This window comes from Erythrolamprus reginae, chromosome Z (genome assembly GCF_031021105.1).
Source record: "Erythrolamprus reginae isolate rEryReg1 chromosome Z, rEryReg1.hap1, whole genome shotgun sequence".
Lineage (NCBI taxonomy): Eukaryota > Metazoa > Chordata > Lepidosauria > Squamata > Dipsadidae > Erythrolamprus > Erythrolamprus reginae.
The window spans coordinates 130,757,252-131,045,609 of record NC_091963.1 but is presented as its reverse complement, the minus strand read 5'-3'; the positions used below and the strand labels follow the sequence as shown (position 1 = coordinate 131,045,609).

Below are 288,358 nucleotides of genomic sequence, written 5' to 3'. Positions count from 1 at the left end.
TTTTTCGGTGCCTCACACATAGAGATAGTACAGGGAGTCCTCGACCTATGATCAGAATTGAGCCCGAAATTTATGTAGTTAAGTGAGACATTTGTTAAGTGATTTTTACCCAGGGGTGGGTTCCACTTATACCTTCGGTACCGTTTTGTATCGCGATGTTTTGCACGTGTCCGCAAGTGAATTGTCACTTCTGTGCATGCTTCATAGTGGGATTCAGCCCGAAACACAGCTGAGGAGGTCATCAGCTGTGCTTCGGGTGAAGAAATAAACTTATCAGCCCGGGGGCGGAGAGGAGGGCTCTTTTTGAAGAGAGAAAGAAGAAGCCATCCAAAGACGTAAAATGAGGTTGAAAATTCCCCCCAAAAGATGGCGGAGCACACAGATAGCACTGCCTGAACTGGATCCATGATGCCATTTTCCAGCAGGTTGTTAATGGTTCGAGCAATCCCCAAACCAGGGGAACCCCACCCATGGTTTACCCCATTTTAGGGCATTTCTTCCCAAAGTTGTTAAGTGAGTAACCCAGTTGTTAAATGTATCTAGCTTCCCCATTGACTTTGCTTGTCAGAAGGTCGTGAAATGGGAGGTCACATGACCTTGGGACCATTTTGATCACATGACCATGGGGAATCATTATTGAGTTCCTACCTGGAATGGGGAGGAATGGAGTTCTGGTAGCAAAAATGGAACTGGACGCACAGCTCCGGGTGACTGGCGGGCGGGCGCGTCAGAGTAAGGTTTCGGTTCTGCACATGTGCAGGAAGCAAAACCTTGCAAGAGGATGTGCGAGCGTGTGACATTTTGGTGGTTTTGGCAGTTTTTTGCTTCCGCACATGCGCAGAAGCAAAAACCTGCAAAAATCTCACACGCCTGCATGTCTTCTTGTGAAATTTGCCTCCTGAGTGTTATGCCGGGCTTCACGTTACAAGCCCCCAATTAAGTCCAAAGGAGAAATTCAAACACACACGTTTGTAAAGTAAACAAAGTTGGTTTATCGAAAGGAAATATTGTCCAAAACGCACTTTTAATCTGCCAAAGTGCTCTCTCACACACCACAAGCCTTGAATGCTGTGAAAAACATAAAACAAAAACAAAGCAGATAAAAAGCAGCTGTGAAGACGTCACAGCTACCCCCTTTGAAGAGTCCTCACGCTTAAACTTACCTGTGAATTAGTCCAAGAGTCCTGTAAAATCCTGAAACAGTTCAAAGAGTCCTTGTACAATCCAGAAGTAAAACACAGTTTTCTCTCTCTCTCCAAACGGATAAACTCCCATGCCAAGAGGCAACAACACTGGCAATTTATCAGCAGCCCCATTAGCCTAATTGCCCCAGCCACAGGTGTTCTCCCTTATTTCCTGTAATACTTGTGCAGTTGTTCCTTCCTTGACATCAACCTGTGTCTGTGAACATCTATGAATGCCTCCTCTTCTGAACCTAACGATGATAATGATGATGATGATGATAGTTCACTAATGGGATAATTAGCGAATGGGCTGCCTGTACTTACCTCCTCCATTGATGCTACTTCACTAGAATCTTCCCCTGACACAGACGCTTCGCTGATGGAAGCTGTTGGCAGTAAAACTGGCCTCTGATAATGTGAGGATTCTCCCACATCAACCCCCACAGTCCTTTGAGCAGGAGCTGGCCCAGAGCCAACCACAACACTGAGCATGTGTAGGAACCTAATCTCACTTTGACACACATGCCCACGGGTGTGCAAACACCAGTCACCCAGAGCTGCGCACACAACCGCACCGGTAGCGGAGGCAAGCAGGAACGCCCACCTGATGGGGATGCTGCAAAGGTTGCAACTGTGAAAATGATCGTAAGTCACTTTATTCTGTGCTGTCATAACTTTGAACATTTGCCAAATGAACGGTTATAAGTGGTGTGTCACCTGTACTGCATGGATTTCTTTGAAAGGAGGTGGACCCAAGTCTTACAACAGTCTGGCAACTATATTCCTGTTTCTCCTTAATGGGCAAAGTGTGAGAAACGATGGCGATCTCTTAGTGGTGCAGAAAGGCCACTTAGCTTATCATTTGAGGAACTTTGCTTTTTAAAATTATCATCATGTCCTTTAGGATGAGATTGGAGCCCAGCTCAAATCCAGCCTGAATGAGAAGTTCTGGGTAACTATTTTAGCAGAGCTACACAGGGGTGAGAGCCTATTTTTTGCAACTATTATAAAGCCCAGATCAAAAATTTGGTAGGGAAGGAGAAAACAGCGGATGTATCTTTTAGCAGGATAGGAAGAGCTTTGATTCCTTTGATATGGAGAAGACTCCTGCAGAATAACAAGGACAGCTAAGAAAACAAACAGATTATGGAATAAATCAACCCAGAATTTTCACTGGGAGACACAAATGACTGGGCTCAAATTATCATGTTTTGAATGTATTATGGAAAGATCCAGCTCATTGGAAAAATCTGGGAAAGGTGGAAGGGAAGTGGAAAAGATACCCAGCAACAAAGTAGTTGGAGTCAGTCATGAATGCACCATTGAGAGACTTGAAAGAACATGTTAAGGACAGATCATAATACAGGAAATCCATCTGCCAGTTATTTTGATGGCACATACTAGAATAAATGAATCAAATCAAATCAATCAATCAATTAATGATCAATCAAATCATAAACTTTTGTAAAGCGTTTGATTCAGTAGTACACGGCAAGCTATTTCTGAAACTAAAATCCTATGCCATCTCTGGACCCCTACATGTTTGGGTAACCACATTCCTGTCTAACAGACAACAAGTGGTCAGAATAGGAAGTGCCATATCAATTCCTTCTCCTGTCAACAGTGGTGTCTCTCAAGGCAGTGTTCTAGGAACAACACTCTTCATACTCTACATAAACGATCTTTGTGATCACATTATAAGCAACTGTGTTCTCTTTGCTGCTGATGTTAAACTATTTAATTATGCTATTACCCTTCAAAAAGACCTTGACCATGTAGCAGAATAATACAGTGGTACCTCTACTTGCGAACTTAATTCATCCCATGACCAGGTTCATAAGTAGAAAAGTTCGTAAGTAGAAGCAATTTTTCACATATGAATCAATGTAAAAGCAAATAATGCATGCAAACCCATTAGGAAAATCCAAACTTTAAGGGTTAAAAAAAAGCAGTGGGCGGACAAAGTGAAGGCTAACAAAGTGAAGACGGACAACGAGAAGAAGCAAGGAATGGTGGTCCTAACAAAGGCTAATGCCACTCCAAATTGCTCCCAAAATCACCCCTCCAGATACTTTCTATGCCACTCCAAATTGCCTCCAAAATCACCCCTCCAAAAGCTTCCTATGCCACCCCAAATCGCTTCCAAAGTCTTCCAAAATCACTTCTCCTTTCAAAATGCCTCAATTATTATTGCTGCCTTTCTTTAACCCATTTGCTTTCCTTAGGACCTTGATTTGGGGTGGGATAAGAAGCTTTTGGAGGGGTGATTTTGGAGGCAATTTGGGGTGGTGTAGAAAGCTTTTGGAGAGGTAATATTGGGAGCAATTTGGGGTGGCATAGAAAGTATCTGGAGGGGTGATTTTGGGAGTGATATGGGGCAGCGTAGGAAGCATTTGAAGGTGATTTTGGAGGCGATTAGGGGTGGCATGGGAAGTGTCTGGAGGGTTGATTTTGCCAGTGAGATGGGGCGAAGGAAGCAGTAGGCTAGGGGGGATTTTGGCAGCAGAATGGGGCAGCTGCGGGGAGCAGAGGAAGCGGAGGGCTAGAGGGGAAAGTGGCAGGGAAATGGGGAGGCTGCGGAGAGCTCCTCCAACGCGCACTGTTTTGGCCGCTGCTCGCAGCAGCAGCAGCAGCAGCAGCCGAGAGAGAAGCAAGAGTTCGTAAGTAGATAATGGTTCGTGAGTAGAGACAAAAAAATCTTGAACACATGGTTCGTATCTCGAAAAGTTTGTAGGTAGAGGTGTTCATAAGTAGAGGTACCACTGTACTGTGTTCAGTTCTGGAGACCTCACCTACAAAAAGATATTGACAAAATTGAACGGGTCCAAAGACGGGCTACAAAAACGGTGGAAGGTCTTAAGCATAAAACTTATCAGGAAAGATTTAATGAACTCAGTCTGTATAGTCTGGAGGACAGAAGGGAAAGGGGGGACATGACCGAAACATTTAAATATGTTAAAGGGTTAAATAAGATTCAGGAGAGAAGTCTTTTTTAATAGGAAAGTGAACACAAGAACATGGGGGGCACAATCTGAGGTTAGTTGGGGGAAAGATCAGAAGAAACGTGAGAAAATATTATTTTACTGAAAGAGTAGTAGAAGCTTGGAACAAACTTCTAGCAGATGTGGTTGGTAAATCCACAGTAACTGAAACCAAACCTGCCTGGGATAAACATAGATCCATCCTAAGATAAAATACAGGAAATAGTATAAGGGCAGACTAGAAGGACCAGGAGGTCTTTTAAACTTTTTCTCCCCCTAGGCCGTTACAATTGTATGCATGGTATGTTTGTATGTATGTTTGGTTTTGTATATTAAGGGGTTTTAATTCGCTTTTAGTATTGGATTATTATTGTATATTGTTTATGATTGTTGTTAGCCGCCCCGAGTTTTCGGAGAGGGGCGGCATATAAATCCAATTAAACTTGAAACTTGAAACTTTTTCTGCCGTCAATCTTCCATGTTTCTATGTGAAACAACTGGCAACTTCAAATCTCAACCAAAAATGCTGTCTTACACATTGGCAAAAAGAATCAGAATACAAAATACAAACTTGGAGGAAACGAATTGGTAGATGGCTCTCACTCTGTCAAAGATTTTGGAGTACTGTACTGTACAGTGGAACCCCGACATAAGAGCTGCTCTACTTAAGAGCAACTCGAGATAAGAGCTGGGAGGGGAGAGATATTTTTGTTCTACTTACAAGCCCAAATTCGAGATACAAGCGCCAAGGAGCTGTCTCCTGAAGCCAAACGCTAACTTCCGCGTTCGGCTTCAGGAGACAGCTGCGAAGCGGCGCGCGTGTTTTAAAAGGTTGCAGCCGGCCTGGGGGGCTCGGGGGGGGGTGCTTGCAGCTTTCTTTCTTGCTCTTTTTCTTTCTCTCTTTTACCTTCCCTTCCTCTATTTCTTCTTTTCTTTCTCCTTCCCACCTTCTTCCCTCCCTCCCTCCCTTCACTCATTCCTCTCTTACTCTCCCCTTTCATAAGTTTCCTTCCTTCCTCTGTTCCTGTCCCTTCCCTCTTTCCTTCCTTCCTTCCCACCCTCCGTCCATTCATTCACCCATTCCTCTCTTGATCGCTTAAAGCCGGTCCCTGGTGCAAAAAGGGTTGGGGACCTCTGTCCTACAGGATTGGGTGGCAGAGAAGTTGAACATATGTAAATTTAAAAGTTTAAGAAAGTTTACAAGTTAAGTGAAAGAAACTTCATTATTCATTTATATGTACATGTACATTTCTTCATTAAAAACATGTCTTTCTGCATAATTTAGACTAACTTTGTGAGTTTTTTGAGGGCTGGAACCAATTAAAATTATTTACATTAATTCCTATGGGGAAAAGTCGTTCGAGATAAGAGCTGCTCGACTTAAGAGCCCAGGTCCGGAACGAATTAAACTCGTATCTCGAGGTACCACTGTACTTGTATCCAACGACCTAAGTGCCAGAGCCCACCTAACAATATTGCCAAAAAGCCACTTAGTTGTTAATCTAATTTTACATAGCTTCTTCTCGCGATATTACACTGCTAACCAACGCTTAACATTTGTTAGACCAATTATGAATAGAGCTCACCTGTCTGAAACCCGCATTGCATATCAGATATTAATGCTATTGAGAGAGTCCAGAAATATTTCACAAGAAGAGTCTTTCAGTCCTCTGCTCACAACAAAATATTTTATACCACCAAACTTGAAATAATGGGATTAGACAATTTACAATTATGTCGCCTCCGATCTGATCTAAATGTAGTTCATAAAACCATATACCAAAATGTCCTTCCTGTTAATGACTACTTCACCTTCAACCGCAGCAATACACGAGCACATAATAGCTCCAAACTCGGCTGCAGAAAATATGATTTGATCAACAGATTAATGCCTGGAATGCACTACTTAATTCTGTGGTTTCTTCCCCCAATCCCCAAAACCTTAACCTTAGACTGTTTACTGCTGCTATTCGTATACATGTTTGACAAATAAATCAATAAAAATCAATAAAATAAAAATCTTTATGTCTTTAGAAGAAGACATAAAAGAAATAGCCATAGGAGAACCAGTAATGTCTTAAGTTCTGACCCAAAAGCAGGAAACATGAGTTCAATTCCTACCTTAAACATGAAAATCAACTGAGTGATTTTGGGCCAGTTGCTCTCTCTCTCTCAGCTCAGTCCACCTCAAAGAGTTGTTGTGGGGAAAACAGGAATAGTAAGTATTGTTTTGTTTATAATGCAATAAAGACAAGATAAAAATCAAATAACCAAATCGCTCTCAGGGCAGAAGGCACGTGTATATCTTTCCTAAAAAGATCCCTAACTCTTCCCCGCTTTGCTATGGGAAGGGGCCCCAATGCAGCAACCGATTGCAAATAAGAACTGCGTTAAGTTGGTGGAACAGTGCCCTCTGCAGGCTTTGGCTGGGAAAATGGGCCAAACCCGGGAATATCCCCACAATGCTTTTCACTTTGTTTGCGAGTCCCTTCCTTGTTTTCCACCTACCCATAAACAGGACAAGGAAATCAGAGCCGGCGGCGGGGAGCGGCCGCTTCGGGCACCAACCACCCGGACCGGGTTTCGCCGAAACTCAGACCCGGAAGCGGGTGTGGGTGATCGGAGAAAGGTAGGAAATTTCTCCCCTTACTCGATCCACCTTCTGTTTTCCTCTCTCTCCCTCTGCTTTTGATTTTAAACTATGCGAGGAGGCCAAATAGTAAAAGCAGCAGCAGCAGCCCTTTGTGACTCATGAGTAGAGCAGGACTGGCAAAATGATTTTAAAAGTGAACCCATGCCTTCAGCTTCCATCACCATCACTATTATTATTAGGGTAATACCTAGGATATGCTGAGGGCAACTTGTATCAACTATCAGTGCCTGTCAAAAGTAACTGTGATACATTTTTAAATGTTCAGCTGACTGAGTTTCATGCTCAATGAATAAAATATGATGATGATCCCGAATAAATCAGTAATGATGAGTAAAATTTCTTTTTTATAGTCTGTTAAAAACATTGTGCTGACATTTCAACAGCGGAGGAATATAACTTTGTTGCCTTATTTTTTCTCATCCTGTTGTCTCTGCAACATAATAACATCATATAACAACTTGAAAATAAAAGGGAAATAGAAGGAACTGATACCTTTCCTTTGGAATATTCACCCTTGGATTAACCTAGCTGGATTATTTGCTGATTGCCTTTGGATTACTTTGGATTACTTGCTGATTGCCTTTTTCTTGGGATTATTTTTTTGAGAACTTTTTCACATCTGCCTGGTTATATGAACTTCTGACTTCTAACCTGACTCCATTTTGAGATCTACTTTTTTTGCCTTTGTCTTGAATTTGGAAAAGAACATAGACTCCATTTTAATCACAAGAAAACTATTAATTTGACTTCCTTCCTGAGACCTGCAATTGGGATTAAGTATAATTGTATCTTCTGACATTTGGATTCACATTCTTCATTTATTTAGTATAATTTCTTGATTTATAAGAAGACTATAACTATATATATTGTGTTTTCTTTTTGATTAATTAATCCTTTTTTGATCTCCTTCTGATTTTCCTTCTTTTTATTACTATCTGTAAAAGAAGTTTGAATTGAAGGCTATGCACTGTTAGCAAACCTTGGTTTCCTGCTCTATTAGGCAATAGAGCAGGACCAAGGTGCTAGAAGAGTTCAACCCCAGCGAGAAACCAAAAAACCTACCAAATGACAACAACTAAAGATCTAAAGATCTTTTCGGTAAATGTTAATGGACTTAATGAACCAAGGAAAAGGAAACAATTTTTTTCCAAAATCAGAAGTCAAAATGCTCAAATTGCAATATTACAAGAAGTACATATTAAAAAAGATAACCAAAAATTATTGTTGAATCCTAAAATTGGAAAAATGTATGCTGCATTAGCAGATCAAAAAAAAAGAGGTGTGGTGATGTATGTAGAGAATTCTATAAATTCCAAACAAATATATAAGGATAATGATGGTAGAATACTGATTGTACAAGTTGATATTGAACCTAGACCTATAGTGGTTGTTTCTATTTATGCTCCCAATGAAGACCAAATGACATTTTATAAAAATTTACATCAAATAATAATAGATTTAGCTATTGAGAACGTATTAATAATAGGTGATTTTAATGCTATTGTGAATAGGCAATTAGACCATTCAAGGGGGGGGAGTAATAATAAAAGGAAAAAAACAAAAAGAAATCTATTACCTAGTACTTTCCAAAAAATGAAAACAGAATTATTGTTAAATTATATATGGAGGGAAAGACACCCCCATAAAAAACAATTTACGTTTTATTCTAATCCCCACAAAATTTGGACAAGAATAGACATGGTATGGACACCAAAAATGGTTGCAGAACAAATAAGGGAAGTAGAGATAGATGTCAATACATGGGCCGACCACAACCCAATAGTGGTTTATATAAGAATGAATAATAAACAGAATATTTGGCGGATGAATAGAAATATATTAAATGATAAGAAATATAAGGATTGGATCGAAAAGGAATTAAAAATATTTCTTGAAATTAATAAAACTCCAGACACCACTCCACAGAATCTATGGGATACACTCAAAGCTTATATAGGAGGGTTAACAATATCCTATATAGCAAAATACAATAAGGAAAATAAATTAAAGTATGTACAATTAATAAATGAATTAAAACAACTGGAATTTGCATCGCAGCAACACACCAAGAACAGAGATTTTAAAACAGAAATAAATGTAATTAAACATAAAATTAGAATTATAGAACAAAATCAAATAACTGAAAAAATTAAAAGAGCAAAACAACATTATTTTGAACATGCAAATAAACCAGGCAGATGGTTAGCATATAAACTTAGGAAGCAGAGTCAATCCAAATTGATAAAAAAATTAGAAGATAAAGATGGTACAATAAAATATGATACAGAAGGAAAGGCGGATATTGTCTATAATTTTTATAAAGATCTTTATGCCAAAGACAATGTCAGTGAAGATGAAGTTTTTAATTACTTACAGGCTTCAAAACTACCACAAATAACAGAAGACCAACAGACTATGTTGGATGGACCAATAACAATGGAAGAACTCCTAACCATAATTAAAAAACAGAAAAACAATAAGGCCACTGGTCCAGATGCTATACCGGCAGAATGGTACAAGATAGAAAACGAAATAGTAAGAAACCATATGTTAGAAACTTTTAATTTATGTAGACTTGAAGGTAAAATTCCGAAATCTTGGTCAGAATCGTTGACAACTTTAATACACAAATCCGGCACTGACCCAGTAAAAATCAAAAATTATAGACCCATATCTTTATTAAATGTAGATTATAAAATATTTATTGCCATTTACGCAGATAGACTTAAAAGAATTATAAATGGAATAATACACCAAGACCAAAATGGATTTCTACCAGGGCGACAAATTAAAAACAACCTTAGAACAGTAATAAACACATTAGAATACTATGAACAACATCCAGATAAGACAGCATCTTTAATGTTTTTAGATGCTCAAAAGGCCTTTGACAACGTCAACTGGATATTTATAAAAATGCAATTAAACAAAATGAGATTTGGCCCAAAATTTGTTAATTTAATAGATACTATATATTCAAAACAAACGACTAAGATAATATTAAATAATAACCAATTACAAATACTTGATATAAATAAGGGAGTTCGTCAAGGATGTCCTATATCACCATTGTTATTTATTATGACACTTGAAACTTTATTAATTAAAATAAGAGCGGATTCTGAAATAAAAGGTTTAACTATAGGTGACGAAACTTACAAACTTCAAGCTTTTGCAGATGACTTAACGTTTATAATTGAAGAACCGATAACAACAGTTCCTTCTTTATTGCAAACTATTGAACAATACGGAAAGGTAGCAGGCTTAAAGATAAATAAAAGCAAAACTTCTTTCTTAACTAAAAATATGAATAAAATACAAGAAACTAAATTAGAAAATATTTCTGGAATAAAAACCGTAAAGAAAGTAAAATATTTAGGAATAAACTTGACAGCGAAAACAATAACATTAAAAAATGATAACTATACAAAATTATTATCAGAAATTAAAAAAGATTTAGAAACGTGGAATAACCTGGAAATATCATTTTTAGGAAGAATTGCTACAATTAAGATGAATATTTTGCCTAAGGTTTTATTTCTTTTTCAGGTAATTCCAATAAATCCAGGGGGAACTTTTTTTAGAACCTTGACAAATTTAGTTAAAAAATTTATATGGCAAGGGAAAAAAGCAAGGATAAAAATAAATTGTTTAGAAGACATTAAAGAAAGAGGAGGATTTGGTCTTCCAAACTGGAAATTATATTACCAGGCCGCCGCCTTAACATGGATTAAAGATTGGATAACCTTAGAGAATAAAAGAATATTAAATTTAGAAGGACATGACCTCATGTTGGGTTGGCATGCATTCATATGGTATGATAAGGAAAAAAATCACTCATATTTTAAAAGACACACATTAAGGAAGTATCTATTAGAGGTTTGGAAAGACATAAAGAAAAACCACTTCTTAAATGTTCCAGAATGGATAGCCCCCTTAGAAGCAATAACACATCCAAAGTCTATAAAAGACACGGAAATATTTTATAGATATAAAGAACTATTAAATGACCAGATGAACCTAAAATCTAGGAATAAATTACAAGAAGAAGGGATAATAATAGACTGGTGGCATTATGCCCAGATTCGATCCAGATACCAGAAGGATAAAACTCTTTACATCTTTAATAAAAGTAAGAATTTGTTAAGTAATTTAATTACCACCAATCCAGTAAAAATGATAGGGAAAATATATAAATTTCTTATCGCTCACAAAAATATAGAGTTGACTTTAAAAGATACTATGATAAGATGGTGCAGAAATATAGGTAAGGAAATAGATATAGATACTTGGGAAAAAGTTTGGATTAATAACTGGAAAATGACCAAGTCAGTTTCATTAAAAGAAAACCAAATTAAAATGTTTTATAGATGGCATCTCCCACCAAACAGGATAGCAAAAATGTTTCCTAAAACATCCCCACTATGTTGGAAATGCAAGAAAGAAATAGGAACTTATTACCATCAATGGTGGACATGTGGTAAAGCTAAAATTTATTGGAAGATGATTGAGAACATATTAAAAGAAATATTAAAGCATGATATAGATAACACCCCGGAATTTTACTTATTAGGAATTACCAATCAGACTTATAAGAAAGAAACTCTTTATTTAATCATACACATATTAACTGCGGCTAGAATAATATATGCGCAAAACTGGAAGGGGGAGGAAATCCCCAAGAAAGAAGATGTCATAGCTAAAGTATTAGATTGCGCTGAAATGGATATGATGACAAGACGATTAAACGATCAAGAAGATACTAAATTTTATGAAACATGGAATAATATATATAAATGGTTAGATAAGAAAAAATAAGAGATATATCTGTTTTTATTTAGGTAATAACAATATTAATATTAGTTCAAATGTATTTGTTGATGATCATGATATAATAGTTTATTCACAAGCAACATATTAAGAATTTTGTTTTATGTATGTTTAGTAACTGAGACTTGTTTAAATGTTTGATTAGATGAATATATTACACATAAACAACATATTAAGAATTTTTACTTATACCGTACTAACATTGCATTTAAGATTTGAAAATTTTTTACTAGACTTTTTAACATTTAACAAATGTTTGATTATGTATTCTTTTTTCTATTTGAATGTATACTTTCAAAAGAAGCGGGGAAATACATCCCCACTCTATGTTTAATGTTTGTATGTCTGTATGTCTATTTTATGAAAAATAATAAAAAATTGAAAAAAAAAAAAGAAAAAGAAAAAAAAACATGTCTTTCTGCATAATTTAGACTAACTTTGTGAGTTTTTTGAGGGCTGGAACCAATTAAAATTATTTACATTAATTCCTATGGGGAAAAGTCGTTCGAGATAAGAGCTGCTCGACTTAAGAGCCCAGGTCCGGAACGAATTAAACTCGTATCTCGAGGTACCACTGTACTTGTATCCAACGACCTAAGTGCCAGAGCCCACCTAACAATATTGCCAAAAAGCCACTTAGTTGTTAATCTAATTTTACATAGCTTCTTCTCGCGATATTACACTGCTAACCAACGCTTAACATTTGTTAGACCAATTATGAATAGAGCTCACCTGTCTGAAACCCGCATTGCATATCAGATATTAATGCTATTGAGAGAGTCCAGAAATATTTCACAAGAAGAGTCTTTCAGTCCTCTGCTCACAACAAAATATTTTATACCACCAAACTTGAAATAATGGGATTAGACAATTTACAATTATGTCGCCTCCGATCTGATCTAAATGTAGTTCATAAAACCATATACCAAAATGTCCTTCCTGTTAATGACTACTTCACCTTCAACCGCAGCAATACACGAGCACATAATAGCTCCAAACTCGGCTGCAGAAAATATGATTTGATCAACAGATTAATGCCTGGAATGCACTACTTAATTCTGTGGTTTCTTCCCCCAATCCCCAAAACCTTAACCTTAGACTGTTTACTGCTGCTATTCGTATACATGTTTGACAAATAAATCAATAAAAATCAATAAAATAAAAATCTTTATGTCTTTAGAAGAAGACATAAAAGAAATAGCCATAGGAGAACCAGTAATGTCTTAAGTTCTGACCCAAAAGCAGGAAACATGAGTTCAATTCCTACCTTAAACATGAAAATCAACTGAGTGATTTTGGGCCAGTTGCTCTCTCTCTCTCAGCTCAGTCCACCTCAAAGAGTTGTTGTGGGGAAAACAGGAATAGTAAGTATTGTTTTGTTTATAATGCAATAAAGACAAGATAAAAATCAAATAACCAAATCGCTCTCAGGGCAGAAGGCACGTGTATATCTTTCCTAAAAAGATCCCTAACTCTTCCCCGCTTTGCTATGGGAAGGGGCCCCAATGCAGCAACCGATTGCAAATAAGAACTGCGTTAAGTTGGTGGAACAGTGCCCTCTGCAGGCTTTGGCTGGGAAAATGGGCCAAACCCGGGAATATCCCCACAATGCTTTTCACTTTGTTTGCGAGTCCCTTCCTTGTTTTCCACCTACCCATAAACAGGACAAGGAAATCAGAGCCGGCGGCGGGGAGCGGCCGCTTCGGGCACCAACCACCCGGACCGGGTTTCGCCGAAACTCAGACCCGGAAGCGGGTGTGGGTGATCGGAGAAAGGTAGGAAATTTCTCCCCTTACTCGATCCACCTTCTGTTTTCCTCTCTCTCCCTCTGCTTTTGATTTTAAACTATGCGAGGAGGCCAAATAGTAAAAGCAGCAGCAGCAGCCCTTTGTGACTCATGAGTAGAGCAGGACTGGCAAAATGATTTTAAAAGTGAACCCATGCCTTCAGCTTCCATCGTCATCACCATCACTATTATTATTAGGGTAATACCTAGGATATGCTGAGGGCAACTTGTATCAACTATCAGTGCCTGTCAAAAGTAACTGTGATACATTTTTAAATGTTCAGCTGACTGAGTTTCATGCTCAATGAATAAAATATGATGATGATCCCGAATAAATAAATAATTTTAAAAAGGCCACCATACTTGGATATGCATGCATCATATGAAAATACATCACATAAGTCCAGACGCTTGGGAAGTGTTTGACTTGTGTTATTGGGATATGAAATTATTATTATTATTTATTAGATTTGTATGCCGCCCCTCTCCAAAGATTCGGAGCGGCTCGAAATCCAGCATATAAGTCTTGTTTGCTTTGTATTACTGTTTTTTGGGAAAATAACAACAATAACAACAACAACAATAATAATAATATTTCTATTCCAGGTCCACGTTATAGATTTTAGGTAGACAAAAATCCTTAATCCAATCTGAATATCTGGCTGACTGCGATGATCAATAATGATAATTTATCAAATTTGACTGCTGCCTGACCGTAGATATTTTAACAAAGAAATTGCAACAAAACATAAAATATAGCAAATGCACTAAAATACAGGAAAGGTGGATGAATTACTTTGGTCAAAATTAATTAATTTGTTTTGTTACCTCAACTATGGTATTCCAAGCTTTGTATGATCACCTCAGCTACTTTAAAATGTACTGATTTCAGTTATGGGAGTTGAAGGCTGCACATATTATGCTGAGATTAAAAAAAACACATTGGGCTAAAGAGAAAACAGTGGTTATTAAACTACTTTGGGCTAAAGAGAAACATTGAAGAAAAGGATTTAGGAGTAGTGATTTCTGACAGTCTCAAAATGGGTGAACAGTGCAGTCAGGCGGTAGGGAAAGCAAGTAGGATGCTTGGCTGCATAGCTAGAGGTATAACAAGCAGGAAGAGGGAGATTATGATCCCGCTATATAGAATGCTGGTGAGACCACATTTGGAATACTGTGTTCAGTTCTGGAGACCTCACCTACAAAAAGATATTGACAAAATTGAATGGGTCCAAAGACGGGCTACAAGAATGGTGGAAGGTCTTAAGCATAAAACCTATCAGGAAAGACTTAATGAACTCAATCTATATAGTCTGGAGGACAGAAGGAAAAGGGGGGACATGATCGAAACATTTAAATATATTAAAGGGTTAAATAAGGTCCAGGAGGGAAGTGTTTTTAATAGGAAAGTGAACACAAGAACAAGGGGACACAATCTGAAGTTAGTTGGGGGAAAGATCAAAAGCAACATGAGAAAATATTATTTTACTGAAAGAGTAGTAGATCCTTGGAACAAACTTCTAGCAGACGTGGTAGATACATCCACAGTAACTGAATTTAAACATGCCTGGGATAAACATATATCCATCCTAAGATAAAATACAGAAAATAGTATAAGGGCAGACTAGATGGACCATGAGGTCTTTTTCTGCCGTCAGACTTCTATGTTTCTATTGGGCTAAAGAGTGAAAGCAGTGGTTATTAAACTACTTTGTGGTGACTTTATGCCAATAATAATATTATTAATGATGATGATTATGATGATGATTGAATTTCATCAAGGTGGTTGAAAAGCTGTGAAGTATGGATCCACTGTATGGAGCTTAGTGCCTGGGTAAAACCCAACTGTTGAAAAAGAAGAGTGCCTTGAATTAATGTATTGGGAGGCTTCAACCTGAGACCCTACCAGGGCAAAATAATTCATCGGTGTCCATTACAGTAGCACATTTGGTTAGTGTCTCCATGGGAAAAGATTGGCACATACCTGAACTTGGTATTTATTTTTTTTGACAAGACTTCCTGGTTTATGATTCACACTGCCTGAAGCCATTACGTTTGCCCTTAAAGTGAGTTGCTCAGCTCAACACTCATCCCATAATTATTTTTCTGCTATGAACTGTTCCTGGGACAACAAGTGAAACTGCATGTGATCCACCTTTGTTCTTCTGATTTTAATTTTGTTTCTCCCGTACAGCGATGGATGGATTGGCTGCCTCTTCTGGAAAGGACTTCACTGACTCCTCTTCTGACTGTCTTCTGGAACCATCGGAAGATCCAGGCTCATCCTTGAATGAAGAACCGTCTTCTAATGTCAACCCTCCCTGCCGTTTTTTCCTGGAGGGACGCTGCCGTTTTGGTGCCTGCTGCCAAAACTACCATCCTGCTGATGTTGGTGAGGTCCACCATTCAAAAGATCCTGGACCTGTCCATGTTCCTCCCTCGCAGCTCACAGAAGGGAAGAAACCTCCCATGAAAACAGCCGAGGATGTCATATCCCGACTCCTCTGGGATTCGCAGGTGCCTGCTGAACAGTTTTCTATCGGCTATCTTGACCGGTTCTTGGGGATCTTGGAGGAACCTTTTACTTCTTTCTCATGGGAGGATCTAGCATCGGTTGGTCCTGGGATACTGGCTATCCCTAAACATAGGATCCAGTATTTTAAATACCGAGACCGTGTAGTTTGGGACAAAGTCACTCGTACCGATGATGTTTTTGGGTCCACCGGAAGTGGGAAGACCATCTTAGAAGTGATGGAGGAAGAAGACATCAAAGCTAAGAAGGAACCGTCAGGTCTTCCAAATAGCCTCCAAGATGAAGGAGAGGTAGGCGGGGATTCAGCCAAAGAGAAAGAGTTGAACGGGACAAGTAGTGGACAGAAGGTAGTGATGGCTTTGGGGGAAGTGGGAGATAATTTGGAGTTGGTTGACGACATGTCCATTGACCAAAATGGAAATATAGCCAGCAAAGAAAAAGAGACAGTTGGCTCAGCTAAGTGTGAAGAATTCAAACACGCTTGTGCCATTGGAATAGAAAACGAACCGGTGACGGTGAAGAGAGAAAACGTGGATTTGGAAAAGAGGGGAGGGAGGAACCTCTCCTATCCCAAGGAACGCCCCACCCATTTCATAGCTATCCCCATCACCAGCCCAGAAATCCATGAAGCTGTGAAACGTTTCCAGGAGGCTCTATGTGCCGTCAGTTCAGATTATGCTCCCTTCTGCCTGCCTACACCTACACTGCACATTACGCTTTCCCTGTTGCACTTGGATACCACTGAAGAAATCCACAGAGCGCTGATGGCTCTGGAAGAACTTCAGGCTGGTTTTCAGCGGCTGCTGCCCCCCGTCTTGCTTCTCTCCTTCCGTAACGTGGAGTCTTTTAATTCACGGGTTTTGTACTTGGCACCAGACCCCGTGCCCCAACTGGAAGCTCTGGCTCAAAGTCTGGAAGACGCCTTTACCAAAAAGGGCTTGACTGTGATTTGCCCTCCCTCCAAAGGGAAGTTCCATTTGACGGTCGTGAAAGTTCCTCCTAGAAGGGGAATGCCACAGCTCCCGTCAGGTTTGGCTTGGGCTCCTACGATGGAGGATTTAGGAGTCCAGGCAGTTGAGTCCATAGGTTTGTATGAGGTGGGAAAAGGCAAAAGAACCAATAACGTGTATGTCAGCATACTGAAAGTGGATTTATATGGAGGGAGTGGGACTTAGTAGGAGATACCTCCCAATGAACGTTTACTCTATGAATGGGCAGAGCTGGGCAACTGGAAACCGGGTGAATTTCAATTCCCAGAATTGCATCTATTTGGAGCACTTTAAACTCTAATGATCAAGATGAATCTGATTTTTATATTATTTGGAATAAAGTTTATACATAAAAATAAATTTAAAATTAAGGTTACGAAAATTGCATGAATATATCCAAATGTTACTGATATCTTTTGTTGTTGTAGCTGCTGTTGGTTTTTCTTTTTTTATTAATTCAACCCTATGTTTATTAGAATATGTAGACAAAATTCTTCTTTTCACTTAAAATATTATGCTAACTTAAAGACTTAAGAATATATCCTTTTTTCTGTATTAAAAATTGACTTCAAGAAAAGAGGGGTAATTGTAACCAATGTTCCCTCTAATTTTTTTTCGGTGTGGGCAGAAAAGTATAGTGTCTGAGCGAAAGTCCCTTTGGGACTGGGCGGCATAGAAAAATAAATGAATGAATGAATGAATGAATAAATAAATTTTTAAAAATTCCCTTCTTTTTTTATTAAAAGAAATTAATAATAAAACAAAACCAAAATCTATTACTATTATTATCTTCTTTTTCCATCCCTGTCTCCTCCCCCCTTGTGTGTGTGTGCGTGAACTCTTGAACCATTTCCAATTAGAGGTGAGCTATTGGAAATGGTTCAAGAGTACACACACACACACACACACACACACACACACAAACGGCTGGGGTTTTTTCTCTCTGTTATTATTTGGGTGCTTTTTACCATATGCTTTAAATCAAGTCATTTCTCTCTCCCCCTCTTGTTCTCTCTCTCTCTCTCTCTTTTTCTCTCTCTCTCTCTTTCTCTCTCTCTATTGCTTTCTTTCTCTCACTCTTTCTTTCTATCTCTCTTTCTTTCTCTTCTCTTTTGCTATCTCCCCCCCTTTATCTCTCTCTTTCTCTCATTTTCTTTCTCTTTCTCTATTGCTTTCTTTCTCTTCTCTCTCTTGCTATCTCCCTCTCCCCCCCTTTATCTCTTTCTCTCAGCAGCGGCATTGGGCAGTAGCCGTGGGGCGGCGGCAGGGTGATCAGCTGTGAGGCAGAGCTCCGGAACGGAGGCACCGACGGCGAGGGGACTGCGAGAGCGCTTTCTCCGAGCGCTTCGGAAATGCCTGCCCTGCCTCTACTGCAGCCTCCTTGCTGGAAGTCTGGGACGAAAGCGCTCCCAGCAAAGGGGCTGCAAGAGGGGCGGGGCAGGCATTTCCGAAGCCCGCGGAGAAAGCCCTCTCTCGTAGCCCCCTGGCTGGCAGCGCTTTCGTCCCGCAGCTGCCACCGCCGCAGGAGAAGTCGCGCCCCAAGGCAGGAGGCGGAGGAGGAGAGGGGGCGGATCGGGCAGGCGGGGGGCAGGGCCGAGAAGCCAGGGGCGCGTTTGGCCAGAGGCACCGTGGGGAGGCAGGGGCGGCCGCGGCTCCCTTTCCTCCTATTTCCGCACCTCCCCGCCCCCCCACGGGCTGGCAGGGGCATGGGGAGCGCGCGCCCATGGAAAAGGGTGCACGGGGGGTATTTTGGGGTGCGCGCGCATGCACGCGCACAGCTTACGGGGAACGGTGATTGTAACCCCTACTATGTGTTTTAAATGTTTGTGAGTTTGTATGTTTTTTTATGGAAAAATTAATAAAGTATATTAAAAAAAAACCTCTAATAGTAAAGTTGATCAAAATGGGGAAGAGGAAAAAAGAACAGGAATATTGCGATAATGGTTATATTTTTTGCCTGGCTTGATTTAAACAGAATAATGCACAATAATAAAAGCATGGCATTTTTACAATCTCTTTTCAGATATTTTTAAATTATGTTATAGGTATGTTGTGTTTTTAGACTCAGAACCAGTGATGGGCTCTTACGGGTACAGTCAGGTAGACAGTACCGGTAGCAAAATTTTTACACCCCCCCCCCCCCCGGGCTCTGGGTATGTTTTTTCTATCGCAGTAAATGAGGTTGTGTATAATTTTAGAAGAGCTGTGTGTGCGTGTGTATACATACACTTTATATAGTAGATAATCAGGGGTGGGCTGCTGCCCGGACAGGGGGGTGGGGACACGACGCAGTGGTGTAGCAAAAATGGAGCTCCACCCCAGAGCACTCAATTTGCATGGAAAGATATTGAAAGAAAATGCATAAGCCATGCCCACAGTGCGGTAGTAAACATTTTGGTAGCCCATCACTGCTCATAACCAGGGGTGGGCTGCTGCCTGGACCGGTGAGGGGGGGGAACGTAATGGGGTAGCAAAAATGGAGCTCCACCCCAGAGCACTCAATTTGCAGGGAAAGATATTGAAACAAAATGCATAAGCCATGCCCACAGTGCAGTAGTAAACATTTTGGTAGCCCATCACTGCTCATAACCAGGGGTGGGCTGCTGCCTGGACCGGTGAGGGGGGGGAACGTAATGGGGTAGCAAAAATGGAGCTCCACCCCAGAGCACCCAATTTGCACTGAAAGATATTGAAAGAAAATGCAGGGCTTCCTGCGTAAGGCACACCCAGTTCGGTAGTAAAAAAATTGGTAGCCCTTCACTGCTCATAACCTAACAGTAACAGAGTTGGAAGGGACTTGGTGGTCATCTAGTCCAGTGTTTCCCAACCTTGGCAACTTGAAGACATCTGGACTTCAACTCCCAGAATTCTGGGAGTTGAAGTCCATATATCTACAAGTTGCCAAGGTTGGGAAACACTGATCTAGTCCAACCAACTGGTCATGCAGGAGACCTATACAGTAGGGATTCAAACTGCCTACGTTTCTGATCGTCTTAGTCAGTGACTACCTGCTTTATATTGAGGATAGGAATGAAGGAAAAGGAAAATTGCACAGATGATCCTCCAAAAGGACATTCTGCTTTAAGGTGTTGCAAAGGGTTGACTGAACTATCGTCGTATTTGTATGTTTCAAGGCTGCTTCTGATGATTGAATCTAATATGCTAACCAACCCTGAAAAAAAAGAACTTTATTTATTTATTGTATTTATACGGCACTCACTCCAAAAGGACTCTGAGCAGCTAACAATCAAACTTGGTGCATGCTTGATGCATAAATGCTTCAAAGGGCTGACTGTAATATTGGAATTTCATCTGTATTAAACCAAATCCCTTTGAGGTTGCAAAGATGGAAGAGAATGTAGAACCGTGAGGGCAAATCTATGGCATGCGTGCCACAGGTGGCACATAGAGCTATATTGGAGGGCGCACAAGGCGTCTGTCAGCTCCAGCACACCCGTGCATGATATCCAGCCAAGTTTCAGCCTTGGGGAAAGCTGTTTCGCTGTCAGGAGGCTTCAGGAAGCTTCCCCGAAGCTCTGGAGTGCAAACAAATGCTCAACGGGCAAACCGGAAATCCAGAAAAGCAGACTTCTGGTTTGCCCGTTGTGCTGTTTTTTGTACTCCGAGGCTTCAGGAAGCTTCCCTGAAGGCTCTCAAGTGCAAAAAACCCAGCTCAACGGGCAAACTAAGTCAGTTTTTCTGAATTTCCGGTTTGCCCATCTGCCCACTTTTTCACCATCCCAGGCTTTAGTGAGGTCTGTGCACACGCATGGGTACAGGGATTGTGTTCATGTGCGTTGTCAACACAAGGGTGTGTGTGCACATGCATGGAGAGAAGGGAATGGGTGTGAGCACATGCTAGCACATGCATAGACTCAAAGGTTCTCCCTCACTGATGAGGAACAATGTAAAGTAAATATTTGGCTTGTGTTCTCTTAAGTTTTGTTTTTTTAAGGGGCACTGAAAGGTAAAGTATAGTCTCTTTTGCTCTGGCCCAATAGTCTGTGGCTGAGGGGAAAAGTTATTTTGCTTTGTTTAGTATAACCAAATTAAATGTAATTTTCAATGGTTAAAAAAATCATTGTAATAAACACCTTTTCAATCGACACCCACTTCTTGATACATATACAGTGGTACCTCGTGATACGAACCCCTCGTGATACGAACATCTCGAGATACAAACCCAGGGTTTGGAAATGTTTTGCCTCGTTACAAACTTTTTCCAGCTTACGAACCCACCGATCGCAAAATGGCACTCTGCTGGCCGCCGCCGCCCGGCTGTCACCTTTTAAAACAGCCGGGGGGCTTCTTGGCATTGTCCCGAAAGCCAAACCCGGAAGTTTGGCAAAAGTTCGGGTTCAGGTTCCGGAGGCCGCCAAGAAGTGCCCAGCTGTTTCAGAAGGTTTTTGCGATCCGCAGCGGCGTTTTCGGCCAATCTGGAGGCTGAAATGGAGGTGGGGAATCCCAATAGGGAATTCCATGGGCGGAGCTTTGATGTCATAAAGATATCCTTCCTGGAGGCCACGTTTCGTCCGACCAGTAAAGAAGTCTTCGTGACATCAAAGTTCTGCCCAGGGTCTTCGGAGAGGGGCAGCATACAAATCTAATAAATTATTATTATTATTATTATTATTATCATCATCATTATTTTGGAACACACCCTGTACTTTGGAAATAATTGCCCCATGTTACCACTTGCTACATACCTGCTTCCATTAGTAAGACTACTCCATATCAGAAGATGCATAGTATAGTAATCTTGTCAATTGTTCTAATCTATGATATTCTGAAAACCAACCAGTTAATATGCCATCAATCTTATTATAAGTAGAATAATTAAATTATTTACAACAATACTAAAGGACTTAACAGAAGCTAGCAAAATCAAATTGAACATATAGCTTCTGTATATTTACATCTGAAATAACTGCAGAAATACCTCATTAACATCCTTGAGTTATTCATTCCTGCAGCATGAATAAGTCCTACATTTCCAAATACTGTACAGTGGTACCTCTACTTACGAATACCTCTACTAACGAACTTTTTGAGATACAAACCTGGTGTTTAAGATTTTTTTGCCTCTACTTCTGAACCATTTTCTATTTACGAACCCGAGCCCAGGGATTCCTCTGCCTTGTGACTGCCACTGCCGGGATTCCCCAATGAAAAGTGACAGCACACATACAAATGCGTGTGCACGGGCGACAAACTCCCCACTCCCCAGGATCGAGAACAGAAGCCTCCTCCTCCTCCTCTTGATCCCGCTCCCCCACGGAACAAACAAGAGGCCAAAAAAAGTGAAACGGCTTCTTGATCGGTGGGAAGGAGTGCAGCTGCTGGGGATGAGGGTGTGCACAAGTGGAGGGGAGAAGGCAGAATGAATGCCCCGCAGCTCGGGACCACAGCCCTACCCCGCAGACCCAGTTCTGCAGCGAGACAACCCCCCCTTCCAAACTGCATGGCCAAGTCTCTTTTTTTTCTCCCTCCCTTGGTTTCCAAGGCACTTTAATAGCAGGATTTAAGGCAAGCAAAGGGGATATACCAGTTGCACAAAGGACAGATCCAGGAGGTGGGGGCGACTGTTTGGATGCCGTTGAGGGAGGAAGAGAAAGGAGGGGGAGGAAGAGAAGGAAGAGGAAGAAAAGAATCCCATAACCAACCTTCACCCCCTCCCAAAGTCCCTTCCTTCCTTCCTTCCTTAAGCTTTGCCAGCGCTGCCACACAGCTCTGCAGAAGACACAGTCGGGGAAGAGCAATTGCCTTCCCAGCCCTGCACACCAGTGAACAGTGAGCGACCTTGGGGGGAGGGGGGCCCTGTGGAGGTAGAAGAGAAAGAAAGGAGGACGAGGGGGAGGAAGAGGAGGAAAGGAAGAGGAAGAAAGGAGGAAGAGAAAAAAAGGGGGAGGAAAAGGAGGCAGCAGGGCTATCAACGAGGGAGGAAGTCTCTCCCAGCTCTCAGAGAAAAGCCCTCCCTTCGATCTGGGCAGCCTGGATCCAAGGGAGTGTTTTCCATTCTCTGGGCGCTAAGGGAAGAGATAGATCTGTCCCAGCACCCAGAGAAACGGGAGGCATGGACTCATGGAGCTCAAGAGAGGAGAAAGTTGTAGGAGAAATGATCAGAGTGAGGTGGACAGAAATGGGAGGCAAAGACTCATGGAGCTCAAAGAGAGGAGAAAGGTGTGGGGGAAATGATCAGAGTGGGGTGGACAGAAATGGGATGCAAAGACTCATGGAGCACAAGAGAGGAGAAAGGTGTGGGGAAAATGATCAGAGTAGGGTGGACAGAAATGGGATGAAATGGAGCTCAAGAGAGGAGAAAGTTGTAGGAGAAATGATCAGAGTGGGGTGGACAGAAACGGGAGGCAAAGACTCATGGAGCTCAAGAGAGGCTCTTTTTGCCTTCCTTCGCTGGAACTGCCACTGCTTGCCACCTCTCGCTGTCCCTCCCCCCACTCCATTCGCCTCCGCTTCGTCAGCCCCGCAGCGACTTTTTTTTTAAAGTCTTAAAGTTTTGGATTTTCCTAATGGTTTTGCATGCATTATTTGCTTTTACATTGATTCCTATGGGAAAAATTGCTTCTACGTACGGAACATTTCATCATGGAAAGAATTAAGTTCGTAAGTACAGGTACCACTGTATTTTTACGTGAAACTTGTCTGCTACAAAAAGTAGTCATGCTGGAACTTGAGCATTCCTCTCCCATGAGACAGCCACGGAAGAGACTACACACCAGTGACACAAATACATTTAATACCTTTACCCCTATTGCCAGTAGATGAAATATGCAAAGCTGGGAAAAGACAAAACGTCTAATTCAGGTAGTCCTTCATTTATGACGGCAATGGGGTCTGCCCATCGTGGTTGGAAGTTGTGATTATTATGAAACAGGGTGGTCACATAAGGAGTCCCCAATCCCTGCTACAGTATTGAATTTGCGTTAACTGGTGCATTCATGTTCGAAACCATCCCATTCTCTCCCTAGCTGCCAGTCCGCATAGCTGGAAAGATTGGGGATTCCCTGGGTCATGTGACCGACCTGATTTTACAATATTTTTTGGCAGTTGTTAAAAGGAACCAATGGTTTTGTCAGAAAACTGGAAGTAGATATCATTTTTGTGTTAAAGACATAAACTGGAATCCTGCAAACATTATGAATATGGTCCAGCTTCTGAGCACCCAAAGTTTAGTCATGTGATCATGAGGGGCACCAAAATTTCTAATCTGGTTGTAAGAAGCTCCCAAGTAGGTTTATTATAACCGTGATTGGTTTCTAGACGATCGTAAGTCAAGGACCACCTATATAAGCAGAAATAGAAAATGGTCACCCTTTAGAATATCAGATTTAGTGCTCCCTCTGACTTCTGTTAGGCTTCGAACACCACCACACTGAAGCAGATGACGTTGTTTTAAAAAACTGACTTTTAATCAAATGGAAGAAAGTTTCTGAAAAGGAAAAAGGAATCCAGCCCAAGCCAAAATATCCCAAAATTACACATGTTCAAAAATAAAAAGAAAGAGGTGTTAGAGCAAAGAAGAACAGAGGTGAAGAAGGGATTATGAGAAGCTAAAGAGACTAAGAGTGGAAGAGAGGGTGGGAGAAAGAAAACAACAGAAAAAATTATTGGACAATCTTTTAAAACTTGAAAAAACAAAACTGAAACAATGTGACGAGAGAAAAGTGAAAATGGGTGGTGCATTTTCGAGTTTACCTGTAAAGGACTGAGGACAGAGGGAGGTAAAAAAATAAATTAATAAAACTTAGCATGACAACTCCAAAACACAAGAGAAGAAGAGACTGTGAAGATCATCTTGTTTGTTGATCTGATTTCACAGCTGTGCACCGTGCCTTCTGTGGATTTGCTTTGTTTGCAGTGGCCTTGCGGGGTTTTGTTAACAAAGAAGTCTCTCACATTCTCTCCTTTGCATAGGAAAAAAGTCTTTGAAATATGTGAAGACAGATTTTGCTTTGCTCTTCCCCCCTCGGGCTGTTTTTGTGTTTGACTGGAGAGGTGGCATTTCTCAAGCTTTTCTCATAGCCAGGCCGTAGCTCGGAAGAGGAAAAAACTGAGACAGTGTTAGTTTTTGAGGAGCATAATAAAGAACACAAAATGCGCACGCAAAACCTGAATTTTTCATCTCCAGAGGAAACTGTTAAAAGCATCATTATAAAAGTAGAAAAACATGGATTTTTCTCTCTCTTAAGAAACAAATAATTTGCCTAGTATTATTTACAACTTGTAGCTTCTGTACAAAACCATGTTTCATATATATATTCACATCTAGCCAAATGCGCTCATGTACCGGTGCCTTTTTCAGATCTGCCAAGTGGAATAAAACAGTGCCTGGTGAGACTTTTATAATAAAAATAATAATAATAATTATTATTATTATCATCATCATCATTAAAAATAAGTTTAAAGGGTTTGCTCTGTGGCTTAGAGAGGAGATCTTCTAGCTTCCTGAATCCTTATGACAATGAAGAGATGGTGACACACAAGGCGGCAATTTCCATCATCTCCCATAATTAATCCAGAGATTTCCAACTTTTTATCCTGGCAATTTCAGAACTACCGGGGAAGAGAGGCAGGGGCTCTAGCAACTCATGGATCTTGAGAGGAGGAGGAAGTGGGAGAGGAACAGATGATGGTAAATGGTGCAAAACTATTCTTCCCTGCAATCTCCTTTCCCTGTTGCTGGCAAACCCCCAAGACTCCTTAAGACCGAACTCTCTGCTCTTCTGCTTCCGGTGATCTCTCAGATGCCATCTGATGTCCGCTGGATCTTACCCTCTTCTATCCAAGTGCGTTGTGGGCAACGGGTGAAGTGGCAGAGCAAGTCCCAGCTTGCCCACAGCAGCCAACTGTTATCTGACTTTATATACATATATACACACGCACAAACACAGACATATATATATATCTATATATGTACAGGTTAAAAATAGGCTAGAACAGGGCAGTGGGGTGTGTGTTTTTTTCCTGCTTTCAGAAATTGGCCAGGACCGCCAAGCTCTGCTTGCAGTCAATCTTGGTGGCGTCGGGACTAGTGTACACAAGGGATAGAGCTGCAAGGAAAGCTTGGCACTCCTCCTTGCTCTCGAAGGCCAGCTCTGACACAACGTAGGAGACCGGAAGCACCGGGCGGAAACTGAGGGAGATAAAAAAAGACACTGGTGAACGGGAAAGGGCAGCACATGAGAAACTATGACAAGCAGCACATCCGGCTGGCGTGCGGACCTTTAACCTTTAGTTACCCTGGCAATAGGCGGAAACGAAGCCAACCCATCTTTCAAGTTTTGCATTCCAGTATATTTCAACTGACCTCGGAATTTCAGCAGGGGGGACTTACTCAATTGGGAGGATGGACTCGCGTATCATATAGGCTGCTTGTGGGCTTAAACTTACTCAGAAGAAGGATGGACCAGCGTATCATATAGGCTTGTGGGCTTACTAGAGATAGTGGGCGGTCCCTTGGGGGGAAAGGGCTGGACCAGACAGGCTTCTGGTAGAGTTCAAGGGTTTCTTAGGTTGAAAGGGGGAGAGATGGAACTACTCAAAGGGACTTTGAGTATCGCCGCTACCACCACCACCACCACAAATGAGAGATATTGAGTTTAAACTGCCTTCTACCTTTTAATGGAGTGGTTCTGGAACATGGATTAAGGAAAAAAAAGGAAAAAGGACTCCTTAGAATGACTCAAGAAGAACAGATTGGGATGCTTGAGAACAGAAGCTTTTTCATGCAATCTCTAATAGAGATCATTTAAAAAAAAAGTAGTGTGCTAAGATTTGTTTTCTTGGTGTGTTTGCTGATCGTGGTGTCAGAGTAATAATACAGTGTGTTGTATTTTTTTTAAAAAATGATTGATTAGTTAAACTAAAAGAAAATGCTGTGAGGGGTTAGTCTTGACTCTTGCTCATCACTAGAGAGCAGGAGACTTGGACTCAGAAAAAGGAAATTTCACAACGATATGGACAGCATTATAAAAAATAAATAAAAGTTGTGTCTCCCACTCTAGAGAAATAACCCTATGTCAAAATAACTTTCTAAGACATTCTGGTTGGTGACCAAGACTAGTTTCTTTGGGAAAACAGCATAGAGAGAGTAGAAGAATATTATGTGAGCAACTAATGCTTATAATGATTATTTAGAGCAAATTCAATTCTTCCTGCCTCCCTGGTTATTAATTATTCACTACCAGAGACAAGAATACAAAATTACAGATTTTATCTTTTTATCATTCACCAACATTTTGCTTCTAGGTCCTGGCCACTTCTTGCTCCCATGCTACAGTTCCTTTCTGCACCAAAGCTACCTTGATCCAACCACCGGGGGGTGGGGAGTGGACCACCTCTACAGCAGGGCCAAAAACCATCTATACAGCACCTCACCTCGCTCTGTCCCTATTTTATTTATTTATTTTATTAATTATGCTTGTATGCCGCCCAACTCCCAAAGGACTATGGGCAGCTTCCAACCCCTAAAAACAATTCTTAGAACAATATAAAAACATTACTTAGAAAACCCCACTAAAACACATATATTCTCACATTCATTCCTCATTTTATTTGCCCAAAATGTGGGAATGGAAAAGGCCAGAAAGGAGAGCTACGGATGGAGAGATTGCCTCTGAACTGTACACTACGAGAGAACCAGGGTGAATATTCAAAGCATAAAATGAGAGAGAAAATAATAAACCACAAAGGCAATCTGGAGTCTATTCTGATTCTTCTCACAACCCCGTCTAATGGCTTATTTTATTACTTATTTATATATCTCACCTTTATTTCTGAAACTCAAGCCAGTATACGCAATGCTCCTGCTCCTATTTTCCCCACAAGTACAAGGGGAGGGGATGTGAGCTAAGATACTTTCCAATCATTTGCCGTGCCTAAAGGAGGACTAGAACCCACAACCTCCCAGTTTCTAACTCAGCTCCCAAACCACTTATAGTCAGGTACCCAAATAAAACTGCAACCATTTCTCAAATGAACTTGACTACTAGATTCACATTTCAGAGTCAAAGATTTCTGCGAAAGAATTTGTTTCCTATCCAAGTGAATCAACAAAGATCGAGTGACCTGGTCATGAGAAACAGCCAAGCCAATTTATAATTAAACATCCTAAATGCTTGCCTAAGTGGATTGCAGTTACTGTACTTACCTGCCCAGGGCATAGACATCTTCCTTGAAGTTGCTGAAAAGAGTACCCTATATTTGACCCACTTCTTACTCCTGGACACTATTCTGCCCCCTTACCAGACATTGCAACAAATGTGGAGCGGGAGGGAAGTGTGCAGGTGTGAGGCATTCCCCTCCCACTTCAACCCAAGGACTGGTTCAGCTCCACATACGTTTTGATCATGGCTTTGAGGGCTGTTTTCCTCTCTCGTTCAGCAAACTTGTCAATGAGATAACCGGACATGCAAGGGGCCTTGCGGTACAGGCAGAAGAAACGGTGGTAATTGGAGAGCGCCCAGGCAGCTCGCAAGGCAAGGGCATGTGCCACACAAGGGTCCGTTTTCAACTCCTTCGTCAGGTATGCCAGCTCAGTTGTGATATCTGCAGGAGGGAGAAAGGCAAGTCACCCCAAAAGTCTCACAAAATAACCACATTTCTTACTTATAGATATTCCCCAACTTATGACCACTAATTTAGCAACTATTCAAAGTAACAATAGTATTGGGGGGGGGGGGAGGAGGGAAGCAATTATGACTAGTCTTTGCACTTATGATTGTCACAGCATTCCTACATGATCATGACCAGGATGCTTCACAACTGGCTCACCTTTATGATAGCTGAAGTTTGTCATTCCGGGGTCATGTGGTCACCATTGGCAACCTTCCCAGCCAGCTTCCAAAAAGACAAGTCAATGGAGAAGCCAGCAGGGAAGGTTGAAAATTGAGATATCTTGCTTAATGACTACACTACTTAACAAGGAATTTTCCAGTTTCAATTGGGGTTGTAACTCAAAGATCACCAGTACTTTCAACATGAATTGACTAAAATTAAAATATTTATTATTTGCTTTCCTTTTAAGATGTATACCTGATTGAGTTTGGTCTGCTCTATTATATCCACTTTAGTCTGAACAATTATCTAGGATTTTAGGTCTCCTAAAATGACTGATAACAGCTATTATAGGGAAAATGATTTGAGAAAGAGATATGGAGTCTGGGAGCATCTGCACAACTGTTTGGGTTAAACAGGCAAAGATCACAACAGGGCCAAAATATTTATTGAAAGTGTTGTTAGAAATCCTTCACAAGGAAGAGGATTTCCAGATGTTGAAGTAAATTCAAAGACTAGCCTCAAAAATGTATCTCCCCACAGCCCCACCACGCACCTCCAGAGTTCTTGGTAAAAATGTAATAGAGAATACGATAAGCAGTGAATTCTCCAACATTTCCTGGAAGATTCTCTGCATAAAGGGACTTCAGCTGTGTCTGGCACTGGTTGAACTCCTCATGATCACCCTGGAAAAGATAAAAATCATCATTATGGAAAATATTTAAGGTGCCACACACTGGAACCTTTGCTAGACAGCAAATTGAGCAAAGGGGAATGATCAGCAGCAAGGACTCAATCGGGATGTTACTATTCTTGGGGGGGCCGGCGGGCGTGGGTGATAATATATTATCTTTTCTAGTTCCGGTCTTCACTTTGACGTATGTTCCTGGGCATGGAGGGGGGGGGGGCAGAGATGAGCCTGGTACCATCTGTTTTGTCTCTGATCTGGAGAGATGGTGTCTGAGAACAACTTCTTATCTGCCTAAGAACAACTTATCCCTTCTCAGCCTGAAGTTCTTACAACAACTTCACACCTGTGGATTGGCTTGCTTCAGACTGGATGGAGGGGAGGAGTTTCCACAACTTTTAACCATATCTTTTCCAACGGAAATTCACTATCTCTCAATGAAAAATCCTTTTGAAATGCTTTGTTTTCTTGAAGGGATAGGAAAGGCAAGACCTTACAGATAGTAGATATTCAGATTGGGGATGGCTCACCAATGGAGAAAATCTATCTCTGTGGTCAACTAAGACCTGATGGTATGAGTAGTCCTCAATTTAATTCATTTAGTGACTGTTCAAAATTATAAGGGCACTTCAAAAAATGACGTGGCCATTTTTCAACCATTGTGGCACCATCCCCATAATCACTATATAAAAAATTCAGAGGCTTGGCAACTGACTCATATTTATGATAGCTGCAATGACCTGGGACCATGTGATAACGTTTTGAGACTTTCTGATATTGGAAACCAAATTTACTTAATAACAACCTAACAACTGCAATGATTCAATTAACAACTGTGACAAAAAAGGTCATAAAATGGGACAAAATGCACTTAATGTCTCATGTAAGAGAAATTTTGGAGTCAATTGAGATCTTACTTGAGGATTCACTATGTATAATCAACAATTCAATCAAAAACTGAGCTAGACAAATTAATTACCTTGCATCCAGATATGAGTAAAACATAAAAAGATAAATGTATACTTTTTATGCTCTGCCAAATGTAGAAGGGCTACAATCTTTATGTCAGGTTTACCTAATATTACACTTTATCTATACTGCTTTGATCCAAGAAGAATACTTTCATCATAAAGAGAAAACAAATGTTTTCTACAATCCCTACAAGAATATTAATTGCCCAAATATTTTGGGGATAGGAAGGTGTACATGGTTTAAGAAAAAAGGTAGGGAGGCAGTCATCTATCCAGTTATTTTCCTGTTTTGGAATCTGTACAATAAATTAAAAGTATATTTTCAAAATTTGCCCAAGAAAATAGATTTTCTTCCACAACTAAAAACAAAGAGGAAATAACTCCTCCTAGATTGGATTTACACTGTGAGGAACTACTATATGACGTAAAATGACAATATATTTATCCAGTTAGTGGGTTTAAATCATTTCAAATTCAAAATAGGGTGTTTCAATTTCAAAATGATTCAAATGAGAACATTTTGCATGCCACTATATACTTTCTCCTAAAGTGCACAGATATATATTATTTATGCTAATAAGAAATCAAATAGGGGAAAGATAGTGATAAAAATGGATCCATGGAGCATTATTTTATTAGTAGATTATACATGGTCTTACCTTCTCCAGAGCTATCCTAGCATGGGTTTCATATACTTCCACAGTAAATTCTGCACGGATTCCTTGAACCTAAACAGAGTCAAGAAAGAGATTGCCAAGAAGTCATATATCTGTTCGGTGACTTGAAATTGCTATGTGCAGCAGAAGAAAGGAGTTGGAATAGGCGTTCCCTTAATGACTAACACTATCAATTGTAAAATTGAGTCTGTCACATGGATGACCCACTTTACAACCATCATGACTTAGGACTCTAAATGGGCAGGGTTCCTTCACAATTGTAACTCGAGGATTATCTGAAAACCTCTTCGATGATCCCAATTTAGGTATACATTAAGTGTAGACAGTGAGTATCTTTTGCTTCTAGGGGAGATTCCAACTCCTATTTCTAAAATCTAGGGTTTTTTAATCCTTTGCAAGGGTAGGTAACAGCTGGCAATGCAATGTAGGTGAACGGAGTATATTTTAACTTACTGCCTCACTAATGTCATATAGATGGCAATCTATTTACAATGGGCTATATTTAACTAAACTAGCTGGCCGGTAAATAGCAATAGCACTTAAGATTTATATACTGCTTCATAGTGGTTTACAGCCCTCTCTAAGTGGTTTAGAATCAGCATATTGCTCCCAACAGTCTGTGTCCGCATTTTACACACCTCGAAAAGATGGAAGGCGAGTTAACCTTGAGCCTGGTGAGATTCGATCTGCCAAACTGCTGGCAGCTAGTGATCAGCAGAAGTAGCCTGCAGTATTGCACTCTAACCACTATGCCACCATGGCTCTTAAAGAACTAGGGATCATTCTAACATTAAAAAATAGTGTTTGTATAGCTCATTCTCCTTTCATGGCATTAGAGTTAAACTCACAAATGTCTTTAAGCATGTACACACCAAAATTTAGAATGCATTCAGCTCCTGGAATCAGCTAGCAATTCAGCAATATTTTAAATTTGGTAAGATTTTTTCTATGACATGAAAAAGGTTGAAAACGTCAGGTTTAGAAAATTTAGAAAAGACATTTTCTGACCTTTAAAAAAAGGGAGGAGGGGGTTGTTCCAGGTTGTCAAATTTTGCTTTTTCTACCACTCTAATTAGTGTATAAAGCTCCACTCTAATTTAAAAACTCAATTCTTATTCTAAAGTAGCTGAAGTTCCTCTAACTTCTCCACTCAAAAAATAACAACTAGCAACCAAATAGATTAAGATACATTTAGTCTAACTATCACACTAGTGGCCACACGAGACCTAACATGGTTGTCTAATCATGGTTAAAAAATTATAGCTTGGCATGCAAATTGTGAATTGAGCCATGACTTTCTGCCCCCACCAAGGCCTGAACTGGCTTACTGTAAGGTCCTGGCGGATTGATTTCATCTGCTCACAAGCATAGGCATAATCTTGCTTCTCTTTCCAGTGGGATTTTACTGCAGATAAAGATTTTTTAAGTACCTGGGAGAAAAGAGGGAAGCAGTTTAAAAATATCTGACAAACATTATACAACTTCTAACACAACTCTGGAATTACACAGGGCATAGCCCAGGAAACAAGCTTTTTTAAAAAAAGGACAAATAAAATATTTTGCACAAACAGCCATGAACTGCTTATAGAGGAATGACGACCATTGCCAAAACTGCAAGATGGCATAATTAATCTCCTGGATTAACCTGCACTTTCTATTCAGGGAATATTAAAAACGACTGACCGAATTTATACTTAACAGTTATACAGTATACCCCCCAAAGAATAGACTCAGTTTATTATTTTCTGCCTATTGTTTTTTTTTTTTAACCTCGCAATTCAGAAGTCCAAGTTGGGAGATAACCGCCCATCAACCTAACTTTAAAATATGAATGCTGGACAAAGCAATTCTGTAGAAAAGCGTAGTAGATTATTTGTCATGACCATAATAGGAGTAAAGGTAGGGGAGTCTCTCTCTCTCTCTGTGTAAATATATATACTGCTTCATTCTGTCTTACTACACCATCTCAATTCTTTTACACCTGGCTGGGCAAATCTACTTCTTCTTCCTCTTCCTTTCTTAGACTTTTTCACATCTTGTGATTGCTTATTGCCTTGAAACCAACCCAGAACTGTATAAACCACTGATTCCCCCCCAACCTTTCCAGCATTCCGGACCAGTGGTGACAGAGGGAGAGAGGGATTGGTTCTGTGCAAGCAGTTAGTGAATGTGCATACAGTGATCCCTCGAGTTTCGCGATCTCGATCTTCGCGAAACGCTATATCGCGATTTAAAAAAAAAAATTAATTAAAAAAACCCCCCACTTCTGCATTTGGCTTCGGGAGTCAGCTGGGAAGCGGCGCGGCTGTTTTAAAAGGTCACAGACGGCCTGGGGGGCTTCCCAGCACCCCCCCGAATTCCCAACCCGGGTTCGGGGGGGTGCTGGGAAGCCCCCCAGGCCCGCTGCGACCCTTTAAAACAGCCGCGCCGCTTCGCAGCTGAGTCCTGAAGCCAAACGCCAAAGGCGAACCTCCGCGTTTGGCTTCAGGAGTCAGCTGGGAAGCGGTGCGGCTGTTTTAAAAGGTCGCAGCCGGCCTGGGGGGCTTCCCAGCACCCCCCCGAACCCGGGTGGCTGGGCGAGCAGCGAGCGAAGGGCGGGTGGCCGGGCGAAGGCCGGGCGAGCGGCGAAGGGCGGGCAAGCGGGTGCTGGGGCAGCCGACATTCAAAGCAATCTGTCGGCTTCCGCACTTTCGTCGCTTCCCACCTCCACCATCTGCGCATGCGCGGCCATGGAAAAAAAGGGTGCGCATGCGCAGATGGTGTTTTTACTTCCGCAACCCTACATCGCGAAAAATCGATTATCGCGAGGGGTCTTGGAACGGAACCCTCGCGTAGTTCCATTCAAGCAAGCAGCATTTGTGGGAGCCCCACACGCACGTCCGCTGATCACACAAGTGGAATTATATGTACGCAAATTTGCCCGTCACTTATGTGCCTCGGCTCCAAGCAGGCCGGGGCCTCATGCTGCACCACAGCCCAGGGATTGGGACCCATGGAATAAAGGACAGGTTGAAACAGAAAGCAAAAACATATAGTCCTTGATTTACAACAGTTGCTTTAGTGATATTCAAAGTTAAAACAGCACTGCAAAAGTTACCTATGACCATTTTTCACACTTATGACCAGTGTTCCCTCTAATTTTTTTCCGGGGTGAGCGGAAAAGTATAGTGTCTGAGCGGCAGTCCCTTTGGCACTGGGCGGCATATAAGTATAAATAAATAAATAAATAAATAAATAAATAAAGTAAGTAAGTAAGTAAGTAAGTAAGTAAGTACCGGTAAGTAAGTAAGTAAGTAAGTAAGTAAGTAAGTAAGTAAGTAAGTAAGTAAGTAAGTAAGTGTGGGCGTGCGCTATCACACATGAGCAAGTTCTTGCATCCATAATTCTATCCTTTCTATGTCTTCCTCCCTCTTTCCTCCCTCCCACTTTCCTTTCTATCTCTCCCTCCCTCTTTTCTTTCTATCTTTCCCTCCCTCTTTCCTTTCTATCTCTCCCTCCCTTTTCTTTCTATCTTTCCCTCCCTCTTTCCTTTCTATCTCTCCCTCCCTCTTTCCTCCCTCTCTCTTTCCTTTCTCCCTCTTTCCTTTCTATCTCTCCCTCCCTCTTTCCTTTCTATCTCTCCCTCCCTCTTTCCTTTCTCCCTCTCTCTTTCCTTTCTCCCTCTTTCCTTTCTATCTCTCCATCCCTCTTTCCTTTCTATCCCCCTGCCTTTCTCCAAGCCCTTCCTTTTCCCTCTCCCTATCTATCCCCTTCTCCCTCCTTTCTATCTCTCCCTCCCCCTTTCTCTCTCCCTTCCTTCATCTTTCATTCCCTCTCTCTCCATCCCTCTTCCTTTCTCTCTTCCTTCCTTCCTCTCTTTTTTGTTCTTTCTCTCTCCCTCCTTCCCTCCCTCTATGTCTTTCCCTCCCCCTCCTTCCCCCCTCTCTTTCTCTCTCTCTTGCTTTCTTTCCCTGTCTTTCTCTCTTGCTTTCTTTCTCGCTTTCTTTCTCATTCTCTCTCCCCTCCTTTCTCTCTCTCTCTCTTTCTCTCTCGTTCACCACGCCGGCAACAGAGAGAAAAAGAGAGAGAGAGAGAGATGGAGAGTGGAGGGCGCCGTTGTCTTCGCCTCTGCCCAGCGACTCTGCAGCGAAGAGGAAGCAGCCGCGCACCGCCTCCCGGGAGCCCGGCTGACTTTTGGAGCCATTTTGTTTTCAGCTGGGCTCCCGGGAGGCGGAGCGTGGCCGGGCACCGTGTCTTCGCCTCCGCGTGCTGCCTCCGCCCGGCTGAAAACAAAACGGCTCCAAAAGTCGGCCGGGCTCCTGGGAGGCAGTGTGGCCGGGCGCCGTGTCTTCGCCTCCATGCGGCTCTGCAGCGAAGAGGAAGTAGCCGCGCACCGCCTTCCGGGAGCCTGGCCGACTTTTGGAGCCGTTTTGTTTTCGGCCGGGCGGAGGTGGCGCGCGGAGGCGAAGACACGGCGCCCGGCCACGCTCCGCCTCCCGGTATCCCAGCCGACTTTTGGAGCCGTTTTGTTTTCAGCTGGGCTCCCGGGAGGCGGAGCGTGGCCGGGCGCCGTGTTGCAGTGGAGGAGAAAGAGAGGCGGAGCGGGCAGCGAGCGGCGGGCGGGTGGGCGGCCAGGTGTTCGGGGGCAGCCGGCGCGCGCTCCCCAAATCTCTCTGCCAGCCCACCCGCCCGGAACATTCAAAATAAAACCCTTCGCTCTTACTTTGAATGTTCCGAGCGGGCGCACAGGCAGGGAGATGGGAAGAGCGAGCGCCGGCCCGCCTGCCCCCCCCCTCTTGCAGCGGAGAAGAGAGGCCGGGCGGGTGGGGGGCAGGGCCGAGAGGCCAGGAGCGCGAGGGGGCCGGAGGCACCATGGAGAGGCAGGTGTGGCCGCAGCTCCCTTCTACTGCCCGCGCCTCCCCGCCCCCCCACGGGCTGGCAGGGGGGTGGGGAGTGCACGGCCGAGGAAAAGGGTGCATGCGGGGGTATTTTGGAGCGCGCGCGCGCTCACGTGCGCAGCTTACAGGGAACGGTGCTTATGACCATAGTGGCATCCCCATGATGTGATTTACATTCAGACATTGGCAATTGGGTCATATTTATGACGGATGCAGGGTCCTGAGGTCATGTGATCACCTCTTGTGACTTTCGGTGGGAAAGCCAAATTCCCTTAACAATGGTATTGCTAATTTAAAACTGCAGTGATTTACTTAACAAATGTGGCAAGAAAAGTCATAAAATGGGGCAAAAACCCACAATAAATTTCTCACTTAGCAACATAAATTTTGAGCTCAACTGTGGTCATAAGTTGAGGACTACGTGTAGTACGCAGGCTGTTTTTGCTTTCCTCTTGATGTTTACTCACCGAGATAGGCCGGACAGTGGATGGGTCTGGAGCACAGGTGAGGCGCAGGTAATGCTTTGTGATATCTTGGCAGGTCCCTACAATCTTCAGCTCGTTCCAGTCAAGGCCATCAGAGCCAGTAGTGTCCAGAGCATTGATCTGCAAGATAAGAGGTTCCAGACGCAGCTTTTTGGGATGAGCTCCATGTTGGAAGCGGGCTGCCCTCCGTTCCTTCTTGAACTCCTTTTCAGGGTCTTCATAATCCATAGTATTGCGTTTCCGATTGCGCTTGGGAGCACCTTGATCATGCCTAGATGGATAGAGAGAGATGAACTGGATGAGATACTAAGATCCTTATGTAAACTTCCACAAGTTTACTTGTGAATGCTTGTGCGAACTTTTTAATACCAACTACTGTAATCATAATCTGTGTAATTATTACTGCTGTAAAATTCTGTTCACTGATTGCAATTTAGACACAACATAAGCTCCAAATAGGTCGGCAAACTGTTAATGTAATCATGAACAAGGGAGATTTTATTATATATGGTGGACCTGCCCAAAAGCCAAGAGATATTGGATGAAAATTTAAAAATGGTTAGAAGAAATTATGGGATAAAAATTGAAATGAAACCAGTGTTGTTTTTATTGAGTATAAAGGAAAATCTAAGCAAGAAGATTCAATACTGTATATCATACTTCATATAATAACCCCAGCCAGAATCACATTTGCTCAGAACTAAAAATAAGAAAACACTCCTTCAAAAGTAATGATAATTAAAAAGTGCTCAACTGTGCAGACAAAAGCTAAATTAACCATTGAATTAAAAGTTAGAGAGGAAACAAAGTACCATAAGACCTGGAATATGTGGTATAATTGCCTAGAAACTAGATATAAGGTTAATGCATAAAGACTACATAGGAAATATGTTAAAATGAAAAACTATTTATACCGAAGAACATAACAAATAATGTTAAAAGTATTTATATAATAATCATACAATGCATAAAATTATAAGGCCAGAAACTGAAACAATTGTAATCAGGATTGATGCCATTATCGGACTGCTGTAAAATTGGAACTGATGTTTTAAAATTTAAAAAGTTGAATAAAAATTATAAAAAAATAAAATAAAAAATAAACACAACACAAGCACTTGAATAGACGTGGGAAAATGCCAGAAAAATGAGCAGAGATAGAGTCAAAAAGCTACAAGCAAAGGAACCGTATCAAGAAATGCTATGAGCTGGAAAACTGAAAATTATAACTGATGCAAGGTAAGAGGTCTCCTAAGAAATGATTTGTTATCTGCAGTCTAAAAAAATGAGTCCAGAAATGCATAGAGAAGTTGGAGAAATCCCTAGACAGTTAAGCTAATCAAAATCAGAAAACAACTTTTTAAGATTACAGTATATATATGAATAGCAATAAACTTATATACCTCTCCAAAGGGTTTTATAGCACAGGTCACCAATTTTGATGAGGAGCTGCTCTGGGCTGACTAATGGTCAGTCCTGTGACTAGCAGCTCATGGTGGGGTTGGAAATCTCAGCCTTAACAGAGTTACATGAACTTGCAACTTTGCAGCACAACTCTTGGAGGCTGGAAGAGGTAATGTTGCAAGGGGGGGGGGGGGTGGAGGCAGCCTATGGCTCGTTCTTCTCCTCTGTTGTGTCTTCCTGTGGTCTGAACCCACCAGTGTCTGGCCCACCCCTTGCCCTCTCTGTCATTCCTTGCCTGGCCTCAGAAGGGAAGGGCGGGGGATAGAGATTGGCTTCAAATTCCAGAGCTGGAATGAAACATCCAGCACCAACAAAGGCTGAAGTAGAACCCATTTGAGACCCAGAGTGTGCCGGAGAATCAGAATGAGAGACAGATAGAAAGAAAGGAAGGAAGGGAGGGGGAGAGAGATTTCAGAGAGGAAGAGACAGAAAGAGGAGGGGGATAAGAAAGAGGGAGGACAGAGAGAGATGAGAGAGGGAGGGGGAAGAGATGAGGGAAAAAGGGGGGAGAGAAAGAGGGAGAAAGATGTCAGAGAGACACACACACAGATATGGGGAGAGAGAGACAGGAGATGAGAGAGGGAAGAGAAAGGGGGAAAAGATGAGAAAGATATGAGAGACAAAGGGGGGGGAGAAATAGAAAGTGAGGAGGGAGAGAGAAGGGGGGGAGAGAGATGAGAGTGAGAAAGACAGGTAAAAGTGGGAAGAGAATAAGAGGCAGGGAGAGAAAGGTGGAGAGAAAAAGCATAGAAAAGAGAAAGAGGGGAAGAGAGAGATGAGAGAAAAAGGGGACAGACAAGGGGGGAGAGAGAAGGAGGCAAGGAGAGAAAGAGAGAGAGGAGAGAGAATGCCTGAAAGACCCCACCCTGTCACTGGGAGTCCAGGTGCTTCAGCAAGCGGCACGCTATATTCGTATTAGTGGCCCACAGGATTTAAAATTATGAATGTAGTGGTCCCTGAGGTCCAAAAGGTTGGGGACCCCTTCGTTATAGCACACTCAGAGTGATTTACAGAATCAGCATATTGCCCTGCAAAAAATTTGGGCCCTCATTTTACCAACCACGGAAGGATGGAAGGCTGAGTCAATCTTGAGCCAATCAGGATCGAACTCTTGGCTATGGGCAGAGTCAGCCTCCAATACTGCACTCTGACTACTGAGCCATCATAGCTACCCAGTATATATAAATGTTGGGCCAAAACAGAAACTTCTGAAGATATCTATGATACCTCAAGGAAAAGCTACATTTGCTATACAAGTAATTGCACATGTCAGTAGGAAACAACAATAATAAAAAACTGAATTAAATCTGGGTCGAGCTTCACATTTGAATTGTCCAAAATCCCTAAGGAGCTTGCGGAGTAGGACTGGCATGTGTTGAGGACTTTCTGCGTAATAGTCCTGGATACGGCACTGCTGCTTCCTGCTTCCGCTGAGGACCAGACAAAGACTAAACATTTCTTACAACCACTCTTACAAGTTATATTTCCAAATCCCCCATTAGCAACCAGCAAGAACACTAAAGGCCCTCTCCCCAGGCAACTTGCCTTTTCCCTCGCTGTGCTCTCATCCGTCCTCTATCCATGTGGCCTCCACGGCCTCGGTTTTTCTGAGCATTCCGACGGCCACCCAGGCGACACTCATTTCCAGAATAGGAGCTGTCAGAATCTGAATCGCTATATAAAGATGAAGAAAACATTTTCCTTTGGCTGTTATGTTAAACTCAAGGCCTGGTGGGGTTGTAATCAGCCACCTTCTCCCCCCGCCCCCAAAAAGCTCAATAAAATTAACAGTATTAATGGTGCTGTAACGGAACACGTTTCCACTACAGATAGTCCTCAACTTAACAGCCTGTTTAGGGAGATCATTTGAAGTTACCATGGTACTTTTCACATTTACAACCATTGCCGTATCTCCATGGTCACCTGATCATTTGGCAACTATTTACTGACAGCTGCCTTGTTCCAGAGCCAAGAGATCTCCTTTTGCAACTTTCTGACAATTTTGTTAACAGATTCTGTTAACAGACTAGTTAACAGCTGGTCTGATGGCTTGGATCGGGGCGGCATACAAATCTAATAAATTATTATTAAATTATTATTATTATTGGATGCAAGAGTGGAAGAGCCTATGGGGTAGCAGAGGGCCAGAATATTCCGGTCCTGTTGGGGAGAAGCAGATATGGTGGGAGACATGGGGTAGGCCGCTCCCGGGGAACAAGAGTTTGTTGCTTAAAAGCAATCCCCTGTTCCGGCCTAGTGAACTCAGCTCGGGGTACTGGTGACAAGTGAAATCCGGGCCCTGGGCTCAGGCTGTTGCTGCTTAATGCCAGGTCTGCTATAAATAAAGCTCCCCTCATCCAGGACTTATCCCTGGATGAGGGAGTCCCAGCCATAATTAACAAGTATCATCCTGTCTCTAACGTTCCCTTTATAGGGAAGGTTGTTGAGAAGGTGGTGTCGTTCCAGCTCCAGTGGTCATTGGAAGGAGCCAATTATTTAGGCCCTTGGCAGTCAGGATTCAGGCCTGGCTACAGCACGGAAACTGCTTTGGTCGTGCTAATGATCTCTGGCGGGCCCAAGACAGGGGTCTATCTTCTGTCCTAGTACTTCATGACCTCTCAGCGGCTTTCGATACCATCGATCATGGTATCCTTCTGCGCCAACTAAAGGGGCTGGGAGTGGGGGGCACCGTTCTACAGTGGTTCTCCTCCTACCTCTCTGGTCAGTCGCAGTCGGTGTTAGCAGGGGTGAAGAGATTGACTCCTAGGCCCCTACCGCGTGGGTTCCTCAGGGGTCGATCCTCTCCCCCATTTAATAACTACATGAAACCGATGGGTGAGATCACCCAAGGGCACAGGGTGAGTTACCACCAGTACACTGATGATACTCAGCTTTACATCTCCACCCCGTGTCCACTCAGTGAAGCAATGGAAGTGATATGCCAGTATCTGGAGGCTGTCAGGGTCTGGATGGGTGCCAACAGGCTCAAGCTCAATCCAGACAAGATAAGAGTAGCTGTGGGTACTGCCTCCCAAGGACACGTCCATCTGTCCGAGGATTATTCACCCCCTCAGAGAGGATTCGCAACTTGGACATCCTCCTCGATCCACAGCTGACTTTAGAACACATCTTTCAGCTGTGGCGAGGTGTTTGCCCAGTTTCGCTTGGTGCATCAGTTGCGGCCCTATTTGGACAGGGAGTCACTCATGCCCTCATCACCTCGAGGTTCGACTACTGTAACACTCTCTACACGGGGCTACCTTTGAAGAGTGTTCGAAAACTTCAAATAATCCAAAATGCAGCCGTGCGAGCAGTTATGGGCCTTCCACGGCATGGCCATATTTCATCATCACTCCGCGGACTGCATTGGCTGCTGATCGGTTTCCAGACACAATTCAAAGTGTTGGTTATGATCTATAAAGTCCTACATGGCATAGGACCAGATAATCTCTGAGACTGCCTTCTGCCGCATGAATCCTAGCATCTGGTCAGGTCCCAGAGTTGGTTTCCTTAGGGTCCTGTCAACCAATGTCGGCTGGTGGGGCCTAGGGGAAGAGCCTTCTCTGTAGGGGCCCTGGCCCTCTGGAATCAGCTCCCCCTGGAGATTCGCACTGCTCCGACCCTCCTTGCCTTCCGAAAGAGTTTAAAAACACGTTTGCCATCATGCCTGGAGACATTAGACCTTCCTCCTAACCAACGAATGTCGTTAGTGTGATTATTGAATGAATGTAAATGAATGTTTTAAAGTTAGAATTTTAAAGAATCTTTTTAGTATATTAATTGGATAAACTGTATTGCTATGTTTTTGTATATGCTGTGGGCCGCCCCGAGTCCATGGAGAAGGGCGGCATACAAATTCAACCAACCAACCAATAAATTGTTACTAATTTAACAACTGCAACAATTCACTTAACTAAAATGTTGTAAAATGGCATTAAACTCACTGAACAAATTTCTCACTTTGCAATAAATTTTGGGCTCAATTGTGGTCGTAAGCTGAGGACCGTTTATAGTCTTTGTTTGTAACTTCTTTTTTTCTTTAAAAAACCCAGAAGATTCTACTCTAATTTATTTAAGCATGTGCATATCAAACAGGTAAAGTTGGCCACTGGGATCAGAGGTTTAATAACTTCCCTGCGGATGCGCTCCAGCACAAATCCGAAAGTTTGGAATATTTTTCTGACTGTAAAACACACTCATCCCCCGCAAATGTGCGTGTAAATGTCTGTGGGTCTTATAGAGTGAATATTGTGGCAGGAGCAGGGTGAATGGTGTGGTGCTGATCAGCTATTCTAGGCAGTGGGAAATTAACGCCAACTACTGCCACCTCCCATTCATGGCGATCTGTGGCAAACAGGTCGTGGTGAACAGGAAGCAGAGGCAGATATTTTTTCTTGTTTTCCTCCTCTAAAACTAGTCTGTGTCTTATAGTGTGGAGTCTGAAAAACACAGTAAATCTTTTGTCCTGGTGACTGACTCAGATTGAATCCTACTAAATTATTCTGGGACGCATATGTTTGCCCTCATTCATCAGGTGGAGTTATAATCACTGTAGCTGTGCACACATATGCAGGGAATGAAATGATAGCTCCAATACAGAACCAATGCAACTGCAAGATCCAAGATAACTATTACAAATATATTCTATTCTTTTGACCTCCATTGTTTACCTTCTTCGGAAGTGGCGACTGGGAGATCGGGATGATGATCTTGACCTAGAACGTGAATCAACACTTGAGGATGAGCTATTTTCCTTCATGAAAACATTACGGTTTCCGAATTTGGTGGGGAAGGCATTCCCACGAATCCGACCAGTCCCAGCTCCTCCGCTACCTCCCCCTCGCTGGGGCTGAGAATTGCCCCCACCACTCCTCTGCTGCGGTTGAGCCAGACTTGACTGCATAGAGGCACGTGGCGGGTGCAGAGAAGATACTTCCCAGCGCTGCTGTTTTTTCTTGGGGCTTTCAGCCAAGTTGTCTCGGGCCAAACTGTAGAAGGAACAACAGACCTGCTGAATCTCAGGAAAAGGTTTTGTGAATGAACTAGCTACTCACCACCGGCAATTAGATCATCCATTATATGCACGCTAAACTCTAAAACACACACCAGCTAAAAAAGTTGAACATATTGTGTGCTAATTACTTGCGGGACTGCCTTCCACCGTATGAGTCCCAGCGACCGGTTAGGTCCCACAGAGTTGGCAATGTTGCTTGGCGGGGCCTGGGGAAGAGCCTTCTCTGTGGGGGATCTGGCCCTCTGGAATCAGCTCCCTCTGGAGATTTGCATTGTCCCCACCCTCCTCGCCTTCCGCAAGTCTTAAGACTCATTTATGTCACCAGGCCTGGGGCGATTAGACCGTAGTTCCCTGGCTGACAAATGTTATATAAGGCAGTTGTTTGAATGGATATGATTAATTTTTAATATAGTTAAAAGATTTTAGAGTAGTTACTTAGTTTTAATTAATTGGATTTAGCTTACTATATTTTATTGTTTATTTTTCATATGTTGTAAGCCGCCCCAAGGCCTCGGAGAGGGGACGTATATAAATCAAATCAAATCAATCAATAAATAAATAAATATTTGCCTCTTAACGAAAATCCATCCTTAAAAAAAGAATAAAAACCTTGGTCTTCCAAGCATTCTTTCCTTCTAAGTCACTGACCTATGACTGGCCATTTAGTGAATGTTTAAAATTATGACAGATCTCCTTAAAACTACTTAGGACTCAGATTCAAAATTCTGACAATCGGAATGCTTTTGCTGTCACATGATTACATTTTGGGCACCCAGCAATCAGTCCATTTATAGCCATCTCCAATGTCCCATAGTCATATGAATACATTTTGGAATGTTTTTTGTTCTTTTGCTGTTCATTATTGGCAAAAATGCCCATTTTGGACAACAGATTTGTTGAAATAAATAAAACAGACATAGTCACATCGTGACCTACTTAATGACTGGCACAACTTATGACCATAATTCAGAGCTCAATTATTGACATAAGTTGAAGACTACCTTTATGCAAATCTCCAGTCAGTGACCATGTTTATCACTCTCCTGCTGATGACTATCTTTTTTGCCTCCTCTTATCTTAAAATACTACCAGGAAGGAAATACGTACAAAGTACTGATTTAATTTGTTTTAATTTATGCACTAATAAGAAGATCAAATGCTCTCCAAATCCCTCCTCAGGCTCTGCCTGCAAAGCTACGCACCCAGGCAATGGCTCCCTGCTCCAGTCAATAGTATAGGCAGTGCCATCCTGCAGCCTGGCCTGCAGGACCTCTTTAAGCAGCTTCTCTGTGCGGTCTTTGTCCTCCTCTGACTCACAAGCTGTGAAGCAGCGCTGGACATACTCTTTCATGTCCTGTGGCCAATCTTCAGGCTTACCTGTTGAAGAACTATAAAGAAAACATTAAAATAGCAAGGTTCTACTAATAACGTTTATTTAACTGCAATGCATACTTTAGAAATTGTTAAGGGAGTTTCCCCCAATTTTTTTTATTTTTAATACATTTTATTGACAAATGCACAATACAGAACTGAAATCAAAAACAGGTATGAACACATTTGAAGAAAAAAAAGGAAAAAGAAAAGAAAATACAAAAAGTGAAAAGAAGTTTAAAATGACAAAAGTAAAATAAAGTAACAATTGGAAAGATATTTTGCTCTCTCCTTCTTTCCTTATTATATTTTGTAAATTTGCAATATAATATTTAACTTGCAGATTGCCATATCTATATTTTTCACGCTTTCCTAAATTAACTATGGTTCTTAATAACGAACAGAATTTTTAAATATCTTTCCATGTTAAAGTTATAATAAAAAGGTATCATAAAACTTTGAAAGTATAGAAACAATAATAATCTTAATAAAAAAGGAGAACAGTATAAAATTTTAAACTTATTTTATAAATGTGTTTTTTGTCTCTTATAGATAAACCATTTATTAACTGCTAATTTACCAAAAAAAAAAAAGGCTAACAAAACAATTCTAGTCTATAAATATTATGGCATGACTGGGTTAAGGAAAAAAGGTCTTAATTTTAATTTTGGTAAAATTCCTTTTTGCGATATGGGCAAAAGCTAGTTGTTCTCAGTTCTTCTCATTTTTTGCAGCCAATTATATCATTTGTCCCAAATTTTGTAGAAGACTATCTTCTGAAATGAATAGGTTAACTATGCGGATTAAAGACAGAGAAGATACAGAGTTCTTCAAATGTGTTCATACCTGTTTTTGATTTCAGTTCTGTGCATTTGTCAATAAGGTCAGAAAAGGTAATCACAAGACCCCTGAAACCCATTATAAATAGGACCCAGTTGCCAAGTAGCTGAATGTTGATCATGTGACTGTGGGGGACGCTGAGGGCCAGAAGTATGAAAACCAGTCATAAGTCACTTTTTTTAGTACTGCTGTAACTCTGAACGGTCACTACACAAATGGTTGTAAGTCGAGGACTGCCTGTATTCCTTAACCAAAAAACACAATTACCATGAACCCTGACATTTAGCATCTAAATGTGTGGGCATAAAAGGCCAGGCAGCATTGATTTACCTGCTTCTTTCCTCTGGACATTACTCTTTCCTTCCCAGTGCATCATAACCTATCTAATGAGAAAGAGACATCCTTCAAAAGGCTACTGCCACATTATCACAATCATTTCTCCTGGATGTGAGGGATGCTCTTTTACAATTTTCAAACGTCCTCACAGAAACGCAGATGGCTTTATTCCATACTTGTACCCTTCACTTAACTAGTTGCTTAGCGACCGTTCAAAATCACAACAGATATCCAAAAGGAGCACCCAACTATGGAATTCCAACAATAGCACCCCATGATAGCCACATCACAGTATTCTGAGTGTTTGGCAACCAACTCACTGTTATGGCCGGTTTCAGGGTTCAAAAGCGACCACGGTTTAAAGGTCATTTGATGGTTTTCCAGCAAAAACTATTCACAGAGAATGCATTGAGTAGCTTTTTGAGCACTACGTTCACTTTACAACCATAGCATAAAAGATAGTAAAATTGTATTAATGTGGATGACTCCAATTTACAACCATCATGCCTTACGAAGGAAATTCTGGGCTCTACTACAGTCATATGTTGAGAATCACTCAATGGATCACCTGGAAGTATCAACTATGACTCTTAAACTCCATAAAACACTGGAACAGGCGATACTTCCTAAGACCTCTCAACAAGAACACATAATTTCCATAGTGTTTTCATCATATCTGAAACACCACCACTTTGTGTAAAATGTATTTCTGCTCCTCACCTAAAGTATGCCACAAAATCAGCCAGCTAAGATAATTCAAGGATGGGTTATACACCAACATACTATGATAATCCCCCCCCCAAAGCACCAGTATTTTGAGGGGTCCCTGTACTATTTTGATGGCACCAGGGATGGTTCTTAGATTGGCATTCCCTAGCACAATTTATTAATTTTCAAATGAACAGACTCTGATATATTTTATTTACATTATACAGTGATACCTTGTCTTACAAACTTAATTGGTTCCAGGCCGTGGTTCATAAGGTGAAAGATAAAACAATGTTTCTCTTTTGCCAGCAGAAACACTCGTTTTTGCGCTGCTGGGATTCCCCTGCTGCATCGCAAAAACACGAAAGTCCGGAGGTGGGGTTTCCCATGGGGGGGAGCCTCAGGGGAATCCCAGCAGCGCAAAAACGGGTGCTTCGCTGATAACGGAAGTCCGGAGGTGGGGCATCCCAGCGGCGGCGGTGGGTGAAAATAGTTCGGAAGAGGCAAAAAAATCTTAAACTCCAGGTTCGCATCTCGAAAAGTTTGTATGACGAGGGGTTTGTAAGACGAGGTATCACTGTATTTATATTATTCAGACTCTAAAAGCTTTAATAATGAGAAGCAGCAAGAGATTGCTTCCTCTTAGGCTTATTGCAAAGTCATCCTGTTCTCCCCCCCCCCCACACACACAGTTTGGGATTTGCCCAGTGCTTCATCTGAATTTTCTCACTTTATTAATTAAGCACGATAAACTCTCTATTGAAAGACAAAGAAACAAGAACGGAGGAAAGTTTTTAGGACATTCCCACATTTTGTTCACAACAGCAAATTATTATCTATTTTGGTCCTCTATGCTGATTTTATCATTGCTTAAACCCTATGATGTAAATTACCTGGGTCGTTTGGGTTGCATATAAATAAGCAAATGAGAATATATGAGAATGCAAACCTGTGATTGTGACGTTTCTCTGAATTCTGCTGGGAGGCAAAGTTTGGCTGCTGCTGCTGTTGCTGCTGCTCTGAAGAATTGAAGTTCTGATTTGTTACTACAAAGGGACGCTTTGGAAGATTGAATTTTAAACCACCTGACCCAGGCGCTTCTGTTTATAAAAATAAAAAGAGGATTCATAAGTGTGTATATACAAGAATATTTTTAAAAAATATTTCCAGATTTAATAGCCTATGTCTCTTTCTCTAAATCTACACAAAGATGCTCAAGGCTACTTGTTTCTTACAGGATATACACTATACTCTCCAGGGACTAAAATGTCAGCAGCAGAGAAGCCCCAATCAAGATGCTGTTTCCCAAATAAGATTTCCAAGTTCAGTAAAAAAAAAGTGGAAACTTTTGCACCAGTGTCCAACAGAAATGAGGGGTGGGGGACTGTGTAAGCCAACAATTACTCTTTTAAACCATAACAGAAATGTGATGTGAATCAAAGATGGTTTAATATCCCTTCTTGAAGAGTCAGTAACTCTTTAAAAGTTGGATACTATTTATTCTGCATTAGAGAACATTCTCCGTTGGCCAGCTGAGCTAAATTTGTTACAAATGGCTTGGCAACTTTTTCTATAGCTTCAATCCAACAAATGGATGAAAACTCCTTTTTGAGTATGACACAGGAAGCCAAGCATTTCAGAGGCATTTTCTTTTCTCTTTCCATCTCCCTGTATGCTAATAAACCTCAAAGCAGAAATTATTTCACTGTGGCAAAAACTTTCAATTATGCCAAAAAGAATGGCATACACTAGAAGCCAGAAATAAGGCTTCTTCCAGCTACTGCCAACTCCCCTTCCCAGTATCAAAATCCCTGAAAATGCCTTATTAGCCTTCTTTTCCTGAAGGCCTATTCTAGCCCCTCCACTCCCAGAAAGCTCACGTTTCATGCGATTCCACAGCTGCTGTCCTTTCTTGGGCTTGGCTGCTTCCTGGTAAGAGTGCTGCTGCTGGTTATAGGAGGCACTTGACTGGTTTGACTGAGAGTGCAACCCTCCAGGACCACCACCCTGCTGCTGCTGCTGTTGTTGTTGTTGCTGCTGCTGCTGTCCACCAGAGCCCATGGATAAGTTGCCATGCTGTGAAGGGTGGTTAGGATGCTGTATAGGGGACTGCGGCGTGTTAGAGATTTGCATTTGCTGAGGCTGGCTTGAGTACGACATCCCTCCGTCTTCCATGCCTGGGACTGGAGGCTGGGGAAAGGAGATTTATGCTATCACCATCTCTGCCAGCCCCATTTTAAAAAAAAACCGTTAAAAGCAGGCCTCACAATAGAGTTGGGGGTTAGTTCAACCCCCCTCTCTTTTTCTCTCTCATGTAAACTGATATAAAGATGGACAACTTCCATTTTTTTTCTGTACTGTTACACTAAAGCCCCCATTTTCTGGGACTATCAAATACAATGGCTGGGGCCAAGAGAAATATAGGACAATGCCCCGAAGACCACAAACTTTTCCACTACTCAGTTTACTTCTTTATCCAAAACCCAATATTTTTTTTAAGTCCTGCTTTCATTATTTTTATAAACAACTCAAGGTAGCAAACCATCTGTTTTATTCATGATCACCCCTCTATGAGGTAGATTGTGCTGAGAGAAAGAGGTTCAAGGTAACTTCATCAGCTTTCATGCCTGAGGTTGTACTAGAACTCCATCTCCTGGTTTCCAAGCCAGCACCTTAACCTCTAGCTCAGTGGTTCTCAACGTGGGGCCCATGCCCCATGGGGGGGGGGGATCTGATTTTTAATGTGGGAAATTGGAAACTTGTTTAAACCAAGTCAATGACATTTTAGGCTTCCTACGTGTGAGTAGGAATTCACTTTTTAAATAGTAAGAATTATATGTCAGGGTGGAGGGCATCAGGATGTTAGAGATGCTTAGGTGGGGCATGGCCAAAAAAAGGTTGGGAACCATTGCTCTAGACAAAATTGGTCCTCATTTTTCATAATTACAAACTGTCTGCTCTCTACAAGCGCAAGAAGAAAATAGAAACCTCACTGATGACAAAGGATTAGAATTCAGTATAGTAATTTCGCTCACAGTCCAGAGTTTGATTCCAATGGGTTTAAGGTTGACTGAGCTTTCCATTCTTCTGAGGTCAGTAAATGATTTTGGGGGGGCAACATACTCACATTTTAAATTGTCTAGAGAGTGCTCTAAAGCACTATTGGGGCGATATGTAAGTGCTATTCATGTTGAATTGCTTTGTTTAGCTTCTGGATTCACAAGCTTATTTTTATATCGTTGTCTTCCATCAGACTTCATTAGCTACTACAACATCATCAGATGCTGCTGAAGCAACAGATTTGAGAAGGTGAAAAGGCAAATTATATCCCCATATTGTACAAGTATACAATTGCTTATGCTCATAAACTGCATACACCAAGATGGCATTACAACCAGACAATTCGCTTATCAACTGTGCATACTGAGATGGTATTACAATCAGAAACCTTCAGAAAAGTACCAGAAAAATCAAATCATCTCACTACTTGGCCCTCTCTTCTTAACAAGATAGTACTGAGAATTTGAGATAAATTTTGAACCTTTTGATTGGATTTGGGTATTTGCAGTATATCCTCTTAAAATACAAGAAAAGCAGTATTTAAATAATGTGAAATATATTACCTGGCTCATACTCCCTTGATGCTGACCAGGGACTGGCGGCTGTTGGGTTGTTGGGGAATAAGAGCCTGAGACACCATATTGCCCGGAAGAACCATATCCAGAGTAGACATTTTGCTGGGAAGGCAAATCATGGATTCAGACCAATGAAGAGATACCTTACACAAGAGGCAGTGTATTTTCTTTGTACAAAAACAGACACTAACTGGGTTTCCACTCAAGTTCTTATCTTGCCTGGATTCCATTTAGTGGACAAATATCTAATATTTCTCATTTCAGAAGTATCTAATATTTCTGAAATCCCAAACTCTCTTTGCACAAGCTTTAGGAAACTTCTACATTTATCTCATCTATGGAACTGGTTTGGTCAGTGCTGGTTTATGGGCGCCACCATCTTTTTTTTACAACTTTTTCAGATTTTTTCTTAAAAAGAATTCTTCCCCAGTTTTTTTTTCTTCTGCACATGCACAGATGAATTTCCAGCACTGTGCATGTGGTCGCCATCTTCTTTTTAGCTTTTTGTTATTATTTTTTTGCCACTGCGCATACGGGCGTACACCCATGAGGTGTGGGAGGAAGCAAACTGGCAGCGAGGTAAGTTAGAACCCACCCGTGGTTGGAGGGCATAGCCTAATTTTCTTTGGAAAATTCTGTCTTGTCTCATTTATTCTACACAGGTAATTCTCATCTTATAATAACTGAGCTCAAAATTTATGTTGCTAGGTGAGAAATTTGTTAAGTGAGCTTTGCCCCATTTTTAGAACCTTTTCTTGCCACATTTGTTTATTACTGCAGTTGATAAATTAATAACAAGGTTGTTAAGTGAATCTGGTTTCCCACTGACGGTTGCTGCAACAGTGATAAATATGGACCAGTTCTCAAGCATTTGAATGTAAATCACATGGCCTTGAGGATGCTGCAATGGTGTGAGAAATGGCCACTTTTTTCCGTGTTGTTGTAACATCAAATAGTCAGTCTACGGAGAGGGGTGGCATACAAATCTAATAAATAATAATAATAATTAAACGAACTGTTGTAAGCTGAAGACTACCTGTATTCTGCTTTTACTTCAGTCCCTCTCCAACATCCTAATTTAAGACATTCCAAAGGGACCTTTTGAGGTTACCCATAGTCAAATGCTTTACATAATGCTATTGCTTACCATAGGATAATAGTAATTATAAGGGTAGAGATAGCTGTATTGCTGATACCACTGGTAGTACTGCTGCTGCTGCTGCTGCAGGGATTCACCTTGCTGTGCTGAGTACTGTGAAAAGTAGCAGAGGTGTGTCATGAACTGATCAAAATGCTTCCATTCACTACTACAAAGTGAAAATAAGAGTACTTTGTCTACCAAGCCCAAATCTTTTCCTCTGACTGATTTCAGGTTGGCAGATCCTGTGGCAGTCCAGTGCTTAAGAATCCCCAAAATACAGACTCTAAACCAGTGTTGGTGAACCTATAGCATGCATGCCACAGGTGGCAAGCGGAGCCATATTGGAAAGCACATGGCATTGCCCTATGTCAGTTTCAGTGCACATGGGTGTGCTAGCTAGCAGATTTTCAGCCTTGGGGGAAGGCCATTTCGCCCTCCGGAGGCTTCCGGGAAGCTTCGCTAAAACCCCGGAGTGCAAAAAACAGCCCAATGGGCAAACCGGAAGTCTATTTTTAGATTTGGCCATTTTTTTCACGTTCTCAGGCTTGAGTGAGGCCTGTGCGCATGTGCATGGATGTGGGGGATTATGTGCATAGGCAGGGGGTAATGGGGTGTGCGCATGCATGCGTTAGCACACACACCCTTTTGGCACACAAACCAAAAAATGTTTGCCATCACTGCTCTAAACCCATTTCAGAATACAGAGGTTATCCTCTATTTACATCGTCCCAATTTTTTTTTTAAAAAAAACCTGTGTTCCACTGTATCCAAGACATACAATAATAGAATACTGGCATTAACTTCATTCATTTCCAGCTTCCCCACTTAAGACTCTCCTCAGAAAACTGGTTTTTAACAAGAGTTTGATTTCTCATTGATTCTGAAATCCCAGGTTAGCAATGAACAAAATGAAATAAATTATAGTCTCAGTCTTAAATGACCAAGGCTGATTCAAAAAAATTGTATGTTTTCAAATTATAAATTTAAGATGCAAGCAGAAGGCATTATTAAAGAATCATTGGCTCTGTCTTACCTGTGCGTTAGCTTGACCATTGGTGGCCCCTTTACTATTGCCAGAAGCAGCTGCAGCACTGGCCTTGCTAATATTAGCCAGTGCTTGCCGAGCCTTCTCCCATTCGGGATTCTCATGCATTGGACCTTCCATCCCGTTTTCTCTGGTACTTGCTGTACCCAGGTTGTACTGAGAAGCCCTAAAAAATAGAAGAGAAAATAGATGAAAAACAAGAAAGCTGCCGGGCCATTTATTCCCATGTATCATATAAATCACATAGCATCTTCAACTTTCAAATGTGTTTGTCTTCCTTTTACAGAACTCACTGCCAAAGAATGTCAGCAAGAACATCTTGTTAGTTTTATTTGAACCCAGGTTCAGTTTAATTGAGCACAGCTCCTGAGTCATCACAGAAATTCATCTACCGTACATAAACATGAGCTATTATGACTTTAGAGCTTGCTAAAGAATAGTTTCAAACCAGATCGAGAAAAAACAGTGACACAGGAAGAGGTTCTGTTTCATTAGCTTCACATGATTACAAGAGTAAAAATTACCAGAGATGTTATGCTCTCTGCTCATGAACCTTAGCCAATATATAATGCATGTCAACCCAGAATCTATGTTTTACTTTATTTTTTATGTCAGTTCCCAATTCCACCTTGAAATACGGTTAACAAGCTCATACATCTATGTAGGCCACAACATTTTGCACCCAAAACATTTAACATCGTTGTTTTGTCCTCTAGATAGTATATTTCAAATTAATTAATTGTGAAACCAGCTTTCAGCAAGTTTCACAATTCAAGAGACAGAATAACCAGCAATATCTGAAAGAATATTAGTAAGTACTTGTTTTGTAGAAGTTGGAATATCTGGTAACCCCAGGATAGGCAATACTTTCCTCACTGCTGCTTCTCATTAAAAAATAGGCATACAGTAACTTGGTTCCATGGCCATAGATGACAACAAAACAATCAACTGATTTCTGATAGTTCAATTGCCAATTCCAGTCACAATGAAAGTTGTCACCTATACATTACAGGTATTCCTTAACTATACATTCATTTATAGTTCAAAGTTATAACGGCACTGAAAAAAGTTATTTATGACTGTTTTTCTACACTTATGACCATTTCAGTCACACGATCAAAATTAGCAACCAGCATGTATTTATTATGGCTGCAGTGTCCTGTGACCACCTTTTGTGATCTTCTGACAAGCAAAATCCACGGGGGAGCCAGATTCACTTAACATCCATATTACTAACTCAACAACTGCAGTGACTCATTTAACAATTGTCACAAGTAAAGTTGTATAATGGGACAATGGTCACTTAACTGTCTTGCTTAGCAATATACATTTTTGGCTCAATTGTAGTTGTACTTTGAGGATTACCTATATAAGCTTTTTTTGCCCAAGCTGCCATCACTCTTTCCCTACATTTGGCCCTAGGATGAAACTTCCAGGATCATCTACCCTGCTGATTGCCATTGGAGGGCCAGACGCTGTCCACTTGTTATTCAAAAACTTTGTGAAAAATGACATTACAGCACATTCCCTGTATATTACACACAGTATATGTGTATAATAAATATTTTTATTACACACATTTCTCAGGTACGACATGATAATTAAATTTTTTAATGAGACAGTAATTTTAGATTAATGCTAGAACACAACCAGTTGCATATTCCACCGATCCAGAATTCTGGGATTTTTACCTCATCTTAAATGAGCAACATGCTTTTCCTGCCAGCCAAAATAAAGTGCCTTCTGTGCTATTTAGTATTATGCATTGAGAAATTTGGCTTCTCCCATTAGCAAAATGTGTTTAGTCATTCCAACTGGCAAGCATAAGCAGTTTTGCTCAATTAATACCTAGGCAGAGGGGGGGTTTTTAGTTTCACAATTCTCCCTTTACAACATATGCTATGGTATGTTATGGTATGTCTGTAAGATGCCACAAGATACAAGATAATGGATTTTGTTTTTCAAGAATTAGCACATTTAATATTAAGAATCTGAAGGTTTTTAAATTTTTATTTTCTTTAAAAAAAAAAAAGTTTGGGAGCCTGCCCTCTTATTACATTCTGGTGAGAGGAATAACTTTAAGAGAACATTTATGTCTAGCTGCCTTACAATCAAATTCTCAGGACAGCTCACAATGAAAATAAGACCAAATTAAAGCTGCTTTATATATAAAAAATGGTAAAAAACAAAAACATCAGCATTTATGCCAATTTTACCAAGACAAAACGACAACAAAATTCAACATTATTTGTCCAGGAATACATTTTTATCAAGTAACGAAGGAGCCAAAACCAATACTGTACTGTACTTACCCACATCTGATGGCTAAAAGAGTTGTATTTAATTGGAACGTGTTATTTAACCTATCCTTCTACCATATCTTGATGGCCAACTATGCAAGACCTATAAGCTTGTGATATCATCAGCATTATGATGTCATAAGCAGAATGTCAATTTCAACTTGAATCGCGTCTAAAGAAAGTGGTTTTGCTTTGAATTTTGTTACAAAATACTGCTTTTTAAATTAATACAAATAGTTTCAATTACTAGTCAAAGAAGCTCAAAATCAGATATTTCTCACAAAATCACATTCTCTGAAGATATAAACATCTTTATCTAAGATTGCATTCAATCAGAAAGCTGTTGTAATTACAATTCTTGCTGATTTTTTTTTTACTCTATATCAGTGGTTCCCAACAGTTTTTTGGCCATGCCCCACCTAAGCATCTCTAAAATTCTGATTACCCCCCCCCCATCCCCCCAGTATATAATTCTTATTGTTCAAAAAATGAACTACTCACACAGAGGAAGTCTAAAAGGCCATTTGGCTAGGTTTAAACAAAGTTCCAATTGCCCCCAGTAAAAATGAAATTGCTCCTCTGTGGGGTGTGGGCCCCATGTTGGAAACCAGGGCCCTATATGAAGGTCTGTTATTTCCAATATCTAATTTATAAAGTCCTCAAATATTTTATTTAACTAATCACTTAATTAAAAATCTACATTGGCTAATCCAAATCCAAGGAAGTGTATTAGTTTTAAAGCAGGGGTGTCAAAGTCACGTTCCGGAGCATCATGTGCTAGCCATATCTACCCCTATTTTAACGAAGGGGGTTACAATACATCTTGTGTTGTGGCTGGCTCTGGCCCAGCTCCTGCCCTAAGGAATGTAAAGGTGGATGTGGGGGAAACATCAACATGCCACAGGCCTGTTTTGCTCCCAATAGAATCTCCAGAGGAAGGCTCCTCTGACGAAGGAAGCATGAGTAGCAGGCAGACAGCCCAGGAGATCAATCATCCTTATCATTCCTGGATTCTGAACAAGAACTTATGACAGACCCACGCATGCATAGAGTGATGCATAGGAGAGAAAAACTGAAGGATTATTACAGGAGATAAGTGAGGCCCCCTGTGGTTAGGTGGGGCTGCTGTAATTAGTGCTACAGATAAAAAGAGCAGCGTGCTGATTTAGCTTCATGGAAGTTTATCTGATTCAGTTTCGTCAAGATCGTGGTTTTGCTGTTTCCCTGTTCAAGATTGTGTGTGGACTTTCTGGACTTTGGAATTGGACTCAATTTCCCAGTTACTGGGTGAGAAATTGGATTGCATTTAACCTGTGTCTTGTGTGTACCAGAAAATCCCTTTGACATTTAAAAAGGGAGTTTTTTCTGCTTTTCTGTTGATAAAGACTTTTGGTTTTCCTTTTATCATGTGGTGTGTGTCTTTTTGGACCAATTACCCTGTAATTACGGGCGGTTGGGACACGCTGGCAGAACATCTTGTGACATGTCATCAAGAATTTGACACCCCTGTTTTAAAGTCTTTTATAGCAGAAACCAAAGCAGTTATCTTCAGGGAATACCAGTATGTTTATATTATTGAATAGAAATTATTTATCTTTTAACATGCAAAAGGAAGTTAACTCCTAGAAAAGTTGGATCAGTTGTACAAGTTAGCCGTAACTAAAATGTAAGGTTAGATAAGAATAAAAAAGAAAATCCAAATTGATTACATAAATGAGATCTGAAAATTTTGAAAGAAATTATACTATTAAAAAAACCCCTCATAAACAAGTCTCAAAACAAAGCTTTTTTAAAAAAGAACTAAACTGAAACTCAATGAAACCCAAATACTAATCATTCCTGATTAGCATAACAAAATTTGCATTTGAGGCATCCTAAAAGATACTGCAATGATTATTCCTTTTACCTCAAGCCTCCCACCCCTTGGGAGTTCCTATAAAAAAAAAATTCAACCTGTCACAATTCGGTAGCCTTCTCCTTCCATAAGTACAAAGCAGATGAAGTTGTTTTTCTCCCCTCTTCCTCAGTTTTAAGTTTGACTTTGACATGATCATTTGCAGGTTAGAATCATCACTTTAGAGATACAGAGGAAAAATCCAATACCTAGTATCTTTCAATTCAGAAGTGAATAATTTGTATTTCTAAATGTGTTGCTATGCCTGCAGCCATTACAGCAGATGGGAGTTGGTCCATCAACATCTAGAGTGTTGCATGTTACCTATCTTTAATTACATTTTGGAAAGGTTAATGTGTTTTAAAAAACAAACATCCACTTAAAAATAGTACATCACTTCACATAAACAAGGCTTTCCAAGTAGACCATTTGATGGTGATATTTCATCATATGACATTTCAAATCGGCTGAACCCTACCCAAATCTTAATTCTCCCCCTTCACGAGTTGAAATTAAAATAAAAGTTTGCAAATCACCATTCTGAAGAATGCTGGTCCCCTATATTGGCAGCCATAATCTAATTCCTGGAAGAGGCCACTGTAGGTATGGAATGGTTGCAAATCCAGTCTGGTAAGGTAGTCTTTTTTCTTCTTCGTTATTTTTCCACAAGTAGCGGCCAAACAAAGGAAATTTAACAAGGGAACAGGCAAATCTCAAGAGCGTGGGTACACCTGTACAGTAAACATCCTGATGCCCCTTTTCATCATAGGGCAAAAGCCAAGCGCTCAAGAGCCTCAGGAAGGAACTTCAGATTTCACACCTAGTGGTCAAGGGACACCCCCCCCCTTCAAGCTTCTTCCAACAAAGCGAGGAGGTATGTTAGGTAATTTTTTTCTGGGGTTTTATATTCTTTGCGCCCCCCTCCCCCCCGTTTGTTAATCACGTTACAGGTGAGATCCTTATGTGGAGTAACATACTCTTCCCTATATGAAGCATTAAAAGCTAAGGATCCCCCACCCACCTTTGGGGCCCAAAAGTATTACCCACAACTCTCTTCCTTGGCAGAAGCCCCCGCCGCCCACCCTTCCCTGCTGTCCTCTATCAGCGTCCCTAAAAAAAGACCACGACTAAAAATTACTCGCTTGCTTCCTGCCTGCCTGCCTACCACAGGCACCTTTCCCTGCACGAGCTGCCCTCGGCCTTCCCTCCCGCGCGGCACTTACTGCGGGCAGCCTGGCTGCCCCTCGCCCACCACCCACACTTCCGACTTCTTCCTTCTCCTCCTCCGGCCCTCAGCCTAACGGAAGGAGCGGCCCTCAAAGCCTCGACCGCCTCGTCCGTCCCCCCGTGGCAAAAGTCGGCTACTTCCTAGCGGGCGCCACCAGTCCAAAGCAGCCCGCAGATCTCGTCGGTTTCGATCCCTAGCGCTTCCCAAAATGGCGCCCGCTGACTCTTTCCTTCCCCTCCCAGTCTCGGCTGCCAGACTCCTTCCTTCCGGTTGCCCCCAGGAAGCGCGGGGAGCGCGAGGGTGAAAGCGGCGGCGGCGGCCGAGGTGACGTCGACGGCACGTGGTGACGTCATGCACCGCTGCCGACGTTCGGGCGGGAGCTTTCTCACGTACGTTGTTCCGCTGGGTAGGGAACTTTCCGCTTCAGAAGCGTAGAACTACAACTCCCATGACTGCAGGTTTCAACCTGAGTGTCTCTATAGAGATTCTCAGTCATCCAGGTCGTGGTTGTCCCAAAGGGACATTATGCAAGAGGCCGCTGAACTTAGTGCCTGACCATCCTTGGTCCCCTTGCTGGAGCCACATGAGCTACATGTTTCCAAATGTAAAATAATGCACTTGGGGAAAAGGAATCCTCAATCTGAGTATTGCATTGGCAGTTCTGTGTTAGCAAAAACTTCAGAAGAGAAGGATTTAGGGGTAGTGATTTCTGACAGTCTCAAAATGGGTGAGCAGTGTGGTCGGGCAGTAAGGAAAGCAAGTAGGATGCTTGGCTGCATAGCTAGAGGTATAACAAGCAGGAAGAGGGAGATTGTGATCCCCTTATATAGAGCGCTGGTCAGACCACATTTGGAATACTGTGTTCAGTTCTGGAGACCTCACCTACAAAAAGATATTGACAAATTGAACAGGTCCAAAGACGGGCTACAAGAATGGTGGAAGGTCTTAAGCATAAAACGTATCAGGAAAGACTGAATGAACTCAATCTGTATAGTCTGGAGGACAGAAGGAAAAGGGGGGACATGATCGAAACATTTAAATATGTTAAAGGGTTAAATAAGGTTCAGGAGGGAAGTGTTTTTAATAGGAAAGTGAACACAAGAACAAGGGGTCACAATCTGAAGTTAGTTGTGGGAAAGATCAAAAGCAACGTGAGGAAATATTATTTCACTGAAAGAGTAGTAGATCCTTGGGACAAACTTCCAGCAGACGTGGTTGGTAAATCCACAGCAATTGAATTTAAACATGCCTGGGATAAACATATATCCATCCTAAGATAAAACACAGGAAATAGTATAAGGGCAGACTAGATGGACCATGAGGTCTTTTTCTGCGTCAGTCTTCTGTTTCTGTGTTTCTACATGGTTCAAGGGCCTCCCAGTTTAACTCTGGATAGGCTGTTCCTGGTATGGATACTTTGATTGTTGTGTTGTTGTTCCTCCTCTTCCTTTTTCTTATTTTCTTTAAAAAGAGATAATAAAAATCAAATTGGAATAGTAGACAAAGGTAGAAGTAGAGATAACGTCGTCCACGTGGGAAAGATCCTTGGACTTCTGAAAGAGTGCTAGCTTCTTTCCCTTCCTTGTCATGCAGAACGAAGCGAATGGCAGAGGGATCACAAATTTAATTACAGTGGCAATGCTAATGCCAATTGGGAGAGAAACTGATATCACCCATATGAGCAGTACTGGCACTAAGATCACCACTATGCGGATCACCAGGCACGCAGGGAATAGTATCAGAGCTCAGGAAACTACCAGCCCAGCAATGTCTCTTGTAAATGCCCCTATGATCAATACAACAATGAACACAATTACCATGGACAACCGGACTACAGGTGAGGTGCTCAGCAGACCATTCAAGCTAGTCCATGGGGCTTCTGCAGGAATCAGCATGATATATGTGAGTGTGTGTGTATACGTGTGTATGTATGTATGTATGTATGTATGTATGTATGTATGTATGTATATAAGTATATGTTTGTTTTTTTAGATTTTCATGGGTATATACTGTATGTGTAGATTGTTGTAAATTTAGGTTTTTCCCCGTATAATGTTTTGAGTGTCTTTGTGACGTTTCGACAAAATCACATTTGCCATCATCAGGCGAGTATTATAAAAAAAAAATTCTCTATCACACAATACTAGGACGAGGGGGCACTCTCTAAAGCTCATAGGTAGGACAAATAAAGGGAAATATTTCTTCACCCAGAGGGTCGTTGGTTTATGGAATTCACTTCCAGAAGAGGTAGTGACAGCTGTCAGCCTGGATAGCTTCAAGGCAGGATTGGACAGATTCATGGATGCCAAGTGTATCGGTGGTTATTGAAACGGATGTCCAAGTGCCGCCTCTATGTTGGTTGAAGCAGGCAGGATTCCCTTGAGTGCCACTCCCTTGAGTACCTTGAGTACAAGTCTAATAAAATAATAATAATAATAATAATAATAATAATAATAATAATAATAATAATTTGTTGGGGGTCAATGGAAAGGGAGAGTTTTGCCTTCTCTCTCTGCTCAAGATCACCTTGTACAATTGGTGGACCACTGTGTGACACAGAATGCTGGACTTGATGGTTATTGGCCCGATTCAGCATGGCTCTTCTTATGTTCTTATGGTTGAGGGAGATAGGTATGTCTAGCCTATGGATGAAAAGTAAGAGCTTGTTGAAAAGGGATCCAACCTAGAAATAAGGAGAAAATTAGCTTCCCTGCTGGGGTTGTGAGCACTCCACTGGTGGAGGCTTTCAAAAACAGGCTGAACAACCATTAGATTGGGATAGTATGAGGTCTCTCTCCAGGACAGAATTGTTCTTTTTTTTTAAAAAAAAACACAAAACAATATTGCATTCCTTCATCAGAGGTATCTCTGCACCACTCAACCACATTCTAGATTTTCATTGTGACCTCTGCCCCTTCTTTGTAAGCACATGTGATATCATGACCCACAATACAAAGCATGTAGGCTTGGGGTCCAGCTCTGCTATTGTCCATCTTCTTTCCTTCCTCTAGTGCAGTGTTTCTCAACCTTGGCAACTTGAAGATGCTTGGACTTCAACTCCCAGAATTCCCCAGCCAAGAAATGCTGGCTGGGGAATTCTGGGAGTTGAAGTCCAAATATCTTCAAGTTGCCAAGGTTGAGAAACAATGCTCTAGTGTCTAGATACTGCTTAACTGAGCTGACAGTCCTGTTCCCTTCCATTCCTTTAGCACCAGGGGGAGTTAAGGATTCCAAGATCAAAATAGGGTCATTTTTGCCTCTTTTGTTGAGTTGTATGTTTTGAGATTTTTCTTTTTTCTCTTCCAGGTACTGTCATGAATCAAAGAGACGAAGATTAGATGGATTCCCCCCCAATAGTTGTCCCTGAGGTTATTTAACTTGACAGTTTTCTTGTTTGAAAATATAGTTTTATTACTTCAACTTAAAAGCCTGATTCTAGATAATGAAGGCAAAATCTTCCTCGGTAATTTGTTCTTATTTTCACCTTCTTTTTTCATATTGCTTCACATTTTCTGGATTTATTTTTTTCTTTTTGCTTCTGACATCAAATTGAGCTCTTCTCTGAAAAATATCCCAGTAGTTTGAAAAAGATCTCAATGCAGGAATCTGAAATTACACCAAAGGTTACAAATCTATTTTAACTGAAAGCTGATGACATTTTAAAATTGCTTTTTATTCATCTTCGTTTTTCTGAAGTTGGTAATTCTTTGGGCAGCAAGGTGAGTTGGCTTTTACAGTGAACTAGCCTATTCAACAAACAAAACAAATGTCATTGGATTCATGCCATTTCTTTTGTCCTAAAGATTGCATCAACAGAAATTTGGGACTGCATTATTGGGGGGGGGGTAAATGTATTTGCTTTAAAAAAAAATCAATAAATAATTTAAAAGATTTACATCACAACACACCATAAAATTTCCACATATAAGTTGGTTAGGGAGGCAGCATGTTTTTTATATGCTTTCCCCATCTTTATTCAGATTTTCATTCAGAGCTTCTTGGGTCTTTAGAGGCTGAATTCACTCAGAAGCCAAAATTTTACTGAAGACAATAGAAAATAAAGTGCTTTGTTATTAATGATGAGCCAGGGTGGCGCAGCAGGTAGAGTGCTGTACTGCAGGCCACTGAAGCTGACTATAGATCTGAAGGTCAGCGGTTCAAATCTCATCACCGGCTCAAGGTTGACTTAGCCTTCCATCCTTCCGAGGTGGGTAAAATGAGGACCCTGATTGTGGGGGCAATAGCCTAGCTCTGTTAAAAAGTGCTATTGCTAACATGTTGTAAGCCGCCCTGAGTCTAAGGAGAAGGGCGGCATAAAAATCGAATAAATAAATAAATAAAATAAATAAATTACCGAGTTAAGAAACAACATCCCAACAGCTGGGAAATAGTTTTAGAGATCAACATAATCAGAGAAGTGAGGGCAATGAAAGATGACAATTGGTTAAGAAACAACTCCCCAATTATTAAATTTTACTGTTTTCAAGAATTTTGATTTAGGAAATGCTAAGATGAAAAGCCATTTTGATAGTGGCCAGTTCATTCATAGCTCCCTCCTTTGGTTGGAGGATATAGGAATTGTAGTTAGCATGGGTTGTGAGGTAAACCATATTTGAGGAAAATTTCATGTGAGGGTTCTCACTTTCATTACAAACATGATAATTCAGGTTTCCATTGCTATAAATTTAGCCAAAGATTTCCATATATGGTTTATCCTGTTCCCTAAATGCTACCTACTGCATTTCTTTTGTCACAACTTGAAAAAAGCTGCAAAAGATAATTGATGGAAATTTGGAAAAAATGGGTGGCTGTTGTGTTAATGGATTGTGTTTCAGAATTGAATGGAAATGGGTGCCATAGATTTATCCAAGCAGACATGAATTATGTTAGACTATTCATGACCAGGAGAGCCAGTGGTAACAAGGTCAGTCAATGAATAGGCATAGCAACTAAGTCAGCCAATCGGAGTTAAACTCTTCTGAGTCTGTGCAGAGAATCGAAACAAAAGCTTAAGGTTGAACATGGCTTATTCTTCACTTTGCAATGTCCACCCTCTTACTCTTCCACTCTGAACTCTGCTGAAATGAAACTAACTGTTCTCTGCTCCCTGTAACTGATTGAAGAAAAATTCTACTTGTAGTATTGTAAATATATATATTATTATGTTTATAAAGAAGTTTATTATATTGCTGTAAGCCGCCTTGAGTCCTATGGGATTGGGTGGCATAGAAGTCAATTAAATTACATTAAATTAAATTAATAAACGATTTCCTGGATGAATTGAGAAAAGCTGCAATGCATTGTAAGTTTCAAAAGCTTGATGAAGCGTTACTGTTCCAGCTTGTTAAAGGGGCGCGAGACATGGGATTACAGAAAAGGCTCCTGGCTAAGGGAGATGATATAACCCTAAAGATAGCGGTAGAGGAAGCCAGAGCAGCTGAAACATCTAACAAGGCTGCTGAAGCATTGCAGGCCCCCCAAGTCTATTTATTTATTTATTTTGTCCAATACACAATAATACACAATAAAGGTAATAGAGGACACCTTCTGAAGAAGACTGAGGCAGTTGGTTCTTTAAATTCTTTATTTGGCTCAGCAGGAGAAAGCTCTTTTTGGAAAGTGACTTCTGCTCAGAATGTGACTGACTGAAACAGTGTCAGAGCGCTCCTTATATACTTTCACTTTCCCGCCAAAACTCAACTGTCATTGTTTCAACCAATCAGAACGCTTAATCCACATTCAACTTATTTACATTGCTTCAATGCATATTTAACACCTTCGAGGAAATAGAATTAGAGAAAGAATAAAAGAGAGAGTATAGGATAAAATAATCAATGAGAGAATAGAAGAAAGATATAGGGATAGAAGAGAAGATATGTGGGATATAGGAGAGACAATAGGACAGGGGTCAGAAGGCACTCTAGTCCTCACAAAGGGAGTGCCGGTGTGTGAGATCCAGAGTGGTAAAAATAAGATTGTTGCAGGACTGAGTGACCATGAAGAAGATGATGAAGAGGTGTTCCAGATGGACCAGAAAAGAGAGGCCGAAGCAGTGCACTTATGTGCATCACTGTCTCAGTGAAAAGATCCCCCGTGAGATGCAAATAGTCACTAAACTGCCTTCTGCCTCTTCAGTAGAGGAACTTAACAAAATTCATTTGTGACTCGATCAATCAACATCGTCCAGACATTTTAAAACTAAGTGGGAATGAAATTTGAGAAGACTACGCACATGGACAGAAATGTAGAAACTGTTTTGCCAAATGCAGGCGCTGAGGTGACACCATGCTTCACGCATTCTGTATTCCTGGGAAAGAAGGAATCAGTACAGGTAGTCCTTGATTTACAATTGTCTGCTTAGTGACAGTTCGCAGTTGTAACGGCACTGAAAAAAGTGACTTGTTTCATATTTAGTGACCATTACAGTACCCATTGTGGCCTTCTCTGTGGCGGCCCCGGCCCTTTGGAACCAACTCCCCCCAGAGATTAGAACTGCCCCCACCCTCCTCGCCATTCGTAAGCTTCTTAAAACCCACCTCTGCCGTCAGGCATGGGGGAACTGAGATATTCTTTCCCCCTAGGCCTTTACAAGTTACGTATGGTATGTTTGTATGTATGTTTGGTTTTATAATAAGTTTTTTTTAGTTATTTTAGTATTGGATTGGATTGTTACATGCTGTTTTTTAATCATTGTTGTTAGCCACCCCGAGTCTATGGAGAGGGGCGGCATACAAATCAAATCAAATAATAAATAAACAAACAAATATAAATAAATAAATAAATAAATAAATGTGATCAATTCAAATGTTCAGGACCTGGCAGGGATTTAGGACAGTTGCAGTGCCTCGGGGTCACGTTGTGATTGCCGTATGTAACCTTCTGATAAGCAAAGTCAACAGGGAAACCAGATTTACCTAACAACTGTATTACTCAACAACTGCAGAGATTCACTTAAAAACAAAAAATATCATAAAATGGGACAACAAACCACAACTTTCGTAAAGCTCTTAAGACCCACCTCTGCTGGCAGGCATGGGGGCCATAAGTGATGAGATTGTCTCCGGTCAATACTATGTGTGATTGAATTGGATGAATGTGCATGACTGTATATGGGGTTTTTAATAGTTTTTTAGTAATTTTTATAATTTTTAATAGTAATTTAAATTTCTTTACATATTGTTCCATTTATAATGTTGTACGTCACCCTGAGTTGCCTTGAGAAGGGTGGCATAGAAATCAAATAAATAAATAAATAAATAAATACATACATACATACATACATACATACATACATACATACATACATACATTTTCACATTATATTTAGCCTAACTGAATCACTGGAAGAGGATAGAAAGAGTAGCTGGCACCAAAATGTTCAACAGCTGAAAAAAAACCACCCAGTTGTAGATATAACAATGCTATGAAGAAGTTGCTAGTACTACATACAAGACAGTTGGGTTGGCAATATATAAACAAGCTAACAATGAATTTTTGTTTGTGTTGAAGTACTATAGCTTTAAGAGGTAGCGAGGCAAATTGCCAAAAGAGGGAGCCAGAAGCATGATTCTCTCTCTCTCTGCTCATTTTGTTGATTCACTGTGACTGATGTAGTAAGTTCTGTGTTTGATATACAGTGGTACCTCGAGATACGAGTTTAATTCGTTCCGGACCTGGGCTCTTAAGTCGAGCAGCTCTTATCTCGAACGACTTTTCCCCATAGGAATTAATGTAAATAATTTTAATTGGTTCCAGCCCTCAAAAAACTCACAAAGTTAGTCTAAATTATGCAGAAAGACATGTTTTTAATGAAGAAATGTACATGTACATATAAATGAATAATGAAGTTTCTTTCACTTAACTTGTAAACTTTCTTAAACTTTTAAATTTACATATGTTCAACTTCTCTGCCACCCAATCCTGTAGGACAGAGGTCCCCAACCCTTTTTGTACCAGGGACCGGCTTTAAGCGATCAAGAGAGGAATGGGTGAATGAATGGACAGAGGGTGGGAAGGAAGGAAGGAAAGAGGGAAGGGACAGGAACAGAGGAAGGAAGCAAGGAAACTTATGAAAGGGGAGAGTAAGAGAGGAATGAGTGAAGGGAGGGAGGGAGGGAAGAAGGTGGGAAGGAGAAAGAAAAGAAGAAATAGAGGAAGGGAAGGTAAAAGAGAGAAAGAAAAAGAGCAAGAAAGAAAGCTGCAAGCACCCCCCCCCCCCGAGCCCCCCAGGCCGGCTGCAACCTTTTAAAACACGCGCGCCACTTCACAGCTGTCTCCTGAAGCCGAACGCGGAAGTTAGCGTTTGGCTTCAGGAGACAGCTCCTTGGCGCTTGTATCTCGAATTTGGGCTTGTAAGTAGAACAAAAATATCTCTCCCCTCCCAGCTCTTATCTCGAGTTGCTCTTAAGTAGAGCAGCTCTTATGTCGGGGTTCCACTGTATTTGTAAGCTATAATGTATGTCTGATATGTAAGACAAAGTAATGCTTGTAATATTATTGTATTCAGAGATATTGACTGATTTGAATGTCTATGACTGGACAGTTTAACTTGACTATGATATTTCTAAAGTAAATACTATTTTGTATACTTTAATACATCTGGTTTGTATAACTGAAACATTATTCATATCTACTGAATATTTGCTGGAATTCATGTTTCCTTTGTGCATGTGCATCCTTGACAATTCAGGGGTTGCTCTGCACACTCCTTAACATTGTATACCTCCCCGAGTCCTCGGAGAAGGGTGGCATACAAGTCTAATAATAATAATAGTAATAATAATAATAGTAATAATAATAACAACAGCAGCAGCAGCAGCAGCAACAACAACAACAACAGAACTTGATCAAGAAGGAAATAGTATCTTTGTACTGATTTGGAAATGCCCCTTTCAAATCCTTAATATCTAAATTTAAATTTCAACAATATGTGTGTTTTGACTGTACAGTGCAGTGCCTTAATGTATTCTTGCTATTAGCAACTTTGAGTAGGGAAAGCAGAGACAAGTGGAAATAAGGGGCAACTCAGAAGAAGTGTGTGTTTGTGTGCTCAAAACTATTCTTTACATTTATAGAATTATGAAGCAACAACATATACTTTCTCCGAAATTTCATTTCATACAGAGAATGTTCATGTTGATAGAATGTCTGTAGAAAGCTGTATTATATTGCAGTTGTCAATGATTAGTGATCTTGTTTTTGATGTTATTTGAATTACCTAGTCTTGCTATTAATTCGATTGATAGGTGCCATCAACTCAATGCCAGCTTTTTCCGACTGAAGATTCCCCCACCCCCGCCCCAGGAAAATCTATCGCCAGCTTGGTCCTTCAAGTCTTCCAAAATAATTCCATTGCTACTATAATTGAGTCCATTCATCTTGATGCTGGTCATCCTTTTCTGTTTCCTTCGATCTTTCCCAGCGTATCATTTTATAGTGTATATCCATGCAGGGTTTGAAAAAAAATAATGAAATCCATGAGTGATGTATCATTACCTTCTGCAGATTATGAAAAGATACCTTTGCCTATGTCATTAAGATACAGTGGTACCTCTACTTAAGAACTTAATTCATTCCGTGACCAAGTTCTTAAGTAAAAAAGTTTGTAAGTAAAAGCAATTTTTCCCATGGGAATCAATGTAAAAGCAAATAATGTCTGCAAACCCATTAGGAAAGAAATAAAAGCTTGGAATTTGGGTGGGAGGAGGAGGAAGAAGAAGAGGAGGAGGAGGAAAGTCTCTGCCGAAGGAAGAAGGTGAGTTGAGGGGAATCAAAAAAATCTAAAACTTTAAGGCTTAAACAAAAAAAAAAGAGGGACTCTGAGGTGGTGAGGAGGAACATGCGCCTCCCATACACCCAGTGCGAGGCTGGGTGTGTACACTGCGCCAGAGAGAAAAACCCAGGGGGAATGGCGGAAAACTGGCCAGGCCTTTGCGCTGCTTTTAAATTTCCTGGGAAATTTTTCCGGGTTATTAAGTAGAACATGCTTCTTAAGAAGAGGCAAAAAAATCTTGAACACCTGGTTCTTATCTAGAAAAGTTCTTAAGTAGAGGCGTTCTTAGGTAGGTACCACTGTAATGTATCTGCCCTCTTTCTACCTTGCTGCTGTCCGATATACAATAGGTGGCTTTCTTGGTTCAATTGGGCAGCAAGGATGACCTCCACAACCTAGCAGACCTTGCTGCAAATACAGGTAATCCTTGACTTACAACCATTTGCTTAGCAGCCATTAGAAGTTACGACACTGAAACCTCTGGGTGACATCGCATCAATTTCAGACATAGAGGAATGGGTCTACTACGTATTCCTTGTTTGTGGGCTCTGGAGAGTGTCTAAGCCCCCCTGAAAGGGGGGTGAAGTGAAGTACAGGGGAGCACCCTGTAAGGTCAGGAAAAGTCACAGCTCTCCTGTCTGGCTTGGGTGCTTTTCCCCCTCTCAGCCAAGAAGCAGAAGCAGCCTAAAGATGGCTGCTACAAAGCTGGGACAACCAATAAATAACAGCTAAGACCGGTGCAGAAGAGGAGAAGATGAGCTGTGGTGGAACTGGGGGAGAAGATTTTACTTTGTTTTAAATTACTCCAAGAAACAATTCAGGACTATTTCCCCAGAACTATGTGTTAAGCCCAAGATTTTTTGGGGGTGTTGAAGAGATACCCAACCAGAACTGAAAGCTGCTGGAAAACCAACAGTAAGTTTTGAAATAAACAGAAATGGGACTCTTGAACTGGAAAAAAGCGGTACTGGGAAAGCAATTTTGAAATATTGGAATTATCTGTAGACAAAACTTACTCTGCTTATACAGTATATTCGAATAATTCAAGCTACAAGGGACTAGTGAACTGAAATCTAAGGGCAGAGTGCCTGCCACCTGCTGACAAAAAAGGAAATTACAAGGAAGCGATTGGGGCTTTTTGATAATTTCTGGATTTATTCTAATAGAACTGAATGTTAACCTAGGAAATACAAAGAAATGGGACCAATTTATTCCTTGAAGAAATTAAATTATTCCTTAAATTATTCCTTAAAGATTAAATAAATAGATTTTGGACTGTTGGATGAAAATTATTTAAAAAGGAGAAATGAGCGGAATTGTCCAGGAGATGGATTTGAGAAATGAGTGGAATCTTCTCTTTCAAAATACAAAAGACAACATGGACAAAGGATTTAAGGACATTACAGAAACAATGGAAAATATTATACAAGGGATGATGGTACCAGACCAAGACGTCCAGGAAAGGGAGGAGCCAAAAGAAGAAATAAGGAAGAGGATAGAGAGGATATTGCAATGAAAATAATAGTGATTGATGAATTAAACCAGGCAGAAAATATACAAAGAGAGTTGGAAGATAAGCTTGAAGTGGAGGCAGGGACTTCAGTAGAATTTTTAGAAAATAAACAGTGGATGAGGGTAGAGGTGGCAGAACACTTAGATTGGACTTCTAAGAAATAAATATAGGTGGAGACTTAAGATAGGAGTGTGGGAGGCAAATAAAACAGCAACAACTAACAAATGAATTATCACTTTGGACAAGAAATGATGGGTAGATGATGATGATGATGATTGTTTTATCTATTGCCGTTTTGACTTGCTCTTCTATTTTACTCTTTTTTAGATGCTTTTTATGCTTTAAAGCAGCGGTCCCCAAACTACGGCCAGCGGGACAGATGCAGCCCGCTGAGGTAATTTATCCGGCCCATGGCAGCGCACGAGATTTTATCAATAGATATAATAAGCTCCTGACTCTTCTGTCCACTCACCGTGATCTGCTGCTGAGTGAGGAGGCGGTACAGAGGCAAGGGGCGGGGAGGAAAGCGGGCCTGCAATTGGCCCCTTTCTTTGCCACCTTTAGAAACTGTTGCTGCCCTATGGCAGAGCAGCAACAGTCCCTCTCCCTAAAGGCGAGAAAAAAAGGGGCCAATTGCAGGCCCACTTTCCTCCCCGCCCCTTGCCTCTGAACCGCTTCCTCCGCATCTCCACCTCTGCGGTGAATGGATGGGAGATTCAGGAACCCCCCTGAATTCGCCCGAACGGAGGCGGCGGTGGCTTCAAGGGATCAACATACGGTCCTTCTTGGCACTGCATTGCTGCAGCCACCGAGCTCCGCTGCTGTCCCCAGGCACTGTTACCTCTAAGCTGCGCCGAAAGAGAAAGAGAGAGAGAGAGCGGAGGGCGGCTTGCCGGTCCACGGCCCCCTGGATGAGTGGCCCCGCATGGCCCCAGCACTGGACTTCACTGTCACCTCCGCCCCCGTCCGGCTCTCCAGCTAATAGGCAGCAGCCACGTCCACCCCTTCGCCCTCCACGGCGCCCACGCCCGGCCCTATTCTGCCTCCACCTCCCTGTAGCGCCAGCGACCTCTTCCTGCAGGAACGGGTGATGGGGTGGAAGTGGTTGGACTTATCTACACACACACCTGCTAACTGGGAAGAGGGGAAATAAAAAAATCTGCGCTTCCAAAGAGGGGAGGGGGGGGGAAAGAAAGAACAAAAAAGAGCTCCAACTTGGCGGAAGACAGGAGGGGAGAACCGAACGTGCCGCAACAAGTTTGCTTGGCGAAAAGGCAGCTACTCCTTTCTGGGGCTTTTTTTTCCTCCCCCCCACTCTTCCTGCAGGAACGGGTGGCAGGGTGCCACGAAGGGCCACGCTTGAAGGCCACGCTTGAAGCCACGCAGTCCTGGATTGCTCGCTTCTCCGGCCAACAAAGCCGGCTGCCCGGGAAAGCACATTTGAAAAGCACACGTTTAAAAAGCACACTGCTTTCCCGGGCAGCCGGCTTTGTTGGCTGGAGAAGCGAGCGATCCAGGACTGCAGGCACGCTATAGGGAGGCAGAGGCAGCATGGGGCCGGGCGCTGGGCGCCGTGGAGGGCTGTGTCCTAAGGTCATGTGATAATCTTTTACAACCCTCTGACAAGCAAAGTCAATGGGGAAGCCAGATTCAATTAATAACTAGGTTACTAGCTTATTGACTGCAGTGAATCACTTAACAATGGAAGAAAGGTGGTAAAATGAAACAAAATTCACATAGAAAATGTCTCACTTAACAACAGAAATTTTGTTAAGGGTCAATTGTGGCCCTCCATCAAGAACTACTTGTACATATATATATATACTTTTGGCATACACTCCTAATGTTATAATAATACTAATTAAAAGAGCCAGGGTGGCGCAGCAGGTAGAGTGCTGTACTGCAAGCCACTGAAGCTGTCGGTAGATCTGTAGGTCAGCAGTTCAAATTTCATCACCGTCTCAAGGTTGACTCAGCCTTCCATCCTTCCAAGGTGGGTAAAATGAGGGCCCGGATTGTGGGGGCAATATGCTGGCTCTGTAAAAAAGTGTGCTTGCTAACATGTTGTAAGCCGCCCTGAGTCTAAGGAGAAAGGCGGCATAAAAATCAACTAACTAACTAAATAAATAAACAATAGAGTTGGAAGGGACCTTGGAGGTCTTCTAGTCCAACCCCCGGCTTAGGCAGGAAACCCTACACTACTTCAGACAGATGCTTATCCAACATCTGCTTTAAAACTTCCAGTGTTGGGGCATTCCCGACTTCTGGAGGTAAGCTGTTCCACTGATCAACCGTTCTTGCTGTCAGTAAATTTCTCCTTAGTTCTAAATTACTTCTCTCCTTGCTTAGTTTCCACCCATTGCTTCTTGTTCTACCTTCAGATGCTTTGGAGAATAGGTCGACTCCTTCTTCTTTGTGGCAGCCTCTAGGATATTAGAACCCTGCTATCATGTATGCTATATATTCTTCGATCAGTCCTCCCAGTAACACGCCTCTCCTCACCAAGATGAGGCAGCATAGCAATATATAGACATACACCATGACTGCATATTCTCTCAAACAGTTGTGTGCGCGCAAAATCAGAGATGGACACCATGTAAAATAAAGATTCCCTTTTATTTTAAACTGGGCAAGATCCAAATGCTTGTTAGTGGGAGGGGGGAGTTTCTAATTAGGAGCAATGAGGCTGATAGGGAAGCAAGGGTAGCTCTGGGCCCCTAATGGATTCCCCTATTCTCTCAAGTCTCTTGGTAGGACCCAGTGGTGTCCTCCATTTTCCTGGCACACCCATTTTTTTCAGAGCAGGGAGCATTCTTCTCTAGCTGGGTGGCTTTTGCTGCTTTGCCTGCATCGTCCATATCTTCTTTCAAGCTATCTATCATCTTCTGCACCCATGCAATGTTTTTATTTATTTTTCCATCCATGCACTGGTTTTTTGCACATACTTTTTTTAATATGTAAACTTCCTCTTCTATTAGTTCAGCTTCCAATTATTTTCTGTCATTCACCCGTTCCTGTGGCTCACACTCTTTTTATCTCTCAACTATGTCTCTCTTTATTTAAATTCTTAATGTATACACACTGCCCCACCCCTGCCCCCAGCACTCAGTGTCTCCCGGCCCAAGGAATAGTCTCTTTCTCCCTCCCCTTTTCCTTTCCCTTTCCTTTCTTAGAGAAGGTAGGCGAATGAAGATATTCAAGTGGAGGAGCAGGGGGCACCTGGTGAGAAAGGCTCACTTAAGTTGTATTCTAGTAAACGTTTGGGTGGGTGGGTGGGGGTCTCTCTGTGTTAGTTGGGGATGGTGTGCATCTGGGTTGGGGTCTTCAGGGCTGCATCTAGGACTGTAATCCGATCTGGCGGGGGAGGACCACTTCTTCGCTAGCACCGACATAAGACGCTCGCATGCTGGGAGAATACTATGGAATGATAGAAAACAGAGGAGCGAGGACGTTAATAACCAAGCAATATTAGAACAGCAGTTATTCTATTTTTTCAACCTCTTACTTTCCTGCAATTTTTATCTCCCCAATCAACATACTGGCAGAGTTATCTAGTAGTACAGTGTTCCCTCGATTTTCGCGGGGGATGCGTTCCGAGACTGCCCGCGAAAGTCGAATTTCCGCAAAGTAGAAATGCGGAAGTAAATACACTATTTTTGGCTATGAACAGTATCACAAGCTTTCCCTATCTTTTCTTCCTAAAGAGTGTGCGCGCGTTCCATTGTGCATGTGTGAGTGCCCACACCCATAATTCAATGCCTGGGGAGAGCGAAAACACATTCCCTCACCTCCTGGAGGCCCTCTGGAGGCCAGAAACGGCCTGTTTCCCAACTTCTGGTGGGACCAGTAGGCTCGTCTTTCACCCTCCCCAGGCTCCAAAGCCTTCTCTGGAGCCAGGGAGGGTACAAACACTCTCCCCCATCCCTTCGGAGGCTCTCTGGAAGCCAAAAGCACCCTTCCAGAGCCTCTATGCAAGCCAAAAATCAGCTGGCCAGCACACACATGCACATTGGAGCTGAACTAGGGCAACGACTCGTGTGCCAGCAGATATGGCTCTGCATGCCACCTGCGGCACATATGCCATCGGTTCGCCATCACTGGTTTAGGTGATTACTGTTGTTTTGAGAATCCTACACATCGGACATAAAATGCGCCAGGTTTTAAATCCCAAACAATTCAGTGGGGATCACAAAATCAGAGCCACTTTTTGTTTGTGTCTCTGCCCTATTATAACTTATAGCTGGTGTGCTGCATTTGGTTACCACCAGGAGGAGGTTGCCACTCCCACCACTCCCGGTGCGCTGTATGCGTAGCTTCAAGTATTTGCCTTGTGTGCACACATATCCCTATGAGGTTTTGCTTCTGCAGATGCATAGGAATCTCGTGAAGGGTTGCCGCACGTGAGAAATTTCAGGAATTTTTTTGCTTCCGCACATGCGCCAAAATATCTCTTGCACGCGCTTCTCCTCAGGACGTATATGCGTGCACTAGGACATATGTGCATGCACGCCAGAGACTCAAATATGCGCACGCAGCTCCATTATTACTACAGGTGCGGCGTCCTCATCCGTACCGGTAGGAACCTGATAGTGGTTACCAAATATGGAGGAGTCCACACTTCTGACTTACCGAAGGGGGTGGGGAATGACGGTCAATGAGGGGGATGCTCTCAAATTGAGGACTGCCACTGTACGAAGCGCTTTGACTCCTGCAAGGGACACCAAGAAAGATGCTGATAACAAATCCCTCCCTCCCTAGGCTGATCTATCTAAGCTCTGGAAGATCAGTCCTTTACTTCATAAATATCAGACACCTCTATTTTATTGCATACGGGCAACTTTCTGGTGGACCTCTGTGTCAGGGGTCCCCAACCTCTGATCCATGACCCAGTGCCGGACTACAGCCTGTTCATAATCAGGCTGCGGAAGTGATGGACGAGCACATGTGTGAAGATACATTTGTGAAAGTGGCGCATGTCCACATAAACCATCCCTTATCCTGCTCCACCACTTCCGCCAAGGTTGGGGACCACTGGTCTCTGTGGCCATTGAAATGAAGGCCCTTGGTTTATTTAGATCTCGTGACAATAAACCATTGCATGGATTATGCAGTCGATCCTAGGCTGGCCTTTATTTGGAGGAACAGATATATGCCCCATCTCACTTATTGTCGTGATATGAGAACTCTAAATAGAGATCATTTTTGTATAATTCCTCTTTTATTTCTTTTAAAGGAGAAGATCATATACCTCAATATTTGCATATTTTTCTCTTTTTGGAGAGCATATTTATGTAGGGAGGGGCAATACCTGTTTCTCCAATAAATAAATAGAAGTTGCAGCCCAATAAGTAAACTGGGTAGACGTGATTTCTCTGAATATGCATTTGATCCGAATTGCACTCCAGAGAATGGGCCAGGGAAAACAGTGAAAAGGATTGAGGAGAAAAAGAATAAAACAAGAGCCATCAGTTTTGCTTAGTACGGGAAGATAGGATAGTATAGGCAACTCCAGTGTAGAAAACCTGGAGTAAGAAAAGGGTCAGTCAACTGGGATCACATTAGAGGTAGTGAAGGGACTAGAGTGGTATTTCCAGGAGAGCATTTGGATAAATGGATCGTCTTAGGGAAGGGAGCGTGGGCCAGGAATGGAAAGTTATACAAATGGCTGGCTTGCCATTATGGAAACAAGGTGGAAGACATTAAAAGAAAGAAAAAAAGACAGGTGAGGAAAACAAAGGAATTAATAATCCAATTTCTACGGGAATCTGCTTTAGTGGGATCACTGCTGGTGGTACCGTAGTAAAATAAATCTAAAATGGTGTTTAATGGCTAGGGGCAATGTGGAACAGACTGCACCTGCAGGTAATAAAGTCTTCTCTTCCGGGGGTGTTTATATTATTATTATTTTTTTAGAGCAGGCAACAGAATTTCATTTTTAATGTGTGCCAATGTGCTCACAGTAAAAAAAATGACAATAAAGGTTGTCTTGTAGTCTCATCTCATGTTTAAACAGAAGGGTACAATAGATTCTGAGTAGCCGCTCTGAGTCCTCGGAGAGGGGCGGCATATAAATCTAATAAATAATAATAATAACTAGTCAGGGAGTCAGACTACATGATCTCCCAGCCAGGCCCCTTAAAATCCGTATACAGTGTTCCCTCGATTTTCACGGGGATGTGTTCCGAGACTGCCCGCGAAAGTCGAATTTCCGCGAAGTAGAGATGTGGAAGTAAATACACTATTTTTGGCTATGGACAGTGTCACAAGCCTTCCCTTAATACTTTAAACCCCTAAATTACAATTTCCCATTCCCTTAGCAACCATTTAAATTATTACTCACCATGTTTATTTATTAAAGTTTATTTTAAAAAATATTTATTAAAGCTGGATGAAAGTTTGGTGATGACATATGACATCATCGGGCAGGAAAAAACGTGGTATAGGGGGAAAAACTGAAAAGTATTTTTTAATTAATATTTTTGAAAAACCGTGGTATAGGCTTTTCGTGAAGTTCGAACCCGTGAAAATTGAGGGAACACTGTACTCTGTGAAAGTAAGAGTAAGAAGAATTAAGTATGCTGCTTAGATGTTTCTGAAGGATACAGGGGGTGATAGTATAATGCAATATATAAAATAAACATACTTCCTCCTGCTCTGGTGATCTAGACATTAGAGAAAAACAGGTAGTCCTCAATTTACAACGGTTCGTTTAGTGACTGACTGAAGTTACTTATGGCCATTGCAACTTCCCCAGGTTCACATGATCAAAATTCATATGCTTGGCAACTGACTGGTATTTATGACAGCTGCAACATTCCAGGGTCATGTGATCCCCTTTTGCAACCTGACGTGCAAAATCAACAAGGAAGCCAGATTTGCTTAAAAACCGTGTTAGTAACTTAACATCTGGAACGATTCACCTAACAAGGGTAGCAAGTAAAGTCGTAAAATGGAGCAAATTTTACTTAACAACGATCTCACTTAGCTAAAACAATTTGGGCTCAATTATGCTTGCAAATCAAGGACTACCTGTAAGCTTTCCCTCCTTTATTCTCCATTCTTTAAACTTCCAAATGGCTAAACACTGTTGACCATTGCATCTGCCCTTCTCCTTGATTGATGCTCATCCATTGTTTTTGAAGAGGACCTTGACATCTAACAGGTTGTGACAGGCGGGGTTTGCCATTCCCGCTGCTACCGGTGTGATGCGTGCGCAGGTCCAGGTGATCGGTGGATGGGCGGACATACCTGGCGAGATTTTGCTTCCATTCCTGCGTGGGAAACAAAATCTTGCGGGACGATGTGATCATGCGTGAGATTTTGGTGATTTTTTGCTTCTGCACATGCACGGAAGTAAGAAACCACTGAAATCTCTCTCATGCGTCCGTCCTCTCACAAAACTTTGCTCCCTACACATGCGCAGAAGCAAAATCTCACCAGGATGCACACGCATGCACGCCAGTCAGCCGGAATTGCACGAACCTTGCCGCTTTTATTACAGGTGCACAGTGAGGCCCATACCGGTAAGGAACCCAATACTAGTCAGCAGGTGGCTGGTAAAGCCTATACGGGCACAGAATATTCTGCCACAGGTCGGGCGGAATGTAATTTTTCCTTAGTTAGGGAGCCCAGCTAAGACAACTGAAGCAGTAATGGGGAAGGAGGATGAATGGGATGAGGAAAATGCCAGGGAAGGAGGCACGGAGGTAGGAGGCACGGAGGCACGGAGGTAGGAGTGGAGAGGAAAGGAGCTTGAAGAGGTAGAGGGAACAATCCATTTCTGATTTTTTTTGGGGGGGAGTCTGTCCTTCCTTCCCCCTCCCCCTCACGCACTCGGATCTGGGCCACCGGGGGCCACTCCAAGCCCCTCCCGCCTTGCAGGGGGTATTAAGACCAAGCGCGTGGGGAGGGGGCGGGGAGGGGGGGGTTGGGGGTTACTCACATGTACTGTGAGACGGGGGCGTTGGAAATGGGGGGGGCTGAAAGGCGCAGGCTGCCCCGGCTGCCCCAGCTTGAACAGTGGCCAAAGGAGCTGGGCAGGCTGGGCCCAGCCCCCCCTGTGCGCACTGTTGGCGGTCTACGTGCCTGGGGCGTGAAAGGGTCGTCATCCTCCATGTCGTCGTAGTCCGAGTCCCTATGCAGGAATTCAAGGGGGAAAAAAGAGGGGGAGAAAAAAAAGGAACAAAGGAGTGAGTAATGAGGAAAGAGTTGCCTCGTCTAATGACTGTGAAGAAAACTATGGTCTATCCAGAAAACAAGAGTTTGTGCCAAATCCAGCATCTAGGGTTTTTTTACTCTCCTTGCATTGGACTCAGTGATGGGCTCCTACAGGAACGGTCAGGAACGCAGTTCCGGTAGCAAAATTTGGAGCTGCACCCCAGAGCACCCAATTGGCACTGAAAAATGTTGAAGCAAAATGCATAAGCCACGGCCACAGCGTGGTAGTAAAAATTTTAGTAGCCTATCACTGACAGCCCATCGCTGTCCCTTTAAGGGCAGGAGTGGGGAACGATGGTCACTTTTATGACTGGAGGACTTCAACTCCCAGAATTCCTGAGCCAGCATGACTTAGGACCAGACTATCTTCGCGACTGTCTCCTGCTGCATACTTCCTAGAGACTAATCACACAGGTCCTGTTGACTAAATAATGCAGATTGGCGGGCCCGCAGAGGAGGGCTTTCTTTGTGGGTGCCCCGGCCTTATGGAACCAACTACCCCCCAAAGTCTGTACTGTGCCCACCCTACTGGCCTTCCGACAGGCCGTGAAGACCTGGGTTTGCCAGCAGGCCTGGGGTCCATGAATGTTAAGACCTAGGCAGGGCCGAATGGTGATTGACTGGTATGTATGTATGTTTGATTGGATAATTCATTAAGGGTTTTATAATTGGGGTTTTTACTGCTTTTATTATTTATATTTGACTTCTCCATCTTTGTATTATTATTGTTGTTGTTGTTGTTGTTATTATTATTATTATTATTATTATTATTATTATTATTATACTTGTATGCTGCCCCTCTCCGGGTTTTCTCCAGGTTTTCTACACTGGAGTTGCCTCTGTATTATATTATTCATTGTTGTATGCTGCCCTGAGTCCCAAGGGATTGGGGGGCATAGAAATCTATTAAATAAATTAAATTAAAAATTAAAAATTAAATTAAATAAAATAATTAAATTAAATTAAATTAAATTAAATAATAAAAAAATTAAATAAAAAAATTAAATAAAAAAATTAAATAAAAAAATTAAATTAAATTAAATTAAATTAAATTAAATTAAATTAAATTAAATTAAATTAAATTAAATTAAATTAAATTAAATTAAATTAAATTAAATTAAATTAAATTAAATTAAATTAAATTAAATTAAATTAAATTAAATTAAATTAAATTAAATTAAATTAAATTAAATTAAATTAAATTAAATTAAATTAAATTAAATTAAATTAAATTAATTTATTCTGGGAGTTCAAGTCCACCAGTCATAAAAAGGACCCTGGCTCCCCCACTCCCTGCTTTAATGTGTAAATTCGGAACAAGAAAACAGAACAACTTCAAACAATCTTCTTGCCTAGTTCACAGATTTTACATTTGTCTTGTCAAATAAGACTCACTGTGGTTTCATTTGGACTTCCAATCCCAGAATTCTCAACACACCTTGGACGTGAAGTGCGCTAATATAAGTTAACAAACAATTGAGGCCTTATTCTGAATTGGATCATCTTGCTTTGCATTTTCTATATCAGGGATGTGCAACATTTTTGGCCTATGAGTGGCCTGCTGAGGATTATCCTCCTCCTCTTTTAAGGATCCCATAGTCCTTTGCAGGGTGGAGTCTGGGCGACTGAATGAAGCTGAGTGTTTACTGCCCGGATGCCCTTCTTGTCGCCCATGCAGAAGTTTTTTCCCCCAGCGCATATATTCTCGTGTGCCCAGAGAGAGAAATACCTGCCTCTACCTACGATGGAAGGTGAGGCAAGAGCTCTAGGCCCCTGCAACACTCGAATAGCCTACTGAGAATGCACACCAAAGGATAGGCAGGGTTTGGACCAAACCAAGATTTTATTAATATTCCATTCAAAATTGAATACCTTTTCACATTTAAATTCTTTAACTTTAATGAAAATGATCAGAGGTCACTTTTTCAGTGCTGTCGTAACTTTGGTCACTAAATGAATTATTGGAAGTCGAGGACTACCAATAGGCAGTTAAATCATATTAGTTTTATTTAAGTAATATGATTTAACTGCCTTTTGGTAGTCCTCAATTTCCAATAATTCATTTACTGACCAAAGTTATAACAGCACTGAAAAAGTGCTGTCTGATCATTTTTCACACTTACAACTGTTAACAGCATTCCCCATCATCAAGATTCATCTGTTTGGGAACTGGTTCGAATTTATGACAGTTGCCCTCTGCCCGGGGTCATGTGTGATTATCTTTTACGACATTCTGACAAGCAAAGTCAATGGGGGAAGCCAGATTCACTTAACAACCAGGTTGCTAACTTAAAAACTGCAATGATTCACTTAAAAACTGTTGCAAGAAAGGGGGTAAAACGGGGCAAAACTCACTTCAGAAATGTCTCATATACAAGACTATCTATATTTCATAGTTCCTTCCTCTGGTTATGTTAAAAGCTACACTTCGTTGACTGGTTTTGGAGAAGCCCATGAGCCACCTTGAAGGTTTGGGCACTTATACAGATCCTGATGGCTGTGGTTATTCATATCTATGGCAACTACCTTCGGTGTATCCAAGCAGGATATGTTTCCTTTTGCCTAATCTAGAGGTGGTGAAGAGAAATTCTACATGCACAGAACTGAGGCTCACAATTCTCATACACTGGATATCAGCCCTCACCTGTTCTGGAACCTCTTCCAAGCCCTGGGCAGACTACAGACTGCTGTGGTGAAGGAAAGGGCAGAGAGGAAGGAGAAGAGGAGGAGGAAAAGCAACCCCTCCATGCCATCATAGCACAGCCCTTTCAGGCCATCCACATAGTCCTAGGAGACAGAGAAAGTGACATAGAGGTAGCTTCCAGACGGACGTCTTAAAGTCTATTGGCAATGACTCCTGGTTTCTGAATATCAGGATATCCAGGGGGGACATTAACCTTTTTAGCATAGCATTATTATAACATAATATACTAACCTACCCAGGCTTCATGCTCTAGTGCAGTGTTTCCCAACCATGGCAACTTGAAGATATTTGGACTTCAACTCCCAGAATTCCCCAGCCAGCAAAGGCTGGCTGGGGAATTCTGGGAGTTGAAGTCCAGATATCTTCAAGTTATCAAGTTTGGGAAACACTGCTCTAGTTAATCCAGAGCATGATACCATGGTCTTTCGAGACTGAAGGATGCCAATGCATGCAATTATAACATCAGCATTTAGACTTATATACCGCTCCATAGTGCTTTTACAGCCCTCTCTAAGCGGTTTATAGAATCAGCCTATCGGCCCCCAACCATCTGGGTCCTCACTTTACCCACCTCGGAAGGATGGAAAGCTGAGTCAACCTTGAGCCAGTGGTGAGATTTGAACTGCTGAACTACAACTAGCTGTTAGCTGAAGTAGCCTGCAGTGCTGCACTCTTAACCACTGCGCCGCCCCCGGCTCTTTTAACCACTAACCTGCAATTTCTCTCTTTTACAACCTTTTTTTTTCTTTGAATGGGAATTATTCACTCCGTCTGAAACACTAAGGCGAGAAGGATAAGTCTGTAAAGTTATGAGTATGTCATAGCTTTCATCCCCTAAATTTACAGCAGTAGAAATTATATTTATATACCCCTTCACCAGGTAGGCATTCCTTGTTTCCACCACTATCAATGCAGTTGTGCATATGGGTGACTGGTGTGTGTGTGTGTGCCCATGCAAGATTTGGCTTTTGTGCATGCCCAGGAAGCTAACTCTCGCAGGAGGATACGTGTCTGAGATTTTGCCTATTTTCGGCATCTTTTTGCTACGTGGAAGCAAAAAAACACCAAAAATTGGTGAAATCTCTCTCGCACATGCACAGAAGCCAAATCTCACATGGGCATACATGCGCGCCCACTGGTCAGCCAGAATGCACACTCCATTTTTGCTATCAGTGCGATGGCGTCAAATGCATTGGTAGGAACCCAATACTGCCCTTCATAGGTTTTACAGCCCTCTCTAAGTGTTTTGCAGAGTCAACATACGGCCCGCAACAATATGGGTCCTCACTGTACCCACTTTAGAAGGCTGGAAGACTTAGTCAATCTTGACCCAGTGAGAATTGAACTGCCGAACTATTGGCAGTCAACAGAATCAGCTTGTAGTATTACCACTGTGCCACCACAGCTTTCCATGGAAGAGGCTTTGATATCTGGACTCCATTGTTCACTCTCACAGGTTGGGAGCATGTGTAGTGGGTTCTACTTACCTTTGCTACCAGTTTGGGGACAGGAGTGAGCATGCATGCGCAACACTTCTGTGCATGCGCAAAGAGTTTATAATGATGTCCTGGCAGGTGGGTGGATCATGCTGCTACGGGGTCGTCATACCTGGTCAAACTGCTAGCAACAAACTATTGATATGTACCGATGCTTCAAATCCTTGAGTGCAAACCTCTTATAATATTACAGGATATGTTGAGATTCTGCTATGTTGAGATTGTTAAATTTTGCTTTGGGTGGAAAACTGATCATATGAAAAGGAACATACCAGTGGCGGGTTCTAAAACCCTTTCCTACCATTTCACACACGTGTGACACTTCTGCACATGCACAGAAGCATCTTGGGTGGGTGGGCAAAGCCTCCCGCCACTGGCGCTACAGGTTCTTAAAACCAGGCTGAACCAGGAACAACCCACTGCTGGACCATACCCTTTGTGATGACCCAGGGCAATGTACAGAGCCAACATAGTCAGCTGAAAGTTCAAATCGCCTTTATTGCTCCAACTTTTCCCCAAACGCTCCTACGTTATGGCAAATCCCAAAACAAAGTGATCATACACGCACACACACACCTCTGGCAGCCTCTGGCTGCAAGTAGTCCAGTAAAATGATGTGAGCACAACAGCTGCAAAATAAGAAATTCATTTGGGCAAAGGAATAAGTCAATGAGCCCAGAAAGTAAAGGAATATAGCCATGGTTTCAGGAAGCAAAAGAACAAGGCAATTAATCCAGGGCATAGTTCCCTCTAAGCTGAGCAGTGAGCAATCGCTCACTTAAAAATCATCATCAACTCAGAGTTTTTCAAACCTGCCCAGAAGCCGAGAGGGAAAAAGTGAGAGGGAAAGAGTGCCGCCCAGTCCCGAAGGGACTGCCGCTCAGACACTATACTTTTCCGCCCACACCAGAAAAAAATTAGAGGGGACATTGATCCAGGGAGCAAGAAATTTTAAAAAAAATCCAGGAAATTCCAAACGTTGACAATGGCACACAAAACTTCATGAATTTGTTCCCAACAAACGCCCCTCCTTATGGCGCAATCTCACAAGGGTCTGCCTCGTGAAGAGGGGCAGGGCGCTGTCCTCCCGAGTCATTGGGTTGGCCTACACTGTTCCTATCTTCTCTCCCCTCTCCATGCTCAGGGATCAGGATTGAATGGTCCTTGCTCATCACCTGAGCTCCTTTGTTCCTCATGTTCACTGCCTGCCCTCTGTTGGCCGTCCTGGCCCCCTTCCTCCCTGCTAGCAAACCATCCCACTGCTGAGGGGCCCTGGCCTTCTCCTTCCCACATTTCTCTGAAGCCAACAAAGCCACCCCCTAAGCTCCAGCTCTGGGTCATCTTCCTCCACAGATTCAGGCTCTCATCTTTATAATGAGGGAGCCATCTATGCTCATGTGGAAAGAGCTTGGGTTCTCCAAATGTTTCAACTACAGATCCAACAATTCAGAGCAATTGGCCTGGAATATTTAGCTTAGGATAGTGACTAGGGATCCTGGAAGACGCAGTTAGCATCTGGAGAACGATTGTTTTCTATCCTTGTCCATGACTGGGCATGCAATATTTGGAGTGCGCCAAGCTATCTATTCTTGTTGTAGACGTTGATACCGTTACTCTTGCATGCGTGCCCATTGTATCTAAGGGAATAGGCCCGAAAGTCAGGATCTTAAAATCTATCCAGAAAATATTAAGAAATATTAAGCAGAATGGCTGGAGAAATTAAATGACAAATAAGAACAATGGGGTTTACCTTATGAAGTCCCCGGCAGTTGAGAAGAGCTACGAGATGATGGAAATTACTTTCTGTGATGTTCAAAGTACTTTGGATGGATACAATGCTCTTCTGCAAGGTACAAATGGTATGAATGAAAACCTAAATGCGCTGATTTGCTACTTTGCCTTCCCCTCTAGCCAGCCTCTCACAACTTTTCCCAGTCCAAAAGAATCATGCAATCCCCAGCAAGCATTTCCATCAAAGCATCGCCACTGACCTCGGCTGCTGGGAAGTGGGGGATGGCTTCTCTCTCCAATCCGTACAGCTGCGAATGTATGTTGGACAGTGCCCTCTGACACACAGTGAGCCTCTAGGGTAGAGTTGGCAGGAAAGGAATGAGATAAAAACACACAGTGCAGGTAAGTCCTTGACTTACGATCACAATTTCAATCAGAAAATTCATTGTTAAGTGGCGCAGTCATTAGACAGGCATGGGTGAGGCAAGTACCCAATTTTATAATTATTTTTTTATAATAATAATAATAACCACAGAGTTGGAGGGGACCTTGGAGGTCTTCTAGTCCACCCACCTGCTTACACAGGAAACCCTACACTACTTTAGACAGAACTTCCAACATTGGAGCATTCATAACTTCTGCAGGCAAGCTGTTTCACTAATTAATTGTTCTAACTGTCAGGAAATTTCTCCTTAGTTCTGAGTTGCATCTCTCCTCGTTAAGCTTCCACCCATTGCTTCTTGTTCTGCCCCCAGGTGCTTTGGAGAATAGTTTGACTCCTTCTTCTTTGTGGCAACCCCTGAGATATTGGAACACTGCTATCATGTCTCCCCTAGTCCTTCTCCTCATCAAACTAGCCATGCCCAGTTCCAGTAACTGTTCTTCATACGTTTTAGGCTCCAGTCCCCTAATCATCTTTGTCGCTCTTCTCTGCACTTTTTCTAGAGTCTCAACATCCTTTTTGCATCGTGGTGACCAAAACCGAATGCAGCATTCTAAGGTTTGCCCTGCTGCTAAGCAAATCACTCCAAACATTAAACAAGATGTCACATGATTGTGATTCGTGATTCTGACTTTTCCTGTCAGAAGCTATTATCCAAAGCACCAGAGGGTGCTTTGCAGTGGAAGCAATGGGTGGAAGCAATGGGTGGAAACTAATCAAGGGGAGAAGCAACTTAGAATTAAGGAGAAATTTCCTGACAGTCAGAACAATTGATCACTGAGACAGCTTGCCTCCAGAAGTTGTGAATGCACCAACACTGGAAGTTTTGAAGCAGATGCTGGATAACCATCTGTCTGAAGTGGTGTAGGGTTTCCTGCCTAAGCAGGGGGTTGGATTAGAAGACCTCCAAAGTCCCTTCCAACTCTGTTGTTATTATTATATTAAATTGTCTATGAAGCTCTCAAATGGCCCTGGACTGCTGTAGCTGTCATCCTGTAAATGTGAGCCAGGTGCCAAGAACCTAGATCACAATCACAATGAGTGCAGAGATGCTGTGATATTAGTAAGTGCCAGGACTGTTTGCAAGTCATCTTTGTAATTTTGAATGGTCACAAAACAAATGGTTGTAAGTCAAGGATTATCTGCCTTTGAGGTTAGCCAACTTACAAACCCCCAATAGAAGAGACCCTCAAATTGGGATACACCTCCCCTCTGCAAATAAGCTTAAATCCTATTGTGTTTTGCATACAACCAGGGGATTTCAAATACAAGACCATTTGCAAATCATCAAATGCAAATAACAAAGCAAAAATATAAGTTTATTTTTTTTAAAAAAATCTGCTGTTAGAGGAGAGCTGAGCTAGCCATTTGGTTAATCAAAATGACTTACACACAGATATAACTATTGCACAATTTTACGGCATGTCAAGACAGATTCATATACTGAGAATAACCAGATTTCATCTATAGTATAATTTTTTAGAAACATCCAAACATTACGAAGTAGGGTTGAAAATATACTGCTCAAAAAATAAAGGCAGCACTCAAATAACATACCCTAGATCAGAATGAATGCAATATTCTTATTGAATATTTTGTTCTGTACAAAGTTGAATGCACAACAGTATGTGAAATTGATTGTCAATCAGTGTTGCTTCCTAAGTGGACAGTTTGATTACATAGAAGTTTGATTTACTTGGAGTTATATTGTTCCCTTTGTTTTTTTGAGCAGTGTATATGGGCAATGCTTAATATTAAAGTGCTGTTTCTAATTCTTAGCAACTTTTAAGATATGTGGACTTCAACTCCCAGAATTCCCTAGCTAGCTAGAATGCTAGCTAGGGAATTCTTAGAGGAATTAGCAGTGCTTGGATTTAGTTTTGGATTTAATCTGAGAATGCAATACACCATCCTCGAACTTCTGCAACATCCATACAAGTCACATTTTATTCGAATGGAAAAGTGAAAATATTTACCTGCTGAAAAGGGTTGAAAATATCTTGGCTGCAGGTTAAATAGTATTGTAGGATTTCTACAGGGTTAAAGGAAAAAGGGAAAAAAAGGTATCAAGACATTGGGTCCATTTACTGTAGACATTAGGTCTTAAATCTCCTGAGCTTGTTTAAGGGAAAGATGTGCATACATGCATGCACACGTGTATATACACTCAGAAGCAGCAAAAAGAACAGAGACCAGTCACCAAAATAAAGTGTATTAAATAGCTACACCCTGGGAACTGTGGGAAGGAATTGGAATTACCACCTTGGCCGCATGTGGGTTGAACATTCTGGAAATTGCAACCCTGATGCATATTTATGGATTTCTACTGTTGCCCACCAAAAGAGACTCTAAGCTCAAGGGGGTCCAATCTTGGCTAATTTAAGACTTGTGCATCTCAGTCCCCAAGAATATGGCTGAGAAATTCTGGGAATTGAAAACCTCAGCTCTTAAAGTTGCCAGGATTGGACACCTCTTTTTCTAGTTCTTTGATACCTTCAAGACAGGCCAACATTTCAGCAGGCAAAACAAATCACATTGCCCTAGGTCATGGGGTAGGCAAAAATAGCTTTTCTATGACTTGTGGACTTCAGCTCCCAGAATTCCTGAGCCAATCAGGATTTCTGGGAGTTGAAGTCATAGAAGAACCAACTTTGCCTAGTCCTGTGTCTAGGCACGGGTTCCATAGGTGGCATGCGGAGCCATACCTGCTGGCACTCGAACTGTTGCCCTAGCTTAGCTCCAACGTGCATGTGTATGCTGGCCAGCTGATTTTTGGCTTGCATAGTCGCTCTGGGAGGGTGTTTTTGGCTTCCAGGGAGCCTCCGGGGGATGAGGGAGGGCATTTTATCCTCCCCCGGCTCCAGGGAAGCCTTTGGACCCTGGGGATGGTGCAACACAAGCCTAATGGGCCCACCAGAAATTGGGAAACAGGCCATTTCCAGCCTCCATAGGGCCTCTGGGTGGTGGGGGAAGCTATTTTCACCCTCCTCAGGCTTAAAATTATGAGTGTGGGCACTCACGCATATGGGATAGCACGTGCCCACACTCTTTCGGCACCCGAGGGAGAAAAGGTTCGCCATCACTGGTCTTGGACATTAGATATGCATCATCTAAATGTGATCATTTATTTTTAGTCGCCAAGGTGGTGAGACTCGTTCATTCATATCTGTTATTATTTTTATAAACATTTCCGGGCAGCAAACATATCTAATACTTCTCTTTCCTCCTCTTTCCCCACAATAACAACCCCATGATGTGAGTTGGGCTGAGAGATAGTGACTGGCACAAAATTAGCCAGCCACCTTTCATGCCTAAGGACTACAACTCATCAGCTCCTGGTTTCTAGCTTGGAGCCTAAAACAATAGATCAAACAAGGACCACAATGTAAAGTTACTTCTTTGCTTCCTCATTATATTCAAGATTAATGTGTTGCCCTCATTCACCCACATTGACTGCTAAACTTGAAAAATTACTCTTCTTATTTAAACTGCTCTGTTTTGAGTTGTCCTTTGAAGCTAGGAAATTCAAAACAGCTGCCTTTTTTTAAATGAAATAGCTGCCTCTTTTGTGTTCACAAGGATCACTGTTATGACATATATGTGTATATATATAAAATATAAAATCAGACTTTTTATTTCCTGCTAAAAAAAATCCTCAAAGATGCTTTTTCAAACAGAATGTTTAAAAAATCAAAATGCAGATTTGGAGGAAAATAAATGATAGATTATTAGCATAATATATGTATCATGTCTCCTTGGAAATAAGCTCTCTGCTCTCATAATCCTTTAATCCTCCCTTCTACTTTCTCCAACAAAGATCCCATGAGCAGGCTGGATTCAAAAATTATCAGCAGAATAGAATAGAATAGAATAGAGTTTTTTTATTGGCCAAATTTTTTTTATTGGGCACCCAAAAAATTTGTCTTTAGTGCATATGCTCTTAGTGCACGTAAAAGAAAATATACATTTGTCAAGAATCAGGAGGTACAAAATGTAATGATTGTCATAGGGTGCAAAACAACAAAATTAACTTTTCCCTCCAATAATAATAATAATAATAATAATAATAATAATAATAATAATAATAATAATTTATTAGACTTGTATGCCACCCCTCTCCGAAGACTCTATAATCATGGCAAAGAAAAATGGCATCTCATTGCAAAATAGGCAGCTGCCTAAGATATTGTTTTTCCCCTGTCTTTCTTAAAGCAACAATATTAGAATTTCTGCTCCTTGAAATGAGTACAAAATAACTATACAAATCATATGTACCAGTAACTGCTTTCAGAACTCACCAAGAAGCAGAATGTTAGTTCTCCTTTGGATGATTTTGAGATTTTAATTGCTTTAAAAAGCTCAGCATAGATTTGCCAAAGACCCTATAGTCCAGCTAACAGGTAAACTAAATTTAAAAAAAAATTTCAAAATGAGTTTTTAAAATTTTTTTTTTAAAAAAGTTGCCAGTTGAGAAAGGGGGATTTAATTTGTCTGGAGTGTTTAACACAATGACTATTAAATTTTGCACATTGCATTCTTGTTAGAAAGATTTCAGTGCAGTTTCACAGCTTGGGAGCTATGTCATTCCCCAGATGCAAATCCAATATCTTTATTCCTTGAGATGCAACAGATCTCACCCTACCTGGACTAAGTCCAGTCCTGGCTTGAGTTGTGTTCATCACATAACCATCCGGCTCAAAGCAGAAATCACTCAGTCCCTGGAGGAGGTGGGGGGACAAAAACAAAGTTTTCTTTTATTATAATGCATTCAGTTGCTGTCAATATCCATACATGTTGACAAAGTTGGACTGGATAAAATAGTAGTCCCTTGAATTACAACCACAATTGAGCCCCAAACTTCCATTACTAAGCAAGATGATTGTTAAGTGAGTTTTGCTCCCTTTTACAACCTTTCTTGCCACAGTTGTTAAGTGAATCACTGCAGTTGTTAGTAACAGCAATAGTATCAAGACTTATATACCGCCTCACAGTGCTTTACTACCCTCTTTAAGTGGTTTACAGAATCAGGGTATTGCCCCCAACAATTTGGGTCCTCATTTTACTAATTTTGGAAGGATGGAAGGCTGAGTCAAACATGAGCCGGTCAGGATCGAACTCCTGACAGTTGGCAGAATTAACCTGGAATACAGCATTGTAACCACTGCACCATCACAGTTCAGTAACATGGTTATTAAATTAATCTGGCTTTCCCATTGACTTTGCTTCTCAGAAGGTTGCAAAAGAGGATCACATGACACCGGGACACTGCAATTGTCATAAATAAATGCCAAGTGCACAAATTTTGATTACTTGACCATGGGAATGCTGCAATGATCATAAATTTGAAAAATGGTCCTAAATCTATTTTTCACTGCAGTGGGAACTTCAAACAGTCACTAAATGAATAGTTATAGGGCTAACTGTATAGCAGGAGTTGACATTCTTGGGCCTTCTACAGCTTTTGGGTCTTAACTCTCATTAGACCAGATCAACAAGGCTACTGGCAAAGGATTTGCAGAATTACCATATATTTCAGAGTATAAGATGCACCTAGCTTTGGGGGAGGAAAACAAGAAAAAAAAAATCTGCCTTTGCCTCCCAGCAATTTGCCTCCTTGCAACAAACAGCCTCTTTCAGTTTCAGCACAGCCTGATTAGCACAAGCAGCTGATTGTTGTTAACTTTGTTGTTAGCTTCCAACCGTCAGCTGTTTCAAACTGCAGGGATTGCCATAGCCTATTGCTGCCTCCATTTGCCTAATATTTGGCCTCCACATCCAGTTCTCAGCCTTTGCTTGTCCTGTTTTTGGTCTCTGTGCATTTTCTGCCTGTTCTGGGTGGTGGGGATCAAAATGGGAAGAAAATGGGGCATGCAGAGGCCAAAATATGGGATGCAGAAGCCAAAAATGGGGCACATGGAGGTGACAGTAGGCAATGGTAATCCATACAGCCTGAAACAGCTGATGGTTGGGAGGCCAATCCTACCAACAATCACCTGCTTGTGCTAATCAGGCTATGCTAAAGCTGAAGCTGAAACTGAAACAGGCTGTTTGCTGCAAGGAGGCAAATTTCTGGAGGCAGAGGCCAAAGGGTAGGGACTGACAGGTATGCGGGGCTACATTTGGTGTATAAGATGCACCCAAACTTTCACCCTCTTTTTTGGGGGGGACAGTGCATGGTGTCTATAATATGAGCCGGGGTGGCGCAGCAGGTAGGGTGCTATACTGCAGGCCACAGAAGCTGACTTGTAGATCTGAAGGTCAGCGGTTCAAATCTCATCACCGGCTTAAGGTTGACTCAGCCTTCCATCCTTCCGAGGTGGGTACAGTGAGGACCCGGATTGTGGGGGCAATAGCCTAGCTCTGTTAAAAAAGTGCTATTGCTAACATGTTGTAAGCCGCCCTGAGTCTAAGGAGAAGGGTGGCATAAAAATCAAACAAACAAACAAATAAACCAACCAACCAACCAACCAACCAACCAACCAACCAACCAACCAACCAACCAACCAACAAACAAACAAATAAATAAATCTATAGCAGTGATGGTGAACCTTTTTCTACTTGTGTGCTAAAAATGGGAGTGTGTGTGTGTGCATTAGCATGCACAAGTGCTAACTCACAACCTCCACGTGTGCTACACTGAATATGCATGCATGTGCCCCCCACTGCATTGAGCCATTTTTCACTCTCAGGTTTCCCTAAAGCCTCCAGAGGGCAAAAAGCTGCTCCCTGGGCAAACTGGAAGTCCATTTTTCCAAACTTCCAGTTTGCCCATTGGGCCATTTTTCAACCCCCGGAGGCATCAGGGAAGCCTCCTAAAGCCTCAGGAGGGCAAAAAGGGCCTTCCCCAAGGCCAAAAATCAGCTGGTCAGTGTACAGGCATGCTGGAGTGGACAAAGAACAACACCTTGCATGCCTTCAGATATGGCACCATGTGCCACCAGTGGCACGTGTGCCATAGGTTTGCCATCACTGATCTATAAGTAGATATAGTATATATAATATTATAACTGTTCTTCATATGTTTTTGCCTCTAGTCTCCTAATCATCTTTGTCGCTCTTCTCTGCACTTTTTTTTAATTTGCATTGAGAGGAGGCAACATTTGTTTATAATCAGTATTTTGGTTGATAGAACTACGGGAGTCATAACATTAGGATGACCTTCAAATGGGCGAAGTTACTTTCCCCACCTAAGAAGTTCCTAGATACTGATCCAAAATCTTAGCACACTTCATTTCTTTGTCTCCCCAGCAGATGTTGGCAGGAAGTCACTCTGTTAGCAACTGCTAATTTGTCAACGAATTTTGGCTGTCTCATCTTTGTGGATTCTGGGAACTGATCTTCAAACTCAAAAGTGAAATTACTGGTTAACCATCTTGTCCTTAAAGAAAGCATGATTGTGGCCTTTTTTGATATAATTATTCAAACCATTTTGATCCTACTCTTCAACTAAAAACAGCCAACAAGGTTATACAAAAAAACACAAATTGTAGGAAAGGCAAAAGAGAAGAGGAAAGCAAGCCAATTGAAGCATTTTTGTTAGAGACTCATACAGATCAACTAGTTAAAGCAGAGGTCTTCAAACTTGGCGACTTTAAGACTTGTGGACTTCAACTCCCAGAATTCTCCAGCCAGGTATGCTGGCTAGAGAATTCTGGGAGTTGAAGTCCACAAGTCTTAAAGTTGTCAAGTTTGGGGACCCCTGAGTTAAAGGTTAATCCCGATTCCCTGCTCTCCCAATTCAAAATAAAAGTGGTAAGCTTTTGAGCGGGAAAAGTGCAAGGGATTGGGCGTCATAGAAGTCAACTTAAATCAATCAATCAACCAATCAATCAACCAATCAATAATATCTATAGAAATATATATAAATGCTATTGCTACATAGCAAGCTTTATTTCTAAAGTTAGATAAATAGCAATAGCATTTATATATCCCTTCACAGTGCTTCACAGCCCTCTCTAAGCTGCTTAAAGAGTCAACACATTGCCCCCAACAATCTGGGTCCTTATTTTACCGACCTCGGAAGGATGGAAGGCTGGGTCAGACTTGAGGCGGTGGGATCTACTAGCAGCCAGCAGTCATCAGAAGTAGCCTGAAATAGCCTCTTCCTCAAAGGAAAACATCCTGATAAAATCTCTATCAGGAACGCAGATGGAGCACATCAAAACAAAACAAAAAAAGCTTGCTTTTGATTTTCTAGAACATGGAAAAGTGTGCTATAGTCTGGGTGGTGTGGAGCAGAGATTTGGCAGCTGTCTGAAAGAAACACTTACGGTCAGTGGCCTTCAGACCCCACACATTGCTATAATTAAATTGAAAAAACAACAACACAGAGCTGGAGTCAAAGGGGTAGAGGTTGGGCTGGTCATAGTGAGAGAACAAATGGTGAGAAGGAATGAAGTGTAAAAAGTAAGGAAAGCCACGTAATCTGGAAGAACCATTCCCCTTGTTGGAAGAAGTAAAAAAAAGAAGTCCTATTAGCTGCATTTGCAAACATATGACTTGCTATTCGCCATATTTAAGCCTCCGGGACTGTTGTACAAAGCAGTGTGCTTGATTAATGGGTCAGTGACTTATGCAAACTCAGAAAATTGAGCTAATGGGGTAAACTGGGGTTAGGGCAGTCATCTGCAAATGTTAACAACGCAACATTAGAGAATAAAATAAAGTGAAAATATGTTTAATATTCTAGCCCGATCTGCCAATCTGATGGTAAAAAAGACAGAGATATGTAGGTCTGTTAAAAAAAGAAGCATTTGGTGGATTGGAGGAATGTGTACGAGGCTGATATAGCAGACAAGGACATTTAACTGGACTATGCAAACCCAAGTCATGCTTGAGTTGAGGATTCCTGTATTTTTCTTTCCTTATAAAGAAATGGGGAACCATGATAGTTAACTAGAACAGTGAAGGACAGGTTTACATGGATCTGTTTTATGCTCTCCTTTCCTTCTAAAAGTCCTCCCACTCTTTCTTTTGATTAAAAGAAAGGGAAAAAAATGGAACAAAAAGCTTAGCAAACCACTCAGATTGATTCGCAGTAGGGCAGGGTTATCTGCTCCCAGGTAAGCAATAAGGAACTGCTACTGATGGAAGATAATATTTGTAGCTCAGGGTTGAACTGTGGGCTCCTTGATGCTTTCTGAGCTTGATTGTTTTCTTGCAGATGTTTCATTATCCAACTAATGCCCTGAAGATACTAGCTAGTCGGGCAATGAAACATTTGCAAGAAAACAACCCAAGTTTAGAGAGCACCAAGGATACCACAGAACGACTCGTTTCCTCCTTCTCTCTCTGCTTGTCTTCCCTTCAATTGGGAGAGAGGGGAATCAAGATTAACCTTTAACTAGTTGATCTGTATGAGTCTCTAAGAAAAATGCTTCAATTGGCTTGCTTTCTTCTTCTCTTTTGCCTTTTCTGCCATCTGTTTTTTTAAATCCTATCAATCCTAGGTCTAGAAAGCTTAGAACTACAACGCCTAAAACACGATCTAAGTATTGCCCACAAAATCATATGCTGCAACGTCCTGCCTGTCAATGACTACTTCAGCTTCAACCGCAACAACACAAGAGCACACAACAAATTCAAACTTAATATTAATCTCTCCAAGCTTGACTGTAAAAAATATGACTTTAGCAATCGAGTGGTCGAAGCATGGAACTCATTACCGGACTCAGTAGTGTCAACCCCTAACCCCCAACATTTCTCCCTTAGACTATCCACAATTGACCTCTCCAGGTTCCTAAGAGGTCAGTAAGGGGCGTACATAAGTGCACTACCCTGCCTTTCGTCCCCTGTCCAATTGTCTCTCCTTATCTCATATCTCATATATCTTTTCTTTCTTCATATATCTTCTCCTCTATTTTTATATCTTCTCTTCATGTCTATTCTCTTCAATATGTATTGTGTATTGGACAAAATAAATAAATTAAATAAATAAATATGCTTGTTGTCTGTTTTTAGTCGAAGAGTAGGATCAAAATGGTTTGAATGACTATATCCACAAAGGCCACAATCATGATTTCTTTAAGGACAGGATGGTCAACCTACATTGTGCGAGGAGCCCACATTTTTTTAACTTTTGAGTTTGAAGACCAGTTCCCAGAATCCACAAAGACAAGACAGCCAAAATTTATTGACCAGTTGCTAACAGAATGATTTCTTGCCAACATCTGCTGGGGAGATAAAGAAATGAAGTATGCTAAGATTTTGAATCAGTATCTTAGGTGGGGAAAGTAACTTCGCCCATTTGAAGGTCATCCTAATGTTGTGACTTCTGTAGTTGTATCACCCAAAATATTGATTATAAACAAGTGTGCCTTCTCTCAATGCAAATAGAAAAAATGCAGACAAGAACGACAAAGATGATTAGGGGACTAGAGGCTAAAACATATGAAGAATAGTTGCAAGAACTGGGCATGGCTAGTTTAATGAAAAGAAGGACCAGGGGAGACATGATAGCAGTGTTCCAATATCTCAGGGTTTGCCACAAAGAAGAAGGAGTCAATTTATTCTCCAGAGCACCTGAGAGTAGGATAAGTAGCAATGGATGGAAGTTAAACAAAGAGAGAAGCAACTTAGAACTAAGGAGAAATTTCCTGACAGTTAGAACAATTAATCAGTGGGACAGGTTACCTCCAGAAGTTATGAATGCTCCAACACTGGAAGTTTTTAAGAAGATGCTGGATAACCATTTGTCTGAAGTAGTGTAGGATTTTCTGCCTAGGCAGGGGATTGGACTAGAAGGCCTCCAGGGTCCCTTCCAACTCTGTTATTATTATCATTAATTTATTTATTATTTAGATTTGTATGCCGCCCCTCTCCGGCATATAATATTTGGCTACAAAATCACCCTGCTTCAACTCAGGCTGTCTGAAAATGCATTGAAGTTACGGGAAGTTCATAAACAAGGCTGGTGGGCAACAGGTTGGGGAAGACAAATGAGGACAAGAGTACTCCCACATATGAGGGGGAATTACTTCATCTTAATAGGGGGTAGTCCTAAGATGAGAGAGAGAGAGAGAGAGAGAAGAGAGAGAGAAAAAGAGAGAGAGAAGAAGAAGGGAGAGAAAGAGAGAGAGAGAGGAACAAAGAGAGTGAGAGAGAGAAAGCAAGAGAGAGAAAGAGAGAGAGAAGAGGAAGGGAAAGAGAGAGAGAGAGAGAGGAACAAAGCGAGCAAGCGAGCAAGAGAGAAAACAAGAGAGAGAAAGAGAGAGAGAGAGAGAAGAGGGAGAGAAAGAGAGGGGGAACAAAGCAAGAGAGAGAGTGAGAGAAAGAGAGAGAGAAAGAGAGAGAAAGAAAGAGAGAGGATAGGAAGGGAGAGAGAGAGAGAGGAACAAAGCGAGAGAGAGAAAGAAAGCAAGAGAGAGAGAGAGAAGAGAGAAGAGAGAGAGAGAAATAATAGGAGGTAACCCTAAGATGAGAGAGAGGGAGAGGGAGAGAGAGAGAGAGGAAGAAAGCAAGAGAGAGAGAGAGAGGGAGAGAGAGAAAGAAAGCAAGAGAGTAGAGAGGAACGAAGAGAGAGAGAGAGAGAAATGATAGGAGGTAGCTCTAAGATGAGAGAGAGAGAGAGAGAGAGAGAGAAAGAGAGAGAGAGAGAGAGATAGTTTCTGGATTTGGAATAGCATTTTGGAGGAGGGGGAATGCTGAGCTGGCCTAATGGAGCAGAAGTGCAGTTTGGCAGGGGTACAAATCGTGGGTGGGTGGGGGGCTTGCATACTGCTGAGAGAAGCACTTAAAACACTCATTCTCAGAAGAACAGAATTAAGAGGGGTTAGTGAGACAGATGGAAAATGCAAAGCTTTCCCTTATTTTCTTCAGGGATTCTGAATAACGCCTACTAATTAAAACATCAATAAGGAGAGAGTGTAGGCATGGATGTGCCCAAATGTGTGTTGTATGTGTAAAAATATACATGAAGAGGGTGAGATGGTGAGAAAATCCCTTCATTACCACTGCCACCACCACCACCACCACCGTTCCTCCCCCACCCACTTCCAAATGCCACCACTCTCCTGCCTGAAAATGCCAGCAATTAAATTCTTGTGCTCCAGAGAACAGAAGACAGGCAAGACCACCGGCCAGTTTGGGTGGCTGCTGTCCCTCTGATTTCAGAAAGTAACCTTGTGGGCAAAAACTGTGCCACTTCCTCTATGGGAAGTGGCAAGAAACGCAACTGCATTTATCTCCGGGACCGCCTTCTGCCGCATGAATCCCAGCGACCAGTCAGGTCCCACAGAGTTGGCCTTCTCCGGGTCCCGTCGACTAAACAATGTCGTCTAGCGGGACCCAGGGGAAGAGCCTTCTCTGTGGCGGCCCCGACCCCCTAGAACCAGCTTCCCCAGGAGATTAGGATTACCCCCACCCTCCTTGCCTTTTGTAAACTTCTTAAAACCCACCTCTGCCGTCAGGCATGGGGGAACTGAGATATCTTCCCCAGGCCTATATAGTTTATGTATGGTATGTTGTGTGCATGTTTTTTAAATTATGGGTTTTTAACTTTGTAATATTAGATTTGTATTGTACATTGTTTTCTATTGCTGCTGTGAGCTGCCCCAAGTCTGCGGAGAGGGGCGGCATACAAATTTAATAAATAATAATAATAATAATAATAATAATAATAATAATAATAATGAGTGCAAAGTGTCAGGAATTTCATGGGGCCTATAGGAATTCACTTTTGGTTTCTAGAATAACAAAATAACAAAGTTGGAAGGGACTTTGGAAGTCTTTTAGGGCAAGGGCCTGCTTAGACCCTATACCAGTGGTTCTCAACCTGGAAGTCGGGGCCCCCTTTGGGGGGGGGGTCAAACAACCATTTCACAGGGGTCAGCTAAGACCAGGAGAAAAGACAAATCTCCCATGGTGTTAGGAACTAAAGCTTCAATTCTGGCACCTTGGAACACATTTTTACAATTTGACCAATCAGGTATTTACAGTAGGGCGTGTCCCTCTGAACTTCTTGCCAATCAGCTTAAAGCTCTGTTGGGAGAATTGATGCTAGACTTATGGTTGGCAGTCATCATAACACGAGGAACTAGACTTATGGTTGGGGATCACCACAACATGTATTATGGGGTCACAGCAGTTGAGAACTACTGCCCTATACCATTTCAGACAAAAAGGTATCCAATCTCTTCTTAAAAACCTCCAGTGTTGGAGGCAAATTATTCCACTGATTACTTGTTCTAACTGTCAGGAAATTCCTCCTAGTGCTAGGTCTGGGTTGCTTCTCTCCTCGATTAATTTCCACCCATTGTTTCTTGTCTTGCCTCTAGATCCTCTCCAAGATAGATGGGGCCAACGTCCTACCTCTCTACCTCCCCTCTCCCCTCTCCTTTTCTTTCCTGCATTTCCCCTTTCATTTTTGCAGGCTTTTGGCCCCCTATGTCATCCTTTGAAATCTCCCAAATCGCCTCCTAAATGAGATTCTGATCCTGTTGACTTTGGGATCATGACTTAAACATTCTGTGCAAAGGCTGAAGAGTAGTGATGGGCGAACTGAACCCGCACAATTCGGGTCCGTACCGAATTTTGCGGTGTTCGGTATGCCGAACACGAACCCAAAATTTTTCCAAACTTCGGGCAAAGTTCGGGGTCGTGTTTGGCATTTGGAGCTTTGACGTCACCGGCAGGTTGCTAAGGACTCCAAGGTGATCTCTTCCTGGATTCCATGGAATCCAGGAAGTGATCACTTTGGCGTCCTTAGCAACCTGCCGGTGATGTCAAAGCTCCGCCCCCGGAATCTCTTCATGGGAGGGATTCCCTGCTTGGGTTCGAGTTCGGGTTCGGTTCGGATTCGGCCGAATTTTGCGTAAAATTCGGCCGAACTTGCCGAACCCGAACACCATTGGGTTCGCCCATCACTACTGAAGAGGTCTTTGAGCTGGCCCAAGTCATACACACCTGGATTTAGGGATGATGACTAGATCCTCAGTTGTTACAAAATGCACTAGTAGCTTGACTTTATTTTGGGGCCCTTCTGAGTGGGGTGCTGGATTTCTGGCCCCCCCCGCCCCACCTCTGCATCCTACTCTGATAGCATTAATGGTGACAATCTGTGCTCATAAATAAGTAAAATGTGATGCCTTGCAATTACACAATTACCTAGGCTAGCTCACGTTTTGCTGAAGTTCACTAGAGACCCTATCCTTGTATATCCAGAGAATATAAGGCAGAGTCTCTGCAGGAGAATATAATTCTTCTATATTTGTATAATAGCTGAATATATAGTACTGTATATAATAGAATATATAGTACTGTATATAGAATATATAGTACCGTATAGTACTGTATATAGTACTATAGAATATGTAGTACTGTAAAATAGTATTCAATGCTGTAGCCCATTCAGAATCGAGCCACAGAAGTGGTGGGAAAGTCTGTGCACAGGCATGAAAATGCATTTGTAAAAGTGGTGCATGCACGCACAAAATCATCCCCTCTTCCCCCACACACCTTGCCACCACCACCAAGCCAGAAAATTTGGGGGCCACTACTGTAAGGCACAGCCTGAAAGTTGTTATTTATTTATTTATTGGATTTGTATGCCACCCCTCTCCGTGGACTCGGGGCGGCTAACAACAGTGATAAAAACAATATATAGCAATCCAATAATAAAACAACTAAAAACCCTTATTATAAAAACTAGACATACATACTGACATACCGTGCATAAACTGTATAAGCCCAGGGTTAAAGAACATCTCAGTTCCCCCATGCCTGACGACAGAGGTGGGTTTTAAGGAGCTTACAAAAGGCGAGAAGGGTGGGGGCAATTCTGATCTCTGGGGGGAGCTGGTTCCAGAGGGTTGGGGCCACCACAGAGAAGGCTCTTCCCCTGGGTCCCGCCAAATGACATTGTTTAGTTGACGGGACCAGGAGAAGGCCCACTCTGTGGGACCTAATAGGTCGCTGGGATTCGTGCGGGAGAAGGCGGTCCCGGAGATAATCTAATAATATCTGCCTTTGTTAAATTACTGACCCTATTTGTGCGTTTTTCATGGCGAGGGGTGCTTTATTTTAAAAAGGAAAGTAAAATGTCATCCCAAAGGTGCTTTTTCAAAAGGCAACTGGACTTTTTTCTTCTGGAAGACACTTCGCTCCTCATCTAAGTAGCTTCTTCAGTTCCGACTGAAGGTTCTTGGATGAGAAGCGACACTTCTTCAAGGAAAAATAAAGAGCAGCTGCCTTTGAAAAAGTATCTGAGACCTGAAGTGTTTTGTGGACTGTAAAACAGCCTTTGAGGTTGTTGTAACTCTGAACAGTCAATAAACAATCACCCATGTTGAGGATTATCTGTACTGAAGGTTGTAAATGGTTATAGGATAGCCTCTTGCAGAATTTGTGAATGTAGTGCAAAACAGTAGAATACCTTCAAACTAGTACTGTCTCCAGTTATGTGAGAGTTCAAGAGCCTCGATAGTACAGTACTGCAAGCTACTTCTGCTGATCATCGTCTGCCAGCAGTTTGGCAGATCGAATCTCAGCAGGCTCAAGGTTGACTCAGCCTTCCATTCTTCCAAGGTCGGTAAAATGAGGACCCAGATTGTTAGGGACAATATGCTTGCTCTCTGTAAACCGCTGAGAGAGGGCTGTGAAGCACTGTGAAGCAGTATATAAGTCTAGATCAGACTTGGGCAAAGTGCAGCCCATGGGCCGCCTGCGGCCTGCCTGTGGTCTGTGACCGACCCGCCTGCTATCTGTGACTGGTCCGCGGAGGTCAGGGTCTGCTCCAGTGCGAGGATGAAAGCTCACCGCATCTGCCGGGACTTCTCGGGTTCCTGCTTTCCTAATGAATCATGAGGAAAGCAGGAACCAGAGGAATCCCGGCAGACACAGTGAGCTCTTTCATCCTCGCACTGGAACGGACCCCAACCTCCTACTGAGAGGGGCCGAGCACAGAAACCATGCAAACACTCCAGTGCAGTGACTGTGGTGCACTGTGTTGCCGTAAAGCAAACAATTAGGGGTCTGTAGAGTGGGTCTGGGTGTTTAAGTCAGGCCAGGGTCTGGGTCTTTACAGTATTGTATAGAACTGAGTTAATTATATTAGTCCGGCCCTCTAAAACCATCCCAATTTCTCATGTGGTGCCATGGCAAAATTAATTGCCCACCCCTTGTCTAGATGCTACCGTTCAGTTTCCATCATTTCTAACTAGTGAGCCATGCAGAATAAAACTGAAGATCTATTGGTAATTTTCTCTCCACAGTAGGACCCAAAGTAAAGTAGGACCCTTCATGGCATCGGACCAGAATATCTCCGGGACCGCCTTCTGCCACACGAATCCCAGCGACCAGTTAGGTCTCACAGAGTTGGCCTTCTCTGGGTCCTGTCAACTAAACAATGTCGTTTGGCGGTGCCCAGGGGAAGAGCCTTTTCTGTGGCGGCCCTGACCCTTTGGAACCAACACCCCCCAGATATCAGAGTTGCCCCCACCCTCCTTGTCTTTTGCAAGCTCCTTAAAACCCACCTCTGTCGTCAGCCATAGGGGAATTGAGACTTTCCCTTCCCCCTAGGTCTATACAATTTTTGCATGGTATGTCTGTATGTATGATTGGTTTCTTAAACTGGGGTTTTTAAATTAACTTAAATATTAGATTTGTTTATATTGTCTTATTATTGTTGTTAGCCGCCCCGAGTCTACGGAGAGGGGCGGCCTACAAATCTGATAAATAAAATAAATAAAATAAAAATAAATGTCCAAGGAAAAAATAAAATAAAAATCTGCTGCTAACTCTACATAGCATCAGGAACAGCACCCGGCAAGTCAACGCTCAGCTTCATCCCAACCCTGAATTAAGGGATCAGAAAGTCATAAAAGGGAAATTGATATTATCATGACGATGTTACAAATATGCCACTATTTTCATTTATGAAACCTGAAATATATCAGCTCATAAAGAGCAGGCCATATCAGAAACGAATTTCCCTTGGTTTGGTTCATTGTAGACTACAGCACGTTTTTGCTAATACTGCTGGGTTAACATTAATTGCCTCTCCTCTCCACTGACACTCTCACAAAATGCTACTCATTGACATTTAAGATCACTCTCCAACCCTGCCTACTTGCAGCCCCATCACTCACCACAGCTGCTGCTGTCTCCAGCCCCATGGAGCCCCAGCTGAGGATGAGGACCAGGAAACTCATGACAGTCATCCTGTTAGCACAAAAAAAAAAAAAAGCCATTCAGATTGTTCTGTCTGGGTGCCCCCAGACTTCAGCACCAACTGGAAAAAACAGCCAGACACGCTGGTAGAAACAAAAGCACTTTATAATTTGAAAATAAACACAGAGGAAAACCTGTTCTTCCCCACAGGCAGGCTATGAGCCTTCACAGCAGACCTCTTGCTGGCACACCCACCTTTTCCCCTCAAGGTTTCAGTATTCAAAGTCACAAGCCAGAATTCCAAGACGCCAAAGATCACAGCCCGGTCTCACGACTCCCAAAGATAATTCTCCACAAACCAGGAAGGGTGGGTCTGCCTTTTTAGCCTTTCCGGAGAGCACCACACCCAAACCCAGCTGTTGCCCATTCAGTGCTTGAAGTACCTGGCTAATTGTCCCCTTCGTTGGGTTGCCCTTCTCTGCCAGAAATCTATTATTCCTTGTGCCTGGTCATCTAAAGAATCCAGGCTGCTTGCTGGGGAGAGCTCCCCCTCGGGCTGAGATTCCTCCTCCTCGTCTCCCTCCTGTTCCTCATCCTCCCCCCCTGAGCAGAGAGCCGGCAGAGGGTCAGCCGTTCCCTGTTCCTCATCCTCCCCCTCTGAGCAGAGAGCCGGCAGAGGGTCAGCCGTTCCCTGAGGGGCCTCAGACGGAATCACAACACAGATGAACATGGATCTCAAGATGTGGAAGCTTGTGTTCTTTTTGGTAGCTTTCCATATTTCTAGAAGTTTTGTGGAGAGCAAAAGTGATTTATTTTCATGTCCTTGTGTGTCCAATCACACTTGGCCTATTCTATTCTACTCTATTCTATTCTATTGTACTCTATTCTATTCCATGGTGCCCCATTCACGAAAATGATGATGATGATGCAGTCAGGCACTGCATCTACCATATTTTTCAGAGTATAAGATGCACCTTTTCCCTCCCTAATGAGGCTGAAATTTGGATGCGTTTTAAACTCTGATTGTAGGTTGGGGGGTGGGGAAAGGTTTTTTTCAGCCCTAACTAGGTGCTAACAATCTTCCTACCTCTTAACTTGCAGGCTCTTTCATTATTACTCTCTGCAAAGAATGTTTTCTAAGGCCTAAGCCTTTGCAGGCTTTTTTGTCATTGCTCTAACTTGCTCCGAATAAATTTCTTTCCAGCCCTAACCAGGTGCTAATGGTATTTCCAGCTCTTATCTGCTTGCAAGCTCTTTCATTGTTACTCTCTGTGAAGGATGTTTTCTAAACCCTGTCTTTGCAGGGTTTTTTTTTTCATTATTCTACTTCAGTGAAGGGCTACCAAAATTTTTACTACCACACTTTGGGCAGGACGCCCTGCATTTTCTTTTAACATCTTTCAGTGCAAATTGGGTGATCTGGGGTAGAGCTCCATTTTCGCTACCCCACTGCCTTCTCCCCCGTCTGGGCATTAGCCCACCCTGCTCTACATGCTCCGAATGTTTCTTTCCAGTCCTAACCAGATGCTAACGATGTTCCCAGCTCTTACTGGCTTGCAAGCTCTTTCATTGTTACTCGCTCTGAATATGGTTTTTAAAAGCTATAATCAGGGGATAAAATAATGTGCTGAAGCTGACCAAACTAAGGATGCTAGCCAGATGACTATCTAGTAAGCAGATTCCTCCCCTCCCCATTTTCCTTCCCCAAATCTAAGGTGCGTCTTATTCTCTGGTGTATCTTATATTCTGAAAAATATGGTATTTAATCTTCTATTCAATGAATACAGCTACTTAAGCCACTTTGGATTGGGCTTCAGAAGAGATGGGTATCTGGTTTACACTGATAGATCTGACTCACACTTTCCAAAGCACCATGCAGGCCTTATGTGGATTCACAATATGTAAAGGTAATCATTGACTTAGTTATTTACTTAATTATATTTCATATTTCTAAACCACCTAACTCCCTCAAAGAGAGGCTCTGGGTGGAGTACACTATCACATAAAATGCAATATGTATTAAAACATGTGTGCTGTATTGTATTATGTTCATATTATGGCTTGGTTTTTTTTTAATGTATTGTAAATGGTTTTGAATTACACGTCATTCAAATATATAAATATTTATTTATTTAATTAGAGAGATAGCTGTTTATGCACTGAGATGCACTTCGCAACAATAGAATCATGAAAAACTTTGTGGATTTTCTCACACTGAAATATACTGCTCCAAAAAATAAAGGGAACACTGAAATAACATATCCTGGATCTGAATGAATGAAATATTCTCACTGAATACATTGTTCTGTACAAAGTTGAATGTGCACAGCAGCATGGAAAATTAATTGTTAATCAGTGTTGCTTCCTAAGTGGACAGTTTGATTTCACAGAAGTTTGATTTATTTGGAGTTATATTGTGTTGTTTAAGTGTTCCTTTTATTTTTTTTGAGCAGCGTACTTTCTGTGTAAACCAGTATTAGCTGGGGAATTCTGGGACTTGAAGTCCACACCTGTTAAAGTTGCCAAGGTTAAGAAACACTGGGATTAACCTTTTATAATACTGAAATGTTCCCTAAAGGGATTAATTTAAATTACAATTTTAAAGGAGTGTTTTAAATGACATGTTTTAAATGAGCCTTATTACAGTCCACAACAACACTGTGCATCTCTTTTCCCTCTTTCCATTTTCTTTTACAATGAAGCAATAAATGAGTCATAATATGCTAAGTAGAAAGCTAATAACAGTCCCAGCCACCAGCCTGAATTTTCCATATGAAAGCGTTTACGGCTCATATAAGGCAAAGTAGCTTATGATGTAATTGAGCCCAGAATTACAATTGTAAATCATTCTAGTCATTAAATAGGTCACTGTGCCCAATTTTACCACTTTTTTTTTGGCAATAGTTGTTAAGTGAATCTATTGTCCCCAACGGGCATTTTATGCCAGAAATCAGAAGTAAATGCCCAGTTTCTACGGAAAAAAATATGTCATAAATTGCAGTTGTGACCACGGGGCTCTAAGTGTCGACTGGTTGCCAGGTGTCCTAGAGGTGCTTTTTTCTGAAGTGAAGATGTTTCTTGGATGAGGAGCGAAATATCTTCCAGGAAAAACAAAGTCTACTAATCTTTTGAAAAAAAATACCTTGGGACAACCATGAGGTGGATGATTGTTAATAGTCAGAGGCAGATTCCCATTTTCTCCACTTCTGGTGTGTTGTGCGTAGAGCTTCAGTTATCCTGCAGGTGAGCGGGCGCATCCCAGCTCATGTGCAGGAAGCAAAATCTTGTGAGGAGATGCGCGTGCGTGTGAGTTTTTGCTGATTTTTTTTGCTTCCATGCATGTGTAGAAGCAGAAAATTGCCAAAATATTTCTCTTGCTCACATCCCCTCGCAATATTTTGCTTTATTATTATTATTTATTATTATTTATTAGATTTGCATGCCACCTTCTCTGAAAACTGCAGTCGTGACTAGTGATGGGCGAACACAACGGTGTTCGAGTTTGGCAAGTTCGGATGAACTTCACGCAAAAATCGGCCGAACCTGAACGGTTCGTGGCGCCAAAGCTCCGCCCCTGGAATCCCATCATTTTTTATTTTTATGGATTTTTTATTTTTATTTATTTTTATTTTTACGAAAAAGGATGCCGCAGCGGCGCCGCAAGCAAAGGGAGGTCCTTTCACATGAAAATAAAAACTTTTATTCTTACATAAAAAGACCTTCCTTTGCTTGCAGCGCTGCTGCCTGCGTCCTTTTTCGTAAAAATAAAAAAAAATATTTTTACATGAAAAGACCTTCCTTTGAAGGAGCTGGGGAATCTCTCCCACGAATCCAGGAAGTGATCACTTTGGCGTCCTTAGCAACCTGCCGGTATACGTGACATCAAAGCTCCACCCCCGGAATCTCTTCGTGGGATTCCCCAGCTCCTTTTGTGCCTCCCTCCCAGCCTCCCGACCGGCCGACAGCTCCCCGGTGTTCGCCTTCCTCCGCCGCCACCGCCGCCCGACTCCTTCTCCTCTTCTTAGCAGATGACAGACAGACGGTGGCTTTTGCAGTGTTTGGCACGAACGCTGAACTAAAGCATGGATTTTTAAAAAAATTGGGTTTGGGTCCGGCATGCTGAACACCACAAAATTCGGTACGGACCCAAATTGTGCAGGTTCAGTTCGCCCAACACTAGTCGTGACCATGCATGCGTAGAAGCAAAAACATGCTGGGTGAGCACTCAGGACAATAGAAGTTGCGTGCGCAGCGCAACTTTTGCTACCAGTGTGCCATCCTCATCTGTACCGGTAGTAACCCGCTACTGATAATAGTCTTGGGAAAGTCTATTGTAATTTCAAACAGTCATTAAGTGACCAATGATAAGTCAAGGACTACCTTTATTAGGTCATTGGCTTTTAGAAGTCCAGTAAATGGGTTTAAAATGTCTTGAATCAAGGTTGAAATCCAGCAAGTTCTTCTACCGATGGTGGAAATTTTGAGTAGTTTGGAGACCTGGCAAATACCACCTCTGGCTAGCTCCAGAGTTGGGTGGGGATGGGGATTTTGCAGTATTCTTCCCTTGCCATGCCCACCAAGCCACACTCACAGAACCGGTAGGGAAAAATTTTGAATTTCATTCCTGCCTTGAATTTTAAAGACTATGGAGCTTTCTTGATGTATTATGCAGGGTCCTTCCTGCAAACCTGCCCTCCTGCCAAGCTATTTTTGGATGTGGTCAACTGGTCACTAAAAATCCATAGATCCATACGCAGAAATGGTCTCAGTGATAAGTTCCTGGCATGAAGCACTTCTATACCAATAATTTGTCAGATGACAGCTTCAAAGATGATTTATTCTCTATTATTTACCCACCATCACACATATCTCTCCATCACACTTTGAGTGATTTCCCCACTGGTTGATAACACAGGATGGAGACAGAAATGAAGCTAAGGGGATCCAAACATTGCTGTCCTTAAATTGTCCTGAAATAGAGCTTTAAGGATAAGAACACTTGAAGACCATATTCAGGCTAGCATTCCTTGGTGCCCCAGAGGTGCTTTATGAGCATAATTGAGTCCAAAAGTTCTGTTATAGAGTTTTGCCCCATTTTATGACCTTTCACATTTCACCAGGCTCCAGGTTGACTCAGCCTTCCATCCTCCCGTGATGGGTAAAATGAGGACCCAGATTGTTGAGGGCAATATGCTGACTCTATAAAATCGCTTAAAGAGGACTGTAAAGCATTGTGAAATGGTATATAAGTCCAAGTGCTATTGCTATTGCTTTCTTGCCACAGGGGTTAAGTGAATCACTGGAGTTGTTATATTAATAAGAAGGTTGTAAAGTGAATTTGGCTTCCCCATTGTCCTTACTTGTCCGCTTAACTTAGAACAATGTCACCTTGGAACTGATCTAAATGTAGTTCATAAAATTATTGGTCACAATGTCTTACCTGTCAATGACTACTTCAGCTTTAACCACAATAATACACAAGCACATCATAGATACAAACTTAATGTAAACAGCTCCAAACCATTAAAATGCCACTTCAGAAAAAACCACTTCAGCAACAGAGTGATTAAGGCCTGGAATTTACTTACCTGGCTCTGTGGTTTCTTCCCCAAACCCTAAAAACCTTAACCTTAGACTGTCTACCTCACCACATTCCTATGAGGTTTGTAAGGGTTGTGCACCATTGTGTCCTACTGTCCTATTGTCCTCATTTATCTGTATTTACTTTGTTTATGTTTATACCTAGTTGCTATTACCCACATCTTCCCACTTATTTGACTTTCACCATTGTATTGTATTGTATTTTTATATTGTTCTAAGATGCCCTGAGTTCTATGGGATTGGGCAGCATTGAAATAAATTAAATTAAATTATGACTGTATGACTGTAACTTGTTGCTTGTATCCTTAAGATTTATATTAATATTGATTGTTTCCTGATTGCTTATTTGACGCCTATGGCAATCATTAAGTGTTGTACCTCATGATTCTTGACAAATGTCTCTTTTCTTTTATGTACAGTGGGAGCCTATGCACCAAAGACAAATTCCTTGTGTGTCCAATCACATTTGGCCAATAAAGAATTTTATTCTATTCTTTTCTATTTTCTATTATTTTCTATTATTTTCTATTCCTGCTATCTTGTATATTTGACAAATAAATAAATAAATAGTTGCAAAAGGTATCACATGACCCCAGGGCACTACAACTGTCAGGCAACGAGTGCCAAGTACCACAATTTTGATCACATGACCTTGGGATTTCCGCCACGGTTATAAGTTGAAAGACAGACTTTTTTTCAGTGCCACGGTAAATTCAAATGGTCACTAAACAAACTGATGGTTAAGTCGAGGACAAACTGCGTGATGGTACATTGTCTGCCAACTCAGGTACTAATGGAATGTACATCAACACAACCAGGAAAAAGAGCCTCGTTATCGTGGGAAGGTCACACCACAATAAAGATTCGGTCTGAATTTAAAAAACAGCTTTTGAACTGAAAGGCAGAATTCTGGATCCAAGGAGAGCTTTTACACAATAGGCTGTGAATTTCATAATACAGTTTCTGTGACTGAGCTGATGAACAAGGCCTTCCCGTCAAGTGATGTCTCACTAAGACGACACAAAGGAATGTTAACAATCGCAATGATTTTAGATGATGCTCAGCATCGCAACAAGCCTGCTGGAGTGGGTTCGAGTACCAAAGATGCAGGGCCAAATCAGTATTGCCAAACATTTTACAGGTAGTGCTTGAGTGACAATAATTTGTTTAGTGTTTATTTGAAGTTACAAGGGTACTGAAAAAGTGACCTATGACCATTTCTCACACTTATGACAGTTACAGAATGCCTATGATCATGCGATTTAGAAACATTGAAACATAGAAGATTGACGGCAGAAAAAGACCTCATGGTCCATCTAGTCCGCCCCATACTATTTTTTGTATTTTATCTTAGGATGGATATATGTTTATTCCAGGCATGTTTACATTCAGTTACTGTGGATTTACCAACCACGTCTGCTGGATGTTTGTTTCAAGCATCTACTACTCAGTAAAATCATATTTTCTCACGTTGCTTCTCTTTCCCTACTAACCTGAGATTATGCCCCCTTGTTCTTGTGTTACCTTTCCTATTAAAAACACTTCCCTCCTGAACCTTATTTAATGCTTTAACATATTTAAATGTTTCGATCATGTCCCCATTTTCCCTTCTGTCCTCCAGACTATACAGATTGAGTTCATTCAGTCTTTCCTGATACATTTTACGCTTAAGACCTTCCACCATTCTTGTAGCCCGTCTTTGGACCCGTTCAATTGTATCAATATCTTTTTGTAGGTGAGGTCTCCAGAACTGAACACAGTAGTATTTACATTACATTACATTTACACAGTATTTACATTCGGATGCTGAACAACTGGTTCACATTTATGACGGTTGCAATGTCCCATTGTCCTGGGATTTCCTTTTGCAACCTTCGGACAAGGAAAATCAATGAGGAAGCCAGATTTACTTAACAACCATGTTACTAATTTGACAACTGCAGCGATGCCCTTAACAAATGTGGCAAGAAAAGTTGTAAAACGAGACAAAACCCACAACACATTTCTTACTTAGCAACATAAATTTTGGGTTCAGTTGTGGTAGTAATCTGAGGACTACCTGTATTCCGATCCTTTTCCCATTTAAATTACACACAAGGCAAATTTGCCTCAACAACCTACGATACTTTTCCTCCTGTTATGTCCCACCTGTTATGTTCCCTTGGCCTTATCCCCAATCCTGTATTGGGTTCCTACCTGGATGGGGGGAGGAGGCATTCCGATAGCAAAAATGAGCTGCACGCACAGATCCAGGTGACCAGCGGGTGTGGGCACCCGTCAGAGCGAGATTTGGCTTCTGCGTATGCGCAGGAAGCAAAATCTCGTGAGAGGCTGGGCAGGCGTGCAAGATTTCAGCAATTTTTGGGAATTCTTTTGCTTTCGTGCATGTATAGAAGCAAAGAAATTGCTGAAATCTCACATGGCCACTCATCTTCTCATGAGATTTGCTTCCTGTGCATGCTCAGAAACCAAATCTTGCTCCAACGCACGTGCGCACACACCGATCAGCCAGAGCTGCGCATGCATCAGCACCGGTAGCGGAGATAAGATGCAACCCCCACCTGCCCCAATCTATGCCTCAGCAGCCATCCTACTCTTGTCATAGTCACATAGTCGTTTGAGGCAGTTTTAAGCTGGGTATAATCTGAAGTGCTCCACCAACCATCCTGTTAATGATGTGGGCATGTGACTGGTAAGAGATGGGATCAACCTGATTTTGATTGGGGAACTCAGGCGGATGTAGGCATGCCCTTTGCCCCCTGGTTCCCAGAAGCTGCCTGCTAGGGCCATGCCAGTTTCGCAGCATGAGAGCCCAGGTCAGTGATGGCGAACCTATGGCACGGGTGCCACAGGTGTCATGCGGAGGCATATGGCGCAACAGGTAGAGTGCTGTACTGCAGGCCACTGAAGCTGACTTGTAGATCTGAAGGTCAGTGGTTCAAATCTTATCACCCGCTCAAGGTTGACTCAGCCTTCCATCCTTCCGAGGTGGGTAAAATGAGGACCCGGATTGTGGGGGCAATAGCCTAGCTCTGTTAAAAAAAAGTGCTATTGCTAACATGTTGTAAGCCGCCCTGAGTCTAAGGAGAAGGGCGGCATAAAAATCAAATAAATAAATAAATAAATGAAAGAATGAATGAATGAATGAAAGAATGAATGAATGAATAAATGAATAAATAAATAAATATCTGCCAGTACGCGAACCATTGCTCTAGATTGGCTCCAGCGCGCATGTGCGCTCCAGCCAACTGATTTTCAGTTCATGCAGAGGCTCTGGGAAGGCGTTTTCAATTTCCAGGGGCCTCCGAGCGGGTGGGGGAGGGCATTTTCGCTCTCCTCAGGATCTAGGAAAGCCTCTGGAGGGCCCAAAATAGGCCTACTGGGACCACCGGAAGTCAGGAAATAGGCCATTTCCAGCGTCCAGATGGCCTCATGGAGGGGAAGGTGTTTTTGCCTTCCCCAGATAATAAATTATGGATGTGGGCACTCACGTAAGTGTGATAGCAGCACATGCATACGCTTGCGGCACCTGAGGGAAAAAAGGTTCGCCATCACTGGCCTTGGTTTTTCAAAATGGACTCCTGCTTATCTACCAGGCCTCTGAGTTCCAGTTCAGAGACCTGCCAAGTAAAGAGGAATTTCTTGTCAGCTAGTGGGAGCCAGGTGGTTGTTTTTCAATGGTTGTTGTTTTTAAGTACAGTGGTACCTCGACATACGAGTTAATTCGTTCCAGACCGAGCTCGTTAGTCGATCAACTCGCATCTCAAACGAATGCCTTTAGACTTTGTTTTTCGCGCTAAGATAACCGGAAGCAAGGAGATTCTTGCGCCACCTAGTGGAAGTTGTATCTCACAGTTGGACAGCACTCTTTGGGTGTTAGATAAAATTGGGAACCTATCTGGGTGCTTGAAAACAAGCTTGGTTAACAGCTGTTGAGGGGACAAGCGAGATTCTCCTGCTTCACCACACCCCCTCCCTGTTCACGTAGGTCTGTTTTGAATGCGCTCCTCAAAACATGCAGAACCATGAGTGAGTTTTCACAGACAGCTAAGCTGCCATTCTAGTCATCTGTCAAAACTCATCGCAAGACCCACGCCTCATTTTAATGTAAGAGATTGCATGGAGAGGTTCCCCCCCCCCATTGGTTGTCCCAAAGGTGATTTTTCAAAAGGCAACTTTATTTTTCCTTGAAGACATTTCGCTTCTCATCCAAGGAGCTTCCTCAGCTCTGACTGAATAGTGGAAGAGGGATTAATATTCGTTGCAGTCATCTGGTCATTAGCACTCTTTCTGAGAGTCCTTGAGGCCACTTGAAGGGTAATTTGTGTCTTCGGGGTCACCTGAATAGGTCAAATGGTTGTGGAGCCTTCTTGGAACTGCTGAAAGTTTCCACACCCATTTGACCTATTCAGATGACCGTGAAGGCACAGATTACCTTCAATGACTCTCAGAAAGAGTGCTAATGACCAGATGACTGCAAGGAATATAAATCCTTCCACCTTCCACTATTCCGTTAGAACTGAAGAAGCCTCTTAGATGAGAAGTGAAATGTCTTCAAGGAAAAACAAAATCCAGTTTGCCTTTTGGAAAAGCACTTTTGGGACAACTGTTACCTGGATGACTGAGAATCTCCACATATGTTTTTTTCCCCACTGGTGATGATGATGATTTGGGATGGGAAGAAAACAAATTCTGAGGAATCCATCAACCCAACAACACACTGGCTTTATAAGCAGGTACGACAGGTTGTGAGATCAGCAAGTTTTATACTGTATGGGTTTCTGCTGACTCATAAATAAAACTTTAACTCAGCAGTGGAGAATGGCCCTCTAGCTAAATCCATTTCCTCACCAGTGATTTATAACATCCTCCTATTGTCATTGTGCTGAGATAACAATAATGAGGGCAGGCTTTATAACCAGTTGGGTTATATACTACAAGATGCTGCAAATCACCAGGAAGGAATGGCTGTTGTGTACTTTTAAAAAAATGGCCTTGATACAGAATGCAATGAAGAGAAAAAAATTAAAGAACAGGGAACAGGAGATAATGGCTTTATATCTGTAGGATATCAGATTGAGGAAGCCAGCTATAAACCAAAGTTGGAAATTACATACTTCTAAACCAAGTTTTTTGGTCTCAGTAGCACAGCATAGTAACCCTTGATTAATTAAACTGAATTAACTTAATAACACTGAAGCCAAATTGGTTCAGAAAGGTGCAAACTCATCTGGTGTGAACCTAGCGTAAATTTGGTACTTTGATCTGCAAGGTCTGGTTGGTAACAAAATCTGAAGAATCATTGGAATTGGATGGCATATAAATATAACAAATCATCATGGTGGATTTAGCAGATTTATCTACTTTCCCAGGGCCATGGTGTAGTCAGATCTTTCCGACAGTGTTAAATGCATTTTTGCAGGTGGTAAGTTGTTCCAAGTGAAGCTGCCTTTTGCAATTGACTGAAGATGTTTTTGTCAATACCAATAGCGTTCAAATGATAAACCAGATATTTTGGGTTTGCAATGAAGGCACCTTTCATGATTGGTAAACAGCTTTTCTTCCAATGTTCCTGCAACTTCTGGCCCAGTACTGTAGTCCTTTGCTGAGCTCTGTAGCCCATTTGTTACCAGATGTCCAGGAACTCCAATAACTTATTATTATTAAATCTGCTATCTTGTGAGAGGATCTTTCTGTCTCCATATATGCCTTGCGGTATAGCTGTGAGTAAATTGAATATTGCAAAGTTATCTCTCCCCAGTTTGTAGAAAATTAAATTTATCAGTGTGACGCTTTAAGACGGATTATTCATCATCTCTGGATATCTTTATAATAACTCATTACCTGTAGTTATATTTGAGACCAAGCATTTCCTCTATCTACCAACAATCCCAAGGTACTGGCTATCTTTAAAAGAATTTTGTTTTGCAGCCATAATTGGGATAGATGATAGAAGATCCACCTAAATCTCCCTTGAAGTAGGACAGCCCTGATAAGTTTGTTCTTGCTTTGTGTCCCTGATTTCTGTTCCCAAATATGCCCACCAGGTGGCGCACTTACACGATTACCAGCCACTTGATCTGCTTTGCCAATCCGAGCAAGGTGAGTAGACAGATGATAAGGTCCAAAAGCAGAAGTAAGATATAGGCCAACCACCTGAGAGAATTAGAGAGCAACAGAGTAAATAAAACTTAACTGTCAGGAAATTTGCCCCCCTCTTCTTTGTGGCAAGCCCTTAGGTATTGGAAAACATTTATAAAAGTCCACCTTCCGTTTATTTTGCCCTATTGTGGCATCTTTCGTGCCCAAACAGTTGCTGCCACATTTTCAACCAGCACGCCATGTGCTTCAAACCTAATTTCTTCTAGTCATCTCCACTTGGGTCAATTCAATCCTCTTATGCATCTTTGAATTTTATTTTTCTCTGTGCTGTTCTATTTCCTAGCTTCAGATGGAGTTCAAATCATTATTATCTGCAGCAAACCCCCCGCCCCCCCATAAGATGGGATCCTTCCTTTTCATGGACGTATAGGTAACTGTTATTGTCATTTGTTTTAGTGTGGGTACACTGGAACACATTAAAAATGAAATTCTGTTGCTTGCTTTCAAAAATGTAAGTATACTATTGCATAACACACATGCATACACTATCTACACACACAAAAATCCCCACATATACATAAATACACACATACATATGAATACGTATATATACTGCTCAAAAAATAAAGGGAACGCTCAAATAACACATCCTAGATAGAATGAATGAAATATTCTCATTGAATATTTCATTTGCACAACTATTCCACTGGCACAATAGCATGTAAAATTGATGGTCAATCGGTGTTGCTTCCTAAGTGGATGGTTTGATTTCACAGAGGTTTGATTTACTTGGGGTTACATTCTGTTGTTTAAGTGTTCCCTTTATTTTTTTGAGCAGTGTATATTAATTCCTGTCCATTTTGAATACAGAGCTTGAGAGTTCACAAGGTTGATACTATATAGGGAACAAAACTGGGACCGAATCTGAATGTTCTGCTTTGGATACCATGAAACCTCCTCCCAGGAGATAGCAAGGAAAACAGGTCGTGAAGAAGATGTGTCCCAGACAATCCTAAGCCCCCTGCTCAAGTAGCGCTTATGTGTTATGTCCTGGATAGATGGAAATTAACTTCTCTGCCACCCTCACCACCTTCTGAACTGCTTTCCTGTCTGAAGCTTGTAATGCTTCCAAACCAGACTGTAATGCAACATGACAGGATGCTCTTGAATGTCCCTATATAGGAAGTGGTAAGGACTTTTCTCATGCAATGCAGAAAATGCAGGCGCTGCTGTGGCCGCTTCACCAGGGTCTCACTGTTGAGCGAGCCTCAAGCCAGCCTACTCGTTAGCTGCACACCCAGAAACTTGATGCTGCTAATCACCTCTTCCGATGAGTCGTTAATACACAGATGTGTTTGGAAGGGCCTGCCTTTTCTGAAATGGACAATGACCTCTTTAGTTTTTCCAAAGTTTACACAGTTCACCAAACTCTCTACCTTCTCGATGTATGTATATAGGCCTGTATAGAGGGGTTGGCAAGAGGTGGGATGGTGTGCAACATGCAGCTCCATTACCGCTGGTCATGAACATGAGATTTGGCTTCTGCGCATGTGCAGCAGCCGAATCTTGCTGGCCTGGCACCACTCTCCCCGGATGAATCGGCTACTTCTGAGAGGGCAGGGAGAACAGACAGAGCGCCCCTCTGCCAAATAAGATCCTCCCTCTTCCTCACCCACTTCTGCAGAGATAAGACATCACGGTCCATAATGGAATGAGGGAGGACGTCGGTTGGAGATGGTCTTATTTCTTCAGGGAGGATGGAGGATGTCGCTTGGTGGAGGGGTGGTCTGTCTGTTCCCCTTGCCCTCCGCTGCTGCAGCTGATTCATCCGGGTCCGGGCCCAACAGCGCGCTGCTCTCCACCAAGCCCAGATGAATGGGCTGCAGCATTGGAGGGCAGGGGGAACAGACAGACTACCCTTCCATTGAGCGACAACTTCCAACTTCCCTGAAGAAGTAAGACAACCTCCATCCACCCTAGTTCCGTTCCAGAATACAATGTCTTACCTGTGCAGAAGTGGGCGAGCAGGAGAGAGTCTCGCTCGGTGGAGGGGCAATCTGTCTGCTCCCCTCGCCCTCCAAGCAGCAGCCAATCTGTCCTGCATATGTGCAGGAAGGTGAAAGGAGTGCACACGTGCTTGTGCGCATGCATTCTCCCCCCTCAACCAGAGCAAATAGCTGCCCTTTACTGCCTGTATATTCAGCATACAGCCCTGAATTCCAGCATCCATTCTCTGCCTTCAACTACACAGTGAAGCAACTCCCTGTCTCAACCACATAGTGAGACCATTCCTAGATTCTACAACATTTCTTTCCTTAAGTTGGTTCTTACACTAGAGGTAAAACTCGAAAAATTAGAATATCATGCAAACTTTCATTTATTTCAATAATTTAACTTAAAATGTCAAACTTAATATATAAGAGATATTAGTATAGAATATCTCTCATAGAACAATATCTGACTTCTGAAAAGTACAAGCATGCATGTGTACTCAGAACTTGGTTTGGGCCCCTTTTGCAGCAATTGCTGCCTCAATGCGGTGTGGCATGGACGCTATCAGCCTGTGGCCCTGCTGAGATGTTATGGAAGACCAGGATGCTTCAATAGTGGCCATCAGCTCTTCTGCATTGATTGGTCACATGTCTCTCATCTTTGTTCTATGTACAATCCTTTTTTTATTGATCGCATGTAATATTCTAATTTTCTGAGATGGGGGATTTGAGGTTTTCCATGAGCTGTACCCCATAATCATCAAAATTATGGCAAATCACGGCTTGAAGTATCTTGCCTTGCATGTTATTGAATGTCTCTCATATATTGAGTTTCACCTTTTAAGTTGTATTGCTGAAGTAAATGAACGTTTGCACGATATTCTAATTTTTTGAGTTTCACCTGTATTATCAGATTTATTTTCATTAAATCACAGCCTCTCCATAGCCTTGACTCTTACCGGTAGTCTTCCAAAGAGCCAACTTGTTCTGCTAGGATGCTGGTTCCTCCGCGGGCATCTTTCCAGAAGGGGATGCCATCCAGGGTCTGTGCTACGGCCTCAGCCTGGCGGCGTGTGTTCCGGACCACAGCCACCAGTTCAGTCCTCTGGGACAGCGTCTCCTCAAGCTGTGTCAGTTCCCCCCGTACTGTGGCTGAAATAAGCGCCACAGTTTCAGAGACCTATATGGGCATAAGAAGAGGAACATACTGAGGTACACCAAAAGAAAGATAGTTGTATTATACGGGAAGATAGTTGCATTATACGGGAAGATAGTTGTATTATACGGGAAGATAGTTGTATTATACGGGAAGATAGTTGTATTATACGGGAAGATAGTTGTATTATACGGGAAGTGTTCTGCCGGGCTCTCTGATTGGAGCCTCCCGAAAATTCAAGGATACAAATTTCAGACACACACACACACGTTTGAAAATGCAAAACAATGTTCTTTATCACAAAAGTCAAAATAAGCTAAGCACTCTTTTTGTATTGCAAAGAGCACTCTTCCCAACACAATCAGGTAGTCTGTACAATTTCCCTTAAGCAGTCATTAAGTACTTATAGCCAGCAGCTGTGGAGAAACTTCATACCCCTTCTTCTTCCAACGAAGGGAGACACACACACACGCTGCTCTGCTTTGGTTTCAAAGGCGTGAAAAAGCAACAAAGTCCAGCACACAAGATTCCTGACGATACTGCAACAGATATTCTTCCACAATGGCCAAACCCACATGCTGCTATTTATAGCAACAGCCCTAATTACTGGAGCCCCACCCAAACACAGGTGGCCTCCCTTATTTCCTGTAATATGTTCTTACTTGGTCTCTTCTACACATAATTCTGCGCTTGCGTGGATCCAAAATGTCATCATCTGAAGCTATAGAAAATAAGGAAGATTGACTGCCTTGGCTGTGTGCCAAGCCTCCTCTGCCGAGTCACTCCCACCTTCTTCTTCGTCCGAGGAAACTAAACTCTGATCTGATTCTGTCGGCAATAACACAGGCCTATGACATGTTGAATTTTCCCCTGCATCCACCTCCCCATTCCCTGGGGCAGGAGCTGGGCCAGAACCAACCACAACAGAGAAGATAGTTGTATTATACGGGAAGATAGTTGTATTATATGGGAAGATAGTTGTATTATACGGGAAGATAGTTGTATTATATGGGACTGCCTCCTCCCTCATACCTCACTGTGGCCAGTAAGGACCCACAGAGTCAGCCTTCTCCAGGTTCCGTCTGCCAAACAATGTCATTTGGCGGGACCTTGGGGAAGAGCCTTCTCTGTGGTGGCTCCGACCCTATGGAATCAACTGCCCCAAGAGATTTGCACTATCTCCTCCCTACCAGTCTGCCGGAAAGCCGTTAAGACCTGGCTTTTCCAGCAGGCTTGGAATTAGGATGGATTGTGAGTATGCATATTTTTCTTTTTATGATATTGTAGTTTTTATGGATTTTAGATTTTCATGTAGAATTTATTGATATATTTATTGCTCTTTTTACTTGTATTGTATTTATGACTTAGAGCCGCTCAGAGTCTGAGCAGCATATAAATGCAATAAAAATAAATAAATAAATAAATAAATTATCTGGTGCTGTGAGACATTCATGTTCTTGGCAGCAAATTGTAGGTGTTCAGGTACATCAGGGGGTTTTGAATGGCTGTTTCCAGTGTGGCCCTGCGCATCAGATGTAAGGGCCACACTGGAAACAACCATTCAACAGGGCCTCTGCCAGTGAAAATGGAACTCGGGAACTCCGGTTTTGCTGGCAGAGGGTTGCAGGAGGCCATTGCAAGTGAAAATGGAGCTTGTTTTTGCTGGCAGAGTCACCACAGGCACCCCTGACAAGAGTGACATCAAGTTGGGCACATCCACCCTGGCCATATCCACCCTTGCCCCCTCCCCAAATGCTCACAGCCCCCTCACAGCCAAGCTGCTTATGCCATTTCCCCCTGGCCAGAGAACTTAAAAACGGGGCCACCACCAAGAGCTTCTTATGGTCTACCATCATGAATTGATGCCTCCTAGAACAGAGGGACACCTTGTGGCTGAAAATTGCACCTGAAGGTGGGATTTGGCCTGCTAAAATCTCTCTAGAGCAGTGGTTCTCAACCTGGGGGTTGGGACCCCTTTGGGGGTCGAACGACTGTTTCACAGGGGTCGCCTAAGACCATGGAAAAAAACAATTTTCCCATGGTGTTAGGACTTAATGCTTCTATTCTGGCATGCTGGAACATATCTTTATAATCCGACCAATCAGGCATTTACAGTGGGGGTCCTTCTGACTTTCCTGCCAATCACCTTAAAGCTCTGTTAGGAAAATTGGCGCTAGACTTATGGTTGGGGGTCACCACAACATGAGGAACTGTATTAAGGGGTCGCGGCATTAGAAAGATTGGGAACCACTGCTCTAGAGAAATACAAGATTGCAAGATTATCCCTATGTATTCCAACAGTTGTTTTTGAGTGTGAAGGAGGTCATTGGATTCCATTGTGCTTAGAAATGGTAATGTTGCCTATACAGACTCTAGGTTTGCCAGAGACACAGCTTTTAATCATTTTGTATTTAATTTGGGGGGGGGGTGTTTAAAGATGTGTAACAAAAATTATTTTGGGGGGAATATACAACACCAGAATGATGTAGAAAATTTCAAACAGATTAAGAGCTCAAATGAACTTGATTTAAGACTTTGAAATGAATTGAAAGGGTCCTTTCTCATGGGAAAATTTCTATGTTTGGAGGGCACCAAATGCCACTTTAAAAGAGGTGTTTTTTAAAAAAATGAATAGCTGCAGGAAAGTTATTTGCATTTATGGAAAAATTAGAAGTTGTTACTGAATAAAAATAAGTCCCCTTGAATAAAACTGAAATGGACCTGCAGGTGGATTCAGAAAACATACCAACAAGGAAGAGACGAAAAAATGTACATGGTACCTCTACTTAAGAACTCAATTCATTCTGTGACCAGGTTCTTAAGAAGAAAAGTTTTTAAGTAGAAGCAATTTTTCCCATAGGAATCAATGTAAAAGCAAATAATGCGTGCAAATTAATTAGGAAAATTAGGAAAATTAGGAAAATGATAAAAACTCAGAATTTGGGTGGGAGGAGGAGGAAGAAGAGGAGGAGGACAGTCGCTGCCGAAGGAAGAAGGTGAGGTGAGGGGAATCAAAAAAATCCAAAACTTTAAGGCTTAAAAAAAAAAGAGGGATTCTGAGGTGGCGAGGAGGAGCATGCGCCTCCTATACACTTGGCACAAGGCTGCCTCCCATACACTGTGCCAGAGAGAGAAGCCCAGGCGGGCAAAAGAGAGGAACCTCCCGCTCCTTTGACCAAAAGGCGGCTGCTACTGCTGCTATCTGCTTCCTCTTCCTTCCCATGCTGAAAGGCTCCCCCCCCCCCTCTCTCTTGCTTGCTTTGTAGCCAGTGCCTTTCCTTCAGTGTGGTGACTCCTCGATTTGGCTGAAGCTGAGTTAATCTGGCCAGGGTGAAGCGCCCCCTTTTGCCTTTCTGCGCCCAGACGTTCTGGGAGGCAACCTTGCACTGGGTGCATGGGAGGCAGTGTGAGGGAGTCATCACAGCAAAGTGGTTTATTCCTTCTCCAAGCGCCCAGAGAAAGGAAAACACTCCATTCGCTCTGGGCTGCTCAGAGCGAAGGGAGCGTTTCTTTTCTCTGGGCGCTGGCAGAGGTTTATTCCCTCTCCAAGCACCCAGAGAAAGGAAAATGCTTCGTTCGCTCTGGACTGCCAAAGCAGTGCCACCAAAAGGCTCCTCTGGCAGCCCAGAAAACCCGAGATTAAAGGGGGAATGACAGGAAAATGGCCAGGCCTTCGTGCCGCTCTTAAATATGCTGGGAAATTTTGCCAGGCTCGAGTTCTTAAGTAGAAAATGGTTCTTAAGAAGAGGCAAAAAAAAATCTTGAACACCCAGTCCTTATCTAGAAATGTTCTTAGGTAGAGGTACCACTGTATTTACAAATGAAACTCGATGGTAATTTAATGATTTTTTAAAAAGATGCAAATGTTAAATCACAAGAGAGATGTGGGTTTTATTTTTACATTGGATCTATAAATGGGATTTGCTGACATTGTCACACTAGAATTGCAAAAGTGGCTTGACAAAGACTCCAAGAATTTTAGGAGAATAAATACAAGGAGTATGAGAAAGCATGTGTTAAAAACTTCCTTTGAGGAATATAAAGATCATAATTGGTTTATTTGAGCAATGTTAAAATAATGGGATGCTGTTTCTTGTTAAAATTTATTTTATCCGAACTTTGAACTTCCCATCCAAGGCGTATCCTTCTGAATCCTTCCTTCAAAGATCCATCAGATGGAACGTCCAGGATAGTGTCCATGCTCCCCTGGAATTAGAATCCCCCTCTCTATCTTTCTGTTCTGACCTAAGCCTCCTGATTAATAATAGACCACAAAAGGAGTCCCAAAAACCTATTTTTATTTTAACGGCTATGAATTATGTTTGCACCCAGCTGTAATAAGTCCCAAACAATGTTAATGAGTCTGACAGAAGAAGGCTGATATCATAGACCTTTATCTCTCTTGATCACGCTTTCTTCGGATTCTTGATCTTCTGACTTATTGGAGCACGGTTTTGTTTTGTGAAGTAGAGGGTTAAGATTTTATTGCTGCATTCTCTAGGCCAGTGATGGCGAACCTATGACACGCGTATCAGCACTGACACGCGTAGCCATTTTCGGTGACACGCGGCCGCCGGAGAAACGGAGCTTTAGGGAGTGCAATTGCAACCACAATTATTATTATTATTATTATTTTTCCTCTCCCCTTAATTAAGAGGCCGGGCGATTTTCACCCGGCCGATATTTGCGATGGCTGGGAGGGGCGAGAACACCGCCTCCCAGCTGGGCGTGCCTGCACGGAGCGGAGGCTCGCCCACACGCTGCCTTTGGCAGCACAAGCATGCCTGTCCGGCCGGGGGAAGAATCGCCCCGGCTGGACGTCAGTTTCAGCTGGGGGGGGCGCCGCCTCCCAGCTGATTGGCGCGGCGCTAAGCATCGGAGCCCACCACGAACGGTGGTTGGCTCGCAGGGGCCGCTGGGAGCGAGGGGAGGGGTTGCAGGCCTATTTCAGGGTCTGGACCCCTCGCCCTCGCCCCTCTGCTCCCTGCTCGCCTTCCAGAACGGTGTTACAGGAGACGGTGCTAAGCTAAACCCTTACCGGGTTATTAATTTGTAATTTAAAAAAATCATGCTGGGCTCGCAAAAAAGAGAGTCTGAAAAAAAACCCTGCGTGGACGTCGCGCCATTTGCTTCCTCCTTTGGTGGCTCATAACTAGATTTTTACAACCCCCCACCCCCCTTGATAAGCTTTTTCTTGAATCTGAACAGTTTGGGGGTTCGCCAAAGAGAGAAAAGTGAACGAGAGGGAGAGAGAAAGGGAGGAAGAGAGGAAGGAAGGAAGGAAGAGATAAATATAAAGGGAGAGAGGGAGAAAGAGAGGGAGGGGAAGAGGGGAAGGAAGGAAAAGAGAGAAAGAGAAAAAAGTGGAAGAGAGAAGGAAAGAAAGGAAGGGAGAGAGAGAGAGAAAGAGTGAGAGGGAGAAGATAGGAAGAGAGAGAGAGAGAGAGTTTTAATAGTAATAGAGTTTGGTTTTGTTTTATTATTAATTTCTTTTAATAAAAAAGAAGGGATTTGTTATTTATTTATATTTATTTTTTGTTTGTTTATCTGTCTATCTACCTACCTACCTATATATATATATATATATATAAATATACTTCTATGCCGCCCAGTTTTTTTCTCAAGGTGACACACCACCCGAGTTATGCTCAGTTTTTTGGCGAATTTTGACACACCAAGCTCAAAAGGTTGCCCATCACTGCTCTAGGCTATTCAGAATTTTATTCTATCAGTTGCTTTTGCTTTACAAATATAATTATCAGACTTGTATGTTGTATCCTTTTTGTTCTTAAGTACTTTAGGAGGCAGCACAAAGGTTATAAATATTTTAAAATAAACCAACCAAGAAAATTGCAAATAGATTTCCAACAGAATATCATTATTTACCTTCCCTGCAGTAGATGGCTGCGAGAGAATGCACCATTCCTATCACACTCTGGGGCCATACAGGGAACCATGAAATCCAACTGGTTTAGTAGTCTTTGATGGGAAGCAACTGTGCCACATAACGTGCCCCAGAATCCTTTGCAACATGCAAAGTACTGTATTGGGGTTTCCTCAGCAAATGTGTAAATATGAAAAAGACATTTGTTTCCAGTGGAAAGCGTATGAAATGTATGAAAATAAAGCTTAAATTGTCTATCCAATAATCCGTGCACTGATGATTCACAGGTTATGCAACTGCTTTTGGATTTTACTTGAGTCCACAGAAGAGAATATTTGTAGCTCAGAACTGAACTGTGGGGCTCCTTGGTCTTCTCTGGGCTTGCTTTTCTTGCAGATACCAAGAGCACATCCACCAACACTTACAGGGGAAGTCACTGGTTTATGAAATGATAGCCGGACTACTAGCACTTGATGATGTTGCCTACTCTGGTAATGAAACATCTGCAAGAAAACAACCAAGCTCATAGAGCACAAAGAAACCTATTGGATGAATGAAGAAGAACATCACTCCGTGAGCTGCACTGGTTGATAATTGGTCTCTGGGCACAATTCAAAGTACTGTTTATGACTAGTGTTGGGTGAACCTAATGAAGTTCGGGTTGGGCAAACTCACCCGAACACGAAGAGCAGCAAGCCGCTGTGGCATCCTTTTCTGTAAAAATAAACAAGGAGGTGGGGAATTTCCCACCTCCTTTTGCTCCCTTTTACTTTTACAGAAAAGGATGCCGCAAGCAAAAGTAGGTGGGGAATCCCACAATGGGATTCCAGGGGCGGGGCTTTGACATCACGGAGACTACTTCCTGGCCGGCTGAAACGGGGAGGAAGGAGTCTCCGTGATGTCAAAGCCCTGCCCCGGAATCCCTTCGTGGGATTCCCAACCTACTTTTATTTGCAGCGACGCTGCGGCATCCTTTTCTGTAAAAATAAAAGGGAGCAAAAGGAGGTGGGGAATCCCACGATGGGATTCCCTACTGTCCTCCCGGGCGTCGTCGTTTTGCGGTGTTTGAGCGAATGCTGAACCCAAACCCGAACTTCACCCGAACTTTTAAAAAGGTTCGGGTTCGGGTTCAGATTTGGCATGCTGAACACTGCAAAGTTCGGTTCGCCCAACATTATTTATGACCTACAAATCCCTACATGGCTTAGGACCAGATTTCCTATGGGACCATCTCCTGCCTCATGCATCCCAGCGGCCAGTTAAATCCCACAGAGTAGGCCTTCTCCAGATCCTGTTGGCCAGACAATGTCGTCTGGCGGGGCCTAGGGGAAGAGCCTTGTCTGTGGCAGCCCCAGCCTTCTGGAATGAACTCCCTCTGGGAATACACGCCGCCCCCTCCCTCCTGGTCTTTTGTAAAGCTTTGAAGACCTACCTCTGCTGGCAGGCATGGGGACCGTGAAAGACGAGATTGTCTCCGGCCGATGTTGTGAATGATTGAATTGGATGAATGGAGATGATTGTATATGGGGTTTTTAAAGGATTTTTTATTAATAATTCTTTGTTTAAAAAAGTAATTATATTTCTTCACACATATCGTACAATGTACTCCGCCCTGAGTTCAAGAAGGGCGGCATAGAAGTCAACTAACTAACTAACTAACTAACTAACTAACTAACTAACTAACTAACTGACTGACTGACTGACTGACTAACTAACTAATTAACTAGCTAACTAACTAACTGACTGACTGACTAACTAACTAACTAACTAACTGACTAACTAAGTAACTAGCTAACTAACTAACTGACTGACTTACTGACTGACTGACAACTAACTAACTAACTAACTAACTAACTGACTGACTAATTAATTAACTAGCTAACTGAACAAACAAACAAACAAACAAACAAACAAACAAACAAACAAACAAACATCTCTCCAGAAGAATGTTCTAGCACATTCTGCTAGAGGTTCACTGAGGATAGGCTCCAGCATGAGTCCGAAAGCTCAGATCCTTTAGTGCAGAAACCATCCAACCAACTTCCACCACGAACTCTGCTATCACTCTGCTATCCTACAACCTTATTTGAAACCACACCTGTCCTATCATACAGACATGTTAGCTGTCAAATTGCAAAGCTTTCAAGTTGCCATAAGCGGGGTGGGGTGTGGGGTGGGGGGGCAAGGTGTGGGGGGGAGAGAACTGACAAAGTGCTGATAGTACTAACTGAAACTACATTCCACAAATGTTTCTTTTACTGATTGTGTCCTAGGTTACTGGAAACAGCAGGAGAGTGTGGTTCATTGGAGAATATGATTTATAACATGTCCATTGAGGAGGGGGAAAACAGCGTCATGAAGGCACACAACCTACATGAGCTCAGTTCTGACTGCAATTGCTGAAATGTCACTCCTAATAAATGGCTATATTTTTTTTGAAGTTTGGCTCGTGGCTCATGAATTAATTAGGGCATCTTTTGGAAATTTCATATTAGATTTCTGAAGACACCTGCAAGACTTAATTTATAAGTAGGACATATCTTCAGTACGACTTATAGGTAGAACATGCTTTCTATCCTGTCCATAGAAGAGGACTATCCCATATATCATACTGCTTTTGTGAAGGGTGCTTTCTGAGGTTAGTTGTTTTCTTGCAGATATTTCAACACTAAAATAGAAGGAACTAGGATTTGCTCTCTTTTAACTTGGTGGTTCCTTGGTTAAGCTATGATTTGCTGTTATGTTCTTTTCTGAGTTGGTAGTTCCTTGATGGGAGTATTGTTTATGTCTTGATTGTTGGTCTATTAGAAACATAGAAACATAGAAGATTGACGGCAGAAAAAGACCTCATGGTCCATCTAGTCTGCCCTTATACTATTTCTTGTATTTTATCTTAGGATGAATATATGTTTATCCAAGGCATGTTTAAATTCAGTTACTGTGGATTTACCAACTACGTCCGCTGGAAGTTTGTTCCAAGCAGCTACTACTCTTTCAGTAAAATAATATTTTCTCACATTACTTCTAATCTTCCCCCCAACTAACCTCAGATTGTGCCCCCTTGTTCTTGTGTTCATTTTCCTATTAAAAACACTTCTCTCCCGAACCTTATTTAACCCTTTAACATTCTTAATTGTTATTGTTAATTTTGATATTAATTCTGTTCATCTAAGCATTGAGCACTAGTACTGTGATGGCGAACCTATGGCACGGGTACCAAAAGCAGCATACAGAAACATATCTGCTGCACCCGAACTGTTGCCATAGCTCAGCTCCAACGTGTATGTATGTGCCGGCCAGCTGATTTTTGGCTCCCACAGTGGCTCTGGGAGGGCATTTTTGGCTTCCAGAGAACCTCCAGGGGGAAAGGAGGGAGGGCATTTTTACTCAGCCCAGGTTCCAGGGAAGTCTTTGGAGTCTGGGGAGGGTGAAACATGAGCCTAATGGGCCCACCAGAAGTTGGGAAATAGGCCGTTTCTGGCCTCCAGAGGGCCTCTGGGGGTTGGTGGAATCTGTTTTCACCCTTCCCTGGCATTGAATTATGGGTGTAAGCACTCACACATGAATGATAGCATGTGCACATGGTCTTTTGGCACCTGAGGGGAAAAAGGTTCACCATCACTGTACTAGTATATAAAAACATATCAGCCCTCCCTCCCTTCTAGCTGATGATATTACCTAGTGTGGTAATGAAATATCTGCAAGAAAACCATCATTCTCAAAGAGCACCAAGGAACCTCCCCAGTTCAATCTTGAGCTACAAATATTGTCTTCTATCAGTGTACAGCTTTTGCTCTGTCCACCCACACACAAATACTCGTAAAATAATAAATAACCTTTTAGTCACCATAAGGCGTCATGTTAGCTGCCCTTGCAACGTACATTAAGAGCCTATCAGATTCACACTCAATATGTATCCCTGAAAGAAACCTGAGTCAGAAGTCACAAATCTCACCCAGGGTTTTTGACAACTAATTTCAACCTTTGATTCATTTCTAGGATGTGAATATAAATGTGCTTCCAAGTTCCATCTGAGGACACGGGGTTACATAAAACATCCAGGGGTGCTTCCCTGGATATCTTGCCCCCTCCCCATTTGTTCACTTACCAGACTGTCAATGGAGCTTAGCGTGTGGTTAGCATTGAGCAACGAATATGTGACCTGGTATACTCCATCATTGGTCTCGCTGTTTCCATAGAAACCGATGCCGATCCCAGCACTGTGACAGGTTAGGGTAAGCGGGAGAAAAAGAAAGAGAAATATATGAACATAAAGATTTAGAAACCTTGTAGCCTTGTTCCTTAAAGATGGCTATGCGCTTTTCTAAAAATGTTCATATCCTGTTTTTTTTACCCCTGGCATCACTGTCTCTTTATGCTACGTGATATAATATTTAGATAAAATAGACAATATACATGCTTAACGACTTCAGGCACTACCAGGGAGTCCTGAACTTGTGACTACAATTTATGTTGCTAAGTGAGGAATTTGTTAAGCCCCATTTTGCGACTTTTCCTGCCACATTTTATTTTATTTATTTATTCGTTTGTCCAATACATAAATACATAGGAAGAAAAATAGACATGTAGTAATATATATAAGGGTAAAAGTGAACTTATAGGAGAGGATATATGAAAGGAAGAAAATATGTATGAAAAGCGAGAGAAAGGAAGACAATTGGACAGGGGACGAAAGGCACACCGGTGCACTTATGTACGCCCCTTACTGGCCTCTTAGGAACCTGGAGAGGTCAATCGTGGAGAGTCTAAGGGAGAAATGTTGGGGGTTAGGGGTTGAGACGATTGAGTCCGGTAATGAGTTCCACGCTTCGATAACTCGATTGTTGAAATCATATTTTTTACAGTCAAGTTTGGAGCGGTTCGTATTAAGTTTGAATCTGTTGTGTTGTCTTGAGTTGTTGCGGTTGAAGCTGAAGTAGTCATTGACCGGTAGGACGTTGCAGCATATGATCTTGTGGGCAATACTCAAGTCGTTTTTAGGCGCCACAGTTCTAGGCTATCTAGGCCCAGGATTGTTAGTCTATTTTCGTAGGATATTCTGTTTCGAATGGAGGAGTGAAGGGCTCTTCTGGTGAAATATCTTTGGACATTTTCAAGGGTGTTGATGTCTGAGATGTGGTATGGGTTCCAGACAGATGAGCAGTAGTCCAGGATGGGTCTGGCAAAAGTTTTGTAGGCTCTTGTGAGTAGTGATTTTGTAGGCTCTTGTTAAGTGATTCACTGCGGTTGTTAAATTAGGGATACAGTTGTTAAGTGAATCTGATTTCCCCACTGACTTTGCTTGTCACAAGGCCACAAATGGGAATCACAGGCCCCTGGGATACTGCGACTGCCATAAAGACATGTCGGTTGCCAAGGATACGAATGTAAATCACGTGACCAGGGGAACGCTGCAACAGTCAAAAGTATGAAAACGATCATAAGTCACTTTTTTCAGTGCCGGTATAATCTCAAATGGTTACTAATCAAACTGTTGTAAATGAAGGACTACCTGTATCTGATTGAATAAAATATATTTCCCTGTGGAATAAACTACACTGGCAGTGCCACATTGAGGCAGGATGAGCTAATTGCCTCAGGGAAGCTGTTCAGCTTAAAGATGGCTGACGCAGTGTTTCTCAAAGTCATCAACTTTAAAAAGAGTGTACTTCAACTCCCAGAATTCCCTAGCCAGTTATGCTATCAGCTATGCTGGCTGGGGAATTATGGGAGTTGAAGTCCACTCTTTTTAAAGTTGATGACTTTGAGAAACATTGTGTTATAGGGAAGTGATCTATCAGGTGTGATAGAGATTTATTTTATTTTATTTATTTGTTTTATTTATTTGTTTCGATTTCTATGCTGCCCAATCCAGAGTTGGCCTTCTCCGGGTCCCGTCAACTAAACAATGTTGTTTGGCGGGACCTAGGGGAAGAGCCTTCTCTGTGGCGGCCCCGACCCTTTGGAACCAACTCCCCCCAGATATCAGAGTTGCCCCCACCCTCCTTGCCTTTCGTAAGCTCCTTAAAACCCACCTCTGTCGTCAGGCATGGGGGAATTGAGACTTTCCCTCCCCCTAGGCTTATAAAATTTATGGATGGTATGTTAGTATGTATGATTGGTTTCTAAATTGGGGTTTTAAATTAACTTAAATATTAGATTTGTTTACATTGTATTATTATTGCTGTTAGACGCCCCGAGTCTGGGGAGAGGGGCGGCATACAAATCTGATTAATAAATAAATCCACATCTCACATCATTACGGAGAAAGAATTCCATTACATATCCAGCTGTATATTAAATAACGAGAAGTTATTAAATAACGAGAAGTCACCATCTGATTCTGCACCTCAGGAAGCAAAATGTCTTGAACGCTTAGTAGTTACCAGTATACCAGGATAAAAATGCCCTAGCCTCGCCTTCTTATTGACATGCTCATTTTCTACCTGATGGGGTTTATTTGTTCGCACAGCATGGAATAATCCCTAGTTCCTCATATGATTTTAAATTGGTGCCTCAGAAGCGTAAGTTCATTAGGTGCATGTCTTCATATTAGTATGGATGCCTGGCAATTCTCTTTGGCATATGAAAACTTAAAATAAGCTGACCTGATTCACAGGTCTCCAGTAAATACACAGATTGGATATAATTATCCACTCTAGTCCACACATCACAAATCTCACAATCCCCCACAACGTTCTGTGATACCTTACATATACAAGCCCATTGCATGACAAAACATCTACAAATTTATTTTATTTATTTTTAAAAAATTTATAGGATAGTAGTAGTTTGCATAAATATACCACAAGTAAAAATATTAACATAACAAAATGTTAACATAGCATAAGAAAAAAAAACAAGTAAAAATGTGTACAAATGTCTACAAAAATGTACATTGGTCTGTACTTGTAGGTATACATGGACACAAAATCAAATGTGTTCTTACACAACCTGATGGTGTTTCACAAAATGGTGAGAACATTTTTCTCAGAGGTACCATCTTATCTGTTTGGATTTTAAAATAATTTTTATAAATTATATTTATTGGTTCTTAATTGGTTAGGTTGTATTTTATAGATGTTTTACTGTGTTTATTAAGACAATTAAGACAACCTTTCTTAGAATCTGGAATGGCACATAGCCAATCATCAGAGGGTCACTAAATTTAAATATGAAGACTTTAAAAGCAAAGTTTTGATATATGTATTAATAGAACAAATACCCTTCTCCTATAATCCACCTGAAAACTTAAGCTCCTTTCCTTTTTTAAGGATGCCCCAGTCTTGTTTCTTCTTCCCATCTTCCAGGCTACCAAACCATGATTAAAAAATAAGTGCCTGTGATCATGCTATGGATTTCTCACATAAAATAGGCCGCTTGCCATCAGTGTTCCCTCTAATTTTTTTGGGGGGTGGGCGGAAAAGTATAGTGTCTGAGAGGCAGTCCCTTCGGGACTGGGCAGCACTCTTTCTCTCTCACTCTTTCCTTCTCGGCTTCTGGGCAGGTTTGAAAAACTCTGAGTTGATTATGATTTTTAAGTGAGCCATTGCTCACTGCTCAGCTTAGAGGGAACTATGCTTGCCATAACAATGTCTTCAGGAGGCAAAAGGGCAGCACTCTGACAGCATAAATCACTTTCTGATTCCTCTCGAGCAGCATGTTTAGCTTCTGAGGGGAAACACAGCATCATATTTTCATCTCAGGGGCGAAGAAGAAAAAGACTTTGTATTTTCTGCCCAATCACATGCTAATTATATATTTACATATTTGCAGACAGCATCTGTTTCTTTCCACTCAGGTCATTAATGAGGAGAAAAAAGGTTAGATACAGGAGTGGTCTCCTGGGGGTTCACAAGGGTTTGGAAGAACCTCTAGCCATTCAGTGAAACCCTAAATCCCACTCCCGCTCCACCCCATCCCTCCCAGGAGTCCCCACATGGCCCATTTTGGATGCAGGTAAGTGCAGATGTGCCCGGAGGCCCAGGGAGGGGAAAAAATGGGCCTACTAGAAGTTCAGGTAGGTCAGAAACCAGAGGGCTTCAGGAGCCTGGGGAGGCTGTTTTTGCCATCCCAAAGGCTCAAAAAAAGCCTCCGGAGCCCAAGGAGGGTGAAAATGCCCACCCCGTGATGCAGGAGGCTGACTAGGCCATGCCCACCATAGCCACGCCCACCTAGCAACTGGGCAGAGAACTCCTTGCTAAGATTTTTGAAGCCCACCCCTGGCTAGATATGCTTAGCAGATCTTCTCTTAGCCTGAAGTCGCATCTCTGTTTTGCATTCAGTCCTCTATGTAGGAATATTACCGACTGACTTGGAGATTCATTGCAATAAAACTGGAGTACAACTAAAGATACCTCTAGTATGCTCTTTTTAAATCAATAATGTAATATAGAAGTTTATAAGCCATGCTTTTTCTGTGCAAGGGTAAAACTAGAATGTCTTTCTTTGGAAAGTGGGACATTCAATATCCATGAAGACCTATGTTCCAGACCCCAAAGGGCTCTGTAATTCTGCAGCCAAAAAGTAATTATTTCTTTTTCAGGCAGGGAAGTGGGGACAGGAACAGAGGAAGGAGGACACAGTGCATCCCATCACTTTTCTTCTTTCCCAGTTTTGACAGCTTGTCCAAGTGTGAAAACTACGCAAGACAATAAAAACTACTCTACATTACGAGCATCTCTCTTCTCATAGACTCTGCCTGCCTCTTACATCTCCCACAATGGCAAGAGAGATGCTTGAGGAATTTGATCACTGACACAAGCTGATCTTGTGCACACCCTCTGAGCCAAATAGGCAGTCACATCCCCCGGTCTCTGAATTTTGCAATCGATTGTCTGTTCAAAGGAATACCAACATTTGTTTTAAATGTATATTTTATGATATGCTCTGCTTAGGAATAAGTAACTTCAGAGAAAGTATATTTAACAGGCACATTTAAATGGGCCTTCAAAATGTGAATTTCATGGAAGCTTTTTATAGACTTATAAAGTCGTACAGAAATGGAAATAATGAACATGCATGAGAATGAGATCATCTGAAATTCATCCCTCCCCTTTTTTCAAGTCTCTCTCTTCTTGTTTTGCAGTAATCTCTGGCTAAGTCCAATAAAGCTTTGGCTCTACTTATATTACACATACGTTTTTTTTATGCCTTTAAACAGCTTCCACCTGGGAATAATAGCCTAGTTAAAATGACCTGATTCTCCATGAATAGTATCAAAGAGAAGAGGTATAGAAAATGACCTTGAAAATAGCCTCTTGTTGATCCTAATAGGTTCCCACAGTCCTGTTCATTGATTATACACAAAATGAATTTTTTTTGTCTGTTGTATGTCCATCTCCTTTGCTGGTCCCACCACTCTTGTCTGTGATGAGACTAGGCAAAGAATGGCAGATTACTTGTGGTGGACTTTCATAGATGGGGTTTCGAAGCACATGGGAAGCAGTCACTCATGCTGTTGCCAAACTACAGCATCAACATACCCTGGGGGAAAAAAAAGAACTGAACAAGAATAAGGAGGGTATGACTTACAAAGAGGAATCACATCAGATGAAACTATACAGATGGAGACAGAGGACAGGACAGGAAATTAGGGAAGACCACAAATACACGCACAAAGCAAACAGGAGCTGCCCCCACAACTACAGTCAGGCAAAACTGTCTAAGCTCCTTATGACAGCTGGCAGGGATTGGGAACGGATTTGGGGAGAGAGACACGGAGGGAGAGGGGGAGAGAGAGAGAGAGAAACGGAGAGAGAGGGAGGGAGAGGAAGAGAGAGGGAGGGGGAGAGAGACATGGAGGGAGAGGGGGAGAGAGGAAGAGAGAGACAGAGGCAGAGAGAGATGGAGGAAGAAGCCGGAGGGAGGGTGGGAGAGAGGGAAAGAGAGAAAGAGGGTGGGTGGGGGAGAGAGAGAGAAAGAGAGAGGGAGGGGAAGAGAGACATGGAGGGAGAGGGGGAAAAAGGAAGAGAGAGACGGAGAGAGAAAGAGATGGAGTAAGAAGCCGGAGGGAGGGTGGGAGAGAGGGAAAGAGAGAAAGAGGGTGGGTGGGGGGGGGGAGAGAGAGAGAGATGGAGGGAGGGAGAGGGTGAAGGGAGGTAGGGCGGGAGAGAAAGAGAGAACAAGAGGGAGAGAACAGAGGGAGAGGGGGAAAGAAAAAGAGAGAGATGGAGGGAGAGGGAGGGAGAGAGAGATGGAGGGAGAGGGTGGGCGGGAGGGGGAGAGAAAAGGAGATGGAGGGAGAGGGCGGGAGGGAGAAGGCAGGAGAGAAAGAGAGAGAAACCCAAAACAGAGGTACAATGTACAGGAGAGAGTCAGCAACTTCTCATCCATTCCTTTCTATCATTTTGGATTAGTCCTGACAACCTGTGCTTCTTCACCCACTCCCCAGCTTGTTTCTTAACTGTAATTAGGAAGCATGCAGTTGAGTAATTATAGCCTTTCACAAAATGACACAAACACGCAGGAAACAGCTGCAACTGAAAGTATAGCGATTAGCTTGAGAGGGACCAAAATACCAATATCTTTTCTTCACTCTATCTTGGCTGCTGTTCCTTCTCCATCCCCACATCCATCCTCCTAAGGCTGACCTATTCAGTCCATATCTTGTAATTTATTCCAGCTGTTTCTATAAGGCGGGCCTGCATTTTACCTGGATTTTTCAACTTCTGGAGAATTCCAGGGTAAATGCTCTCTTTCCATCATTTACCCAATAAAAGTAACTTATCCATTAGAACAACATGGATTTAGTTGCAAGCTAGCTTTTGTTCATTGTGAACGAAAAGAAAGACAACCTATAATCAAATCCAGAAGCATCACTTCTTGACTCCTCCAGCTTTCGGTCAAAGGATGATTTCCTGTGATTTAGAAAGAGCAGCCAAAAGTACCATCAGAATATTAAAGAATGGGAAGAGATGTGTTTATTTATTATTAGGGTTGAAAGGGACCCCAAGGGTCATCAAGTCCAACCCCCTGCTCAAGCAGGAAACCCTACACCTCCCCAGCCAGATGGCAGTCCAATCTCTTCTTGAATATGTCGAGAATTGGGGTGTTCACAACCTACGCTGGCAGGCCGTTCCATTGGTTGATCGCTCTGACCATCAGGAAGTTCTTTCTTATTCTCAAGTTGAAACTCTCTTTGGACAGCGTTCAACTGTTGTTTCTCGTCTGGCCCTCTGGTGCCCTGGAAAATAGTGTGACCCCCTCTTCTCTGTGGCAGCCTCTCAAGTACCTGTAGACCATGTCCCTTATGGCCCTTCTTTTCTCTAAGCCAGTGTTTTTCAACCACACCATGAGACATGGTCAGGTGTGCCATGGGGAAATTAAACATGGGTCCCCAAACTACCATTCCTGCCAGGATATCCCTTTTGTGTTCATCGAAACAGGCCCAGGTTTCACACTCAGTGAGTATAAATACATTTAGAAACTATATTATTAACTATGTGTATAATATGTACTGTGTTAGAGTGTCATTTTGCGTCATTTTGGTTGGTGGTGTGCCCCAGGATTTTGTAAATGTAAAAAATGTGCCACGGCTCAAAAAAGGTTGAAAACCACTGCTCTAAGCTATCCATGCACAGTACTAGCAATTTCTCTTCGTAAGTCTTGGTCTCTAGCCCCCTGATCATTTTGGTAGCTCTTTTCTGTACCTTCTCTAGAGTTTCTCTGTCTCTTTTGAAGTTTGATGACCAGAACTGGATGCAATAATCCAGGTGTGGTCTTACCAGGACATTATAGAGTGGTAGTCTTTGAGTGTATCCACGGTTGATGCAGCTTAAGATTGTGTTGGCTTTTTTAGTCACTGCTGCACATTGCTGCACACACACACACACACACACACACACACACACACACACACACAAACACTCCTTTCCCCATTAAACTAATGTTGAGTTAGAATAGGGAAATTGATTCCCCTGGGACGTTTCCGTTTTATGTATGGTTTGTATGAGATGTATGATTGTTTTTTATATTAAGGGTTTTAAACTGTTTTAATTATTGAATTTGTACTGTTTTTGTTGTTGTGAGCCGCCCGGAGTCTTCGGAGAGGGGCGGCATACAAATCTAATTAATAATAATAATAATAATAATAATAATAATAATAATAATAATAATAATAATAGGTGTGGGAAAACCATTCCTTTCTTTCTCGATTTGGGAGAGATTGCACTGACAAATGTTGAACAACTTCCTAACTAACCAACCATTCTTAGTCAGCTCAATTTGTGCCATTTGGACCAGGACCAAGATTAGCAACCAGTGACTGAACCCCTCGTGCCATTTTCCCAAAGGCACCTGAGAAAGTTTGTCTGACTTCCCCATTTAGCTTACTCATGGGAATATCCTGGGAGTTGGCTTTCTTTTCACAGACCCACCTGCTCAGCCTTTGCCCATCACTCCCGTCTCCTTTTCTCTCCCCCTCCCTCCTTCCATTCATATATTTACCCTGCTCCCTCCCAGGTCTTTGCCCCCCATTCCTGCCTCTGAATCTTTCAGTCACACCAGGCCCTCTTTTTCCCTTTCTCCCTAAATCTTGTTTCTATGACAACCACCTCTCTCCCTCCTCCTCCTCCTTTCACAGCCAGGAAGGGCGGGGGAGAAGCGGTGTCATTCTCATGATAATCAAGGGTTTTTTTCTCTTTAGACTGGAGGCAGTTCCCAGACTCAGGGTGGGTGGGTGGGATAAAAAGCTTTTTGGGGTGAGGAGGGGAGAGATCCCTGGCTTCCATTCTATGCTCTTCTCTCTTTGCAAAAGAAATTGGGAATCCTGGTTCCCATCCCACGCTCCCACCAACCCTCTGAAATTTATCCCAGCCTGGCTCAGTGATCTATTCGGAATCCTCTCAAAAAACTTCTGGATTTTTTTCAGAAATCCGATGTGAGTGGAGAAAACCTGCAATCTCCATCCCTTCTTATCTCTCTGTTTCTCACATAGTGGCATCCAACTCCATCCCATCTCAGAAAGTTCAAATGAATAGATAGTAGAAGAAGAGGAGGATCACAGGGTGTTTTCTCTCATCATTAATAAGTTTCTCTCCTCCCAGTTGTCTCTTTTGCAAAAGGCACAACTTCAAAAAAAAAAAAAGTGCCCTGGTTTTGTTCTACATCTCTAGGGTAAGAAATATAACCCTTGATCGAGATATGCAAGAGCTGTTACCTGGGCAAAAGACAGTAAAGCATTTTCAATTAATTAATCTATTAGTTAAATTGGATTTATCTGCTGCCCAACTCCAATAGGACTCTGGGTGGCTTACAGTCACGAGAATAAATACCAACAATATAACAGACAAGAGCAATAAATGCAAATCTAATAAATAAATAAAATAAATAAAAACAGTATAAAGTAGATTATGCCCCTATAAAGCCAAACATACACTCACTCAGGCCCACTGGAAAAGCCAGGTCTTGACGGTTTTCGTAAAGACCAGCAGGATGAGGATAATACGAATCTCCAGAGGCAGTTGGTTCCAAAGCAATGGAGCTGCCACAGAGGAGGCCCTTCCCCGAGGCCCCATCAGCTGACATTATTTGGTGGATGGGCCCCGGAGAAGGCCGATTTTGTGGTCCCTTATTGGTCATAGGGAAGGATGAGGTAGGAGGCGGTTCCATAAATAGTCTGGTCCTAAGCCATGTAGGGCTTTAAAGGTGTTAACCAACACCTTGAATTGTGCTCAGAAGCCAACTGGCAATCAATGCAGTCCATGGAGAGTTGGAGTAATATGGATGTATCTCAGTGTACAGTGATCCCTCGTTTTTCGCAGGGGTGCGTTCCAAGATCACCCGTGAAAAACAAATTTCCATGAAGTAGAGGAAAGATATTTTTTTATATATTTGGACTTTTAAAATCCACCCTTTGCATTAAACAGTCATTCTGTAATGTTTCTCAGCTGGAACTACATGTGATATCCTACCAGTTTCTTTCATAGAGTACAGTAGTAATGTAGAAGAATTTTATGAATTTTTAATGGATTTAAAAATTTTAATGGATTTAATGGATTTAAGCCCCCTTTGAAAACCCGTGAAGTAGCAAATCTGCAAAAGATGAACCGTGAAGTAGCGAGGGATTACTATACCCACTATGACTCGCACGGCTGCATTTTGTACTAGGTGGAGTTTCTGAATGCTGTTCAAGGGTAGCCCCATGTGTAGTCAAGATGTGAGGTGTCCAGGACAGACAAATAACATTCAGAAATGGCTTGAGGTGAGGTGAGGAGGAGGAGGAAGAGAATAAAAATATAATTTATTATAGTAAATCAATTTCAATAATTTCAATTTTTTTAGCCTTCTTGCGAAGTTTGCTTTCTTGGTCTGGTTCATCTACTGGGGCTGTCACCACCAGAAGATGGAAGCAGCTTCACTCTGTTTACACAATCTGGGTTGGATAGATCCTAAATCCATCATTATGCATGCGTTTTGCATCGTTATGAATGTAAAAGATCTTGGCTGCAAGTTCATTATTCTTAGGGATGTATATCACCATTTTTTCACAACTGTTACATTTCTCTCCTTCTGTCCCCAATATCCAACCCATAATTTGTCCCAGAATTGCTAGGAAAGAAAAGACTTTTCCTTCATTGAACATCCTATGATGACTTTCCAGTCCTGTGATTAAGGTGGCATGGAGTAACATTTAAGTATATTCATTTGAGATATTTCTGGAGCAGCTACCACACACACTTTCATCCCTTGCCTGATATTGCCTCTCTTTAGACATCAGAGCTATGATGTAATCAGATTCCACTCTGTCTGAACCAGAGAGCAGAAAACAAAACGAAAGCTTCTTATATAGCACAAGAATCAGAACCTAGTTGTGATAGACCAGCTTTACTCTCAGTTGCGGTCTTGGCTAGACATATTTCAAATTCCAAAAAAAAGAAAGTATATTTACATGATCCTGTATAAAACACATAATCAGATTCAAGTCCCTTGACATCCACAAAAGATCTAAGTCCTGCCCATCTTGAATTCCATTAACTCTGATCTACCGCCAACTCATTTTAACTCTGATCTACCGCCAACTCATTTTAACCATTAGTAGTTCAGATTCTTGTAGAGAGCTTTATAAAATTATACCATCAGGGGTTTATTGATTTATTGATTGATTTTGTCCAATACACAATGAGGGTTTTAGCGGGTATACACATAGTAAAATACATAATGAAGGTTATAGAGGATATACTCATAGTAAAATATATCTAAGAAAGAATATAAGAGAAGATATAGGAATAAAACATATCAATGAAAGAATAGAAGAAGAGATATAGGAATAGAAGAAAAGTATAGGAGATATAGGAGAGCAATAGGACAGGGGACGGAAGGCACTCTAGTGCACTTGTACTCACCCCTTTCTGACCTCTTAGGAATCTGGATAGGTCAACCATAGATAATCTAAGGGTAAAGTGTTGGGGGTTTGGGGATGACACTATGGAGTCCGGTAATGAGTTCCACACTTCGACAACTCGGTTACTGAAGTCACATTTTTTACAGTCAAGTTTGGAGCTGTTAATATTAAGTTTAATATTGTGTTGTTGTGGTTGAAGCTGAAGTAGTCGCCGACAGGCAGGACATTGCAGCATATGATCTTGTGGGCAATACTTAGATCATGTTTAAGGCGTCTTAGTTCTAAGCTTTCTAGGCCCAGGATTGAAAGTCTAGTCTCGTAGGGTATTCTGCTTCGAGTGGAGGGTGTCAAACTTTATTTCATTGAGAGCCACCTCAGGGTTATATTTGATCTCGGGGCCTGGGATGGGCATGGCTAAGGTGGGCGTGGCCAGCTTGAGGTCAACTATTCCGGAGGCGCTTGTGGAGGCCTCAGACCACTGCCAGAGAAAATGGACTCCTGACCTCTGTTTTTGGCTTCCATGGCTTCCCACAACCCTCTCTCAGCAAAAATGGAGCTTGGGACAGCTGTGCACAGCCCTCATAAGTTTTGTTTTCACTGGCAGAGGCACCACAGGCTGGTCCTTCACTGTTTCCAGGCCAGCCAAGCACTCTGGGCCAGATCCAAGTACTTTGTGGGCTGGATCCGACCCGTGGGATACCCCTGATTTACACATTCATCTGAACTGCCCAGAGTCCTGATTTCCTGAGCTTGGCGGTATTCTCTATTAGCACGTGCCCTGAGTTCCTACATAAAGTCTAGACTATTTATTGGATCTGAATCTTTCTTCTGTGGATCTTCACACTCTTTACAGCATTAAGAGACACTGTGATAGTTTTATATATGCTCCTTTCTTCTTCTATACAGCATTTCTTCTCCGATTTTCCCCAGATCACTAATCATTAATCTCCAGAGCTAATCCATGTTTAGCCAGGGCCAGCAAAATCCATATTCAAAGCAGTACTCAGCCTTAAGTTAATCTATGGCTGAATCATAGTTGGTTAAATAAGTTACAGCACTCTAAGCCAGTGGTTCCGAACGTGGGGGAGTGGGGCGGTTTGATTTTTAATGGGGGTAATTGGAACCTTATTTAAACCAAGTTAATGGCCTTTTAGGCTTCCTCCTGAATAGAAGTTCATGTTTTGACTAGTAAGAATTATATTTCAAGTATTTTAGAGATGTTTAAGCAGGACATGGCCCCAAAAAGGTTGGAAACAATTGCTCTAAACCATCAATAAATGATTTACGACCTACCTCCTATACTGTACTTTAGATAACATTGATTATCTAAGAATCTGATCAGTAGCCATTTGGAGTAGACTAGACTAGACTAGAATTCTTTATTGGCCAAGTGTGATTGGACGCACAAGGAATTTGTCTTTGGTGCATGTGCTCTCACTGTACATAAAAGTAAAGATACATTTGTCAAAAATCACGAGGTGTAACACTTAATGATTGTCAGAGAGGTAATGGATCACACTGATTCTTTTCATATCTCCTCTGTATATGATGATCCTTTGGTTTGGCCTCAACCAGATGTTCTTATATAGTGTACACCTTCCATTTATCTGGAATGGTTGGACCAGTTTCTGTATCCAGAGATGCATTCCTCCAAAACATCTCTTGGCTCCCAATCCTAATTCACAAAACGTTTCTACCAATTTAAAAAAAAATATCAAGCCATTCTGGTTCTTTAGTTTGAACCAGTGCTGTTCAGATTAATGAACAAATAATCGTTCATGGCTCCAGGAAGATTTCTGCACTGCAATGGATGGCATCTGGCTGATGAACTATCTCTGACCATCTGGCTATTTCTCCCTGGGCTAAATGAATAAAGGTCTTTATGCTAAATATATTTCCTAGCCACCTGGCTTTTTGGTACAATGCACTGCAAAGAGCAAGAGAATTGCATAGCTCATCCATCCACACAGAGTAAGACTTCTACGAACAGGGGTCTTAGTATATAAGCATCCGGGCTATCTGTTGCAAAGATACACATTTTAGGATATAGCTATATTGCAACCTTAAAGGTGGAACTCCAGGATGGAACGCACTGCATATCTTTCTAATATTTAGCCCATTCCTCTACATAAAAAACACTTGCCTGATTTTTCATGGGTTGGTTTTTCAAAAGAGGTAGAATTGGTACTTTCACCTTTGACAGTACAATCCACAAAAGGGCCAAATATTTTGGCTTCTACCACATTGAGATCTGGAGAACGATTTGGAAGAGCACATGAGAATATGTAGATTTTCCTGTTTATTATTAGCAGGAGAAAGAAGGGAAAAAATGCCCCCACTCATTTTCAAGTGGGTAATTAATTATTTCATGGGTAGCTGGAGAGATGAACTGAAGGTGGGGGAGGAATGATGAATGAAGTGTTGCGACATTCTTTCAGACTTGCACGGAACATCACAACACAAATATAAATATGCAGAATTCTGTGGTCTGGAATCATCACCTTCTTCATCATAATCAGTTTTAGCTGACATTAATGGGGCATGGGTAATACAGGTCTTCTTCATGCAGGTTTGAAAATACAGGTAGTCCTCATCCTATAATCACAATTGAGCCCAATGTTTCTGTTGCTAAGTGAGCCAGTTGTTAAGTGAGTTTTGCCCCCATTTTATGGTCTTTCTTGCCACAATGGTTCAATGAATCACCACCACCGTGTTAAATGAGTAACACAGTTGTTAAGTGAATCTAGCTTCCACATTAACCTTGATTGTCAGAAAGTCATGAAAGCTGATAACATGACTCCAGGGCACTGTTACCATCATAAACATGTGTCATTTGCCAAGTATCCAAATTTCTTAATGTGACTATAGGGATGCTACAATGGTCATTTTTTCAGCAATGTTGAAACTTTGAATGTCACTAAATGAACTGTTGTAAGTCGAGGAATACCTGTATCCTGGCTGAGATTTGAAAAGCTGATATTAATCTGTTTGAATATTGCTGGGTCAAATGGACAAGGAATTAACCTTCTGTTTTAAGAATTAAAAACAATTATCACATAAGATGATGTTCTCCTGAAACAGTTAATATTAGCCCAAGAAACTTCTGAGCTTTTGAAATGTACCTTATTTATTTATTTATTTATTTATTTATTTATTTATTTATTTATTTATTTATTTATTTATTTATTTATTTATTTATTTATTTATTTATTTATTTACTTAGATTTGTATGCCGCCGCTCTCCGAAGACTCGGGGCGGCTCACAACACGTGGAAACAAATCATAAATAATCTAAACAGATTTAAAATATTTAATGATTTAAAAAAGACCCCATATACTAACAGACATACACTCAGGCATACCATATATAAATTAAACATGCCCAGGGGAAGATGTTTCAGTTCCCCCATGCCTGACGGCAAAGGTGGGTTTTAAGGAGTTTTCGGAAGGCAGGAAGAGTAGGGGCAGTCCTAATCTCCGGGGGAAGTTGGTTCCAGAGGGCCGGTGCCGCCACAGAGAAGGCTCTTCCCCTGGGGCCCGCCAACCGACATTGTTTAGTTGACGGGACCCGGAGAAGGCCCACTCTGTGGGACCTAATCGGTCGCTGGGATTCATGCGGCAGCAGGCGGTCTCGGAGATATTCTGGTCCAGTGCCATGAAGGGCTTTAAAAGTCTTCGGAGAGGGGCGGCATACAAATCGAATAAATAATAATAATAATAATAATAATAATAATAATAATAATAATAATAACCAACCTACTTCTGACCCAGTTGAAATTTTTAAAATGCTCCTCCTCAGATACTTGCCTTTGCCTTCATTACTTTTCTGCACCTAAGCTGATTATTCATGGAAGGCCTGACATCTGTAGAGTGAATTATAACAGTATGGCCAATGGCAGAGAAACAAAAGCATTTTTCTATGTGAAGAGCTGAAGAGGACAGGAAAATGTGGTAGATGTTACCTGCAGGGAAAAATCCACTTATTGAATTTTACTTTTTTTACAGCACGGATAAAAATCAGATGGAAGCTGGCAGCATTTTTTCAGACTATCACATTTTATTAAAAGACTTGCTTGCATCTGATGAATGAGCTACAGCTCACAAAATCTTACATTAATAAAATGTGTTAGCTTGAAAATGTGCTATCAGATTCCTCCTGAATCCTGATTTTTGGCTACGGTAGACTAGCACTGCACTCTCCCTACTGTGACCATTATTAAAGGGGAAGATAACTAATTTTATTTTGCTCCATGACAATTACATTAAAAAATTTCAAGTGCCTTTCTATAAAGTTTTGGATAAAACAGATACATATTTTTATTATATCTGTCAAAACCAGATCAAGCCAAATAAATATTATTTCATTCTTTCACAAAGTAATTAAAGAAGTGGATCAGTGAAATGCTGTGGACATAGTATACTTGGATTTCAGTAAAGCATTTGATAACATAGATCACAAACTACCTCTGGGTAAACTAGAAAAATGTGAAACAGAGAGGAACCCTAATGAGCCGAGGTGGCGCAGCAGGTAGAGTGCAGTACTGCAGGCCACTAAAGCTGACTGTAGATCTGCAGGTCAGTGGTTCAAATGTCACCACCGGCTCAAGGCTGACTCTGCCTTCCATCCTTCTGAGGTGGGTAAAATGAAGACCCGGATTGTGGGGGCAATATGCTGGCTCTGTTAAAAAGTGCTATTGCTAACATGTTGTAAGCTGCCCTGAGTCTAAGGAGAAGGGTGGCATTAAAAAAAATTGAATAAAAAAAATTGAATTGAATGAACACCACCAGTTGGATTTGAAACTGGCTACCAAATCATACTCAATGTGTAGTTCTCAAAAGACCTGTAGCCATATGGAGGGAAGTAAGCAGTGGGGTATCCCAAGACTCTGTTTTAGGCCCAGTATGCTTGAATATCTTCATAAATGATCTAGATCAGAGATCTTCAAACTTGGCAACTTTAAGACTGGTGGACTTCAATTCCCAGAATTCTCCAGCCAGCTATGCTGGCTGGAGAATTCTGGGAATTGAAGTCCACCAGTCTTAAAGTTGCCAAGTTTGAGGACCCATGATCTAGATGGAAGAGAAGACAGGTTCAAGATCTAAAAAGATCTCAACAGAATTGAACACTGTATCATATCTAGCAAAATGAAATTCAACATAGATAAAAATAAGGTTAGGTAAGATAAAAGGTTACTTAGATAAGAAAAACCAACTGTATAAGTACAGACTAAGTGAAATTTGGCATCACATCAGTAACTTTAAGTGGGATCTTTGAATCCTAGCAGATAATCACTTATATATGAGTCAACAGTATGTAGCAGCAGCAAAAAAGGCAATGCAACCCTAGGCTCCGTTAACATAGAGATAAAATCAAGATCATGGGAAGTTCTAGTACTACTTTACAAAGTCTTAGTAAGACCATACTTGGAATACTGTATCCAATTCTGATCACAACAACAGAAAAAAGATGTTGATAATCTGGAAAGAGTGCAGAGAAGAATATAATTAGAGGGCTAGAGTAGGGGTGGGGTTCCAACTTACCCCACTGCTGGTGACACATGCAGAGAAGATTTTTTTTAAAAAAATGAAAAACTTTTTTTTAAAAAAAAGATGATCACCCGGTTCGGTGACATCATTGTGAAGTCACCAGTGGGTAGCTACTGGTTTGGGCAAACTGGTGCAAACTGGGAGAAACCCACCCCGGGCTGGAGGTAAAACATATGAAGAACAATTGCAGGAATTTGGTATGTCAAGGACTAGGGGAGATCTGATAGCAGTTCCAATATTTGTTGGAGCGTGAAGCTGCTACAAAGACGATGGGTCAAACACCAAAAGGCAAGTCAAAAAGGATGGAAACTAAACAAGGAGAGAAGCAACCTAGAAATATTTTTTATTATAATCTAAGAAACCTCTCTAGAAAACAGAAGGAAGGATAGTCTAATAATGAAGAGGATATAAACATGTTGGAATCTTTAGTATCACTCTAAGAGAGACTTTGTATGTATGTATGTATGTATGTATGTATGTATGTATGTATGTATGTATGTATGTATGTATTTATTAATTGTTAGAGTTGAAAGGGACCATGCAGGTCATCAAGTCCAACCCCCTGCCTGAGCAGGAATCCTAAAGCACCCCAGCCAAATGGCAGTCCAATCTCCCCTTGAAAGTGTCCAGAGTTGGGGAGTTCACAACCTCCGCAGGCAGGTTGTTCCACTGGTTGATCGCTCTGATTGTTACTGTACTAAACTGGATTTATTATTTTATTAAATTTTGATTAAAATTAGCTGGACACATACAGCATTGTCAAACCACGTATCATGGCTTAGAAAGTGGGATAACTAAATTCACACAATATGTCAGCTCAACCAATATCCTTGTTTAGCGATGATATATAAAAATCTATTATATGAATGGATTCTTACATCAGACCACCTAATGTGGTTTCTTTGCTTTTGATTTAGTGTGTCATACCATTTATCAATTTAACCACTGTGGCTTAACAAAATGTCTGTGGCAAGCTATTGTCGTGGGAACCATATTGTAGCTTATAATGAACCACTAATATGGTAACAATGGGGATTGCGGATGGCTAGAATTCTAACATCCCTTTCTATATAGGGGAACATCATTCTAGCTTTATCAAATGGAACCAGCAGTTGCTTCAGTAAGAGCCCAGTTATAAATCAGTCACACTCCACTAGCAGGGAACCGATAATGGTACATTAAAAGAGAATTACCAAAGGAGCACTTATGTTTCTGGTATTTCTTTAGTAATTAAGGACTGTTAATAAGGATTCGAGATATCATGCTAAACAATTTATAATAGAAAGAACTTCAAAGCTATTAAAACAGGATAATAACAACGATGTAAAGAAGTATAGAATTGTCCTAGTTAAAATTAGATAAAAATATATATAGTGATTTCATGACATCTCATGTCAGGTTCCGTCAACTAAGCAATGTCGATTGGCGGGCCTGTAGGGGAGGGCATTCCCTGTTGCTGCACCAACCCGCTGGAATTAATTGCCCCCTGAGATCCGGACTATCCCTACCCCAGTGATGGCGAACCTTTTTTTCCTCAGGTGCTGAAAGAGTGTGGGTGTGCGCTATTGCACATGCATGAGTGCCCACACCCATAATTCAGTGCCTGGGAAGGGCAAAGACAGCTTCCCTCGCCCCCCTGTAGGCCCTCTGGAGGCTGGAAACGGCCTGTTTCCCAACTTGTGGTGGGATCAGTAGGCTCGTGTTTCGCCCACCCCAGGCTCCAAAGGCTTCCCTGGAGCCACAGGAGGGTAAAACTGCCCTCCCCCATTCTTCCAGAGACTCTCTGGAAGCAAAAAAACCATCCCTCCCAGAGCCTCTTTGCAAGCTAAAAATCAGCTGGCCAGCGCACACATGGATTTTGGAGCTGAACTAGGGCAACAACTAATCCCAAAACCTTTAGCCTTAGACTATCTACAATTGACCTCTCCCCCTTTCTAAGAGGTCTGTAAGGGGCGTGCATAAGCACACCACTGTGCCTACCGTCCCTGTCCTATTGTCTTCTTTTGTTACTTTTTATCATTACTTATCTAATGTTTTATTTGTACAAGTTACCACTCTATAATTGTTTGAATAGATAGATAGATAGATAGATAGATAGATAGATAGACAGACAGACAGACAGACAGACAGACAGACAGACAGACAGACAGACAAACAAACAAACAAACAGCTCACATGCCAGCAGATATGGCTCTGCTTGACACCTGTGGCATTAGTGCCATATTATTATTTATTATTCATTAGATTTGTATTCTGCCCCTCTCCGAAGACTCGGAGCGGCTATAGGTTCCTAATCACTGCCCTACCCTATTGGCATGGTCAGATGGTCACAAATGATGGTCACATGACTGTTATAAATATGAACCAGCTGTCAAGCGTCTGACGGTGAACCATGTGACCATGGGAATACTGCAACGGTGAATAGAGGTGAAAAATTTATTTATTTTTATTTATTTATTTATTGGATTTGTATGCCGTCCCTCTCCATGGACTCAGGGCGGCTAACAACAGTGATAAAGACAGCATGTAACAATCCAATACTAAAACAACTAAAAAACCCTTATTTATAAAACCAAACATACATACAAACATATCATGCATAAATTGTAGAAACCTAGTGGGAGAGAATATCTCAGTTCCCCCATGCCTGATGGCAGAGGTGGGTTTTAAGGAGCTTACGAAAGGCGAGGAGGGTGGGGGCAATTCTAATCTCTGGGGAGAGTTGGTTCCAGAGAGCCGGGGCCGCCACAGAGAAGGCTCTTCCCCTGGGTCCCGCCAAACGACATTGTTTAGTTGACGGGACCCAGAGAAGGCCAACTCTGTGGGATTCGTAACTTTGAAAAATGGTCGTAAGTTACTGTTTCAGTGCCATTGTAACTTTGAACAGGCATTGAGTGCACTGTTGTAAGTCAAGGACTATCTGTATCTGATAAACAGTTCACTAAAATATTGGAGTAAAATGATTTGCTTAATATAATAATGTTTTGGTAATAAAACAACATATTGGTTGAGTTCATTCAATATATATACCCATGGTTACCCTGTCTTATGCTATATTAAACTGATCCAATTACCAGTTCATACAACACAATGAACCTTAAAATAACTAATTAGCCAATTACTCCATTGCCTACTATCTGCATGCTGGAAGAAAGATTATTATATTCTTTATACAGCTTATCATACTGCCAACTGCTATGGTTTCTCAGCGGTTTAGAAAAAAACACATTAGCTTAAATCAAAATCTGAAATATTAAAAATGATTTAAAGCAACAATTTAAAACAACTGAAATTAGCCAATAAAACCAACTAGTTAAAAAGCCTGCTTAAAAACAGGTGGTTTGAGGATATTTGATTGGGAGTCCTATCTTAGCAGGATAAGCATTTCAAGAAGGGCACCTACAGAGAAGGCCCTGTGCAGTCATGAAATAAGGATATGGCAACCATAGGCAAATCTCAGATTCTCTCAAGTCTTAAAAGAGTTTGGAAATTCTATGGGTCAGCGATGGCGAACCTTTTTATGCTCGGCTGCCAAAAGGACGTGCACGCTATTGCACGCGTGCCCACACCAATAATGCAATGCCCTCCCCACATTTTACAACCTTTCTTGACACGGTTGTTAACTGAATCACCGCACTTGTTAAGTTAAGAATATGATTGTGAATCTGGCATCCACATTGACTTTGATTGTCAGAATGTCACAAAAGGTGATTGCATGGTCCTGGGACACTGCAATTGTCATAAAGATGAGTCCGTTGCAAAGCATCTGAATTTTGGTCATGTGACCATAGGATGCTGCAACAGCTGTAAGTGTGAAAAACGGTCATAAGTCATTTGCCCCCCAGTGCCATTGCAACTTAGAATGGTCATTAAATAAACTGTTTAGGTAAGTCGAAGACTGCTCTAGTTTTCCCTAAAATCAGACATCCCCTGATAATAATACCAATCGGGCTTTTGAGTGCATGGCAAGAAGGGCAAGCTCTTATTTCAGGGTATAAAATAATATAAGACATGGTCCTATTTTCAGGGAAACAGGGTACCTGTATTGAAGAATGGATACTGCTGTAGCTATATACATTTGGGGGAATCAGTCTGGGATAATATACTTTATGAACTTCCAACTCCATTGGATCTTCCGCTCTTGTACTCCCTATATCTATGTCATAGATAACCCATTTATTAAATTTGGATTGTACACGTAAAATTAAATATAATACAATCACTACTACAGTCCCAGATTTCAGAAAAGCGGACTTCAACAAGCTCAGAGACAACCTGGATAATATCCCCTGGAAGGAACTTCTAAAGGGTAAAACCACACAGGAAGCCTGGGAGGCCTTCACAAACACAATCATAGATGTCCAACACAATACAATACCCGTGAAAAAGAAAAACAGGGAAACTAAAAAGAAACCAGCATGGCTAAACAAAGACCTCACAGACAACCTAAAAAAACAAAACAAAAAGTCAAATACAAAAAATGGAAAGGACACATAACCAAGGCGGAATTTCAACAAACAGCAAGAATCTGCAAACAAAAAAATAAGAACAGCAAAGGCCCAACATGAACAATATCTAGCCATGAAAGTCAATGAAAACAACAAAAAGCTTCTTCCAGCACATAAACAACAAGAAGAAAATCAAGGAAACAGTCACTACACTAAAAAATGAAGATGGTAAAGAAATTACAGACAACGGAGATAAAGCACAGCTGCTCAACACTTACTTTGCATCAGTCTTCACACAAAAAGGAACCACCAACCAACCAACCAACCTGCAACTCAACTGCAATAAACAGCCCCGGAATTGAACTCAATAGAAAGCATCCTTTTTAAGGATCACCCATAACTCTAAGCTTTTTATATAACCTTTTTTATATTCATTTTTTTACAACCATGAATTGTTATTCAAATCACAATAGAGGTAGTCTTCGACTTGCAAGCAGTAGATTTAGTGATGTTCAAAGTTATAATGGCAATGAAAAAAGTGTCCATTTTCACACACTTAATGACTGTTGCAGCAACTCCGCGGTCATGTGACCAAAATTTGGATGGCAACTGATTCATATTTATGACAGTTGCAGTATTGCTGTGTCTTGTGATCAGCTTTTGTGATCTTCTAACAAGCAAAGTCTTTCGTAAAGCTCTGAAGACCTACCTCTGCCGGCAGGTATAGGGGCCATGACCGATGAGACTGTCTCTGGCCGATGTTGTGAATGATTGAATTCGAAGAATGTGGATGACTATGTATAGGGTATTTTAGACTTTTGCTAATTTTGTATATTTCTTTTAACGTAATTAGATTTCTAAACATATATTGTTTGCATTTACAGTACTATGTTGTACGCCGCCCTGAGTCGATTCGAGAAGGGCAGCATAGAAATCTAATAGATAAATAAATAATAAAGTCAATGGAGAAGTCAGATTCATTTAACAACTGTTACAAACTTAACAACTGCAGTGATTTACTTAGTAACTGGGCCAAGAAAGGTTGTAAAGTGGGGCAAAACTCACTTAGCAAATGTTTATAAATGTGAGTAAACCACTATGTAACAATCATGATGACATTGATGTTACTGAGGTAAATTAAGATACAAAAAAATTAATATTATTGTTAATATGAGGCCGTAAGATAGGGTGAAAGTTACATTTTGATTTTTTTTTTAATTGGGTGTAGAAAAATGGTTGGGGGAAAATTAAAGATGAGTTATGATATTGAAGAAGGAGAGGAAGCAATGAGGTCCAAAATTAAGAAGCACAAGAAACAATAATCGGCTGTGCAATCTAGTTGTAGCATTCAAAATTCTTAAGCTGTCCTGTGAGAGAAAAAAAGGTACGGTATTTCTCTTTTTTAATGTTGTGGCTTCTCCCGTTGTGATGGAAAGAGCGGCCCAAATCCTCCCCTATGCCCATATCTTGCTGAGCTTAGGCCTTCTCTTGTTATTAGGCCGCCAGTAGTAAATATCCTCAGCTCACCCGGCCTTGAACCAGGATCACAGGCTGCCATTCATGATAGTGACTAGCAAACGGCCTTACTGGTAAGGTGAAGGTAACAAAGTGCTATTAGCATAAATGGGGCAGACTATATGTAAAAGGCCTGGTCTATAAGGCTAGAGCCGGCTCTTAGGACGCCCCTAGCAACAGCTTTTGTTGTCCGCGCTCTATGGGCCGATCCTGCCTCCATTGTCAAGGCTCTTTACTGTGGGAAGGATTTGGAAGGATTGTGTGATGGGGCAGAATGTATTTAAGTAATCCATCCCCATCCACCCTCAGCCTACCCCGGCCGGGATCAAGGAAAGAGACAGAGGCACCATTGTTCCGGCCATGAATGGACCCAGCCTCCTCATGAATGGCTGCCTTATTTTTATGGTTGCTGGGCTTGTTCCCAAAGCGGCTGGGAATGGACCCCAATACGACCCTTGTCAAATCAGGATAGGGATGGGGTGTTTGAGGGGGAGAAGGGGATAGGGGACACAAGCTAGACTTCTTTCCTGTTTTTTAAAAAATTGAGGGTGAGGGTTATACGCCCACCCACCCCCAGTTTTCCCTCCAGAGTGGAGAAGAATTGAAGGAAAAGATGGTAGATTTGGTGATGGAATTGGGGGTTAGTTCAAAATCTCTTTCTTTCTCTCTCTCTCACACACACACAAGAAAGAGAGAGGGAGGGAGGGAGGGAGAGAGAATGAGAGAGAGAGTTCTCTGAGGCAGATTGCTTGCCAAATTTTTTGCTGAACCAATTTGGGCCAAACAATTGAGGGAAGTATTGTGGTACCACACAATCGTTGTCAGCTTGTACCCTCCCAACTATGCAGGGTTCTGCCTCCCGCAGCTCATTGTTGGCTGTTACAGGATGTAATGTCCCACACTTTTTTAAAAAGTCCCAGATCGGGGAAAACACATACAATAGCCCAAGGGATCCTCTGAATAAAGGTTGCTCCCTCTAAACCAAAGATGTTTTCCATCTTGGCCCATTTAGTTTGCTTGTTTTACATGTTGCTCTGGTTTCCAAAATTTTGCAAAGGGAAAAAAAGAGGAAGACGTTAATGGCAATGAATGATTTGGGGTGGGGGGAAAGTAGGTTCAGGGATCTTCAGGGGTTTAAGCCTTGTTTTTGCTTAATTGGCAAGATATGATTAGTTCTGGATCATTTTTGTTTCTTTATGTGGAGACTCAGAATCACAATAGGCAGTCATATAAATCACATACATACACAACAGGTGCACAATTGATAGCTTGTCCCTATTACTAAATGTTTGATGTTTATTTCTAAGTGAGAATTGCAGGGATTTTAGGCACCTTTTGTTGATGTCTGTCATCTGTAGAAAAACTGCCCCCCGTTGTTTTTTTGTTTTTTTTTAATTATTATTATTATTATTATTATTATTATTATTATTATTATTATTATTATTAATTATTACATTTGTATGCCGCCCCTCTCCGTAGACTCAGGGTGGCATACAAATCTTATTTAGTATCCTCTCTTAACCTTTGAACTTTTGCATGTACTGGAAGTAAAATTTCCAGGATTTCTAACTGGAAAGTCTATGGGGAATTTCTAATAGATCTGTTGGGAAATTTGACCTGTTGAAAATGAAACAATTACAGGTAGCCCTCGATTTACAACAGTTCATTTAATGATTGTTCAAAGTTACGACATCACTGAAAAAAATTAACTAGTGACAGTTTTTGCACTTACATCTATTGCAGTATCCCCATGATCACATTATCAAAATTCAAGAGTTAGGGAAATGAGAAGGAAAATATTACATAAATGGTATTACACACCTGTTCAACTTGCACACTTTCAGCAGAATGTTAAAGGTATCTGTTGGCATGGGTGCCAAGATAAAGGAGTGTTTATGCATATGCTCTGGGAATGCCCAGTGGTGCAGACCTTTTGGCAAAAAGTGCAAGAGGATATTAATAGGATATTAAATATAAGATGGACGATTACTAAGGAAATGGCAGTATTAGTTAAAAGTAGTGAGATGGGAGAATTCAGAGAAATAAAACAAGCAGCGATAGAAAGCGCTCAGGGGGTAATAGTCTTGGGGTGGAAAGATGCAACAAAATGGACAATGCAAAATTGGTATAGGTATATGGTGGACCACATTCAATTCAAGATTATGGATCAAAGGATGAATTCGTTTAATGAACTGATTTGCAACAGCTGATGGGGCAATGGGACAAGGTAAGACGATATATGGCGAATAGGATCCAAGACCAAGCTATAAGAAACAAGTTGGAATCACTCTATAATATGTAAGTAAATATTTCGCTCTTGGGTTTAAATGATTTATACAACTGATGGTGGGGTATGATTGATTGTCTGGTGGTGGGCACAATCACTGAGCACATGTTATATGTTGTGTGTGTGTTTTATATTATAAAAATCAATTAAAATATTAATTAAAAAAACATGATCAAAATTCAGATACTTTGGCAACGGACTCATATTTATGATTGTTGCAGTATCCCAGGGACATATGTGACTTTTGTGACCGTAGAAGCAAAATCAATGGAGAAGCAGGATTTACTTAACAACTGTGATACTGACTTAACAACTGCAGTGATTGACTTAATAACTGTGGCAAGGAAAGTCATAAAATGGGGCAAAATCCATTTAACAAATATTTCACTTAGCAAAAGAAATATTGGGTTCAACTATGGTCATAAATTGAGGACTACCGGTACAGCCAACAAGGCTGTAATGTAAGAATGGAGACTGCCTAGTTCTTTGACATATGTAAATGTTCCTCTTTTTTTGATGGTTTTGGGAAGAGAGTAGCTTCATTAAACATGGGTTAGGAAGGAAAGGTTAGCAATGAGGATTCTATGGCAGGATTCACACATTCCAATTTATTGAACAAACTACAATCGGCTTTCATGTTACGCACTTAACTGAATTCAGACAACTCTGATATGGTTAAGTGCTACATCTGTTCAATGAAAAGTTTCTAGGAACAGTTTATATGTGGCAGAGAAAAGGCATATGTTGTAGTACACCATTTTTCATCCTTGACAAGTTTAAGATGTGTGGCCTTAAATTCCCAGAATTCCTCAACCAGCTATGCTGGCTGGAGAATTCTGGGAGTTGTACTCCACACTTTTAAAAGTTGCTGAGATTGAGAAATTCTGGAGTGGTGCCCTCCCCTGCCCTCCAGTGCCCTCCCCTGAAATTTAGCTATTATTATTATTATTATTATTATTATTATTATTATTATTATTATTATTAATTAGATTAGTATACCACTCCTCTCCTAGACTCGGGGCGGCTAACAACAGTAGTAAACCGCATATAACAAATCTAATGTTTAAAATAATTAAAAACCCTTATTTAAAACCAGACATACACACAAACATACCATGCATAAATTGTATAGGCCCAGGGGGAAAGGGGTAGTTCAGTTCCCCCAAGCCTGATGACAGAGGTGGGTTTTAAGGAGCTTATGAAAGGCAAGGAGGGTGGGGGCAATTCTGATCTCTGTGGGGAGCTGGTTCCAGAGGGTTGGGGCCGCCACAGAGAAGGCTCTTTCCCTGGGTCCCACCAGACGACATTGTTTAGTCGACAGGACCCGGAGAAGGCCGACTCTGTGGGACCTAACCGGTCGCTGGGATTCGTGTGGCAGAAGGCGGACCCAGATGTATTAATGAGCAGATTAAGACAAATTTATTTGGCTGCACCAGAAGTAGGTCCTAAAAAATGATTCTTGATTTACAATCCAAAATTGGACTAGAACTTCCATTATTAAGCAAGACAGTTGTTAAGGGAATCATATCCAATTTTATGACCCTTTTGTCACAGTTGATAAGTGAATCACTGCAGTTATTAATTTAAGCAAATCTGTCTTCCCACATTGTCTTTGCTTGTTGGAAACTAGCTAGGAAAGTTAGAAATGGCAATCACATGATCCCGGGATTCTGCATTCATTCTCAATCCATGCTGGATTGCCAAGCATTTGAATTTAAATCACGTGACCGTGGGAATGCTGCCAGGGTCATAAATGCGAGAACCCGGTTGTAATTCACCTTTCTCAGTGCCACTGTATTTTCAAATCACCACTAAACAAATCTATCTTTGCTGCTTCTAGCATTCCACTTCCTTGTCTCAGATCCATGTCCTCTTTTGGAGAGACGATCAGGTTTATGCTTTAATATTGCTCAGTGTGTGTGTGTGTGTTTGTGTGTGTGTGTGTGAAATGGAAGAATCGACTTCTAGTCCGAAAGCATATAAATATATTACAAGTTGGCTATAAAACGAACACCATGCTGCTTCCCTTCTGCCTGCTAATGTCTGTTCAGCAAATGTGTTTTGCGTTGTTACTATTTTGTAGTAAGTACAACATGAATCCATTTGGAGCTTAAACATTCTGTTTTAAGACAACCGCCAGCTTCTCAGAAGTGAAGCTGTTCGTGACCTTTTTTCTACTAGCCGGCTCTCCTTGGGAAAACTGTGCGGAACAAGTTGCCGAGGGAATGAATGACAGAGCGAAGTGGTGGTGGAACTGTCAAGAGTAGTTTTCTTTTGTATGAGAACAAAGTGTTAAAATAGGAATTGTAACAGATCCCCACCTCTCAAGGATGAGTCCTTCCTTTCAGCTTCATTCACTTCGAAATTTACAAAAATACATGCTATTCATCAGGATGCCAGTTCAGTTATCACCAGTTTTGAAAGTGGGCTGTTTTTGTTTGCCTGTGTGAGCCGTACGCCTTTAATTCTTTAATTTAAAAGAGGGATGCATTTAACAGGTATTGTTATTCACTGCAAGCATTCACTGGTTGTTTTTTTTAAGCGCGGTGAGTTTTATATGCCGCCCCGAGTCTTCGGAGAGGGGCGGCATACAAATCCAAATAATAAATAAATAAAAATAATAATAAATATGCGGTGAGTTTTCGGAGACGGGCGGCATATAAATCCAAATAATAAATAAATAAATAAAATAATAAATATGCGGTGAGTCTTCAGAGAGGGGCGGCATACAAATCCAAATAATAAATAAATAAATAAATAAAATAATAAATATGCGGTGAGTTTTCGGAGAGGGGCGGCATATAAATCCAATAAAACTTGAAACTTGAAACTATATCTGGACGATGGAGCAAAACTGTCGAAGGCAGAAGGATGCTGTGATGCAAATCCTGTCTTTGGGAGTTTTCATCCCAGAAACGTCTGACACAGATGTGTAAATTAAGCATCGGGATGCCTTGTTTAATCACCTGCCTCTCTTGGTCCCACCTGAGGACATCCAGATCTACAGAGTTGCAAAGGTGGGGTTATAGGAAAGAAAAAAAAGCAATGGCTCAGCCAGATAACTGAGTTCAAGTGCAGCAAGAAAGGAACGAGGGGCTCTTTCTTTGCTCTTCTACTATTCCGAGGATGTCGTGTCTGCTCCTGACTTAACTATGACAGATCTACAACCTCTGTAAATAAGGCAGACTCCTTCTTTTTACCTTTCCAGCTCCGAAGAGCCGATTTTTGACGTGGAAAGGATGGAATACAGATGAGGATTTCAAACCTTTGCTAAGTACTCCCCCCTCCCATGTGTGGGGAGGGGGTGAGAAGAGGAGGAGAGGTGGGGAGGGAGAGAAGAAACTGAAGGGGGACAGCAATAGAAACAAGTGGAATTGGGGACTGGTTTGCAGAGAGTGCAAGACCTGGAATAACAAGCACACAAAGGGGGCCTGGTGAGGATGTGATGGAATACAGAGAATGGGACACAATTTCTTATTCTGAATGGAACAAGAGGCTCATTGTGGGTTCATTTCAGGGGAGGAAAAAAGAGGTGGGGGGGAGGGGGGAGATGATGGGAGATGAATGAGAGACGGGAGAGAACCACCAGAGGCTTGAAACCAATAATATTCTAGACAGCAAATGTCTGGAGGGGGTGGATATTGAGGATCTGGGCTTTGTAGCTTTTCTCTTAGGAGAAGGAAGCCGTAGAATTCCCACGAAAGCCACTTTTCTTTGGTGACTTCGCTGCCAATTGATATGTACACCTTCCTTAGTTTCTTCCATCCTGCGCTGCTAAATTAACCAGGAATTTAATCTTACCCCTATTGACTGAACCAATGTGATTGAGCTGTTGCTTTACAAGCCAAAAGGAAACCTTGTTACGCATGACTGGCTTGTAAAGGATGCCAGAATCCAAGCTTGGCCGAGTGTGGTAGATTTATGCATGCATTGAGGAGCATTAGTCTTGTGCGTGACCCTTATTTGTGAAATCATTACCTTGGCAAAGGATGAGTGTGTCCTTCCTTCATCTAAAGTCAAGACTTCTTTTTCAGTAGAGCTCAGCTGCTGGTGACTTCATGGCTATTCCCATCTAGCTGTCTTGGCAGCAGTATGGAAATGGTGTCACAGACTTTTTCCAAAAGCCCTTTTCCATTTTTCAGTCTAGACCAAAACTCTGGGGTTCTCTGGAGAACTCCCATTCAAATACTAACTAGGTCTGAGCACAAAAATCGACCAGGTGTTGCCAGCTGGCTGATCCCCCAATTTATTACTCGCCAATGTTTTAGAGCATAGTTTCCATTTTCTTTTATCATTGTCCTTAATGGACTGTTTGGGATTCAGAGATTACTTAAAAATTAGGTAATTTTGGACATGGAAATGGTATTATTTGCGTACATAAGTGCACTAGAGTGCCTTCCGTCCCCTGTCCTATAGTCTCTCCTATAGCTTGTATTTCTTCTCTACTATATCCTCTATAACCTTCATTGTGTATTATTGTGTATTGGACTAAACAAACAAACAAACAAACAGTAGTACTCTTGGTAGGCCTCGACTTACAACCATCCGTTTAGTGACTGTTTGAAATTACAACATCACTGACTTACAAGGGGACTTCGCACAACTGGTGCAGCATCTCCACGGTCACAGGATCAAAATTTGGATCCCAGTAATTATGAAGGTCTCAATATCATGTAATTGTCATTTGCAACCTTCCCACCCGGCTTCCGACAAGCAAAATCAGCGAACTTAATTAATGATCATGTGATTCCCTCAACAGGAATTTGTTAACAACCATTGCAGAAGAGGTAGTAAAATTGAGGACTGCAATACTAATAACCCTTGCTTTATGACCATAAAAGTTCCATTGCTAAACCAGACAGTTGTTAAGTGAGTTTTGCCCCATTTAACGACTTTCTTGCAGCAGTTGTTAAGTGAATTGCGGCAGTTGTTAAATTAAATTAGTAACACGATTAAGTGAATTTGGCTTCCCCAAGACTTTGCAACTGTCCCAAGTTGCTAAGTGTCTGAATTTTGATCAGGTGACTATTATTATTATTATTTAGGTTAGGTTAGGTTTATTGGATTTATATGCCGCCCCCCTCCGCAAACTCGGGGCGGCTCACAACAATAATAAAAAACAGTACAGTACGTAATACCAAATCCAATGCCCACCCATCTAGTTACAATTTAAATTAATAATCTCATAAAAACAGTATATATAAAAAACAGGCACACAGTCAATCAATCAACAAAACAACATGGGCAAGGGGGAGGTGTTTTAGTTCCCACATGCCTGACGGCAAAGGTGGGTCTTAAGGAGTTTACGAAAGGCAGGGAGGGTGGGGGCAATCCTAATCTCAGTGGGGAGCTGTTATTAGATTTGTATGCTGCCCCTCTCCGTCACATCACTTTTTTCAGCACCATTGTACCTTTGAATAGCCGCTAAGAAAATGATTGTAAATCAAGGACTACCTATATAGTGCTTTACATCAGTCAGAAATTATTTTAAAGCAGTGGTTCTCAACCTGGGGATTGGGACCCCTTTGGGGGGGGGGGTCAAATGACCATTTCACAGGGGTCGCCTAGGACCAGGGGAAAGACAAATTTCCCATGGTGTTGGGATCTAAAGCTTCTATTATGGTGCCTTGGAAGATATGTTTACAATCCAACCAGTCAGGCATTTACAGTGGGGGTGTCCCTCTGACCTGCCTGCCAATCAACTTAAAGCTCTGTTGGGAGAATGGGTGCAAGACTTATGGTTGGGGGTCACCACAACATGAGGAACTATATTAAGGTGTCATAGCATTAGAAAGGTTGAGAACCACTGTTTTAAAGCAGAATCAAGCTGGGCATTACAAACATGTCTTGAGGATTAAACCAGTTGGTTTTCCTGACACTAACACCTGTTTCAACGCCTGGTTGTCTTTTTTTCATAGAAAATATGACATTTCTAGCCTATAAATGACAGCTATTACGGAAGGAAGGTCTTCCTTTACCAGCAGATGATAACGGCAGCCACACAGCTCCAGGTGACGCAGCAAACCCTTTGTGTCTTGGTCTCCTCCTCATCTTCATTACTGCAGCAGCAAAAACGGATCAGGTAGACGCAGATGAGGACTAGACTGATGGCAAAGCACAAACCCGAGACACTGGCCAGAAACAGAAGTGCCTAAAGAATGAATAGAGATTTAAAGAAATAAAAAAAATAAAACTAAGTAGTTTCCAGTCCATACGTTAGGGTAAGAAAATACAGGTAATTCTCGAATTATAGCCACAATGGAGAAATTGATAAGCGAGATATTTGTTAACTGCCCTGTCTTGCCATGGTGGTGATCACTGTGGCAGTACCGGATTTCCACCAGTACGTTTGACGCCATCGTGTGTGCTGCGTGTACAGCTCTGCAGTTCCGGCATTCACATGTGCACGTCCAAGTGAGATTTTGCGCATGCACATGGGAAGGAAGCAAAATCTTTCGAGGGGATGCATGCATGCATGAAATTTTGGCAACTTTATGCTTCTGGGCATGTGCAAAGGCAAAAAAATTGCTGAAATCTCTCACGCATGCTCCCTTGTGAAATTTTGCTCCTTGCGCAATCACAGAAGCAAAATCTCGCTCAGATGCGCATGCACACCGGAGATGCAGAGTTGCGCAGGCAGTGCATTGGTAGCACTGGGATTGGCAACCCCATCTGCACTGCGGTTGTTAAATTAGTAAGTTGTTAAATGAATCTGGCTTCCCTTTTGATTTTGCTTGCCAGAAGGTCGCAAAAGGTAATGACCACATGGCCATAGGATGCTACAATCACCATAAATATAAGTGGGTCTCTGAATTTTGATCACATGACCCTGGGGATTCTGCAACAAGTTATAAGTGTGAAAAACAGTCACGAGTCCAGTAAGTTGCAAATTTGAATGAATTATTGTAAATTGGGGATTAATCTATTATAAATTATAAGTGTGAAAAACAGTCATAAGTCCAATAAGTTGCAAATTTGAATGAATTATTGTAAATTGGGAATTAATCTATGATAAGTTATAAGTGTGAAAAATGGCCCTAAGTCCAATAAGTTGCAAATTTGAATGAATTATTGTAAGTCGGGGATAAATCTATGATAAGTTATGTGTGAAAAACAGTCCTAAGTGCAATAAATTGCAAATTTGAACGAATTATTGTAAGTCAGGGATTAATCTATGATTAATTATAACTTAAGTGTAAAAAACAGTCATAAATCCAATAAATTGCAAATTTGAACAAATTATTGTAACTCGGGGATTAATCTATGATAAGTGTGAAAAATGGCCCTAAGTCCAATAAATTGCAAATTTGAACAAATGGCCCTAAGTCCAATAAATTGCAAATTTGAACAAATTATTGTAAGTCAGGGGTTAATCTATGATAAATTATAAGTGTGAAAAACAGTCCTAAATCCAATAAGTTGCAAATTTGAATGAATTATTGTAAATCAGGGATTAATCTATGATTAATTATAACTTAAGTGTAAAACGCAGTCATAAGTCCAATAAATTGCAAATTTGAATGAACTATTGTAAATCGGGGATTAATCTATGGTAAATTATAAGTGTGAAAACCTGTCCTAAATCCAATAAATTGCAAATTTGAACGAATTATTGTAAGTCGGGGATTAATCTGTGCAGTGCAGCCTTGTGCGTATGTGTCCCCCTTATCAGCGCAAAAGCTACACGTCTCCTTTTTTTCTGTATCACGTTCTTAGTCGTGGGGAATAAGGAAATAGCTTTGATAGCCGGTAGGGAGGATCTGTTTCTAAGACCATTTTTTCATTGTAGCATTTTTTAGCTTTCTCCTCATTGACAAGGATTGAAACATTTGAGAAGACCACTGTCAAACACCGATGAGGAAACATCACCAGAGAGCTCTTGTAGGTCAAAGATGCCCAGGATTGCTATTCAAAACTCATTGTGTATCTTCTCTGTTTTTTTGTCCTTAATTTTTTTAAAAATATGGTTAAAAATAAAAGATGGGACAAGGAGTGAGAAAACATGGCTAGCTTTGGAAAGAAAAGAAAAAATCCTGGGAAATGAATGTACCACTGGAAGCATAGGGAGAAAGCTATGGACAGCTTTCAAAGCTTTTGGAAAAAATGCAGCTGCTTTAATGTTTCAAAAAGAGAAGCTTTTGTGCCTTTTGAAGCATCTCTTCCAAAGGGTTCACACAGACCTATTGTGCGATGAAAGTTTTATCTGGCAAAAACTGTTGCAAACCTGGTAACCCTACTGGTACAGTCTCCATCAACAGGCCTCCTTTGCACATATCCATTAGCCCTCCCTATCTCTTACTTCATTGCCTCCATGAAACTATTTGGACCGTCATTTCCCTCTTTTTTGACACAGAGTAGAAAAGTAGGGTTTAGGGAGGAACAGAGGCTAATTCATATTCCAATATGCCTTTGCCATACTTCTAGTATTTCTAAGTTACAATCTGGAGAAATGAAGGGAAAGCTCATTTTGCATTTATTAGTGGTAGTCCTTGAGTTATAATAATTTGTTTAGCTGACCATTCGTAGCTACAATGGCACTGAAAAAAGTGAGTTTTTCACACTTAGAACCATTGCAGCATCCCCATGGTCACAGGATCAAAATTTGGATGCTTGGCAACCAACTCATATTTATGAGTTCCTGGGTCACATGACCCAGTTTTGCAGTATTCTGACAAACAAGGCCAATGGGAAACAGTATCATTGAGCGACCATTTACTAATTTTTAACAGCTACAGTGATTTGGTTAACAACAGGGGTGAAATCTGAGAACTGATAGTGGAAATTTTGAGGAATTCGGAGAACCGGGAAATACCACCTCTGGCTGGTCACAAAGTTGGGTGGGAATGGTCACTAAACCACACCCATAGAACTGGTGGTTTAAAAAAAATGGATTTCACCACTGCTTAACAACTGTGGCAAGAAAGATCATAAAATTGGGCAAAACTCACTTAACGGCTGTCTCGCTTAGCAACATGAATCTGGGGTTCAATTGAGGTTGTAAGTTGATGACTACCCGTACTACAATTAAAGAATTTTATTGCATATTTAAATCAGCCTTTATAGTATCCCTTTTTTGCTCAAAATTGTCTAGTTTTGATTTTAAAATGAAAGGCAACTTATAAAAATATACAGTGGTCCCCCGATTATCACGAGGGTTCCGTTCCAGGACCCCTCGCGATGATCGGTTTTTCACGAAGTAGCGGTGCGGAAGTAAAAACACCATCTGCGCATGCGCAGATGGTGTTTTTACATCCGCCGCAGCAGCGAGGAGCCGAAGATTGGGGTTTCCCCGCCGCCCACGCAAACTCCTTGCTGCTGCCGCGCCCGCCGCTTGTCCGCCCGCCGCGTGTCCGCCGCCTGCCTGCCCGCGCGCCCACCCTTTGCCCGCCCACGCCGTTCGCTCGCGCCGCTTCCCAGCTGAGTCCTGAAGCGAACTTCCGCGTTTGGCTTCAGGACTCAGCTGGGAAGCGGCGCTGGGGTTTCCCAGCCGCCCACGCAAACTCCTCGCTGATGCCCACCACTCGCCCTCCCGCCAGCAAGAGGGGGAAGACCCAGGGAAGCCGCCCAGCAGCTGATCTGCCCGGCGCCATCTACGCATGCGTGGCCATAGAAAAAAGGGCGCGCATGCGCAGATGGTGTTTTTACTTCCGGGTTGAAAAATCGCGATATAGCCTTTCGCAATGATCGGGATCGCGAAACCCGGGGGATCACTGTATATATCTAGGTTTGAGCCCCAATCTTTCAGAAAGAAAGGAATATTCTTAGGAATATTTGACAAATAAGTGCAAATCTTCATTGTTTTATGCATTTTGGAGAAGTTAATGAACTTCCTAGTCATTATTGTGTAGCTTTTAAAAATCCAATCTACTGTGAGCTATTTGTCACAACAATAATATATGTCCCTCAATCCTATCTCCATAGGGTCCTTGGTGGTCTCTAAGCTTGGTGGGGGGCTTTTTTGCAGATGTTTCATTACCAAACTAGATAACATCATCAGTGTTAGATGATGTCAGGTCTGATGATGCTACATAACTTGGTGACGAAACATCGGAAAGAAAACCACCACGCTCAGACGGCATCAAGGATCCATATTTTGAACCTTGAAATATTCTTTCCTATCAATCCAACTTCCATTTTCTTTCCCTTTTCCTAAAAGTTGCTGTTTCATGCCATGTTCCTCGTGAATGTGATGTCATTTGCTCCTTTTTCTGCCTGGGAAGATGCCTGTGCCATCTTTTATTATAAAACGTATAAAACGTATCAGGAAAGACTTCATGGACTCAATCTGTATAGTCTGGAGGACAGAAGGAAAAGGGGGGACATGATCGAAACATTTAAATATATTAAAGGGTTAAATAATGTCCAGGAGAGAAGTGTTTTTAATAGGAAAGTGAACACAAGAACAAGGGGACACAATCTGAAGTTAGTTGGGGGAAAGATCAAAAGCAACATGAGAAAATATTATTTTACTGAAAGAGTAGTAGATCCTTGGAACAAACTTCCAGCAGACGTGGTAGATAAATCCACAGTAACTGAATTTAAACATGCCTGGGATAAACATATATCCATCCTAAGATAAAATACAGAAAATAGTATAAGGGCAGACTAGATGGACCATGAGGTCTTTTTCTGCCGTCAGACTTCTATGTTTCTATGTTTCTATGTTTATTATCCTCCTCCAATTTTTTTGCAATTTATTCCTGAAACACCAATAGGAAATCTGTAGCCTTCCAGATATTGTGCTGAAGGCTTCTGGCCAGCAGTCTTATCAGTAACATCAGGTTAAGGAATACTGGAAACCCGAGTTCAACAAAACTGAAGGACCACAGGCCCACACACATTATAAAAGGATACAATAGAATAATAGCACTAATAAAAACAACAAAATTTAGCGGGATCTAAAGCATCAGGCCCATTTCCATTTAACTTGACAATGAGCCAAAATAAAACAGAATTAGGCTTCTTTTTTTGGTAAACATACTCTGTGTCCTTGCTTTCTATTTAAACTCAGAATTTGAGCATTTGGAAAAACAAAGACTTGAATGTTTTAAAGAAGCACAGAATACAAACAGTCCTGCATTGTCAATCCTGGTATACAGCATTATCCAGATGCTAAAAGCCACCCTCTGTTTATAACTTTAAGTGTTCTGGATTGCTTTACAATGTCCGGGGACATGTTCCTTAAACCTTGATTTCTGCAGAAGCTGCTTAACAAACCTATAATTCATTGGTCTCCAAACTCAAGGCCCAGGGGCTGAATCTGATTTGAGGGATACTTAGATATGACCAGGCAGGGTTTGTTGCTACCACTGATACCGCTTCAGGGCTCTGGCGTGAATGTCCTAGCGGGATTTTGCTTTTGCCCCGGAAGTGGAGTAACGATGCTGAGACAGTAGCTGGAATTTAATAATGGGTCACTTTATTAAATTAGTATAATTTAAATAACGTCAATTTAAATAACGTCAATTTAAATAACGTAACTCAAATGTTATAACAGTGTAAACAAAGGACCTGCAGAGGCCAACAACTAATGGGGCGGAATTTACCTGTCAAAACATTCATAGACAACTATTGGGCATAACTCCTTGCTGATCCAGGGGAAGGTAGCCACCTTCACCTGGATCCAAGCCACGCCCATAAGCGTGTGGGAGGAGCTCACCCTCCAAACCCCGAGGGAAATTGGATAAGGTGAGTCCCACGGGCATCCCCTCTCCAATCCCTGAAGTTGCACCAACCTATAGTTCATGGGGAGAGGCGGCCCATCATCTTGAAAAGATGCCTAAAAGGAGAACGCGCAGTTGCTCCTACTGCCCATTTCCACCTCTAACCTGCCAACCCCAGTGACCAGAGGGAAGCCAAATTGATCCAATGTAAATCTACATTGTGCCGTACCCCCTAACCAGTCCATCCTTAACGTCAGTGTGGAATAGGCGAAAAAACGGCCACACCCATAGGAGTGACCGCAAAAAATTCCTATTCAGCCCTGAGGTGACCCCATCCAGGCACACTGTATGATAGAGGAGGGCGGGCGGGTGTTCGCTTCAGGATAGCCAGGGGCAGAAAGGGGAGGTCCATTTCGAGCCATCTTTAAGGGCAGCTTAGGACCTCCCCCCAAGCCCAAGAAGCAGCGCACTAGCCTGGCGCGCTGCTGGAAGCCGTACTTCTGGTTTTTGCCAGAAACCGGAAGCCGGAAGAGCAGGCAGCATCTCCCGGCTCCGGGGATAAATTCGGCCAGCGTATTAACACGCCAGCCATGCATTTCTGCAAGCAAAATCTCACAAGGGGACATGCACGCATGTGAAATTTAGGCTATTTTTTTGCTTCTGTGCATGCGCAGAAGCAAAAAAATCACCAAAATCTCACACACGCGCATGCACAAAAGCAGTCTCTAAAATCTCACACATATGCATGTGTGGGAAAAAATTTCCTGAAATGTCACACATGTGCATCCCCTCGCAATATTCTGCTTACTGCGCATGCGCAGAAGCAAAACCTTGCTAGGACATGTGCGCCTGCACATCAGGGACCTAAAGCTGCACATGCAACTCCAGTTTTACTACCGGTGCGGCATCCTCATCCGTACCAATAGGAACCCGCTACTGGGTCTGACCCATGGGACTTCCCTGGAAACAGCGAACGGCCGGCCCACAGTGCTTCTGTTAGCAGAAACAGTCTCGCGAGTTCTATTTTTGCCTGCCACGGCCTCCTGTAACCCGCTGAAAATGGAGCTCGGAACCCTGTTTTTGCTCAGGCCGCCACAGGTGCCCCTGACAGGAGTGATGTCAGCTGACCATGCCCATCCTGGCCACACCCACCTTGGCCACGTCCACTCCCAAGGTCAAACACAACCCTGATGTGACCCTTAATGAAATTGAGTTTGACACCCCTAATATAGATCATATATAGGTAGTCCTCAACTTACAACAGTTTGTTTAGTAATCGTTCAACATTACAATGGTACTGTTAAAAAAATGACTTATGACCATTTTTCACTTTTTACAACCATTACAGCACCCCCAAAGGTCATGTACTAATCAAAATTATTGGCAACTGATTTATATTTATGACTCAATCCTCTTTTGTGAACTTCTGAGAAGCAAAGTCAATGGGGAAACCCTATTCCCTTAAGAATTGTTTTACTAACTTACCAATTACAGTCATTCACTTAACAACCATGGCAAAAAAAAGGTTATAAAATGGGGCAAAATTCATTCACTTAGTAACAGAAATTTGTGGCTGAATTGTGGTCTTAAGTCAAGGACTACCTGTAAATATTGATTCCCCTGATGTCCTGACTCAGAATACAGTAGGTTCCAAGTGCCATCCTGATATCTAAGATTGGCTGAAGCCATAAGGTCTGGGCATGAGTAACAGTATTTATTTCCTTCATGCGCTCTTTCTCTCTCTCTTTACCACTCCCTCCGACAAACAGATTACAGGCAATCTGACAATTTTCCCGGGCTGAGAGTCTACAATCTGTGCCGACAGCAGCTGGCTCAAACAGGGAGTGGCTGGTGGTAAAAGTCTGTTACTAGCCTTTCAAGCCTGAAAACATTTTCAATCACAAGAGCTCATCCCACAGCTATTCAAGGCTCACGCAGGCAACCATCCATTTTCACTCGGAGCTGACGTACCCCTTCACACAAAGGTATTTATCATCTTTTCTTCCTGCAGATGCTATTCATCCAAAGTGCATTAACCTTCACCTACGCGCAAACTTTTGAGACCCTACCCGTCAACCAGATACAGTGGTACCTCTACTTACGAACTTAATTCATTCCATGACCAGGTTCTTAAGTAAAAAAGTTTGTAAGAAGAAGCAATTTTTCCCATAGGAGTCAATATAAAAGCAAATAATGCGTGTGATTGGGGAAACCATAGGGAGGGGAGAGGCCCTGTTTCCTCCCAGGAGATTCCTAGAGAGGCTCCATGGAGGCTTCTCCCTGCCTTTTCCGGCTCTGTTTCCTCCCAGGAGATTCCTAGAGAGCCCCACGGAGGCTTCCCCCTGCCTTTTCTGGCCCTGTTTCCTCCCAGGAGATTCCTAGAGAGGCTTCTTCCTGCCTTTTCCGTTTACAATGTCAGAGGCTTGGGTTTGTAAGTGGAAAATAGTTCTTGAGAAGAGGGAAAAAACCCTTGAACACCCAGTTCTTATCTAGAAACGTTTGTAAGTAGTGGCGTTCTTAGGTAGAGGTAGCACTGCAATATGCCATCTCAAACACACACACTGTTCATTGCCTGATAATTCCTCTTCTCCCTCCAAAATCTTTCATTCCGGCCTTGTATCTATGTTGCAAAACATCCGACAGCCAAATTAGACCAAGTGCATCAACTTTAGCACTTACACAGGGCAAAGAGGTTTATATTTGGCAGGGCAAAAATTACAGTTAAAAAAATAGACATTTCTATGTGAATCTAGATTAGTGATGGCACGCAGAGCCATATCTGCCGGCACATGAGCTGTTGCCCTAGCTCAGCTCCAACACACACATGCACACCAGCCAGCTGATTTTTGGCTTGCACTGAGGCTCTAGGAGGGCATTTTCGGTCACAATTCAAAGTGTTGGTTATGACCTTTAAAACCCTACCTGGCAGTGGACCAGAGTACCTCCGGAACCGCCTGCTACCGCACGAATCCCAGCGACCGATAAGGTCCCACAGAGTTGGCCTTCTCCGGGTCCTGTTGACTAAACAATGTCGTTTGGCAGGACCCAGGGGAAGAGCCTTCTCTGTGGCGGCCCCGGCCCTCTGGAATCAACTCCCCCCGGAGATTAGAACTGCCCCCACCCTCCTTGTCTTTCGTAAATTACTCAAGACCCATCTATACCGCCAAGCATGGGGGAGTTGAGACACCTTTCCCCCAGGCGTTTTTATATTTATGTTTGGATATGTATGTGTTGTTTGCTTTTTAAATATGATAGGGTTTTTATGTGCTTTTTAATATTAGATTTATTTTCGCTAGAATATTGTTTTTATTGTTGTTGTGAGCCGCCCCAAGTCTTCGGAGAGGGGCGGCATACAAATCTAATAAATCGAACTGAATTGAATTTTCAGCTTCTGGAGAGCCTCCATGGGGGATGGGGGAGGGCGTTTTTGCCCTCCTCGGGCTCCAAGGAAACCTGGGGAGGGTGAAAAATGGGCCTACTGGGCCCACCAGAAGTTGGAAATGGGCCGTTTCTGGCCTCCCGAGGGCCTCAGGGGGGCAGGGTAAGCAATTTTTGCCCTCCCCAGGCACTGAATTATGGGTGTAGGCACTCGCGCAGGCGTGATAGTTTGTGTGCATACACTTTTGGCACCTGAGGGGAAAAAGGTTTGCCATCACTGACCTAGATCCAAAACAAATGCCCTAAATCTCATCACTGTAGGTCAATCAATGAGACTAGAACTGGAAGGGGTCTTGGAGGTGACAGTAACAGAGTTGGAAAGGGCCTTTGAGGTCATCTAGTCCAACCCCCTGCTGAAGCAGGAGATGAGCCATAGGATTGGCTTCTTGTGTTGTCCAGCACAAGGAATATAGAGGCGGCAATTGCTACTGGATGTAATGTGTAGCCATCATGCTTAATAGCTTCTGGCAGCATTATCCTCCATGAATTTGTTAACAAGCACCTGCCCATCACTTAAGATCTTCCTTGGAAGGCCTTCTCTTGAAACATTAATAAAGAAGAGTCTTCTGATGAAGTGGAAGGCACTTACAAAGACTTGCATCATAATAAATTTGGAGAAGTCACCGGATATTTTATTGCTTGCGCTGCAACATTTAGGAGCTAGTTATCTTTCTGGAAACTCTGTTACAGCGTGTTCACATTTGAAAAACAAAACAAAACATATTTTAAGTGTCATGTAAAGTCTTTTCGGTGCTTCCAGGCATTTATTTGTTTATTCATTAGACTTTTATTTCATTGAACATACCACAGTCTCCTTCATTCCCGTCTCCCCTTAACAACTTTGAGATGGATTTGATGGATAACAGTGACAGATTTTGCTTAGTTTTAAATGACAGCTGAAAACAATTGCTATTGACCAGGAGTCTGTAGAGATTCTCAGTCATCCAGGTCATGGTTGTTTCAAAGATATTTTTCAGGAGGCAACTGGATTTCTTGGGGTTTTTTTCTTTTGTTTCTCATCCAAGAAATTTCTCCAGCTCTGACTAGATCAGTGATGGCGAACCTTTTTTCCCTTTGGTGCCGAAAGAACATTCACATACACTATCATGCATGCGCTTGTGCCCACACCCACCATTCAATTCCTGGGGACGGCGAAAACACCTTCCCCCACCCCCTGGAGACCACCTGGAGGCTGGAAATGGTCAGTTTCCCAACTTCTGGTGGGCCCAGTAGGCTCGTGTTTTATCTTCATCAAATTCTAAAGGCTTCCCTGGAGCTGGGGGAGGATAAAAATGCCCTCCCCATCCCCCTGGAAGCTCTCTGGAAGGCAAAAACACCCTCCCAGAGCCTCTGTGTGAGCCAAAAATCAGCGGGCTGGCACACACATAAATCTTTGAGCTGAGCTAGGGCAACAGCTCATCTGCCAGCAGATAAGGCTCCGCGTGCCGCCTGTGGCACCCATGCCATAGGTTCGCCATCACTGGACTAGGTGGTGGAGAATGGAAGGAGTGGCTGTGGGTTTTGCCTCCCAGGGACAATTCCATCTGTCTGTCCATCACCCGGGGGGGGGACATTGACCCCCTCAGAGAGGGTCCGCAACTTGGGCAATCCACAGCTCCTCCTCGATCCACAGCTCACATTGGAGAACCATCTTTCAGCTGTGGCAAGGAGGGCGTTTGCCCAGGTTCACCTGGTGCACCAGTTGCGGCCCTATTTGGATTGGAAGGCACTGCTCACAGTCACTCATGCCCTCATCACCTCGAGGTTCGACTACTGTAACAACAACAACAACAACAACAATAATAATAATAATCTGGTCGTTGCAGCTCGATTTTTAAATACGAAGATCTAAAAATCAAGCTGCAACGACTCTGGCATAAGCCAGTGAAAGTGATCCCAGTGGTACTTGGCACGCTGGGCGCAGTGCCAAAGGATCTCAGCAGACATTTGATAACCATTGAAATTGACAAAATCTCCATCTGTCAATTGCAAAAGGCCGCTTTACTGGGATCGGCAAACATAATTCGCTGCTACATCACGCAGTCCTAGGTGCTTGGGAAGCGCCCGACTGGTGATGAAATACAAAATCCAGCATGGTGATCTTGTTTGCTGTGTTGTACTGACATAACAATAACAATAACAATAACAATAACAATAACAATAACAATAACAATAACAATAACAATAACAATAACAATAACAATAACAATAACAATAACAATAACAATAACAATAACAATAACAATAACAATAACAATAACAATAACAATAACAATAACAATAACAATAACAATAACAATAATAATAATAATAATAATAATAATATATTAGATTTGTATGCCGCCCCTCTCCAAGGACTCGGGGCGGCTCACAACAATAATAAAATACAATAAACAGTGATACAAATCTAATACTGTATTAGTAAAACTGAAGTTTAAATCCCTTAATATTAAAAAACAATCAGTACTACACAATCATACCATTCTCAAGTGCTATAACCAGCAAGGTGGGGGATCAGTCCCCCCCATGTCTGGAGGGTGGGGGCAATTTGAATCTCTGGGGGGAGTTGATTCCAGAGGGCCGGGGCTGCCACAGAGAAGGCTCTTCCCCTGGGTCCCGCCAGTCGGTATTGTTTAGTCGACGGGACCCAGAGAAGGCCAACTCTATGGGACCTAATCAGCCGCTGGGACTCGTGCAGCAGAAGGCGGTCCTGAATATATTCTGGTCCGATGCCATGTAGGGCTTTATAGGTCATTACCAACACTTTGAATTGTGACCGGAAACTGATCAGCAACCAGTGCAAGCCACGGAATGTTGATGAAACATGGGCATACCTAGGGAGGCCCATGATTGCTCTTGCGGCCGCATTCTGCACAATCTGAAGTTTCCGAACACTTCCGAACACAATACATTTCCTGAATTTTATCTTAGGATGGATATATGTTTATCCCAGGCATGTTTAAATTCAGTTACTGTCGATTTACCAACTACGTCTGCTGGACGTTTGTTCCAAGCATCTACTCCTCTTCCAGTCAAATAATATTTTCTCACGTTGCTTTTGATCGTTCCCCCAACTAACCTCAGATTGTGTCCCCTTGTTCTTGTGTTCACTTTCCTATTAAAAACACTTCCCTCCTGAACTTTATTTAACCCTTTAACATATTTAAATGTTTCGATCATGTCCCCCCTTTCTCTTCTGCCCTCCAGACTATACAGATTGAGTTTATGAAGTTTTTCCTGATACGTTTTATGCTTAAGACCTTCCACCATTTTTGTAGCCCGTCTTTGGACTCGTTCAATTTTGTCAATATCTTTTTGTAGGTGAGATCTCCAGAACTGAACACAGTATTCCAAATGTGGTCTCACCAGCGTTCTATACAGCGGGATCACAATCTCCCTCTTCCTGCTTGTTATACCTCTAGTTATGCAGCCAACATTCACAACCTGTGAATGTGTAGAATGCTTTTACCTCAGCATGGAGCACTTGGAAACGTCTTCTTTCCAGACGGCGTTGGGAAGAAGGCCATCCAAGGCAGTCATGGAGATAAGCTTGAATTCAAGGCTGTTTAGAGCAGCTGTGTCCAGCTTTAGCTTTAAGACTTGTGGCTGAGGGATTCTGGGAGTTGAAGTCCACAAGTCTTAAATTTGCCAAGGTTGGAGACTCCTGGTTTAGACTAGGTTGCTACCAAAAGGAATCTTTGCTTTCTCTCTCTGTCATTTGAATCTCATCCATCTCTCTTGCATACACATATCATCAGCAAATTGGATCAGCTGCAGCTGTGAGGCTTGGCCTGACCTACATATCAGAATGAGCACGTTCAACTCCTTGCTAGCCGTAGTAAGGGAAACGACTCCCACAAATGTCCTCCTACTCACTCACAGACCTTGATGGTGGTGTGCAGTTCCAGAATTACTCACAACTTCCCCCTGGCAGCTGAGCAAGAGACATTTCTCCAAACTTCTGCTATTTCCCATGATCTTGGCTTCAACTCTCTGTGCCCTTTCTGGTATCACACGCAATATTTACTTTTTCTTGGCCCTGAACAATCACGTTTCCTCTGCTGGTGCAGATTTCTGCCTTGCGAGAGATGAATTTCACAATATGAAAAAGTTGGGGAGGAAACCGAACCAAATGGTGGGAAATACAAGATGGGAAAGGTCTTGAATTATAAATGTTCACGGAAAATCTCAGCCACCCAGCATGTCTGAACATGTCTCAAAGATGCTTTTGCCAAAGGCAATTTGGTCTTCCTTTGTTTTTTCTTGAGGACATTTCATTTTTCATCTAAGAAGTTTCATCCGTTCTGGCAGAGCAGAGTGGGTGGGTGGCACAGTGGTTAGAGTGCAGCACTGCAGGCTACTTCAGAGAGGGTCCGCAACTTGGGCGTCCTCCTCGATCCACAGCTCACATTAGAGAACCATCTTTCAGCTGTGGCGAGGGGGGCGTTTGCCCAGGTTCGCCTGGTGCACCAGTTGTGGCCCTATCTGGACCGGGACTCACTGCTCACAGTCACTCATGCCCTCATCACCTCGAGGCTCGACTACTGTAATGCTCTCTACATGGGGCTACCTTTGAAAAGTGTTCCGAAACTTCAAGTCGTGCAGAATTCAGCTGCGAGAGCAATCATGGGCTTCCCCAGATATGCCCATGTTACACCAACACTCCGCAGTCTGCATTGGTTGCCAATCAGTTTCTGGTCACAATTCTAAGTGTTGGTTATGACCTATAAAGCCCTTCATGGCACCGGACCAGATTATCTCAGAGACCGCCTTCTGCTGCACGAATCCCAGCGACCAGTTAGGTCCCACAGAGTGGGTCTTCTCCGGGTCCCATCAACTACACAATGTTGCTTGGCGGGACCCAGGGGAAGAGCCTTCTCTGTGGCAGCCCCGGCCCTCTGGAACCAACTCCCCCCAGAGATTAGAATTGCCCCCACCCTCCTTGCCTTTCGTAAGCTTCTTAAAACCCACCTCTGCCACCAGGCATGGGGGAACTGAGATACTCTTTCCCCCTAGGCCTTTACAATTTTATGCATGGTATGTCTGTATGTATGTTTGTTTTTATAATAAGGGTTTTTAACTGTTTTAATATTGGATTGTTATATGCTGTTTTTATTACTGTTGTTAGCCGCCCCGAATCTACGGAGAGGGGCAGCATACAAATCCAATAAATAAATAAATGAATGAATGAATGAATGAATGAATGAATAAATAAATAAATAAATAAATAAATAAATAAATAAATAAATAAATAAATAAATAAATAAATAAATAAATAAATAAATAAATAAATAAATGCTGTAGTTCAGCAGTTCAAATCTCACCACCGGCTCAAGGCTGACTCAGCCTTCCATCCTTTTGAGATGAGTAAAATGAAGACCCAGATTGTTGGGGGCAATATGCTGATTCCGTGAACCACTTAGAGAGGGCTGTAAAAGCACTATGAAGTGGTATATAAGTCTAAATGCTATTGCTATGGTGGAAGGGGAGGCTGAAAGGATTATTTCTGATGCATGGGGGTGGGTGGGATTAAAGCAAGGTTCGACAAACCCAGGCGCCTGGTCGCCAGTGGCGCCTAGAAAATGTTGTCTGGCGCCTAGAAAATGTTGCCTGCTGTACTGTATGTCAGCGTTTCCCAACCGGTGTGCCGCCTGGGCAGGGCGCTGCGGTGCCTCTGACCTCTCCGCTCCTGCCCGATGCCGCGGTTTCTGGCGCTCTCCTGCTGGGTCCCAAAGAAGGCAGGCAGGAAGGAGAGCTCCATTCTTCGCGCCTTTTTCCCGCCTTCCGTCTTTGGGGCCCAGCAGGAGAGCGCCAGAAACCGTGGCATCGAGCAGGAACCGGGAGGTCGGAGGCACCGGCACGGCAGCGCCCGCCCAGCTGAAGGTTCCCTGTCGTCATCGGCAAGTGTCCTTTGGGGCCCGGCGGGAGGGCACTGGCGGTGGGAGCGGGGGGGGGGGGCCGCGGCTGCAGCGGCACAGGCAGTCGCGGGGAGATGGCGGGGGGAGCGGGGGGCGGCTAAAGCGGCCCCGGGCACCGTTCCCTGTACGCTTTTCCAGGGGCGCGCAGGGAGCCGCGGCCACCCGCCCGCCTACCGGATTTCCCTCCGCGCGGCTGGGGAGGTGGATTCGCCGCCCCCGCCAGCCCGATCTCCCTCCAGTGGCTGGTGACGTAGTTCTACCGCCCTCGCCAGCCTGATCTCCCTCCGTGGGGGGGTGGGGGGCGACGAACCGACGACCGGGGGCTGTCCGTCCGTGTTGGGTGGTGCAGGGCAGGCACAGGCAGCCCCAGGGGAGAACAAGGGAGGGAGAGAAAGGAAAGAGAGAGTAAGGGAGGGAGAGAAAATTGAATGAAGGAGGGAGAGAAAGAAAGAGTAAGAAGCAGAAAGGATAGAGAAAAAGGAAGAGAAAGGGAGGGGGAGAAAGGAAAGAGGGAGGAAGGGGGGGGAGAGAAAATTGAATGAAGGAGGGAGAGAAAGAAAGAGTAAGAAGTAGAAAGGATAGAGAAAAAGGAAGAGAAAGGGAGGGAGAGAAAGGAAAGAGAGAGAAAGGGAGAGAAAGGGAGGGAGAGAAAATTGAATGAAGGAGGGAGAGAAAGAAAGAGTAAGAAGTAGAAAGGATAGAGATAAAGGAAGAGAAAGAGGGGGAGAAAGGAAAGAGGGAGGGAGGCGGGAGAGAAAATTGAATGAAGGAGGGAGAGAAAGAAAGAGTAAGAAGTAGAAAGGATAGAGAAAAGGAAGAGAAAGGGAGGGAGAGAAAGGAAAGAGAGAGAAAGGGAGAGAAAGGGAGGGAGAGAAAATTGAATGAAGGAGGGAGAGAAAGAAAGAGTAAGAAGTAGAAAGGATAGAGATAAAGGAAGAGAAAGAGGGGGAGAAAGGAAAGAGGGAGGGAGGCGGGAGAGAAAATTGAATGAAGGAGGGAGAGAAAGAAAGAGTAAGAAGTAGAAAGGATAGAGAAAAAGGAAGAGAAAGGGAGGGAGAGAAAGGAAAGAGGGAGGAAGGGGGGGAGAGAAAATTGAATGAAGGAGGGAGAGAAAGAAAGAGTAAGAAGTAGAAAGGATAGAGAAAAAGGAAGAGAAAGGGAGGGAGAGAAAGGAAAGAGAGAGAAAGGGAGAGAAAGGGAGGGAGAGAAAATTGAATGAAGGAGGGAGAGAAAGAAAGAGTAAGAAGTAGAAAGGATAGAGAAAAAGGAAGAGAAAGGGAGGGGGAGAAAGGAAAGAGGGAGGAAGGGGGAGAGAAAGAAGATATGAAGGAGGGAGAAAAAGAAAGAGAGATAGGAAGGAAAGAGGGAGAGAAAGGAATGAGAGAGAAAGGGAGGGAGAGAAAGGGAATGAAAGAGGGAGAAGGGGTGAGAGATAGAAAGGATAGACAGAAAGGGAGAGAAAGGAAAGAGAGAAAGGGAGGGAGAGGAAGGAAAGAGATGAGAGAGGAAGGAGGAGACAGAAAGAGAGGAAGGAAGGAAGAGAGAAAGAAAGGGATGGAGAGAGAAAGGAAGGAAGAGAGAGAAAGAGGGAGGGAGAGAGAAATAGAGCGAAAGGGAGGAAGAGAGATGTCAGGTGGAGACTCGGCAAAAAACCAAGTTTGCTTAAAAAAAATTCTGGCTCCTAAATTTTTTGGCTGGCTCCTAGATTCTGAACAACTTTGTCGACCCCTGCATTAAAGGATCATATTTTTTTACAATCATCTGGTTGTTAACACTCTCAGAGAGCCACCGAGGCCCCACGGAAGTTTATCTGTGCCTTTAGGATCGATTTAATCAAAGTGCAAATGGGTGCAGGATCTTCTTGGAACTGCTAAAAGCACTGTGGGTAGACAGGAGCAGGGATGGGTTCCTCTTACCTTTTCCTTCTGGTGCGCATCACAATGTTTTACATGTGCACATGCATCCACCAGTGCGATTTTACTTACACGCATGTTCAGATAGCCCAAAGAAGGCAGAAAATTACAAAAAAAAACAGGCGGCGCCAACAGATTGGCAAAGACAGCACTGGAGACGTTGCATCAAAATTGCATCATTGGTGGGCCCCTACCAGAGGGGTGCACCAGATAACACCGGTAGGAACCCCCCTCTGGATAGGAGATAGATGACGTCTTCTTGAAGGATGTTCAATTTTAGCCTAGATCAGAGTTGCCCAATCCCTGCGGCCCACTGCTGGGCTACGAAGTGTGCAGAACTGGCCCACTGAAGCAGTGGGTGAGCTCGCACATGAATTTTTGCACTTGCCAACTGCTTGTGTGGCCCATCCCCTCTTCTCTCCCTCCCGGTCTACAAAGCCAGAAAGGTTGAGGAACTCTGTTCTACGAGTGGGCTTCTATTACCCCACTTTCAAAGCAACAGTCCTCCCTATCCAGAATGTGGACTTCGAATAATGCTTTGAACAGAATTATACTTTGCCTCTTCAAAGAATGAGATGAAAGCACTGGGGGACTTCTCTTTTTGACTCTTTTAGAAATGGATTCTTTTAGAAGTGTGGCCTTACCAAGGCCTTATAAAGTGGTATTATCACGTGATGTGTTAATATCACTTTATAATGCTTTGGTAAGGCCACACTTGGAATACTGCATTCAGTTTTGGTCGCCACAATGCAAAAAGGATGTTGAGACTCTAGAAAAAGTGCAGAGAAGAGCAACAAAGATTATATGGGGACTGGAGGCTAAAACATATGAAGAATGGTTGCAGGAACTGGGCATGGCTAGTTTAATTTAAAGAAGAACCAGGGGGTCAGGAATAGCAGCCTTCCAGTATCTCACGGGTTGCCACAAAGAAGAGGGAGTCAACCTATTCTCCAAAGCAGAACAAGAAGAAATGGATGAAAACTAAACAAGGAGAGAAGTAACTAAGGAGAAATTTCCTGACAGTCAGAACGGTTGATCAGTGGAACAACTTGCCTCCAGAAATTGTGAATGCCCCAACACTGGAGGTTTTTAAGCAGATGTTGGATATAACCATCTGTCTGAAGTAGTCTAGGGTTTCTTGCCTAAGCAGGGGGTTGGACTAGAAGACCACTAAGGTCCCTTCCAACTCTGTTGTTGTTGTTGTTGTTAAAGGCACAATCTATATTTGGGGGGAAGGGAAGAGCAAGCTCAGGGGGGGAATTGAAAGTGTCTCATGACTAGACTAGACTTGACTAGACTAGACTAGACTAGACTAGAATAGAATAGAATAGAATAGAATAGAATTCTTTATTGGCCAAGTGTGATTGGACACACAAAGAATTTGTCTTGGTGCATATATTCTCAGTGTAAAGATAAAAAGATAAAGATAAAAAGATAAGTCCATCAAGAATCATAAGGTACAACACTTAATGATAGTCTGGGTATAAATAAGCAATCTAATTATATTAGGAACCAGTCAATATAAATTGTAATTTGTAAATTGTAAATAAATTTTCGTTCAAAATGGAAAGGAAAGCCGAAATTGCCCTATGCCTTAAATCATAGCGGTATCTTAAGATACTATACAGGGCCAAGAAAGGTTTTAGTTATCGCAGGAAACTATAATATAGTTTCTTTCTTTCCTAAGTTGTGATTTGTGATTTACTATTTTGTTCAAATGCAGCTACTTCATTTGGAATCTGTAATTTATGACTTCATGTGCTACGGGAACCCAGCCAACTCTGGTCTAATTATACTCCATTTAATGTGTGAAACCAGTCATAAAGATGGCTTGGTTTTGGCTTGGCTCACTACATACACATTTGTAAAGTGGGTGGGGAGGAAACTATATTGATATCAGAACAACTAAGGACAATATTAAGCTGCCTCAGAGATTGGGGTGGGGTGATATGAAAACACCATCTTGGTAGGAAAAAAAGAATTGCCAAGAAGTGTTTATGGCAGGAAAAACTTGGCAAAGGCCCTTAGCCTAAGAGAAATAAACTGAATACTAGTGAAACTCATGAAATTAGAATATTGTCCAAATTTTATTTATTTCAGGAATGCTAAAAGGTTAAATGTAATATATGAGAGACTCATTACATGCAAGGCAAGATAGTTCAAGCCGTGATTTGTCATAGTGAAGATTATGGGGTACAACCAGTGGTGGGCTACAAGCCGGAATGCTAAATTGCGCTCGCCGCGGCGGCTCTTGAGTGTGTGTGGGGCTAGCACGATTTTGCTTCTCCCCCTGTGGAGGCAGCGAAATTGCACATGGAGCCGCAGGCGCGCCCATGTTTTGGCGAGGGTTTTTTGCTTCTGTGCATACCAAAACAAGGGCACACCTGAGGTGCTGTGCACGATTTTGCTGCCTCCACAGGTGCAGAAGCAAAATCGCGCTGGCCCCGCAAGCACTTATGATCCGCTGCAGTGAGCGCAATTTAGCGTTCCAGCTCATAGCCCACCGCTAGGTACAGCTCATGAAAAATCCAAATCCACCATCTCAGAAAATTAGAATATTACATGCAGTCAATAAATGAATTCTCTATGAGGTTCAAATCAGGCGAGTTCTCTGGCCAATCAAGCACAGCAATCACACAATCATTGAATCAAGTTTTGGTGCTTTTGGCAGTGTGGGCAGGGACCAAGTCCTGCTGGAAAATTGAAGTCAGCATCCCCATAAAGCTCATCTACAGAATGAAGCATGAAGTGCTCCAAAATCTCCCAGTAGATGGCTGTGTTGACCCTGGACTTAATGAAGCACGGTGGACCAACACCAGCAGATGACATGGCTCCCAAAATCAACACAGACTATGGAAACTACACACTGGATTTCAAGCATCTTGCTGTGTGTGCCTCTCCATTCTTCATCCATACTCTGGGTCCTTGGTTTCCAAATGAGATGCAAAGGTTTCCACAGTCTGTGTTGATTTGGGGAGCCATGTCATCTGCTTGTCTTGGTCCATTGTGCTTCATTAAGTCCAGGGTCAACGCAGCCATCTACCAGGAGATTTTGGAGCGCACTTTTGAATTGTTGAAAGGAATATCCTTCTGGGTTCAATTCAAGTGGGGAAAAAGACACCAGATTCATGGAAGTTGCGTGGGAAAAAAAGGTTTAATGGTGGACAGGAGCACAGGGCATGAGTTCCTGAACAGAAAAGGTGGATCACATGCTTCCAGATGATGAGTGAAGAAAAAAAGGGCAGTTGCTGAGAGTCCCTGCGTTTTTATAACCTCTGTTGGGCCCCACCTCAAAGTTTCCTATTCCTGTATAAGAAATGCACTCTGATTGGTAGTCAGACTCCCAGGGGCCATGCAGGGGCAACTCTATAGGCTGCGTTTTTGAGTTCAAGTTTCGCTGAGCCTTGCTGGGTGACGGTGTAATGAAAGCACTTTGAGCAATTCCTAATATGGCTGTCTGAAAGAGGTAGATCTTTGTTATGTAGAATAGACTGGTCCATGCTATTGACAAAGGTGAGACCACATTTGGAATACTGTGTTCAGTTCTGGAGACCTCACCTACAAAAAGATATTGACAAAATTGAACAGGTCCAAAGACGGGCTACAAGAATGGTGGAAGGTCTTAAGCATAAACCGTATCAGGAAAGACTTAATGAACTCAATCTGTATAGTCTGGAGGACAGAAGGAAAAGGGGGGACATGATCGACACATTTAAATATGTTAAAGGGTTAAATAAGGTCCAGGAGGGAAGTGTTTTTAATAGGAAAGTGAACACAAGAAGAAGGGGACACAATCTGAAGTTAGTTGGGGGAAAGATCAAAAGCAGCATGAGAAAATATTATTTTACTGAAAGAGTAGTAGATGCTTGGAACAAACTTCCAGCAGACGTGGTTGGTAAATCCACAGTAACTGAATTTAAACATGCCTGGGATAAACATATATCCATTGTAAGATGAAATACAGGAAATAGTATAAGGGCAGACTAGATGGACCATGAGGTCTTTTTCTGCCGTCAGTCTTCTATGTTTCTATGTTTCTAAGATGGGGTGGAAGAGTGAGTTGGATTGTTCCTTGAAGGCACATTGACAAAGTTGGGGGCTACTACGAGTGAGTCTTTTTTTCTGCCTAAAAGCATGTTTTCCGGGGATATTCTATATAATATTCTCCCTTTTTAATATTTTCTAGGATATTTCATTTTTTTTTGAGGAGAGGGTGGGTGCTACAGAAGTAAATATGGCTCTTAACACATCTCCCAGTGTCAAGGAGGTAGCCCTCGGTTGAAGGATGCAAGAATCATTATCACTTTTGGTGACAGTTTCATGCTACACTACAATAGCCAGGAGACATCTTGTCAGCCCTGAGAATCTCAAGTCTGTTTATTAAGCTGCAAAGCTTTATGAGAACAGAATACTCTTTGCTAAGCAGAAGGATTTTTATAGGCAATTTTTGCTAATGCGCCTCTAAATTAAAAATTCTCTCTTGAGCATCTATTGCATACACCGTGCAGTTATCTGAGGATTTGTACTGAATAAAATATCCACAGCAGGGATTACTCCTACCTGCCTCTACTGCCACTTGAGTCAAATGCGCAGGAAGCAAAAATGCGCCAAAATCATGTGTGGGGAACACACGTGAGATATTGGCAATTGTTTGCTTTTGCACAGAAGCAAAAAAATCACTGAAATCTCTCTCTCATGCGCGTCCCCTCACAAGATTTTGTTTTTGCGCATGCAGAAAGCAAACAAATACCAAAAATTAAAGGAAAAAGATGGCGGCACATGAGCATTGGAGTGGTCGTGAACAAATTGTGCAATCTGGAGGCTGCTACTGGTGTGCAGTGGCCTACCGCATCGGTAGCAAGACATCTCTTATCCACAGCTATGAAGAACATGTGAACTTGTATCCCGTGTAAAACTTGGTCTTCTTACAATAAGTATGACCTGCCTAATGAATATAGTCCTTGATCATTTAAGCTAGACAGCAATTTTATATATATACAGTGATACCTGTACGTACAAATTTAATTTGTTCCATGATCAGGTTCTTAAGTAGAAAAGTTTGTAAGAAGAAGCAACTTTTCCCGAAGGAATCAATGTAAAAGCCAATAATGCGTGCGGTTGGGGAAACCACAGGGAGGGGGGAGGCCTTATTTCCTCCATGGAGATTCCTAGAGTGGCCTCACGGAGGCTTCCCCTGCCTTTTCCGGCCCTGTTTCCTCCCAAGAGATTCCTAGAGAGGCCCCACAGAGGCTTCTCCTCAGTTTTCCTGGCCCTGTTTCCTCCCAGGAGATTCCTAGAGAGCCCCCATGGAGGCTTCTCTTCGCCTTTTCTGGCCCTGTTTCCTCCCGGGAGATTGCTAGAGAGGCCCCACGGAGGCTTCTCCCTGCCTTTTCCGGTTACAGTTTCGGAGGCTTGGGTTTGTAAGTGGAAAATGGTTCTTGAGAAGAGGCAAAAAAAATCTTGAGCACCCGGTTCTTATCCAGAAAAGTTCATAAATAGAGACGTTTTTAGGTAGAAGTACCACTGTATATAAAAAAACTACACAATTTTGCTTATCAGTCACTTGGGGGAAGCATAAATTGGGGACATTCCTTCCCCCCACCACTTTCCGGACATCTGGATGATTCTTTGAACAGATTTACAACTGATCCTAATCTGTTTGTTTTAAAATATAGTTCCTTTATTTGAAGTTCCTCTGTGGCAACAACACAGGCTTCTCCTAGCAGCGTTAGCTAAATCAGGGTTTCTTAACCTTGGCAACTTTAAGATGTGTGGGCTTTAGTTCCCAAAATCTCCCAGCCAGCATAGCTGGGGAATTCTGAGAGTTGAAATCTACACTTCTTAAAGTGGCCAAGACTGAGAAAAACTGCACTAAATAAAACAGATGAAATAGCACGTCATAAAAGCAATCCGTAGTAAGGTTGGGGGATTATATGGTGGGAAAATACAGTCAGAGGACAAGTTAAATCAGGTATTGCCTGCCCATGAATGAATCAATTACCATCCTGGCAGAATAGACTGCCTGTATTTCTCTGTGATAGATCAAAGGAGATGGATCAGATCAAACAGCATTCTTTTTAACCAGCCTAACAAACAGCAAATAATATAGAATCCATAAACGTGGCCAGTGATTAACAATGGCCTGAAATATCCTCACAATTAGCCCTTGTTCTAAATGTGGATTTATAGAACCAGCACACTAAGGATAATCTGCAGCAAAATGATCGCTTTTACAGCAGGAACCGGTAGATTAGAGGTTGGTGGGGGAATATGAATAAGACACATTCGCCTAGTGACAATTCTGAACTCCAGGCTTGGCAGGATGTCATAGGTTCCTCCTATGTCTATGCCATCCCATGAGTTTGGGTAAGTTTCCTATCCAGTGCAACAACATTCACAAGCAGTATACAATAATGGAGTTTCTTGCTATTTCAATGCTGCAACAGTTTCAAGAGGAAGTTCTATATAAATATTTTAAATGTCCTATAAAAACCAAAAGTGTCTAGGATGTAGGCTGGTTCACATATCACCTTACCTACAGGACCAGGTTACCTACAGGACCGTCTTCTGCCTCATGTATCCCAGCAGCTGGCTAGGTCCCAGAGTTGGCTACTCCAGGTCCCGTCAGCTAAGCAATGCTGGCTGGCAGGGCCTAGGAAAGAGCCTTCTCTGTGGTAGCCCCATCCCTCTGGAATCAACTCCCTCTGGAGATTCGCACTGGCCCCACCCTCCTTGCCTGTAGCAAGGTCCTAAAAACTCACCTTTGCTGGCAGGCCTGGGCCGTTGAGTACTAGCATCTTACTCCAGCCAATGATAATATGAATGGAGAATCGTGGTTAGAATGAATAATGAATGTTTGGTTTTAATTAAATAATTCTTGGGGTTTAAGCATTAATTTTATGCTTGTATGCATATGTTTGTATATAATTGTATGTTTGCTGTATTTTGTATTTTATTCCTATTTTTGTAAGGTGCCCTGAGTCTGCGGAGAAGGGCGGCATAGAAATCCAAACAAACAAACAAACAAATAAATTACAGGCGTCCTCAATTTGCAACTTTCATAGAGCCTGCCCATTAAACCCATACATTGCACCACCATGTAAACCAGTGGTTCCCAACCTTTGTGGCTTGGTGGGCTGATGGAGGTGGGGGAAATGGGCCACGCGAGGGGTGAGATGGCACGTACCCACATTCCAGCCACTCACTCAGCCCAATTCTGAGTAGGTCACAGACCACTAGTGGGCCACAGCCCAGGGGTTGGGGACTCCTGATGAAACCAATCTGATTTCAAGACTTTTATTTTTTTGTGGCAGCTACTAAGCAAATGCTGGGGTTCTTAAATGAACACTACACATGCCAAAGCATAACAGTGATTTTCTGTACACCAGTTTCGGCACAAAACCAGAAATAAATACTGAGTTTTGTCAAATAAAAATTATAAAATGAGGTCATATGATTGCAGGACACTACTAAGGACCATAAATCCTGGCTGATGGTCAAGTTCTTGACATGCAGTCATGTCACTGGGGAAGGTAGCTGTCAGAACTTCAGAACTGGGTCATAAATATACCCAAGAAACACCACAATAACTTTGAACAGTTATTAAGCAATTGGTCATAACTAGAGGACTACCTGTATACTATAACTTAGGTCTTGTCTACTTTTGGCATTCTAACTGAAATCCAACCAGCGCAGTGTCTGAGTCTACGGCATAGCATTCTGCATTAATTATAGTTTAAGTAAACAATAGTTTGGTGCAATTAATAAATGAGAATAACAGAATTGGAAGGAATCTTGGAGGTCTTCTAATCCAACCCTTCACTCAACAGGAAACCTTATACCAGTGATGGCAAACCTCTGGCACACCTGCCACAGGTGGCAGACAGAGTCACATCTACTGGCGTGCAAACCGTTGCCCTAATTAATCTGCACTGTGCATGTGCCAGCACCTTGAATTGCACTGGGAATCAAATTGGCAACCAATGCAGCTGATTTTTGCCTTGTGCAGAGGCTCTGGGAAGGTATTTTCAGCCTCCAGAGGGCCTCCGGCGGGAGCAGGGAAATTATTTTCACCCTCCCAAGGCTCCAAGGATACCTTGGAGCCTGGGGAGGGTGAAAAATGGACCTACCAGGCCCAACCTTTAACATATTTAAACGAAACATTTAAATATGTTAAAGGGTTAAATAAGGTCCAGGAGGGAAGTGTTTTTAATAGGAAAGTGAACACAAGAATGCGGGGACACAATCTGAAGTTAGTTGGGGGGAAGATCAAAAGCAACTTGAGAAAATATTATTTTACTGAAAGAGTAGTAGATCCTTGGAACAAACTTCCAGCAGATGTGGTTGGTAAATCCACAGTAACTGAATTTAAACATGCCTGGGATAAACATATATCCATTGTAAGATAAAATACAGGAAATAGTATAAGGGCAGACTAGATGGACCATGAGGTCTTTTTCTGCCGTCAGTCTTCTATGTTTCTAACCGAAGTCAAGAAACGTGGGAGCAAGGGGATCGTGCATGCATGCACAGGGAGTGGGGGAATCACAGGCGCATGAGAATGAGGCCAGAGGGACATTGAATTATGGGTGTGGGTACTCGGACAGGCACAATAGTGTGCACACATGTGCTTTTGGCACCCGAGGGTTAGGAAAATGTTCACAATCACTGCTTTATACCGTTTCAGACAAAAAATGGTTATTCTATCTCTTCTTTAAAAATTCCACTGTTGGAGCATTCACAGTTTCTGGAGGTAAGTTCTTCCCCCTGATTAATTGTTCTAACTGTCAGGAAATTTCTCTTTAGTTCTAGGTTGTTTCTCTCCTCGATTAGTTTTTACCCATTGCTTCTTGTCCTGCCTTCAGGTGCTTTGGAGAATAAGTTGATTCTCTCGTCTTTACAGCAGCCCCTGAGATATTGCAATATTGTTTATTTCGTCAACCCTAGTCCAAGCAAATCTGCATTGTGTGAAATATAAAGGTCAGGTCTCACTGAGTCAACCTTTTAAATGATCCACAATGCCATCGGACCAGGTTATCTACGGGACCGCCTTCTGCCGCACGAATCCCAGCGACCAATTAGGTCCCACAGAGTTGGCCTTCTCGGGGTCCCGTCAACTAAACAATGTCGTTTGGCGGGACCCAGGGGAAGAGCCTTCTCTGTGGCGGCCCCGGCCCTCTGGAACCAACTCCCCCCAGAGATTAGAATAGCTCCCACCCTTCTTGCCTTTCGCAAGCTTCTTAAAACCCACCTGTGTCGTCAGGCATGGGGGAATTAAGATATTCTTTCCCCCTCGGCTTCCACAATTTATGTATGGTACGTTTGTATGTATGATTGGTTTTAAAACAAGGGTTTTTAGTTTTTAGTATTGGATTGTCGCACATTGTTTTTATTACTGTTGTTAGCCGCCCCGAGTCTACGGAGAGGGGCGGCATACAAATCCAATAAAATGAAATGAAATGAAGTGTGTTGCAGACAGCCTGGGCACTGTGCAAATGTAATTGGCCTGGAAAGAATTGCGTCAACGAGGGGTCAGAAAGAGCAGATGGGCAATTGAATCTCCTTGCTGCCCACCGAGTAGTAGCCAGGGCTCCTGCAACCGCCTGCAACAGGGCTTAGTAGTGGGAGATTGAAAGATAATCCGACCCTTCTTACTGGAGCCACAATTGAGGCATTAATTAAAGTTCTAAGAAATCTGCGCAAATGAACCGTGTAGTAGCCAGAAGGTGCAAAGAGAGTTGTGAAGAGATGCCAGGTAAAAAGCTATATCTAGGGTATTTTAAAGAGCTGTTAAAAAAAGGGAAAAAAAAGGTTTGTGGCATGGAAGAAGAAAAAATAGTTTTCTTTAGATCTCTCCGTCCAGGGCCACCAAAAAGGAGGTTAGAATAGACAGACCACATTTTATGCGATAGGAAATCTCAATTTTTAAAAAACTGAATTACCCAACACTGAGTTTGTTAACATATCTATTTCAAATACACGTAGTCCTCAATTTTTCAACGATTCCTTCGAAATTATACCAACACTGAAAGAAGTGACTTATGAGCAGTCCTCACACTTACAACTGTCTCAGCAACCGCATGGTCACATGGACAAAATTTGTGTTCTTGGCAACTAGTATGTTGCCACATCATTTGATCACCATTTACCATCTTCCGAGCCAGTTTCCGACAGTCAAAGTCAATGAAGGAAGACAGATTTGTTTCATGACTTCATGATTCCCTTAACAAACTCAATGGTTCATTTAGCAGCCATAGCAAAGCTCATAAAACTTAATGTGACTTATTAATGACCATAACAAAAAAAAAAATCAGTTGTGATTTACTTAACAACTGCCTAACTTAGTTAGGGAAATTCTGTTCCCAATTGGTGTTGTAAGTCAAGGACTATCTGTGTGTACAATTTTATGGAATTCACGGTGCTTTATAAGCAATGAGGAAGTGAGACCAAAAAAAACCCCAAAACCAAGCAGAATTCTGATAATTGAGCTTGGATGCTAGGATGGAACTCAATGCTGTATCTGGCTGGAAAGTTGAAATTTGGGTTATTTTTATTGATTTTGTTTATTTTATTTGTTTGTTTTGTCAAGTACATATTGGTGATATACAAAGATATAACAATATTTATATACATGATATTAGTAAGAGAGAAACATTAAGACAGGGGGCGGAAGGCACTCTGGTGCACTTATGCACGCCCCTTACTGACCTCTTAGGAATCGGGAGAGGTCAACAGTGGATAGTTAAGGGTAAAGTTTTTTGAGTTAGGTGATGATATTACAGAGTCTGGTAGTGAGTTCCATGCGTCAACTACTCAGTTACTAAAGTTGTATTTCTTGCAGCTGAGTTTAGGGCAGTTTACTTTAATTTTGTATCTGTTGTGTACACGTGTGTTGTTGTGGTTGAAGCTGAAGTAGTCTTTGACAGGAAGGACAATGTAGCAGATGATTTTATGGGCTATGCTTAGGTCGTGTTTAAGGCAACATAGTTTCTATAAACTTTCTATAAACTTAGGATTGTAAGTTTTGTTGTGTAGGGTATTCTGTTGCGAGTGGAGGAGCGGAGGACTCTTCTAGTGAAGTATCTCTGGACATTTTCTAGAGTGTTTATGTCCAAAATGCAGTGTGGGTTCCAGAAAGATGAGCTGTATTCAAGGATTGGTGTTGTGAAAATTTTGTATGCTCTGGTTAGTATTGTGAGATTACCGCAGCAGAAGCTACGTAGGATTCAGTTAACAACTCTTGAAGCTTTTTTGGCGATGTTGTTGCCGTGGGCTTTGGCACTTAGGTCACTTGATATGAGTATTCCAAGGTCTTTTATGGAGTGAGGGTTGTCTGCAAGTTGCGGCCCTATCTGGACCGGGAGTCACTGCTCAGTCACTCATGCACTAATCACCTCGAGGCTCGACTATTGTAACGCTCTCTACATGGGGCTACCTTTGAAGAGTGTTCAGAAACTTCAGATCGTGCAGAATGCAGTTGCGAGAGCAATCATAGGCTTTCCCAAATATGCCCATGTTACTCCAACACTCCGCAGTCTGCATTGGTTGCCGATCAGTTTCTGGTCACAATTCAAAGTGTTGGTCATCACCTATAAAGCCCTTCATGGCACCCGACCAGGGTGTCTACGAGACCGCCTTCTGCCGCATGAATCCCAGCGACTGGTTAGGTCCCACAGAGTTGGCCTCCTCTGGGTCCTGTCAACTAAACAATGTCATTTGGCGGGACCCAGGGGAAGACCCTTCTCTGTGGCAACCCCGACCCTCTGGAATCAGCTCCCTCCAGAGATTAGAACTGCCCCCACCCTCCTTGCCTTTCGTAAACTCCTTAAAACCCACCTCTGTCGTCAAGCGTGGGGGAACTGAAACATCTCCCCCTGCCTATGTAGTTTTTTGTGTATGATATGACTGTATGCATTTTTTATATATTGGGGTTTCTTGTTTTTTAGACTTTTTAAATGTATTATTGTTATTTTAGATTCTAACTATTAGATTTGTTATTATATATTGTTTTTATCATTGCTGTAAGCTACCCCGAGTCTACAGAGAGGGGCGGCATACAAATCTAATAAATAATAAAATAATAATAATAATAGTTTATTCAGCTTTGGGGTTCAAATCCTTTTTGCCAATGTGTAGGATAGAGCATTTCTTGGTTGAGATTATAGTTCTAAAAATAAGGTAATAAGAACTAGAATTGAGAAAAACAGCTCTTCCCTTACATTGTTATTACACAAATATAGTAAGGGTTCTTTTTTCAATTCAATGTCCTCCAGTTATGTTAGATTTTAATTTCAGATATTCCTTGACTGTGGATGACCTGAAAGGGCTGTCTTATCATTTCCTCCCCCTCTTCTCCTTCCTCTCTGCCCTTTCCTTCACCACAGTAATGTGTAGTCTGCCCAGGGCTTGGAAGAGGTTCTAGAACAGGTGAGGGCTGATATCCAGTGTATGAGAATTGTGAGCTTTATGCACAAAATTGGAAGGGGGAAAGTATCCCCCAAAAAGAAGATGTAATAAAGAAAATTTTAGACTGTGCAGAGATGGATATGATGACAAGAAGGTTGAATAACCAAGAAGAATCTGAATTTTATACTATTTGGAATAAAGTTTATAAGTGGATAGATAAAAATAAAAATTAAATGTTATGAGAAATATATGAATGTATCAAAATGACTTTATATTTTTTCTTTTTTATTAACTCAATTTTATGTTATTACAATGTTTGAACAAAATTCTTCTTTTCATTTAGATTAATATGTTGACTTAATGAATCAAGAATATATTCTTTTTCTGTATTAAAAATTAACTCCTAAGACGAGAGGGGTAATTGTAACCCCTACTACGTGTTAAGTGTTTGTATGTTTGTGTGTGTGTGATTTTTATGAAAAATTAATAAAGTTTTACTTAAAAAAAAGAGAGAATTGTGAGCCTCAATTCTGTGCATGCAGGATTTCTTGTCACCACCTCCAGATTAGGAAAAAGGAAATATATCCTGCTCAAATACAGTGAAGGTAGTAGTTGCCCTCAGTGATGGGCTCCTACGAGTATGGTCAGGTATGCAAAACCAGTAGAAAAATTTTGGTTTTTCCCCCTTCTTTTTTCCCTTCTGGGCTCTGGGTATGTTTTCCCTATAGCAATAAATGAGGTTGAATGTGTATAGTGTTAGAAAATCTGTGCATGCTCGCTTGTGTGTACATACACATACAGTTTATATAGTAGATAATGTATATTTTTGTGTGCCTGTGTGTAATATATATGTACATATATGGCATATATACATAGAATTAAAGACTATATTTTGGATATTAATAGGGGAATTGGATCTCTTTGAGGCGAGAAGAGCCCAGGCACCCTAACCCATATCCCTTGACGTCAAGTTGGCCACCTTTAAGCCAGTCACATGACCTTTAAGCCACCCCCGGTCATATAATCATCAAGCCACTCCCACCTGGTCACATGACCGGCAAACAACACCCACAAAATAAACCACGCCCACAGTGTGGTAGTCAAAATTTTTACAGCCATTCACTGCCGTAGATATAAATAACCACAATCATCAGGATCTGTACAAGTGCCCAAACCTTCAAGATGGCTCATGGGCGTCTCCCAAACCAGTCACCAAATTGTAGATTTTAATATAACCAAAGGAAGGAACTATGAAATACAGGTAGTCCTCACCTTGCGACGACAATTGAGCAAAAAATTGTATGTTGCTAAGTGAGACATTTGTTAAGTGAGTTTTGCCCCGTTTTACCACCTTTCTTGCAACCGTTTTTAAGTATATCCTGTTGTAAGCCTGGAGTTGGGTCACATAGAAATACATTAAAAAACAAAACAAATAAAATATTTATTTTTTTTACCTTATTATTCTTGATGAACTTTTTTTGTTTATGTACACTTAGAGCACATGTCCCAAGACAAATTTCTTGTGTGTCCAATCACGCTTGGTCAATAAAATTCTATTCTATTCTATCCTATTCATTAGTTTTTATTGTTTTAAATTTGGTTTTATATTTTGTAAGCCACCTCGAGTCATGGACCATGGGCAAATAGGCGGCAGTATTAAATTCAATAAATAAAAAAAATAATAAATAAGTGAATTGTTCTAAGTCAAAGATTATATTTGTACTGCAATGTTACCCATCGTAGCTATTTTGAAATACCTAATTTAGGGAATATTTTTTTAAAAATTGAAGAAAAATTATCTTAAATAATTTAAATATAACTTTTACTCCTTTGCAGAGTGATCAATCCAAACTGAGAACATTTTTGGAGATGGATCTCTGCCAAGAACTCTTCCTTATGAATCCACCAAGACTGATCTAGCAGAAGAAAATGACTTCCACCCCTTGACTCTATTGATGACATTACTGTTTCTATTAGGTTGAAAAACCCTAAATTAAGTTTTTCAAAATAGCTACACTGGGTGATATTACAGTATAATCCTCGACTTTTGACCTTAAAACAGCATCACTAGAGAAAGTATGCCAATATTAGATTAGTAAGTGCTCAACCTATGACCGTTATTGAGCCCAAAATTTTCATTGCTAAGCAACACAGTGATTAAATGAATTTTGATTCATTATACAAGATGTTTTGCCATGGTTGTTAAGCAAATCACTTAGTTGTTAAGTGAATTATGCGGTCATTAAGCGAATCAGTCTTCTTCCATTGACTTTGCTTATTGGAAGCCAGCTGAGAAGGTTATAAATGATAATTATGTGACCTCTGACAGTGTCACCATCATAAATACCTGCCAGTTGCCAAGTACCTGGATTTTGATCACATGACCTTGAGAATGCTATAAGGAGTGGGCATGACCAATGTTGCGGCACCACGGAATTCCCCCTCACTCTGTAAGGGAACTCCAATATCCGTGCCGTTTGGAGACCTGGTTTGTTTGGAACCAGATCAGAACCACCCTGTAGGGGTGAGGAAAAAGATGAGCACCTGCTGGTGGGCTGGGAGGGGTGACAGCCCCCCAGAGAGCTAGCTTAGCCTCCTTGGCCAGCGGCCATGAAAGATGACTTTCAAGTTATCCCAAGCTGCAGTGGTCACTTTCAGGATTTGAATGGGGAGATTGGAGTCATCTGGGATGGAAAAACTAAAGAAATGTGCTAGAAATGTGAAGAAACAGAGATGGGTAAGTGGTATCACCCAAAACATTAAAAGAAACGTAATTGTCTAAGGGGAACAAAAGGCCCAGAAATTAAGGAGTGGCTACTCTAGCATGAGGATATAAGAGAGCAACAATATTAAAGGGATATACAACTAAAGCCCAATTATTTAAAAAGTTGAACTGTATCTTGAAAGAGTGGAAGAGGCATAATAAATCTGGATGGAAAAATTTGTGGAGGAACTTGAAAATTGGATTTGACTTAATATAATAACAACAATAAATGGAAAAAGTAAACAGGAAAGGCAGAGCTGAGGGCAGATTAGAGAATACCATGTGGTAGTCGGAGGAATTACTGCTATGGTCAAATATTTTTATGGATATTTGCTCAGCTGCTGTCCTTGAAAGATTTGAAAGCTAGAAAGCAGAGGATGAAAAAAAACATTCAAATTTGTAATTTTTTGGAAGAAAATAGCTGGATTGTACTGAATAATAATGAACCTGAATGGACACTAAAAACAACAACGGACAGAAGGATTTGTACTCTTAACTATCAACAAGAAAATCTATAAATTACAAAAGGCTGTGGGTACATTTTGTTAGCAGCTGGACAGACTGTGAAAACTTAGTGACTGGTAACTTGAGGCTTGGAGACAAGTGATTAGGAAGGACTGGTGACACCTCTGAATGAAATTTGAATTGGACTGACTCTGCCAAAATAAAAGATTTTTCTATTTTTGATCCAAGAAGTGTGATTTTAAAGTTATGGAGGGAATTGATTGTGAAGAGATCATTGATGTTTTTAAAGAACTTCTTAATGATCTCAGAAGAGCTTTTGGATTTGAAGTATGTGAGAAAGAAAAATGAAAAAAATGGAGAAGATAACAATAGAAGAAAAGAAAACTTGTGAAAATGAAAATGATAATGAAAAGGGAAAGAATATTGATAATGAAATATAGATCGTGTTGATGAATATGTTGAGACTTATAATGATTCTACAGGTTTACAGTGACATAAGAGAAAATGATATTAAAATGACCATGTTCAGATTATTTATTTATTTATTTATTAGATTTGTATGCCGCCTCTCTCCGAAGACTCGAAGATTAATGATGATGATGATGAGTTTGAGAAGTATGAGGTTATAAGAGGTATGGAAAAACTAGATTCATACAAAAACAGATTTAAGAAAGAGAAAAAGAGTGCAGGGAAAGAGAAATTTTTGCTATAAAGATAAAAGAAAGAATGGAAAGAAATATGGAAATGGGGATTGATATATCTACAAAAAAGAAGTGGTTGAGAAATTAAAAGGAAATGAATGAGGGATGTTGGAATGTTTTAGAAAGATTTTTTCTTCCTTTTTTTCTTGTTTTTTTTAATGTTTTTCTTTTTATTATAATCATTATCTTAGAGTTAATTGCGATAAGAATGTCAACTGTTTAGAATTTGATACATATAATCAGTGTAATTATTATGTTAAGATTGAAGAGTTTTTTCTGTTTAATTTATATGGGTTGATATTATACATTAGAAAGACAAATCTTCCAGAAAGATAAATTGACAATGGCATTAGGTTAATTTTTTGATTGCATATAATTAATAACAAGTTTTTAAAAAGGTGGATATTTAAAAATTAGAGAGAATGGAAATATACCAAATGAAAAAAAAATGCCTGGCTAACGGGAAACATGCCCACTTCTTTTCTTCCGTCAGTGTAATGAATATACATATGAAACCATGTCATAAATAGAAAGGGGTACAACTTGTATTACAGGTATAATTTTCATCATTCTGAAACCAGTATTTCCTTAATCTTGGCATCTTAATGAGGTGTTGACTTCAACTCCCAGAATTCCTCTGTTTGCAAAATCTGGGAATTGAAGTCCATACATCTTCCAATTGCCAATATTCAGAAATGTTGTTCTGCGTTCACACTATATTGTAATGTGTGGCAGCAGCCAAAAAAGTTAGTATTATCCTCTGTTGTATAAACAGAGGCATAGAATCAAAATCACGTGAAGCATTAGTACCGCTTTATAACTCTTTAGTAAGGCCACACCTGGAATACTGCATCCAGTTTTGGTCATCATATAAAAGGATGTTGAGACTTTTGAAAAAGTGCAGAGAACAACAACTAAGATGATTTAAAGACCTGAAACTAAAACGTGTGAATAACGGTTGCGGGAATTGAGTACGGCTAGTCTGGAGAAAAGGAGTAGGGGCACAGGTATTCACTTACCTTCTCTACCTGTTCACAAATATGAGTGTGTGCATGCCTTCAGCCTCCCACATATGTGCTTTACTTGTGTTCACCTTCCATACATGCATCCGACCTCGAAAACCATGGCTAAATAGGATTTATTTATTTATTTATTTATTTATTTATTTATTTATTTATTTATTTATTTATTTATTTATTTATTTATTTATTTATTTATTTATTTATTTATTTATTTATTTATTTATTTATTTATTTATTTATTTATTTATTTATTTATTTATTAGACTCCGTAGACTCGGGGCAGCTAACAACAGTAATAAACAGCATGTAACAAATCTAATGTTTAAAATAATTTTAAAACCCTTATTTAAACCAGACATACACACAAACATATTATGCAGAAATTGTATAGGCCTAGGGGGAAAAGGGTAGTTCAGTTCCCCCATGCCTGACGACAAAGGTGGGTTTTAAGGAGCTTACGAAAGGCAAGGAGGGTGGGGGCAATTCTGATCTCTGGGGGGAGCTGGTTGCAGAGGGTCAGGGCCGCCACAGAGAAGGCTTTTCCCCTGGGTCCCGCCAGACGACATTGTTTAGTTGACAGGACCCGGAGAAGACCGACTCTGTGGGACTTAACCGGTCGCTGGGATTCGTGCGGCAGAAGGTGGACCCAGATGTATTCTGGTCCGATGCCATGAAGGACTTTATAGGTCATAATCAACACTTTGAATGGTGACCGGAAACTGATCGGCAACCAATGCAGACTGCTGAGTGTTGGTGTAACATGGAGATACCTGGGAAAGCCCATGATAGCTCTCGCAACTGCATTCTGCACGATCTGAAGTTTCCGAACACTTTTCAAAGGTAGCCCCATGTAGTCAAGCCTCGAAGTGATGAGGGCATGAGTGATGGTGAGCAGGGACTCCCGGTCCAAATAGGGCTGCAACTGGTGCACCAGGTGAACCTGGGCAAACGCCCCCCTTGCCACAGCTGAAAGATGTTTCTTTCATTATGCATTATGCTCATTCACAGTTACCAGTTCACCCGAATTGGTCCGAACCAGCTGAATACTACCTTTGACTAGGGGCGACATGATAGCAATATTCTAGAGTTTGAGGGGGGGTGTTGTCAACTTATTTTCCAAAGCAATAGAAAGCAAAGCCAAGAAACAATGGATGGAGACTAATCAAGGACAGAAGCAACCTGGAATTAAGCAGAAACTTCCTGACAATGAACTAAATAAACCATGCTTGCCTTCAGAAGTTGTGGTGCTTCATCACTGGAGGTTTTAAGAAGAGACTGAACAGTCACTTTCACCGAAATGATGTAGAATCTTGTGCTTGAGTAGAGGATTGGATTAGAAGACTTCCAAGATCCATTCCAGATCTGTTTTGATTGAATGGATCACCTTGCCCATTTCACAGGCAACACTGATTTAATTTAATGAATCACAACCCACTTTTGAAGTTTTTCAGACAATTTACTTTCCTTTCAAGATTACACTCCGAAAACACTTCCCCAGCGCTTGTAGCATTCCCAGCTCTGTGCATTAAATGAAAAAGAACTATTTCATTCAGTATTTTTCTTAGCTTTTGCTGCCTAGGAAAGCTTTAGAAAGTACATGTACATTAAGAAATACACTGCACAGCAGATTAGTGGCAGCATATCGCTTCCTAACTAAATACATAACTGTATCTGCCAAGGCTTTCAAAAATTCAAAGAAATGTGTTTGCGCTCAATGCCGATTCGCCCTCTCTACTTAACGAGGCAACAGCTAAGATGATGTATTCCTACATGCCTTTGCAGATACCTGTTAACCTCGATTAATGTTAACTCTGGTTGGTTTTTCAGCTCAGCATCTTGTGCAAACACGGTCCATTTAGCTAGGTTAGAGGTTAGTGGATTGTGCGAAGCCAACAAATGAATTAATTTAGCGACCGGGTTAAACAGATTGCAGGCTCACACCTGAATAAAGCCTTGAGGAATTACAACACAAAGCTAGTCTACAATACTCTGTGCTCCTTCTCAAAGGCAACTCCTTTGAAGCCGGGGATGGGTGAAGGAGACGCTAATACCCATGGGAAGTACTGTACAGTGGTACCTTGGTACTCAATTGCTTTGAAACTCATCAAATTTGGTATTCAACAGATTTGATGCGAAAATGTTGTCCCGGTACAGGTAAACCTCAACTTACCACCCCAGCTGAGTCCAAAATTTATGTTGCTAAGTGAGACATTTGTTAAGTGGGTTTTGCCCTGTTTTGCAACATTGCTTGTCTCAGTTGTTCAGTGAATTACTGCACTTGTTAAATTAGTAACCCAGCTGTTAAATGAATCTGGCTTTCCTATTGACTTTGCTTGTAAGAAGGTCGCAAAAGAGGACATGACAGCCATCGTATTGATATGAGTTAGTTTCTAAATATTTGAATCTTGATCAAGTGACCATTGGGATGATGCAATGCAACGGTCATCGGTCATCTTTGTCAGTGCACAGTCACTAAATGAACTGTTGTAAGTCAAGGATTACCTATAGTTATCATTTGTTTGGCACTCAGTGCAGAAGCTAGAATCTGTCAGTGTTGGCTACCTTGTGATTCACTATGTTATTATTCCTTATTCCTTCAGCGTTTTTGGTTCTCTGTCTCTCCCGGAACCAATTAACTATGAGTACCAAGTATCACTGTAGTTATCTTGCTTGTTGGATTTCTTATTATCATGTTGCCTCCCCCAATAACAAGGATTTCAAATTCAAGCTGAAGTCTAAGTACTCCACCCCATAGTAGGTTGGCAAAGCTGGAGTAAATAATAACAGGGCCAGTTTTTAGTCATGGATTCAGAACAGTGATGGCTATTGTTTTAAAAAATAGAGAAGGAATAGGAAGTATTATCTGCTTAAGGCCAATGTCTCTTAATATTGCAGGCTTAAGATGTATGGATTTCAACTCCCCAGTACATATATGAAAGTCTACATATCTCAAGGTTGAGAAACGCTGGCCTGGGCATAGCAATTCACTGTGGTTTATCCAACCATTGCCCATTTTGTTAGTTTAAAACATCCGTGAAAAGTTATCAGTGAACAAGTGAAGCTGACTAAAAGGACCATTGATGACTACACTCTATACTTAGCCCACCCATTCATAAACTTTGTGAAGACCCTTAGAAAAAGCTAACCATTTCTATAAAGGCTTTTTGTTACAATCCTTTAGCCTTGTTTGTAGAGACCAAGTATTATGGCTATGGAGAGTCTACCCCTCCGAGAGAGAAAGTGATCAGGCAACATTCAATTCACGCACTGAATAGTTCCATAGAAACTACGGTTCCATAGACACAATTTTCAGCCAGTGGGATTATATTGTTCTCACTGGCCCTAGTGTACTTTATGCCCCCCATTTCCCTTCGGTCAATTTCAACAAATAAGTCTCCATTATTCACTTTATCGCTGACCATATTCTTGTCCTGAATTCAAGAAGTCTACCTGCTTGCTTTTTTATTCTCATAATTTTCTTGTACAACAACATCGAAGCAGGGGTGGGATTCAAAAACTTTAGCAAGGGGTTCTCTGTCCGGTTGCTGGGTGGGTGTAGCCTAGTCAGCCTCCTGCACCACAGCAGGAGGCGGGGTTGCTGCTCCCGCTGCTACCAGTGCGCTGTGCACAGCTTAAGGTCCCTGGCATCTGCACGCATGCGCCCCAGCAAAATTTTGCTTCTGCGCATGCAGCCAAATCTCATGAGGGGACATACGTGTGAGAGATTTTGGAGATTTTTTGGTTTCCACTCATGCGCAGAAGCAAAAAAAATCACTGAAATCTCTCCCTTGCATGCGTCCCCTTGTGAGGTTTTGCTTCCTGTGTATGCGCAGAAGCAAAATCTCACTGAGACGTGCGTGTGCGCACACCAGCAACCCAAAGCTGTGCGTGCAGCTTCATTTTTGCTACCAGTGCACCGTCCACTACCGTTCCGATAGCAAGCCAATACTGCTCCCCGGGCTCTGGAGGCCCTCTGGAGGTTGGAAACGAGCCCATTCCCAAACTCCTGGTAGGCCCGTTTTTTGCCCTTCCCAAGCCTCTGGGACTTACCTGCATACAGCCCTAACAAGGTGCTAATGATCTTCCCTGCTTCCTACTCCCTCTGAAGAAGGTTTTTCCCCCATCACTAAGTCTTTGCAGGCTTGTTTTCATCCCTGCTCCCTCTGCAAGATGTTTTTCAGCCCTAACGTGGTGCTAACAATCTCCCTGGCTTGCATTATTTATTTTTATTCCTACTCCCTCCGAAGCTGTTTTTCTAGCCCTAGGTCTTTGCAGGCTTGTTTTCATTCCTATTCTCTCTGAAAAAGGCTTTTTCAGCCCTAAACAAGGGGATAAAATAACATGCTGAAGCTGAACAGACTCAGGATGCTAGCCAGATGAATACCTGGTAGGTAGGGTTTTTTTCTATTTTCCTCCTCCAAAAGTAAGGTGCGTCTTATACTCCAAAACAACGGTAGTGAAAACTGTTTCCCATTTGTATAAACTTAATTAAAAAGAGGCAAGATTTGATCATAAGGCTATGGGTATGATCGTTTTAACCTCCTCTATGCAGATATCCTTCAGCTTTATATTTTTTTAAAAAAATTGGAACATCACATTATAGATTACAATGATTTTTAAACTGGGAGAGAAATGTCATAAATATTGTACTATCTACTTGGGCTATAAATGGGAAGGTATAAATCGATTTCATTCATCAATCAACTTTCTTTTTTTAAACAACAACAACAACAACAACTGTGTTCTAAATTCTATAATTCAAATTGTTCATCAATGGCTGTTTTTAGCTTGGCTGTTTTGTTTTGTTTAGGCTTCTAATTGTTTTAATTTAGTATTTCATTTTGAAGTCTGCTGGCTGTTATAACATGTTTAAGGCAATAAGAACAGAAGATCAGACTCCTGTTTCCAGAAAGAGGGTATCATCTCCATCACAGGACAAGCTTATTCATCTTAGTTTATTAAATTGTCACTTCGATTAAATCTATGAAATTGGAAAACTCCTGTTACTTACAGTTTTAAAAACTGATTGGCATAAAAATATATTTGGGTTTTATCTCCCATGGAAGGTACACAAGGAAGATTTTTCAAATAAAACCATTTTTATTTGACATCCCTACTATTTATTTATTTGTTTGTTTGTTGGTTTGTTTGTTTGTTCGTTTGTTGGTTTGTTGGTTGGTTGGTTTACTTATTTATTTACCTATTTACCTATTTACTTACTGTTCTGTCTGGGTGCCCCCAGACTTCAACACCAACTGAAAAAAGCAGCCAGACACACTGGTAAAAGCAAAGGCACTTTATAGTTTGAAAAACAAACACAGAGAAAAACCTGTTCTTCCAAACAGGCAGGCTATGAGGCTTCACAGCAGAGTCAGGACGGCCAGACAATACAGCAGACTTCTTGAAGGCACACACACCACTGTAGAGAATAAGACCCACGCCTTCCCCCCCAAGGTTTCAGCCTTCAAGGCCACAAGCCAGAATCAGAGATGCCAAAGATCACAGCCAGGTCCCAGGACTCCCAAAGATAATACTCCACAATACAGGAAGGGTGGGTCTGCCTTTTCAGCCTTTCTGGGGAGAACCACACCCAAACCCAGCTGTTGCCTATTTAGGGCTGGAAATACCTGGCTAATTGTCCCCTTCGTTGTGCTGCTCTTCTCTGCCTGAGATCGATGATGGCTTGTGCATTTTCATCTAAGGACTCCAGGCTGCTTGCTGGGGAGAGCTCCACCCCGGGGGACTCAGGCTGTTCTCCCTCTCCCTCGGCCTGATATTCCTCCTCCTCGTCTGCCTGGGCCTCCTCCTCCTCCTCCTCCTGTTCCTCATCCTCCCCCTCTGAGCATGGAGCCGGCAGAGGGTCAGCCGGTCCCTGAGGAGCCTCAGACTGAATCACAACAACTTACTTACTTACTTACTTACTTACTTACTTACTTACTTACTTACTTACTTACTTACTTACTTACTTACTTACTTACTTACTTACTTACGGAATTTTTAGACTCAGGATGGCTTACAACATGTTAGCAATAGCACTTTTTAACAGAGCCAGCATATTGCCTCCACAATCCGGGTCCTCATTTTACCCACCTCGGAAGGGTGGAAGGGTGGGTCAACCTTGAACCGGTTATGAGATTTGAACCGCTGACCTGCAGATCTACAGTCAGCTTCAGTGGGCTGCAGTAAAGCACTCTACCTGCTGCGCCACCGCGGCTCTACACCTATTCTCACTCTACACCTCATTGCTTGATAAAAGCAAATGCTAAGATGCTAACAACTAGGTTTATTTATTTACTTATAAAATTTGTTGGCCGCTCATATAAACCATATAGGATAAATCTGGGCGGCTTACATTCATAAAAATGTATCTGGACATTGTACATTATATACATTTAAACATATATAAATTAAAACTGAACATTAAAACCTAAGGAGCAGTGGTGTAAATGATTTTGCTAACGGTTTGCACATGTTTGCACATAGGCAATGCTTCTGCGCATGCACAGAAGCATCCCCGATAGATGGGTGGAGCCTCCTGCCAGTGCCGCTACTCATTGTAAGTACCAGGCATAACCAGGAGCAAGTCAAAACTGCTAAGGAGTAAATGTAGGGAACGCAGAGACAGATTGGATCTGTGGTTGCTCAATCAATCGATGTCACTGTGCTGTTGCCCCCATTGGGGTTCTAGGCCAAATGGTACAGCCACATCTTAAGGCCCTTACAAAAGTATAGGAGAGTTGGGACCAATTTCCCATGGTGGGGGTTGACAGGGTGTTCGAAGGGCAAGAGCAACAGTGAGAGAAGGCCTTCCTTCTGGACCCATCAGCCAGTATAATTGGGTGGACGGGGCCAGCACGAGTGGGTCAATCCAAGGTGGGTGAGATGATTACTCAAGCAACCTGAGGCATCAATGCCATGAAGGACTTTAACGGTGAAAAGTGAAAAGTTTATTTATTTATTTATTTCATTTATTTTATTTATTCATTTGTCCAATACACAAATACATAGGAAGAAACATAGACATGTAGTAATATATATAAGGGTAAAGTGAACTTAGAGGAGAGGATATATGAAAGAAAGAAAATATACATGATAAGTGAGAGAAAGGAAAGACAATTGGACAGGGGACGAAAGGCACACTAGTGCACATGTTCGCCCCTTACTGGCCCCTTAGGAACCTGGAGAGGTCAATCGTGGAGAGTCTAAGGGAGAAATGTTGGGGGTTAGGGGTTGACACAATTGAATTCGGCAATGAGTTCCACGCTTATAAATAAATAAATAAATAAAGTTGGTCCCACACAACTACAGCTCAAGCTGGATTTACCCTAGGCCAGTAAGGGCGAACCTTTTTTGGATCGCGTGACCAAAGGGGTGTGCTACCATGCGTGCAGGTGCCCACACCCCTTCTATCTCCTCCCACACATACGCACCCCGCGCTGCCCTCTGCGCATGTACACAGGCCTTTCTAAAGCCTGGTAAGTGAAAAAAATGCCCAAACTGGCAAACCGGAAGTTCAGGAAAACACACTTCTGGTTTTTCCATTGTGCTATTTTTTTCCACTGCGGAGGGGTCAGGGAATCTTCCTGAAGCTCTGGAATGCAAAAAACATGCACAACAGGCAAACCAGAAGTTCGGAAAATGCACTTGCACTCTGGAGTCTTATAGAATTTATACATGGTATGCTTGTATGTATGATTGGTTCTTTAAATTGGTTTTTTTTTAGATTATTTTAAATATTAGATTTGTTCACATTGTCTTTTTTATTGTTGTTAGCCGCCCCGAGTCTTCGGAGAGGGGTGGCATACAAATCTAATAAATACAAATACAAATACACTCTGGGGCTTCAGGAATGCAAAAAAACAACAGAATGTGGCAAACCGGAAGTGCATTTTCCGAACTTCCGGTTTGTCCGTTGGGCGACTTTTGGGGAAATCGCAGTGGTCAGCACACCCGCAGTGCAATGGATGAGCCTCACCCTGGGAAAACCACTTTCGTGACCATGGTGTCTCCCCTGCCAGGGGACTTGTTGAGGACTACCTGCATTGTGAATTGACAACATTTATTCAGCTCTTAAGTTAGGGATAATTATTAACAGTGTGCTTTTTCCTGGGTTAAACATATGTTGAAATACATATTATGGATTCAGGAGTGAAATGCTCTCCGTTCACTTGCGCCTGTCGGTTGTTGGAGAGCTGGTCGCAGAGGAAGTGTGAGGCTCCGCCCACCCATCCAGACGTTGCCCCATTTGGGTTCTTTTACCCTCTGCGCATGCACAGAAAGCTTTGTGCATGCGCAGAATGTAGAAGAACCCAATTGGTGGTGTCTGGGTAAGTGGACGGAGCTTCATGCTCCCTTCATGACCGGCTCTCCGACAACCTTAGGATGGATCTATGTTTATCCCAGGCATGTTTGAATTCAGTTACTGTGGATTTACCAACCACGTCTGCTGGAAGTTTGTTCCAAGCATCTACTTCTCTTTCAGTAAAATAATATTTTCTCATGTTGCTTTTGATCTTTCCCCCAACTAACTTCAGATTGTGTCCCCTTGTTCTTGTGTTCACTTTCCTATTAAAAACACTTCCCTCCTGGACCTTATTTAACCCTTTAACATATTTAAATGTTTCGATCATGTCCCCCCTTTCCCTTCTGCCCTCCAGACTATACAGATTGAGTTCATTAAGTCTTTCCTGATACGTTTTATGCTTAAGACCTTCCACCATTCTTGTAGCCCGTCTTTGGACCCCTTCAATTTTGTCAATATCTTTTTGTAGGTGAGGTCTCCAGGACTGAACACAGTATTCCAAATGTGGTCTCACCAGCACTCTATACAGCGGGATCATAATCTCCCTCTTCCTGCTTGTTATACCTCTAGCTATGCAGCCAAGCATCCTACTTGCTTTCCCTATGGATGCCTTCTTTTAATTTAGCTTTAGAACCCTTTTGCAATTTAGGAAGAAATTGTGAAAATATAAATTAAATTGCTTGGCGGAGAAACATACTAGTTTATATTATGTTGATAATGTGCTTTGTCAGAAAACCAGAAATATCTGTTCCTAATCTTACTGCAATAGCACATGAATTTGGGATAATCTCTCATTTCCTTTTGAACTGGGGTAAATCCCACTTGATGTTGCTGGAAACCCTTTGACCCCTTTGCTTATCTTGGCAACAGAAGATTTCTCAGCTGGTAAACTTGAATTTACTCCTTGCGTGAGGTCAGTACAGATCTAGCCAGATGGCTAAAAACTCTCTCATGTATGTATTTGAAGTAAGATAAAGGTGATTAAAATAAGTAAAACTCAAGGCTTTGTTTTTATATTTCCCAGATATTTCCATTACATAATTTTCAAAAAATACAAAACACAATGGATACGTTTCCTGGCAAGGCAATCCTGTAATATTTTCACTGAGTATATTATAGTTACTGTTAAGAAAGGTGGCTTGAATGTCTCCTACACACACACATACACACATGCCAGTGAAGGGCTCCATTTATCTTTTGCTACCAGTACTGGGATCCCGAGGCTGGCGCATGCGCCCCCGCCACATATGCACCCACCCCTGTTTAAGATTTTGCTTCTGCGCGTGTGCAGAAGCAAAAAGAAGAGCACAACTTGCCAAAATATCACCCGGGCAAGTGTCTTCATGCAAGATTTCGCTTTGGACGCAAGCCAATTCATTAAAACTAAACTAAATTTTATCTAAGAACTCCAATTATTAAAAAACAATCACTCACATTCATTCCATTTACATTCATCTCTCTCTCTCTCCCTCCCTCCCTCCCTCCATATATATATATATATATATATATATATATATATATATATATATATATATATATATATACACACACACACACACACACACACACACACACACACACACACACACAGTATTCTGGGGGGAAATTGATTCCAAAGTCCGGGGCTGCCACAGAGAAGGCTCTAGCCCTAGGCCCCACCCAGCGACATTGCCTAGCTGACAGGACCTGGAGTAGGCCAACTCTTTGGGACCTGACCGGTTGCTGGGATTCATGATTAACACAACCATTGCACATGCTCTGCCATGCATCCAGATCCATAGGTTTGGTGATTCAATCGTGCCAACAGGATTGATGCTACTCTAACATCTAGAGGGAAGATGTTCCAAAGGGAAGATGCCACAACAGAAGAGACTTCTTGGGTCCGGCTGGATGACATCCTCTAATAGATGGGGACCTTGAGCATGACTCTTTCACTGGACGTAATGGCATGGGTAGGATCATGCCAGGGAAGAGTTTATGGGTAAGTATCAGCATCTCAGATTGAAGCTAGAAGCACAGTGGCAACCCATGCATAGTTCACATAATTGCCTGCCCCACTGCATTCTGTACCTGCTACAGCTTCCGGAGGCTCTCCAAGGGCAGCCAACTATAAAGCACATTGCAGTAGTCATTTTTGTGACTTTTGAAATTGATTATGTGCCATAAGGTCAGTATCTATAACAGCCGTGGTGGCACAACTGTTAGAATGCAATATTTGAGGTTGACTCTGCCCATAGTCAGGTGTTTGATCCTGACCAGTTCAAAGTTGACTCAGCCTTCCATCCTTCTGAGGTGGGTAAAATGAGGACTTAGATTGCTGCATCAACCAAAGGATAGCATCGAGATTGCTCAATGTCACAGTGACACTTTATATTGCACTAGTGAAGCCACATTTGGGATAAGAGCCAGGCTGGTGCAGTGGTTAGAGTGCAGCACTGCCGGCTACTTCAGCTAACTGCTAGCTGTAGCTCAGCAGTTCGAATCTCACCACTGACTCACTCTTCCATATTTCCGAGGTGGGTAAAATGAGGAACCAGATTGTTGGGAGCAATATGCTGATTTTGTAAACCACTTAGAGAGGGTTGTAAAAGCACTATTAAGCGGTATATAAGTCTAAATGCTATTGCTTCTGCATCCAGTTCTGGTCACCAAGATATAGAAAAGATGCTGAGTCCCCAGAAATAAGGCAGAGAAAAGCAACAAAGATGACAAGGAGTCTGGATGCTAAATGGTAGGGTGACTGGCTAAGGGAACTAGGTAGGCTGATGGGGAGAAGTGTTACAATAGCCAACTTCCAGTATTAAGGATTGTCACAGGGAAGAGCAGATTGGTTTATTCTTGATAGCACCTGAATGGAAGACAAGAAGCAATGGGTGGGAGCTGATCAGAAGGACATCAAACATGGAACCAAGGAGGAATTTTGTGACTATGAGAACAATTAATCAATTGAACAGTTAGACTTCCAGAGTTGTGGGAGTCTTGCTGGAGAGTTTCAAGAAAAGTTTTGTCCAAGATGGTATAAGACAATGATGGCGAACCTTTTTTTCCTCGGGTGCCAAAAGATTGTGGCCATGAGTGCCCACACCCATAATTCAATGCCTAGGGAGGGTGAAAACAGCCTCCCCCGCCCCCCAGAGATCCTCCGGAGGCTGGAAATGGCCTGTTCCCAACATGGTGGGCCCAGTAAGCTTGTGTTTTGCCCTCCCCAGGCTCCTCCAGCTCCGTGGAGCTGGAGGAGGATAAAAATAGCCTCCCCCATCCCCCTGGAGGCTCTCTGGAAGCCAAAAATGCCCTCCGAGAGTCTCTGTGTGAGCCAAAAATCAGCTGCCCTGCACACATGCACAGTGAAACTGAGCTAGGACCATGGCTCATGAGCCAGCAGATATGGCTCCACATGCCACCTGTGGCACCCATGCCATAGGTTCGCCATCACTGGTATAAGGACCCCTGCCTCGAGCAGGGGATTGTACTGGAAGACCTTCAAGGTCCCTTCCAACCTGATATGATATTCTGAAACACTGAGAATAAATACTAAACAATGTGAAACCAGTCCACCGTAACCTTGAAAATATATTAAATACATTAACAACAGGATAATTGTTTTATACATAATGGACTTTTCAGGAAATGTTTAATAATGATGGGTTAAAATTACCATGGTGTTAGAGATATAATGCAGGAGCTGGAACATTAACTGATATGTCAAGTCTTGTCCTATTACTGTTTCAATGTGAGTTGACGCTGGTTTGGTAATATAATTCTGGATCAATAGTGGCATATTAAGAAGGCAATGTGATATTGGATATATGACTAGGTTTTAGTATCTAACAAGGCATCAAGAATTGTGGGGTTTTTTCATTTATGGGTTTAGATAAAAGAGTTATTGTATAATATTACAGGGAAAAATCTACACCTGATTTAAGGAAATGGATATACATTGTTTTCCAACACTAAACTTTTTTCCTCCTCTGACAGACAAAAAAAACTTCTAAAAGTAATAGTAGAACCTTTTGGAAATGTTTTTTTTAATTTTCCTTCCCTCCTTCCCTCCCTCTCTCCCCTCCTTCCTTCCTCCATTTTTTCCTATGATTCATGCTGCTATAAGCATTTGTATTTTTTAGCAGTTTGCACAACACAATTGCTTTAAAAATGAGCACTTTTTAAATGGGCTAATATCTACTTATTCCCAGATGGGTAGTTTCCCAAGTTCCTTAGTTCATATTTGTGTTGCTAAAAAGAAGCAAAAAGATTGAGAAAATTAAATGCTGAATTGTGACTAGCTAAATTGTGACTAGCTAAATATGCAGGTGAGTGTTCATAATTTGCTAACCCATGTTTGCTTTAAACCACAATGGAAAAGCTACCAATGCCTGTCTCACTCTTATTGCTTTTTATTGCTAAATCATGGTTTACAAAGCAGAGTGGCTGAGTTCACACAACATATCGAGGGGGAAAAAAAACCCCATCAAGTGATGGCTTGTGAAAATTCATACAAATAATATGGCTGCCACGTATTCTCAGTCATGCTGTTATATGGCTGCTTTCGAGCAAAGGGTGATGTTATTTGTGAATCCACCAAGCACAGCACTGGTTGATATCTACTTCCACAACCGGTGCAGCACTTTTTCTCAGTGACACAACTGTTGGATCATTGCCAGCTATATTCACCCTCTCTTGGTTCCTCTGAACATGCCTTTAAACATTCTCCTCTAGACCAGTCTGTCTATAGATCTCAACTTCTTAAGTGACCCCACAAGGCAATGTACCCCAATTTTGCCCCTTCCGGTTGTGTTAGGTCTATGATTTTTTTAAGGGTTCCCATCAACATGGCCAAAGACATTCCATCGCATTTGGAGGGTGCCGTGTTGGATAAAAGAATACCACTAGGCTGAGTGTCGCCAAACACAAGAGGGCTACCCAAAATTCTTTGCTTGAGAGAAGAATCTATTTTTTTCCTGGCATACTATAACCTCAAAGGAACTCAGGGCTCTGGTAGACCAGGAATGCTACCGCCGGGAACTACTCTCCTTCTTCCTGCTCTTTATCCCCATCCTCAGTTCCCTTACTCTGATCCCTTCCATTTACATTCCCTCTCCATCTCTCCCTACTCCAACTTCATTCCTATCTGGTCCTCCATCTTTCCCGTGGCTCGTCTCCCTCCGGATATCTCCCATCCCTTCGCTCCTCCCTTAACCGCCTCCCCCACCTCGGGTTCTCCAGTCCATCCTCCCCTTCCCAATCCTCCCCAGGACCAGGCTGGCTCGCCCTTCCCTCCCTCCTGCCTCTCTTTGATTCTCACTTTTTTTCATCTCCCCCCCCCACCCCCACCGTGGGGCTACTTTCCCTCCACCCCTCCCTCTGCCCCGGACACTTCGCTTCTGCCCCGTCCTATTTCGAGAGTCCCACTTCTCTGCCCCTTTTCCTGCCTTTCATTGCCCCTGACCGCCCCTTCCTTTCCTCCTTACACCCATCCACCAAGGTTGCTCGGTGCGCTGCAGTTGGATTCGCGTTATTCAAGTCTCCCCCCCGCTCCCGCCGCCGCCGCCGCCGATTTTCCCCACTCTCGCTTCTCTCCCCGGCTTCATCCATCCGCTGCCTTCCTCCTCCTCCTCCTCCTGAGCCTCCCTCCTCTCGCTTCTCCCTTCGCCTCCGTCCCTGGTTGCCTTCCCTGCCGGCTCCCCACTCTTGTTCCAGCGAGCCCCAGTCCCGTCTCTCTTCACTCCGTGCCTTCGATACCCACGTTCCCACGGTGTGGCGTGTGTTTGTGTGTGTGTGCGGTGGTGGTGGTAGAGGAGAGACTCACCTGCTGGTAGCCCAAATCCTCTGGAGCAAATTCGCTCCCCGCTGCCTCGAACTGGAAGTTGATGTGCGGCGCCTGGTGCAGAAGGAAAGTCCACCACGAAGCTCGGTACCCCTGGGGGGACCCCATCCTTCCCTCCTGGGGCGCCCAGAAAGCCGGCGCTGCCTCTCACCGTGCTGGACGTCGCCCTCCCATGCTGGCGCAGGGACGGGTTTGGGGAACGGAGTGAAGAGAAGCTCTGAAAAACATCAGGGCTTATCCGCGCGGGATATTGGGGGGGGGGGGGGGGGGTTGTGGGGAAATCGGGAGGGGGGGGGGAGAAGAGCTGGTTGGGAATGGGGAAAGGACGGAGAAAAGGCGCAGAGCCACCTAGCGAATGTGTCTGTTAAAGTCACCAAATTCTGTCTTGCCCTCCCAGAGATCGAGAGCTGGGCTCCCTCCGGTGGTCTTCGCCTTCTATGCAATAAAGATAAAAACCCCGCTTAGCAGACTGGTTAGGAGGTGGTCCTCGACTTACAACACTTTGCTTGCAATTTATAGCAATAGCATTTAGACTGACTTACTTACTTACTCAGTCACTCAGTCATTCACTCACTCACTAATTTATTTATTTATTTATTTATTTATTTATTTATTTATTTATTTATTTATTTATTTATTTACTAATTAAATATCTTTATTAAATGAAGCAGTGGAAGTGATGTGCCAGTGCCTGGAGGCTGTTAGGGTCTGGATGGGTGTCAACAGACTCAAACTCAACCCTGATAAGACAGAGTGGCTGTGGGTTTTGCCTCCCAAGGACAATTCCATCTGTCCAACCATCACCCTGAGTGGGGAATTATTGACCTCCTCGGAGAGGGTTCGCAACTTGGGCATCCTCCTCGATCCACAGCTCACATTAGAGAACCATCTTTCGTCTGTGGCGAGGGGGGCGTTTGCCCAGGTTCACCTGGTGCACCAGTTGCGGCCCTGTCTGGACCGGGACTCATTGCTCACAGTCACTCATGCCCTCATCACCTCGAGGTTCAACTACTGCAATGCTCTCTACATGGGGCTACCTTTGAAAAGTGTTCAGAAACTTCACATCATGCAGCATGCAGCTGCGAGAGCAATAATGGGCTTTTCCAAATATGCCCATGTCACACCAACACTCCGCAGTCTGCATTGGTTGCCGATCAGTTTCCAGTCACAATTCAAAGTGTTGGTTATGACCTATAAAGCCCTTCATGGCACCGGACCAGAATATAGTGACAGGAGCAGATTCCCAATTCTGCCACTACCGGTGCACTGCACACACAGCTTTGCTTCTGCTGCGGGCGCGCACGTGCGCATATGCAGGAAGTAAAATCTTGTGACGGGACATCCGCGTGCACAATATTTTGATGATATTTTTTGCTTCCCTGCATGTGCAGAAGCAAAGAAATCACTGAAATCTCATATACACACACTTCCCCTCATGAGATTTTGTTTCCTGCACATATGCAGAGTCAAAATCTCGCTGGGACATGCGCGCGCACCTGCAGCAAAAACAAAGATGTGCGCACAGTTCAATTTTCGCTACCAGTACGTCGTCTCTATCCTTACTGGTAGCAACCCGATACTGTATAGTGACAGTCCAAAGTTAACAATGTCTTTGAAAAAAGCGACTTATGACTATTTTTCACATTTACAATTATTGTTGTTGTTGTTGTTGTTGTTGTTGTTATTATTATTATTATTATTATTATTATTATTATTATTATTTAGATTTGTATGCCACCCTTGTAGCATTCATGTGGTCATATGATCGAAACTCAGATGCTCGGCAAGTGACTCATACTTATGACAATTAGTTAGTTAGTTAGTTAGTTAGTTAATTAATTAGTTAGTTAGTTAGTTAGTTAGTTGGATTTATATGCTATCCCTCTCTGAGGACTCGGAGCAGCTTACTACATATAGGTTGCAGTGTCTTGTATGTGTGTGTGGATGTTACGTGATCCACTTTTGCAACCGTCTGACTAGCGAAGTCAATGGGGAAGCCTGATTCGCTTAACAACAGTCTGATTAATTTAACAACTACTGCGACTCACTCAACAACAGTGGCAAGAAAAGTCGTAAAATGGGACAAACTCACTTCACAAATGTTTTAGTCTGCAACTGAACCTTTGGGCTCAATTGTGGTCCTACCTCAAGGACTATCTCCTATTCTATTCTACTCTACTCTACTCTACTCTACTCTACTCTACTCTACTCTGTTCCACTCTATTCCATTCATCTGTTCTTAGTGTTAAGGCTGCAATATGTGATCCTGCGAACCCCCCCCCCCCCATTTCCCTCCCACTCTCCCCCTTCTCTCCCCCCACCTCCACAATTCCTTTTTTTCAACCATGTTCCATCAGGCTGAAGCCTCATTTCAGGGCCTATGCAGAAGGAAAGAGAGGCAGCTTAACAAGAAGAGAAGCGAATGCTCTTTCCACTCGTCTCCTGCCAAGCCTTTCCCATTCAATTCAGATCTTTATTCCACTTCCATGCATTAAAAACGTGCATTTAAAAAAAAGAAAAAGAAAAAAAGGTGCAGCGTTATCCTGCTGCCTCTCTTTTTTCCAAGGGAGGTGCTGAAAGCTACGCAGCTTGAATCCCTCTTTTGGAAGAGAGAAAAGGACGCTAAATTTGCATTCGAGGCATGACTCAGAAAGAAGCTCCTATTAAAAATCCTTCCATAGGTGTGCGTAGCAAAGATAAGGTGTATTTTCCTCCCCACTCCCACCCCCATTTTTTCTCATCATTGGTGCTCAGCCTCAGGCTGGCTGTACCTTATACAGCAGATGACAAATGCTACCTTTATAAACTAAGTTCAGGACTTGGAGGGATTGGGAGGGAGGGAGCTAATAATAGGGGACCCAATATTGATCAGGCTCACAGCAGGCAGAAAAGCAAGTTTTATCTCTTCCATTCCGGCTTCGTTCTTCACCAGAATTGCACCCTTAGGCTGAAGGTATCAATGCACTTTCCTAGTTTGACAAAAATTCCAGGGAGCTGGGTCAGGTTTTGATCTGCATGACAGCTGAGGGGGAAGCATTAAGGTTCCCTCTGTGGCTTATGGGGTTGGCAAAAAGAAATCTGACTTATTAAAATGCCAGTGTGGTTCCAGTGGTGTGTTTAGCCACAGTAACCTCATTCCCCAGAAGGGATTCAGAACTTGTGTATCAAAGAAAAACAGAAAGTTGGAAAGATTCTGGTATAACAAGACACTTAAAAGAAATGTAACCTTTAAAGTTACAGTAGTCCCTCGCTATATCATGCTTCACTTACCGCGGCTTCACTTCATCGCGGGTTTTCAAGAAATATTTCTTAGGATATATGAGAGAGAGAGAGAGATTACATACATGTATGAGAGAGAAAGAGAATGTTGTTGCTTTATTGTTTTTTATTATTTTTATTAGTTTTAAGTTATATTATATATGTACTACTGTGATATGTATTTTGTAAGAGTGTGGGAAGGGTTTATAAACACTTAAAACAATGAAAACTTACCAAACAATTACAATATAAATACTTAAATAAGTACTATCAGTCAATAAATTCCACATCGCGGATTTCACCTATCGCGGACGGGTCTGGAACGTAACACCAGCGATAGGTGAGGTCTTACTGTATAGCAAAAATACAAGTAGGCCTTGACTTACAACAGTTCATAGAAACATAGAAACATAGAAGTCTGACGGCAGAAAAAGACCTCATGGTCCATCTAGTCTGCCCTTATACTATTTTCTGTATTTTATCTTAGGATGGATATATGTTTATCCCAGGCATGTTTAAATTCAGTTACTGTGGATTTACCAACCACGTCTGCTGGAAGTTTGTTCCAAGCATCTACTACTCTTTCAGTAAAATAATATTTTCTCATGTTGCTTTTGATCTTTCCCCCCAACTAACTTCAGATTGTGTCCCCTTGTTCTTGTGTTCACTTTCCTATTAAATTCTATTAAGTTCATTTAAAGACCATTCAAAGTTACAACAGCACTGAAAAAAGGGACTTATGACCACATTTCACACAACTGTTGCAGCATCCTCATGGTGACATGATCAAATTTTGGACGCTTGGTAACTTGTGTGTATTTGTGATGATTGCGGGGTCAAAACTGGGAATCAATCAAAGAGACAGAGAATATTTTTTTCTTTGTGACACTTCTGTGATGCTAAACGTTCCCATAAAAATGAGCCGTGATGGCAGTGGTTAGAATGCAGTATTGCATTCTGCTCACTGCCAGCAGTTCAGTTCTCACCAACTCAAGGTTGACTCAGCCGTCTATTCTTCCAAGGTCGGTGAAATGAGGGCCTGGGTTGTTGGGAGGGGGGGGCAATGTGGCCACTATGTAAACTGCTTAGAAAGGACAATAAAGCCCTGTGAAGTGATATATATACAGTGATACCTCATCTTACAAACGCCTCATCATACAAACTTTTCGAGATACAAACCCGGGGTTTAAGATTTTTCTGCCTCTTCTTACAAACTATTTTCACCTTACAAACCCACTGCCGCTGCTGGGATGCCCCGCCTCTGGACTTCCGTTGCCAGCGAAGCACCCGTTTTTGCACTGCTGGGATTCCCCTGAGGCTCCCCTCCATGGGAAACCCCACCTCCGGACTTCCATGTTTTTGTGATGCTGTAGGGGAATCCCAGCAGGGGAATCCCAGCAGCGCAAAAACAGGCACTTCACTGGCAACGGAAGTCCGGAGGTGAGGTTTCCCTGCGAGGGGAGCCTCAGTGAAATCACAGCATCACAAAAACACAGAGGTCCGGAGGTGGGTTTTCGAGGACTTTGGTGTTTTTGCGATGCTGCGATTTCACTGATGCTCCCTTCGCTGGGAAACCCCACCTCCGGACTTTCGTTGCCAGCGAAGCGCTTGTTTTTGTGATGCTGGGATTATCCTGCTGGGATTCCCCTGCAGCATCGCAAAAACACAGAAGTCCAGAGGTGGGGTTTCCCATGGTGGGGAGCCTCAGGGAAATCTCAGCAGTGCAAAAATTGGCGCTTCGCCTGGCAAAAGGGGTGAATTTTGGGCTTGCACGCATTAATCGCTTTTCCATTGATTCCTATGGGAAACATTGTTTCGTCTTACAAACTTTTCACCTTAAGAACCTCGTCCCGGACCCAATTAAGTTTGTAAGACAAGGTATCACTGTATATCTAAGTACTATTCCTATTGCTAAAAACAGATGGGAATAGGAACCTGATAGAACCCTGGATTATGCTTTTTCTGGAAACTAAAGAAACTACAGTAATCCCTCGCTACTTCGTGGTTCATCTTTTGCGGATTCGCTACTTCATGGGTTTTCAAAGGGGACTTAAATCCATTAAATCCATTGAAAATTTTAAATATTAAAATGCATAAAAATCTTCTACAGTGCTACTGTACTCTATTAAAGAAACTGGTAGGATATCATATGTAGTTCCAGCTGAGAAACATTATAGAATGACTGTTTAATGCAAAGGGTGGGGTTTAAAAGTCCAAATACTCGTTAAATACATTAAAAAATATCTTTCCTCTACTTCACGGAAATTCGTTTTTCACGGGTGGTTTTGGAACACATCCCCCATGAAAAATGAGGGATTACTGTATATTGTAATGCAATATGGTGTGATATTATAGTAATCCTCTTTTAATTATTCTCATTGGGGACAACAACTCTGCCACTAAGCAAAGCAGTCATTAAATGAGAAATCAAGATCATGATTGTTCTTTCCAGCTGGAAAAAAAAGCCAAGATCAGTCAATTTTACAGCTTTGTTTGCCTCGTAGCCATTCCTTGCCCTTTGGAATGCTGACATCAAAAGCAATGTGAATACACCAGGGTTGGGAGCCACAAACACACAATGCAAACAGTTTACTCTCTTGAAATCCCTTTCTCTCCAATTTCTCCATTCTTGGATGGGAGAAGGGTAAGGCAAAAGAGAGAAAGGGTCCACAGAATTTGACTACCATGTGAAACAGCACTAACAGAAGACAAAAGTCAGTTTGGTTCAATTTGATTTACATTTAACTCAAATAAATTTTAATTACCATATTTTTCAGACTATAAGATACACGTACCAAGATTTCAAAAAGATAAATAAGAAAAAAATGTTTTTGTCCTCCACAGCCTTCCAAACGCTCTGCCTGCCCTGTTTTGTTTTGTTTTTTTGTAAAAACATTTTTGCCCAATTTTTGCAAAAATGGGGTGGGCAGAGGGTTTGAGAGGCCTGCAGAGAGCTCCTAGGGGGTGGGGGAAGGCAAAAATGTCCCCATTTTTGCAAAAATTAGCCTGGTTTTTTTGCCTTTTTTTTTTTTGCAAAAATGGGGTGGACAGAGGGTTTGGGAATAAACAACATGTTTATTGTTTCATTCATTAATTTGGACTTATATGGACTTATTGCATTGGCATCCTTCAGTCCATAGAATCATAGAATCATGCTCTGGATTCATGGATTTATACGGGACTTATATTCATATATTGGAATTATACGCTGTTCAAAAAAGTAAAGGAAACACTTAAACAACACAATATAACTCCCAAATAAATCAAACCTATGAAATCAAACTGACCACTTAGGAAGAAACACTGATTGAAAATAATAATAATAATAATAATAATAATAATAATAATAATAATAATAATAATTTATTAGATTTGTATGCCGCCCCTCTCCAAAGACTCGGAGGGGCTCACAACAACAATACATAAAAGAAATCCAATGATTAAAAACAAAACAGTTAAAAACCCTTAATTTAAAAACAATCATACAACCCAAACAAACCAAACATAAAACAGAGCGGTAGAGGGGAATCAATTTCCCCATGCCTGGCGATATAGGTGGGTTTTCAAAAGGCAAGGAGGGTGGGGGCAGTCCAAATCTTCGGGGGGGGAGTTGATTCCAGAGAGCTGGGGCCACCACAGAGAAGACTCTTCCCCTGGGTCCTGCCAGACAGCATTGTTTGTCGATGGGACCAGCAGAAGGCCAACTCTGTGGGACCTAAGTGGTTGCTGGGATTCGTGCGGCAGAAGGCGGTCCCGATGGTATTCTGGTCCGATGCCATGAAGGGCTTTATAGGTCATAATCAACACTTTGAATTGTGACCAGAAACTGATCGGCAACCAATGCAGACTGCGGAGTGTTGATGTGACATGGGCATATCTGGTAAAGCCCATGATTGCTCTCCCAGCTGCATTCTGCATGATCTGAAGTTTCCGAACACTCTTCAGAGGTAGCCCCATGTAGAGAGCGTTACAGTAGTCGAACCTCAAGGTGATGAGGGCATGAGTATCTGTGAGAAGTGACTCCTGGTCCAAATAGAGCCGCGACTGCTTCACCAGGCGAACCTGGGCAAACACCCTCCTCGCCACAGCCGAAAGATGGTTCTCTAATGTTAGCTGTGATGAGGACGCCCAAGTTGCGGACCCTCTCCAAGGGGGTCAATGATTCCTCCCCCAGGGTAATGGATGGACAGATGGAATTGTCCTTGGGAGGCAAAACCCACAGCCACTCCGTCTTGTCAGGGTTGAGTTTGAGCCTGTTGATACCCATCCAGACTCCAACACCGGCACCGGCACATCATTTCCACTGCTTCATTGACTGGACATGGGGTGGAGATGTACAGCTGGGTATCATCAGTGTACTGATGATACCTCACCTCATGCCCCTGTATGATCTCACCCAGCGGTTTCATGTAGATTTTGAATAGCAGGGGGGAGAGGACCAACCCCTGAGGCACCCCACAATGGAGAAACCTAGAGGTCAACCTCTGACCCCCCCACTAACACTGACTGTGACCGACTAGAGAGGTAAGAGGAGAACCACTGAAAGATAGTGCTCCCCACTCCCAACCTGTCCAGCCGGCACAGAAGGATACCATGGTCAATGGTATCAAAGGCCACTGAGAGGTCAAGAAGAACCAGGACAAGGATAAATCCCTGTCCCAGGCCTGCCAGAGGTCATCCACCAATGCGACCAAAGCAGTTTCCATGCAAAGTATTCAATGAGAATATTTCATTCATTCAGATCTAGGATGTGTTATTTGAGTGTTCCCTTTATTTTTTTGAGCAGTACAGTGGTACCTCTACCTAAGACCACCTCTACTGAAGAACTTTTCTAGATAAGAACCAGGTGTTCAAGATTTTTTTTGCTTCTTTTTAAGAACCATTTTCTACTTAAGAACCCGAGCCCAGAAAAATTTCCCAGGCCCGGCCAGTTTCCTGCCATTCCCCCCTTAATCCTAGCCATCTTGGGCTTTTTTGGGATGCCAGAGGAGCCTTTTGGTGGCGCTTCAGGAGACTTTGGCAGTCCAGAGCGAACAAAGCATTTCCCTTTTTCTGGGTGCTTGGAGAGGGAATAAACCTCTGCCAGCACCCAGAGAAAAGAAATGCTCCCTTCGCTCTGGGCAGCCCAGAGCGAACGGAGCATTTTCCTTTCTCTGGGAGCTTGGAGAAGGAATAAATCACTTCACTGTGGTGACTCCCCTTGCACTGCTTCCCATACACGTGGTGGGAGGTTGCCTCCCAGAGCATCTGGGCACGGAAAGGCGAAAGGGGATGCTTCACCCTGGCCGGATCAACTCAGCTTCAGCCAAATCGAGGAGTCCCCACAGTGAAGGAAAGGCGCCAGCTACAAAGTGAGCGAGTGAGAAGAGAGGGGAGCCCTTCAGCATGGGAAGGAAAAGGAATCAGATAGCAGCAGTAGCTGCTGCTGCCTTTCGGTCAAAGGAGCGGGAGGCTCCCCCCTCTTTCCCGCCTGGGTTTCTCTCTCTGGTGCAGTGTATGGGAGGCAGCCTCGTGCCAGGTGTATGGGAGACGCGTGCTCCTCCTCACCGCCTCAGAGTCCCTCTTTTTTTTTAAGCCTTAACGTTTTGGATTTTTTTGATTCTCCTCACCTCACCTTCTTCCTTCGGCAGTGACTGTCCTCCTCCTCTTCTTCCTCCTCCTCCTTCCACCCAAATTCCTAGCTTTTATTTCTTTCCTAATGTGTTTGCTCGCATTATTTGCTTTTACATTGATTCCTATGGGAAAAATTGCTTCTACTTACAAACTTTTCTACTTAAAAACCTGGTCATGGAACAAATTAAATTCGTAAGTAGAGATACCACTGTATATATGAATAATTACTGATTTAATGTATATTTTTGAGGGTCTCTAAGGTTTGGTGTGATCTGTGAGAACCAGGTCATTGCCTTTCTGATTGCAATCAGGGACCGATTAGGTCCCACAGAGTGGGCCTTCTCCGGGTCCCGTCAATTAAACAATGTCGGTTGGCGGGCCCCAGAGGAAGAGCCTTCTCTGTGGCGGTCCCGGCCCTCTGGAACCAACTCCCCCCAGAGGTGAGAACTGCCCCTACTCTCCTTGCCTTTCGTAAGCTCCTTAAGACCCACCTTTGTCGTCAGGCATGGGGGAACTGAGACATCTCCCCCGGGCATTTACAACTTATGAATGGTATGTCTGTATGTATGTTTGTTTAGAAAATGGGTTTTTAAAAATGTTTTTAAAATAGTAATTTAGATTTGTTGTAAATTGTTTTTTCACTTTGCTGTGAGCCGCCCCGAGTCTGCGGAGAGGGGCGGCATACAAATCTAAATAATAAATAAATAAAATTTAAAAAAATAAGTTAGAGGAAATCTCACTGTATTTCTTGTTTACTTTGAAACCAAGCATGAGTGACTCACCTCCACAGATGTTTTGATGACTGCTTCATCCATCTGAGAGCAGCTGGCTTGGACTTGCTTGCTGATCCCAGCTCAACGAATGTCATATTTTTTTTGGGTGGGGGATAATCTTTGAGCAGCTTCTCTTGCTCTCTTCATTAGGTATGCAAGACAAATCATAAGAACAACCAACCATTGTCTGCACTGGCCAAGCATGAAGCTTTTATTCATTGCAATCTTTGCTCTTTCTTCAAATAAACCAAAGTGGGTTCACCCACCCACCCCCAAAGCCCAGCTGCCAAATTCAGCAGTATACCTGGACAGCTCTTCAAATAACCATAGAGGGTTTTTTCCCCTATTTCAGCCTTCTTTCCAATTGCACAGTTGATTCTGGCTTGAACCCAGGATTAAAAATCTGGTCTTTCTAATGCAGCTTTTCTTAATCCGGTGTCTTTCAAATAGATTGGACTTTAGTTTTTGCATTACAAGTCAGCTGGGAACCCTTGAAGTTGCAGTCCCAGCACATCTGGAGGACAACAGATTGGAAGAAATGCTGGCATAGCTGGAGGCATGAATGTGTTTTGGCTCATGTTAGGCATTTAAGCAGTTGTGAAAGTTTTAACAGCTACATTTTGAAAACAGATGATGTTTTGACCAATAGTTTGGAGTTAAAGATGAGTTTTCCCTTACATGGGTTATTATAGAATAACTGAAGAAAGATAGATGAAGGAATGGTTGAAGATCAATGGATGGCCACGTTTTTTTAATATAATCTTTTGCGTGCCTAACCACACTTGGCCAAATAACTAAAGTATAAATAAAGGCAATTATTAGAGCTAGTGAAATGTCAAAGGCTTGCCTTCCATGAAGATTAAGAATTGAGGCACCCCTTCAAAGCTATTTCGTGAGCCCATAAAGAATTTCTTACTTCTAAGGCCCAAATAACCAGATCCACATGTGAAGGGTTCAAGTGACTATTTTATTGTACAAGTAGTCCTTGATATACAACAATTCATTTAGTGTCCATTCGAAGTTATAAAAGCATTGAAAATAGTGACTTGGAACCATTTTTCACACTCATGACAGTGATTTACATTCGGATGCTTGACAACCGGTTCACATTTATGATGGTTGCAGTGTCCCAGAGTCGTGTGATGATCTCTTGAGACCTACTGACAACCAAAGTCAGTGGAGAAACCAGATTCACTTAACAACCGTGTGACTAACTTAACAACTGCACTGATTCACTTAACAAATGTAGCGAGAAAAATTGTAAAATGAGGCAAAACTCACTTAACAAGTGTCTCCCTTAGAAACATAAATTTTTGGCTCAATTGTACTTGTACGTCGAAGATTGTTATTTCATAGTTCCTCCCCCTGGTTATATTAAAAGCTATAATTGGGCGACTAATTTTGGAGAAGCCCATGAGCTACCTTACCTAACAATTTTCTCACTTAACAACATAGGTTTCAGCAGTGAAGGGCTGCAAAAAAATTTACTACCACACCCTGGGTGTGGCTTATTTTGCCAGCCATATGACCAGGTGGGAGTGGCTTGATGATCATGTGACAAGGGGGGTGGTTTAACGGTCATGTGACTGGCTTAAATGTGGCCAACTTGACGTCATTCACATCAAGGGTTTGGGTTAGGGTTAGGGTGCCTGGCTTCTCCTTGCCTCCAAGAGATACAATTTCCCAATCTATTTACTATTACTGAACATCCAAAATATATGATTTAATTCTATGTATATATTCCATATGTGTACATACATATAACACACAGGCACACAAAAATATACATTATCTACTATATAAACTATGTATGTACACACACACACATGCATAGCTCTTCTAAAATTATACACATTCAACCTCATTTACTGCGATAGGAAAAACATACCCAGAGCCCAGAAGGGAAAAAAAGAAAACAAAATCAATTTTTTTCTTCTGGTTCTGCGTACCTCACCATACCTGTAGGAGCCCATCACTGGGTTTCAGGCTCAATTGTGGTCAAAAGATGAGAACTACCTGAAATCTTTCTGTAATCCAAAATCTTCCCAGATTGCTTGCTATCTCTTGGGGACAAAGAGATACAGTTCCTTAGAATTTAGAGCGGGTCAGTCTTTGGCCTCTTGTGGCTGCTCAATGACTCGAGGCTAATTCCTCACTTGACACTCTCCTCATCTCTTGCCTCATTGGCAATTCTCAATTAGGAGTGAAGCCAAGCAAACATTTTGCTTTACCTCATTCTGCATTAAGAACTGTAATATAAGGAAAGGCCAAAAGAGCCTAACTGTGAAGGCTTTGTCTTAAACCTAACAGATTTCTGAAATGACAGGGAAGGATTCACATAAATTGAAACCTCTTTGAAACCACAAGTGGTGACATAGAAACATAGAAGTCTGATGGCAGAAAAAGACCTCATGATCCATCTAGTCTGCCCTTATACTACTTTCTGTATTTTATCTTAGGATGGATATATGTTTATATCCATCCAGGCATATTTAAATTCAGTTACTGTGGATTTACCAGCCACATCTGCTGGAAGTTTGTTCCAAGGATCTACTACTCTTTCAGTAAAATAATATTTTCTCATGTTGCTTTTGATCTTTCCCCCAACTAACTTCAGATTGTGTCCCCTTGTTCTTGTGTTCACTTTCCTATTAAAAACACTTCCCTCCTGAACCTTATTTAACCCTTTGACATATTTAAATGTTTCGATCATGTCCCCCCTTTCCCTTCTGTCCTCCAGACTATACAGATTGAGTTCATTAAGTCTTTCCTGATACGTTTTATGCTTAAGACCTTCCACCATTCTTGTAGGATAGAACTGTGGATAGAAAAAGAAGGCGAGAAAGCATAGGCGGTAATTTTATTCCTCAAGAATTATTTTGTTCATTGCATTTTTGAACCAAACATCTCCCCCAATGTACAATAAAAAAAATGCACTGCTTTGGGCAGTGTACAATAAAAAAAAATAAAAACTATGTGAAAGTTAAGATAAAAAAGAGGCAAGGACGATAAAGACAATATTAAAAAATAATTAAAAGGTGAAAGGAAGGCTTCAGGACACCAATACTCCCACATTGTTTTGTGCAACTTGGTGCACCCCAAGCAAGGCCATAGAGCCATGTTTTTACAACTTTCCAGAAGCCAGAATAGTGGGGGCTTTCCTCCCTTCTGGGGGAGAATGTTCATTTTTATTTATTTATTTATTTATTTACTTACTTGCTTATTTATTTATTTATTTATCAAACAAGTATAGTATTATAGTAAATATTTACATAACATAACATAACATAACACAACACAACACAACACAACACAACATAACATAAGTAGAACGTAGTAATAGAAAGGATAATAAGACAATAGGACAGGGACATTAGGCACAAAAGTGGACTTATGCACACCCCTTACAGATCTCTTAGAAAAGGGGAGAGGTCAATTGTAGATCATGTAAGGTTGAAGATTTTGGGGTTGGGGGAAGCAACAACAGAGTCAGGTAAATAAATTCCAGGCAGTGACAACTCTATTGCTGAAATTGTATTTTCTGCAGTCAAGTTTGGAGCGATTTACATTCAGTTTTTATCTACTACGTGCTCTTGTGTTGTTGTTGTTGTTAGAGGTGAAGTAGTCACTGACAGGGAGTCCATTAGGATGTATGATTTTATGAACAATCAATTCGGAGACGACGTAGTTGTAAATTTTCTAGATTTAGTATTTGAAGTCTGGAGGAGTAGGGTAATTTGTTACGTGAGGAGGAGTGAAGGATTCTTCTTGTGAAGTATTTCTGGACTCCTTCAATTGTATTAATATCTGATATGTCCCATGGGTCAAAGCATGGTAGCGGGTTTTATTTATTACTTAGATTTACTTAGGTTCCTATCGGTACAGTCGGTGCCATCATACTGGCAGTGAAAATGGAACTGTGTGCGCAGCATTGTGTTTCCGGCAAGCAATATTTTGCTTTGATCCACTTGCAAAAAAATTGTGCCCATTTTTTTTGCTTCTGCGCATGTGTGTCTCATGCGTGAATCCCCTGATGAGATTTTGCTTCCTGTGCATACATAGAAGCAAAATCTCGCTTGGATGCTGTTGTGGTTAGCTCTGCCCCAGCTCCTGCCGCAAGGACTGTGGATGTGGGGGAGACATCCACATGCTGAAGGCCTGTTTTGCCCCCGGTGGAATCTGATGATGAAGGCTCCTCTGACCAAGAAGACATGAGTGACAGGGAGAAGGAGAGTGTGGCAGGCAGCTCAGAAGGAGATCAATTATCTAGCTCCTCTTTGGATTCAAAACAAGAGTTAATGATACAGCCAGGCATGCGGAGAGCGATGCATAGGCAACAACAACTGAGAGATTATTATCAAAGAAAATGAGGCCACCTGTGGTTGGGTGGGGCTGTGGTAATTAGTGAGGCTGCTATAAATAGCAGCCTGTGGGTTTGGCCATTGTGGAGGATTATCTGATCGTTGTGTTTCGTGACTGCTTTACTGACTTGGACCTTTTGTGTGCTGATTTTTCCCCGCTTTGAAACTAAACCAGGACAAAGTGTGTTTCACTTTGTGAAAGAAGAAGGACTGTGAATGGACTCACAGCTGCAAGCTAAGTACCACAGAACTGATAAGGGACTTGTACAAATTACCAGTTTGTTTGGAGACAAGTGCTCTTTGCTATCCCAAAAGAGGGCTTGGTTTAAGTGAATTTTCATTATAAAGAACATTGTTTTGAATTTTCAAACGTGTGTGCGTCTGAAATTGAATCTGTGCATTTTGGGGAGGATTCTACCAGAGAGCTCGACAGAACAGATGCACACGTGCACACTGGAGATGTGGAGTTGCATGCACAGCACACCAGGAGTGGAGGGAGCGGCAACTCCCGCCTGGTCAGAGGCAACAGCAATGCAGACTCTCTTCCTGGACCCCACAAGTTGGAACTGTGTTGGGATTCAGAACATACCTTCCTTGCCAGACCAGGTGATATAGCAGGGATGTAATAGGAAGAAAATAGTTCCATAGGAAGGCTTTTAGAAGTAAAATTAAAATTAAAGTAGAACTTCCATCCAAATGGGTATCAGATACAGAAAATCGACAACTTTACAACAATTCATTTAGTGGCTGAAATTACAACGGCATTAAAAAAAAGTGATTTTTCACACTTATGAGCCAGTAGTGGTTCTAAATGCTATTGCTCCTGGTGGGCATGCACAACACTTTGGCACATGCGCAGAAGAGTCCCAGGCAAGTGGGTGGAGCCTCCTGCTGCCATCGCTACCATTTCACAGAACTGGCCAAACTGGGAGCAACCCACCGCTGTTATGAGCATTGCAGCATCCCCATGTTCACATGCAGCGAAGGGCTACCAAAATTTTTACTACCACACTGTGGGCGTGGCTTATTTTGTGGATGTGGCTTGGTGGTCATGTGACCAGGTGGGCATGGCTTGACAATCATGAAACTTGACTACGGATTTACCAAGAACCTCAAAACAATACCCATATCCAGTGAAGGGCTACCAAAAATTTTACTAGCACACTGTTGGCGTGGTTATGCATTTTCTTTCATTCAGTGCAAATTGGGTGCTCTGGGGTGAAGCTCCATTTTTGCTACCCCACTGCATCCCCCCCCCCCGTCTGTTCTGTCTGGGTCCCCCCAGACGCCAACACCAACCAAAAAGAGTATCCAGACACACTGGTAAAAAGCAAAGGCAGTTTATATAATTCAAAGCAAACACAGGTAACAAAAACTGTTCTTACAGACAGGAACACTATGAAGCTTCACAGATGTTTCACGAAGGCCAGGCAATAAAACAGGATTCTTTCTGGCAAAAACAACGCTGGAGATAATAAAACCCACGCCTTCCCCAAGTCTTCCAGACTTCTAGGCCACAAGCCAAGATCAGAGACGCCGAGAATCGATGCAAGGTCACAGGACTCCCAGTTGATAACTCTCCACAAGACTGTAAGGGCGGGCCTGCCTTTTCAACCCTGCTGAGGAAAACCACACCCAAACCCAGCTGTTGCCAATTCAGGGATGGAAATACCTTTCTAATTGGCCCCGTCTTTGAGCTGCACGTCGCTGCCTCATGTCTATTATAGCCTGTGCGTCTTCATCCAATGAATCCAGACTACTAGCTGGGGAGAGCCCCCCCCCCGGGGGTCTCAGGCTGCTCTCCCTCCTCCTCTTCCTGACGTTCCTCTCCCCCGTCTGCCTGGTCCTCCCCCTCCTGTTCACTGTCCTCCTCCTCTGGGCATGGATCCGGCAGAGAGCCAGCCGGTCCCTGAGGAGCCTCAGGCTGAATCACAACACCGTCCAGGCAGCAGCGCACCCCTAGTCACATGATCAAAATTGAGATGCTTGGTAACTGACTCATATTTATGATGGTTGCAATGTCCTGGGGTCATGGGATCAACGTTTGCGACCTTCTGATGAGCAAAGTCAATGGGAAAGCCAGAATCATTTAACAATCACGTTACTAACGTAACCACTGCAGTGATTCATTTAACACCTATGGTGAGAAAAGTCATAAAACGGGGCAAAACTTGCTTAACAAATGTCTTAGTAGCAGAAATTTTGGGTTCAATTGCGGACCTAAATTGAGGATTACCTATAGTCCCAGGTCCAGAGAAGTGGATATGGCTGATGAATTGAGATTATTGGCGTGAATAGGAATTCATAATGATGTATTTTAGGATGAGATTGTGCTTGTGGAGATTTTGTGAAAGAAATAAAGGGGAGATACCAGTGGTGAAATCCAATGGTTTTTTTACTACTGGTTCTGTGGGCATTGCATGGTGGGCATGGTGTGGTATGGTGGGTGTGATTTAACTTGGTGGGCATGGCAAGTTAATACTGCAAAATCTACATTCCCACCCCGCACTGGGACCAGCCAGGGGTGGTATTTGCGGTACTCCCAAAATTTTCAAAATTTCCGCTATCGATTCTCTAGAACCTACTGGATTTGATCCCTGGGTGATACCAACATGTACAGAGACTGAGAATAAAGGGATGCATTGAAGAAAGAGATGGATGAAACAAAATCCATAGATGCAGAAGCATAGTGGAAGAACAAGCAGGTTAAAATCAAGGTCATGCAGCCAAGTGACAATAGAACCATCTGGATTTGGCAAGAGGGAGATGGTGCCCATAGAAATTGGCTTTAGCTACCTTGCATGTGTGTGATATTAGCTTTTTTTCAAATTATGCTTTGATTTAGGAAGCGATGTTACAACTCAGATCCTGAATCCAGGTTACAATTCCAGTCCTGAAGCCTAAGTCTCACCTCTTTATAACAGATCATAGATAATTATAGACGTATGTTCACACTATTTCAAGATTAGGTCTGCCAAAGATGATATTTTTTATTCTTCTCCAGGGCAGGTTAAATATAAGCATTCCCTTAACAATGCCCCCAAACTAAAACACCTCCATTCAAAGCAACAGAGTCTAGCAAATTTTTTTTTTAAGTGTGTAATTTAATAATTTAAAAAGAAAAGCCACTTACAAAACAGGAAAATACACTTTGCAAATGCAAAACTGTCAAACATAATAAATAAATAAACATCAAGATAGCCCAACCAACACATTATTCAAATCTCTTTGCATTTTTTTCTGCAAACACAGCAAACCTTTTCATGAAACCTATACATTTATGATAAACAGATTTTATCAGAATCAAAAAACCGTTTTAGAATGCTCATATTTCTCATAATGTTTTTACCATGAATATAGTGCAATGGACAGCATAAAACATAACAGTAATATATCCCATTATATTTTAACCACAGGGCAGAAAGCTAATTGCAATATATGTTCACAGTTAGAACATGTAGTCAAATGTTTATTTATTTTGCATTTATAGTTTCTCTAGGACAGGGAAGTTTGAATTCCATCTGCTTGATGGTTGTGCCAAACTTTGAATGACTTATTCACAGTCCAAAAATTAAGAGAACTCAGAATCTTGGTTTAGGAAAGAATTTCAGAAGCTTTAATAATAAAATGAGAGAGGGAATTGTAACCTGGATTCAGGATCTGAGTTGTAACATCGCTTCCTAAATCAAAGCATAATTTGAAAAAAAGCTAATATCACACACATGCAAGCCAATTTATATGGGCACCATCTCCCTCTTGCCAATTTAATGTCTTTTAATTTAATGATACTTGCTATAACCCTCCCACTATATTTGGCTTCGAGTAGCTCACAAAATCCAGGAACAACAATGCCAAACACACCTACACAGGCAGCCCACACTGAAACAACCAAAGCAATATAGCAATATGTCTTGAACATTTGGGAGATTCAAGGCAACATTTTTTTCCATTTAAAGTCCCCAAGCTATTCCCAGTAAAGAATTTTTTATGTTTTTCTTAAACAATCCACATAAACACCAATACATGTACCATAACATTTTATCATACATTAACATAATTATATATTATTATCCAATAAACCATGAACAAGCATCCTACTCTTGCACCTTTCAAACCTAGTTGCCAGTCTGTTTTCCCTTATTACCTCATATCACTCCTCTCTTTCTATTTATTTATTTTATTTATTTATTCATTTGTCCAATACACAAATACATAGGAAGAAAAATAGACATGTGATAATATAAAACAGGGTGAAAGTGAACTTAGAGGAGAGGATATATGAAAGGAAGAGAATATATAAGATAGGTGAAAGAAAGGAAAGACAATTGGACAGGGGACGAAAGGCACACCCGTGCACTTATGTACGCCCCTTACTGGCCTCTTAGGAACCTGGAGAGTCGTGGAGAATCGTGGAGAGTCTAAGGGAGAAGTGTTGGGGGTTAGGGGTTGACACAATTGAGTCCGGTAATGAGTTCCATGCTTCGATAACTCGATTGTTGAAATCATATTTTTTTATAGTCAAGTTTGGAGCGGTTCGTATTAAGTTTGAATCTGTTGCATGCTCTTGTGTTACTGCGGTTGAAGCTGAAGTAGTCATTGATTGGTAGGACATTGCAGCATATGATTTTGTGGGCAATACTCAAATCGTGTTTTAGGCGCTGTAGTTCTAGGCTTTCTAGTCCCTCTCATTCATCTACCTTATTTTTCCTTCTCTCCTCTCTCCCTACTTCCCTCTACCTCTTCTTCTTTCTCATTTTCCACCTCTACCTCACTTCTCCTCTTCTCCTTTCCTCCTTCTAACCTCCTTCTCTTCTCCTACCTACACTCTTCCTTCTCTCCTCCTCTTCTCTACCTCCCTTTCCTTCCTTTTATTCCTTTCCTGAGTATATCTATTTATAATCTATTTTGTGGTTAACAGACAGGCAACTATCTACAGAAAGTTGAAGGGGAAATTGATGTAATTGAGAAGAAGATGGAAGAATTAGATGAAATCAGACTTTGACAAAAGACAGGAGGGGTCAATTAAAACATTGGAACTAGATCGCGCTGAATATTATTCACTGCCCTGAATCGCTTCGAGAAGGGTGGCATAGAAATCTAATAAACGAACGAACAAACAAATAATCTACAATTCCAAAATGTAGCAAAAAAGAGCAAAAACCTGGCTGAAGTCAAGGCAGAAATCCATGCTCGTCCAGAAGCAATGGAGGAGAGCAAAGAAAAGATACTTAATGATATTGATGAAATGTTTGTACTAGATATGCAATGAAAAATAAGCTGCCTAGAGATGTCCATATCTTTACAAAGAAATCACTTGGAATAGAAATCCTGCAAAAGTTAAGAAATACTAAAATTAAGTACAAAGAAAAGAGTGGCATTGAAACAAATTCCAAAAAGGGTGAGAGATTTGAGAAGAGAATACCAATTCTTAATGAAGAGATTGATTGAAAAAGGAATGAATTTTAGATGGTTGATACCCGGGGGGATAATTTTGGCTTGATATGAACATTTCTTTTCTTTTTTTAAATATATATTTATTAATTTTTTCCTTTTTTAAAAAAAAGTACATAGTCATATTTACAGATGAATCTACATCGTATATACATTCCTATCGACATTGTCTTCTAATTACTTTTAGATTTCTTGATGTTTTATTCCATTGCTTCTTTTAAGTTTCTTTTTTTTTGTCCATTGGTACCATTTTGTCCAGGTTTCATAATAGTCCGATTCTTTTCGATTATTAAGTTCCATTGTCAATCTGTCCATCTCTGCACAGTCATATATTTTCTTGATAATCTCATTATCTTCAGGTATTTGCGGATTTTTCCAGTTCTGTGGAAATACAATTCTTGCAGCTGTTGTAATATGCAAGCTTAAATATTTTACATTTTTAGAATAGTTACCTCTCATAATACCCAATATTTTTTTTTTTACATTTTTAGAATAGTTACCTCTCATAATACCCAATAAAAAAAAATTCTGGCGTATATTCTATTTTTGTATTTGTTATTTGACACAACCAATTATTTATTTTTTTCCAGTATTTTCTTGTCTCTGGACATAACCACCATAGGTGAGAGAAGGTGCCTTGAGTGTTTTTACATTTCCAACACATTGGGCTGTAATTTTTATCCATTTTAGCTAGTCTTTTGGGTGGAAGGTGCCAACGGTATAGCATTTTATATTGGTTTTCTATATATATTGTGGATTTTATTAATTTAATATTTCTCTTCCAAATCTGTTCCCATTCCTCTATATATATATTATGGCCTACGTTTTTCGCCCAGGCAATCATTGTACCTTTAACTATCTCCTCTGGTCTTTCATATTCCATCAGATATTTATATATTTTATATATTGCTTTTTCTTCCGGGCCTGTCAATAGTTTATCTAGTGGTTGGGTAATTCTTTCTATACCTGATTGTTCCATATCCTTTTTATATCTAGATTGAATTTGTAGGTATGTCCACCAATCTATATTTATATTTTATATTATTAATTCTTCCCTACTTTTGAGATTACAGTTTGTATCTAATATTTCTTTATATTTAATTTTTTTTGTCAGTTCTATTGTATTTGGATATATTAGAGCTTCCATTGTGGATAGCCAATTTGGTATTTTTATATAATGTTTATGTCTTATCTCTTTCCGTGTTTTGAGTAAAGACTGTCTGATTAGATGCCTATTAAAATATTTTGGTATTTTATCTCCTATGTCCCATAAGTAGGCATGCCAACCTTTATCCAAATCATGACCCTCCAATTGTAAAATTCGTTTATTATCAAGATTAATCCATTATTTTATCCACATCAATGAAGCTGCTTTATAATACATTTTCCAATCTGGCATTCCGAATCAGATATGAACATTTCTGATACAGTAGAAAAAACTGAAATATTTTATTGCCAACATTTTGAACAAGATGAAGAAAGATTGAGAAGAGAAAAAGAGGTTAGATTTCAAGAAGATGCCAAGGATGAAACTAAACAAGCAAGTAAGTCAATATAGCAAAGAGAAGGAAAAGAAACTGGAAGGAGCAACAGCAAAAGAGGCAAAAGAACAAGAGATTACAAGGTCGGCTAAGGCATTGAATAAATGATTATAGAGAATGGATATGGCTAAGAAATGTAAGACTTATGACTATGGAAGGATATGATTTACAGATAGGATAGCACACATTCATGTAGTATGGGAGAAGTAAAATACTAGTTATTTCTAGAGACACTATAGGAACTTTTTGTACAAGCTATGGAAACGATAAATAATATTAAAAAAACTCACAGGATTGGATGGAATATGATTTTTTAAAAAATTAATAGTTATTTACTGCATATTAATTTGAACAGATTGACAATGATAATTAAAGATAAGGAAGATTTAGAATAGTATAATGCTTGGAGAAAAAAACATGACTTGATAGAAAATGAATATGTTTAGAAAATAAGTAACACCGATTAAATTGGAGAAAAATTGAAAGTTAAAGGTGGTAGTCCCAAGTGACAAAATTTGGTAGTTAAGGAGGCATCATCATAATAGCATATATAAATATACTTAGAAAGAATAATATGTATAGAAATATAGATAAAAAAATAAGATTAATAGTTGTATCATAAATTAAGAGAAGTTGGAGTGACTGTTTGACATTACAGCAGCACTGGGAAATGTGACTTGCAATTGACCCTTGTGCCTACAAACTATTGCAACATACCCAGTTACATGTCCTTTCAACACTCGGCTAACAACCATGAGCAAGCTTCCTCCTACCTTTTTAACCTGAGAAGACTTATGAACAAGAAGCCTGAAATCAAAGCTCATCTGGTGGAGTTCATGGACAAGATGATCCAGAACGGACATGCTGAACCTACCCCATCTCCTAAAAGGAACAAAGAATGGTGGTACTTGCCATTCTCCGGAGTGTACTTTTCACAAAAGCTAGAGCAGAAACGAAAAAGGGAGTCAAGACATACCTCCCTGAGCAGTCTGCAAGGCATCAGTGTACAATGCCCGCCTGCCACCATGACGAAAAGAGAGCTGCATGTTTTCTCAGATGCATCCAGGCAAATAATAGCAGCCATGGCATATACCAGAATCTACAGCGAGGAGCACAACTTCCAAGCCCCTTTTCCAGCTTCTGTTCCTACTCTTGCTCCTGTTCCTGTGGAACCTTTTCCACTTTCTCTTCTAGTTTCTATTCCAGGTCCAGGTCCAGTCTCCGATCCTGATCCTGTTCCAGGTCCAGGTCCAGGTCCAGTTTCCGATCCTGATCCTGTTCCAGTTCCTATGGCATCTGCTCCTGTACCTGATCTTGTTCCAGTTCCTACGGCATCTGCTCCTGTTACTCCTGTTCCTGATCCTGTTCCAGTTCCTACTGTATCTGCTCCTGTTCCTGATCCTGTGGAACCTGTTCCTGTTCCAGGTCCAGTTTCCGATCCTGATCCTGTTCCAGTTCCTATGGCATCTGCTCCTGTTCCTGATCCTGTTCCAGTTCCTATGGCATCTGCTCCTGTTCCTCCTGTTCCTGATCTTGTTCCAGTTCCTATTGCATCTGCTCCTGTTCCTGATCCTGTGGAACCAGTTCCAGTTTCTCTTCCAGGTCCAGATTCTGATCCAGTTTCTGTTCCAGTTCTGATTGTATCTGTTCCTGTCCAGGTCCAGTTTCCGATCCTGATCCTATTCCAGTTCCTATGGCATCTGCTCCTGTTCCTGCTCCTGTTCTAGTTCCTACCACATCTGCTCCTGTTCCTGATCCTGTGGAACCTGTTCCTGTTCCTGTTCCAGGTCCAGTTTGCGATCCTGATCCTGTTCCAGTTCCTATGGCATCTGCTCCTGTTCCTGATCTTGTTCCATTTCCTACGGCATCTGCTCCTGTTACTCCTGTTCTTGATCCTGTTCCAGTTCCTACTGTATCTGCTCCTGTTCCTGATCCTGTGGAACCTGTTCCTGTTCCAGGTCCAGGTCCAGTTTGCGATCCTGATCCTGTTCCAGTTCCTATGGCATCTGCTCCTGTTCCTGATCTTGTTCCATTTCCTATGGCATCTGCTCCTGTTACTCCTGTTCCTGATCCTGTTCCAGTTCCTACTGCATCTGCTCCTGTTCCTGATCCTGTGGAACCTGTTCCTGTTCCACGTCCAGTTTCTGATCCTGATCCTGTTCCAGTTCCTACGGCATCTGCTCCTGTTCCTCCTGTTCCTGATCTTGTTCCAGTTCCTATGGCATCTGCTCCTGTTCCTGATCCTGTGGAACTTGTTCCAGTTTCTCTTCCAGGTCCAGTTTCCGATCCTGATCCTGTTCCAGTTCCTACTGCATCTGCTCCTGTTCCTGATCCTGTGGAACCTGTTCCTGTTCCACGTCCAGTTTCCGATCCAGATCCTGTTCCAGTTCCTATGGCATCTGCTCCTGTTCCTCCTGTTCCTGATCTTGTTCCAGTTCCTACTGCATCTGCTCCTGTTCCTGATCCTGGGGAACCTGTTCCAGTTTTTCTTCCAGGTCCAGATTCTGATCCAGTTTCTGTTCCAGTTCTGATTGCACCTGTTCCTGTCTATCTATTTGTGTTCCTGAAATTGCACTCTGGGTAATGTAGTTCTACATGTGACCACATTTGTGTATTCCTATTAGCTCTGACTCGGGATGAGGGGTAATTGGAGAGAACATTCCAGAGGGTCTTTGTCTTCACCCACTAAGCCAGCCAGCATATAGATGCTACACCTAGAGCCCGGGTCAATTCAGCCTCTTTTTACCTGCACAATGGGAAAGATTATACTGCAGAAGAATCGCATCATAACTGTGAGTTATTGTGAGAATGCCTGTAATAAAATGATCCGTGATATCTCGCTGTGCTGAGTTATCTGACTGGGAAAATTTGATTTGTACCAAAACACACACCCTTACAGACCTCTTAGGAATCGGGAGAGGTCCACGGTAGACAGTTTAAGGTTAAAACTGCTTGACCATGGGAATTCTGTCCTTCAGAATGGACAGTCAGCATATTGTGATCATATAGACCAGTGATGGCGGACCTTCTTGCCCTCAGGTGCCAAAAGAGTGAGCGTGTGTGTTATTGTGCATGTGAGAGTGCCCACACCCATAATTCAATGCCTGGAGCCACTCTGGAGGCTGGAAAGAGCCTGTTTCCTAATTTTTGGTTGGCCCAGTAGGCTCATGTTCCACCCTCCCTAGACTGCAAAAGCTTCCCTGGAGCAGGGGAGGGTAGAAACACCCTCCCCCCTTCCCCCCAGAGGCTCTCTGGGAGCAAAAAACACCCTCCCAGAGTCTCTGTGCGAGCCAAAAATCAGATGGCCAGCACACACATGCACAATGGATGAAGTGACCAGATTTTAAGATTGCAAGAGGGACAACATTGAGCAGGGGAGGGGGGGGGGCTAAAAATGTTTAGCCAAAAAAATAGCAAAATAATTCTCTCTGTCTCTTTTTCTCTCTTCCTCTCCCTTCTCTCTCTTTCTCTCTCTCTTCCTCCCTCCCTTTCTCCCTTTCTCTCTCTCTCCCTATCTCTCCCTATCTCTCTCTCTCTCTCTCTCGCTTTCTCTCTTTCTCCCTCTCTCTTTCTCTCTCCCTCTCTCTCCCTCTCTCTTTCTCTTTCTCACTCTCTCTCTCTTTCTCTCTCCCCCTTTCTCTTAATTCCTCTCTCTCTCTCTCTCTCTTTCTCACTCTCACTTTTTTTCTCTCTCTCTCCTCTATTCCACTCCTCTCCTCTCCTTTCCTCTCCCTCCCTCCTCCATCTCGCCATGTCACCTGCCTCTGGTCATCATGGGCCATTTCTTTCTCTCTCTCTCCCTATCCCTGGCCATTTCCAAGAGAGCCACTTCAAGAACCGTTCATCCTCCACTGCTTCCAGTTACCTGAGCTTCCAAACACTGGCACGGCATGTCTTTTGTGCCAAGAGTAAGCAGTGACCTTTCCTAAAAACCAAGCTGGGCTGAGCCTGTCCAGCTTTTAGAAAGGGTCGCCGCTTACTCCGGATGCAAAAGACACGCCGCACTGGTTTTTGGAAGCTCAGGCAACCGGCCCTGCCCACCCGCCGTTTTCCCAGCCTCTCCCCTGCAGCAGCAGCATGCAGAGAAGCGCCGCTTGCCTCAGACCACCATGTACATGAGCTACCTGCTGGAGAAAGAGAGCCCCTCCTCCATGTACCCCGGTTTTGTGTGCCACGCTGGGAGTTAAACTTGAGCGCTGGGCAGAACTGTGCCGCGCAGTACCCAGACTACGGCCCTTACCATATGCCCTCTGGGCTTGAGCTGGACAATTTGGCTCAGACGCCGTGCTTGCCCTGGCTGGACGCTTACAGGGCACCCCTGCAAGATGACTGGAACAGCTACAGGCAGGCGGGCGGCCACAGGATGGCGGACACCTTGCATGGACCCAGCCTGTCCACCTTGGCCTACAGCCCCGCCGGTGACTACAAAGGGGGGGAGAGAAAGGTGGAAAGGGGTGCCGGATGTGTTAATCGACGGCTGTGGGAGGCTGAGGGTGCAAAGAGCAAAAAGTTGCGAGGCCAGAAGCTTCCAAGGTTTTTCCGGACACCAGGGATAGAATCTTCTGGGGGGGGGGGAAACTTGGAAACCACGAAGAAGGAAGCTCAGCTTCCACGCTGCCCAAAATCGGCTGATGCAGAGGTCCAGCTGGCAACTTGTTTCAAAAAATTGGGACTTTTAAAAAATGCCCCAGGACGCGGGACAAATGGCTAAAAAGCGTGACTGTCCCATTGAAAGCGGGACATCTGGTCACCTTAACATTGGAACTGAGCTAGGGTAATGGCTCGTGTGCCAGCAGATATGGCTTCATGTGCCACCTGTGGCACCTGTGCCGTAGGTTCGCCATCACTGATATAGACTGTATCAGGACAGCAAACCCCAAATAGTAGCTCTCCAAAGGTGAAGAGTAGTTCTCCAAAGAGTAGCTCTCCAAAGGAAGCTTTTCAACCTATTTACATTGTTTTTATTACTTGGTAAAACGACTAAACTAATCCAGCAGATGGCCCCATTCAACTGATTTCAAGTCATTTGGAAAAATGAAACAGGATCAAGTTTAAGTAGGGCCTGGGTAGGAAAGGAGGTTTGTTTTTGTCTGTCCTGTACAAATATCCATCTTTTCCTGTCTTTTGGAAACATCTGGCTCCAGCTGGCATGCAAATGTTTGTCCTTATTGCCAGAGGGTGTGTGTGTGTGTTTATATTCTTCTAATTATGTATTCAAACAAAGCTCTGAATACGGATATTCCAATTTTAGTAACAAGTTAGTAAGGGGCATGCATAAGTCCACCATTGTGCCCACAGCCCACCGCCCCTGTCCTACTGCCTTCATTTATCTTTATTTGCTTTGTTTATGTTTATACCACAATATACACCGACATAAAAGGGAAGGACAGGATTCATTTTCTGCACAATTCTTCCACAAAGGAAACTTCCTTGTTTTTGCATTTTGTAAACTTTAACAATATCACGAATCTCTCAATTTAGACAGTTGCTGTCTTGTGAGTTTAAATTCAGTGAAGCCTCAGCTATTACTGAGTTAATATACGGTACTAATTAGGGGTTTTTCTTCTGCACTGTTTTAAATAATACTGAACAACTAGTAATGTTGAAATTAAATTAGCAGAAGTTGTGGTATCATATAGGGCAAAACCAAATTTGCCAGCTTTGGGTCAGATTGGTAGGTATAATACAGATAGTCCTCAACTTACTATCAGAATTGAGCTCAAAAATTATGTTGTTAAGTGAAAAAATTCCCCATTTTATGACTTTTCTTACCACATTTGTTATGTGAATCATAACAGTTGTTAAATTAGTGACACAGTTGTTAAGTGTTTCTAGTTTCCCCATTGACTATGTTTGTCAGAAAGTTGCAAAAGGTGATCACATGACCCAGGGACACTGCAACCGTCATAAAAATGAGTCAATCACCAAGTACCTGAAAGTAAATCACGTGACCGTAGGGATGCCTCAACAGTCATAAATGTGAAAAACACGGTCCCAAGTCACTTTTTTCAGTGTCATTGTAACTTTGAACGGACATTAAACAAACTGTTATAAGTTGAGGCTACCTGTAACTCCAGTTATTGCTATCATCTCAGAGGAAGCCCGTTGTGCAAGTCACCACAGGCAGAAATAGACTGTATTAAGGCATGTTACTTTAAGATATTGCATTAGGGGAAATATAGTGAAATTGCACTCTGGGGAATGTACTTTTACATGTGACCACATCTGTCTATTCCTATTGGCTCTGACCCAGGATGAGGAATAATTGGAAAGAGGCTTCCAGCGGGTTCTTTGAGCCAGTACGTAGAAGCAACATGTAGAGCTGGGGACAATTCAACCTCTTTTACCTGCACAATGGGAAACATTATACTGCAGAAGAATCACATCATAACCTTGAGTTATCATGTGAATGCCTGTAATAAAATAATCTGTGATATCTCGCTGTGCTGAGTTATCTTACTGGGAAAAGTTCAACTTGTACCAGCAAACCCATTGTGTGTAACGAAAGACCTTTTAATTCAAATATTGACTAAGAGCGTATAGGGAGGAACCATTGTTACAGATCAGGAGTAGATTTCAATGTCAACAACTTCCTTCAATGTAACACTGGATGGCGGGAGTGATGATGGGAGGAGCCTGAGCCTCGGTGCTAAAAGATCCACCACTGTTCTAATTAACGTAGTCAAGAGCATTCTGATGACCTCATTTCTGGAACCCACTGTATGACCTGATCCTTACACTTGGCACTTGTAATTACACATCAGTGGGGAAATAAAAGACATTCTTGCTTGCATTCATCTGGATCCACCCCCACCCGCACAAGCTCTTATGACACATATGGCTGAAAACTTGTATTTTTGACCACTTTTGCATATAAGCAAAGTTCAGAGGTTTGCCTGGGATTGGTTGCCTGTTGGGTTTTCTGTGGCTGGTGATTCAAAACAGCGTAAGAGACTTCATTCAGGTATTCTCCAACATCAGAAGACTAGAAAGAAGAAGAAAAGCTTAGAACAAGACATGGTTCCCTTCCCTGTTGCAATACCAGCAGATGAGGTTATATAATGGTGGATGGGAATGAACTGCAAGGGGAAGAGATACTGCCTAGGGAATGATCAGATAAAAGGAGGGGGAGCCTGCAGCTGAACAATGGGCAGAGAAAGAAGCTTAGAAAAGAGACATCCTGACTTCTCTGGTGGAAAAAAGAGACTGTGGGTGATTTGTACTTTGAGATTTGCAAGGGTAATGTCAGTCTCTCAAGTACTAAGCTCCGTCTGAAAGCACAAATCTCCTGCCATCTGCAGGGCAGATCCTTTCCTTTTTTCTTTTTTTCTTTATAAATTTTATTTACATATATAAAAAATACAAACATACACAATTAAAACTCACAAGTGTGCGATAAGTCTGTATAGTGATATTAACTATGTACAGTGATACCTCGTCTTACAAACGCCTCGTCCTACAAACTTTTCGAGATACAAACCCGGGGTTTAAGATATTTTTGCCTCTTCTTACAAACTATTTTCACCTTACAAACCCACCACCACCGCTGGGATGCCCCACCTTCGGACTTCCGTTGCCAGCAAAGCATCCATTTTTTGCACTGCTGGGATTCCCCTGAGGCTCCCCTCCATGGGGAACCCCGTCTCCGGACTTCCGTGTTTTTGTGATGCTGCAGGAGAATCCCAGCAGCGCAAAAATGGGCGCTTCGCTGGCAACAGAAGTTCAGAGGAGGGATTTCCCAGCAAGGGGAGCCTCAGTGAAATCGCAGCATCACAAAAACACAGAGGTCCGGAGGTGGGGTTTCCCATGGAGGGGAGCCTCAGGGGAATCCCAGCAGTGCAAAAACGGGTGCTTCGGCTGGCAAAAGGGGTGAATTTTGGGCTTGCATTCATTAATCGCTTTTCCATTGATTCCTATGGGAAACATTGTTTCATCTTACAAACTTTTCACCTTAAGAACCGCGTCCCGGAACCAATTAAGTTTGTAAGACAAGGTATCACTGTACTTTCTCTATTGCCTATCTTAAATAGCAATTAATTAACAAAAAATAAAGAGAATAAAGGTAATAATCTTGATTAATATAGATATCTTATTCTCCTTTATACATTATACTTTGTCACCAGGTAATTTTCCTTTGTACTTTAACAATTTAGAGTGTTATGACAGTTTGGCCTTTTTTCAAGCCAACGATAGAATACATACCAGCAGTTATAAAATGAAGATTCTTCTTTATTTTTAATTCTAATGTTAGTTTAACCATTTCTGCACAGTATGTGATTTTCTCCAGAATCTGCCCTTCCTGTGGGATTCCTTCGTTCTTCCACATTTGTACATAAGCTATTCTGGCCGCGGTTGTAATATGGATAACCAAATATGATTGTTTTTTATTAAGATATTGATGTAAGATTCCTAAAAGGAAGCATTCCGGGTTTTTTTCTAAATTAATGCCCAAAATCTCTTCAAGCCAATTTCCTATTTTTCCCCAATAAATTTGGATCTTTTCGCACTCGCACCAAAGGTGGTAGTACGTTCCATATTCTTTTTTGCATTTACAACAGAAAGAAGACTGATTTTTATCTATCTTAGCTAATTTGGCGGGGATCATATGCCATCTGTAAAACATTTTTATCCAGTTTTCCTTGTAAGATGTGGCTAAGGTCAATTTGTAGTTTCTGTTCCAAATTGATTGCCATTCTTTTGGTTTTATTTCTTGTTTAAAATTAGAGTTCAATTTTTCTATGTTTATTTTTATTTTTGTCCTGTCTGATTTATGGGTTAACAAATAGCAATAAAATTTCTAGATTAATTTTTCATGTGTCCCTAGTAGTATTTTTTCTAATTGCTTTTCTTTTTCAATTCCTGGCTCTATCTTTTCTTTGGCGAATCTTGATTTAATCTGTAGATATTCCCACCACTCTAATTTTATGCCTTCAGTTTCTAATTCTGTTCTTGTTTTTATATCTCCATTTTTTAATCATATATTTGTACCTTATTGTTTTACCCATTTTATCCAAATTTGGGTGCACAAAAGCTTCTAGTGGTGCAAACCAAGTCGGGATCCCTTTATAAAATTGTTTCCTAATTTTTAACCAAACATTTAAAAGTGAATTTCTAATCAGATGATTTGAAAAATATTTATGTATTTTGGGTCTTTTGTCCCACAGATAAGAGTGCCAACCTGATTGGAGGTCATGGCCTTCTAACTGGTGTCGTCTAATTGTATCCATTCCTTAACCCAAGCTAGGGTTGATGCATTATAATACTCCTTCCAATTAGGTAAGCCAAATCTACCATGTTCCTTGTTGCAATCCTTATTGCATTTCTTTTAATGGAATTCTGGGTCTCTTGTTTTGCCAAATGAATTTATTTACCAATCTATTTAAATTTGTGAAATAATTTTGGGTTAACTTAATAGGTATTGTTTGAAATAAAAATAAAATTTTAGGGAGAATATTTATTTTAATGGTAGCTATCCTTCCCATAAAAGAAAGTTGTAGCTTTCCCCATTTCTCTAGATCTTTTTAAATTTTTCCATTTAATTTATCATAATATTCCTCTTTTAGATTCATGGTTTTGGCTGTTAAATTGATCCCCAGATATTTTATCTTCTTTGTAATGTCAGTCTCTCAAGTACTAAGCTTCCTCTGAAAGCACAAATTTCCCGCCATCTCCGGGGCAGATCCTTTCTATGATTCTTTCACAAATTCATAGATTTCATAGATTCTTTCTGTGGGGAAAAAACTATAAATTCTTTATGCTAGCCTATGTTCATACCCAGGTTTTCTTTTCTTAATTCTCTTTCACTGTGCAATTAGGGAAAGTAAAGAGATATGCACGCCTTTTCTCTTCGATTTTAAATCTAATCTTCCTGGGCCAATATTCCAAGTTTTCTAATTTTATTACCTATTCCTAGCAAGCTTCAAGTTTCTCTTTAAACCACAGGATCTAAACTGTGCTTTTTCTTCTCTCTCTGATGCTATTGTCCATTGTCTTTATTGGAGAAGCTTTTTTATGCTGCTGCGTGAAAATGAAGGCAATGTGATTGTTATGTGAGACTTATAGGCCATAGCTCGTGTTCTGTCTGGGTCCCCCCAGACGCCAACACTAACTAAAAAGAGTATCCAGACACACTGGTACAAAACAAAAGCAGTTTATATATTTGAAAGCAAACACAGGTAACAAAAACTGTTCTTACAGACAGGAAGGTTATGAAGCTTCACAGAGGTTTCACGACGGCCAGGTAATAAAACAGGATTCTTGCTGGCAAAAACAACACTGGAGGTAATAAAACCCACGCCTCCCCCAAGTCTTCAGCCTTCGAAGCCACAAGCCAGGATCTGGGTCGCCAAGAATCGAAGCAAGGTCACAGGACTCCCAATTGATAACTCTCCACAATACAGTAAGGGCGGGCCTGCCTTTTCAACCCTGCTGAGGAGAACCACACCCAAACCCAGCTGTTACCAATTCAGGGATGGAAATACCTTGCTAATTGGTCCCTTCTTTGGGCTGCCCGTCTCTGCCTCATATCTATGATAGCCTGGGCGTCTGCATCTAATGAATCCAGGCTACTTGCTGGGGAGAGGCCCCCCCCCCGGGGGTCTCAGGCTGCTCTCCCTCCTCCTCTTCCTCTTCTGCCTGGTCCTCCCCCTCCTGTTCATCGTCCTCCCCCTCTGAGCATGGATCCGGCAGAGTTCCAGCCGTTCCCTGAGGAGCCTCAGGCTGAATCACAACAGCTCGTATGCTAAATATTTAGAATACTATTTATTCCCTTTTCTATAACAATGTTTATTACAATATCATCTCCACTTACTTTTTCTTCTTTTGAACCATACTGTGGCTACTACTGACAAGATAAGCAGGAAAAGAATCACAGCCATGCGTACCCATACGTATAAGTTAATAATATCTGTAAAGCCAAAACATTTGCATTAGTAATGACTTTTAAACATGACCTTTAAACCACCACCGCTGGTCACATGATCATCAAGCTACTCCTACCTAGTCACATGGCTGGCAAGCCACACCCACAAAATAAGTCACACCCACAGTGTGGTAGTAAAAAAATTTGCAGCCTTTCACCGCTTAACCCCCCACAGCTGACCACTCTTGTCCTCTTTGTAGCAGAGCACCAGATTCGAGGCAAGAAACTGGAAATCATGTCAGACTTGGTCTACACCCTGAAAATCCAACTCAGGTCAGATCTGAGCAATTTTATCTCTGTTTTATCACAATCCTCACATCAGCCTAGAAGATGTTCATCAGGCCCCTCCCTTCCACAAAGGTGTGGTTCAAGATCGGTGTTCTTAGTCCCAAGGATAATTAATAAAAGTTAAACCTAACTATGTTTTGTATGTTGCAGCTCCTAAGTGTATCATTGGTTCAGCAGGTAATGTCAATGGAGCCCGGAGAAAGACTGTACTCATTCTTATTCAAGAAACTGAAAAATCAGACTATGTCTCAGCCCCTGGGACTCTATGGGGGGATTCCCACCTGAACCACTGGACCCTCCAGGTATCCTCTCCATGGTGGGAATCATCATCTCAGGATCTAGAAAAAATAAATATTCAAAAGAGGCAATTCATTTGGTTCTTTGGACTTCAACAATATTGAAAGAAAGAAAGAAAGAAAGAAAGAAAGAGGAAGAAACAGAAAGAGAGAAAGGGAGAGAAAGGGAGGAAGGAAGAGAGAGAAAGAGAGGGAGAAAAGAGGAAGGAACAGAGAAAAACAGAAACAAAGAAAGGAGAGAGAAAAAGAAGGGGGAAGGGAAGAGAGAGAGAAGGAGAGAGCAAAGAGAGATGAAGGAAGGAAGGAAGAGAGAAAGAAAGAAAGAGGGATGGAGCGAGAGAGAGAAAGAAAGAGGAAGGAAGGAAGAGAGCGAAAGAGTGAGAAAGAGAGAGAGAAAGAGAGAGAGAGCTAAGCTTTTTTCGCACCCCCCCCCCCCACTCAATGGTGTCCCTCTTTCCCAATCTTAAAATCTGGTTACTTTATCTATGGGGGGATTCCCACCTGAACCACTGGACCCTTCCAGTATCATCTCCATGGTGGGATTCATCATCCCAGGATCTGAAAACAATCAGGATTCAAAAAAAGGCAATTCATTTAGTCCTTTGGATTTCAAAAACATTTCTTGTGAAATCTCTGAACAAACACCCAGTTCTTTTTTGCACATTTGCAACACATCTTCAATCCATGGCAAAGAAAAGAGAATCCACCCCCCACCCCCACCCACCCCAAAGAAAGCACAATGATAGTGGAAGCCGAGCACCACTCTTCTCTACGAAACCTATCAACTCCCCCTCCAATTAATAGCAACAGCAAGTTAAACTAATGCACCACCAACTGTTTTCCAACAAGAGAGGCTCTTTCTACTCTTTCTGCACACTGCCACTCCATGGGAATCGATCTCAAGCTGGTGGGTTGATCAACTCCAGAGGACAAGCAGAGTCTACCACTCAAGGTTCTTCAGGTCCTGCCTTGACCAAGTCCCTTCTCGTCTCCTCTCTCTGCATAAAGAAATGCTCCCATTGCTAATGCTCCCACCTCTTCCGTGTTTCCCTGGGCAAAACACTTGCAGCAGTTGCTGTCAAGTGATAACTTTAAAATATTATCACCCAAATCTTATGCTTAACCCTGCCAGTCACAATGTGCAATCACTATTGCAGCAATATCCTTCAATATTTCCAGTAGTTATAAACCGGTGATGGGACAACTCAAAAGTGCAGATAAGCCTGTGGTCAATATTGCAACATGTGTCTATTCACCCTTCTGCCTCTCTATCTCTTCTAATTCTTCTGAATATTAATTTTATTTCTATAACTTACTAAAATAAGAATGATCCATTTCTCTGTCATCCTTCATGTCAATCACTCTCTTTCCACGTCTCCTCTGAAACATTCAATGGTCCCAAGACAGATACTTTTCTGGCCCAATGTTCTATGATTGCCAATCTGTATGATACCATTTGTCTGAAGTAATATGGGATTTCCTGCTTAAGCAGGGGATTGGACTAGAAGACCTCTTAGATCCCTTTCAACTTGTTTTTGTTGTTGTTGTTTCCATTACTGAAAGCTCTGCCCTAGTTTGAGATTTTCCAGCAATTCTGTCCATCTCAGATGGGCAAATGGAGAAAAGGAAATATGCTGTTTTAGTGACTTACCTTTCAAAGGAAACTCCAGTGGCTCACTTGGCAATGACCAGACAGAGGGGCTGTATTCAAGGTGATAACGGCAAGTATAAGTTTCCACCTCTTTCAACCGCGCTGAGTTGCGAAAAAATGCCACTCCGTTTTGCCCTGGCTCTGCAGCCTTGTAATCTATCTGCTGCCTTGAGTCTATAAGAGCAAATGTCAGTCTACGTTGTGTCCCCTCACACCATATGCGGAAGTATGGGAAATCTTTTAAAACTTTGATAGAAGGCTTGGACAGGCTGGGATCTAGAAGGGAGAAAGATTCAGTGAATCCCCAGAGATCCTTATAGGCAAATATCTCCTTCTTCATTCAGCCATAAATAATATCTCTCCCTGTTAAGTCTTTTGGTAAGAAAAGGATCTCCATTCTCAGCACTTCACCTCCTCACAAAAAAAAATATTGACGAGAAAGCCTATTTATTTCTTCCCCACTCTACTGTTTTATCCAATGCCCAAGCATCTAAATTTCCCCCATCTCTTATTCTGTTTCTTCAAAGTGATATACTAGATAATGTCAGCTTACAGAGAATGGCATCTATAAAAGCAAAAAGATATCTAAATGAAGTTATAGGTGCCATGATGTAGGTGCACAAATGGCTGCATTGTGTCATGAGGTCAACAACATCTGATACAAAGATGTAACATACCACATTTCTATTTTGCCGCCCTCATGCACATGCAGACACTCTTTGCCCAACCCAGTGGGGACCCAAGCATAAATACGGATTGAGCATTTCAAGGACTGTGAAAGAACCTAATTCACATCAGAGTAAGAAAACGAACCAGTTTTAATCTGGGTGACCTCACTATGCACACAGAAGGGAAATTTCTTGCAAAATGCTTGGATATTTTAATAGAAGCAATTTGGTTTTCCATTCAAGCATTACAAACACTAATTCTCCACCTCCTCTAGCAGTGTTCTTCCTTCTCCTTCGCAACAACAACCCTGTGAACTATGTTGGTTCATAGAGAGTAAACCAGAAACTTTTCTTTTGCGTTTAATGGAGAAAGACTTGGAAATTGTGGGGGGGAACTTTTATGTTATATATGTTGACGGCAACTATTTTCTTTTATGCAAAGAAATGGAAGGACACTTCAATCCCCCCAATGGATAAATGGTTGCAAAAGCTAATGGAGTTAGCAGAGAAGGCTAAATTGACTGCTTTGATTACATAAAAAGAAAAAGTTGAGGATTGATGTTATTGTCTTATTCTACTGCACCAAAAAGGGTTGGAAATTAATGCCTTTTCTTTCTTTCCCACTTTTTTCCTATACTTTTCTCTTTCCTTTTCCTTCCCCCATTTTTCCTATTATTCTATTTTTGTATTTTTAAATTAAAAATGAATAAAAAGAGTGAAAGAAAGAAAGAATAAAAAGAAAAGAAAAGAAAAGACATCAGTTTGCCCAAAATTATTCTATGAACTCCTCTGGCAGGGAAAGGAAATATTTGGCTGATGCAAAATTGTGAAACTCTATATGGTGTCAGTTTTTTGAATATCGAATAATTACTGAGCAGACATCACCTGTTAGGTTGTGATAGATTTTATCACTGAAGTATGAGGATGCCCCTTTCTGCAGCTGTACATGCCCCCCTGTGATTTGCTAATATGGGAGAAGGAAACTGCAGCCTGATTGGATACTGCATTCTTAGTTTCTACAGTTCTCCCTAAATCACTTGAGTTTGTATGTTTGAGGTCTGAAGATCAAACAATCACTGAGCAGAAATCACCTGTTAGATTGAGATAGATGCTATCACTGAAGGATGAGCATGATGACCCTTGGATCAGGCAAGTTCTGCAGTTGTACGTGCCCCCCTGTGATTTGCTAGAAAGGGAGAAGGAAAATTCAGCTTGATTGGATACTGTCTTCTTAAGTCCTACAGTTTCTGATGCATGAAAGCTTGTAAATCTGTTGAGATAGAATGTTCTAAGAAAATTGTCTTGGCTCCTGCAGAAGATGGTGACATTTCCTCCCAAAGCAACCGTCCCATTGAAGTTGGTAGATATCAAAGGCTTGGAAAGAGTTTTACCTGGACAAGACAAAAAACAGTAATAAATGTGGATAAAATGTGGAAGGCAGAGTATCCTTTATAACTGGTTCCTAATATTATTTGATTGCTTATTTGTATCCGGATTATCATTAAGCGTTGTACCTCATGATTCTTGACAATTGTATCTTTCTTTTTATGTACACTGAGAGCATATGCATCAAGACAAATTTCTTATGTGTCCAATCATACTTTGCCAATAAAAAAATTCTATCTATCCATCATCAGAAATGAACAACTAAAGGCAAAATCAAGCCTATTTCTGTGTTTGGGAACAGTACTTTTCTTTATGAAGAGAGGCCAATAATTTTAGGTAGAAATGGTTTCCACCAGGAGCACTTAACTACTTAATGAGCTGGGGTGGCGCAGCAGGTAGAGTGCTGTACTGCAGGCCACTGAAGCTGACTTGTAGATCTGAAGGTCAGCGGCTCAAATCTCATCACCCGCTCAAGGTTGACTCAGCCTTCCATCCTTCCGAGGTGGGTAAAATGAGGACCCGGATTGTGGGGGCAATAGCCTTGCTCTGTTAAAAAAGTGTTATTACTAACATGTTGTAAGCCGCCCTGAGTCTAAGGAGAAGGGCGGCATAAAAATCGAATAAATAAATGAATAAACCAGAGAATACAACTGTAATAATATATATTTTGTTGCCATATATTACTATTGTTATGACTTCACATTTTTGATACTGTTAGTGATACGCTGCAATCAGCAAATAGATTGATGCGTTTGAGCCTAGAAAGTAAACCAGGGAAGATCTTACTCTTTCTTTCTTTCTTTCCTTCTTTTTTTTTCTTTTTTTCTTTCTTTCTTTCTATCTTTCTTCCTTCCTTCACTCATTCACTCACTCACTTACGTACTTACTAGAGTTGGAAGGGGCCTTGTAGGTCATCTAGTCCAACCCCCTGCTTGAGCAGGAAACCTTACACCACCCCAGACAAATGGCAGTCTAACGTCTTCTTGAAAGTCCTAAGTGTTGGAACATTCAAAATCTGCACAAGCAAGCTGTTCCACTGATTTATCGCTCTCACCATTAGAAAGTTCCTCCTTGTAGTTAGTTGTTGTTTTGTATTGGTAAGACTTCTACACTTAGTGGAGCAATGGTAGCTCCTATAAATGTTAAATGTTGTTTGTCTTGTTTGTTTTAAAGAAAAATCAATAAAAGAAATAAATAAATAAAAGAAAGTTCCTCCTTGTTTCCAGGTTAAATCTCTCTTTGGTCAGCTTCCATCCATCGTTCCTTGTCTGGCTTTCTGGTGCTTTAGTAAACCGACTGACCCTGTCCTCTCTGTAGCAGCCCCTCAAGTATTGGAAGACCTGCTATCATGTCTCCCCTGGTCCTTCTCTTTGCCAGATTTGGCATGCTCAGTTCCTGAAAACTCTCTTCATATGTTTTAATTTCCAGTCCCCTTATCATCCTGATTGATCTCTTTTGCACTTTCTCTAGTGTTTCAGTGTATTTTTTGCAGTGTGGTGATCAAAACTGAATGCTGTATTCTAGGTGTGGTCTCCGAGTCTATGGAAAGGGGCGGCATACAAATCTAATTAATAATAATAATAATAATAATAATAATAATAATAATAATAATAATAACAAAAACAACAACAACAACAACAACTAGGGTTTTATGGAGCATTAGTACCTGGCCTTCTTGACCACCATTACAATCCTAAACTGCATCAACTTTATCACCAATCTCTAGTTCAATAGGTTGCAACATTCAGAGTTTTGTTAATATATGTATATATATATATATATGCAGACATATATATATGTCTGCCAAGTCCCATAGATTTCTATAGGAGCACTATCATTCTGGTGGGAGTGGGAAGGCTTAGTGGGATCTCTATATTTTATTTATTTTTATTTGTTTGTTTTTTCAAGTAAGTATTGGTAGCATACAAAGATATAACAATATTTATATACCTGGTACTAGTACAGGGGACTAGTGCAGGGGATGGAAGGCATGCTGGTTCACCTCTTAGGAGCCCCTTACTGACCTCTTAGGAATCGGGAGAGGTCAACAGTGGATAGTATAAGGGTAAAGCTTTGGAGGTTAGGTGATGATACTACAGAGTCAAGTACAGAGTCAGGTATATGGGGCTTCTTTTTCTATTTCTGGCTTTGTTTTCATTGTAAGTTTCAGGCTCTTGAAAGGGGGAAAGGAATGTGCCTTGAGCAGTTTCTTCATCTCATCTCTGGAGAAGAGAAGCAACATTGTCTTGGAGACCTGCTTTTTTAATTTTTTTAAAATATTTATTTATTTATTTATTTATTCATTCATTCATTCATTCATTCATTCATTCATTCATTCATTCATTTATTTATTTATTTATTTATTGGATTTGTATGCCGCCCCTCTCCAGAGACTCGGGGCAGCTAACAGCAACAATAAAACAGTATACAATAGTAATTTGGTATTGATGATTAAAAATCTATTAATATAAAAACCAAACATACATACATACATACCATGCATACAATTGTAAAGACCTAGGGGGAAAGAGGATCTCAATTCCCCCATGCCTGGCGGCAGAGGTGGGTTTTAAGTTGTTTACAAAAGGCAAGGAGGGTGGGGGCAGTTCTAATCTCTGGGGGGAGTTGGTTCCAGAGGGTCGGGGCCGCCACAGAGAAGGCTCTTCCTCTGGGTCCCGCCAGGCGACATTGCTTAGTTGACGGGACCCGGAGAAGATCCACTCTGTGGGACCTAACTGGTCACCTTTCTCAGCCTGAGTTTCCCATAAAATCTTCACACTCCCAGGATTGGCTCAATAATGTATTAGACTTTGGGAGGGGTTCTGTCTGCAATGTTTTTTAATAATCTAATGTTTCAAGTGGGAAAAGTTACCTCCTGCCTACATCTCTTGCTGTCGCAATCTTCCAGTGAAAGTTTCCTTTTGAAAAGTCTTTCATTTCTGCTGCCTTGAGAAGACTAGCAAGGCAGGACCTTACATTAGGCAGAAAGTCCAAACTGGTTAATCTGGAGAGGCAACAGCCTTACTGTGGAGACCACACATACAATATTCATTCAGGGTGATGTTAGATCAGGTACACCAGGCTGGACATGTTTAGTTAAGTTGGTTTCGTTAACCATTAACTGGAACGGCAGCAAGTGATTGCTAACAGGCTGGGTAGTAAAAGAAGCACCCTCAGGTAACGGCATTCTTTATATACAGTTATATATACAAGTAAGTGTGGCTTTGACAACCGTTTTAAACTGGCAGCAGCTGCTGTTATTTAATCAGCGGCTGGTATTCAAATGGCCGCTGTTGTCCAATCAGCTACCAGCATTCAAATGGCCGCTGTTATCCAATCAGGACAGAACAAGTGGCATTGAAGAAGATGCTGATGCTGAATCCTCAATCTGAGTATTGTATTGGCAGTTCTGTGTTAGCAAAAATTTCAGAAGAGAAGGATTTAGGGGTAGTGAAAATGGGTGAAGAGTGCAGTCAGCAGGTAGGGAAAGCAAGTAGGATGCTTGGCTGCATAGCTAGAGGTATAACAAGCAGGAAGAGGGAGATTATGATCCCCTTATATAGAGTGCTGGTGAGACCACATTTGGAATACTGTGTTCAGTTCTGGAGACCTCACCTACAAAAAGATATTGACAAAATTGAACGGGTCCAAAGACGGTCTACAAGAATGGTGGAAGGTCTTAAGCATAAAACGTATCAGGAAAGACTTAATTGAACTCAATCTGTATAGTCTGTGTTGTGGTTCCGTCTGAGGCCCCTCAGGGAACGGCTGATCTTCTGTCGGTTTCCAGCTCAGAGGGAGAGGATGAGGAACAGGAGGTGCAGACAGACGAGGAGGAGGAATCCCAGGCTGAAGAAGAGGGAGGACAGCCAGAGTCCCCCCAGAGGGAGCTCTCCCCAGCAAGCAGCCTGGATTCCTTAGAGGAAAATGCACAAGCCATAATTGATCTGCGACAGAGAAGAGCTACACAGCGAAGGGACCAATTGGCTAGATACTTTCAGCATTAAAGAGGCAACAGCTGGGTTTGGGTGTGGTGCTCTTTGGAAAGGCTAAAAGGCAGACCCACCCTTTCTGGCTTGTGGAGTTTTATCTTTGAGAGTCTTGGGACCTGGCTGTGAACTTTGGCGTCTTGGAATCCTGGTTTGTGCCTTTGACTACTGAAACCTTGGGGTGGGTGTGCCAGCAAGAAGCTTGCTGTATTGTCTGGACATCAGGACTCTGCTGTAAAGTATTATAGCCTGTCTGTTGGAAAGAACAGGTTTTCCTCTGTGTTTATTTTTTCCAGCTATAAAGTACTTTTGCTTTTACCAGAGTGTCTGGCTGTTTTTTCCAGTTGGTGTTGAGGTCTGGGGGAACCCAGACAGAACAGTCTGGAGGACAGAAGGGAAAGGGGGGACATGATCGAAACATTGAAATATGTTAAAGGGTTAAATAAGGTTCAGGAGGGAAGTGTTTTTAATAGGAAAGTGAACACAAGAACAAGGGGACACAATCTGAGGTTAGTTGTGGGAAGCAACATGAGAAAATATTATTTTACTGAAAGAGTAGTAGATGCTTGGAACAAACTTCCAGCAGACGTGGTTGGTAAATCCACAGTAACTGAATTTAAACATGCCTGGGATAAACATATATCCACCCTAAGATAAAACACAGGAAATAGTATAAGGGCAGACTAGATGGACCATGAGGTCTTTTTCTGCTGTCAGTCTTCTATGTTTCTATGTTTCTATGCTGTGAGGAAATCTCCACCAAAACACAGTAGGAGGAGATCCTCAGTGCCTGGGCCAAGGACAACATTGCCTGAAGCAGCTCCACAAAACCAAAGTACTCCTTTAGTGTTGGGAAGAACGGAGGTTGTAACATCGATCGACACAAATTTTGAACTACAAAGAAACTGAATGAACAAACTCATAAATCACTGATAAATGATGGCACTAGCAACTACGTCAAATAAATATGGATAAAACTTCAGGAAAATCTATACCACCTATATGCTTACACCACAGGCCGCAAAACATAAAAGCCCCAACTCCAACGCTGGCCCCCCACACTCTTCTTACTACTCTTTTCTTGCCCTATTTTTCTATTTGTCCTCCTCTTGTATTTCTTTCCCTTTTTTCTAAATCCCTTTCCCTTTCTTTCCCTCTCCTTCCCCAATCATGCATGCTATATAAGTATACTATAATTGCTAGAATGTACATTATATATATTTCCTTTACTTTTCTGAACCCTGTTTTTAATGTATATAACCAATAAACATATTTTTATAAATAAAAAGAAAAGGAAGTCCCCTTCACCCATGGGAGCCACCAGCAAAGCTGAAGGCACAAGCTGGGGAACCTGTCTTATGATGATGCTGAACTGGAGGAAGCTCCAGGCCAATCCAATCAATGCCTGAAGGAAGCCATGAACCTCCTGAGAGAAGTCACCCATGGCATGTGGATCCAGAGCATCTTGGCTGGTGCTGTGGGTGTGAATGAAGCACAAGAGGAAGTTATAGGCGATTCGGGGGAGGAGGCCCCAACCTGGGGTTGTCAGCTGATGGTGCAGAAGCCACTAATAAGTCCACTGTTATCCCAGGAAATCCTCCCAGAAGGGATTCTGGCACAGGGCTTGGCCCGCAGCTAGATGGGAGAAGGCCTCCCTATGTAGAATGAAAGGCATCCCGCCCATAGGCATCACGTTTGATGGGCAACCACAACAACTGAGATTTTTTTCTTGTGCATGTGCTAACCTACACACAGGATTATGTGAGGGATCTCCCTAGCAAAGGAGCCAAAATTAGGGTCGTCACCCTAGCTCTACAAGGGGCAGCCTCACATTGAAGGGTGACCTTCAACAATGCCTCAGAGTTTTGAAACTTCAACCACTTTGCGATGGCCCTGAGATAGACATTTGAGGACCTCCTAGCTGACCGAAAGGCCGCATCACCACCTACACAATTGTGGAATTCCCATCAGAGTCACCTCCAGTGCTGGGAACTTCAACTCCTCCGGCAGAAGAATCTGATCATTCAGTGTCTATGAAGATTCGTTGATAAGTGAGATGGTCGAACCCCTTTTAATCCCCATTGAACTATCAATCCCACTAACGGAGGGAAAAGTACATTTTAAAGCATTGCACAAGGAACTTAATAAGCCCTAGTTTAGTCAGAATACCGGGGATCCAACTAAAGCCATTAAATACTCCAGGCTCTTTCTGCCAACTCGATGGGTCCATTGAGGGAGGCACCCTGGCCATGTGTGCCACTGAACTCTTGGAACCTATAAAAAGTTAATGTTCCCTGTTTTATCAGATGTTGCTTCAAATAGTCACTGCAAATCATGTTGTCAGCCAACCACAGGCCGTCATTTGCAAACTGCACACAGAGAAAGTTATCCACAAAACACCCAAAATGCAGCAAAGATACACACAAATACCACTACAATTTGTTTTGAACAGGTTTCCTCCACATTATGCTGACTCAGAAGGCTGAAATCTGCTTACCTTCCCTACCAGTTCAACTCGCTGATATGTGCCATCATCTGTGCATGTGTAAAGCCTCCTGCACATGATCAGAACATGAAAACCCTCCATCAAAAGGGACTAGAGCCAGTTTCATTTCACCCCTGACCCTAATGCATGAATATCCCTACAGTTCAGATTGAGGATCTGATAATCTAATTAAGTAAACTGAAGTCAAAGAACATGTCCAGTCAACGAAGCAGTGGAAGTGATGTGCCGGTGTCTGGAGGCTGTTGGGGCCTGGATGGGTGTCAACAGACTCAAACTCAACCCTGATAAGACTGAGTGGCTGTGGGTTTTGCCTCCCAAGGACAATTCCATCCGTCCATCCATCACCCTGGGGGGGGGATTACTGACCCCCTCAGAGAGCGGGTCCTCCTTAATCCACAGCTCATATTAGAGAAACATCTTTCGGCTGTGGCGAGGGGGGCGTTTGCCCAGGTTCGCCTGGTGCACCAGTTGTGGACCTATTTGGACCGGGAGTCACTGCTCACAGTCACTCATGCCCTCATCACCTCGAGGCTGGACTACTGTAACACTCTCTACATGGGGCTACCTTTGAAAAGTGTTCAGAAATTTCAGGTCGTGCAGAATGCAGCTGCAAGAGCAATCATGGGCTTTCCCAAATATGCCCATGTTACACCAACACTCCGCAGTCTGCATTGGTTGCCAATCAGTTTCCGGTCACAATTCAAAGTGTTGGTTATGACCTATAAAGCCCTTCATGGCACCGGACCAGACTATCTCAGGGACCACCTTCTGCTGCACAAACCCCAGCGACCAGTTAGGTCCCACAGAGTGGGTCTTCTCCGGGTCCCGTCAACTAAACAATGTCGCTTGGCGGGATCCAGGGGAAGAGCCTTCTCTGGGGCAGCCCTGGCCCTCTGGAACCAACTCCCCCCAGAGATTAGAATTGCTCCCACTCTCCTTTCCTTTTGTAAGCTTCTTAAAACCCACCTCTGCCGCCAGGCATGGGGGAACTGAGATACTCTTTCCCCCTAGGCCTTTACAATTTTATGTATGTATGTTTGGTTTTTATAATAAGGGTTTTTAACTGTTTTAATATTGGATTGTTATATCCTGTTTTACTATTGTTGTTAGTCGCCCCGAGTCTACAGAGAAGGGCGGCATACAATTCCAATAAAATCAATCAAATCAATCAATGTTTAACCCACTTAAAGTAGTATGAGCTGACAGAACACATTATAATACAAAAGATTAAGGAAAATTAAACATAGCTGAGGTTTATGTACAGTACAGAAGCAATTGCCAACTTTAATGGGACTAATTAAGCACTTTGCACTGATTTAGCTATGGAATCATGGCCCCTCCCCAGAGTCAACATTGAAATCAGTGGCATATAAATTAAATGAATACATTTCCAAGAAAGACTGGGAAAGGTGTTCTCTGAGATTCTGAAAAGCAAGGGATTCCTCCCAAATTTCACTGTGGAAGAGACTTTTGAAATAAATACTGTACCTTGAATGGCTCTTGCAATCAATGTCTGGGATAAAATAATATTCATCAGTGGAAGCGATTGCTTGTTGGAGTGCTTACATTGTGCTTCTGTCTACGCTCATAGAAACATAGAAACATAGAAGACTGATGGCAGAAAAAGACCTCATGGTCCATCTAGTCTGCCCTTATACTATTTCCTGTATTTTATCTTAGGATGGATATATGTTTATCCCAGGCATGTTTAAATTCAGTTACTGTGGATTTACCAACCACGTCTGCTGGAAGTTTGTTCCAAGGATCTACTACTCTTTCAGTGAAATAATATTTTCTCATGTTGCTTTTGATCTTTCCCACAACTAACTTCAGATTGTGTCCCCTTGTTCTTGTGTTCACTTTCCTATTAAAAACACTTCCCTCCTGAACCTTATTTAACCCTTTAACATATTTAAATGTTTCAATCATGTCCCCCCTTTTCCTTCTCAAATTCTCCAGGTACAAATAATTATTTCAGATGGTCCATAAGCATCCAGACTGTCATCCCCAGAACCTCCCAGCATTTTGGGAATGGAGAGCAAGACATATACGCACAGAAAATTTATTGACTCACCTCTAGAGGTCCAACACTGCTGGGCCAACCACCATCCTGGAAAGAAGATCAGGCCATTAGAGGCACAATTAGGAAGCAATATTGAGCCCCCCGCACCCTCTATCAAACAGCATACATGATTCTCTTTCCCTTCTGGGTCAGATACCAACCAAAGAAGAAGATGTTGAGAGAAGGCTTCATCTTCAAAGTTCCCTCAGTCCTATAGCCAGGATAGTCTTCTCAGCTCTTCTCGTGTGCAGAAAATGGTCCCCACTCAGGATTTGTACCTCCTAATACACAACACGGACTGACTGTGTAAATCATAGTGACCCATCACAGCCTCTTTGCAATCTCATTTCATCTGAAAAACCACATCCTCTTTTTCTCCTGGGAAAAAAAATGCTTGAAATATACCAAGGGGAAGGAATGTGCTACATATAACCACAGTTGTGAGCTTCTTCAAGATGAACCTGCATATTTTGATGATTCTTAGCAGCATCAAAGTCTTTAGTTTTTCAGGAAAACTAAAGACTTCTGGGATGGAAAATTGCAGCTTCTGGGTTGGAGTGTGCGATGTCCTAAGGCAGTGTTTCCCAACCTTGGCAACTTGAAGATATTTGGACTTCAACTCCCAGAATTCCCCAGCCAGCACATGCTGGCTGGGGAATTCTAGGAGTTGAAGTCCAAATATCTTCAAGTTGTCACAGACTGGGAAACACTGTCCTAACGAACTGGGAAGTTTCCAGTCCGACAAGGACGTAGTGTAGGAAAATTCTGACTGCTTCCTTGCCAGAATGGCTTCATATTTAAACCTCTGCTATTTTTATGCTTTTGCTGAAGTTTCCTTGCTGTAACCAATAAAGAACTGAAGTCATTCCAGAAGCCTCCTGTCTCTCAGTACTAGAACCCAACACAGACTGATTCCAAGATGGGTGGGATGCTGGTAACTTAAGCATTCACCTTGGGGGGATGATGGTTTCTTCTGTAAAAAGAAGGAATATGATACACTTTCATGAAAGATTGCACAAAGCATGTAGAAGCTTCCAAACTTGTTTGTTTAGAAGAAAACCGATCGTCATTATAGCCCTAAGCAACATACATAGGCATGAAGAACAGATGGTATGGCCTCTCTGAAGAAGGTAACTCCCAACAGTTGTAGAATGAAGGGTCAAGTATGATACATCCTGGGAGCTGTAGTTCAGCAACATTCAAAGTGCCATCTGGTCCCCATCCCCTGTCATGATAGCTGCCACCCACCTAACCTGCAATCTTATTTTCTTTCATATTTTTTTTAAAATAAGTACAGCAGAAAGTTCACTAATTCATCCTGCAACCTACAACTACTTCACTGCAAAAACATATGGACTACCCACCTAGATCAAGGAAAATCTATTGATGCAATTTATATCGACTTCTGCAAAGCCTTTGATTCAGTGGCAAAAAAATATAAGTCAGTTTTAACCCGGCGGTGGGTGGGGGCGAGCCATCCAAACACACAAAAATCAGGTGAGCGAGATGCAGGCGAGATAAGTAGTTGTGAAGCCCGCCCAATCTCTCTTTGACAGCTTCTGTCCTTCCGGCTAATGTCTACTAAAGTAGTTGAGAAGGTTCCAAATAAGTGTGGATGAATAACAGAATAACAGAGTTAGAAGGGACTGTGGAGGTCTCCTAGTCCAGCCCCCTGCTCAAGCAGGAAACCAGCTGTCCAACCTCTTCTTTAAAACTTCCTCAACTCCTCAAAACCTCCTCAAAAAAGGATCCCTAACTAGGATGGAGTGTGTGTGTGCGCGCGCGCGCCTATATGCAAAATTTAAAAAAAATCTGTACTGGTTCTGTGGGCGTGGCTTGGTGGGCACGGCATGGGAAAAATACTGCAAAATCTCCATTCCCTCCCCACTCTGGTGCCCACAGAAAGAAATCAGCAAGAAGGCCATGGATCAGAGGAGGAAAATGGAGAGAAGGTGGAGAAAGTACATCCTTTCTTGCTGCTCAGGCAGGAACTGAAACAATTAATTAAACTTTAAAGAATGTTTCAGTCCTGCTTCTAAAAGTGAATGAGTAAACTGAGATCTCTGTTCCTGAGAAAACTGCAATCTCAGATTCTTTAGGGACTAATTGATTAATTATTAGTCAATTTCTAGGCTGCCTCACTGCTGAGGTAAATAAACATGAGTCTTGAGAGGTGATAGTGCTTGGCCTACGATCACAACTGAGACGAAGATTTCTGTTGCTAAAGTGAGAATATTGTTGAGTAAATTTTGACCTGTTTTACAATCTTTCTGGACACAGTTGTTGAGTGAACCATTATAGTTATTAAGAAGTCATGGGCTACAAAACATTTTACTACCACACTGTGGGTGCTGTGGATGTGGCTTGCCAAGCATGTGACCAGGTGGAAGTGGCTTGATGATCATGTGACGGGGGCTTAAAAGTCATGTGACTGGCTTAAAGGTGGCCAACTTGATGTCACTCATGTCAAGGATTTGGACTAGAGTTAGGGTGCCTGGCCTCTCCTTGCCTCAAAGAGATACAAATTCCCTATCTATTTACTATTACGTAACACCCAAAATATATTATTTAATTCTATGTATATATGCCATACATGTACATACATGTGTACATACATATCTACGATATAAAATGTATGTGTATGTACACACACACACACGCACACACATGCATGCACAGCTCTTCTAAAATGATACACATTCAACGTCGTTTACTGCAACAGGAAAAACATACCTGTTGTGAGTGTTCTCTGTCAGCCCTTGGAATTGTCAGAATGTAGAAGCTGTTAATTACCCTGATTTAAGGGATGTGAAGGAGGCTAGTGATGATGAAAATGAAATAGAACAGCCATCTGACGAAAGTATGCATAGTCATACTTCTTCAGAAAATGGGGGTATAGAAGGGAGTCCTTGGTTAAGTGCAAAGATCAGAAGGTCAGAGAAAAGAAAAGATGAACTTGGGGAGAAAAGGTTTTAATATGCTATTCAGAGTGTGTAAATTAATTAATTACATCACATCCGTAATTGACTGGAATAAATTAATGCTTTTCTTCAAAGTGCTACAAATATGATGGATGCGTATGCCGTTTCTCCGGAGAAGTGAGATTTATATTGCATGATAAAACTGTTTTTAATAGCGTGAACCTGACCCAGAGATAAGAAGATGTTTTGAAGTAGACAGCCTGTTCTTTTAGAAAGAATTATAACTTTGTAGTTTAGTCTGTGAGATTGGAATGAATTTTGCATGCCGGAGCCGTATATGACAAATTCTAATGTGGAAGGAAAAAATAAATAAAGAGATGTTGTTTTGAAAATTACAAGCCTGCAAAGCCTATATCTTTTTAAAAATTAAAGTTTATCTTTATTTATATACATACACTAAATAAAAATGAAAACAAAGACATTTTAAAAAACAACAAAACTAAAAACAAACAGTATTTGGATCAATTTGCATCACATTCTATAGTTAAAATTGTTCCAACTATAGTAATATTCTATTATAGCTCTATTAAATTATTTATATACACCAGTTTTGAAAAAATACACATCTTAAATTATAAAAAACATCTTATACCTTTATATTAACAATAAATGGGATAAATGATAGATTAACGCAAGCTAATAGGGAATTAGAAAATACGGTCATAATGTTGGAAAACGAGAAAGCCAATCACTACCTGTGGTTTCAAAATTTGAGAGAGGAAAAAGGTGAAGATCTCCTTGACGTGAGGGCAGATATATTGGCTAAAGCGTTAGGGACAGGGAAAGAAGAAATGCTAAATGAAATGGATGAAATTTACCGTATACAGTAAATACTAATTACGCTAGGTGCCACAAAAACCCCAAGGAAGTCCATGTAAACTTAGTTTAAAAATCGATACGTGATTAAATTTTACACAGAGCAAGATAGGATCCTATCGAATATAGGGGGAGGCAACTGGTTGTCCTGAAACAGCTCCCAAATACGAGATCTGAGGAAACCTTACATGTTCCTGACATCTAAACTAATAAGATGCAATGTGAATTTTAGATGGCTGACACCAGAAGGAATTAGGATATAATGGCTAGGATAGATTCCATAAAAAGGCAGAAGAATTCCATGACACTAATTTTGGTAATGATCTGGTGAATATAGTGGAAGTGGGCGATTCAGATAAGGCAGAATTAGAAAGACAAGTAAGGGAAGACTAAGAACAGAAACAATCAGAGGACACGATAGAAAGGATAGGTAAAGAAGTCTATAGAGATGGCAGGACAGAAGTGCACAAAGAAGTTAGAAGTACGAGAGCAGTCAGGCCAAAGTACAAATGAGGTAAGAGTGCAATCTAAAACTAACCTAGGAATTGAATTATATTCGGTAAACGTAAATGGATTAATTGCACCAAAAAAGAAACAAATGTTTGAATCAGATGAGTAAAAGAAAAGCAGATATAATTGCAATTTAAGAGGCACATATAAAAGAAAAATATGAATATCTACTTAAAAGACCCAAATTAGGAAATTTATTTGCATCCTTAGCCCAGGAAAGTAAAAGAATTGTAATAATGTATATAAATGAAAATATCCAAGCAAAATTGATTTATAAAGATGTGGATGGTAGGATTTTAATTGTGGAAATTTTTAAAAACCAAATACCAATAACTTTGATTAATATATATGCCCCAAATGAAGGACAACAATAATTCTATTAAAATTACACAGAAAGACGAGAAAAAACATGGGTGACAACATTTGTATGATAGGAGATTTTAAGGGTGGAAACATGGGAGCTTTCTTGGAAGGATGGCTTAGTGGTAGACAGGACTGAAAGGATTTTAAGTCCTGGGTAGCTGATCACATGGAATGGAGAGTGTTATTTATATCCATATAATTTATATAATTTACACCCATTTTTGTTTCTGCATATGCAGAAGCAAAAACCAAAAACGTGGTGCCTATGGCGCTGCCTATGGTGCTGCCGAGAGAGACAGTTCAGCGATGTAGCCAGCTGGCAATCTTTCCTGGCTCGGCAAGCAAGAGAAATGTTTTGTCCCCATAATAATGAGGCTGGCTGGCAAGAGAAATAGGCACTAACTTTATTGAACTTGAACACAAGCAAGGAACGACAGCCACTGGCAACTCTTAAACCAGAACAACACTGGCCACACCTGGCAGCTATATATATATATCTCCTGCTGCCAGGTTCAGCCAGCCAATGCGCACCCAGGGATTTTTCCAATGAGGGGAGGGAATGCCAAGAGATACCCAGTTGCTGCCAGGATATAACAGGTTCTATAGAATGGGTCTGAACCAAGAGCAACCCAACTCTGAGTCAGATGTATTGGACTATGTTACTTCAGGGGTTTAAATATGGCCCAACCCTATTTTGGGAATCCCTTGCTTCTGATATACTCAGAGGGACCTCCACCCCCCTGCCCAGGAACCCAGAGCACCATATTACAGAACAGCCATGCAGAGATTTATTCTTAGGAGCTTCCACTGAGGAAGAATGGGAGCAAAACATTACCAGCCTTTCAAACTGCCTGTGTGATTGTGGCTATAATGTTATTTTAAAGATGGCTCAGTTGGTTCCAACATTGATTCAAAGCTTTCTAAAGGACACCTGCTGACCATACAATGTATTGAAGCTATCTGCAGAATTTCTCCTCTGAAAACCCTTCATTACTTTAGGAGATTTGGGTGGATGGGTGGGGTGGATGGGTGGGGTGGCAAGATTTTGTCCTATTTGGATTTCAAATTTTATAGTTTTGTTTGTTTGCTGGTTTGTTTGCTTGTTTGTTTGCTTAAGCAAGCCGCCATGAGCCCCATGGGATAAAGTGGCATAGAAGTTAAGTTAAGTTAAAGTAAAGTAAATTAAGCGAGATAGTTATTGAGTTTTACCCCATTTTTATGACCTCCCTTGCCATTGTTGTTAAGTGAACCACTGCAGCTGTTAAGCTAGTAACATGGTTGTTAAGAGAACCTGGATTCTCCATTGATATTGCTTATCAGAAGTTCAAGAAGTGTGACCAAGTATTTATGCAACTGTCATAAATACGAACCAGCTGAAAAGCATCTGAATTTTGATCACGTGTCCTTGGGGATGTTGCAACAGTCGTAAGTGTGAAAAACAGTCATGTCAGTTTTCTGGGAGCTGTTGTGATGTACAAACAATCACTTTAAAAACTGTTGCAAATAGAAGACTACATGTACTAGTAATCATATCTTTGTCAACAAGAATAACTTCTGAAAATTTGCCTTCATTCATGACAGTTGGGAATGCACTATGGAAAAAGATGCATTAGGACAGTGATGGCGACACTTTTTTTTTTCAGTTGTCTGAATATTGAACAATGTCATTGTAACTTTGAACACACACTGAACAAACTGTTATAAGTTGAGGTTTCCTGTAACTCCAGTTATTGCTATCAGCTCAGAGGAAGCCCCATTGTGCTGTCACCACAGGCAAAAATAGTTAGATTGTAGGGGAAATGTAGTGAAATTACACTCTGGGAAGTGTAGTTTTACATATTCCTATCAGCTCTGACCCAAGAGTGGTGATTGGAGAGAGCATTCCAGCAAGTTCTTTGTTCTTCACTTAGTAAGCCAGTATGTAGAAGCAACATGTAGAGCCGGGAACAATTCAACCTCTTTTTACCTGCACAATGTGAAACGTTATACTGCAGAAGAATTGCATCATAACCTTGAGTTATCATGTGAATGCCTGTAATAAAATAATCTGTGATATCTTGCTGTGCTGAGTTATCTTATTGGGAAACGTTCATCTTGTACCAGCAAACCAATTGTGTGTAACAAACGACCTTTTAATTCAAATATTGACTAAGAGCATACAGGGAGCAACCATTTGTTACAGATCAGGAGTAGATTTCAATGTCAACAACTTCCTTCATTTAACACTGGATGGCAGGATTGATGATGGGAGGAGCCTGTGCCTCAGTGCTAAAGGTTCCACCACTGTCCTAATTAACGTAGTCAAGAGTATTCAATCTAGACAAACTTGCAATGCACGTGGTTGCCTGATTCTTTTTATTAGGAATCAGTCTGTATGAAGAATGCAGCTTGGGTTGCACCTTTTAAAATGTTTTTTCCTGTAGGCAAAGCTTTGACAGCCACTCAAATTTCCTGGCTGTGATTTAACCAATTGGTGGCCGTGATGCAGATAGGGTAGATTAGCGTACACTATTACCATAACCGATTTACATACAACATATTTACCTAGGAACACATCCCTCCCCTCATAGCTTATTCCAACCATCAATCATTTAGCAATGTGACGTAGTCTTCCAATCGGGACTTTCCCATTCGGACCTGCGCAGTTCAGTTGGTGCATCGATGGCTGAAGAGGAGGTCGGCTCATTTGCCGCTCCGTGAGACTCACCAGGCCTAGCTGGCCTGGCCTGCGCTGACTCCTCCTGAGTTGAGTCGGCAATACCAACGCCGGCCTCCTGGAGCTCGTGGCTCCCTCTGCTGGATTCCTGAGGGCATGCAAGTAAGAAGTCTTTTATGTCTTGCAGCAGGGTTTGTCGGATGGTGTTGCTTCCTGTGGGAGGCGAATGGTAATTGTCTTTATTGGCCGGTGTTTGGGTTGCTCTGCTAGGGGTAATATGTTGGATTAATAGAAACTGGTCAATTTTTGTTTGCCAGTCCCCAGCTGTGGAGCAGCTGAGAGCTTCCTTGGCCACTCTCTTTCATTCTACCTGCCCATTTGTAGCTGGAAAGTAAGGTGAAACAGGGCATGCCCAATACCCAGCTCGCCTAGGAACAACTTCATCTATCTGGCTGTGAATTGGGGGCCATTATCCAAGACTATTAGATCGAGGTACCCATGAGTGGCAAATAATTTCTGCAACGCTTTTATGGTTGCTGCGGTGGTCGTTCAGTCCTTGGAGGGCTTGGCCTGGAATTTTGACAGGGGGTAAAAATGGCTACCCATTACTCTATGTTGGTATCCAGGTCTGGCCACCATAATTGGCTCCTGGCTAGGCTCTTCATTTTCACAATCCCTGGGTGTCCCTTGTGTAGCGTGTCTCTCTTAGGGTGGGGTGAGGGGATAATTACTCTTTCCCTCCACAAGATGCAGTCCTTTAGAGTGGAAAGTTCCATTTGTTTGTTTTTGTACTGTTTCAGTTTCTCACTGGGTGTGTCTTCCCCCCACCCCTTCACTATGCAACTTGTTAATGTCTTGAGTGTTTTGTCTTTGATTGTTTCTCTGGCCACTTTTTCCGCCGTAACTATAGGGTGATTGTCTAGCTCAATTAACAGGACATCAGCCACTGGAATCGGGTCGTTAAGGACTTTGGCCTCTGGGCAGTGGCTTAAGGCAGTGATTTTCAACCTTTTCTGAACCACGGCACATTTTTTACATTTATAAAATCCTGGGGACACCACCAACCAAAATCATTTTCTCATTTCTCTTTTTTCCTCCCCTTTTTGCTCTCATTTCCCCCCTCTCTTCTTTCCTCTCCTTCTCTCCCTCTCTTGCTTTCTTTCTCTCTCTTTCTCTCTCTCTTGCTTTCTTTCTTTCTTTCTCTCTCTCTTTCTCTCTCCCCCTCTCTCTTTCTCTTTCTCTTGCTTTCTCTCTCTCTCTCTCTGTCTGTCTCTCTCTTTCTCTCTCTCTTGCTATCTCTCTCTTTCTCTCTTGTACACCACACCAGCAACAGCGGCATCGGGCAGTAGCCATGGGGCGATGACAGGGCGGTTGGCTGCGAGCGGGAGCTCTAGGGTGGAGGCACCAACAGCGGTGGCTGGATGTGTTGTTGGACACTGTACATGCTGGTGCTGTGCTGGGCATGGGCACAGGGATGGCACATTTGTCTTGGCTCAGCCAGCGGGCCAGTGCCAACCCCGCACCCATGCCCAGCATGTAGGGCATCCAGCAACACATCCAGCTGCCGCCATTAGTGCCTACCACTCCTGCTCGCAGCCAACGCCCCGTGGTTACTGCCCAGTGCTGCTGCTGCTGGTGCCCTCCCACTGCCGGTGCCCTCCTGCCAGGCCCCAGACTTGCTGCTGCTGTTAGGGAAGCTTCAGCCGGGTGGAACACTGCAGCTTCTGGAAAAACCTGGAAGGCTCAAAGAAGGAAGCTCAGATTCCGGTCCCACAACTTTTTGCTATTTGCGCCCTCAGCAAAAAGTTGGGAGACCGGAAGCTGAGCTTCCTTCTTCATGGCACATCTGACCATGTCTTGCGGCACACTGGTTGAAAAACACTGGCTGAAGGCATCTCCCCCCCCCCCCGGTATCTAAGGGAATAGTTGTAGCCGGATAGAAAAATGGCCCACTTGGTCATTGTAGGGGACATGAAGGCAGGTGTGGCTTTGTTTTCAGTGAAAATTCCCAGTTGGGTTTTATGGTCAGTGATTCAATCAATGGCTGACCATAGACATAATCATGGAATTTTTTAACACCAGCTACTAGTGCTAATGCCTCTTTGTCAATTTGGCTGTAATTCCACTCTGCGTTAGATAAAGTTCTGGAAAAGAACGCTATGGGGGCTTCTGTGCCGTCTGGAAAAACATGGGCTAAGACTGCGCCTACCCAATATGGTGAGGCATCACAAGAAAGCCTTATTGTATTGCACAATTACACTGCTTGAAGATAATAATTTTTTTATTTGGTTAAAAGCAGACCGTTCTTTGTCTCCCCATTGCCAGCTGAATCCTTCTGAAACAACTTATGTAGGGGCTCCGCTGCCATGGCTTTCTGTTTAAAAAAAACAGAATAAAAGTTTAATAGCCCCAGAAGTGCTTGTAATTCTGTTTTATTTTGCGGTTCTGGAACTTCTTTTATTGCCCTTACCTTTTTCTTCTGTTGGGTGAATTCTTGACCCAATTTTAATTTATTTATTTATTTTATAGTATATAAACACACACACAACATACTGTATAACAAGTGCTCTGTGATTGGTGCCCTCCACGAGACAAACATTCACACCCCACTACCAAATTGGGGGTGTTTCTTACATATACCATTTTAACTCAAGAGCAAAATATCTGTTTACATATTATAAAGTGATTCCAATTTATTCCTTGTAGCTTGGTCTCGGATTCTACTAGTCATATATCATCTTACCTTGTCCCATCATCCCATCAATTGTTGTAAATCAGTTTCATTACCCGAATTCATCCTTTTGTCCATAATCTCAAATTGAATATGATCTGCCATATACCAGTACCAATTTTGCATTGTCAATTTTGTCACAGCCTTTCAACCCAAGACTTTCTATCGCTGCTTGTTTTATTTCTCTAAATTCTCCCATTGCATTGCTTTTAACTAATACTGCCATTTCCTTGGTAATTATCCATCGTATATTTAACATCCTATTAATATCCTCTTGTGCTTTTTGCCAAAAGTTCTGCACTACCGGGCATTCCCAAAGCATGTGCATAAACACTCCTTTATTTTGACACCCATGCCAACAAGTATTTTTAACATTCTGCTGGAAATATGCAAGTTGAATGGGTGTGTAATACCACTTATGTAATATTTTCCTTATCATTTCCCTAACCCTTGTATTCTTAATTTTCATTATATTCTCCACTATATTTTCCATCTTTTGCACATCTACTTGTATTTCATTCTGCCACCATTTAGTCAATCCTTGAGTCACATAACCATCTGAATGCACTAAGATCTTATATATATTACTTGCTTGTGCCTTGGTATCCTCACTTTTTTCTCTTATTATTTTCTCTAATTCTATTTCCTCCCTAAATAGTGCTTCTTTATTTTCCCTTTCATTCAGATATTTACATATTGCATTTATTTGTAGCTATCTTCCCTTACTCAACCACCATTCTATACGATTTCTACTTGGCCTCCCATCCTTCTCATATAACTGTTCTATCTTAATTATTCCTCTTCCCTTCAACTTTCCTATAACTCTATTTAGATTTGTTTCATTATCTCTATTTATTACATACAACGATGACAGTTTTGATTTATATAATTGTATTTTCCCCTGCCATTTTTTCCAAATTTCCAAAGTCCCTTTCATGGGACCTATTAATTTATCTAAATTGCTCCTATTCTACCTTGTAAAAATTAATTCTATATTCTTCATCCTATTTATCTCTTTTTCCAATTTTACCCATTTATTTTCAAATAATTGCAACTCCATTAATCTTTCAATTTGAAATGCTTCTCTATACAAGTCCAAATAAGGAATTCCTCATCCACCCTCTTTTTCATTAGCTATTAACCACTTTTTCATTACTCTCAGTCTTTTATCTTCTTCAAACCAATAATTAAGGTTTTTGTCCCACTCCCTGAACTTTGATGCTGATAAACCCCCTGGCAATACCTGAAACAGGTACATCATCATGGGAACTATCATCATTTGTAATGCTCTTATTTTAGCCATTCTCCTTAGCTTTTTCTCTTTCCAGCTCCTCATGTGTTTCTACATTTTCCTCCATATTTGCCTATAATTCACCTCCTCAATTTTTGCTGGATTTCTCAATAACCAAATTCCCAAGAATTTAATTTTCTTTAGTCATAACTTCAACCCTGATTCTTTCCTAAATTTCTATCTGCTCTCTCAGACCTGTATTTAAACACATAGTCTCTGATTTTTCCATATTGACCGATAATCCCGATTCCTGTTTAAATTCTTGCAAAATATTTCTTATACCTTTAATCATCTCCATTGGGGTCTGGGTCAGTATAATTGCATCATCTGCAAATATTTTTATTTATTTATTTGTTTGTTTGTTTGTTTGTTTATTTATTTATTTGTCAAACAAGTATAGTATTATAGTACATATTAACATAACATAACATAAATAGAACGTAGTAATAGAAAGGATAATAAGACATTAGGACAGGGGCATTAGGCACATAAGTGCACTTATGCACGCCCCTTACAGACCTCTTAGAAAAGGGGAGAGGTCAATTGTAGATAATGTAAGGTTGAAGATTTTGGGGTTGGGGGAAGCAACAACAGAGTCAGGTAATGAATTCCAGGTGGTGACCACTCTATTGCTGAAATCATATTTTCTGCAGTCAAGTTTGGAGTGATTTACATTCAGTTTGTATCTATTACGTGCTCTTGTGTTGTTGTTGTTGTTAAAGGTGAAGTAGTCACTGACTGGGAGTACATTATGATGTATGATTCTATGAACAACAGTTAAATCAGTTCAGAGACGACGTAGTTGTAAATTTTCTAGTTATAGTATTTGAAGTCTGGAGGAGTAGGATAATTTGTTACGTGAGGAGGAGTGAAGGACTTTTGTTGTGAAGTATTTCTGGACTCCTTCAATTGTATTAATATCTGATGTGCAATGTGGATTCCACACAGATGAACTATATTCTAGCATAGATCTGACAAATGTTTTGTATACTCTGGTTAATAAATCAGTGTTTCTAGAGAAGAAGCTACATAAGATTAGGTTTACAATTCTTAAAGCCTTTTTGGCAATGCTGTTACAGTGGGCTCTAGCACCTAGGTTATTGGAAATGAGTACTCTAAGGTCTTTGACTGAGTGAGGGTCCGCTGTTAGTTCAGTTTTACCAAGTATGTATTTAGTATTTGGATTTGTTTTTACCAATGTGTAGGACGGAGCATTTGTTGGTAGAGATTTGAAGTTGCCAGTTGGTAGACCATTCAGCTACATGATCAAGGTCCTTTTGAAGGGTAGAAGTATTGTCAGTAGTATTAAATAGTTTAACATCATCAGCAAAGAGAACACAATTGCTTGTCATGTTGTCACAGAGATCGTTTATGTAGAATATAAAGAGAGTAGATCCTAAAACACTGCCTTGTGGGACACCACTGTTAACTGGAGCAGGATTAGATATGGCATTACCTATTTTGACCACTTGTTGGCTGTTGGACAGGAACGCTGAAATCCAATCATGCAGAGATCCAGAGATGCCATAGGATTTTAGTTTCAAAAGACGTTTGTCATGAACTACTGAGTCAAAGGCTTTCCAAAAGTCTATATAGATTGCATCTATTGATCTACCCTGATCAAGTTTGGTAGTCCTTATGTTTTTACAGTGTAAGAGTTGTAGGTTGCAGGATAATTTTTTCCTGAAACCGAATTGTTTCTTGGAAAGTAGGTTATTAGTTTCAAGATGAAGTGTAATGGATTGGTTTATGATGGATTCCATGACTTTGCAAGTGACACAAGTCTGGGAGATTTGTCTGTAGTTTTCAACGTTGCTTGGATCACCTTTTTTAAAGATAGGGATGACTGTGGCTAGAGACCGGAGTTTAGGTAGTGAGCTAGTTGTAGAAGATATTTTGAAAATTATGCTTAGGTGTTCAGCCAGGGTTGAGGAGAGCTTTTTTAAAGAAGTATGCGTATAGTCCGTCTGGTCCAATAGAAAGGGAAGGCTTTAGGTTGTGTAATGATTTTTTTACATTTTCCTCTGTAAATTCAATTTGTGTTAGATCATTGAAGTTAGTTGAGTTGCGACTAGGAAATGCTGGGCATGAGCCGTTGCTGTTAACAAAGACAGAGCTGAAGAAGGTGTTAAAGAGGTTGGCTTTAATTGTTTTATTGTTATACTCTTTATCATTAGGTCCTTTAAGGGGTGTGATGGATCTAGAGTCTTTGAGTTTATTGTTTACAAAGTTATAGAAGGCATGAGTTGATTTTGTATATAGGTTTTCTTCTTGATTAATGTGATAGTTGGTACATTCAGTCTTTATTTGGTGACATAAATTTTTATAGCGGTTTTTAAAGTTTGCAACATGGTCTGTTTTATTTTTATGCCAGAGTAATCTTTTTTTGGATTGTAGCTTTCTTATTTTTATGGGTAATTTATTTTTCTTGGTTTTGGTGAATATTAGAGGTACATATAATTTTATGACTCTTTGGATCTCGAGCAAAAATATATTGTAATAGTCATCTACAGTGATACAGCCAGAGAATATTGTGGTCCAATCAAGAGATGAGAGATAAGATTCTATGTTTTCATAGTTGGCCTTTTTAAAGTTGAAATTGGTTGTCTTGTTCTTGGGGTTGTTTATTTGAGGAAGTACATTGAGGCAAAATCGATTGTGCTGTGGTCGCTGTTGGAAAAGGGTTCTCTTACTTTGAGTCCATAAATTGAGTGTAAACTGTTGCAGAAGATGAGGTCTAGGCAGTTGTTGAGTCTGGTGTTGTCTGTAACTAGTTGCACTAGTCCTAGACTAGTGATAGCATTGTAGAGGGTTGAATGGATGGGTTCAGTTGTGCATTCATTTAGGGACCAGTTAATATGTGGTATGTTTAAATCGCCAAGAAATATAAGAGGATGTTGGTAGGAGGTTGCCCACATTAATAGTGTGGTTAGCTTGTTCGCATGTGAGATGTTGTAGTCAGAGGCTCTGTAACATAGGAGGAAGTGGAGTGTGGTGACTGAGGTTAGTTCACATATGACAGTTTCTGGAAGGTAAAGATCTTGTTTAAGTTGGATTTCCTTTAGGTTGAGTCATTTTTTTAATAGAAGATTGCAACTCCACCTCCTCTTCCGGTTTTGCAGTCAGATCGGAAAACGTGGTAGTCATTAATTGTAATAATGGAGTTGGGGAGAGATACATTTAACCATGTTTCGCATATAAATGTTGTATTTGGCAGTTTTTAGTAAGGTAAGGAGCTCGGATATTTTGTTAGCAATGCTTCTTGAGTTTATTAGTTTACATTTAATGTTAGAAGTGGTTGATGATGAGGAAGTAAGGGGCGTGCATCCCTAGTCTTGGTTGATTGGGAGTTGGTCTTGGTTGGAGGTGGGTAGGTAGTTATGGTGGATTTGAGCAATAGTTGTTGGAGGGTTGAGGTTTTGATTGGAGGTGGACAGGTAATTAGGATAGATTTGAGCTATAGTTGCTTGAGGCTTGAAGTTTATGGTGGATTGTGCTTGGTTGATGGAGGGTTGTTCTTGGTTGATGGAGAGATGTACGCTAGGATGGTTTTGGATGATGGAGTTTGAAGGGTTGGATGGTGGGATGTGGGTCTTGGTCCTAATGGTTTAATTTCTTTTCTAATTCCCTTATTTTATATCCTACCCAAGTATTATCTTGTTTTATCTTATTAGCTAATGTCTCTATTGCTATTACAAATAACATTGGAGAAAAAGGTCATCCCTACTTGGTACTATTTTGAATTTTAATTCTCTGCATCCTTTGTGCATTCACTCTTATATATTCATTTCCTTTATAAATCTCTTTTATAGTTCCACAAAATTTGTCCCCCATATTTAATTCCTTACATAATTTATATAAATAACTGTGGTTAGCTTTATCAAAAGCTTTATAGACATCTAATTTCAAAATTCCCAATTTCTTTTTAATGGCATGGTGCATCACATTTATTACATTTCTAATTAGTTCACCTATCTTCCTACCCTTCACGAACCCATATTGATCCTCTTCAATTATTTTTGGTAAGATATTTTCAAGTCTATTTGTCAATATCTTCATAAATATTTTATAATTTTGATTTGCCAAACTAATAGTATGGTAGGACCCTGGCTCTCTTAAATCTCGGTTGATCTTTGGGATGGCAACAATCTCTGAAATCTTCCATGTCTGTGGAATATCATCAGCTTACAATATATTATTAAACAATTTCCCCAAATGCGGCAACAATTCATTCATATACGTTTTATAAAATTATCTTATGAACCCACCTGGGCCCGGTGCTTTGGCTTGTTTTAACCCTTTTATTACTCTAGCAATTTCATCTTGTGTAATTTCTGCATTCAATATTTGTTTATCTTCTTCACTTACTATTTTCCCAACATTAAGGACTTCTATATTTACCTGCTTCTCTTTATACAAATCCTCATAATATTTTCTCATTATCTTCTGTAGCTGCTCTTTACCATATCTAACCACTCCACTAGGGTCTCTCAATGCTAATATACATGATTTTTCTTTCTTCTTCTTCAAATATCTTGCCATTTGTTGCATTGATTTTGTCCCCCAGCTCAATATTTTTTGTCGCATTGTCATTCTCATTTTATTCCATTGGATCTCATCATACACTTTAAATTGTTTCCTTTTCAATTTCAATAGGATATACCATTCCCTACTCTTAGTTACTCTCAAATGCACTTGTATCAAATCTATTTTCCTTATCTTACTCTCCCTTTCTCTACCCCACCTCTTTCTAATATCTGCTTCCATACATATACATTGTTCCCTCATATAAACCTTATATGCATCCCAAACAATTGATTGTTGAATATCGCTTACATCATTAATTCTAAAATATTCACATCACTCTGTCTGCAGTTTATCTTTATCTTGTTGATACCGTAAGAAGTTACCACTGCATTATATCTCCAAATTCTTTGATTTCATTCCTGACCTATTTCCAATTAGTGGGGCATGATCTGACAATCAAATACTTTCTTTATCTACTTTTCTTACTTGTATATTGCCCATCCTATTCATTAATATATAGTCAATGCAACTAAATGTATGATATCTTGCTGAATAATAAGTACCTCTATTTGATATATCTGCATGGAGATCCACCATATTAAGTCTATTTAAATGTAACATCCTGCTATTTCCAATCCCATTTGTTAATTGTATATTAAAATCTCCTCCCCAAGACGTTGTGCACTCCATAAAGTTATCCAACCTCCTCTTTGTGTTTATTATAAATTGTTTTGTTTTCACATTCAGGACATAAATGGCCGCCAATGTCCATTTCTTTTGATTTATTTCCCCTTTAAAAAACAGCCACCTCCCTCCTCTATCTTTCTGAATGTCAACCTCCTGAAATAAAACCCTCTGATAAATAAGAATCACAGAGGGGGAGGCCAAGAATTCTCCTTGTCCAATCATGAGGCAACTGCTGATGAGGTTCCTACATCACTGAGCTTCCCTTGCAACCACTTTTTAATATATTTTGGGGCAAAAAATCCCTCCCACCCTCCTTTATTTAACCATTGAATAATACCTTCTTCTACTTTTTTCCCCATCTCTCCCCCAAAGAGAATAAAAATGGACAATAATTTCCGGAAACATCTCCAAAAAGAGGGGACAGAGTCAGTTTCAACTCTTCACTTCTTTGCTCTCCTTTCGTGCTGGGCTCCTGGTTTTCTCCTCTGCTCTTTTCTAATGGCCTCCACCTGCCTCAACAACTTCTTCAACTGTTCCTCCCTTTGCCTTTCCTCCTCATCTGGGATACCACGACTGCTGGAATAATCTTCTCCTCCTTCTGCTCCTTGTGGCTCTCTAACTGCTCTGCTTTCTCCTCCTTTTGCTCCTTGTGGCTCTCCAATTGCTCTGCTTTCTCTGAACTCAATACCCAGTTAGTTCAATAATACCTTCCCCTCCTCCAATGATCATGCCTTGAACATCTTATTTTCCCAGAACACCAAGATAGCAGCGGGAAAAGGCCAAGTAAATTTTACTCCACTTTGATATAAAAGGCTTGAGATTAGGCGTAAAGCATCTCTCTCTTTCAAAGTTTCCCGGGAGATATCTCTGAGGACTCTTATCTCGTTTCCATCTTGATTAAGGCCAGCACAACTTTTCAAATACTTTCTTCTCATTTCTCATTTCAGCTTTCTTCTCACTGGTCAAGGCAATAACAATGTTTCTTTGCCTCTCCGGGTTTCTATGTGGAATGCCCCAATAAACTCGTTCTATGTCATCAAAAACAATGTGAATGCCCTTTGCTTTCATCCAATCAAAAAGCGCTTCAGCTAATTTCAAGCCTGGAGCAAAATCTGGTCTAAAACCACACAAAGGTAAATTTATTCTCCTTTGACGATCCTCCAAATTGGTAAGCTTATAGTTGTACTGCTTATATTCATCAGCTTGGTTTTAACTTGTTGCTCTAATTTCTGAATTTTTTCAGCCGTCTCTTCTGCTCCTTTTTTAACTATTTTAATATTTATTTATTTTATTTATTTAATTGGATTTGTATGCTGCCCCTCTCCGAGGACTCGGGGCAGCTCACAGCATATATAAAAAACAGAACAATAATATAAATCCAATTAATGCTACATTTTAAAACAATCATGTAAATAAATTAAAAAGAAAAACTTATCAATCAACCAATCATTCAACAATCATACTTAAAACATTCATTGGTCAGGGGAAAGATCTAAAAAACAGAACAATAATATAAATCCAATTAATGCTACATTTTAAAACAATCATGTAAATAAATTAAAAAGAAAAACTTATCGACCAATCATTCAACAATCATACTTAAAACATTCATTGGTCAGGGGAAAGATCTAAAAGTCCCAAGCCTGGCGGCAAAGATGAGTTTTTAAGCTCTTTCAGAAGGCAAGGAGGGTGGGGGCAGTGGGAATCTATGGGGGAAGCTGATTCCAGAGGGTCTTTGCCTCTCCGGGTTTCTATGTGGAATGCCCCAATGAACTCATTCTATGTCATCAAAAACAATTTGAACACCTTTTGCTTTCATCCAATGAAAAAGTGCTTTAACTAATTTCAAGCCTGGAGCAAAATCTGGTCTAAAACCACACAAATGTAAATTTCTTCTCCTTTCAAGATCCTCCAAATTGGTAAGCTTATAGTTGTACTGCTTATACTCATCAGCTTGGTTTTAACTTGTTGCTCTAATTAACAATTTTTTTCAGCCATTTCTTCTGCTCCTTTTTTAAACTATTTAATATCTTGGGAAAGTGCACCCAGCACCCCCTCCGCTCGTTGAAATTTTTCTTCAAAGCATCCAACAATTTGAAGCAGTTTATCTAATTTCACTTCCACTTTCCCAAGGCTTGGATCCCCTCCTTCTACAATTTTTTCCCTTTGTTAAGATTTACTGTACTCACTTTGTGATAGCGAAAGAAAGGCCGTCTTCCCTTGCAGCCGTAAATTTTGGATTCTCTTTGAACTTCTGTAATTGCTATACAGCTCTACTTTCTTTAAAGAAGATTTACTGTGTTTTGGGGGATTTTTTCCACTTTTTTCAAATTCTCATATTGGAGCTCCCATAAGAACATCTACAGCTGTCTGTGACACATGCGTAATCTGGTGAATTCCTGACCCGTCTATTTGAAAACCAAGGAATTTGACGCTCGGAACTCCCCATGAACGTTTGTCCACTCTTAAATGGAGTCCCTTTTCTTGGAATTTGTTGACGACTGCTCTAATTCTTTGGTCCAATTGGGCTTGAGATTCACCTGAAATTTGGACATTGTCAAAGTATTGGGTGATGTCTGGGAGCCCATTTAGTAATCTCTCCATGAGGCTTTGAAAAATGTTGGGAGCCACGTTTACTCTGAATTGGAGCCATGAACATTTAAAAGCCCCCCTATGCTTGACAATGGTTTGCGCTAAGACTGTGGCTTCGTCCACTGGTAATTGTTGGTAAGCCTGGGCTAAGTCCAACTTAGCAAAGATTTTACCATTCCATAACGAATGTAGTAGATGCTGGACTACTGGGATTGGGTATGCATTATGCTGAAGGGCTTTGTTGAGAGTTGACTTGTAGTCCACACAAATTCTTATTGACCTGTCAGGTTTAAGTGGGGTCACTACTGGGGTTTCCCATAGGGCATAGTCTACCAGCACTAAGATTCCTTGGTCAATGAATGGGTCTACCTGGGCATCTAGTTTGGGTAGGAGCAGCAAGAGTACTCTACATGGTTTGAGGCAAAAGGGGTGATTGCCGGATCTAAGTTGAATGTGATTGGGGCCCCTTTATATGTACCCAGACCCTTTGCAAAAACTTCTGGGAACTCCTTGGTGAAATCAGTGCTCTGGTATGTTTGGATCTTATGGATACCAGTGACCTCTATTTCCAGCGGTTCCATCCATTCCATCCCCAATAGTGTGTGTCTAGCCCCGTCTACCACTATTACAGGCAAAGTTATATTAATAGTTTTGAAGGTTACTGGAATTTCTACCTGCCCCGGAATCAGGATCCTGTTTCCCTGAAAGTCCTTTACACTTGTTGAAACCAGTTCAAGGGTTTGTTGGGTCAGGTTTGGCATATACAGTTTCAGTTTGTGCCAGGGAATGATGATAAATTTGACCCAGTGTCCAACTCCATTTTACAGCGATGGCCATTCAGAAATAAGGACACCGAGATTTTGCTTTTCCCCTTGTGCCCAGTGTAATTTACTGTGGGATAGCAGTTACCTTGATTCAGTTCTCATCCGTTTCCCTCTACTTTTCACAGGTGGTGTCTTGATGAGTTGGTTGAGGGGTGATTAGGTATGTAGTTGCCGCTTCCAAAGGACCATTGATTTCTGGGTTGCGGTGTGAAATCATCTTGGAGGATGGCTTGGCAGGCGATGGCGATGTGGCTTCATTTGTTGAAGCGGTGGCAGATGGTGTCTCTGAAGGGGCATCTTGCTCTCAGATGGGGACCTCTGCAGCTTTGACATTGGGTTGAACTTGCATGGTCTCTGGTGTGGCCAGATGTTACCTGCAGGCAGCTTTGCTCCATCTGGTCAGCGAGTACTTCTTAGGGGTCAGCTGGTTCAGCTTTTATGAGGTTTATGGTAGTGGTGCTTCCCTTGAGCTCTTCAGCGGCTTGTTGGGAAACCTCTACTGCTTGGGCTTTTGTTTGAGGACATCTTGTAAGGTAGTGTCCTCTTCGGTGATCAGTTTATTTCAGAGGGCTTCGTTGCGCATTCCGATGATCACTCTGTCTAGCAGTCACCATTCTGGGCTCTTGTATTTGCACTTGACAAGCAGTGCTCTGAGCCGGGTTGCGAACTGTCTTATTGTTTCTCCCTCCTTTTGCCTTGAACACTCGAACTTGTGTCTGTACACCCTCGACGGTTTGGTCGGTTAGAAATGGGTCTTCAGCTTGGCTGTTAAGGTGGCCCATGGTACCGATCTTACTGGATCTGGATTTGTGAGCGTTTTGGAGAGCTCATACATGAATGGGCCGCAACGATTGAGGAAAATTGCTTGCTTCATGTTGTTACTGGCATCCTCGTGACCCGGACGCTTCTAGGAAGTTTTTGAACTTCTCCATGTACATGTCCTAGGAGGTTTTTTCTGAGTCAAAGAATTCTGGCGCCTGGGCTACTGAGGATGTTTCCATGACTTTGGTGTTGGTTCGAGTTTCCTTTGTCGCCAATATTCAATCTAGACAAATTTGCAAGACATGTGGTTGCCTGATTCTTTTTATTAGGAATCAGCCCGTATGAAGAAACACAAGTAACAAAGTGTATTTTTGAAGTTTGCTGCAAAAGATGAAGATCGCGGCTTGGGTTGCACCTTTTAAAATGTTTTTTTCTGTGGGCGTGGCTTTGACAACCGCTCGAATTTAAAAACCGTGATTTAACCAATCAGTGGCCGTGATGCAGATAGGGTAGATTAGCATACACTAGGAACACAACAAAGAACAATCTGATGACCTCATTTCTGAAGCCCCCAATATGATCCGGTCCTTACATTTGGCATTTATAATTACATATCGGTGGGGAAATAAAAGTAAGCCATTCTTGCTTGCATTCATATCAGGAGTACCCCCTCCCCCAAGGTCTTATGACACATAGGGCTGAAAACTTGTATTTTTGACCACTGTTGCATATAAGCAAAGTTCAGAGGTTTGCCTGGGATTGGCTGCTTGTTGGGTTTTCTGTGGCTGGTGATTCAAAATAGCGTAGGAGACTTCATCCGGAAGTTCTCCAACATCAGAAGAATGGAAAGAAGAAGAAAAGCTTAGAACAAGGCATACTTCCCTTCCCTGTTGCAATACCAGCAGATGAGGTGATGTAATGGTGGGTGGGAATGAACTTGCAAGGGGAAGAGTTGCTGCCTAGGGAATGATCAGATAAAAGGAGGGGGAGCCTGCAGCTGAACAATGGGCGGAGAAAGAAGCTTAGAAAAGAGACATCCTAACTTCTCTGGTGGAAAGAAGAGACTGTGGGTGATTTGTACTTTGAGATTTGCAAGGGTGATATCAATCTCTCAAGTACTAAGCTCCCTCCAAAAGCACAAATCTCCCACCATCTCTGGGGCAGATCCTTTCCACGATTCTTTCACAAATTTGTAGATTTCATAGATTCTTTATGTGGGGAAAAATCTTTAACTTCTTTATGCCAGCCTGTGTTCATACCCAGGTTTTTTCCCCTTAATTCTCTTTCACTGTGCAATTAGGGAAAGTAAAGCCTTTTCTCTTGGATTTTAAATATAATCTTCCTGGGGCAATATTCCAGGTTTTTTAATTTTGTTACCTATTCCTAGCAAACTACAATGCTCTATTTAAACCACAGGGTCTAAAAATGTGCTTTGCTTCTCTCTCCGATACTATTGTCCATTGTCTTTAATGGAGAAGCTTTTTTATGCTGCTGTGTGAAAATGAAGGCAATATGATTATTACGTGAGATTTATAGGCCATAGTTCATATACTAAATATTTAGAATACTATTTATTCCCTTTTCTATAACAATGTTTATTACAATATCATCTCCACTTACTTTTTCTTCTTTTGAACCATACTGTGGCTACTAGTGACGAGATAAGCAGGAGAAGAATCACAGCCAGGCGTACCCATACGTATAAGTTAATAATATCTGTAAAGCCAAAACATTTGCATTAGTAATGACCTTTAAACATGACCTTTAAACCACCACTCCCGGTCACATGATCATCAAGCTACTCCTACCTAGTCACATGGCTGACAAGCCACACCCACAAAATAAGTCACACCCACAGTGGTAGTAAAAAAAATTGCAGCCCTTCACCGCTTAACCCCCCACAACTGACCACTCCTGTCCTCTTTGTGGCAGAGCACCAGAATCGAGGCAAGAAACTGGAAATCATGTTAGACTTGGTCTATATCCTGAAAATCCAACTCAGATCAGATCTGAGCAATTTTATCTCTGTTTTATCACAATCCTCACAGCAGCATCATGCCCCTCCCTTCCACAAAGGTGTGGTCCAAGGTCTGTGTTCTTAGTCCCATGGATAATTAATAAAAGTTAAACCTAACTATGTTTTGTATATTGCAGCTGCTAAGTTTATCATTGGTTCAGCAGGTAATGTCAATGGAGCCTGGAGAAAGACTGTACTCATTCTTATTCAAGAAGCTGAAAAATCAGATCATGTCTCAGCCCCTGGGACTCTATGGGGGGATTCCCACCTGAACCACTGGACCCTCCAGGTATCGTCTCTATGGCGGGATTCATCATCTCAGGATCTAGAAACAATCAGGATTCAAAAATTAATTTAGTCCTTTGTATTTCAACAATATGTCTTGTGAAATCTCTGAACAAATACCAAGTTCCTTTTGCATATTTGCAACACATCTTCAATCCATGGCAAAAAACCCAGAATCCCTCCCCCAAAAAACAATGAGTCCAGTACCACTCCTCTCTACAAAACTTGTCAATCAACCCCTCCAACGAACAGTAACAGCGAGTTAACCTAACGCACCACCAGCTGTTTTCCAACAAGAGAGGCTCTTTCTACTCTTTCTGCACACTGCCACTCCATGGGAACCAACCTCAAGCTGGTGGGATGATCAACTCCAGAGGACAAGCAGAGTCCACCACTGAAGGTCCTTCGGGTCCTGCCTTGACCAAGTCCCTTCTCGTCTCCTCTCTCTGCATAAAGGAATGCTCCCATTGCTAATGCTCCCACCTCTTCCGTGCTTCTCTGGAAGCATTTCCCGATCTTTGGCAAAACAGTTTCAGCAGTTGCTGTCTGTTCTGCTTTGGGACCACCTTTGGAACCAAGAAGCCTCCACGAACCAAGGATTTGATTCAAACACTTTTAATATATTTAAAGATACTTTGTACAGACAAAAGCAGACTTTTCAGTTCATGTTGGCAGTGGCCCCACTCGAACTGGGTGGAAGGTGCCATGATAATTTCTCAGTGCGGTAGTTTTACAACTCTGGATCTGGATGTTCCTCCATGACAAGCATTGCAGATCCAGACGTCTTTACCCAGAAACCCTCCCTTATATACAGACTGGGTGTGGCCTAGGGTACCAAAACGGGCCCAGTTCATCCTCCTCAGAATCTGTAACTAACTGACCCGGGTTGTGGATCACTCACATTACTGTGATGGGATAATTTTCAAATATTATCAACCAAATCTTATGCTTAACTGTTACAGTTACTACACACACTCATTATTGGAACAATATCCTTCAGTGTTTCCAATAGTTATAATCTGGTGGTGGTACAACTTAAAAGTTCAGAAAAGCCTCTGGCCAATATTGCAATATGTGTCTATTCACGCTTCTGCCTCTCTGTCTCTTCTCGTTCTTCTGAACCTTAATTTTATTTCTATAACCTACTAAAACAAGGATGATCCATCTCTCTGTCAGCCTTCATGTCAATCTGTCTCTTTCCATGTCTCCCCTGAAACATTCAATGGTCCCAAGACAGATAATTATCTATCAAGTGTCTCCAACTGGCCCAATTTTTTATGATTACCAATCTGCATGATACCATTTGCCTGAAGTTAAGGTTTAATTAGTTAATTGTTAATTATTAATTAATTAAAAGTTAACCATTATTTCCACTATTAAAAGCTCTGCCCTAGCTTGAGATTTTCCAGAAATTCAGTCCATCACAGTTGGATAAATGGATAAATGGAGAAAAGGAAACATGCTGTTTAAGTGACTTACCTCTCAAATGCAACACTAGCAGCTCACTTGGCAATGACCAGACAAAGGGGCTCCTTTCAAAGTGATACTGGCAAGTATAAGTTTCCAACGCTTTCAACTTTGCCAAGTTGATAATAAATTCCACTCCCTTTCGCCCTGGGTCTGCAACCTTGTAAAGTATCTGCTGCCTTGAGTCTATAAGAGCAAATGTCAGACCAGGTTGCATCCCCGCACACCATATGTGGAAGTATGGATACTCTTCTACATTTAAAATCTTGATGGAAGGCTTGGACAGGCTGGGATCTAGAAGGGGGAAAGACTCAGTGAATCTCCAGAGACCCTTGTAGGCAAATATCTCCTTCCTCATTCAGCCATAAATAAGATCTCCCCCTTTTCAATCTTTTGACAAAAAAAAGGATCCTCTTCTCCATTCTCAGTACATCTGCTGCCCCCACCAAAAATATTGACGAGAAAGCCTATTTCTTTCTTTCCCCCTCTACTGTTTTATACAAGACCTGAACAGCTAAATTTCCCTTATCTCTCATTCTGTTTCTTCAAAGCGATATACTAGTCAATGTTAGCTTACAGAGAATGGCATCAATAAAAGCAAAAAGATATCAAAGTGAAGTTATAGGTGCCATGATATAGGTGCACAGATGGCTGCATTGTGTCATGAGGTCAACTACATCTGATGCAAAGATGTAACGTACCACATTTCTATTTTGCCACCCTCATGCACATGTAGACACTCTTTGCCCAACCGAATGGGGGGCCAAGCATAAATACGGATTGAGCGTTTCAAGGACTGTGAAAGAACCTAATTCATATCATAAAAAGAGTGAAAGAAAGAAAGAATGAAAAGAAAAGACAAGACAAGACATCAGTTTGCCCAAAATTATTCTATGAACTCCTCTGGCAGGGAAAGGAAATATTTGGCTGATGCAAAATTGTGAAACTCTATATGGTGTCAGTTTTCTGAATATCGAATAATTACTGAGCAGACATCACCTGTTAGGTTGTGATAGATTTTATCACTGAAGTATGAGCATGTCCCTTTCATCACCAGTCGGGATATTATTATTATTATTATTATCATCATCATTATTATTATGTCAATACAGTACAGCAAACAAGATCACTATGCTGGATTTTGTATTTCATCACCAGTCGGGCGCTTCCCAAGCACCTAGGACTACATGATGTAGTGGCGAATTATGTTTTACTGATCCCAGTAAAGTGACCTTTTGCAATTGACAGATGGAGATTTTGTCAATTCTGATTATTTTCAAATGTCCGCTGAGATGCTTTGGCACTGTGCCCAGCATGCCAAGTACCACTGGGGCCACTTTCACTGGCTTATGCCAGAGTCGTTGCAGCTCGATTTTTAGATCTTCGTATTTCACTAATTTCTCTAGCTGCTTTTCCTCAATTCTGCTGTCCCCTGGGATTGCGATGTCGATTATCCATACTTTCTTTTTCTCCACAATCAGGATGTCTGGTGTGTTATGCTTCAGAATTCGGTCAGTCTGAAGTTGGAAGTCCAACAGTAGTTTTGCTTGCTCATTTTCGACCACTTTTTCAGGCTTATGATCCCACCAGTTCTTTGCCACTGGTAAATGGTAGTTCTGGCACAAGTTCCAGTGGATCATCTGTGCCACAGCATCATGTCTATACTTGTAGTCAGTCTGTGCGATCTTTTTGCAGCAGCTGAGTATGTGATTGATTGTTTCATCTGTTTCTTTACAGAGTCTGCACTTTGGATCGTCTGTTGATTTTTCAATTCTGGCTTTGACAGCATTTGTTCTAATGGCCTGTTCTTGTGCCGCCAGTATCAGTCCTTCTGTCTCCTTTTTGAGTGTTCCACTTGTAAGACATGACCAGGTCTTTTCTTTATCCACTTTGCTTTCAATCTTCTCCAAGAACTGGCCATGCAATGCTTTGTTCCGCCAACTGTCCATACGACATTGAGTTACACTTTCTCATTATTATTATTATTCCTATTATTGTATTTCTGTATTTTAAATTAAAAATGAATAAAATGAGAAAAAGAAAGAAAGAAAGAAAGAAAGAAAGAAAGAAAGAAAGAAAGAGGAGATATCAATTTGCCCAAAATTATTCTTCTCTGGAAGGGAAAGGAAATATTTGGCTGATGCAAAATTGTGAAACTCTATGTAGTGTCAGTTGTCTGAATATTACTGAGCAGACATCACCTGTTAGGTTGTGTTATCACTGAAGTATGAGCATGCCCCTTTCTGCAGCTGTACATGCCCCCCTGTGATTTTCTAATATGAGAGAAGGAAACTTCAGCCTGATTGGATACTGCATTCTTAGTTTCTACAATTCTCCCTAAATCACTTGAGTTTGTATGTTTGAGGTCTGAAGATCAAACAATCACTGAGCAGAAATCACCTGTTAGATTGAGATAGATGCTATCACTGAAGGATGAGCATGGCCCTTTCTTCAGGCAAGTTCTGCAGTTGTACATGCCCCCTTGTGATTTGCTAAAAAGGGGGAAGGAAAATTCAGCTTGATTGGATGCTGTATCCTTAGTTTCTACAGTTTCTGCTTTAAGAAAGCTTGTAAATCTGGTGAGATAGAATGTTCCAACAAAATTGTCTTGGCTCCTGCAGAAGATGGTGACATTTTCTCCCAAAGCAACCGTCCCATTGAAGTTGGTAAATATCAAAGGCGTGGAAAGAGTTTGACCTGGACAAGACAAAAAACAGTAATAAATGTGGATAAAATGTGGAAGGCAGAGTATCCTTTATAACTGGTTCCTAATATTATTTGATTGCTTATTTGTATCCGGATTATCATTAAGCGTTGTACCTCATGATTCTTGACAATTGTATCTTTCTTTTTATCTACACTGAGAACATATGCACCAAGACAAATTTCTTGTGTGTCCAATCACATTTGGCCAATAAAAAACTTCTATCTATCTATCCATCATCAGAAATGGAACAACTAAAGGCAAAATCAGGCCTCTTTCTATGTTTGGGAACAGTACTTTTCTTTACGAAGAGAGGCCAATACTTTTTGGAAGAAGTGGTTTCCAGCAGGAGCACTTAACCAGAGAATACAACTGTAATAATATTTATTTTGTTGCCATATATTACCATTGTTATGACTTCATATTTTTGATATCATTAGTGATACACTGCAATAGTCTTCATCTAATAGATTGATGTGTTTGAGTCTAGAAAGTAAATCAGGGAAGATCTTACTTATTATTTACTTACTTACTTACTTACTTACTTACTTACTTACTTACTTACTTACTTACTTACTTACTTACCTACTTACTTACTAGAGTTGGAAGGGACCTTGTAGGTCATCTAGTCCAATCCCCTGCTCGAGCAGGAACCCTTACACCACCCAGACAAATGGTAGTCTAATCTCTTCTTGAAAGTCGTAAGTGTTGGAGAGTCCAAAACCTCCACAGGCAAGCCGTTCCACTGGCTGATGGCTATCACCATTAGAAAGTTCCTCCTTCTTTCCAGGTTAAATCTCTCTTTGGTCAGCTTCGATCCGTTGTTCCTTGTCTGGCTTTCTGGTGCTTTGGTAAACAGCCTGACCCTGTTCTCTCTGTAGCAGCCCGTCAAGTATTGGAAGACTGCTATCATGTCTTGGGAGAGGTCAACAGTGGATAGTCTAAGGGTAAAGCTTTGGAGGTTAGGTGTTGATACTACAGAGTCAGGTATATGGGGCTTCTGTTTCTATTTCTTGCTTTGCTTTGCTGTAAGTTTCAGGCTCTTAAAAGGGGGAAAGGAATGTGCCTTGAGCAGTTTCTTCATCTCGTCTCTGGAGAAGAGAAGCAACATTGCCTTGGAGACTTGCTTTTATCACCCTTCTCGGCTTGAGTTTCCCATAACCTCTTCACAACCCAGGATTGACTCGATGATGTATTAGACTTTGGGAGGGGTTCTGTCTGCAATGGTTTAATAATCTAATGTTTCAAGTGGGAAGAGTTACTTCCTGCCTACATCTCTTGCTGTCACAATCTTCTAGTATAAGTTTCCTTTTTAAAAGGTTTTCATTTCTGCTTCCTTGAGAAGACTGGTGAGGCAGGACCTTACCTTAGGCAAAAAGTCCAAACTGGTTAACACAAAGAGGCAACAGCCTTACTGTGGAGACCACGTATACAATATCCATTCAGGGTGGTGTTAAATCGGGTACACCAGGCTGGACATGTTATAGTTGAATTGGTTTTGTTAACAATTAACTGGAACGGCAGCAAGTGATTGTTAACAGGCTGGATAGCAAAAGAAGCCCCCTAAAATAATAGCACTTTATATATACACTTCAACAGGGTAGGTGTGGCTTTGACAGCTATTTTAAACTGGCAGCAGCCACTGTTATCCCATCAGCGGCACTGAAATGGCAACTGTTATCCAATCAGCAGTCAGTATGCAAATTTCCTCAGACAGAACTGGTGGCAATGAAGAAGAACCGTTGAACTTACCTGAACAGTCTTCTCGATGCACTGCAAGGAGAGTCCAATGTGGGTAATTCTCTAGTCTTATTGGAAGGGACTGAGTTTAATTTGAATATTGGGGAGGTACTGCCCCCTAGCCCCTCAGTCAAAAAGAAAATGAAGGAGCAGTAAACCATGAAACCTTTTTATTGAACAACCAAAAGGCCAAGATAATGTTAAAATCACCAACCAGATAAAGGAACTAGTGGTCCTGGTCCAAAGCTGGGTGGGTTTGAACTCTCCTTGCAGTGCATCGAGAAGACCGTTCAGGTACATTCAACGGTTGTTCTCCAATGCACTTGCAAGGAGAGTCCAATGTGGGATATACCCAAGCTTGAATCATAGGGAGGGAGAAGGCTGGACCAGGGGCACTGGAGTTGAGCACACCCTTTGTAGCACCCACCTCCCAAAAGCCGCCTCTGAAGAGGCAAATGAGTCAATGCGGTAGTGTTTTATGAAAGTGGACGGAGTTGCCCATGTGGCTGCCCTGCAGATATCTTCAAGGGACGCCTGCATAGCCCATGTCGCTGATGTGGCCAAGCTACGGGTAGAGTATCCAGTTATCCCCTGCGGGATCTGTTGACCTTTTGCCTTGTATGCTTCTGCAATACAGTCACGTAGCCATCGACTGATGGTTCGAGATGAAACATTGGAACCCATGGCCTCAGATGAAAAAGACACAAACAAGGATTCAGAAGTTCTGAATGGTTGCGTTCTGTGGATATATATCTTTTGAGCCCGTCGCACATCTAATTTGTGCCACCTCAGTTCCAAAGGGTGCATGCCGTGAGTGCAAAAGTCTGGCAAAACAACTTCCTGTGCCCTGTGGAACCAGGAATTTACTTTAGGTAGAAAGGCTGGGTCTAGTCTTAATATGAATCTGTCCGGGTGAAATTGACAGAGATCAGGTCGCACTGACAAGGCTGATATTTCTGACACCCGCCTGGCCGATGTGATCGCGACTAAGAAAGCGGTTTTGATTGACATAATTGTTCGAATTGGTTCGAATGGGGGCCCTGTTAAAGCCTGCAGTACCAAGGACAAATCCCAAGATGGGTATCTATGTACCTTCGCTGGTCAGATATTGGAGGCCACTCTTAAGAAATCCTTAATCCAAGGGTGGCATGTCAGGGGGCGGTAGAAATCCTAGATTAATATGATAAATAATGCTGCCACATGTCTTCGCAAAGTATTGGGAGCGAGCCCCTTATCTAGTCCTGTCTGAAGGAAGGTTAGAATTATCTCAGGTGAAGCAGTTTGAGGATCTATTTTTTGAACTCTGCAAAAGTCACAAAAAGCCGACCAGGTGGCCTGATAAATGCAATTAGTTGACGGTCTGCGTGCTGCTTGCATAGTGGCAATTGCCATGTCTGGCAGGTGGTGACGCCTTAGGCCAAGTGCCACATGGCCAGTTGCCACCACTGCGGTTCCAGATGAAGGATGTCCCCCTGTTTGAGAGAGATCAGGTGGTCTGGAATCCTCCAGCACAGGGAGACGGAGAGCTCTTTCAATTCCGCGAACCAAGCCCGGCAAGGCCAATATGGGGCTATCAGTAGTATTTCGGCCTGTTCCTCCAGGATCTTTCAAATCACTCTCTGTATGATGTGGATTGGTGGAAATGCATAAAGTAGATCTGGTAGCCAAGACTGGCATAGAGCATCCACCCCTTCTACTCCTGGAGAAGGGAAGCGGGAGAAGAATTTAGGAAGTTGTGTGTTCTGGGCCGTGGCAAAGAGGTCTACCACCAGGGTACCAAACTGATTGCATATTTCCTGAAATAGTCTGGGTTCCAGGTGCTATTCTGCCAGATCCACAGTCCTGCAACTTAGCCAGTCTGCCCAAACATTCTCCTGTCCATGAGCAAGGCTAGATTGGACTCTGCCCAACCGAACAGAGACTCCTATTCTCGCATCAATCTTCTGGATCTTGTCCCTCCCTGGTGATTGATGTGAGCATGTATGGCGATATTGTCTGTCTGTATTAAGGCATGTCATCCCTGTATTAGTTGATACCATCTGGGAACCAGAGCATTAGACACTAGGCTTGCCACTGGCTTGTCTATGGTTGGGAACCTTAACAGGGTCTCCATATCTTCCTTAAACGTATAAAGCTTACATTCCACTAATGAAGGGCCTTGCGCGGCCGTTGGATTTTCCCATGGCCACTTTATGTTTTCTAGGAAGAGTTGGGATGACGGAAAATGTTCTGTCTCTTTCTTTGGAACTGTGAACAGAAACCTGCTGGACCCATGCTTGCTGAGGCCTCAGTCTGTTTCCTCTCTCCAGCCTGTTCAATAATTTGCTTGACCTTATTAAGTAGGACTCTGAACAAAGATGTCTTAAAAAGACCTGAAAAGGTGGGCAGTTCTGGGGCTTGCTCATCACCTGACAGGTCGTTATCAGTGTCATCTCTGAACAGTATGTCCTCCTCCAAGGACCCCAGTACTGATTGAGGGGTTGGAGCCGACAACAGATCTCTGACTTTTGTGGTGGTAGCCACTGGTGGGGCATACTGTTGTACCCCTGCTGCTATGCCCTGCGAATAAGCGCTGGCTATAAGACCTTGTAAGGGTGGGGGCATGTTCTGCCATGTGTCCTGAGAACTACGAAAGCCTGCAGCTGAAGGTGTAAAAGTTGCTGTTGGCATGTGCCCATACTGTGGTAATTGAGCCATCTGGACATTTGGAGAATAATTAGGCCAAGCTGGTATCTGTCTAAGAGTGTCATGTGTATCTACCCTTAAGACAGGTGTTTGATGTGAAGGCCGCTCTGGGGACCAATCTTTGTCTGTAGCCGAGCCTACTCCTCCTTCACTGTTCATGGGGGAGGCCGGTGGTGGTGCAAACACTGGAATTGTGGCAGCTGGCAATAGTTGTTTTTACGTTGCCTCAAATTGTTTTTCCAGTGCCCTTATTTTTTTCTCAGCCTCTCTCTCCCTCTCAGTGAAGACGTTTGAAAGGACTTGCACTTCCCCTTATTAGATAAGGTTTTTCCCTTTGGTGTACTGGGCTTAGAAAATGTAGATCCATCTGTTATAGGGACTACAGGATCTGTCATAGTTTTAAAAATCTTTTTCACCACTCATGCTTGTAGAAAAAGAGAATCCAATTCTGCCTCACAGCCGATCTCTTTCACCGGTATCTGTGTACTGATAGGCATGCATGTTGCCTGGGCAGATTGTGACTCATTCGGTTGTCAAGCTGATGTTTTAAGAGTCACAAAATGGCGCCCGTTGTGGTTACCATGGTAACCATTGGGGCGTCGAGAACGCCCAGGTTCTGCCGGTCTAATTGAATCCAAAATGGCGGTGCCTGTCACCTAGGCAACCCTCAGGCGGCAAGAAGCAACTGAAGGCTCTCTTTGGGCTTCCCGCCCGATCTGAGGCCCAGCTATGCATTTTGGGCAGATAGCCCCTCCCATCGTCCTCGAGTATTGGCTCTTACAAAGGTTCTGAAGAACGCTTGCAATCCTCCGATATCGAAGCCTCGATGCATATTCTGGCAGTGGTATATTCAACGGAGGGGTGGACCCCTCCGATGTCAACCGCATTTAAACCTTCCGAGCATGACCACAGAGGTCAGCTATCCGGTGACTCTCTCCCACCCTCATGTTTCCATTCCTCTCAAGTGAGTTGAGGGCCTCATGGGGGAGGAGCGGTAGCCGAGAGGGCGACACCCGCAGAGGGTGTCAGCCCTATGCTACCTCTATATTGCTTGAAGGGTTCTTACATGTTGATCAAAGGTTATTTGTGAAGTCAAATATCGCTGAAAATATTATTTAAATTAATGAAATGTTCAAGAGAAGAAAACTCAAAGTCCCTTTACTGCGACAGTTTTTTTGACTGAGGGGCTAAGGGTGGTACCTCCCCAATATTCAAATTAAACTCAGTCCCTTCCAATGAGACTAGAAAATTACCCACATTGGACTCTCCTTGCAAGTGCATTGGAGAAGATGCTGAATGCTGTGAGGAAATCTCCACCAAAACACAGTAGGAGGAGATCCTCAGTGTCTGAACCAAGGAGAACATTGCCTCAAGCAGCTCTACAGAACCAAGGTGGTCCATCAGTGTCAGAAAGAATGGAGGATGGGATGGCAGAACCAAGGGAGTCACCTTCACCCATGGGAGCCACCAGCAAAACTGAAGGCTTAAACTGGGGGACCTCTATGACGATGACAAACCAGAGGAAGATCCAGGCCAATCCAATCAATGCCTGAAGGAAGCCATGAACCTCATGAGAGAAGCCATCCATGGCATGTGGATCCAGAGCATCTTGGTTGGTGCTGTGGGTGAGAATGAAGCACAAGGGGAAGCTCTTGGCAATGGTGGAAGAGTCCCCAACCTCGGGGATGTCAGCTGATGGTGCAGGAGCCACTGATGAGTCCACTGTTATCCCAGGAAGTACTCCCAAAAGGGATTCTGGCACAGGGCATGGCCCGCAGCTCGATGGGAGAAGGCCTCTTCCTCTAGAATGAAAGGCATCCCACCCCAGTTGTCATGTTTGATGGAAAACCACAACAACAGAGATTTTTTTCTTGTGCATGTGCTAACGTACATGCAAGATTATGTGAGGGGCCTCCCTAGTGAAGGAGCCAAAGTTAGGGTTGTGCTGAATGGTGATCTTCCATAATGTAGATACCTCACAGCTTCAAAACTTCAATGGATTTATGATGGCCCTGAGATGGAAATTTGAGGACCTTCTAGCTGACCGAATGGCTGCATCAAGCATATCAGTCAAGGATGCCAACTGGTAGCCGAATACATAGAGGAATTCCAAAACCTGGCCTGCCGCATCCATTGGTCAGAGGAAATACCCATCCTTGGGTTCAAGGCTGGGTTCAATGACAACCTGTACAAACCCTGCATAGACTGCAGAGCCCCAGTCCCCCTGCATAATTGGTGTGTTTTGACTAAGGAAGCTGAAATCGACCAAGCCTGGGAAATGTACTGCACAAGTTACACCTGGAGGAGGTCCCCACCTGTTCTGTGCCAGCTGTAATTAAACTGGAGAGGGTCTCCACTTTAAACAAACTTTATTTACAGCAGGGCACCACCTATACAATTATGGAGTTCCCATCAGAGTCACCTCCAGTGCTGGGAACTTCAATCCCCCGGCAGAAGAATCTGATCATTCAGTGACTATGAAGATTCATTGATAAGTGAGATGGTCGAACTCCTTATCAAACTATCAATCCCACTAACGGAGGGAAAAGTAAATTTTAGAGCACTGTTGCACTTGGGATGCACAAGGAACTTAATAAGCCCTAGTTTAGTCAGAATACTGGGGATCCAACTAAAGCCATTAAATACTCGAGTCTCTTTCTGCCAACTTGATGGGTCCATTGAGGGAGGCACGCTGGCCATGTATGCCACTGAACTCCTGGAGCCTATGGCAAGTTAATGTTCCCTGTTTTATCAGACGTTACTTCAAATATTCACTGCAAATCATCCAGGTTGTAAGCCAACCTCTGCACACAGAGAAAGTTATCCACAAAACACCCAAAGTGCAGCAAAGATACACACAAATACCACCACAATTTCTTTTGAACAGTTTTTCTCCAAATTATCCTGATCCAGAAGGACCCTAATCAGGGGTGAAATCCGCTTACTTTCCCTACCAGTTCAACTCGCTGACATGTGCCATCCTCTGCACATGGATGAAGCCTTCTGTGCATTTGCGGAACATGAAAACTGTACCCAAAAAGGGAATTCATGATGTGGGCACAGATGAGCGGGGGTTTGCATAGTTGGCCCTCCGGCCCATGCAAGCTGGTTAGGGACCGTTGTATTTCACCCCTGACCCTAATGCATAAATATCCCTATTGTTGTATCCTGTAATGGCTACCTTGTATCTCTGTAAATAGTTTGTTCCTTTGTTGAAGCGCTGTCTGAGCTGAATCAGGAAGTCGCTCCTGATTGGCTCAGACGCGGCTGCTCTTGCTTTGGCGGGAACCGCAAATGTATAAAAGGAGCGGTTTCTCCCAGGTAGAGCAGACGGTACTCGCTGAAAGTCACTTACCTTTCCTGAGCTGAATAAAGGTACCGTTCTCACCTAACCCTGTCTCTGGGTTTACTTCACCTATAGTTCAGCTTGAGCATCTGATACTCTAATTAAGTAAACTGAAATCAAAGAACATGTTTAACCCAGTTAAAGTAATATGAGCTGACACAACATATTACGATACAAAAGACAAAGAAAAATTAAACATAGCTAAGCTTTATGCACAGTATAGCTAAGCTTTATGCACAGCCCTTTGGGCCGATTTAGCTATGGAATCATGGCCCCTCCCCAGAGTCAACATTGAAATCGGTGGCATATAAATTAAATGAATACATTTCCAAGAAAGACTGGGAAAGATGTTCTCTGAGATTCTGAAAAGCAAAGGATTCCTCCCAAATTTCACTGTGGAAGAGACTTTTGAAATAAATACTGTACCTTGAATGACTCTTGCAATCAATGTCTGGGATAAAATAATATTCATAAGTGGAAGCGATTGCTTGTTGGAGTCAGTGTTCCCTCTAATTTTTTTGGGGGGGTGGGCGGAAAAGTATAGTGTCTGAGCAGCAGTCCCTTCGTGACTGGGCGGCGCAGAAATAATAAATAAATAAATAAATAAATAAATAAATAAATAAATAAATAAATAAATAAATAAATAAATAAATAAATAAATAAATAAATAAATAAATAAATAAATAAATAAATAAATAAACAAACAAACAAACAAACAAACAAATAAATAAATAAATAAAAAATAAATAAATAAATAAACAAACAAACAAACAAACAAACAACCCACCCTGTTTTGCCTCAGAGAATTTCAAAATAAAATACTGTACTGTGTGTCTATAACAGTGAGCTCATAATAGGGCAACTCTATCAATATCAAAATGCCACTTAAATAGTTGAGCTAGTTTCAAACTAGATTTTGATTTTCTTTCTCTCTTCCTTACTTCCATTCTTTTTCTTTTTCTTTTCCTTCCTCTCCTTTTTCTATCTGTTTCTCTCTCTTCCTCTCTTCCTCTCTCTCTCCTTCCCTCTCACTCTTTCCTTCTCGGCTTCTGGGCAGGTTTGGAAAACTCTGAGTTGATGATGATTTTTAAGTGAGTGATTGCTCACTGCTCAGCTTAGAGGGAACTATGGTTGGAGTGCTTACATTGTGCTTCTGTCTACGCTCATATTCTCCAGGTACAAATAATTATTTCAGATGGTCCATAAGCATCCAGACTGTCACCCCCAGAACCTCCTAGCATTTTGGGAACAGAGAGAAAGATATACACAGACACAAACACACACATACACTCCAGTTTATTGACTTACGTTTAGTGGTCCAACACTGCTGGGCCAACCACCATCCTGGAAAGAAGATCAGGCCATTAGAGGCACAGCAACCAAGAATTAGGAAGCAATGTTGAGGTCCCCCACTTCCCACTCCATCAAACATCATACATGATTCTCTTTCCCTTCTGGGTCAGATACCAACCAAAGAAGATGTTGAGGGAAAGCTTCATCTTCAAAGTTCCCTCAGTCCTATAGCCAGGATAGTCTTCTCAGCTCTTCTTATGTGCAGAAAATGGTCCCCACTCAGGATTTGTACCTCCTAACACACAGCACGGACTGACTGCCTAGATTATAGTGACCCATCACGACCTCTATGCAGTCTCATTTTAGTGTTGTTCAAAGTCAACAGGTCCATTTCATCTAAAAAACCACATCCTCTTTTTTTTCTGCAAAAAATTCTTGAAATATACCAAAGGGAAGGAATGAGCTACATACAACCACAGTTGTGAGATTCTTTAAGGTGAACCTAGATACTGTATATTGATGATTCTTAGCAGCATCAAGGTCTTTCGTTTTTCAGCAAAGGATTGAAGCTCCTGGGATAAAAAGTGTTATTATGTCCTAAGGAGCTGGGGATTTTTCACTCCAATCCGATGAGGAAGTGGAGTAGGAAAATTCTTACTGCTTCCTTGCCAGAATGCAGTGAAGGGCTACCAAAATTTTTACTACCACACTGTGGGCAAGGCTTATGCAGGGTGCCCTGCATTTTCTTTCAACATGTTTCACTGCAAATTGGGTTCTCTCGGGTGGAGCTCCATTTTCGTTACCCCACTGCATTCCTCCCCTGTCCAGGCAGTAGCCCACCCCTGCCAGAACGGCTTCCTATTTAAACCTCTGCCACTTTTATGCTTTTGCTGAAGTTTTCTTGCTATAACCAATAAAGAACTGAAGTTGCTCCACCAGCCTCCTGTCTCTCAGTACTGCAACCCAACAGAGAGCATCCGGCATGGGACCTCCTTAGGACTGATTCCAAGGTGGGTGGGATGCTGGTAACTTAAGCATCCACCTTGGGGGGCTGATGGCTTGTTCTGTAAAGAGAAGGAAAATGACACACTTTCATGAAAATCAAGAAAGATTGCCCAAAGCATGTAGAAGCTTCCAAACTGTTTGTTTAGAAGAAAAGTGAAAAGTCCAGAGACTAGGCTAGGTATGTACATTATAAGCTTTTCCCATGGCATAATGGTGTATTTAGATCCCGTATCAAGTTCCATAGAGCATGGCTTGTTGTTTAAGAGCAGTGAGATTACAATATTGCCCCCATTTTTTGTTGCCGTGCTATTCACGGAAAATTGATTGTTACCTCTTGAGTAGTTGCGGTTAGCGTTTGAGTAGTTCTTGCGGCCGGAAAACCGGGAAAACCGGTTTTCGCGCGGTTGAGGTGTTTGATTCTGGAAACGAGGAGGACGAGGAGTGGAGAAAGATTCCTCAGGCAAATAAATAATAATAATAATAATAATAATAATAATAACAACAACAATAATGAATTGGTGGGCATGGCAGGGGGAAAATACTGCAAAATCTCCATTCCCTCCCCATTCTGGGGCCCACAGAAAGAAATCAGCAAGGAGGGCATGGATCAGAGGAGCAAAATGGAGGGAAGGTGGAGAAAGAACAGCCTTTCTTGCTGCTCAGACAGGAACTAAAACAATTAATTAAACTTTAAAGAGCGTTTCAGTCCTGGCTATAAAAGTGAATGAGGAAACTGAGAAAACTGCAATCTCATATTCCTTAGTGACTAATTATTAGTCAATTTCTAGGCTGCCTGGCTGCTGAGGTAAATAAACACAAGTCCTGAGAGCAGTGTTACCTCTAATTTTTTTGGGGGGTGGGCGGAAAAGTATAGTGTCTGAGCGGCAGTCCCTTCGGGACTGGGCGGCACAGAAATAATAAATAAATAAATAAATAAATAAATAAATAAATAAACAAACAAACAAACAAACAAACAAACAAACAAACAAACAAACAAACAAAAAACCCACCCTGTTTTGCCTCAGAGAATTTCAAAATAAAATACTGTACTGTGTGTCTATAACAGTGAGCTCATAATAGGGCAACTCTCTCAATATCAAAATGCCACTTAAATAGTTGAGCTAGTTTCAAACTAGATTTTGATTTTCTTTCTCTTTTCCTTACTCCCATTCTTTTTCTTTCTCTTTTCCTTTCTCTCTTTTTTCTATCTGTTTCTCTCTCTTCCTCTCTTCCTCTCTCTCTCGTTCCCTCTCACTCTTTCCCTCTCGGCTTCTGGGCAGGTTTGGAAAACTCTGAGTTGATGACGATTTTTAAGTGAGCGATTGCTCACTGCTCAGCTTAGAGGGAACTATGCCTGAGAGGTGATAGTGCTTGGTCTACGATCACAACTGAGTCCAAGATTTCTGTTGCTAAAGTGAGAAAGTTGTTGAGCAAATTCTGACCTATTTTACAATCTTTCTGGCCACAGTTGTTAAGCGAACCATTACAGTTGTTAAGAAGTGAAGGGCTGCAAAAAACTTTACTTCCACACTGTGGGATGATGCTTATTTTTATTTATTTTTGTTTGTCAAACAAGTATAGTATTATAGTACATATTAACATAACATAAGTAGAACGTAGTA

General features: G+C 41.8%; 5 protein-coding genes and 1 long non-coding RNA gene across 8 annotated transcripts; 2 read left to right on the top strand and 4 right to left on the bottom strand.

The window, feature by feature from the left end:
* Positions 1–6,679: 6,679 nt before the first annotated feature.
* Positions 6,680–9,292, top strand: LOC139153333 (uncharacterized). Its single transcript, XR_011556796.1, has 2 exons — positions 6,680–6,794; positions 7,290–9,292. It is a non-coding gene; the product is annotated as an uncharacterized lncRNA (long non-coding RNA).
* A 3,994-nt stretch (positions 9,293–13,286) lies between these two features.
* Positions 13,287–17,732, top strand: LENG9 (leukocyte receptor cluster member 9). Its single transcript, XM_070726938.1, has 2 exons — positions 13,287–13,423; positions 15,629–17,732. Exon 2 carries the CDS (start codon positions 15,631–15,633, stop codon positions 17,140–17,142), a length of 1,512 nt encoding a protein of 503 aa, XP_070583039.1. The 5' UTR covers positions 13,287–13,423; positions 15,629–15,630; the 3' UTR covers positions 17,143–17,732.
* Positions 17,733–24,361: 6,629 nt separating this feature from the next.
* LENG8 (leukocyte receptor cluster member 8) lies at positions 24,362–57,649 on the bottom strand. 2 transcript variants are annotated; one of them, XM_070729888.1, is made up of 15 exons: positions 56,732–57,649; positions 51,990–52,167; positions 50,963–51,067; positions 49,804–49,917; positions 48,061–48,370; positions 47,130–47,280; positions 44,128–44,313; positions 42,582–42,899; positions 39,457–39,585; positions 36,430–36,718; positions 32,414–32,515; positions 31,068–31,136; positions 29,306–29,435; positions 28,314–28,521; positions 24,362–26,107 (listed from the first exon to the last, which is right to left on the bottom strand). In XM_070729888.1, the coding sequence occupies exons 1-15, from the start codon at positions 56,767–56,769 to the stop codon at positions 25,945–25,947; spliced, it is 2,490 nt and encodes an 829-aa protein (XP_070585989.1). In that variant the 5' UTR covers positions 56,770–57,649; the 3' UTR covers positions 24,362–25,944. The 2 variants fall into 2 exon arrangements, with proteins under 2 accessions (XP_070585989.1, XP_070585990.1); XM_070729889.1 differs by having other exon boundaries at positions 24,362–25,024.
* A 13,656-nt stretch (positions 57,650–71,305) lies between these two features.
* Positions 71,306–204,919, bottom strand: TTYH1 (tweety family member 1). Of its 2 annotated transcripts, none has more exons than XM_070729356.1 (14): positions 204,673–204,919; positions 156,257–156,429; positions 125,247–125,358; positions 115,058–115,278; positions 112,066–112,161; positions 100,383–100,455; positions 87,941–88,016; positions 85,275–85,330; positions 83,117–83,209; positions 82,876–82,968; positions 79,570–79,712; positions 76,794–76,842; positions 73,338–73,416; positions 71,306–72,125 (listed from the first exon to the last, which is right to left on the bottom strand). In XM_070729356.1, the coding sequence occupies exons 1-13, from the start codon at positions 204,796–204,798 to the stop codon at positions 73,378–73,380; spliced, it is 1,350 nt and encodes a 449-aa protein (XP_070585457.1). In that variant the 5' UTR covers positions 204,799–204,919; the 3' UTR covers positions 71,306–72,125; positions 73,338–73,377. The 2 variants fall into 2 exon arrangements, with proteins under 2 accessions (XP_070585457.1, XP_070585456.1); XM_070729355.1 differs by having other exon boundaries at positions 76,651–76,842; positions 204,673–204,882.
* Positions 204,920–235,823: 30,904 nt separating this feature from the next.
* LOC139152977 (leukocyte immunoglobulin-like receptor subfamily B member 2) lies at positions 235,824–249,749 on the bottom strand. Its single transcript, XM_070726460.1, has 8 exons — positions 249,616–249,749; positions 249,467–249,502; positions 240,603–240,902; positions 238,844–239,119; positions 237,694–237,750; positions 237,178–237,234; positions 236,498–236,593; positions 235,824–236,115 (listed from the first exon to the last, which is right to left on the bottom strand). Exons 1-8 carry the CDS (start codon positions 249,644–249,646, stop codon positions 236,051–236,053), a joined length of 918 nt encoding a protein of 305 aa, XP_070582561.1. The 5' UTR covers positions 249,647–249,749; the 3' UTR covers positions 235,824–236,050.
* Positions 249,750–259,043: 9,294 nt separating this feature from the next.
* LOC139154869 (immunoglobulin superfamily member 1-like) lies at positions 259,044–285,999 on the bottom strand. The gene is made up of 7 exons (XM_070729903.1): positions 285,910–285,999; positions 285,747–285,782; positions 276,364–276,660; positions 273,976–274,257; positions 272,480–272,536; positions 271,815–271,910; positions 259,044–259,154 (listed from the first exon to the last, which is right to left on the bottom strand). Exons 1-7 carry the CDS (start codon positions 285,935–285,937, stop codon positions 259,126–259,128), a joined length of 825 nt encoding a protein of 274 aa, XP_070586004.1. The 5' UTR covers positions 285,938–285,999; the 3' UTR covers positions 259,044–259,125.
* Between the last annotated feature and the right edge of the window lie 2,359 nt (positions 286,000–288,358).

Bases quoted from the DNA above. Each gene is read 5' to 3' on its own strand.
- LENG9 (XM_070726938.1), top strand. From the start codon at position 15,631: ATGGATGGATTGGCTGCCTCTTCTGGAAAGGACTTCACTGACTCCTCT.
- LENG8 (XM_070729888.1), bottom strand. From the start codon at position 56,769: ATGGCTGCCAATATAGGGGACCAGCATTCTTCAGAATG. The intron at 44,314-47,129 runs GTTTGCATTCTC...TTTTCTTTATAG, and splicing joins GAGAAACGTCACAATCACAG to TTCTTCAACAGGTAAGCCTG. The intron at 28,522-29,305 runs GTGCGTGGTGGG...TCCCTCCTGCAG, and splicing joins TTTTACCAAGAACTCTGGAG to ATATCACAACTGAGCTGGCA.
- TTYH1 (XM_070729355.1), bottom strand. From the start codon at position 204,798: ATGGGGTCCCCCCAGGGGTACCGAGCTTCGTGGTGGACTTTCCTTCTG. The intron at 83,210-85,274 runs GTAAATATTTTC...ACTCTACCCTAG, and splicing joins TTTTCAACCCTTTTCAGCAG to AGGCTCACTGTGTGTCAGAG. The intron at 76,843-79,569 runs GTGAGGGCTGAT...ATTCCTGCATAG, and splicing joins TGGAAGAGGTTCCAGAACAG to GGACTCGGACTACGACGACA.
- LOC139152977 (XM_070726460.1), bottom strand. From the start codon at position 249,646: ATGAAGCCTTCTCTCAACATCTTCTTCTTTG. The intron at 249,503-249,615 runs GTTGGTATCTGA...TCTTCTTTCCAG, and splicing joins TCTCAACATCTTCTTCTTTG to GATGGTGGTTGGCCCAGCAG. The intron at 237,751-238,843 runs GTAAGTCACTAA...GATTGTTTTCAG, and splicing joins ACTGGAGTTTCCTTTGAAAG to ATCCTGGGATGATGAATCCC.
- LOC139154869 (XM_070729903.1), bottom strand. From the start codon at position 285,937: ATGAAGCTTTCCCTCAACATCTTCTTTG. The intron at 285,783-285,909 runs GTTGGTATCTGA...TCTTCTTTCCAG, and splicing joins TTCCCTCAACATCTTCTTTG to GATGGTGGTTGGCCCAGCAG. The intron at 272,537-273,975 runs GTAAGTCACTTA...GATTGTTTCTAG, and splicing joins GCTAGTGTTGCATTTGAGAG to ATCCTGAGATGATGAATCCC.